The sequence below is a fragment of the Dromiciops gliroides genome, chromosome 4, assembly GCF_019393635.1.
Source record: "Dromiciops gliroides isolate mDroGli1 chromosome 4, mDroGli1.pri, whole genome shotgun sequence".
NCBI classification, from domain to species: Eukaryota; Metazoa; Chordata; class Mammalia; order Microbiotheria; family Microbiotheriidae; genus Dromiciops; species Dromiciops gliroides.
Window position 1 is genome coordinate 485,050,920 of NC_057864.1, and position 251,972 is coordinate 485,302,891.

At 47.3% G+C, this 251,972-nt stretch overlaps 4 protein-coding genes across 7 annotated transcripts in view; 1 reads left to right on the forward strand and 3 right to left on the reverse strand.

Annotated features, from left to right (window-relative positions):
* ARMC9 (armadillo repeat containing 9) overlaps positions 1 to 60,313 on the reverse strand; it is a 128,159-nt gene extending 67,846 nt beyond the window's left edge. For 2 of the 4 annotated variants that reach the window (XM_043964288.1, XM_043964290.1), the window contains exons 1-13: positions 60,195 to 60,313; positions 59,560 to 59,625; positions 55,011 to 55,097; positions 52,651 to 52,776; positions 51,054 to 51,224; positions 48,146 to 48,301; positions 41,723 to 41,815; positions 40,274 to 40,298; positions 23,758 to 23,915; positions 22,006 to 22,104; positions 12,977 to 13,011; positions 7,004 to 7,115; positions 5,530 to 5,622 (exon numbers count right to left, since the gene is read on the reverse strand). In XM_043964288.1, coding sequence (XP_043820223.1) covers positions 5,530 to 5,622; positions 7,004 to 7,115; positions 12,977 to 13,011; positions 22,006 to 22,104; positions 23,758 to 23,915; positions 40,274 to 40,298; positions 41,723 to 41,815; positions 48,146 to 48,301; positions 51,054 to 51,224; positions 52,651 to 52,776; positions 55,011 to 55,061 — 1,119 coding nt within the window. In that variant the 5' untranslated portion in view covers positions 55,062 to 55,097; positions 59,560 to 59,625; positions 60,195 to 60,313. Of the gene's footprint in view, positions 1 to 5,529; positions 5,623 to 7,003; positions 7,116 to 12,976; positions 13,012 to 22,005; positions 22,105 to 23,757; positions 23,916 to 40,273; positions 40,299 to 41,722; positions 41,816 to 48,145; positions 48,302 to 51,053; positions 51,225 to 52,179; positions 52,446 to 52,650; positions 52,779 to 55,010; positions 55,098 to 59,559; positions 59,626 to 60,194 lie in introns of those variants that run through there. The other 2 variants (XM_043964289.1, XM_043964291.1) reach the window with 2 other exon arrangements.
* Positions 60,314 to 101,358: 41,045 nt separating this feature from the next.
* On the reverse strand, positions 101,359 to 212,891 carry PSMD1 (proteasome 26S subunit, non-ATPase 1). Its single transcript, XM_044002743.1, has 25 exons — positions 212,712 to 212,891; positions 198,402 to 198,445; positions 197,017 to 197,090; positions 196,721 to 196,890; positions 193,950 to 194,155; positions 191,307 to 191,450; positions 189,770 to 189,996; positions 188,701 to 188,761; positions 184,968 to 185,096; positions 182,604 to 182,692; positions 182,124 to 182,202; positions 179,328 to 179,501; positions 178,312 to 178,423; positions 177,331 to 177,527; positions 175,263 to 175,358; positions 174,667 to 174,731; positions 132,470 to 132,584; positions 127,546 to 127,662; positions 126,195 to 126,297; positions 121,647 to 121,816; positions 119,558 to 119,650; positions 117,645 to 117,731; positions 108,767 to 108,913; positions 104,829 to 104,984; positions 101,359 to 101,614 (listed from the first exon to the last, which is right to left on the reverse strand). The coding sequence occupies exons 1-24, from the start codon at positions 212,725 to 212,727 to the stop codon at positions 104,838 to 104,840; spliced, it is 2,862 nt and encodes a 953-aa protein (XP_043858678.1). The 5' UTR covers positions 212,728 to 212,891; the 3' UTR covers positions 101,359 to 101,614; positions 104,829 to 104,837.
* Positions 145,778 to 158,764, forward strand: HTR2B (5-hydroxytryptamine receptor 2B). Its single transcript, XM_044002744.1, has 3 exons — positions 145,778 to 146,174; positions 154,916 to 155,116; positions 157,681 to 158,764. Exons 1-3 carry the CDS (start codon positions 145,778 to 145,780, stop codon positions 158,571 to 158,573), a joined length of 1,491 nt encoding a protein of 496 aa, XP_043858679.1. The 3' UTR covers positions 158,574 to 158,764.
* Positions 212,892 to 224,826: 11,935 nt separating the features above from the next.
* Positions 224,827 to 245,789, reverse strand: C4H2orf72 (chromosome 4 C2orf72 homolog). Its single transcript, XM_044001269.1, has 3 exons — positions 244,922 to 245,789; positions 232,354 to 232,464; positions 224,827 to 230,294 (listed from the first exon to the last, which is right to left on the reverse strand). Exons 1-3 carry the CDS (start codon positions 245,769 to 245,771, stop codon positions 230,203 to 230,205), a joined length of 1,053 nt encoding a protein of 350 aa, XP_043857204.1. The 5' UTR covers positions 245,772 to 245,789; the 3' UTR covers positions 224,827 to 230,202.
* Between the last annotated feature and the right edge of the window lie 6,183 nt (positions 245,790 to 251,972).

The following is a 251,972-nucleotide window of genomic DNA, read 5'->3' on the forward strand; positions in this document are numbered from 1 at the left end:
AAGTGTCACTGTATGTCAGACAGAGCTATGGGCGAGGGGCATAGAGAGAACAAATAAGACATCCCCTCCTTCAGAAAGCTTCTGTTTTCCTGGGGAAGGCCACACACACACACACACACACACACACACACACACACACACACACACACACACACACAATTATGTGCAGGATAAAGACAGGCCAGACCTGAGCTCATTATATAGAAGGTGAGGAGACCCAAAAAGGTATCCCATCTGCTGGGACGGTGCACCTGGCAGGGGAGAGGGCTGGGGCAAAGGCGGGGACAAGAGACATGGGGGAGGATCAGAGGGGGGCCAGTCGGTGTGGGGAGGGGTCGGAGGGGTCGGGGCATCTGTGAAGGACTTTCAAGCGGCATTTACCTTTCACCCAGAGGTAACAGAGCCACAGGAAGCAATGGAGCTGGGGGATGTTGGGTCATACCTGCACCTTAGGAAGATCTCCTTGGGGCTTGTGGGGAGGCTGTGGGGAGGGGGAGAGACCTGAGGCTGGAGCCCAACGAGGGGTTGTATGATGCAGACCAGAGGCCTCAGAGGCTTGGACAAAGGAGGTGACTGACTCTAAGGTTAGAGGGGAAAGACATGATGGAGAGAGAAGCAACAGAACCAAGATGCAAGGGGTGGGGAGGGGAGGGGGGGTACAGGCCAAGGCAGCATCCTGGTTATGAAAAAGACTGACGGGGAGAGAGGGCGAGTGTCCTCAACAGATAAAGGGACGTTTGAAAGGGGGAAGAGAATGAGCCTACTCTGGGCACGTCGAGTTTGAGACGTTCCTGGAAAGTCCAGGTGGGGATGTGTAGCCAGGAGATCATAGGAGACCCTGGAGAGTGTGGGGGAGGCTGGGAAGAGACTGGGGGGTCTGGAAGCAAAGAGAGCGGTAGAGAAGGGGGAAGAGATGCGGCACAACGGCCCAAAGGGGGGCTGGAAGGAGGGGGAGCCCCAGGCGTCTCTGCAGACCAGAAGGAGCCAGCGGAGGAGAGACCAAAGATGACAGAAAGGAGAGAACAGTCAGTGGGGCGGCTTCCAAAGAAACAGGAAGGGACGGGATCGACAGCACAACTGGCCGGGACCGGCCTTGACCACGCTACCTCCTCCCTGGACAAGGAGGCAGACGCCTCTGCTTCTCACGCAGGCAGGATGGGGAGCTGGGGCCTGTTTAAAGGCTTCAGGAGAGGTAGAGAGCAGGGGAGCCAAGGGCCGTCTGCCCCAGGACATGGGGAAGGGGAGCCGCCAGGGCACATGCAAACCCAGAGGAGGCCCCTGGGACGTGCTGGGGAATCCAACCTGACCTAGTCTTTATCCTCACCACCACCTCCAGGCACCTGATCCTTATCTGCCCTCCCAATTATCCCAATTATCGGCTCCTCTGTACCAGCTGAGGCACCGACAAGTCACTGAACCTGTTTGCCTCAGCTCCTTCTCTGTAGAAATGGGGAGAATCACAGTGGCTTCCTCCCAAGGGGTTGTGACAGAGTATCTGTCACATGATTCCTGACCCTACATAAAAACTTTGTTGCTCCCTGTGGGTCACGTGCAGTTTATCAAGGTCCTTCCTAAAATGTGGCGCCCAGAATTGAACCCAGTACCCCACTTGTGGTCTGGAAGCACAGAAGGAAGAATCTTTGCGCCCCAGCTCTGGGCACTAAACCTCTCCATGCAGTGTGAGGCTGCGATAGCTCTTGGAGAAGGACGTCACCTCTCTCCCACCTTCTCAAGCTGCTTGAAGGGAGGGGGGAGTCTGATTTATGGGGCTGAGACCAGAGTGGGGGGTACAGAAGGGGAGGGGGCGAGAATCCTTGGCCGGGACCAATGATGTCACAAGAGGGATGCCCTGGCAGTGAGTGAGGCAGAGCCGCACACACAAAGTCCTCGAGCCTCACTCTCTCCTCCAGAGTCGTCATTGTCCAGTGGCACGACAAAAGTCAGGATGACGGCATGACCTCGGTCTCAGTGTGTCTGAGGCAACACCCATTAGTGACCAAACGATGGGTCTGGGAGGAGCTCTGCAGAGGAGGCCTGGGAGGGGAGATGACACGATGACGGAGGTGGCTGGGGATCACTGGAGGATGATTTCAGTCTGGAGAGAAGGGGTGGGGGCAGAGCCAACATCGAGGGTGCCAGTCTCAGAGACTTTAATGTCTTAGTAGCCCTTAGGCCCAGGCTGGGCTGGATAACTTTGGAGGATTCTAATATAAATGGTATCTAAGCTCTAAGGACTGGCTGGACTATTGACTCCCTCCAGAGCTGTCATTTTTACCCTGGGGGCACCCCCCATTACCAGGGTCTGTGGACCCTGCATCCAGTCAGCCCAGCCAAGGGGGTGTTTGTAGAGTCTCTGTGTTTAGTAAAAGGATTTTTTAATTGTTTAAATGATGTGCCCAGTCATGAACTTGCACCTGGGGCCAGAGTGTGCCTTGCCTAAGACAAGCAGCAGGCAGAGAGTTGGGGTCAGTGGAAGAAAGTTAGCTCTGGGAAGTGGAAGGGATGCGCAGGTGCCCTGGAGGTCTTCCAAGAGTCTGTTGTCAGGTGCAGTGTGGAGGGGGTCAGGGAGAGGGCAGACTTCATGGGGTCCTTTCCAGCTCTGAGATGCCCTGGCATCGTGGCCTGCTCCTCATCCTGCTTGGCCTCGCTAAAGCTTCGGACGCTGCTGGCCGTTCCTCCTGGACAGTGTGGCCTCTCGCTGGGTGACCTTCTCAGGGCCCTCAATCCCATGCCGATCTTGCCTAAGCCTTAGGGTGCCATCCTAGGCCTTCTCTTTTTGTAAGCGTGGCTCTCATTGATGCCCTTATCTGTCGCCATCCCCAGGCGCTTTCCCTGCTGAATGCTTTCCACACAGTGAGCAGCCGCAGGGACATTTCTGTCTGGACATCCCATCAGCAGCTATCTCTGCCCCAGGCAGATCTCCTTCCATTCCTGCTAACTCTCCTCCTGCAAACCCCACAGTGGGCCCAGTCCAGGGCTACTCTCGCCTCCTCTGTCTCCCTCACCAGCCCACGGTGGCCGAGTCTTCAGGACTCCCTGGGTCCTGCATGGGGCCTTGCCTCTCTTCTCTAATAGCCACAGGCCAAGCTCAGGCCCTCACACCCTCTCTAGACCCTTACACTCCCCTCCTAACAGGCCTCTCCGCTGCCAGTCGCTCCTTCCACTGGGTTCCAACCTCCCTTGCCTGGAAGACTGCGCTGGCCCCACCCATGTCTGAACACTAGTCCCAGCACCCCCTGCTGGGCGGTCCTCTTCCTCCAAGCCTCCCCCATACCCCCTAGACAAGCCTTTCCTGATGTTCTAGGCTGCTCCCTCTGCTCCCTCCTCAGGTCGCCTGCTTCCTTCTGTGCCCCTGTGACGTCCTTCAGCAGAACCTGGGGCGGGGTAGGGAGGGGAGGCTGCCTGTCTTTGTATGTCTAGGCCTTGTACTTTCTTCCTTCAGGTCCATTCCTCAGGGTGGGGCAGTCTTGGTGTGGAAAGGCCCTCTACCAATACAGATCAACAGAGAGTCTGTAACAGAGAGCCTGAGTCTCTCATAGGTTAAGCGATTTGTCGAGGGTCACAGGGATTAAATTTCTAAATAAACACCCCATAATGAGGAGAAGCTGCATTGATTCATCAGCTCAGTTTAAAAGCCTGATTTTTTTGACCCAGGCTGCTGACTCAGTCGCTCTGACGTCCTCTGTGATCAGAGACAAGTCGTGCATGTGTCAGGGAGAGCTCCCGACCTCCCAGGTCACACTGGTGCCCACACGGAACTGAACGCTTTCCTCCACAGGGAGCCAGACAACCAGAAAAGGGCAAGGCTTTCACTGGGAAATGGACCAATGGTCTGGCCTCTTGAGCAACCAAGTGATCAAAGCCACAACACAAATAGTAAACAAAGAGCCAGGGCCACCTTGGCCTTCCCACCAACAGCGATCACACAGCTCCAGACTGTTCCCGATACCACCACCCTTGGGCCCTGGGCCAATCCAGCACCCGTCTGGGCCTCTTTCTTCTCTCTATGGACACAGAAGCGTGATCCCAGCTCAGGACAATGGGCATCATTAGCAAAGGGACACAGTCGGGCAACTGTCCCCTCAGCCATCAGCTGGAAGGCAGAGGACAAAGCTGGGCAATGTGACCTTCAGCAAAGAGCCTGGGCTCCCAGCCTTGCCTGTGAGGTATGGGCGCAAGCACGCGCATGCGCACGCGTGCACACACACAGAGTCAGACACACACACAAAGACAGAGAGACAGACACATAGAGACAGAGACACACACACAGACAGATACACACACAGAAAGGCAGACGCACACATAGACACAGAGAGAGAAAGACACACAGAAACACAGACGGACACACAGACACACACAGAAACAGACACATAGAGACACAGACACACACACACACAGAGACAAAGAGACACACACACAGAAACACAGACCAACACATAGACACCCATAGACACAGACACAGACACGGAGACACAGACACACATAGACACAGGCACACACAGAGAAAGACACACAAACAGACACAGAGACACAGACACATACAGAGTCAGACACACACACAGAAACACAGAGACATACACAGAGACAGACACACACACAAAGACATGGACATACACATGGAGAAGGGGGCAGCTAGGTGGCACAGTGGATAGAGTACCGGCCCTGGATTCAGGAGGACCTGAGTTCAAATCTGGCCTCAGACACTTTACACTTACTAGCTGTGTGACCCTAGGCAAGTCACTTAACCCCAATTGCATCACAAAACACCGCCCCCCAAACAAAACAAAATAAAAACAAAAACACATGGAGACACAGACACACACACACAGACAGACAGACGCATAGAGACAGAGAGACAGAGAGACAGACACAGACACACAGACAAACACAGATAGACACAGACACACATGGAGACACAGACACACACAGAGTCAGACACACACATGGAGACACAGACACACACAGAGACGCACACACATACACATACAGAGACACAGACACACACACACAGAGGCTGGGTGACCCTGGGCAGATCACTGCCTCTGAACAGAGCAGGGGCTGACCTGCATCGCCAGTGGGGCCTTTCTTGCCCAGAAAGCCCTCTCCTAATGGAGTCACGGGGCCGCCCAATTACAAAAAGACCCCAGACACTAATCACGGCCTTGGCAGCTGTTCCCCAAAGCAGACATTCACTGTCTGCTGTCTCCCGCAGGCGCCCCTCTTCTCTGCAGGTAGCTAAGGCCTGATTCAGGCCTAACACCTCACAGCATCTGATCGGCCAGGGTCCAACCCAGGCCGTCTGTGAAGCGCAGACCTGCCACTCACAGCCTCGTGGCCGGGAGAGCGCAGGTCACAGGGTGAATGGGGGCCAAAGCTGTGGGTTGGCCTCTGGCATGTTGTCTCTGCTCCTTCCACACAGATTCTGTTTAAAGCTGGTCCAAGCGCCCCCTCTAAAGCCACCACCGGCCCCAAGAGTGCTTCCCACAAAGGAGGGCCAGGCTGGGGTGCCAGCATGGAGGTGACACACACCTGGTTGTTGCTCTGACAATCCAACAGGTCGTTGCTGATGTAGGCCTGCAATACGGTCTCCCTTTGTTCTCCAGGATGAGACGTGGTCAGACGCTAGGAAGGAAGAGAAGAAGGGACAAATCCAAAGTCATTCTTTCATATGGTGGAAAGGGCCTAGGCCAGAGAAAGAATCAATCACTGCGCACTTATTAGGCACCTACTGTGTGCTGAGCAGGTTCCAGGGACTCAAGAGCTTGCATTCTGATAGGGGCATGTGTTCCTAAGAATGACCAAGAGAGCCAGGGCCAGAGGGCCAAGGCAGAGGGGTGGGGGAGGGTATGGAACCCGAGTCGAGTCCTGATGGGAGAGAGGCTGTGGACAGACAGAACAGGCCTATGGGAAGACAGCTGCAAACCAAGGGAAGCAGGGGAGCGGCCACCATGTGTATTCAGAGGATGGTGCGGAGCTAGGCTGGCTGAAAACAAGTGTGCATGGAGCGCCAGGATGTCAGGGCCAGACCTGCACCCCACCCCCTGGTATCTCCACACTGCACGGCTTCCTCTTGGCCTCCACCCTTCCTCTCCCCCTAGTCAGAAGCTTGGACCATACCCCTGGACCCCGAGGTTCTGACGGATGGGCTTTCCACTCATCTTATGGGCAGCTGGTGACACAGTTGATAGGGATGAGTTCAAATCTGACCTCAGGTACATACTAGCTGAGTGACCTTGGGCAAGTCACTTCACCACTATCTACCTCAGCTCCTCATCTGTAAAATGGGGGTGATGATAGCACCTCCCTCCCAGGGTTGTGAGGATGAAAGGGGATATTTGTAAAGCACTTTGCAAACCATAAAGCAGTATGTAAATTTTAATTATTATTCTTGTGCTAATTACAGTAATATTAGGATCATGCTAGAATTCAGGCCTCTACATATCTCTAGGCCATGCCCATCCCCCACCCCCACCTCCACCTTTGTGTGTTCTCTTTCCTCCTTCCTCTTTCCCTCCCTCGTCTGTCTGTCTGTCTGTCTCTCTCTCTCCCCCACTTCCTTTCTCTGTCTCTCAGACTGTCCCACTGTACCCCCCCCCCCCACTCTCTCACTCCATATCTAGCCAGCCGGCTGGCTTTCTAACATTTATCTACCAGGAGCTGGAGCCGGGTCTAGACTGTGGAAGCCTTTAGCTCTCTCAGGAAGGAGGCTTCCTCTCCATGGTGCCCTAAAAGCAGAAACATCAGCCTTTGATGCAGAGAGGATCAGCCCCCACGGGCCCCAGGTGGCACTGATGGTAAACGTCCCTATTGCCACGTGCTCTTAGCAGAAGGCACTTAATGACTGAAGGCTTCTCGAGTCTCATTTCTACAAGGACATTCGCTGCTTCCTAGTTTCTACCCCATGTCAGCTCCTGTCAAATTGGCCAGAGAAAACCCCACTGCCACTTCAAAGGAATGGGCCCAGAGGGACCCAGGAGGCGGCCCAGCAGACACACACACATACCCATCGCAGAGCCTGCAGCAAAAAGGCCTTCAATCGGTCGTTCCCAAAGGTCAGATCTTTCTTCAATTTCTCATAATCCAGGGAGGGCAGCAATGGGATCTCCTTCAGCTTCCTGCTCAGCACAAGGTAAGAGGAAAAGGAAAAAGGGTCCTTGGTAGAGCACCTTGCTTAACGACTCCCCAAATTTGGGGGGGGGGAAGCCAGCAGCGGGCACTTGGCCCAAGCTATGGTCCAAGAAACCCTCTGATGTGCCTAGGGAGGGGTGTCCTGCCTCTGCTCCAAGCCTCCTATGGAAAGGGAGCCCAGCTAGCCCAAAGCCTCCCCCTCACCTGGGCCAGCTACCCACACCAAGCCTCAATTCCATCGGCCAATGCTCCCCCATCCTGACCCCACCCCACATCCTCTCTTCTCCCAGCTATGCCTCCCAGGCTTCCATCAGTTGATTCTCCCATGATACCCTGGCTGACCTCCCCTGCATCCTCTCCAGCTCATCACAGTCCCCAGGCTGTCACCAGCCCCTACACAACAAACACCTTGGCTCAAAAGGGCCACAGAACGTGCAGATTTCACACTTTACAAATGTTATCTCACTGGCCAGCACGACAATCCTGTGAAAAACAGCCTCTTTTTACCCCCCATTTGACAGGCAAGGAGACTGAGGCAGGCAGAGTTTGAGGGGGTCTGTTCAGGGTCACCCAGTTGCTATAGGAGGCGTATTTGAGCTCAGGTCTTCCTGACCCATGATCACTTGAAAATATGAAGTGACTGCTGATGCTGATGGAGGGAGATGATGGTCCAGGAGTGGACCTTTCTGATATCTTCCCATCTCCTACAATGCCTGTCCATGACCTCCAGTGATCACACAGTGATGGGTACAGGCCTATCTATCCCTTCAGAAGCAGCAAGGGCTATCCTTCAATTTGGGGAGGGAGCAAAGACTTTCAGAAACCTTTAATGTTAATGTCTTAGAATATGTTACTGGAAAGGTAGATTGCCCTCCATGGGGATTTTCAATTTTGGGGGGGGGTTTCTCTCATGTTATTTATTTTTAAATTCAATTTTCCAAATTCTCTTTTTCCCCCTCCCCCATCTATTTAGAAAGTAAAAAAAAGCAGCCCATCATAAATATGCACAGTCATGCCAAACAACTTTCCACATTAGCAAAGAAGGGAGGAAGGAAGGAAAAGAGAGAGAAAAGAAAACAGGCTTCAGTTTGTGCCCTAAGTTGATCCACTCTCTGTCAGAAGGTGGACAGCATGTTTCATCATGAATCCTTTGGAATTGTGGGGGATCATTGTGTTGCTCAGGATTACTGAGTCTTGCACAGTTGGTGGCATCACAATTATTGTTCCTGTTCCAATATTAGTGGACTCCTGCTTCTGCTCCCTCAGCTTTGCACCACTTCTCAGGTTTTTCCCAGGGTACCACCCCCCTCATCATTTCTTGTAGCACACTAATTTTCTATCACAGCTTGTTCAGCCATTTCCCAATTGATGGACATCCCTTCAGTTTCCAATTCTTTGCCACCACAAAAAGAGATGCTATAAATATTTGTATATATCTAGTCATTTCCCTTTTTCTTTGATCTCTTTGGGATACAGACCTAGTAGTGGTACCGCTGGGCCGGAGGGTATCCACAGCCAAATTTGTACATTTTAGAAACGAGAACTTTATCAGAGAAACTTGCTACAAAAGTTTCCCCCCATTTCCTGCCTTTCTTATAAAATTAGATGCATTGGTTTTGTTTGTGCAAAACCTTTTTAGTTTTGTGTAATCAAAGTTATCCATTTTACTTCCTGTGACTGTCAATATCTTGTTTGGTCAAGAATTCTTCCCCTTCCCACAGATCTAACAGGTAACTTCTTCTAAGCTTCCTTTGTTTGCTTATGATATTGCCCTTTTTATATAATTCGTGCACCCATCTTGAGCTGCTCTTGGAATAAGGTGTACAATATTGGTCTGTACCTAGTTTCTGCCTGACTACTTTCCAATTTTCCCAAGTTTTTGTCAGAAAGTGAGTTTTTGCCCCAATAGCTGAGATCTTTGGGTTTGTCAAAGTTAGTGCTTCTATATTGTATGTGTCTAATCTACTCTGCTGATCAGTCTTTTTATTTCTTACCCAGCACCAAAGTGTTTCGGCAATTACAACTATGTAATACAGTCTAAGATCTGGTACTGCTAGGCCCTATTCTTTCCCCTTTATTTACCATTGATTCTCTCAATATTTTTGACCTTTTGTTCTTCCAAATGAATTCTGTTATTTTTTTCTAGCTCTATAAAGTAATTCTTTGGTAGTTTGATTGGTATGGCACTGAATAAGTAAATTAATTTAGGTGGCACTGTCATTTTTACTGTATTGGCTCAGCCCACCCACAAGCACTTAATATTATTTAGATCTGTCTTTGCGTAAAGTATCTTATAGTATTGATAGAGATCCTATGTGTGTCTTAGCAGGTAGACTCCCCAGCATTTTATACTGTCTGTAGTTATTTTAAGTGGAATTTTTTCTATCTCTTCTTCCTAGATTTTGTTGGTAACCTACAGAAATGCTGCTCATTTGTGTAGGTTTATTTTATATCCTGAAACTCTGCTGAATTTAATTGTTTCCATTCATTTTTTAGTTGATTCTCTAAGGGAATGACCACAGTATTTGACAATCCTAAAGAGCCAAGCCTCTGATGGGAAAAATAGAAAACAGCATGGCAGAAACTAGGCATAGACCAACATCATACACCATATCCCAAGATAAGGTCAAAATGGGTACATGGTTTGGACATAAAGGGTGATACCACAGGCAAATTAGGAGAATAAGGAATAGTTTATCTGTCACATCTATGGAGAAGGGAAGTAGTTCTGACCAAACAAGAGATAGGGAGCATTACAAAATATAAAATGGATAATTTTGATTATATTAAATCAAAAAATTTCACACAAACAAAACCAAATGCAACCGAGATTAGAAGGAAAGCAGAAAGTTGAGAACTAATTTTTACAGTCAATGTTTCTGATAAAAACCTCATTTCTCAAATATATAGAGAACTCAGTCAAATTTATAAGAATATAAGTCATTCCAGGGCGGCTAGGTGGTGCAGTAGATAGAGCACCGGCCCTGGAGTCAGGAGTACCTGAGTTCAAATCTGGCCTCAGACACTTGACACTTACTAGCTGTGTGACCCTGGGCAAGTCACTTAACCCCCATTGCCCCGCCAAAAAAAAAAAAAATATATATATATATATATATATATATAAATATATATATATATATATATAAGTCACTCCCCAATTGATAAATGGTCAAAATACACGAAGAGGCAGTTTTCAGATGAAGATAGCAAAACTATCTATAGTCATATGGAAATGTTCTCAGTCACTGATGATTAGAGAAATGAAAATGAAAACAACTCTGAAGTAACGCCTCACATCTGTCAGACTGGCTAATATGACAAAAACAGAAAAAGAGAAATGCTCACGAGGATATGGGAAAAAGGGTATACTAATGCACTGCTGGGAGACTTGTGAACTGATCCAACCAATCTGGAGAGTTATTTGGAATGATGCCCAAAGGGCAATTAAACTGTGAATAGCCTTTGATAGGTCTGTATCCCAAAGAGATGATAAAAAAGGGAAAAGAATTCACATGCACAAAAATATAGCAGCTCTTTTTGTGGTGGCAAAGAATTAGAAATTGAGGGGAGGGGCGGCTAGGTGGCGCAGTGGATAAAGCACCGGCCCTGGATTCAGGAGTTCCTGAGTTCAAATCCGGCCTCAGACACTTGACACTTACTAGCCGTGTGACCTTGGGCAAGTCACTTAAGCCCCATTGCCCCGCAAAAAAAAAAAAAAAAAAAAAAAAATTGAGGGGAAGCCCATCAATTGGGGAATGGCTAAACAAGTTGTGGTATATAAATGTAATAGAATACTATTGTGTTATAAGAATTGAACAGAAGGTGCATTTCAGAAAAACTTGGAAAGACTTACATGGAACGGATGCAAAGTTAAATGAACAGAACCAGAATACTGTACAATGATCAACTATGAATGATTTAGCTCTTCTCAGCAATACAATGATCCGAGATAATTCCAAGGATCTCATGATGGAAAATGCTTTCCACATCCAAAGAAAGAACTGATGGAGTCTGAATGCAGATAGAAGCAGACTATTTTCACTTTTGTGGGTTTTTTTCCCCTTTTGGTCTCTTTATTCTTTTACAACATGACTAATATGGAAATATGTTTTATATGATTGCACATTACATAACCATGTAATTAGAAAAAATAAAATACTATTTGAAAAAATTCACAGGCAGTTTAGTAGGGTTGTGCTTATGGACTAGAGAGGGTAGGACTTAAGAGTCAGGAAAGGCCCAAGTTCAAATTTGGACTCAGACCCTTATTAGCTACGTGTCCTTAAGCGAGTCGCCTAATCTCTCCCAACTTCAGTTTTTCATCTGTAAGATGTGGAAGACAATAATAGTGCCTCTCCCAAGGTTATCATGTATAGATGTGTGTATAAACACACGCATGTATATCCTCAGACACAACAGGTGCTCAAGTCTGCTTGGTTTTTCCTGTGGGCCACATTAGGCTGAATTCTTGTGCGTGGCTGTGGGTCTCATTTGAGAGCCTAGGCAATGGTCAGGGCAAGTGAGGGTAACCAGGCAGAGGGAGAGGGCTTCCCTCATCAAACCAAAGGGGCGGAAAAGGTCTCAGACTTTTTTATTGCCCCAGAAAGGTGATAAAGAGAGAATATCAATACCCCCACACACACAGCCGGCATTCCCACCTAGATGTCTATCTGATTTATAAGCACAATCTCCACATTGAGGAAGGGCATCCTCGATCAGGACATGTCAAGGGCCCTGGCAGAGGATCTCCCGAGCCAAAGGCCCTGTCTTCACCATCACCCGGCAGATAGAACGTTACAGAGGACACAAGTTTCTTTATGCTTACTGGACACTGACTATTGTCTCAGCGGTGCCCAAGGCCGGCTGAAGGCTCTCTTCCAACAAAGTCTTGCATGCATACATCAGAATTATACATGATTCCTTGAAAGATATCAGAAAAGATAGCTCTAATTTCTAATATCAAACAAGTTACTACACAGGGACACACACCTGTGTCTGCCAAGGTGCTCACCACTGCCAGGCTGCAGTCAGTCACCTTCTCCCAAGACTCTGAACAGGTGGCCAGTAACCCAGTGTCTGCTTTTAGGTCTCAGTAACAGGAATCGGTGTCCCCACATTCTGTGGGGGGACACCTCTACCCATTAGGAAGTCTTTCCTTTTCCCTAAATTGGCCCAACCAGAACCTGTCTTTGGGGGTACAAATTGTGCTCTCTGGAGCTACAGACTGAGTAGAATCCCCCCTTCTCCAGATCAGTGGTTTAGAAAAAACTTCCCAAACTCTGTTTTCTGCACTGGGTGTGTGGTCCTTTCATACCTTCAAACACTAACAATGTCCAAGCAGCAATCTCTCCATCAGTAAGTGTTTTTTAAGTGCCTGGTGTGTGCCAAGAATTGTGCTAGGGGCTGGGCTAGGTGCAATCGACTTTACTGCTACTTGAAGGGACCACTGACAGAGGGGCACCAGGGCCTCCCTGGTCCCACACCTGTCCTTGCTTTCTCAGGCCTTGGGGTTGGGTCATTGCCTTTCTTTGCCTGCTGACAGCATGAGGCTCCCAGGGAAGACTACCTAAGCTCTCCTCCCCATTGGAGCTTTCTCATCCCGCCCTTAAGCTATGACTAGGCACAAAGAGCCCCCAAACCAGACCTCTGCCCCTATGCTGGTTTGTCCAGCGGCACCCACAGGTGTTCCTGTGAGTTCTGAAAGCACAGACTAGAGCACTCAAGCTAAGAAATATGCGGTGAGGGGTGGGCTTATAGTCTGAGCTCTTCAGGAGCCTCATGGGCTGTTTTGACATAGAATCTCCTCTAATAAAACCACTCAGGAAAGATTTTGGAAAGAACTACTTACACCGGTGCCAAGGAGGCTCTTAACATGGTGGAAGCCTGGGAAAAGACAACAAAAGAGAGCAAGTTAGCATGAACAGAAATGAAACAAATACAAAGGACTAAGGACCCAAAGGGCTAAGGGGCTTGAAGCTTTAATAATTTAAAAAACTCCCCCCCAAGACTCTGGGCATTCTGCACAGTCAGCCAACCAGTGATTCTCTCATTCATCAGCCCACCAGAGATTTCACCCAAAGATTCCCCTAATTCCAGGACTCACCATCCCCAGAGGGGAGCAACAAGACAAGCAACATGATGAGTTATGTTCATCATGATTCAGTGAAAGAAAGTGAGCGAAGTCCCCCTAGTGAAACACCATCTTTTGCAAACTCTGATTTAATATGAGAGAAGCTACGAATCTGGGGGTGGAAAACACAATTGTATTTCAATCTATTCTTTCTTCAATCTTCCTGAGCTTTAAGAGAGAGGTAAGAGCTTTACTCTATCAAATTAAGTCTGTTATCTTATTTCTGTGAATTGCTACTACTAGCCACCTTTACAACATCTCCTGGTTGGAGGATAAAACTACAAGTATTTTAAATCAATACCATAAATACCTCTTAGGCCTCTATTGGATGCAGGCAGGGCAATGCTTTTGGTGCTGAGGGAGATATGGAGTTTAGATGAGGCCTGGCCCTGACTCTGGTGTGTGGGGGATGTTTTACTATGGAGTAGGGCTATATTACACGTACACAAATAATTATACAAAAATAAAACCTCATCAATGCCTAAGAAAGGCATAAGCAAAGTGCTACAGAAGACCTGAGATAGGAAAAGTTTGTATTGATAGGAGATTTGGGAAGACTTTGAGGGAAAGGTCATACTGGAGTTGAAAAGTGGAATTCGGTAGGTGGGCCGGAGGAAAGTACTTCAGACATCAGAACAATGGGCTCAAGGGCACATGGGCAGGAGGTGGGCTCTTGGGAAGGACATGGCCAAGTGGGAGAGTAGGGGAGGGAGAGGCCAAGGCAAGGGAGGAGGGAAGGGCCAGGAGAATGTGACATCCGGGCTCCCCAAAAGTGAGCTACAGCACAGAATGCTACAGACAGTTAAGGAGAGGCCGGGAGAGAAGCCAGAGGATTTGGTGACTTTGGGGAAGTGAATTTTCATAGCATGAGCAAGTGAGGGGCCAGCTGAAAAGGAGTTATGAGCGAGTAGGAGGGAAGGCAGTGGAACACCCCTGGGCCTGGGTTCAAACCAAGCCTCAGGAATTTACTAGCTGGGTCTCTTGACCTTTGACTGTCTTAGTCTCCCCCAAATGAAAAATGGAGATTAAAAACAGCACCTAAAAAAACCCAAAAAAATCCCAGCACCTGCCTCCCAGAGCTGTGGTGAGGACCAAATGAGCTGCGTGGCCCATGTCTGGCACACAGCAGGCACTTAATAAATGCTCATTCCCTTCCCCTTTAGATAGAGATGACTTTTTAAAAGAAGTTTGGTCCTGAAGGGGAGGGGAGAGATGGGACAAGTTTGATGGGATAGTGACTGTCTTTCTCAGCATGTTTGTAGGTTGGTGAGAAAAGGCAATGGGAAGGGACGCGAGGAACGAGATTTTTTAAGACCTGCTGACATTTAGGCGGCATTTTCCAGTCTCTTGCACAGCATCCACGCAGATGTTCATTCGACAGAACTCTGGAGTTTGAAAAGGACCTCAAAGGTCCGACTGGAATCCGGACGAGAATCTCCTCTATGTCGCCCCAAACAAACCATCAGCGAGGCTGTGTCTGAAACCCCCCAGTGAGTGTGGCCGAGGAAGCCCCTGCCCGCCCAGGCTGCCCACGCCAGGTCCGGCCACTTCTCCAGCCATCCGAGCCTCCTTCCCCAGCCTCCTAGCCCCACCTCTGTTACCCATGGGGCACCTGGCTGTTCCGAGGTTCCTACCTGCCTGGGGGCCAGTGGGTCTCCCTCGAGCAGGGTTTGGGGCCATGCTTGGAAAGTTACAAAGACCAGATGGTCAAGGGCGCCCCCTGGTGGCCACCAATGCCCAGTCCCCTTCCCAGCTCCTCTACCTGAGCCTTAGTGAGGTTACAAATGAGCTCCTTTCCACTGCCCAGGGAGATGCACGCTCTGGGCATCATCCCATTTTATAGAGAGGAGGCAGGGCACAATCCTGACCCCACTTAGTGGAGGTTTGAGGTTGAGCTGGAGAGAGGCTGGTTGTTAAGTGAGAGCAGTGAGATTGGGGGAAAGCCCAGCTGAAGGCAACTGAGGCCAGGTGCTTGGAGCGGACCCTGGTTCTGAGGTGTGGTTGAGCCTAGAACAGGGAGGTGGCTCCTGCCTGGGTGACCAAGGAGAGAGACTGGCCAGCTCTGGGTCCTGGCACTGACTGGGGGCTGTCTAGTTAGCATTTGGAGAGCTGCTTAGCACCGTCCTTTGCTCACGGGAGTCTCCGCATGGGGTTAAAAAAGAGGGGGACTAGCTGGGGAGAAGCCAAGAGCTCCCCAGGCCACCCCTCCCCTCTACGAGTGATCTCCCCCATTGCAAGTAAAGAATGTAAAGTCCTTGTTTTCTATTCGCACTCTCAACACTTAGAATAGTGGTGTTTTTTCCCTCATTTATTCACATGGGCATCAGCTGGGACCCAGAGGAGGGCTCCTGGGGCCTGGCGGACTTTCCACTGGGCAACGAGTTTTCTGTGTTGTTCTCTTCTTTCTCTGAAATCAGATGCTAGCTCTGTGTGCCCTTGGACTTCCTCTGATGGGCCTCAGTTTCCTCCTCTGTAAAATGCCCAGTTTGGCTGCTCTGGACCTGGGAGCCCAGGAGCCACTCAAAAGTGATTCCTGGGGGCAGCTAGGTGGAGCAGTGGATAGAGCACTGGCCCTGGATTCAGGAGGACCCGAGTTCAAATCTGGCCTCAGACACTTGACACTTACTAGCTGTGTGACCCTGGGCAAGTCACTTAACCTCAATTGCCTCACCAAAAAAAAAAAAGTGACTCCTGAGGGAAGTAAATCTGTGAAATACAATTCTAGATTCTTCTTTTCAAAATGAGGACTATCTCTGTCCATTACTTCCTTAAATAGTCAGGGGGTTAGCAAACAAGTCTGACACACCAGCTGGAATGTCCACCTACTTCCTCTAACACACGATGGAGACTCAAGTTTCCCAAGTGGCATGAAGCCACGGCTGCCCTGCCTAGGGGCCATGAGAGAGGCACGCTGCCCTGGGGCAGACCTGGGGAGGACATTGGTGAGAAGATAGTTTAAGAAGGGGGAGTAAAGCCCTTGGGTAAGTGAGGGAAGTGCCTGGTGAGGAACTGGAAAGGGAGGAGGGGGAAGGGGTCCTTGCTTCTGGTTTTTTGTTCTTTTTGGACACTGGCACCAAGAACTGCAGGTGAGGAAATCCCCTCCCTCTGCCAATGCAGTTCTGCAACTCACAGTCTCAGAGAAAGACGGACACCTGGACCACTGAAAGAGGGACTGACTTGCCCACGGTGATGCCCATCAGCAGGTGGTGGAGGCAGACCTTGAACCCAGGGCCTCCCGACCCGAGGAAGGCAGGCTCTCTGTAGCCCTCACTCCCTGTGGCCTTAGGGTAAAGTGAGGAAGCATGTGTGTGAAAAAGAGGGACAAGAGAAATGGGTGTGTCAAGGCCTAACACATCCCCTGGATAGAAAGAAGAGGTGAGGCCTTCAGTAAAGCAGCCAAGCCTAGCATGAAGCCCAGGGGAGTAACGGGGGCCTCAATCATGCAGACGTTGGCCAGACTCGCTCTCTACCATAACTTCCTGGCTTACTTCAACAAAAACTTCATCCTTCCAAAAAGCTGAGGGACCAACCTGGGGAATTTGGGTCCGGAGCTGATGCTCAACAGCACACAGAAACAGAGGGAGCCTTTCAAGAGACATAACTGCCCCCTCCTTGAGAGGAAAGTCAGGTCTGTGTGACTTGTCCCCGGATCTAGAATCTCAAAGGGCTCTGGGGAATCCGCTAGCACCACACACACAAATGCTCTGGGGAAGTCAGCCCCAGAGGGGTGAGAGATGCTCAAGAATAAAAGTCTGAGAACTCAAAAGCAAAAATGGCAGTTGTCCAAGGAGACTGATGTGGCTAACACAGAGAACTCAGCGAGCAGCTGATGAAGACGGGCATGGAGGACGGGAACAGGGCCTGGTCAGTGCTAAGAGGGTGCTTCAGAGGGTGCCAGGCAAGGAGGCTGGGACAACAAAAAGAGGCCATTTAAATACCGGGGCAAGAAGGGACGATACCCCAGGAGGACTGGAGGGGACGGTGAGGATGACGCCAAGCAGAGAGAAGGTGGAGCCACCACTCAATTCCTCTTCTTCTGTTTCCTCTGCCGAGGAGAATGACCCTTGGTTTGGGAAGGAGGGAGCAGAGATGCCAAGAAGGAGCTGACACTCAGCGGACAAGAGAGAGCAAGCCGTCGTCTACTTGGCTACAACTCAGATGAGCCACCTTCTCAGCTACTGGGAGAACTGACCAACGTGACTCTGGAGACATTCAGTGACATCGCAAAGATCCTAGATCACGGCCCAGGAACCAAAGGACTGGAGAAGGGCTAATGTCCAGAAGAGAAAGGCCAATAATCTGACTTTGACTGCTGGGAAAAATCCAACATGCAGCATGAAAGAAGTGGCTGACGAAGGCCTCGGACCTTTCTGGCTGGGATGGCTTCAGTACGAACATGTCATGACAGACTAAACGTAAATGAGGGGATGCTGGAGACAGCGTTCACCAACATTTAGCAACAATTTATTCAGTATCTCTAAGAATGGTGTGCCATTTCTTTGGAAAAGGTGAAGAGGAAGGCTGCAGCCAAGATAGCAGAGAAGAGGCAGTTTTGCCTGAGCTCCCCCAAACCTCTCCAGAACTTTAAATAATGCCTCAGAACAAATTCTGGAGCAGGATGGGGTGAAACAATTTTCCAGCCCAAAACAACTTAGAAGGTTGGTAGGAAAGTTCTGTGGCACTGGAGTGAAAGCGGAGTATATAGTCCAGCCCAGCCTTACGTCCCGGTCAACCAGCAGCGGGCCTTGGGGGGCAACTGAATTAGTGGCAGCAAAAGCTGCTTCTGGATCTCTCAGTCCACAGAAATAAAGGGCTTGAACAACTGGTCAGATGACAGGGGTCCCTTTGCTGACACAAGGGGCAGGACTCTGTTACATCGTCCATCCTTGGATCTGGGTCACAGTCCTGGGTCTCAGTCCCAAGGCAAGGAGGGGCTTGTAGTCACAGGGAGCAAGGACCTTTATCACAGTTCCAGGGGGAAAAAAGAGTGCTTGTGGTCACTCACAGATCAGAGCCCAGGCCAGGAGAGTAGTGACCACATCTCTTCCTAGATCTTACCATACTGGAAGAACTGAAAACTTACAGGTCCCCAGAATCATTTCTGAAAACAGCTGCATAAAACATCTGAAACTTGGGACCATGACCTTCCACTCTGGAGGCAGAACCCCATTTTAGCATGGAATTAAAAGTCAAGATACAGGCTGGGAAAATGAACAAATAGAAGAAAAGGATCCTGAAGGCATCGAGGAGCCCCTGAAGCTGACAACCACAATTCTGACCCAGCCACGGGTCCTGCACATCTGGGATTTTCCACAGAATCGGAGCGGGAATTGACCTTAAAGGCTCGTGAGTTCACAGTGAGCCACTAAAACCCCCCAAATCTTTCCCCAGAATGACTGTCTAGACCGTCTGCCCCCGTTCTGTCTGGGGGCAGCTGATTTCTTAAAACAAAGGGCAGAACTTTGTGTTTGGCCCTATTCAATCCCCTCTGAGCAGATGTAGACCGTGGCCGTAGTTGGCAGATGCTGACTCCATTGTCTGTGGACCATCCCCCTAGGCTTTGGTTACCTGCCCACTTTGGAAACAAGCCACCTCTGCTTTCATCCAAATTGAGGATAAAAACGTAAAACTGAACGGGCTTAGTTCCCTAGCTGGCTTAGCAGGTTCCTTTAGGAACTGTTTTCAGTGTCACTGGCATCGGAACATAACATTCTGAACACAATTGAAAAGTCTTTGAACCAAGATTGAAACTGTTTTCATGTCAACCTGTGTGGAAGCAGAAAACAAAATGCTTCTCTTGACCCTCCTGGCTTGAGGGATGGACCTTTGCTCCTTACTTAAAGGGTGAGCGCATTAGACCTACTGGGTGTTTGTGATCATTTGGACCGAAAATTCAATTCAGCAAGTGTGGTTAAGTTCCCACTGTGTGCTCAGGGCTAGAGCTACAAAAGCAAAACCAAACTGTCTCCATCATCTAGAATTTCCAGCCTACACAGTCACAAAGAGTAAATAGAAGATGATCTAAAGGAGGAATCTCTCCATCAGGGATAGTAAGAGCCCTCCCAACCAGGGAATCAGGGAAGGCTTCCTGGAGGCAGCATCGGAGGTGAGCCTTAAGGGAAGACAAAGATTCTAAGTAGCAGAGGGGAGGAAGGAGCCCTGGGGAACAGCCATGAGAAAGGCCAAGGTTAGGGAAGAGCCAGGAAACCAGATGGGCTGAGGTCCCATTCTGAAGGGGCGCTGACAGGGGAGGGGAGGGAGAGGCTGCTGCTAGAGACACCAAGGAGGGGACCATGGCAATCATCCACACAGGGCTGACACTAATGGTGGCCGCTGGTGGGGTGCAAGGAGGACCACGGATTCCAGAGATGCGGGAAAGCTAGAACTGAAGACCTGCTACTGACCAGGTGGCTCCAGGCCTGGTGCAGTCAGGATTCAGATAACCAGGCCCTTTAATAAAAAGCTTTTGGGATGAAATTATCAAAGCTATCTATAGCCGTATGGAAAAAATGTTCTAACTCACTATTAATTAGAAAGATGCAAGTCCCAATAAGTCCCTACAGGAATGACATCATACCTACTGGATTGGATAATAGGACAGCAGAGGAAAATGAAAAACGTAGGGGATATGGGGAAAATGAGACATCAGTGCACTGTTGGTGGAGTTGTGAACTGATTCAACCACCCTGAAGAGAAATTTGGCACTATGGCCAAAGGGCTAGAATACCCTGCATGCTCTTTGATCCAGCCACACCACTGCTAGGTTGGTACCCCAAAAGAGATAAAAACCAAAAAGTTAAAGGGCCTATATGGACAAAAATATTTATGGTGGCTCTTTTCTGGTGACAAAGAATGAGAAATCAAGGGGATGCCCATCAATTGGGTTATGGCTGAACAAACCGTGTGTGGTATGTGATTATGATGGAACACCATTGTGCTCTAAGAAAGAATGAGCAGGATGCTCTCAGAAAAATCTGGAAAGACGTGAGCTGATGCAAGGTGAAATGTACTGTGTACAAAGTAACAGCAAGACTGTAAGATGATCAGCTGTGAATGACTTGGCTATTCTCGGCAATACAATGATCCAAGACAACTCTGAAGAACTTATGATGAAAAATGCAATCCATCCCCAGAGAAAGAACTGATGGTGTCTGAATACAGATTGAAGTGTGATTTTTTTACTTTATTTTTCTGGAGGTTTTTGGGTGCATTTTCTTTCACCACCTGACCAATATGAACATGTTTTGCATGATTACACACATGTAACTTTTATTGAACTGCTTGCCTTCTGGGAGAGGGGAGGGAGAGAATTTGGAACACAAAGTTTTAAAAATGGATGTTAAAATTTGTTTTTACATGTAATCGGGGGAAAAAATAAAATTCTAAATAAAAAGCTTCCATCATCCCCCAGGTAAAAGGCCACCCACAAGGCAGTCCAAAGCAGTCCAAGAAAGTGAAAGCAGGAAGAGGCCCTGGAGAAGAGTTAAGAGGAGTGGAAGGCATCCTGATGCATGTACAGGAGAATCCTATCGAACTTTTATAGCACCCATACTTCATGAATTATTCTCAAAAACTGGAAAAGAAAGCACACTACTAGAATTTTTATGAGACAAATACAGTCCTAAAACCTAAACCAGGAAAGATAGAACAGAAGGAAAATTATTAGCCAATATCGTTCATGAAAACATCACACAGACTATAGCAATTTATCCAAGAAATGTTCATTAGGATCAGGTGGAAGTTAGACCAAGGATGCAAGGATGGTTCACCTTTAGGAAAATCATCAGCATACTTAATCATGCCAAAACCCAAAACACCCCAAACCACGTGATCTCCACAGAGGCAGAACAAGCCTTTGCAAAGTACGACACTTATGCTAAAAGCCCTACAAAGTCCGGGCACAGAGGAACCTTTTTCAGACAGAATGTTCTTGGCAAAGACAACGAGCGGTTTTTCCATTTCCTTCTCTAGCATGTCCCCATTTTAGAGATGAGGAAACTGAGTCTAGCAGGCTGAAGTGACTTGCCCAGAGTCACACAGCTAGTAAGCTTCACTTAGAAGTGGAAGTGGCTGGGTCAGAAGGGGGAGAGATGAAGTAGGAGACAAGGCTGACTGTACATGGAGTGGAACTGAAGGCCCCAAATCAAGTTTTCTGGGGAGCCCCCAGGAGAGGGTCAGATCCCGGCGGGTGATCACAGAGTTTACAGGTAGAGGGTGCAGGGACGGTGACGTCCTCACCCCCACCTCCAGGCAAGCTCCACTTCTTCTGTCTTAGAACTGAAACTGACCAGTCACTGACGTCCCTACGGGGTCACTGAATACAAAAAGATAGGAGGGGCTCCAGCCTCTAAAGCATGACCAGAGGACTGTCCCCCCCAACTCAAAGGCAGGGCAGCTTCCCTCGGCAGACTCTATGCCAGGCGTTCTCAGAGAACATCCTGCTACGGCTAAGCAAAGCTCCCCTGGGAAATGATGAATGGCCTACAAGCATCTCATGTCGTTCCCATGTGGAGCTTGGATGAGTCAGGCCCAGCCCGGAACCCCTCACTTTACAGAGGAGGAAGGTGACCAAGGACATCCACGTGGAAAGCTTGACAAAGCAGGGCCAGTCGGATGAGGGCCTGTGTCTCCAGAGGCATCTGGAAGGGTCCTGCCGGGCTCTCTGGGACCAGACTGCTCTGTGGTCTTTTATTTCTGAGCTATACTTTTCTATTATGAGCCACAATCTGCACCTTGAGCAAACTCACCGTTCCTGGCCTTGTGAAGTCAATGCTGTGCGCTAAGCTCTGCCTCATCTGGTTGCTGAAGAGACGAACACAGACGCTCTGCAGATACTCTGGAGTGATCTACGGGATGGACAAAAGTGCTCCGAGTTAGGGGAAGGAGGGCCCTCCATGAGCCCAGTCAGCTCTCCATGAAGGAGGGCAATCAGCCCATCCTGCTCCAGACACGACGCACAGGACAAAGCATGATGCCTCACAAGAAAGGGGCATTTTCAAAGGCACGGGTCAAACTCTTGTTAACCTGGCTCTTGGGCCTACAGCTGACGTTTCTGTAACGTTATTCCAAATCTACCGAGAAGCTGAGTTACTCGTGCTGCAATTTCTCGTCGCTGGCTCTGTTGGAACTTGTCTATGCCGGAGGCTCTGGGCTACAGAGGCTCAACATCTCCTACTCGGTACATCTCACAACCAGCTCTGAAGCCACGTGGGCTTGGGGTCCGGTTCAAATCACTGTATAAGAACAGATGAAACTTCAGAATGATAATCAGAGGCTGAGATCACAGTTAAACTCTCTGAGGGAACAGGAGCTGGATCTTTCTGAGCCTCAGTTTCTATATCTGCAAAATGGGGAGGAAGGAACCCCTCCTATAAGAGCCCAGGCCAAGTGTGTGGCAAACTTCCACGTGCCACACATTTTGGTCATCTCTGGGTCTTTTAGAAGCAGCAATACATTTCTGAAGGCTGCTACAGGCAGGGGAAATCTGCAAAGTGGAAATGGCTACAAGTTTTCTTAGAAGGAAATCCGTCCTCCAGCCTAAGTACCACCGGGCCACAAGGCCCCAAGCTGGGCGGCAGTCGGCCTCAGACAGCAGGCTCGAGGAGAATGCCCTAGGTAGTCTCAATTGTCTTTCCTGACCCACACGGTTTGGTCTCCATCATCCGTCCCTCTTCCTTGAATTTGATTCAGATGAAGTTTCTGAAGCCATGTCTACATGTGTCCCACATCCCCTCTTGAGGGGATGAGGCCTGTTGAGCGGGCTGCTTTTTGTGGCCATATGGATGGAGAACCAAGGCAGCGCCCTGAAATGGTGCCTATCTGCATTGGAGGAAGGTGCTTTCTCTGCTGGAGTTCCCCACACCGATAAAATCATAGGCTCAGAACGACAACAATGACCAAGACACAAAGTGTAAGTCTGTGAGGCAGAGATTGGGAAGATACCCCAATGACAGGGAAGAGATCCCAGTGAAAGGGAGCCGGCCTAAGCCAACTGACCAACACCCCAACAATGGTGGGAGGACCCTCTCTTAGAAGTCACACAACTGGATATGCAGGAACAGGGTACGGGAAGGCAGCCCCAGTGCAGAAAACAACCCAATGGGCAGGTAGATGCGCTTGCCACAGGAGACTAAGCGGTAGAAAGGATCCTGGCTCTCTGCTGCTGGGCGTGCTCACCCAGTCAATGGGGTGAGGAGCTGTCTACACAGCCTGTCTGCAGGGGCTCTGAAGGACCATCTCACTCAGGGCACTACAGAGTATGCACAAGGATATTCCCATTTCACAGATGAGGGTATCAAAGCTTTCCAGAGGCCTGACCGGGCCTCTGACCCTTTCTTTCTGCCTTTCTCACACCTCGTCTCATCCATCTCACACTAGGGCTGGGGGTGAGGCCCCAGGCTGGGTTACTTCACTTCTCCCTCTCTTGGCCTCCCGCTGCCCCCGAGGGCTGCCCTCAGCACTGCAGGGACCACAAGGCCTTCCTCGAGACTCTTACTCACCATCTTGCCATTCACGGTGGCCTCCAGAGAATCCACTAACTCAGCTGTGACCCCAATGAGGTTGTGGTAGTCAGCCTGGATCTTGTTGTAGCGCTTCAGGTAGGTCATGGTCCTGCGTTCTGCTTCCACCAGCTGCTGATGCAGCTGCTGCAGCATTTCTGAAAGGGGAGTTTAAATATCATCCATAAGACAGGCCCAGGTCACAGAGCAGAGCTCTGATAAAAGGGGCCGCCTCACCTATCACCACTGGGCATTCTGGGAGCGTGCCTCCCTGTGGTGGGGAGAGGACTGACCCGGGGTTCTCAGAGGAATAGCAGTGGGCTCTAAGCTCTGGCAGCTTCCACTGGGGTGGAAGATCAGCTTGCTGAGGCCCACCCTAGTCTAGAGCAGCGAGGCACATCCCCAGGAAGCAAAAAGTAGCAGCTGTCATTCAGCTCCGTGAAGCCTCCTTTTATCAGCAGGGACAGAAGAGGAAAAGAGACCCACAGGGTATATTCTTATGTTTTGGGATCAATCATCATTAAGGTAAGATCACTGCCCAACCACCAGTAAGGAGAAGGACTGAATGAAATCAGCAGATGCCAGGCGACTGTGGCTCAATGGAAGGAGTGGCAAGGCCTCCTTGGAGACCCAAATGGAGGAGTTGGTGGATTTCGTTTTATTTGGGGGCCAAAGGCAAGGATAAAGGTAATCTCGTGGGACAGTGGATCGTCATGCCTTGTTAGTGGGACAGAGACAAAAAGACCACAGCTGCTGCAGAGGAGGAGCTCGTGAGACCCTGCATGCTCTCACCCACCCCTCCTAACCAAGTCCACATACGTGCCGGGACCATTAAATTTTGATTGGCATCAGCTGGAAGAACTTTGATGTGGGGGGGGCAGGGAAATTCCCTGCAGAAGATCATAGGTTCATGCAACAACAGCCTGCATGTGGATGTTACAGAGGACTCACAAGTCTCCCACCCACGTGGCATGAATACGGTCTGGGAGGAGCACTGAGTTATTGGCTCCATGAGGGCAGGAAGTATTCTGGTTTTCTTTTGGTGGCCCCAGTACCAAGTAGGCTCACTAAAGGTCAGAAATAACCATCCATTGGCAGATCATTGACTGTTTGGGTCAAAATTACGGCCAAACGAGGAGAAAGGATTAAAGAAGTTTGGAAAACACTGGGTATGATTACAACTGCTTCAACCTGACCTGCTTAAATAAATGCGATAATACCCGTAAAGCACTGTGAAACTCTTAATTATTATTGTTGGACAGCACTCTGATCACTGTATCCTACAAAAGTCCAATGGTTAAGGAAACTCCTTCCAACAGTACAAGGTGTTCACATGGCCAGCGTGTCAGAGGGAGGATCTGAACCCAGATCTTCCTGACTCCCCATCTCTGTTTTCTATCCACAAGGACAGAGGTTCTTAGGTTTTGTGTGTCATGGCCCCTTGGGCAATCTGGTGAAATCTATGGGTCCCGACTTAGAATCACGTTTTTTAAAAAGTGAAGGAAATGCTCATTTCCAGTTAGAGTGAAAATAAAGGTATAATTATTTTTTCTCATCCAAGTTCAAGGCCCCCCTGAAATCCACCTACAGAACCCTGCAGGAGGAGATCCTCAACAGGAAAGATGAAAACAGGCCGACTTTCCATGACAGTCATATAGCTGACCCATAGGTTCAGAGAATATGAGAACCTACTGCTTAATTTCAAAAAATAAACTGACTCAGTACAGCAAAACACAGGCTTAAAGACTCGTTTCCATCAAACTCAAGTCTATGGTCTTTGAAAAAGAATGGTGTGGGGCAGCTAGGTGGTGCTGTAGATAGAGGACGGGCCCTGGAGTCAGGAGGACCTGAGTTCAAATCCGGTCTCAGACACTTAACACTTACTGGCTGCATGACCCTGGGCAAGTCACTTCACCCCCATTGCCTCACAGGGAAAAAAAAAAAAAGAAAGAAAAGAAAAAGAACGGTGCACATCCTTCCAGACAATGGCAAACGACTCCAGAGAGTGTTCATCTGTTTTATATCCTGTTTAACGTTGATCATCGATCTTAACATGTACATGAGCTCCCTAAGAGTAAGACACAGCAATCGTATTAGCTAGTTCTTTCTTCCTTCCCTTTTCCTTTCCTTTTTCTTCCTTCTCGCCCTCCTTTCTTCTTCCCTTCCTCCCTCACTCCTAATAGTCAGTGCTCCTTCTTCCCCCTCCCTCTCTGTTAAATTGTCCCACCCTTCTAGTAGGTTAGGATTCTCCTCTATCTGGTATTTTCTTTCTTTCTTTCCTTTTTTTTTTTTTTTTTTGGTGTAGCAATCCTCGAGGGTTACATGACTTGCCCAGGGTCACACAGCCAGTAAATGTCAAGTGTCTGAGGCCAAATTTGAACTCAGGTCCTCCTGAATCCAGGGCTGGTGCTTTATCCACTGGGCCACCTAGCTGCCCCCTTTTATTTTATTGTGTGTGTGTGTGTGGGGGGGTATTTTCTTGAGCCACTTCTAATATATTAATGAAGACTTCATTCTCCCTGATCAGCTGGAGAGGAGAAAAGGTGGCCTCAGAACTAGCTTCCGGGAGGGCGGGGTCAAGACAACAGAATGAAGGGTCACAACTGCCAAATCTTCCCTACAACTTCTACAAGATGACCACAGAAAATGCCCAGTTGAATTCTGGGTGAAAAGCCAACAAAATGTCAAAGTGCGTCACTGTTACAGGCCAGGGAAGCTTAGACAAAGGGAGGCTTGCAGATGTTGGGGGAGGGGCTGACCAGGAGCACCCCAAGAGGGACAGGGTGGAAGGTGCCCCAGCCGTAGACCTTGGAAATGGCAGCTGCACCAGCAGTCAGAGCACCCGGAGACAGAGACAACCGAGCACCATTTGGCAGGAAGCTCTGTAGGCCATTATCCAGTTCTAGGTCTCAGGATTATTACCAAGAATAACCTACCCAGCAAAACTGAGTGTAATTCTACAGGGGAAAAATGGGTATTTCATGAAACTGAGGCCTTTCAAGCATTCCTGATGGATGACAAGACGGCGGCCAAATAGAAAATGTAACATTTAAACACAAGACTCAAGAGATGCATAAAAAGGTAAACATGAATGAGAAATCACAAGGGACTTAGGACTGATCTGTTTACATTCCTATATGGGAACATGTAACTCCTAAGAATCTTATCATTACTAGGGAAGGTAGAGGGACAGAGGGCATGAGTGTAAATCTATTATGTTGGGATGATCTTAAAAAAGGGGAGAGATACTGGAAGAGTGAAAAATAGGGATTCACTGGGAGAAGCGAGAGAAAGAATGGGAAAAATGATCTCATAAAAGAGGCATGCAAGGAAGAGTATTACAATGGGGAGGGAAATGATGGGGGGAAGCAGGAAACTCGAACCTCATTCTCACATGAACTGGTTCAAAGAGGGAAGAAAAATTTTCTATAGGTTATAGGTATAGGTATAGGTAGATGGGAATCCTAGAGAATCAACTAAAAAACTAGATTAAATGGTTGACAACTTTAACAAAGTTGAAAAATTTAATATAAATCCATATAAATTATCAGCATATTTCTATATGTTACCAACAAAACCCAAGAGGAAGAGATAAAAAGAGAAATGTATTTAAAATAATTACAAATAGCATAAGATGTTTGGGAGTCTACTTGCCAAGACACAGAAAGGATCTATATAGACACAATAACAAAACACTTCACACAAATAAAGATAGATCTAAAAAAGTGAAGAAATATTAATTGCTTGTGCGTAGGCTGAGCCAATATAATAAAAACAACAATACTACCTAAATTACTTATTCAGTGCTATACCAAACTCCTGAAGAATAATTTTATTTGGGGTTTGTTTTTTGCTGGGCAATGAGAGTTAAGTGACTTGCCCAGGGTCATGCAGCTAGTAAGTGTCAAGTGTCTGAGGCTCTATTTGAACTCAGGTCCTCCTGAATCCAGGGCCGGTGCTTTATCCACTATGCCACCTAGCTGCCCCAAGAATAATTTTATAGAGCTAGAAAAAAAAATAACGAAATTCATCTAAAGGAACAAAAAGGCTAAAAATATCAAGGGAATTGTGACATTTAAAATCTAAATTGTGTGGTCACCTTAAATTAGAAGGTTTAGCACCAGTCTTTGGGCATTAAGTATTTATTAAAGCATACCAGGTATTCATGTAGAGTTCAGAAAGTTAAGAAAAGGCCTATCTAGCCTAGAGTTCCGGCCTGGTTAGGTTCTTCCTCAAGTCCTCTGCCACCAGCCTGCTTCAATCATGAACTCTCAGCAAACTGAGTGTGGAAGCTTTTTATACCTGACCCTGAACCACCAGCTGAATGTAATCATTCATCGGTGGAATAGCCCCCCATGGCAAATCTGTGGTACCGACAAACCAATGCTAAAGAACGCTACATTTCCTATCATAAAGAACATTATGACAGCATTAGAAAAATCAAGGCTAATTCGGGAACCCCTGCATGCAGAGAATTGGGGAACCAGTTAAAACAACGCTGTATACCCCAAACGCCGGCAGCGCAATAATTTACCTTTAACAAACTTTTCCTTCTACAGGTAAACCACTAAAATCTGTTCTCAATCTTTCTCTCTCTTTACCACCTTATATCTTTTCATAAACCCTTAAAAGCCTGAACTTTTGGTGAATTTATCAGTGATTTTAGCCGGTTTCCCCTAAAAACTGGGGGGGGGGTGCAGATTAGAACCCACATTTAGATTTTTAAACGACACAGAATCAGTGAAAAAAAAAATCAAAGAAGGGGGCCTAGCTGCAATAGTCAGGCAAAAGGTGATGTATCTGAATGAGGCGGTGACTGTATGAACAGGGAGAAGGGGATAGAGTCAGGATGTTGTAGAAGCACCACTTGGGAACTGACTGACTCTAAGGGTTCTGAGCCTCTGAACTTGGGTTCACAGAAGAATGGCGAGGTCCTCAACAGAAATGGGCATGTTTGGAAGAGGAGCCTCATCCATTCATTCTGGGTTTTGACTTCTTCAGAAAAGGAATTTGTTCTTTCTTTTTCAGTCTAAAGCTATTTCTCCTTAAAAGAAAAGAGAAAAGGAAACCAGCCCTTCATCTTCCTGACATCCTCATTTCTGGTGGGAAGCCCGCCATTCCTCCCATCGCCCAGGTCCACAGTCTCTGGGATCACAGGGAGGCCTTTCCTTCTGTGGAAGGCTCATACTGCTCCCCCCGCCAACCTGGTGGGTTGATCCTTTCCTTGTCCTCCTTAGCATTTGTTTGAAATTTGCTGGTGCTAGGCCTCAGCCTTCTTGGTGCCCCTGTGTCCGGGCCTGGGCTCCCTGCCCACACTTCCTTTGAGAAGTGTCCCTTTAGATTTAACTTCATTTTTCTGTGAAGCCACAGGAGTGTCCCCCTTTTCTTCCTCATCAAGATATTTCAGGTCATCAGAAGTTTTATTTTCTTGAGAGCCTCCCACTGCTTTGGAGCCTTCTTGCTTTTTGCCCCCTCAGGCTCGGGATCTTCTTTTGTCTTTTTCACATGGCTCCCAACTCAAATGGGAGCCAACAAAGAGGATCTAGTGGGGAGACCTCAGAGCCATCTGGTCCAACCTCCTCATTGTTACTGATGAGTAAAGTGAGGCCCAAAGAGGAAGTGACTCCCCAAGGTCACAAGGCTACTAAGTGGTGCCCTGGCTCTTCAGCCTCCAAATTCAGGGCTCATCCCACCACAGCACATGTGGATGTGAGTATAACCCATAATTGGGGTAAAAAGGTAGATTCTTGGTACCATTTCATTAATATGACTAAGAACTCCATTAAAATACCACAGAATTTCTACTGTGAAGCCATTTTCACTGTAAGCTTCACTCTTCCCGAGGTTGTCAGTGCCCTACAAAGTTTTATCGATGCGTATCAGTCACGAGGCTTCTTGGGCAAATCCCCGCCAAGTACACTGTCCAGCAGCACACGGTCCTAACTGGGGCTGGATGAAAAGGCTCCCAAAGCCTGGGGGCTGGAAAGTGTGGATGAGAACCCAGAACCTAAACATATGATCTCCTCTCAAGGCCATGACACATTTGCACAACTGCCTGGAGTCTGTAGAGATCTGGAAGGCTGGCAAGCAGGAGCCGAGTGGACCATTTTAGTAAAGGTGTGCTGGCTTTGCACAAACACTACACCCACATCCCCTTAGTGAGAAACAGGCTCCGAAGTTTCCCATAAACTCCTTGGCGAGCACACAAGGAGATCAACTTTGCCCCCGAGAACTAAACATCGAGTGACAGTTTCTCTGCTGTCCAGATTTACGGGGTCCTAACAACACAACCAAGATGCCCTTGCTATAAGAATGAAATTTAAATAGAAACACAGTCATACTAAAAGCTCTCTGTCATTTTACAAATCAAATTCTTGGCTGTATTGTTGAAATGTTTCTAAGCATTTTCACATTCCGGCCGCAGCTACATAAATATATTAGTGCTGAAGCCAAAAGAACAATGTGCCCGGCTTTAAAGAAGAATTGTGTACAGAGCACAACGAAGTCAGTGTTTATGAGGACTTAACCCATTCAGTCCCAGAACTCCTTCCTTGGAGCCCCGTGGAGCTGACTTGACTGGGGACCCACTATCTTGGACTGACCCCAACCTTGCTTCACTTTACTCCCTGATCAAGTGCTTGCCAAACACCTTGCTCCTCCTCCACCCCATCCTTGACAAGAATCAAATCCCAGCAGTCCTGCCTCTGCTCCTACAAAGGGGCGTGTGGTGGCCTTGACCAGCCCTGTAACTTTCCTGAGCAAATCTCCCACCCTGGTCAGCGATCCCATACGTATTGGCTCCCCCACCTCTTCCAAGGGAGGGACTGTCTTTGCTTTAGTACTTGCATCCCAAGAGCTTAGCCCAGTGCGGGCACATAGTAAGTGCTTCCTGAATGCTTTTTCATTCACTCATAGGAGCTCTTTCTCAGATTACAGCAACAGAGCCACACAAGGATCATAAAACAATCCTTAAAGTGTCCTCTTTTCTTCTTCCACGACTGGACCAAGCTTGTAGCTGATTACTTAGCTCCTCTGTGGACATAGGATCCTCAGTATAAATAAAATCAAAGCAGGCCTGGTTCCTGCTGGTAACCTGTGGGCAGCTACTAAGCGAGCGTGGCATGAGCACGCCAATCTCTAGATGCAGCTAGGCTTCAGCACCTCGAAGGAAATGGACCTCCAAAGAGGAATCGCCCCACTCAACTCACAGGGAAATTTCCCCATCTTACAAAACCACAGTGATGCGTTTAAGCCGCGCTTTATGAGACCTGTAATCTCACAACACAGGAGTCATTATTTCCAGGTAAGCCAATATCAATCATGTAATGAAAACATGGTATTTTTCAAAGGTTGTGCTAGCATTCGGTAAATGTTAGCCAACAATAGCTCTGCTGTCACAGGGACAGAACAAAGCTTTGGAAAGGGAGGCTTCTAAAAGGTCAGGAGCTTTGAACAGCCACAGAAAGCCAAGGTGGCCACCCACAGAGCCATGCTTTCTTCACGGGCCTCCCAGAGCCCCAGGCCTTGGCTTCTGGGCTTTTGGCTGCCCCTCCTTGGGGTGCTAGGACTCCCCAGCTTGGACTAGAAGAATCTAAGCCTCCTGAGGGCAACAACTGCTCTTCATTCCAGCCCCTGGCCATTAAGCTGCTGCTTAATAAATGACTGCTGGGGCAGCTAGGTGGCGCAGTGGATAGAGCACCAGGCCCTGGATTCAGGAGGACTGAGTTCAAATCCAGTCTCAGACACCTGACACTTACTAGCTGTGTGACCCTGGGCAAGTCACTTAACCCCAAGTGCCTCACCAAGAAAAAAAAAAAAAAGACTGCTGACTGGCTATGGGAGATCCAGGTTCTCCCTTTGCCCTGCTCCCTGAAAACAAAATATAAACTTCCTTTTAATGATTCTAAGAGACAGCATGACATGGTCAATTGTTAACCTCTCACCGCCTCCAAGACATTCGCTGGGACAGCAGTAGATCACTGATCTACCTCAGGAGAGGGCATTTCCATGCTGGAAGGTCCTTCCACTGATGAGATCACCAGTGAAGACCAAAATGAAAGCTTGGAGCAAAGTTCACAGAACTCTTCTCTGCTGCTTTTCCTTGAAAACTACAGGAGCCGTGCCCTGGCTTAGGACCCCATCTCCTGCCTGACAAAAGTCCCTGTTCACAAATCACAGCATTTCAGGGCTGCCACGTGGCCCAAGTCGTGCCTGAAGAGGAATCCCCAATACATGGCAGCCAGCCGGCCTCTGCCTGGAACAACAGCAGTTGGGGGGGGGGAGGCCAGGAGAAGGGAGGGACAGAAGCTGACTCTTGTCCCCGAAGCCCGGAGGCCCCCCAGCTGGAAGGGGCTCGAGAAGTCACTCTTCCTGACCCACACAATCCCCCACGCCTGATCGCCATGTAAAATGTCTCCTTATTACTACTTTGACTGTCCCACAAATTTAGATATGTTGTCTCATTGTTTTCATAGTCTTTAATGAAGTTTTTGATTGATAAAGAGCACCGGCCCTCCAGACATCGCTCTGTCTGGTGACGGCCTGGGCTGCTCTGCCTCTCTGCCACTCTAACCCCGCTCTGGGGCTCTCTCTCCCATGCAGAGCCCTCCAGACAGGGAGGCAGCCCCACGACCCTCGGCGCCGGTCCTTTCCACTGAACCTCCCGTGAGAGGAGCACAAGGCCGTCCCTTCAGCATCCCAGCAGCCACCCCTCGGACACACGCTCTCCACCTCAGGGTGGGGCATGGATGTTCTCACTTTAAATCTGAACCCAGAGGTTTCCCATGTTCTGTTTACTGTGGCAGCTCTGCTAGGAGAGGGCCAATAACGAGCCTGGCCCTTCCCCAGTGCTGAGCATATGCCTCTCTGCATCCTGGCCAGGAGAGATGCCTCATCCTCTGTTCCCAGGAGGGCACGAGTCCCTGGACAGAAACGGCATGGGGTCAAAAGCAGGATGACAAGTGGCCTCCAGTCCGTCTGTGTCCCGGTGGTGTCACGCGGCCCAGCCAGTGATGCACACTGGACACATCAACCAGACAAAGAGCAGCACACACAGATGAAGCTCGAGAGACTCGGGGCGCAGTCTGGTGACCAGGCCAGGAGCACAGCAGACAGGTCCCGGACTGAGTCTTTCACAACCTACTGTGATCAGGAGCAGGTCCTTTATCCCTGTGACAAACAACAGGAATCACAGCTCCTGCCTCAGCCTGAGATGCTTGTTCTGGTGGGACCTGCTCGGACTCCATCAATAAAAGTGACTCTAAGATTCAGATCTGAAATCAGAGCGGGACTCAGTCTCCTCCACACCATGGGCAAGTCCAACCTGTCTGGGCCTCCACTCTGCCTTGCTGCCCAAGGCCCTTCCGGGAAGGCCCCACAAGAACCACTGCTCAGGTTCTCTGTCGGGGGGGGGGGGGGGGGGGGGAGGGAAGAGGCGGGGATAAGCTTCCATCATGGGAGCCTTCACCACAGAGCCTACAATTAGGACAAAAAGAAGGCAGGCTTGGGTTTTGTGAGCACCGTGAGCTCACCCTGAGCCTACCACGAAGGCTCCTGGGTCAGCAGGGCCGAGGTAATGGGGGCCGACCCCTGTGGCCAAAGGGGAGATTCTGCTCCAGTGGGTGGCGTGAGCCCCAAAGTGGAAGGGCAGGGAGAGAGCAGGGAACGCTTCCTCTTGAGAGACAAAAGGCAAGACACAGGGTCTGAACCAGGATGAGGCTGGGCAGGCACCAGGGGCAGGAATGGCGTCAGGCTAAGAGGGATTCTGGCAATGTGCTCTAGGCTCAGAGCAGCCTTGAAACACACTGGCCGAGTGGCTGCAGGCAGTGGCTGGCGATCCATGTCTGACAACTGAGGAAACTGTGGGGAAGCCCCAGAAAACCAGAGGAGGCAGATTGACGCCCCCTCCCCCTTGCCAAAGGGCAAGGTCTCAGCACCGCCATGTTCTTTCAGAGCAGGCCTGAGAGTCATCCATCAGAAACTGTTTGGGAGCTGTTTATGGCCAGGATGCCATGCCATGCATGCCTGGCATTCCTAGAGAGCCATCAGCCACACAGAGATGGGGCATTTGCGAAGAGCAGGGCCCGTGGGAGCCAGAGAGTTGCCCTGAGAAGCAGTTCACTTTGCATAAAGATAAGTGGCCTTTCTGCCCTCTGAGGAAGGACATGTTCTACAGCACAGGGAGGTCTGGAAAGAGGTCTGGATCTCCACTGTTTTCACACTTGCCCCCATCTGATTTCCAGTGCTAGATTCGGGCTAATGATAAAGAGAAGATAAGAGATTGGGGGGGGACCATGTTTATTCAGCCTCCTCCCCCACCAGTGAGTTCCTCTGGGAACTTCCCCATTAAGGATGGGCCCAGGGGGCAGACAGGTGGTGCAGCGGATAAAGTACCAGCCCTCAGGAGGACATGAGTTCAAATGTGGCCTCAGACACTTGACACTTACTAGCTGTGTGACCCTGGGCAAGTCACTTAACCCTCATTGTCCCGCCAAAAAAAAGAAAAGAAAAAGAAATAACTTATAAAAAAAAAAAGGTTGGGCCTAGACCTGCCATCTTTCTCTAGACTTTCCCACCAGCCCCACCCACCAGACCTCTCTCCCCACCTTTCGAGTAAGCTTCTCAGGGCTTCTAGCTCTATCCTGAGCTCTGGACACACAGCAAACATTCAATGCTTGCTTCCTGATTCCACAAAGCTGAAAACTATGCCTTGCCCTAAAAGGACCCGTACAAAGTATTTGTTTGAAAGCTCTAAGAATGGGAGGCTTTTGATCCATTCTTGTTTCCCGGAGGTCCCAGAACTGACAACAGCACCAGCCCTGTCCATAGCTGGAGATTCAGGCCTGTAAGCAACTAGACTGTGGGGGACTTTTGCATCACTGGTGATTTTGAAAAGAAATAACAACCTGGTGTCACACTGAGAGGCAGCCTAGCCTCACAAAGAAGGGGCTTGGTCGGGAAACCCTGGGTCCCCACTCTGCCTCTGACCCATCCTGGCCAAATCTCTAAGCCTAGAAATTGGGGGCTGTTACAGATAGGTCTTTCAGAAGGAATTTCCATACCGGGAAGGCCAATGAAAACACAGCTTCAGACCAAATAATAATCGTACTTAAAAAAACCCTTAAAAATAGAAAACCGACTCTTATTATAACCATGCTATTACTTTCTTTATATAAAATGCCTTTTCATTTCTCTTGAAAATTCCAAGGAGTGTCTCAGAGCTGAGGGCAGGGGAGGGCACATTGTGGGCTCTGCTTTTCTGTGATTTCAGTCTAGCCGGGCAGCCTGCCCTAAGCAGCCCCCCACCCCCTCTCCCCAGGCTCTGGGGGTATCAGAGGCAGCCAGGCCAGGGCTGAGCTGATGGGAGGCAGTGTCGGCTCTGCACTTTGGTTCCTCCCATTCCTGCAGAATCCCTGGAGGTGCTGAGCTCCCTTGCCCTAGGCAAAGCTCAGTGGTCACCCTCACCTTCTGATACACTCCTCCCCCCCCCCGCCCCCACACCCCACCCAGAGCAGGCACCTCCCTAACCACCAGGCCTCTGGTTGGTCCTGTCTCCAGCAATGCTGCCATCCACCAGCAGAGGGCTCTCCCGGCCTGGTCAAACCCATCACACTAACATGGGAGTCCTCACAGCTCCCCAGACGGCCTCCAGGATGAGAGCCTCCTAATGGATAATGGGGGTCCTGCTACTCAAACCCTGGCTTACCCAGGAGAGAGCCTGGGAAAGCAGCATGCTGACCAGCAGGACCGACCCAGCCAATGGCTTCGGTGCCCTGCTGCATCACTGGGTCAGGTGTGGAGGGCGTGGCTCATCCATCTGGGAGGCAGAGGGGGCTACTGGCCTGCCCACACTCCCCTCCAGCAATGGAAGAGCCTCCAACCCCAGCTCCAGGGCCCGCAGGGGCCCCTCCAGCACTTCCCCAGCCAGCCCTTCCATCCTGAATGTTTACTAGGAAGGAAACAGAGCCCTCTCGTCACCATCATGGGATTCCGCCCAGGCTAGGCACACCTGGATATATGGCAGCTAGGGTCCTGTTCATGCTCCACTCTCAGAGCTAGAAGGCTGAGCCTTCCTACCTCACCATCCACCCCCTCTGACCCTCCTGAGGCCCAGAGAGCCAGCGGCAGCTCAATGGGAAGCCAAACAAAGCCACAGGCACCTCTCAAGTGCAGACAGAGCTACCACGGTTCCGTGGGCCCGACTGGGAGAACAGTGTAACATGCTCAGGCCCAAGGCCACCTGCTCTCCCCACCTCGGCTCCGCCCGGCACACAGCATCTGGCTTCCATGCAGGACTTACAGAAGGCCACCTGCCCCCTGGGCCCTGCCTCAGCTGAGCTCCTTCCCTATCAGAAGGCTGGCAGGGCGTGTCTGGTGGCATGAAGGTGCAGGTGCCCCCATGCAGGCTGTCTGACTATGGAACCTCAAGCCTGGCAGGCCATACCCACTCAACTGATTAACTGGGAAGAATTCTTTTTTTTTGCACGGGGCAGTGAAGGTTAAGTGACTTGCCCAAGGTCACACAACTAGTAAGTGTCAAATGTCTGAAGCTGGATTTGAACTTAGTCCTCCTAAACCCAAAGCCAGTGCTTTATCCCCTGAGCCACCTAGCTTCCCCCAACTGGGAAAAATTCTAGGAAAATAACTGGAAAAAGGTGCCCCCCTGGCCCTCCCCATCTACTGCCTAACCCTCAGGGCCATTTTCTGGAAAGAAAACTGGGCACCGAAGGCTTAGGACCAACCAAATTCTAGACATGATTGGCCCCTGGCCCTGGTAAACCCCAGGACACTCCGTGGGCTGGGTACACAGTTGGCACTTAATAAGACTGACCCGACCTTCAATCATGCACTAGGATGCAGCAGGCCTGCAGTGGGGACAAAACCCCAAGTGAAACAGTCCCTGTTGTTAAGGAGCTCACAGTGTGGCTGGGGTGGGAGACATGGGGGAGGTGGCTGGGGGAAGCGGGAAAGATTCCATGGAGAAGGTGCTGAGCTGCAGGGAGAGGGAGTGATGTGGTGCGCTGTGTCTGAGGAACAAGCAGGTGGCCAGCTTGGGCTAGGGGTGTGTGTGTGTGTGTGTGTGTGTGTGTGTGTGTGTGTGTGTGTGTGTGTGTGTGTGTGTGTGTGTGTGTGCACAGAGGAGAGTCCTGTGAGCAGCCTGGCAACGCAGGCTGGGGACAGAGGGGTTTCTACTAGACTGTACCAGGGAGCTGGGAGTGAGGCAGTCAGGCTGATGCTTACTGAATCCCGCTTCGTCAGCTGAGTGGCTGATGGGGCTCTGGCAGGAAACCAATTAAGAGGCTGCTGTCATGGTCTAGGTGAGCGGTGATGAAGATATAGGCCTGCTAGTGATGGGGAGCCCAGAGAAGGGGCAGGATGCAGAGACCACAGGGTCTAGGGTGACTGGAGGAGGGGGACAGGGGTGCCCTCAACAGGAGGAGGAAGGTCCTGGAGAGAGCTGGTTATATCTGGATATGGTGCTGTCCGTTGGCAGGCGTGGGGATCACCACCAAATGTGCCTCTGGCCTCGGCCTGGGTGGTCTGCACCAATCCTGGGATTAGCTTTTCACCTGTGCGAAGTCCCTTTGTCTTTTCAGAAGTTCGTGGAAGGGTATTTCAAGATGGACGCCAGGGGCAGCTAGGTGGTGCAGTGGATAGAGAACCGGCCCTGGAGTCAGGAATACCTGAGTTCAAATCCCACCTCAGACAGTTAACACTTACTATCTGTGTGACCCTGGGCAAGTCACTTAACCCCAATTGCCTCACTTAAAAAAAAAAAAAAAAGATGGATGCCACAGTCAGTGGTCTGTCCCTCATTTTTTTTTTCCCCTCCCTTAGGGGCAATGAGGGTTAAGTGACTTGTCTAGGGTCACACTGCTAGAAGTGTCAAGTGTCTGAGGCTGGATTTGAATTCAGGTCCTCCTGAATCCAGGGCCGGTGCTCTATCCACTGCACCACCTAGCTGCCCCGGGTCTGTCCCTCATCTACTCTCAGGATCCTCACTGACCTGATCTGAGCCTATGGCCCATGTCACTCACTCACCAAAATGGGGAAAAGCCCACATAAGGAGGGAATGGGGCTCCCGCGGTGCCTCAATGAGCCTCAGTTCCCTGGCCTTGCTGGGCCCTCTTCCTGCTTCCTGGCCTGTGGCCTTATGCCTTAGAAAGGGCAAATCTGCCTCAGGTCCAGGCTTGGCCACCCTGCTCCAGCCATGGGCTGTGGGAAAAGGGCCCGACAGGCAACCTGAGCACAAGCCACATCAATGGACCAACACAGCCGCTGGAAACCTCTCCATGCCGCAAAGATGACAAGAGGAGAAGAGATGCAGGACTAACATTCGGCACCCATCCATTCATTCTCTCACACTAAGCCATCCTCTGGCTCTCTTGACCAAGCACTCCTTGCTTAGATCTAAGACACACAACAGCCTTCCCCTTCAAGGCCAGGCAGAACAGGCCTCTCACGGGCTCCCTAAAGGTGGGGCAATTGTTCCTGGGCATCTCCTTGTCTACCCACCTGGGCTCTTGGCCCTTACCAGTCCTAGGTGTTCCCCACTTGTGCCCATGGTTGTAGAAAAAGACACTTTATTTACCAAATCCTGTAGAGGCAAAAAGTGAATTCTTACTCCTGACTCTCTTTGAAAAACACCAACTCTCGCCCTGCCTTAGAAATCCAAGTCTACAACCTCCAAAATATTTTCAAAATATTTGGGATCTTGCCCCAAACAGAGCACTGGGGGCAGAGCAAGCGGGATCTTTGTCCCTCTCACTTTTCAGAGGACAAAACCCCCTCTAAGCTGGGAACAGAGGAGAGCATTTGTTAATGTAGGAATTCTCCCGGCCACCAGAAAGGTCGGCTGCAATTTCCCAACAGGAATAAGTGAAACAACTTCCCAATGGGGAGGATTGCTCAATTTGGCACAAAATGCCAGCAAGCCGCTAATTCCCTTGCAGATCCTCCCGAAAACCATGGCGTGATTTTGTCTGGCCCAGACTAAGAGGGAGGAGACGTGGGAAAAGCTCGCAGATGTGGCGTGTGCCCTCCCCCCCCCCCCCGTATGGGCCACGTGCCCCCCCGCAAAGTTGCTGAAACAGGATCTCACAGCCCGTGTCGCGGCCCAGGTCATGCCCTAAATCCATGTTCTCCTGGGGGGACAGAAGCACCTCCTTCCTGCCGTGGGGGAAGAGACAGAGCGCGTCTGTTTACTCTGGCATGGGGAGATCCCGGGCAGGCTCGGGGCACATTTGTCTTAGTTACTTGACTGGCCCTGGGGCCCCACAAACAAAGGCGGTGGCAAAGCCTCCCTAAAGTCCTCCTTTGCCAGGCCCAAGCTCCTCCGCTTACTGACCGCCCATGTAACAATTGGAATGACACCACCTGCTGGAGAGCTACTGTAGGAAAGCTCCGCCATGAGGAGAAGGCGTCTGAGGGCAGGCCACGTGGTCAGGTCCTTGGCGTCAGGAAGAGACAATCGCTCGTGGGTACGGTCTATCAAGGCTACCAGCCAATCAACTTGAGGAGCCTCCCATTCCTGGGAGGGGGACACAAAGCAGGAAGCAGACGCTGGCAGAGGGCTTTTTCCTCTTTTGGTTCCTGACCTCGCCATGTTGGATCGGATGATGGGGTCTCTTAGAAATAGTTAGATTTTTACCTTTCTCTCTGATCCTAATGCTCTTTAATAAATACTTAAACACTTAAATACTCTTGCTAAAGCTTCTAATTTATTGGCAACCACTCATTGGATTTTAGATAGTTTAGCTAGAATTTTAGCCCCTTACACCCACCTCCTTCACCTGGCAAAGGGGCAGCCACCACCTGGATCTCACCCGCCCTCTGAACTCCATCTTGTGACAGCTGAGTGAACATGAAATGGTGAAGGGGTCCTGCCCCGGTCCCCCACGTTATTAGCTTTACGAGTGCGGGCACCATGCATTGTATGTTGTTGGAGCCTCCACAGTGCCTTGCACAGTAAGATGTTGCTAGCAGAGACTCAATAAACATTTGAGGAAGGGATTGATGGATGAGTGGACGGATAGATGGAGCCGACAAGGCTGACCCTCTCGCATGACTCTGAGCATTGGCTGAGTGAGGTGAGCCTCTAACTCATACAAGAGCTCTGCATTTGGAGGTGGGGGCCCGGGCCCTGGCGCCCCTGCAGCTGCTCACTGCTGTCATGGCCTGGGCCTCTATGGGCACCAGTATCCACCCCTGGGGAGGGCTCCGTTCCAGCTGTAAATCTATGAACGTCAAACCAAATCGAATCTATCTCCATGACCTGATGTTCACATCTATAGGAAGACTGGCTGTGGTGGCCGGACTGGAAGTGAGAGCTTGCCTTTTCTTATGCAGGTCTCTGGGGACAGAGCGCGGATTCTCTAACGAAAGAGTCCCATGAAATCCCATGTGCATGCAGTTTAAGCCTGCCGCACGCCACCCGTGAGGAGCCAGGAGCCGGCCAGGCCGGCCTTCCTCTTGGAGGCCGCTTCACTTACACACACAGCCCAGGGCGACAGCTTACCTTTGTTGCTCTGCCCGTTGTCCTTCTGTGAGATGAAGCAAGTTGAGGAAAAGCATCTCGAGGCTCAGGGGAATCTAGATCTAGGGCAACAAGAGCCTTCCAAGGCTAGCAAGGCCAACTCCCTCCTCGTGCCAAGGAGGACACAAAGGCACACAGAGGTTGTGTGACTTGTCCAAGGACACACATCTGATTAAGTGGAAGAGCCAGATCAGAACCCAAGTCCTCTGACTCCTCCAAACACTCCCTCTTTCCACAGGGCACACTGGGCGTCACTGGGCATCGCCTCATAAGAGATCAGCTCAGCAGGGTCATATGTTACTGAAAGCCAACCCCCAGATGCTTAGCCTGACAGTTTCCAACTCCTCAGTCACTGCCTACAGGGGTCAAAACCTATTGACTTGTCAAACAAAAAGAGAGTATTTTTTATCGTCAACGAGTTCACTTGGGGAACCGGGGTTCTGGTATTTACTTTACACATCACTGTTGTCAGCAGCATCTCTAGACTTCCTTTGCTGCCGGCCCACTCTGAAGCCCACTGGAGGAGAAGCACCAGGGGGACATGCTTTCCTTTCCGTTGGCCAGCGGGGTCCAGCATCTGTGCTCCAAAATATCAGAGCAGGCTAGTGGAGAGTTGACAGCTATTTCCTAACCAATAATATTGCTCATGTGGAATAATTATTAAAGGAAAATATTCCTGTCACACTTAGAGGCCCGTAGGCTCCTACTCTGAGGAACCCTGGGAAAGGGGCAGAGAGTTTAAATAGCATGTTAAGGCTTACAAAAACACGCTCCCTAGCCCAACCCTGTGGGGTCAGCAGGGGAGGGATTATGACATTTGGGGACACTGAGCTTCTGAGCAGTGGTACCACACAGACCCAGTGAGTGTCCAAGTCAGGATTGGTTCCCAGCTTTCTGGACCCCAAATCTGGTATTCTGCTAGACCACATGGCCTCTGTAAGAGATGCATAAAGACTGCTACAGACCCCTAAAGAAGACATTCTCGTTCTCATATCAGGTAAAGAAAGGCAGCTCCCAGACAGCAAATACCAACATCCGGGACATGGAGATGGCCACAAATGGTTTCAGGGCCATAATCCTAAGAAGGAGGCCCCAGTTAATTCATTCAACCCTTAGTTTTACAGAAGGATTTTTCTATTAAGACCAAGACTGTCTCTGCTCTACATGGATTAAAAGTGTAAGAATTTAGTGTTTGGATAAAAAAAAAAAAAGAGTCTGGATCCAACCTCTGGCCTAATTTTGGACACCAGAGTTTAAAGGTCTGCCTTGAGAAGACAGGCTTATTCCTACAGTGAGCAAACGTTTCATTCAGTCTTCAAAAATGAGCTGGACGATATCATAGCTCAGTTTAGGGGCTCTGAGCCATCAGTTTAAACACAGTTGGAGAAAACCCATCTCCTTTAGGTCTCTGCGTTTGTGTCGGAAGGATACATAGAGAGTGAAAAGCCTTGGCGTGTTACTGGCTTTGAGAGTCGACGACAGGAACGTTTCCAACCTCATCTTTAACTCTGGAGTCCAGGAATCCTAGAAGGCAAACAAAGAAATAGCCGTGTGAGTATTTATTCACCAAATATGTACAGTGGTATCTCGCTGACACTCCATCTGGTTTAAAGGGGCCCCCAGACAACCTGGAGTGAGCAAACGCAAGCTCTTTTGTCACTGACAGTTTTCAGAGAGTCTGGCTCATTCATTTATACGAACCTATAAATACTCATAAGGGAAATAAATTATCTGAGCAGTTTCATAAACAGACACGGAAAGAAGAATTCTGGTCCATTATTGGAATATCTCGTGTCAATTCAAAGCCACCTTGTTGGGCGGAAATGCCAAATGCGTTTTAGGAACACTTGGGGCCCTGGTTGCCATCACTGCCATCATCAAAGCAGCACTAAGAAGGAAAAGGAAATATGTGGGCGGCTTTGTAATGTTCAGGAGACTTCCTGAAGAAGGATTCCTTCCCCCAGCCCCCAGGTTGTCCAGGACAGGAGTGAGAGCTGCTGCCTCAGTGAGGAGGCCACTGGCATTAGTCAGAGATGTTGAGGTGCTGCCGAGGGGCCTCAAAGCCCCTCAGAGCAGGATGAGAAGGAAACTAGCACCCTCCCAAGCTGGTCTCCCTAGTTCTCACTTTCCCACCCAATCATCTCTCCAGTGAGTAGTGATCCTGCCACCAAGGACTGCCGTTGTCTGGGGAGCTGACACGGCCCTGTGGGAGGGGGAAGGGGGATTTCAGCCCTGAGCTAGCGGGTCACATGACAACACTTGAACCTGCATCTTCTTGACTCCAAGGCCAGTTCTCCATCCACAGCACCAGCCGCCTTGTCATGGGCCCAGGCTGGACGATGCTCCCCATGAAGGCAAGGATTATTTAATCCTCCTCCCTTGGCCCTTCCCTCAACTGGCCATTCAACAACTGTGCCCAGAGCACTCAGCTGGCCACTGGGGGACCACCTATGTTTGGATGAGGCCGAGGCTCTGCCCTTGAGCAATTCTGGGCTACAGAATAATGGAATATGGAGCCAAAGGGACATTAGAAATCACTAGGTCCAAAAGTACTGGCCCTTTTCTGAGTCCGGGCTGACCCAGGCAGGGCCCGGGAAGGGCCACAGAGCCCTTCTCAGGGTCCGGGCTTTAAATGCATAACATGAGAAGCCAAAGATATAAAGGAAATCAATTATATTGAAATAGTTATTAAAGTGTTTTAAGTTCACTAATCCCTGGTTCAGAAACCTGATGTTATCAGACCATTTAACAGAAGAGTAAACCAAGGATCTGGGAGGTTGAGTGCAAGGAGGATTGGATCTTAGATCGCCTGGCCCCAGGGCTCATTACACACCACTCCCAAGCACACACACACACCCCTCATATACTGTTCTATATTTAATCAATGTTTGTTACATTGAATATAAGGGACTTCTTTAAAAAACAACCAGGTTTCTCTCTCTAGAATCATTCCAGCTGCCACTTCCCTGGCCAAGCATCTCAGCTCTCCAACTCAGCTGGTTCAAGTCCCATTCTTCTTCTTTTTTTTGTTTTGTGAGGCAATTGGGTTAAGTGACTTGCCCTGGGTCACACAGCTAGTAAGTGTCAAGTGTCTGAGGCCAGATTTGAACTCAGGTCCTCCTGAATCCAGGGCCAGTGCTTTATCCACTGCGCCACCTAGCTGCCCCTCAAGTCCCATTCAATATGGCAGCTCTGACTTTTTAAAAGATACAAATGGGTGACTAGGAGTCACTCTACTCTTTTGCTCAACAATTATTAGCAACTCTGTGTCAATGGGGAATAGAATTTGTGAAGCCTGTGCTCCCAGCTCCATTTCCTCAGGGTTGTGTCATTTTATTCCATAGGAAAGTTTCCAGAATTAGACTGCTGTGAGAGCATAAATCAAGATGCTTTAAAAGAATGGTGGGGGCTGTGAGGTGCCCAGTAAATGGCTCTGTTGTTAGTTACCATTTGGGACAACTAACTAGCACGGTCCCTTGTTTCATTATGTCCATTATAATGCTCTGCCGATAGCATGGATTCAGCCAGCAAATACCTCGTCTCCTTGCCAAAGAGTCATGTGGCAGTCAAGGGCAATGTCAACAGAAATCTCTGTGGAGGAAGACGGTGAAAGATCACAAGCACAACAGCTCATAAAACAGCAAGAAAGCCAGCAAAGGCAAAACCAAGTGTGTGGAGAGCTTGGAAGAGCCCAACCAAGTGAGTCAACCCAGGGACTTTTCAGGATGAAACTGGAACAAGGATGAGCGACAAAAAATGGAAAAGATCTGCAAAGGGCGGCCAGCCGGGGCTGTCGTTTCTTTCGTTAGTGGTGGCCGAGCAGCCACATTTGGCCCAAGATGCTGCGTGAGGAAAATGGGAGAAAGCGGAAAGAAAAGAAGGGGACCCCAAGCACAGAGGAAGTCCATTTGGAGAGTACTGATCCTCAAGGTATGAAAATAACGGAGAACACCAAAGGCTTGGAAGAATCTTGGACCGCACTGCCAAAAAAAGTAGCCAAGAGAATGTCAATGACCCTTATTTCCCACAACTTCCTTATGAGAAGCTCTGTAAGGAGGGGACAAGGAAAAAGGTGGGCTTGTTGCATGGGAGACCAACCACACCTTTACAGTTGTACAGAGGACAAAGCAAGGTAGAGATATAAGAGCCCATCATACAAAAAACACTGGCTTGGGCAGAACCAGGTGTCATGGAGAAGGTCAAGTGTGAAGCCCAAAGCGAGGAGGCATTCCCTCTCTGTGCGTGCTGATGTTCCTCTCCAAATATGACAGTTTGCTGACTACAGGATCCCAGAGACACAGCAGCCCCTTTTACATGGGGCCCACAATCCCTCAGGAGGAAACAAGTGGGCAAAGACAGCATGCAAATGCATGGACATCCCATCAACATGGTCCATCAGAACCCAGTTCTTAGAGAGACGTGGAAATGAACAATGAAATCAGCACCGGCTTGAACAGGACAATGAGAATGAGCCAGACTGTTTTTAGGGGCATGCAGACAGTGTTTTATTATGATCCCAAGCTCTATCCTGGAACAACCAACTGTGAATGACTTAGCTCTTCTCAGCAATACGATGATGCAAGACAATCCCAAAGGACTCATGATGGAAAATGCCATCCACCTCCAGAGAAAGAACTGATGGCGTCTGAATGCAGAGCGAAGCCAACCATTTTCACTTTCCATATTTTTTTCTTTTGGTCTGTTTCTTCTTTCATGTCATGACTACTATGGAAATATGTCTCACATGATTGCACATATATAACCTCTATCAAACTGCTTACCTTCTTGGGGAGGAAGAAGGTGACAGAGGAAGGAAGAAAATTTGGAACTTGAACTTTAAAAAAGAAATGTTAAAAATTGTCTTTACATGTAATTAGGAAAAAAATGCTATTTTTTAAAAAAAGAAGCAGATGTCATGAAAGCTATAATAGATCAAGCAAAATCAGTGTCTCTATGAGATAGTAAGAAACATTATATATTAGAACAAAATCAAAAGATTGGAAAAATAGGAGAAAACATTAAGATATCTGGCATCAAAAAACAGTACACAGAAAACAGAGCAAAGAGATTATTAAAGAATCACTGAAAGCACCGGCCCTGGATTCAGGAGTACCTGAGTTCAAATCCGGCCTCAGACACTTGACACTTACTAGCTGTGTGACCCTGGGCAAGTCACTTAACCCCCATTGCCCTGCAAAAAACAAAAACAAAAAGAATCACTGAACTCTCTGAAAATTGTGATAAAAAAAAAAAAGCTGGGATACTACATTTCAAGAAATCATAAGTGAAAACTGTCCAAATCTATCAGGACCAGAGGGTAAAGTGAAGACAAAATACACTGATCACCTCCTGAAAGGAGAAAGGGAACAGTCAGGCATGTCATAGCAAAATTCAGAGCTCCCACATTAAAGAAAAAACACTGCAAACCTCCAGAGAGGAGGAGTTCAAGTACCAAGGAAATACAGAGAGGATCACATAAGTCCTGGCAGCTTCTACTGTCAATGAGAAGAGATCTTAGAATATATTACTCCAAAAGACAAAAGATACAGGATTACAACCAAGAGTAATATATATGACAAACCTGAGCATAACTCTAAAGGGGAAAACAGATCTTTAATGGAATAAAGAACTTTCAAGCATTTTTTATGAAAAGAATAGGACTAAATAAGAACTGGAGAATAGAATCTAAGCAGGATACCTTACATTGCTTCACGGACAACTGGGGAATGGCTGAACAAATTGTGGCATATAAATGAAATGGAATATTACTGTGTTATAAGAAAAGGGGGGCAGCTAGGTAGCACAGTGGATAGAGCACTGGCCCTGGATTCAGGAGGACCTGAGTTCAAATCCGACCTCAGACACTTGATACTTACTAGCTGTGTGACTTTGGGCAAGTCACTTAATCCTCATTGCCCCACCAAAAATAAAATTAAATAAATGAAAAAAAGGTGATTTCAGAGAATTCTGGGTAGTATTAAGTGGCACAGAATGAAGTAAGCAGAACCAGGAGAATAATTTATACAAGAGCAATACCACTGAAAGAAAAATAACTTTGAAAGCCTTAAGAACTCTGATCAATGTGATGACCCACCATGTCTCCAAAGGACCTGGGATGAAGGATGTTCCCTCCTGACAAAGAGGGAATGAACAAGAGGTGCAGAGATGTACATTTTGGTAATGGCCCCTCTGTGGATTCGTTTTGCTTGACTATGTTTCCTTGTTTCTTTCTCTGGGTTAATGGGGGTTAACTGGAGAAGAGGAAAACTTATTAAGAGGGTCACTGAAGCATTTTTTGGGTTTTTTTCATATACACAGTATGAAAAAATAATGGGATTTGGAAGACACCCAGGGGCCCCACCTGAAGACTGATTTGGAATTGATTGAATTGGGTGAGACTGAGAGACTGAGAAGCTACTTAAGGTTGATTAAATTGAGACCACACCTGGTCAGCCCTAAGTGGGGTGTTGTTCTCAGAGGCTGTGGACTCTGACATCAACACGACATCACCCTCAACCAATCAGCTTGAAGGACCTCGCCTTTTGGGGAGGGAGACAGGAAGTAGGAAGGGAGGCTGGCTCCCTAGCTCTGGCTCTTTCCTTCCAGAACCTCAGGCTGGTGGCTTGAGAGAAGGAGGAGGAATCCATTCTGAACCCTAGGGTAGATAGGCTTTGGCTATCTTTCTGAACTCTACGTGTTCTATCTTTACTAACTTCTAATATACTTTAATAAATGCTTAAGGCCCAAACACTGTTGCTGAGGTTTCTAATTTATAAGTAAATCCTAGCGAGTTTCCCCTACAGTGGGGGTAGATAAGGACACACACACACACACATTAGATTTGACTCATTACAACAGAAAATAATGAAAGGAAGTACAGAAAAGGAGAGTTTTAAAAATAACTATTATTTTAAAAGTAACTTTTTATTATATATATATATTTTTTAAAACTGGTACGAAATGGAGGTCCATGGCTTGCTATAAAATTCTTTTTGTTTTCTTTTGTGCTTATGGAAATGCTTTCTCTTTTTGGTATTTAAGTTCAAAATAAAACAATAATGGGGAGGCTGCTTCAAAAGGGTCCTGGGATAGGGATAGGTGGTGCAATGGATAAAGCACTGGTCCTGGATTCAGGGGGACCTGAGTTCAAATCCAACGTTTGACACTTACTAGCTGTGTGACCTTGGGCAAGTCACTTAATTCTAACTGCCTCACCCCCCCAAAAAAAAAAGAATCTTTGGGGACAGCTAGGTGGCACAGTGGATAAAGCACCAGCCCTGGATTCAGGAAGATCTGAGTTCAAATCCGGCCTCAGACACTTGACCTTTACTAGCTGTATGACCTTGGGCAAATCACTTAATCCTCACTGCCCCGCCAAAAAAAAAAAAAAGAGTCCTGGGATGAGAAACTGTTCGTAGTGGGGCCTTCTAATGGAGTCGATCAGAGAGAATCACAATACATACAGTAAAGCTATAATGAAAACCCCACTCCAAGGAAATGTTAACATTAACAGCCACAGACAAACTGCCTGAAATATAGCAGGCAATGAAGAAATCTGCCACAAGGCAATAGAGAACTTTAATAGAAAATAAAAATGTGTGTGGCCCACAGCCCACAATTATGCATCATTATTGGTCTGCTACAGTCCCGCAATCCCCGCACTGTCACCCACTCAATCTACCTTATTCCTGATGAACACAATGAAGTTTCTCACACTGACCAGCCACTTTAACGAATCATCTGGCTCCTCCTTCTTTAACCTAATGTAATGACATTTTATGTTCTCCAACCTTCACCTCAAACCCACCAACTTTCAGAATAAAACCACAATGGCAGGCGACAGGTGGCTCTTACCTGGAAGAGTTCCTTAAAGGACGGATGCACCATGGGGTTGGGCACAAAGGGAAGAGCATAAAAAGGAAGGAACTCTGTGGTCTGGCTCAGGGCTGCTCCTCGGGTCTCCAGGTAGGCTTTGAAGGAAGAAATCCTCTCATCAAATTCCGCTTTGTCCTATGGAACAAGTGGAGAAATTCATCTCTGGATCACTGCAAGAAGACTCACTGGGTGGGTGGTCAGTTCTTGGCTCTCAGGCCTTCTAAACGTCACTTGGCAATGGTGCCTTCCTTTCAGGAGCGCAAGTGTGAGTGTGAAACGTGAGTGTATGTGTGAGAGGGGGTGTGTGTGAATGTATATATGAGGGGGTGTGTCTGAAACCCTTTGATACAAGTTGATCCTCTTCAATCAAATTATTCCCCAAATTCTACACCTTGCCCCCCATACAATGCTGGGGTGGTTGTACTTTGGTGTAAACACTTTGGAGCTTAATATGCAGATTAAAAAACATTCCTTTAGATCCTGAAGCCCTATCACTAAGATTCTATCCCCAAAAAAATCATAAAGAGGGGGAAAAAGACCCAGAAGTACAAAAATTATTCATAACAGCTTTTTTCTAATAGTAAAAATTTGGAAACAACCGTTTGTCCACCAGATAGAGGATGTCTTAGTAATTTACAGGACATGAATGTCATCTAGCATATTTCTTTTTGTCCAGACTAGGGGTGCCAACCGCATAGAGAGAACCCCCTTTTCAAGTGTAGACCAGCACCTCCTCCATTCCTCGAGGACTCCTTGGCTCATGGTCCCACAGCTGGTGTGTTTCCACATCTGGACTTGAACCCAGGTCTTTTGGCTCAAAGCCAGCCCTCTCTCCAGGACCCCACCCTAAAATATCACGACAGCAGATGGGTAGAACAAGGCCTGTCTACACACTGACCACGACGATTCTGAAGAGCCCGAGATGGTGGAACATTGGGCCGCCCTGGAGAGGACACAGCGTACAGGCACTGAGCTCACTTTAGAGCAGGGGCTCAGGTGGCTTTTTGTCCCTTGCCTATTTATCTGAGCAACACTCACCTGATTCCACCAGTGCATCATTTTCACAACACTGTTTTAACTTGTGGGAAATACCAGACCAGAACGCCTCCTCTCCTGCTTTTAAGGGACTCCTACAACCGGTCTCCAGCTCTCATCCCTGACCACATGCTTCCCTTCCTCCCATGGACCCCATGGAGTCTCGAAGTGCCCTGTTTCATGAAGGTCCGGGTTCAACACCTTTATTCTGTTCTATTTCGTAAGGCAGCCTGGGAGGAGTGGGTAGAAGGCAGCCTTAGAGGCGAGATGGACTGGGCATTTGAGTCTTGCCCTGGACACATACTGATTGTGTAGCCTTGGGCAAGCTGCATCACCTCTCAACACTCCCAGAAACTCTCTAAGACTACGGGGTCACCATGCCCTGGTAGAGGGCACGTCCTCGTCTGGGAGTCCCCTGACCAATGGCGCTGCAAGGCTTCTTGAGGGAAGGTATTCCCAGTGGGCAGTTTGGGGCATATCTCATCTAGCCTCTGCTTCATTCACAATCGGGCATTTAACAAAGGCTTCAGACCACTATGATTTTGATTCAAGAAAGGCCTGGCAGCTTAGAAGCTGTACTGATCATTGTTACCCTTCTTTCTAGGTCCTTGTCCGCCCCGCCCTCCCCTTCTGTCACCAGTGTGGCCGACACAGCTGAGGTCCGAGGGGACTTCCCGGCCATGAAGCTCAGGGACGTCAGGGCACGCTGGCATGGGACCCAAGGGGAAGGGACCCAGGCTCTGGGGAAGCCCCCGCCACACGCCGGCTCCAGAGGGCCCCATGCTGGGCATTTTCTCCCTCCTCCTTGTCACCCCAATGAGGATCCCTCCCTCGTCCGGATCCTCTCCCGGTGCCCCTCCATGCCAGGGCCTGCCCTCTGCTGATGAACTCTACCAGAGCTGCCTCCACCTTGTTTGTACAGACATGTTTTCATGCTGTGCCCCCACCTAGACTGGGAGCTCCCTGAGGGCAGGACTGTGCCCTCAGCACAGTTCCTGGCTCACCATCAGTGCTTCCTGACTGACTCATTCACCCACCCTTTCTGCCCATCTTGGCCCTCTGGATTTCAGAAGGTCATTTTTGGTGGGCTGAGCCATGCCCATCCATGATGAGTTAACTCTTTGGGATGAACCAAGCAACTGGCCGGCCAGCGCTTAGACCCGCTCCATGTGTGGTGCCCTCTGCCATTGCAAGCTGGCACCTTCTGGCCTTCTACAGTGGCCTAGAGTGTTGAAAGATGTGAATCATCCAAGGTCACACAGTCCATATTTGTCTGAGGTGAGACTCAAACTCAAGGCTGCCCAGTTAAATGCTAAGCTCAGTCATGGCCAAAGCGGTAATGGGCCCTGAAGCACCTTCTCGGCTCTCCACCAGAGGAGAACAGGGTGGGGGACTTCGTGTGTCCAGGGCACTCCGGCTGCCTAGACAGAAAAGTCTACCCGGTTGGGGGCTCCTTGTGGGGCAGACCTCTCAAAGCAGCTGCAAACCACTGCCCCCTCCCCACCTCCAATACCCAGAGCCATTATTCCTCACCTCCGGCCCTGGAGACAGAAGAGCCACAACCATGGCTGCATTTAAGGGATCTGTTAAATGAATGATCAAACCAATTTTTTAAAAAGTGAGATCACTCAAGAGAACACTGTACCCTTAATTCTCGAAATCGCTGCTGCTACTTAGTACCCAATCAAATCCGAGAATGAATTACTCTCAAGGGGATGGAAGGCCCAGTACAGCCTTCTTACACCCTGGATGCTCCAGTCCCAGGCGACAGCAGCCCATTGGCCCATCCCATCCCTCCCCGCTCCAAGACAAAGGGTTGAGCCCTGGCCCCGAGTGCGACACCCAAACCTACAGGTTTGCCGGCCGTGTGCTTCAGGGGGAAGATGGCAAAGTGGATGTGCAGGTAGAACTCCAGCTTCTGGGCCAGGGTGTCTCCTTCTCGGACGGAGGCTGGGACATGCTCTTCCCACAGGCCAAAGAAGACTTTCTGGGCCCCATTATCAAATGCAGTGATTAGATCTTTCTAGGGGGAGAAGACAATCGATTTTAAGAACCTGCTCATGGCCAGACCGGTGTCCTAAGATGCCTCCTCTTGCCAGGCCTGCTGAGCGAGGAGAATCCTCCTAAGTCTGGGATGCCGCGAGTGCGAGTCCTCCCTCCCCCAACCATGAAGAGCAGACCCCTCCCTGACCAGCACAGGGTCTTCATGCTGAATGGGGCATCGGCCCGGGGCCTGGCACAGAGTGGAGGCACGGTCTCTGTGGCCTGGCCTTTGAGGGTCATGACCTCTGTGCCATGATGAGGCACCACAGGGTGGAGGAACAGGAGGAATAGGAAAGAACCAACAGTCGCTACCTTGGTAACATATTGGAGAAATAAAAAGCCTGACCCTAAGGCGAGCTGGTGGGAAGGGACCCTCGAATGAGCTGCCCAAGCTGACACTCCCACTCTCCTCACCTCCTTCGAAGAGAAGGAAGGGCTCACCTTTCTTCTCATCAGTCACCTCCTGGGACTAACAGCATGTCCTGGGGGAGGGGTGGGCTCTGGCCAGACTGACCCTCCCTGGACCAAAAGCGGGGGTCCCCAGGGGGCTGGCTTGTTACACAAGGTAAGGAGCGAGGAAGGGAGGTTGGCGCTGGTTAGAATGGGCTGACTGGGTGCTGGGGAGGCCCGGGGGCTGTGAGAGGCCTGGCAGCAGCCTCTCTGCTCCCCCCATGCCAGCTGCAGTGACAAGACACATCTCTCCTCAAGTACCCCCTCGCTTTCAGGGCACCAAATGCGCAACCAAAGGGTCCACTGCTCTCAACAATTCACCCAAACAACCACATTCCACAAAAGGAGGAATAAATCAAACCTGGAGCCAGATGAAGCAGAGGGACCCCCAGCCCCAGGGCCCTCGCCCCACTCCGTCAGGACTCCCGGAGTCCCTGACTCTTTCCTTGTCCAATTCCAATTGAATAATAAAACAACACGGGCACCTCACACGTGTCTAACACTGCAGCGGACAAAGGGTCTTCTGGGGGCTAAATACTGCAGGTGTCGTCCCCACTCCACAGACTGGGAAACAGGCCCCAGGGGGTGGGGCGACTCGCACGGGGCCACACAGCAGAGGGTGTTTTGGCTGTGGAAGGTCTGCTGTCCCTGCAAGTCCCTTTGTTCAGATGGAAGACTGTGGTGGACTGGACGAGCCAGTCTCCCCGCAGGGGTCTCCCCGCAGGGTCGACTCTGTCTTTTTGCTTTCTTCCTATAAATACACAAGAAGCCACATGCCCTGGTCACCTCACAGTAAACAAAGGGATGGAGATGAAATTACATGGAGCCAGTTTCTTAAACACTTTCAGAAAAGAGACTCCAGTCCCCCCACCCAGACCTCTCCCAGGAGCCTGACGTTTTCAAGATGTCGGGGCATTCTGCACATCTGCTCAATCCACAGGCAGGAGAGGCATTACCTGGAGAATCAGCGTTTTTGAGTCTCTCAAAGAGCTGGATGGGGTTTTGGACAACGGCTTTCCTTTACTTCTGCACTCCTTTATAAACGTCTTCACGGTGTCTTCAAACTCAGCAAAGTCTAAATACTGTCAAAAAGAAAGAGCCACGTCGGGGGTGCCGCCGGGACATTGCCCGAGGGAAGGCCCCCAAGCCTGAGGGAAGGTCCCCTGGAGCCCTCGAAAAGGCAGGGTAGGCCCAGTGTGGGCGGCCAGAAGCCCAGGGGGCTCCTCAGAGTGTGTGGCTATCAGGACACCTTCTTCTCCTTGCCACGTTTGTGGAGCCTGGCCCCACTAGGCTCCCCGAGTGGACTGGAATCCTTGTAAAGGCAGAGTCTGAGGAGGCCCCCACACTGCCAGGCCCATTGAAGTGAAAAGCCTACAGGCAGTGGAATACAGCAAGCCCTTGAATACTCAGGTGGATTTGGGGCCTCCTGGAGCTGGTTCCTCCCGCTACGCTGCAGCTCATCCCCACCTTCCCACCCAGTCTGAGGCACCCTTTTTCTGTAAATGCCCCCAGAGTATCTGCCTAATGCAGTGGGAGCCTTCTTTGCCTCCATGGTGGATCTCCATGCCACCCTCCCCTGGGTCCTTGATGCTCATGCCCACAAGTCACAGATCTGCCCTGAGTCTTCCCATCATTCTCTGGGTCATTACAAGGGACTAAAGTCCAATGTAGAGCTGATACAAAGCCCCCCAGACTTCTGTGTAGCAGACAGCAGAGAGCAGCCTGCCCCAGGAAGGCCCTTTACCATCCGGGACAATCGGGGCTGGCCCAGGGCAGCCATGGACATAGAGCAGCCTCACCCAACCTCATCGCTATCACTTAACCTTTGGTCCGCAGGCTCCTTAACTGTGAAGTGGAAGGGCTGGACTAGACTAGACGACCTCAGGGGCCCTTCCAGCCCAGGATCTGGGAGCCTAGGACCTCCTTGTTCCTCTGTTTCCCCGGCTGAGGCCTTTCCAGCTTTCTGTCTCTAAAGCTATAAGGGAAACATGAGCAGGACCACACAAAAGGGACCTAACTTCAGGCCTGATTTGGAGGTTGTCTCATCTCTACTTTGCTCACTTGGGAAGGCAGCTCACTCACATTTCCCCCCCCCCCCCAGGGCAATGGAGGTCAAGTGACTTGCCCAGGGTCACACAGCTAGTAAGTGTCAAGTGTCTGAGGCTGGATTTGAACTCAGGTCCTCCTGAATCCAGGGCCGGTGCTTTAGCCACTGCTCCACCTGGCCGCCCCCTCGCTCACATTCTTAACTTCACTCTAAGGGCACCACAAGCCCAATCCTGAGATACTTTGCCCAGTGGGATGTTTTTTGGGAAGCCACTAACTCCATGATGAGAGGTTTGCCTCTGATTTTGAGGATAAACCTGCGACTTCATTGGCAGAGAGCATTCCCAGCAAGGAAAGGTCCTCCACTGATGCAGAAGGACAAGCCTGTGGTGACTTTAGAGGCTGAAACAGGGCCAGGGAACACGGAGAGGATGAGCAACTCGCCCAGGGCCACAGTCGGCCAGTTTGTGTGAGATGGAAATTGAACCCAGCCATTCCTGACTCCAGGCCCAGCCTTCTGCCCATCACACCTCTAGGGTGAAGGGAGTTCTGAAAATTCTGTAATAAAGTCAGTAAAAAGGAATGACTTCTTGGTTCCTATCCCAAAGGATTCAACCAAAGAATCGATTAATTTGTAAATGCCCTCCAAGGCTTTTCTATCATCTGTGATTTGGGGACCAGATCCCCAGTCTCCTTCTGGCCCCAGCCTGTGTTCCCCCTTCTCAGCGAGGCCTGTCCTGCTGCTCCCCTGCTTCCCTCCTACCCCTCAGAAACGACCTCACTTCCTCAGTGTCCCAAGTATTCCCGGGCTTTTGAGCTATTAAAGCTGAATGAGAGGGCAGCCAGGTGGCGCAGTGGATAGATAAAGCACCAGCCCTGGATTCAGGAGGAGCTGAGTTCAAATCCGGCCTCAGACACTTGACACTTACTAGCTGTGTGACCTTGAGCAAGTCACTTAACTCTCACTGCCCTGCAAAAAACAAAACAACAACAACCAAAGCTGAATGAGTTGCTGAAACTTAGAGCGGCACAAAGGCTTCTGGGACACTCAGTGTTTGTTCAGCACATGTTCCGGATTCCCTCTGCTCTTTCTATGTTCTTCTCCCTCTCCCAAACCGGATGGAATGGAAGCTCTTTGAGGGCAGGGCCTTTTGTTTTTGTCTCCGCATCCCCAGTATCCCATAGAGAGCCCGGCACACATCACCAATTCAGGAAATGCTTGTGGACTGAATGAATCTAGAGATGAATGACCCAATAAGTGAACGTATACCTCTTTCACCAATCCAAGCAATTCCGCTTCAGAGGCTAGTATATCTCCCATTTTGAAGACCCACTGATGTTCTCATAACAGAAACACCTAAAGGACAAAAAATACATTGTAAATCATTTCATTTCAGCCACCTATGAAACTGCAAAGGCGGATTAAAATGAGTCTCTCCCTCCCGTGGGTTTATTGGCTAATTACCTCCCAGCCACCATTTCCAGTTAATCTCCAAATTCCCTGCTCACTGATGTTAAGCATAACCTGTGAAGAGTCAGAAGTCTTGGGTTCTGGTCCTGCTTCTTTGTGACTTTCAGAAAGTCATTGTTGTAAATGACTATAGGAATCAACTGTTTGATAAACCCAACGACTCCAGCTTCTGGGATAAGAACTCACTATTTGACAAAAACTGCTGGGAAAACTGGAAGAGAGTATGGCAGAAACTAGGCACAGACCAAGATCTTATACTGTATACCAAAATAAGGTCAAAATGGGTACACGATTTAGACATAAAGGGTGAGACCATGGGCAAATTAGGAGAGGAAGGAATAGTTTACCTCTCAGATCTATGGAGAGAATTTATGACCAAACAAGAAATAAAGAATACTATGAAATGTGAAATGGATCATTTTGATTCTATTAAATTAAAAAGGTTTTGTACAAACAGAAGCAATGCAGCCAAAATTAGAAGGAAAGCAGAAAGCTGGGAAACAATTTTTACAGTCAGTATTTCTGATAAAGGCCTTGTTTCTAAAATATATGGAGAACTAAATCAAATTTATAAGAATACAAATCACTCCTCAATTGAGAAAGGATATGAACAGGCAGTTTTCAGATGAAGAAATCAAAGCTATCTATTGCCATATGAAAAAATGCTCTAAATCACTATTGATTAGAGAGATGCAAATTAAAACAACTCTGAGGTACCATCTAACACCTATCAGATTGGCTAATATTACAAAAAAGGAAAATAATAAATGTTGGAGAAGCTGTGGAAAAATTGAACACTAATGCATTGCTGGTGGAGTTGTGAACTGATCCAACCATTCTGGAGAGCAATTTGGAACTATGCCCAAAGGACTATGGGGCTGTGCATACCCTTTGACCTAGTGATACCACTACCAGGTCTACATTCCAAAGAAATCATAAAAAAGAAAGAGGACCCACATGTACAAAAATATTTATAGCAGCTCTCTTTGTGGTGGCAAAGAATTGGAAATTGAGGGGCTGCCCATCAATTGGGGAATGGCTGAACAAGTTGTGGTATATGAATGTAATGGAATACTATTGTGCTGTAAGAAATGATGAGCAGGCAGATTTCAGAAAAACCTGGAAAGACTTAAGTGGACTGATGCTGAGGGAAGTGAGCAGAACCAGGAGAACATTGTACACAGTGACAGCAACATTGTGTGACTGTCAACTGTGATAGACTTGGTTCTCAGCAATACAATGATCCAAGACAATGCCAAAGGACTCATGATGGAAAATGCTTTCTACATCCAGAAAAAAGAATTGTGGAATCTGAATGCAGATTAAACCATACTATTTCTACTTTTTTCTTTTTTTTTTCTTTTTTGAGGTTTTTCCTTTTTGTTCTGATTCTTCTTTCACAACATGACTAATGTAGAAATATGTTTAATGTAATTAACCTATATCAGTGATAACCTATATCAGATTGCTTTCTGTCTTGGGGAGGGGGGAGGGAAAGGAGGGAGGGAGAAAAATTTGGAACTCTAAATGTTATAAAAACAAATGCTGGGGGGGCAGCTAGGTGGCGCAGTGGATAAAGCACTGGCCTTGGATTCAGGAGTACACGAGTTCAAATCCAGCCTCAGACACTTGACACTTAACTAGCTGTGTGACCCTGGGCAAGTCACTTAACCCTCATTGCCCTGCCAAAAAAAAAAAAAACAAAAACAAAAAAACAAATGCTGGGCAGCTAGGTGGCACAGTGGATCGAGCACCAGCCCTGGATTCAGGAGGACCTGAGTTCAAATCTGACCTCAGACACTTAACACTTACTAGCTGTGTGACCCTGGGGCAAGTCACTTAACCCCAATTGCCTCAATTTAAAAAAAACAAAACAAAACCAAACAAATGCTGAAAACCATCTTTACATGTAACTGTAAAAAAAAAATACTATTAAGATTGAACTTTTTAAAAATGTCATTTGTTGAGGTAAAAAAAAAGTCATTGTTCCTGTCTGGGCCTCAGTTTCCCCACTGGAAAAATGAGGTGGTTGAACTGCATGCTTTCTGAGGTGTTTTCCCCTCCAAATCTAAGACTTTAATGAGTCTATGAGTCTGCAGGTACACATCTCGCTTCCTTTCGGGTTGATTCAGAGAAAAATGAAATTGAATCCATTTTCCCCCTATAAAAACACATTAATATTACTTGAGAGAGGGGGGACTTCATTTTTTTAGGTACACATAACTTATTTTTTCCAGAGCATAGATTTTATTTATTTAGAATTTTTCTCCATCTTACATGTAAAACCAAATTGTAACATCGATTTTTAAAACTGTTCCAGATTCTCATCCTTCCTCCCTATGGGGAACTCAAGCAATTCAACAGAAGTTATACACGTGCAGTCGCATGGCATAGATTTTAAAGCCACATGTTACTCGTTTTTTTCAGATCAATTCTGAAGATGATTCAAGAAATTCAATTCAACCAACTTTGATGGAGCAGTATCCACTTTAGAATGCTCACACACCAGAGATTGAGAGCTGGAAGTGATCTTGGAAGCCACAAAATTCAGCCATCCCTCCCTCCACTTCGACCCATCAGAAGGGGGATTTGAACCCACTTCTTCTACCACTTCACTACTGAAGCAGCTAGGTGGCACCAGAGTGCACAGAGTGCTGGGCCTGGAATCAGGAAGACTCATCTTCCTGAGTTCAAATATGACTTCTAATACTTACTAGCTGCAGGACCCTGGCCAAGTCACTTAACTCCAATTGCCTCAGTTTCCTCATCTGTAAAATGAGCTGGAGAAGGAAATGGCAAACCACTCCAAGGAAACCAAGGAAACCCCAAACAGGGTCATGAAGAGTCAGTCCCGACTGAACAACAACCTCTCACTACAGGTCCCGGGTCTCTTCCACAACATGATGAATTGAGAGTCCCAATGGGACATCCAAGTAGAGACGGCCAGGGGGCCCCTGGAGAGATGGGACTGAAGCTCAGGGAGGAGGCTGAGACTGGACACACAGACTTGGAAGCCTCCTGGAAAGGGACGAAGCTGAACTTAGGAAGGCAAAGAGAAAAGGAAAGTGTCTGGGACACTTAGAAGTCACTCACGTAGGGAGGGAAATGAAGGAGCGAATGGTTAGACAAGTGGAGACGATCCCAGAGAGGAGAGAACAATCACAGATCAATGTCGGGGGCCAAATGCAGCAGAAACAGGGAGAAAGATGAGGAGGAAGAAAAACAAGTCCGATTCCTGACTCCGGGTCACAGGCTTACAACAGAGTGTGGAAGGGGAAACAGACCCCTCTGACCCATCTGCATCTGTGCAGATGCCCCAATATTTCTCTCTAATCCGAGGTCCCTTCTGAGTGCTCAGCTCATGTTTTCCACTGCTTCCTTATAGCATTGCCTACACCCCACACCTAGATTATTAATCCCCTTCCCCTCCTCTCTGTGTCAGTCAATGGTCTTCCCCAGGGATCCCAGGAGCTCTATACTTCAGGGTCCTTGGTAGTGGAAGGCCCCTGATAACCGAGGCTGTGCCCAGCCGGGGCAGACACAGATGGAGAATGAACTGCATGGCTGCCCCCTGACATGGGCACCCTTGAGGACCATCTGAAGACAATTGCAATGGTTTCTGAACCTGCCATCTGATCTCTCTCTCTCTCTCTCTCTCTCTCTCTCTCTCTCTCCCTCTCCCTCTCCCTCTCCCTCTCCCTCTCCCTCTCCCCACCCCCCCTCCAAAGATCCCTGCCCTCTCATGAGAAAGACAACCAGCCAACATCTACATCCAGCCCCTCTGAGGGGCACTGATCTAACTGCATCCCCACGTTCCTACTCCCACTGTCCCCAGGGTGGTTCAGGCCGTCATCACCTTTCCCTCAGACTGTCACAATAATCATAAGCCACATGGACAGGACACTTTGTAGTCTGCACAGCTCTGACCCAATCACTCCGGGCTCAGAATCCAAACCCTTCAGCACCAGATAGCCCACCATTCTTACTGTCTGGAGCATCCCTGGTCCCTGCATTTGCTCCCTGCTCCAAGGAGCCAAAGTCTCAGCCCTTCTTCAAGGCACCCGCCCCGCCCCCGTCTCTGACCCCCCTCTCCCGCTCCCAAACAGCAGTGAGCTCTTTGTCCTGTGAACTCCCAGAGGTACCAGTTATTGATTCCCACGGTACCCCCACAACCAGCCCCTGCCCACCCTGAGGGTGGGACCGGGGTCTGGTCATTCCAGCATCTTCTCAGTGCTGGATGGTGGCGTGAAGAGGAGTGAGTGAGTGAGTGAGAATGAATGACAGAAGGAAGGCAAAAGGTCAGATTCCACCCTCACCCCGCCCCCCCAAGCTTAAAGGAAGTACCTACCGGGCCCTGGGCCACCTGAAGACACAAAGACAAAAATGAAGCAGTCCTCCACCCGAGGACGTCCTTCTACAGAGAGAGGAGGGGGCACCCGTAAGTGGAGGCAGTGCCAGGGGGCTGTGATTTTTTTTTCCCCTCCAAGGCCAAGACCCCCAGGTCTAAGAGGCCTTGGGGTACCCCCTCCTCGGGTGGGGGAGAGAGCTAGCTCCCCAGGAGTGGGGGGGGTGGAGGTCAGAGGGAAGAGCTGGGGAGGGGCGACCCAGAGAAGGGGGCTTAGAAGAGGGGGGAGGAGCAGTGGTATAGTTGAGGAGGGGGGCCAGTGACAGGGGGTAAGGGGGAGGTGTCACAGGAGAGGGGGAGGGGCCTCGGGAAGGGGCAGGGGCCCAGGAGGGGAGGGGTCCCAGAAGACAGGGAGGGGCCCTGGGTGGGGACAGAGAGGAGGATTCCGGGGGGAGGGGGAGGGGGGCGGGGCCAAGGAGGGAGAAATCCAGGGAGGGGGCGTGGCCTCCCCGGGCCCACCCAGAGAGGGCCGGCTCGGAGCCCACGAGGAGGAGGCCACGCGGCGGCCCAAGGCTGTGGCCAGAGGACGGCCCGGAAGGCGGAGCGGGGGCCTCGGGGGCTGTGGGGAGGCCGCTTACCTGGCCCGTAGTGGTCGGGACAGCGCTCGGGACGTCGGGCCGCCGGGCCACCGGGCCGCGGATCACGGGGCGCTCTGAGCCCCGGCCAGGCCGCTCTGCCGTCACCCGGGCAACTGTCGCTACGACCAATCCTGAGCGGCGGCGTCGTCACGTGGGGGGCGGAGCCTCTGGCGAGGGGCGGGAGCGGGGAGGGGGTCAAACTGGGAGCGGATTGCCCCGCCCTAATGAAATGTTGAAGAAGCAGGCCCCGCCCATCCCCATAGGCCCCGCCCCTCGAACGACGCTAGCCCCGCCTCCATGGGAGTAATTGATTCATACCTAGAGAGTGATGGGCCGAGAAGCCTGTGGCGTGTGTGTAGGCGGGCATCCGGGTCTGGAGTCTGCGTGTTTGTCTCCATGGAGTGTGTCCCATTTTAAAAGACACATTTTATTGGTATCTTTTGTTTTTAGTCGCCCACATCTCCCTCCTTCTCTCCCTCCTGGGAAGCCACCCTTTAGGATAAAGTTTGGTTTTTTTTTTTTAATAAAAGGTTATTTGAATCTCTCTCTTGTGCCCCTGTGTGTATATATGTGTGTGTGTGCCTGTTGTCTCTGTATATATGTGTAGCTGTTGCCAATTTAGACAAGTCTGTGTTTACGTGTGTGTCTGTTGGTGTTCATGGCATATTAGGGTGGTGTGTCTATGCATGTATATGGGCTCTGCTGTCTGTATGTGTATAGGGAAGGGTCTCCATCTCCCTGTGCCCCCTGCCCAGGCATGCCAGCCCACCCTCCACCTTACTAAACTGGTCATCAACTACACTCCTTGCCCTTTGGGGGGGGGACGAGGAACAAGAGCACCAATGTTCCCCCTCCATCCACCTCCACCCCCCAAACCAGTAAAGGATGCTTGTTTTTGTTTTGCAGGACAATTGGGGTTAAGTGACTTGCCCAGGGTCACACAGCTAGTAAGTGTCAAGTGTCTGAGGCCGAATTTGAACCCAGGTCCTCCCGAATCCTGAGCCGATGCTTTATCCACTGCGCCACCTAGCTGCCCCAAGGATGTTTTTTAAAACAACCCCAGAAAGCATTCTCACTGGGTGCTGCTTCATACCTCATCCCAAATGCCAGCAGTGTGAATGTCTGGCTCACAGTGCCAAGCAGTATTTATTAAATGCTCCTTGATTGATTAATTGATCTCTACCGGCCCAGACTCCTAGGAACCAGTTTCCCCCCAAACCAGCTCCTTCATCTGCCTCCTCTCAAGACCCAGCTCAGATGTCTTTTCTTGCCAGCCTGGAGACCTGGTGCCCCAGTCTAGGCTGTCCCTAGCTCATGATGATTTGACATGACTTTCGCGCCCTTGAGTACATCCAAGACTCAGTTTCCTCATCTGTAAAGTGGGATGGTTTAAACTGGATAGACTCTACAATCCCTTCCAGCTCTGGGAATCTGTGAACAAATAGATTGAGTTTAGGGACAGCTAGTGTTTGCCCCTCACAGACTATATGCGGGATTCACATGCCTTGTAAAGGTATCATATAAGGAGATTGCACTGTGTTATTGTATAACCCTTTCTCAGAGTAGGAAGTGAGCCTGGATTCATGCCGGAACCTCTGACACTTAAGGGCTGTGTGACTCTGGACAAACCGGCCAAAGCAATTGTCCAAGGCAGGGGCTCTTAAGCTGCTATCAGGAACCCCTTTAGCCGTCTGGAGGAAAGCTCCGGACCCATTCTCAGAATTACTTCTAAAAGCATAAAATAAAATGCATACATTTACAAAGAAGCCAATTCAATTAAAACACAGTTGACAATATTTTTTTTAATTTCCCAGGACTGAGATGCTAAGGCGGTAAATTATAGGTAGGTGCTAATAGCCATGGGAAGAAGGGGGAAGGGAATAAGCATTTAGAACACATCTACTGTGTGCCTGGCAGTAGAACGCTAAGCAATTGATCCTCACAACACCCTGTTATTATCACCATTGGATAGAGAGGGTCTCTAGTCAGGGAGAAGATCCAGAGCCACCCCTCTGCCTACATGTGGGCTCTCGGGCCAGCCAGATCCCAGAGGCTAGAGTGGGGCCTGAGCAAACCTCAGCCCTGGAAGAGGCTGCTTCTTCCACTCATTCCTTAATAGCTTAATGGGGCAGCTAGGTAGCGCAGTGGATAGAACACTAGCCCTGGAGTCTGAAGGAACTGAGTTCGAATCTCACCTCAGACACTTACTAGCTGTGTGACCCTGAACAAGTCACTTAATCCCCACTGCTTCAAAGTTCCAGACAAGTATATCTTGCCACTGGACCCAGATGACTCTGGAGGAGAGAGTGAGGTGGGTGACCCTGCAGAGCCCTCCCTCACTTCAATCCAATTCACTGCAAGTCATGACATCCCCCCAATGTCATGGTCCTCTTGGAGTATGAAGGACAAACAAAAGCAACAACAAATAGCCTATTACAGCTGAGACCTCAACCATCCTCCCAGGCACCTCGGCTCTAACTAGTAGCTAAACTCTGGCTGAGCCCTGGAGAGATGAGCTGGGGGGAAGGGTTGGGGGAGGGGGAGCGGCAGAGACTTCTTCGGGTCAGCCCATGGGAATTGATGAGAGTGAGGAAGACCCGGCTCGCCATACCACCTCAGATGAGCTGTGTGGCCCTGGCCTGGTCTGTTCTTGTGTTTTCTCATTTGTATAACCGCAGTAACAACAAGACACCTCACTGGGGGTCAAGAGGATGGAAGGAGGGAAGAGAAAGGCTCATAAGCCCCCGGAATGTCAGCTCTTATTCTTGGATTGGGGCCGTAGCTGAGAGGGACCTTGGAGACTGAGGAGGGAGCCAGGACAGCATCTGCCCAGTCTCTTCATTTTCCACAAGGAAACTGAGGCCGATGGAGGTGGGGCTGACTAGCCCAAGGTCACCCAGGTGGTAAATGGCAAAGTCCGGATTTGGATCCAGGCCCTCCGCTCCACATCCCCCTCCTTTTCCATTTATGTCTTCAAAGGGCTTTCCTGGACATTCTGTCACTTGGCTTTTACAAGCACTCTGGGAGGGATAGAGGAAGTGCTACAGTAAGGTTAGGAAAGGCTTCAGAGGGGGCAGCTAATCGGGCAGTGGAAAGCTCACTGCTGGGAAATGACTCCTCTGCTGGGGGCGGGGGCAAGATAAGGCAGATCCCTCTTCCTCCTCCTCCTCCTCTCTCCCCTTCTTCTTCGTCCAGGGACAAGGCCAACCAGCCTGAGAGGGAGGGAAGGGCACCGGTCTCCCAAACCCTCAGCATCAACTACACTCACACTTTTAAGTGGCAGATGTCTTAACTACCCCTTCCACAGGCGCCCAGTGCTAAAGGTCCTCCCAGGATCCTGAAGGTGTCCTTTCATCCAGCACCCTCCTTTGATGAAGAAGCCAAGACTCAGGGGAAGGGAAGGAACTGGCCCCTGGTTACAAAGGGAGCAAGGGATGGAGGGGAGATTGGAGGCCAGACCTTTGACTCCAGGATCAGGCCTCCATCTACTCCATGGGCTGCCTTCCTCCCAGGGGAGGAATGGGGAGCCCTGGGCTCTTTGTGGATTGAAGGTTTACCTCCTCCCCCACACTGAAGGGAGGAGGAGGCACTGCCCCATCTCCCCGGGGCCTGGCTCTTCTCATAGTCTTCCAGTCAAACATCCCAGCATCAGCAATAAATCAGGGCCGGAGTTGGGGAGGGGGGCAGGGTGGGAGTGGGTAGAAGCTTTAAAGGGACAGAGATAGACCAGGGAAGCCAGGGGGACCCAAGAGAGGAAAGGGCTTGGGGCTGCCATGAAAGCGGCTCTCTTGGGAGTGGGGGAGAGTCCCACCGTCATTGCTTTTATTTTATTTTTAATTTATGGAATAAAACAAGCATTTCCATAACATAGTATAATAAAGCAAGATGATTGCACATGAAATTGCAAATCTATGATGTTCAACTGGTTCTTCCTTTTAAATATATGATAAAGTGATCATGTACATTTCTTTTTTCCTTTTCTTTTTTTCCCTTTTTTCTTCCCTCCCCCCTCACCACCCAAGAGATGGCTACCATTCGTCACAAATAGCTGTGTATGTATGTAAAATCACCCAATCCTTCCTGCCAGCTATCGGTTTTTTCTCTAGGTGCAGAGAGCATCTTCCTATGTCTTTTAGAGTCAGTGTGAGTATTTGTAACAATACGCTCATCATGTCACCACTGTCCTTAGTCCCGCTTTGTGAGAGGTTTTCCTCTTCCACCCTGGGCTGATTGCCCTCCCTGGCTTTGGTTGTTTCCACCATCACTTGGTCCTCGGGCTGGACTCCCTCTGAGCTCCCACTTAACCTGCACTTCTGCTCATCTTCCCAGAAAAGTAGGAGTGCAGCTCACTTTCCCTAGGAGGGGCTTCTCTGCCTTAGGATCTGCCAAATGCTCTTCATCCACGGGCGCGCTCGAAGGGAGGGAGATGGGACCCATCCCACAGTGTAAATCCGAACTCGCCCATGACGCAATGACTCCCCACCCTGGGCTGGTGGGGTAGGGAGACCACTAGGCCCAGCCGAACCAGATCCAACTGTCTTGGGCAATAGTTTGGGGTTAAACAAGAACAATGACAAAACCCCTCATCCCCTTGGACCCCCTTGGAGCCCCCCACCCCCAGGCAGCCGGTTCACCCCATTTTGGGACAGCCTTCTCTGCTAGGAAGCTTGTCCAGCCTCAACTGACCGGCCAGTGACTTCCCTCTCACTCTGACCTCTGGGGCAGCACCCGTCTAAAAAGGCTCACCCGGCCCACCACAGCCCCCAGCTTTGCCTTGTCCCAGGGTAAACGTGGCCAGTTCCTCCTACAGATGTCCAGAAGGCCTCAGCTGGAGGCCCTTCATGCCCCTGGAATCCCTCCTTTGACACTTTCCAGGTCTCCCCATTGACTCTCCCTAAACCCTAGTGACCAGAGTAGAGTGGGACAATCCAGAGGGGAGCCGGCCAGAGAGGAAGCCTGGGGAGATTGTCTCCCTGTTCCTGAGAGCAGGAGTATGCTAGGCAATGTCTAACAACCACAGTGGGGGGTGAGGAGTGGAGAGGGAGAATGATACCCACACTTTTAAGTTTAATCTCTATCACTTTCTTAAATAGACAATGACACCCCACCCCTATTCAACTCCTTTTGGGGGGTAAGTTTTTAAATTCATTTTAAAAATAAATACAGGGGGCAGCTAGGTGGCTCAGTGGATAAAGCACTTGCCTTAGATTCAGGAGGACCTGAGTTCAAATCCAACCTCAGACACTTGACACTTAACTAGCTGTGTGACCCTGGGCAAGTCACTTAACCCTCATTGCCCTGATAAATAAATAAATAGATAGATAGATAGATAGATAGATAAATAGATACAAAATGAGAGGGGCAGCTAGGTGGCTCAGTGGATAGAGCATTGGCCCTGGAGTCAGGAGTACCTGAGTTCAAATTCGGCCTCAGACACTTAACACTTACTAGCTGTGTGACCCTGAGCAAGTCACTTAACCCCAATTGCCTCACTAAAACAACAACAACAATACAAAATGAGAAAAGCAAAACAAACAAAAAACCATTGCCATGTACACAGCAGAACATGAGAGGATTCAGTATTAACAAGACATCTCCATCTAAATAAAGAAAACCTATATAATAAATACTATGCGTTCTTTTCAAAGCTATCCGGCCTTTCTTTGCTTCCTTTTACGCTTTCACTCAATTTCTAAGGTGTAAATGATCCCCTTGAAAACTGAACCATTGGCTCTTGCCAGGCATGATGAGCTGACAAGAGCAAACAAATGCTGTCCAGGTCCCTCTGCTCCCAGCCCAGTGAGATAAAACTGACGCAGGGAAGAAAACCAAGACACCAAGGAAGAGACTTGGTGTCCAAGTAGAAAGTGGAAGAGGGAGGCACCTCTGTACCTGGTGCAGCCTTGGGTAAGTTGCTTCCTCTCTCTGGGCCTATTTCTTCTATAAAATGAGGGGGCAGACCTAGTTGAGGCATTCTTTTTGTTGTTGTTGTTTATTTGTTTGTTTTGGGTTTTTTGCAGGGCAATGAAGGTTAAGTGACTTGCCCAGGGTCACACAGCTAGTAAGTGTCAAGTATCTGAGGCTGCATTTGAACTCAGGTCCTCCTGAATCCAGGGCCAATGCTTTATCCACTTCGCCACCTAGCTGCCCCCTAGTTGAGGCATTCTTAACTGGGGTCCATGGACCCTTCATGAACAGACTGCAGGCAAGTCTACAAACATCAGTGGGGGAAAAATTACTTCTTTATTTTCATTTATTGCTAAATGAAATTAGCATTTCCTTCAATTCTGAATGTTTTTAAAAAGACACAATTCTGAGAAGGGGGCCATAGGCTTCCCCAGGCTGATGGGGGGGACTCCGAGAAGGTGGAGGCCCCCTGCTCTAGGTGGGGCTGCCTAGTCTCCAGGGCAGCATTGATCCTGAGAAACTCCCAGACTCCCAGAAGGTCAGAGGAAGAAACAACCCAGAGGTCCCCTTGTCCAAACAGGGTATCCTTCTACAACAGACCCACAAAGCAGCTGACCCAACTGTGGTTTAAAGACCTCCCGAGGTGGTGACCCGCTCCCTCCTGACAGGCTGCGGCCTGGTCAATTTTTAGACTACTGCCAATAGAAACCTCCTGAGGGGATGACCCCAGGGGCACAATCCCTGGCCAAGGGTAGGAGCCATTTCTGAATTCATCTTCTTAGCCATGAATTCTAAGAACAGAGCAACTCACTGAGCCTGCTGCCTTGCCTGCTGGTTTCTTGGAGCCCAACGAAAGCTTCCCTTGAGCTTTTATTTATCATGTGTGCCTCAACTTGTGAGAAAACTTAGGCATGGGTTGGCTGAGCTATTGAAGGAGTCTGTGAGAATGCAAGGCCTCCAGGAGAGGCCAAATTTGGCCCCTGAGAAAGTGGAGCCAGGGGGAGGGAAGGAGGCCTGACCCCAAATGAGGTCCTGGACACACCTGGAATGTCCTGGGCCAGCCAAAGGTGCCACGAACCTCAACCCTGGGCCCTTTTTAGCCGTGAGGGGAGACTGGGTTTCTAGAGCAAACAGTTCCCCTATAATCTCAGGCGCTAGGGGAGCCTCCTGGGCTCGGGAGCTGGACTCAGTGGAAGCATCCTGACTGGCTCGTAATGAGGACAAATATTTGCTGGGATAGCCCAGACCACAGCCTGCCTGACTCTTGTCAGACATGAATACAGGCATTTTTCTATTTAAGGGTCATGGGCATAACATGGCTGGATCATAGGACCATTGATTTAGTGCTGGAGGGCATCTCACAGGGCCCACTGGTCATTTCACAGAAGAGGAAACTGAGGCCCAGAGAAGTGCAATGACTTCAGATCCAAGGCTGCAAGGGAGCCCAGAGACCATGGAATTCAACCCCCTTCTTTTGTGGATAAAGAATCTGGAAAACCCCCCCCACCACCAAGGTTAAGGAATTCACCTAAGATCACACAGGTATCAAATGGCAGAGTCAAAATTCAAACTCAGATCATAGCTTTACAGTTTTGTAAAAAAAAAAATTAATTACATTAAGAAAATTTTAATTTAAAAATTATACTTTTTTTTGAATCAGCAAAAATCTACCTTTTCTCCCTCCCACCCCAACAGCCCCCATTTCAATTGAGAAGAAAAGAAAAAGAAAAACCCTGTTACAAATATGTATAATCAAGTAAAACAAATGGCTCCATTGGCCATAGGCTCAAAAATCATGCCTCATTCTGGGGTCCAAGACTCAAGACTTTCTTTTACTGCAGGTGGATGCTGTGTTTCATCATGAGTTCTCTGTAACTGTAGCTGGTCATGATGTTGATAGAGTTCCTAATGCTTTCACAGTTGTTTGTCCTTATTATATTCTCATCACAGCACTGACTTTTTTTTTTTTTTTTTTTTTTGCGGAGCAATGGGGGTTAAGTGATTTGCCCAGGGTTACACAGCTAGTAAATGTCAAGTGTCTGAGGCCGGATTTGAACTCAGGTCCTCCTGAATCCAGGGCCAATGCTGTATCCACTGCGCCACCTAGCTGCCCCAATGTCCTTATTATATTCTTGTCAATGTAGAAACTGTCCTCTTGGTTCTGCTCCCTTCCCTCTGCATCAGTTCATATATGTCTTCTCAAGGTTTCTCTGAAATCATCTCTTTTGCCCGTTCTTTCTTTCTTTCTTTCTTTCTTTCTTTCTTTCTTTCTTTCTTTCTTTCTTTCTTTCTTTCTTTCTTTCTTTCTTTCTTTTTTTCTTTCTTGGGGTGGGGCAATGAGGGTTAAGTGACTTGCCCAGTGTCACACAGCTAGTAAGTGTCAAGTGTCTGAGGCCAGATTTGAACTCAGGTCCTCCTGAATCCAGGGCTGGTGCTTTATCCACTGCACCACCTTGCTTCCCACCCCCCCACCCCCCCTGCCATTTCTTACAGCACAATAGGATTCCATCACATTCATGTGCTGTGACTTGTCCAGCCATTCCCCAATGGATGGGCACTGCCTCCCTCAACTTCCCATTCTTTTTTCTAGTTGTTAGAAAGAACTAGAAATGTTTTTGTGCTTCCTGAGAGTTTGTTCTGCTTAGGACCCCGAATCTACCTTCCCTCTAATTGCCCCTTCTCCTTTCTCCCCTTCCCTTTCTATTTCCCTGTTGAGTGAAATGTATCTCTGTATGTATATGTGTGTGTGTGAGTGTGTGTAAGTGTGTATGTGCATTCTTTCCTCCTTTAACCAGTTTATATGAGAACGAGGTTCAAATGTCAGCAGCCTCCACACCCTCCTCCTTCTCTGTAGAGTTGCCTGTTTGCACACTGATTACAGGAAAGAATTACCTCTACCTTCCTCTTCCTTCCTTCCCCTTTCCAGTGTATTCCTTTTCCACTCTCTTCCATTCTTCTCAAGATCATCATGACATAATGGAACCACTCCCAGGTCTTATCTAACGACAGAGAGGCTGATGGGCCCTTTTGGATCACTCACTTCCTTCTCCACCAAGGGACCTCTCTGCTCTGGACTTAGGCATGCAAGTTAGACCAGGTTCAGGCCTAGGGAAGCTCCCTTTTAACACTCTTCGGATGCCAAATCACCACCCCAGAACCTTAGAGAGAAATGTACTTATTGCTTAGGCTATGACATGTCCAGGGTTTTCTCAAGCAGGGGGAGTGAAAAGGCATCCCCTGTACTACAGGAATCAGGTATGAGACAGGCCATTTATTCCCTGCCACAAGCCAGCACGTGTTTACCAAAGCAGGCATTTACAGAATGACTTAAAACCGGAACCAGTAACTTAACTCACAAGTACTGTTACAATCTGCCAGCAGGCTGATACTGTAACCTCTACAAAATGTAAAACATCCGTATCTATATCCCAGCACCTAGAACACCATACACACTCACACACACAATAAGGGTTTGTTAAATTGAATCGAATTGAAGAGGCATGGGGGAGAGACTTGACTCTGGAGTCAAAGAGGGATTCAAATTGGGTTCAAATCCTGCTTCCAGGGCCATGTGACCTTGGGCAAATTACAGCTTCTCATCTGAAATACCAAGTTTGTACTAGAGGGCCCTTGGGATCCCTCCCCACTCTAGATCTATGAGACTCAAGGTTTGATCAGAATCACGAGGCAGGACAAGGGGATAAGGAGGAGAGCTTCGTTTGTTGCTACTGTCGATCCAACTCTTCATGACCCCATTTGGGGTTTTCTTGGCAGAGATCCTGGAGGGCTTTGCCATTTCCTTCTTCAGCTCATTTGACGGATGAGGAAACTGAGGCAAACAGAGTGAAGTGACTTATACAGGGTCACACAGCTAGTAAGGGGCTAAGGCCAAATCTGAAATGAGGAAAAGGAGTCTTCCTGAATTCAGGTTCAGTACTCTATCTACTATGCCACTAGCCGGCAGACCTGGGTTCAAATCCTGATTTTGTTGTTACTTAGGTCCTAGAACATAGCATAATGCCTGACACACAGTGAGTACTTTTTTTTTTTCAGGGCAATGAGGGTTAAGTGACTTGCCCAGGGTCAAACAGCTAGTAAGTGTCAAGTGTCTGAGGCCAGATTTGAACTCAGGTACTCCTGAGTCCAGAACCTGCGCCTTATCCACTTCGCCACCTAGCTGCCCCCACAGCAAGTACTTTTTTAAAATTTTCTTTTCTTTCTTTCTTTTTTTTTTTGTAGGGCAATGAGGGTTAAGTGACTTGCCCAGGGTCACACAGCTAGTAAGTGTCAAGTGTCTGAGGCCAGATTTGAACTCAGGTCCTCCTGAATCCAGGGCCTGTGCTTTATCCACTGTGCCACCTGGCTGCCTCCAGCGAGTACTTTTTTTTTTTTTTTAGTGAGGCAATTGGGGTTAAGTGACTTGCCCAGGGTCACACAGCGAGTACTTTTAATAAATGTTTGTTGACTAGGTAACCTCAGACTTAATCTCTTTGGGCCTCAGTTTCCTCATCTGTAGCAGGAGCGCATGTCATGTAGGTGCTCCCTAAGCCCCATCCAGCTCTAAGACCTCTGATCCTGTATCTCACACCCTGTTCCTGTGGGAGCGGCCACAGCAGTTAGCACAGCAGCAAAGGCAGGGAAGCCAAAGGCTCAGGACTCTAGGAGGCTGTGGACTTGGAGGAGACGGGCTTTCGCTGCTGGTGAATGAATTCAGACAGACCCCTAAGCAAGAAGAACTGTATCCGCAATCCTGACTCTGTTACTGGTTGCCTGCATGGCCTTGGGCCAGTGACTCACCCTGCTGTGTTTCAGTTTCCTCCACTGTAAAATGCCGAGGTTGGACCAGACCCAGATGACCTTGGAGGTCCTTTCCAGCCCCAGTCTAAGATTCATTATTGAAGAGAGGCTGAGGGTAAGAAGTTGGGGGCAGGGCCACAGGACCCTTCTGGTGGCTTGGGGTTGTCGGGTATTCCTCCTTATTGTCTCTGTATGTGTGTATACAGTAGGCTGCTCATCCTCAGGGAGGAGCATGACAAAGGTTCCTTTTGGCGTTCATGTCCTTGATGTTGACCTGGGACCAGAATCCAACACATTCTACCTTGGGGGTCCGTGTCCTAGGATCAGCTCAGATCTGCATTATCTCACTGGGCCTATGGAGTCTACTCTCTTATATACCACCACCACTACCACTACCACTATCACCAACACTACTACTACTACAAATAATAATAATAACATTTATATCATAATTACTGTGTGGCTGGGTGGCCCAGTGGATAGAGCATGGGGCCCCAAGTCAGGAAAATCTGAGTATAAATCCAGCCTCAGACACTTACTAGCTGTGTGACCCTGGGCAAATCACTTAACCCCCATTTGCCTCCGTTCTTCTATAAAATGGGGACATACTAGAGAAGGAAACGGCAAATTACTTTAGTATCTTTGCCAAGAGAACCCCATGGACTCTGTAGAGTCAGACATAACTGAACAACAATAACAACCGCGTGCCCTGCACCGTGCTAAGTGCTCTCCCGGCATCTCATTTGATTATTTCCGTTTCTGCTTTCCAAGTTTCCTTGCTTTAAAATGCTCCTTGGATTCCTTTCATCATTAATTCCCTCTCCACCCACTGGGGTCACCATGTGAGCCTTCCCAACCTCAGCCCTGCCCTCACAGCAGCTCACAGAAGCTACTGTCCATGTTTCCTGGCGTCACTGTCTCCCCATCACCAAAATTAGATAGAACAATGGCGTATCTTGCCCATCTCTGGATGGGTGGTGTATTCTCAATGCAAATCTAATTTGGGAATGGGATTTTGGCCACACGCACACTAGCCTCTCCTTGGCTAACACCCATCTCTCCAGTTCTAATGGAGAAACAACAAAAATGAAGCAGGGAACTGTTGCTTTGGAAGAGGGGATGTGGAAGGGGTCTGCCCAATGCCCTGCCCCATGGATGAACCATCCCCTTGGCTGGCATCCCCAGTTGAGAGCTGCTCCCCTGCCCCTCTGCTCTGGTATTTGCAGTGGCTTTGTGGCCCCAATTGTGAGGAAGTCTGTCCTTATGGATGAACAAGCATTTACAAACAACACTGAAGAGAAAGATGGCTTAGAAAGACTTTAGAGCCTCAATGATAAACCAGGGTCCCAAAGAACGGAGATGAAACTTGCCTCACCTCTGGACAGAGAGATGTGGAAAGAGGCATTCATTTCTGGACATGGTTAATAAGGGGACTGTTTTCTCAGACTATGTAGATAGATACATATTGGGGGATTTGTTGCTTGTTTTTAAAAAAAACTTTGCTCAGGGGGCAGCTAGATGGCACAATGGATAGAGCACTGGCCCTGGAGTCAGGAGGACCTGAGTTCAAATCCAGCCTTAGACACTTGACACTTACTAGCTGTGTGACCTTGGGCAAGTCACTTAACCCTCATTGCCCAACCAAAACCAAAACCAAACAAAACCAAAAAAACCCCAAAAAACCAAACCTTTGCTCAGTTAGGGGAAGGGTGGATAGAAGAACAAAAAAGACCTTTTGACTTGAAAAATAAAAATAATGTGTTATTTTTGAAGATAGTATTTTCATCAATATAGAAATAACATATTTATGATAGTATATTTATGAATAGTATATTTGTTTTTTTTTTAATAATGTATTTTTTCTTTTTTTTTCCTGGGCAATGAGGGTTAAGTGACTTGCCCGGGGTCATACAGCTAGTGTCAAATGTCTAAGGCCAGATTTGAACTCAGGTCTTCCTGGATCCAGGGCTGGTGCTTTATCCACTGTACCACCTAGCTGCCCCCTAAAACAGTATATTTATTTTTTAAAATAAAGTGCATTTAACAATTTAAAAACATTTCCACTAACTGTTATGTTCACTGAACTGACACAAAATGAGCCCAATCTGTCATCCCCATGAAAAGCTTGCCGACAGGTGAGGACGATGCCAAGGCCTTCCCCAGTCTCCTTGACCCCTCTAGCTCAGGCTCCTTCTACCCTGATTACTGCAATGGGCTTGGGCGGGGGTGTTTGCTGGCCTCTAGGCTCTCTCCACTCCACTCCATCCCCCACTGAGCTACCAAAGTGATTCCCCTAAAGCACAGATCTGACCATGTCCTCCCCTCCCCCCCACACTGCAGTGACTCCCTATGGCTTCCAGGAGCAAATAAAAACTTCCGTGTTTGGCGTTCAAAGCCCCTCATGACACCTACTCCCCAGTTCATTCTTTTGGATCCAGTGTCAGGGGCCTGCCTTCTGGCTGTTCCAGGAACAAGACACTCCATCTGTCAGGTACCTGCAGGCATTTTCTGAAGCTGTGCCCCATGCCTGGGGCACTGTCCCTTCTCTGCTCCACCGACTCCCCTCCCCGGCCTCCCTCACAACCATTGCCGAGAGTGTTCCCCAACCCCTCTTTATCTGCCCCCTTCCTTGTCCGGGATTTATTATTGATCCTACTTGTAATTTGCTTCATATCTATTCGGTTACATGTTTTGTCCCCATTATATTTTGAGCTCCTTGAGGGCAGGGACTGTCTTTTGCCTCTTTTTGCATCCCTAGCATTAAGCACAGTGTCTGGCACATAGTAGGTGCTCAATAAATGTCTATCGATTGGTTGATTAATTATTGATTCATCAGGCTAAACAACTTCAATTCCAAAGGGCACCAATTTTTCATTCTTTTTCATGGCTATGATATAGCTCTGGGCAGCCCCAGTCAGGCACTGGATGACCCCTTCACTGTGGTGTAGAGGGAGGCCCTGGATTCCATGGGTTCTTGTTCTGTCCCTGCCTCTTATTAGCTAGGTAACCCTGGAACAGTACCACTGGTAAAATGGAAAGTAATAACGCTTGAATTATCTCCTCCCTAGGGTGCCTGAGGAAAGCGTTTTGTGATTGACCAGGAAGCCTAAGGCTGAGAGAAGAGCCCCCCCAGGGCCAGAGAGGGGGCAGAACAGAGGATGTAAAAGCTGAGCTTCCAGAATGACCACAAGACTTGGACCAGGGGAGCAGACGGTGCCTTGGCTCTGAAGTCAGAGGGCCTGGGTTCCAACCTGACCCAGCCACTCACTCCCTGTGTGACTTTGGACAAGTTTCTTTATCCCCGAACCTCAGTTTCCTTCTCTGTAAGATGAGGGGGTCAGACTGGAGGCCCGTTACAGCTCACAGTCTTAGATCCTATGACCTCTCCGGACCTCAGTTTCCTCTCCTGTAAAGCCAAGGGTTTAGCCCATATGGACTTTGAGCTGCCTTCTGGCTCTGTATCCAGTGGCCCTGGTGCTCTTGCCAGCGGTGTGGCAGCCCATCCTCATCTTCTCATCTAGGATTCATGCCTCCTCCCACCCCCTCAAAACAAACTAACTAATTAACAAATTAACTAAACAAACAAACAAACAGACTCTCCCAGGAGATGGAGCCACCAGCGTGTGGGTAAGGGTGCAGACCCCAGGCTCTCCCCTGCTTGCGATTTGATCGTCACGCCTCTTTTCCAATTCTGCCTTGCCTTGACCCGTCTGATGCCGCCTCTGACCTCCCTCTCATGACTGGTAACAGGCCAGGCCCCGTTAAAAGAATGTTTTCGTTCCTAAGCCCTTTACAGGCAGGATCTCATTTGATCCTCCCAACAGCCCTGGGAGGAAGATAATGTGAGCATGATTAGCCCCCTTTTCCATCTCTGGCTCTAGGAATGGGGATCTCAGAGCAGCTTAATCATTCCTGGAAAGAACAAGCGGATCCACTCATTGCCTTCTGACTCCCCTCCCCATTCTGGGACTCTCCAGACCCCAATACCACCCCCTCCAGCCTCAGTTCCTCTATTTGTGTTGCTTCCTGAGGGGAGGGACTGACTTCCCTTTTTTTACCTTTGAATCCTCAACGTCATTCCAGGCATACCCTAAGCACTTAATAAATGCTTTTTAACTCATTCATCTTCCAAACGAAGAAACAGAGTCAGAGAAATCCAATGGCTTGGCTGAGCCTACACTGGAAGTGGCAGAGGAAAATGACTTGAACCCAGGACTTTGGCATTCCCCTCCAGCCTTTGTTCCATCGGGCCATCCCAACTCTAGCCCTACATCACCTCTCTGCATTGGAAAGGGGTGGGAATGGCCGGATTTCAGAATCTCCAAATGAGGGAAGACGTTCCGACCTAGCGCCAATGAGTCTGGGCACCAAGGACCTTCCAGCGGCTTAGAACCACAGAAGCATTGGCTCATGGAGCCAGAAGGGCCTCTGAGGCCTTCTTGTGCAGCCTGTGCCTGTGAGAGAATTCCGTCTGCAGTGCGTCTGCTTCATAGCTGTCCGGGTTCACTTGTGCACGATGATCGACGCTATCCTTACCCACCCAGGCTCTGATAAGGCATGGAAAAAACCACCCATCAGGAGCCCTTGGAGGCGGTGCTCCCAGGGCCTCCCCCTACCTTCTCCACTACCCAAACTTCAGGAAACCATGGCCTATGGGGAATCAAACCTCTGGGCACCTGCCTGCCCTCCAGTGAGAAAGAAAACATTTCCATTTGCCCAAGGAGAGGATAAATCTCTCACCAAGGGACTCAGGGAGACAGCTCGGGCCACAGCCCCTGGCCCTGAGAGCCGAAGGAAGGCAGCCAGCCCCCCGGCTTCCCGGAGGCCTCCTCCAGACCTTGGAAGCCTGGTCTGGCTGCCTTGTGTGGACGCAGACACGTCTCCAGTTCAGAGAAACGGGCAGCCCTTGGCTACCCCGTGCTTGAGGGGAAGAGTTGAGCCCATGTGGATGGATGGGCCTTCTGGAGAGCATTTGGATTTCTCAAATAAAGAGATGTGAGAAAATAATGGGGTTCTATGAGACCCAGAGAGCCTGGTCAGACCTTTCTTTTTTCTTTCTTTCTTTTTTTTTTTTTAGTGAGGCAATTGGGGTTAAGTGACTTGCCCAGGGTCACACAGCTAGTAAGTATGTGTTAAGTGTCTGAGGCCAGATTTGAACTCAGGTACTCCTGACTCCAGGGCCGGTGCTCTATGCACTGCACCACCTAGCTGCCCCAGACCTTTCTTAAGGCCAGCCCAGAGTCAGGAGAATTTCAAAGGAAATGTGGCTGGACCTTGGACTGTGAACAGGGATGAAAACCACACCTACCTGAAGGTTTTTCCGCCTCAGAGGGCTCTATACTCTGATATCAGCTCGTGTTGCACCGAACCACCCTCAAATCCAGTAAGTCAATAGATTTGAAGGGTGCGAGCCAATTAGCTTTGAGCAATGTGTAATGGCAGGCTCTCTTCCTGCCCACAGGAAGCTTACAGTCACCTGCTCTCTTAGCCCAGGAACTTGGAGGGAGCAGACACTGCCCACTATGGGTCCCCACTATCTCTCCTTCTTAACTTTCTGAGCCATGTGCTCTCTTTACTAATATTTCATATGCTTTAATAAATCCTTAATGCCCCCAAACTGGTACAGTAGCCTCTCATTTCTAAGTAGCAATATATTAGAAATCCCAGCTAATTTTCCCTAAAACTTGGGACAAGTATAAGCAACCCCTTATAATTTTAATTGTCACAGAGACTCATTCACTCTTTTTTTTTTTTTTTTTTGGTGAGGCAGTTGGGGAATTAGGACGTGGGAGGAAGGGGCAATGCTCCACAACACTATGGAGGCCCTGGAATCCTTATCCCACCTCCCACTTGCACTGATCGTTTGGGTCCCTCAGAACAAGGCAAGTTCCATCTTCTCCCTTAGGAATCTAGAGGTATCCCTGAAGGGTGGAGGGCATCCTTCCAATTCTAGTCTTGAGCCTCCATCTGGTGTGCTCCACGTAATATCAGTCACCAGGGCTATTTCATCTCTCTGATGTCTTTGGCCACCCTAACAATCAGCACCACAATATTCCCTCTGTAAAATGCAGAGCCTCCATAGCCCCTGAGGACCCTTCCAGCTCTAAGCCTGTGATCCATGAAGCTCATTGAAAAAGTTAACTTGGGGCAACTCGGTGGCCCAGTGTCCTGGGTTCAGGAGGCCCTGAGTTCAAATCCAGCCTCAGACACTTGACACTTACTAGCTGTGTGACCCTGGGAACAGTTGCAGCAGATCTGTTCGTGCTGCTTCTCCTGTTGGAGGCTCTACCCTCAGCCCTGAGCCCTCCCTGGCCAGTTTGTCTTCCCCCAGGGGATCTCTGTGACTGGGAGGATGAGCTTCACGGATCACGGGCTTTGAGGTGAAAGGGACCTCAGAGGCCCCCATCCTACAGGGAGAGGGGAAACTGAGGCACAGAAAGAGCGTAGGTCATAAATATAGAGCTGGAAGGGACCACAAGGGCACGTCCAACTTCCTCTTTCACAACAAGGAAACTGAGGCCCAGAGAGTGATGTGGCTTGCCAAGGTCTCACAGGTAGTAAGTGGCCAAGCTGGCCTTTGACCCCAGGTGCTCTCGCCCCAAATCCAGCGATCTTCCCACTGGACCTCACTGCCTCTTCCAAGGGATCATCCAGTCATGACTACAGGGCCTTACAGGTCATTTAGTGCAAATGAGGAAACTGAGGCACACAGTGAGGAGAGTGATTAAGTGGCAGAACTTGGTTCAAGTCCAGGCTCTTTCTCCTATGCTCCTGTTTCAGCTCAGAATGGCCTGGGGCTCCTCCGAGATCAGGGTTCTTGGGGGGGGGGTCTGATGGAGCCTGTGACCCTCTTCTCAGTCATGTTCTTAAGTAGCTTAAACAAATACATAGGATTATGAAGAAAACCGATTACACTGAAATTCGGGTATCTCCCCCCCCAACCCCCAAGCCCCCAAAGCCAAGTTCATGGATCTGGCTTGGGAATCCTTAATCTAATGTGGGACCTGGGTAATTCCAAAGCTACTTTCCATTCACACTGGGGAAGGTGAACCATTGGGCAGAAGGAAGTCGGGCGTTTCTCTGCTAATTCCCCAGTGACGCCCCCTTCCCACTGGCTCAGGCCAGATGCCGGCTGTTAGGACACCCTGGCCTGCCCTCCCCTACTTCCAGTAAGCGAGGCTCCTTTCCTAGCCAGCCCAGCATGCCAGCCTCCCAGAAATAACAAGCCCCACCCTGGAGCAGACAGAAGAGCCCTGTCCCCCCTCCCCAGCCCGAGAAAAATGGTCACAAAGACAACACAGCCCTGACCCAGGCGCTGCCTGAGAGCCAGGAGCAGCCAGGACCTAAGCCCTAATGCCCTCCTTCCTCCTGGTTTCCCTAAAGCTGTGACCCTTCCAAGTCACCGGGTCTTTCTGGCCTAGTGTCCTGGTCCTGTGCTTGGACACTTGGAAGAAATTGGATTCAAATCCCACCTTGGACACTCAGATGCTGTGTGACCCTGAGCAAGTCACTTAACATGTGTCAGCCTCAGTTTCTGCAGTTGTAAAATGAGGGGGGGTGGGCTTTACGGCTTCTGAAGCTTTTTTTTTTCCTTTTGCAGGGCAATGAGGGTTAGGTGACTTGCCCAGGGTCACACAGCTAGTGTCAAGTGTCTGAGGCCAGATTTGAACTCAGGTCCTCCTGACTCCAGGGCTGGTGTTTTATCTACTGCGCCACCTAGCTGCCCCCTGAAGCTTTTGACATCATGGACCTCCCCCCTTGACATCCTCTCGTCTCACCTGGTTTTTCTCTAGGCTCTCTGGCACTTGCTCCGTTTTCATTGGTGATGCCTGCTCCTCCTTGCCCAGACCTCCGTGGTGGGCATCGCCCAAGGCTCTGGCTGTGAAGCTCTTCTCTTCTCCCTTTCTCTTTCATTGGCCCCTCTGGGTTCAACTCCTTTCATTGGGCAGATGGCCCCTGCACTATACAGGGTGTCCCAAAAATCTTAGTGTGGTTTGAGGCCACGAAAGCTGAAAAAGGACACTAAGACTTTTGGGACGCCCCAGAAATGCAGCCCTAACCTCTCTCCTGAGCGTCGTCCTTGTAGACGTCCCCACCTAGATCGGTCACCAGCACCTCCAGCCCCACATATCCCAGACCTAAGCCTCCACTCAAGGGCATCCTTCTCTCATACCTCCCTGTTTCAGGGGAAGAATCGAGGCCCAGAGGGGCCACAGGGTCATAGACACAGGGACCTCAGAAGCCATCGAGGCCAAATCTTTCATTTTACAGATGGGGAAACTGAGCCCCAGGGGGAGGAAGTGAATGACCTAAGGTCACCCAGAGACAGGATGGAAAGGATGGCTTGTGGCTGGGGGAGATGAGCCAATCAGTGTTGAGTAAATGTCTATTCATGCCGGGCCCTGGCTGCACTGTGCTTAGGTGCTGGGGGCACAGAGACAAAATCAGCTGATCGGTCAACCAGTATATATGAAGTGGTTCCCATGGGCCAGGCCTCATGCTAAGTGTTAGGAATTCCAAGAGAAAAGCAAAACTAGTCTCTGCTCTTGAGGGGCCAAGGAGAAGGCAGGCCTGAAAATGACCTTGTAGCCAGAAGTCTTCAAGAGGGAACTGGAGAAGACGGGTGGAGGGATTCATCCCAGGGGCATGGAACAAGTTGGGCAAAGGCACAGTGGTCGGAGATAGCAAGTGGCCAGGTTGGGCCATAGTGAGGCAGTTTGAGAGAAGTATAGATTTTGTGCCTGGCCATGGGCGACACCCATCTCAAAACATTAGTTGGAGCTTTCTTATGGGGGCTCTGAATGCCAGGCTAAAGAGTCAGTCTGTCCTCTCTCAGTCTCCTCTCTGGGGTCTAGCTGGGCCTCTGTTTCTGTTTGGCCACCACCCCTGAGCCAGAGGCCACGGCAGCTCACCGGGAGCATGACCCATGTTCCTTTAATTTGTTAAAGACTCCAGCAGAGAGCCATGCTGGATGCCCCGCAAAAGGGCGCTGAAGTCAGCGGGTGCTGTAATCCAATCAGCCTGAGCACTAAGTTAATGAGATCCAGGCTTTATGACGCACGGACCTGGGCCGGGGCTGCCCACTAGGGAGGCTGCCATGGCAGGCCCTTCCTGTCCATGATCATGGGAATTACTTGTACCCAGCCAACCTCAGCCTCTTGAGTCAGTCAGCTGGGGATAGTGTGGGAGGGAGGGACTGAAGCCCCTGGTCTGCCTGGGGGCAGCCCAAGAGTGCTCTTAGCTGGCCAGACCCCAGCCCCAGCCTCAGGAGCCAGGATGGAGTGAATGCTGCAGGCCTGTCTCATGGAGGGGGGCCTTACCCCCTTTCACTGTGGCTGGAAAATCTCCCCTGAACTGCTGAGGCCTGAGACCTAGACAGGAAGGTGATGGGAGAGCAGGGACGAGATGATGATGGTGGTGGTGGTGGTGGTGGTGCCTACCTCCTCACCCCCTGCCAGAGGTAGTAGACTGGAAGGTATGACTTCAGGGCAGCCTCCTCAGCCATGCCTGTGAAGCCCCCAGTTTAAAATGTCTAATAAGTTGCTGTTGAGATTGGGTGTCTCTCAAGAGAGAGGCAAGGGCTGGATACATAGACTGGGAATCATCTCTATAAAGATGGTGGTTAAACCCATGGAAGCTGATAAGGAGAGACAGAGACAGAGACAGACTTAGACAGAGACAGAAACAGAGAACGTGGGAGAGAGACCAAGACAGAGAGAGACAGAGAAGGGAGGGAGGGAGGGAGACAGACACAGAGACATGGAGAGAGAGACAAAGACAGAGACCCAGGCCCAAGCTTTGGGGTACATGCATAGTTAGGGAGCAGAATATGAAGACTGAGGAGGGGTCATTGTTGGTGGGCAGCATAGGAGAGTCAGGAGTGGTCAGGTAGGAGGCAGAAGGATTAGAAAGCCCAGAGAGGAGTGTGTGTATGTGTGTGTGTGTGTGTGTGTGTGTGTGTGTGTGTGTGACAAGCATCACCAAATGTTTCAGAGAAGTCAAGGATGAAGAAGGAAGAAAGGCCATCAGATTTGGCCATTAAGAGATATTGGAGGGGGCATCTAGGTGGTGCAGTGGATAGAGCACTGGCCCTGGATTCAGGAGGACCTGAGTTCAAATCTGACCTCAGACACTTGACACTTACTAGCTGTGTGACCCTGGGCAAGTTACTTAACCCCCATTACTCTGCAAAAAAAAAAAAAAAAAAGAGAGAGAGATATTGGACTTGGAACTGGGAAAGACCTGGGTTCAAATCCTGCCTCTGACAGTAGCCATGTGACCTTGGGCTGACCTCAGAGGGTCAGTTCCCTTGCCTGTGAAAGGAGCACATTAACCCTTGCCCTCTGTTTCCTCTGTGGAGGGCCGGGGTGACGATCTGCAGTATTACTGAGACTGTCCCCAGCAGGGACGTCCATGCCAGCAGGTTGGCACCTAGACAAGCTGACTTGGAGAATGCCGCCCTGTGAGGGGTTGGCGCCATGCCTGGCTCTCTGCTGGGCTCACGGCACCATAGGATGGCAGTCTGGGAGGGGAGCTCCAGCAGGGGCTGGTCCAGCCCCCACAATTCACAGGTAAGGAAGCTGAGGCCCAGAGTGCCCTCAAGAGCAGTAACCAGGGAGACATTTGGGGTGGTTCCTGGCACCTAAGCAGACTCAGCTTGGTGGTGTGGCAGCCCCAGCACACACACACACACACACACACACACACACACACACACACACATATATGTACACACGTGCACGCACGCACCCCCTCCAGACACACACTTGCAAGTACATATACACATGTGTACACACACATGCATCAAGACTTAGGAAAGAGACAGGCAGGGACGGAGCCCTTTGGAAACTGAATCCTTTGTGACCCAGAGGATAAGGCCTTTGTGGCCACGGAGTGGCCTCCTGCCACTAGCACATAGCAACAAGTGGTCCTCCAACTTCTTGGGGGACACCTCCAGGGAGGGGCAGCCTGGCCCGCTCTGGGACAGCCTTCACAACCTCTGCCTTCACCCCAAACCTACATTTTCCCTGCACATTTTCCACTGGTTTCCCCTTGGGGCCAATGAGAACAAGGCACCTCCCTGTCCCTGTGTCCCAAGGCAGCGCCCCTGCTCCCTCTCCCCAAGTCTCCCCTTTTCCAGGCTAACGATCCCCGTTTCCTTCAATCGGTTCTCACCCGGGGTGACCTCAAGGGCCCTTCGTGCTCCCAGATGCTTCCAGATGCTCTCCAGCTTAGCCGGATCTTTCCTAACTGATGGGGGGGGGGGTCCAGAAGGACTCCCAATGCTCCCTCCAGATATACTGAAACCCAGGCAGAGCTGGGCAGGACGATCCCCGGACCTTGGGACTCTCTTGACATGGGCCTCAAGTCACACTAGCATCACCTTTTCAACTACAATGGAATGGGCTGAATCACAGCCCTAGCCTGTGACTCAGTTTCTCTTGTCTGTCTTTTGTCTATAAGACTCCTCAGGGGTCCTTTGGTCCTAAAAATACCATCCCGGATGGGCATATAGGACCATTCCTGTGGGAATGGACACCTTCAGTTCCCAAATCTGAGGGGCTAAGGAAGGGGGAGGGCAGAGCTTCCTCCCCATTTTCAGACCAGGGAATGAATCTGATTCTTGAGCTCGCAGTCAACTTCTCTAAGTCTGGGGGTGAAAGGGGTCACATTAGGGCCCCAAAACAACCCCTTGGTGGGAAAGAGTTCATCTGCTGGCTCCTTTTATTCAGCATCCGCTCTGGGCCCCACAGACCAGAGTTCAGACGAGTGAGCCTTGGAAAAGAACTCAGCTGCGGGCCACCATCAATCAGGCCTGTTGACTGGGTCTTGGGCTTGGGCCTGGGCCTGCCCAGGCCAGTGGAGCAGCTCACATCTGGCTGGAAGCCCTCCAGGCTCCAGGGTCTTTCATCGCTTCTCCAAGTGGAGCAAGACGAGTAGGGACGTTGGCTGAGAAAGCGCGGATGTGTCTGTACATCTTGCCTCAGTGAGGGAGCCAGACCGCCCAGGTCAGAATTCTTTCCTTTAGCTTCTCCATCTTAATGCCAAGCATCTTTTTGGTGCTTCCTGGGGGTGACTCACATTTTTCTAGAACATTCTCAAATAGCAGAATACATGGGCTTATGCGTCCATGCGTGTGTGTGCACGGGCATGCATGTTTATGTGTGCACGCACAGTTGGACTGTGCAAGAGGACACTGTGTTTGTGAATAAATGTGTACGGCATGTGTGTCTATGTATGTGTGCGCCTGTGTATTCACAAACTGACATACACATGTGCACTATGTGTATGTATACTCGTGTGCTTATGCAATGCATTTAGGCACCTGTGTATGTGTTTGTGGGCACGTGTGTATGCAGATGTGTGTGCCCTCACCTCTTCCCCTCCTTTTCCTCCATTTGTTTCTCTTCTCTCCCCCTTTCTTCTCTCCCTTTCTCTGTTGCTTTTCCTCCTTCCCTTTTTTCTCTTCTTCCCTTTTCTCTCTCCCTTTCTTTTTTCCTTCTCTTCCTTCTTCCCTCTTTTCTCTCTCTCCCTTCTTCATCTCTGTCTCCTCTCCACCCCCGAATAATGAGTGAGGTCCAGGAAAAGACTGCTTCTTTTACTACAAATGGCAAAAGAAAAAAGCAAAGCCACTCCTGCAAGGAGCAAGGAGCAAAGACTGGAGATGAAGGCGCCGGGCCCTCATGGGAGAGCCCTGGAGGCTGAAACAAGCTTGTTTCCCCACCACAGGGACAGGAGGAGCCACTCCGCATCTGGTCCACCGGGCTTCAGGCTTCAGGCTTCCTCTTCACTTGGGTTCTCTTCCTGAGACTTAGAGTGCCAGACGTGGTCCCCAGAAGCCTTCTCCAGGGGCACAGCCTGGCTTGCTCACACTTTCCGATGCCATCTCCTCTTTAGTGATGCAGGAGCACAAACATCTGTGCTCCTGCAAAGGGACACACCATCTTGTTCTCCTTCCCCTCCCTTAGGAGTGGGAAGGGCTAAAAGTGTGTGTGTGTGTGTGTGTGTGAGAGAGAGCTCTGTGGGCATGACAATGACTGGCAGAACAGGAGGTGGATGGATGACAGAGAAGATGGGGGCAGTGGCCACTGGACCCCAGTGAGGAGAAAGTGGCCTCTCACCCTTTCTGTCAGTTTCTGGAAAGTGACAAAGGCTGTGAAGGATGTAGAAGGCCAGCCAGACCCCGTTTCCTCTGCTCAGGAGCTTTGCCCATCCTCAGGGAGGGTGGACGGTGGAGCAGCCTGGGCACCTTGATGGCAGATGTAGCACCAGAGATATCATTCCAGGGTTTGACCATAAGATTGGGGGCGATGTGCAACACAAGAGTGAATTGTTATCTGAATCCATCAACAAGCATTTATTATGCACCTTCTGTGTGCCAGGTACTTTGCTAATCAAGGAAGATACAAAGGTAAAGGTACAATAATCTTTGCTCTCAGGGAGCTTCCATTTGCATAAATGCACCCATCCTGCAATGTGGAATAAAGTGGGGATGCCCACTGAAGTTGGAGTTGATGGAGTTTTGTTTGAATCCCTGATTCTGTTTCCAATTTATGCTTTAACACAAAGAATCACAGAAATCTCACACTTGGATGGGATTTCAGAAGCCTATGTGAAGCTTAAAAATCTAACTGATGTCTAAACATCTAATGAGTGGTCACCTTAAATTAGAAACTCATAGCACCAGTCTTTGGGGCATTAAGCATTTATTAAAGTATAGTAAAGAGAACACGTACAGAAAGAAAGATCTGTCTACTCTGTCTCCTCTGCCTGCCCCTGCCACCACCAGGGGCAGGTAAGTCAGACAGAAAGGCCGCTGGTGCTTGGGTTCAACAGCAAAGCAGGGGAGAATGAATCTCTTGGTGTTAGCTCCACTGATAAAAACCCGCCTCTGTTTCTGATGCTGAACTACTTGGCAGAGCCGAAGCCCTTCCCTTCCTGGGTCGTCAGTGGCTGGGACTGCTGGGGTGGCAGGGCTACAGCCCAGGCAGAAGCTGAAGCAGTGGCCAACAAGGGCTGATGGGTCAGAGCTGCCATGGCAGGGATGGAAGCAAGCCGTCCAGTGCTTTGGCACCAGGGGCCTGGGCACGCTGCTATTTGCTGGGCTCCTCAGCTTACCATGTACCTACCAGATGGCCAGATGACTGCCTTAAACTAAAAGGGCCCCCACCAGCCCAGGAGGCACCCATTCCATATTTGGACAGCGCTGATCAGTTGGGAGTTTTGCTTAATGTAGAGACAAAATCTAGGCTTTTCCTTCAGGTGACTTTGGGGATGTTGGCAGGTCTGGATCACAGATAGAAAAGCTCAGTCTTGGCACATGACAGCTTAAAGATGGCTCAGTCCCTCTGGCAGGACGGCTTCTGACCTGGAAGCTAAAGTTTCCCCTCCCAGGGTGGGGAAGGCATTTGCTGGGGGGACAGTGTGGGCCTGCTGGGGCCTTAACTTGAATAAACCAGTGAATGCCTGACCCCAGACCCCAAGTGTCATGGTGACCAGATGCATGTAAAGTCTGGAACAGGCCCCTGCCACCTCTGTCCAGACTGCTGTGACTGACCCAGGGCACTGTCCACCGAGCCTCACTCAGTGAGATGTCCTGGCCAAGCTGGTGCACGGACGATCTGAGAGCCGGCTTCTCGCCAGGGCAAGCATCCAGTGCATTCTGAGAGTGGACCACTGGGTCGTCTCCAGTATCCGGTGAGTTCTGCCTCCAATCTGAAGGTGCCCTGGGTGCTTATGGCCAGTTCTGGAGTGCTTGATGGTGGCATAAAGAAGGGACATTGGAGGTCATCAAATCCATAGTTCTCTACAGGCCTTTCAAGGAAATGGGAGTTCCCCACTGATGTATGGCATCCACATACTGTGCTAGACTTAAAATTGGGAAGTCCTGGGTTCAAATCCCACCTCAAGTACTTACTAGCTAGGTGACCTTGGGTAATTCATCTGATGTTTCCATGCCTTGGTTTCCTCATTTGTAAAGTGAAGGGGTTGGACTCAATGTCATCTCAGATTCTTTCAGTCTATTAACAGAATCTCTGGCCTCTTATCATGAGTCCCAGCAAGCCTCTACTTCCTCATTCACAACTTGGTGCTTCTCCCATTCATCCACTAGCTGAGGCTGATCTGGGTGCTGGGAGCTGGCTGGACCTGGGTCAGATCATGGGGGAAATAGGAATATCATCGAGAGGAGTCACCAGCCGCCCCCTGAAGAAGTGAGGGGGCATCTCTGCAGGACCCGGGGAGTCACGGGATCTACTTTTCTCAGCCTGAACAGCACTCACTCCCATGTACATCTCTGTGGTTTTTTTGTTCCTCCCTCAGGTTTTCCATGAGCCAGCTACCAAAAGCTCATCTCTGGAGCTCTGCGGAGACTCCAGATGCGGAAACAGAGACTCTATTAACACCTTGTATAAACCACTGACCCAGGCTGGCAGGAGCCCAGTGGGAGCCCCCAGGGACACAAACGAGGTGGGGGAGGTCAGCTCTGGAAACCTTGCTGGGCAGAGCCCACGCCCTTCCACATGTGGTCACAGAACTGGGGGGAGCCACAGCAAAGTGAAGCCAATATTCCGACAGAAATAATCAATCAATTAACAGGTATGTGATTAAGCACCTACCATGTGCCTGCCAGGTGGTTTTGCTGCAAATGGAGATGTGAGTACCAAGAGGGAAACAGTCCCAAGTGGAAAGGAGCTAACATTAAAATGGGGAGGCAACAAGGATATAAATTCACACGTAGCACAAGCATATCCTGAAGAAATACAAACACCAAGTAGACGTAAGGAAGGTGAGCACCAGCCAAGCTGGGGGCCAAGAAAGGTTTCCTGTCCAAGATGGCGCTTGTGCTGCATGACTCCATAAAGTGGGGGTATGGAGGGAGTGGTCAGCAGCAAAGGCATGCAGATGGGAGATGGAGTTTTATGATGGGGAGAGAGGACACTTTGGCTCTATCACAGAGAGTAACATCCTAGAGAAAATAGGGAGACATAGTGGAGAGGACAGACTGGATTGAGCTGAGCCCAGTTAAAAGGCTTTTGCAATCGTCATGTTGAGAGGCAATGAATGCCTGAAATAAGGTGACGGTTTAATGAGAAGAGAGGAGGAATGCAATGGAAGAGACATGGAGGTAGTATGACTTGGTGGTTGGACATGTTGGGATTGAGGACCATGCTGAGATAACAAACATAAGACATTGGAAGGATGATGGTGCCTTTGGCAGGAATAGGGAAATTTGGAAAAGAAGAGGATCGGGAGGGGCTGGTTCATTTTTAGACATGTTGAGTTTAAAATGTCTTTGGGACTTCCTGTTTGAAATGCCCAGTAGGTCTTGGCGGGTCCAGGACTGAAGCTCACGGGGGAGACTGGGGCTAAAATATAAAGATCTGAGAATTATTCTTAGAGAAGTGATAGTTAAAAACATGGGGATTGAGGAGGTTACAGAGAAAGACAGACAGGACAGAGGGAAAGAATGATCCTCAGAGGCAGGATTAGAATCTAGTCCAGTGAAGTGAAAAGAACTGGGAGATCATTGTGTGCAGTAACAGCAACGTTGGGATGATGATCAGCTCGGAAAGGCTTGGCTACTCTCCTCTAGACAATGACCCGAAACAATTCCAAAGGACTCATGAGGAAAAAATGCTCTCTACCACCAGGGAGAGAACAGATGAACTCTGAGTGAAAAGTGAAGTAGGAGTGTGTCACTTTCTTTATTTTCCTTGCTTTTTTGGGAAATACGGCTAACCTGGAAGTATGTTTTGCATGATTTCACATGTATGATTGATTGATATCATATTGCTTGCCTTCTCAGTGGGTGTGGGAGGGGCGTAGGAAGGAGGGAGAGAATTCGGAACTCAAAATTTAAAAGGAAAAGAATGGTTAAATAAATAAATAACAAATTAAAATGTCTTTTAAAAAAAGAAAGGAGAAACACATACATATATACATATGTGTACACGTGAATATATACATGCATATAAACACACATACCCATGTATATATGTATAAACATATATGTGTGTGTATATATCTATATATCTACATATACACATACACACACACAGAAGATTCCTATATTTAAGCCTTTGGTATGAAGACTCAGTTCTGACACAACACATAATTTGGTCACCTTTTGGTCATCACACTGGAGGGGCTGGGGGGCGGCTGAAGTGCTTTCCGTGACCTATTTCTGGAAGTTGGCTCACCAAGCCTCCTTGTGGGTTGGCATGAGGCAAAGCAGAGTGTCCTTGCTCTAGTGAGGTTGTCTGGGTAATAGATGGTTGCCATCCTTGGCTCATGGGCTATATACAAGGACAGGCAGTAGGGGCTGGATTTGGCCCGTGGACTGTAGTTTGCCAACTCTTGCCAACTCTTGTCTTTTTACCCAATCATAAGCTTCCTGCCGGGAAGAGATGGTTCAGTTTTTCAGTTTGTATCGCCAGCACCCTTTTGTAAATGTTTATTGAATTGTATTGAGCTATTAGTTTCATACCATTATAGCCTGTTTCATGGTCTACAAGAGTCATTGAGATGGGAAAAGGTGATGGGCTGGTCATGCAGTATCTGTGGACTATGAAAGGATGAGGGAGGAGGCATCTGGTGCATTGGGAAGATTTATCAAAGGACACACATGAGAATGAGAAAGATGCTTTGAGTGTGCACAAGTAGGAGTGGCGGGAGGGTGGCTGCCTCAAAGAGGCCACAAAACCACATTGACATCGTATAGCTTCGTGGGGATCACATTCACTTGGCTGGACTGACTTACAAGCTTTATAAGAACAAGGATCACAGGTTTGTGATAAAATAATGGGACTTGGCAGACGCCCAGGGGTCCCACCTGATTGATTTAGTATTGTTTGAATTGCTGAGAATGAGAAACTGACTAAGTACCTACTTAAGGATGATTGGATGGGGACCACACCTGTCTGGCCCTGAGTGACCTGACATGGCAAAAGACCATTCTCAACCAATTTGCTTGAAGGACCTCCCCTTTCAGGGAGGGAGAGAGGAACAAGGAAGTGAGTTCAGACACTGGCTTGGTGGTGAGAGATTTCACATGGGCTGCTTGGAAAGGAAATTGATTTCTTTCTCTCTAGCTATACCAAATTAGATCTAAGCTCTAGGATTTCCATGCTATAAGGAATCTGTTCTCTCTCTCTCTCTCTCTCTCTCTCTCTCTCTCTCTCTCTCTCTCTCTCTCTCTCTCTCTTTCACTAACTTATACATTTTAATAAATCTGTGTGTGTGTGTGTGTGAACCTTTTTTTTTGGTGAGGCAATTGGGGTTCAGTAACTTGCCCAGGGTCACACAGCTAGTAAGTGTCAAGTGTCTCAAGCCAGATTTGAACTCAGGTCTTCTTGAATCCAGGGCCAGTGCTTTATCCACTGTGCCACTTAGCTGCCCCTTGATAAACAGTTTTTAAGGAAATTGGGTAAGGGAAGTGAATTTGTCTCTGACTCCAAGTGTGGAGATGTTCCTCAATTAACCTGATAGAATTACAGGGCATTTATCACTGGACAGACACGTGAGGGATCCAAGGATCCAGGGATGGGTTGACTGAAGGATCCTGCCCTGAGCAGCCTTTCAAAAAATGACAATGACCTGCTCCAAACAAAAATTCTAATAGAGCTGGAGAGAGAGAGAGAGAGAGAGAGAGAGAGGGAGGGAGAGAGGGAGAGAGAAGGAGAGAGAGAGAGAGAGAGGGAGAGAGAGAGAGAGAGAGAGAGAGAGAGAGAGGGAGAGAGAGAGAGAGAGAGAGGGAGAGAGAGAGAGAGAGAGAGAGAGAGAGAGAGAGAGAGAGAGAGAGAGAGAGAGAGAGAGAGAGAGAGAGAGAGAGGGAGGGAGAGAGGGAGAGAGAGACGGGGCATCTGGATGAGGCGCACTTATGGCAGAGGCCAGCAACACAGGACAAGGGGTAACTCTCTCTACTGGCAATGGATCTGCCTGTGGAGAAAGCAGCTGAGATGCAGAGATGACTCTAGCTGTCCCTGAGAAGAGAGAACCTGGTGCTTGGGCAAGAAGGAAACAGGCCCTGGAGCTCAGGGCGCCTTAGAGTCCCGGGTCCAAGACCTCCTGTTTCCTGGGGAGCAGGATCCCAGGTCCAGGTGCTGGGTGCTCACAGCACTGCACAGAGAGGCTCTGCCCCTCCGGACCCTCCAAACGTTCCCATGTGTTTCTGCCGTGAGCCGGCACGAGGGGCTAGTTATTCAAGACTATTTATTGTACGTTTGTTCCTTGCTTACGGGAGGCCAGAGAAATCCTGTCTCTCTCTGCTCCACACCGTGCTGGAAGCACCCCCCAGAGCTGCCTCCATTCTCCCTCCAGGCCCACCCAACTCTTCATCTTTGGAGGTGTCTGTCTCCTTTTAAAGGCCAGCAGGGGTGTGGCCGAGTCTTCAGCCAACCCAAGGCTCCCTGGGTGTTTTTCTTGGAGGGGTGCTATCATTTCAGCAGCTTGCCTGTGGTTCTCCCCAATTTGCAGGCAGGTTGTAGGAGGATGCCTTCACTGGACCAAAGCCTGCTTACATACAGATGAGGAAACAGACCCAGAGAGGAGAAGTGGGTTATCTATAGTCACATAGGCAGGGAGGCATCTCTGCAGCCAGGGCCTCATCCACTGTGGCAAGGACATGGAAGCAGCAAGTGACAATGAGCCATCCTACCCTCAGACCCCACATTCAACTTTATGCCGTGTTAATGGCAGAGCTGAGATTCAAACTCAGGTCTCCCGACAACACTTTGCAGACTCTAGAACCTGTATTATCGCCAAGGCACAATTCTTTCCTTTTTCAATCATTTCTAGGGATGGAATACAGGATGCCCACCCACTGCTCCCCCCGCTCTGTCTCTGTCCCGAGGTCCCTCCCTTGGCTCTGTCTTCTCTTTCACTCGCTGCTAAACTGATGGGCTGGTCATTGAGGTGTGCCAACAGTTCACGGGGCTCCCCAACAGCCCCAACAGGATCTATATCAGGAGCTTTCAAGGCCTCTTGGGAGAGGGTCAGAGGGAGGCCAAGAGCCAGGGAGCAATCCTCGCGTGCAGGAGCCGGACTGGGCAGCATGAGTTTATCAGTGAGCTGCCACCATTAATCATAACCCATGGGTGTCTTTGATAGAAGATTCTGAGTGTGAGTTATGGAAAATCACGCTCCTGTTCATGAGGTTTCTGGGTCTTGGTGGGACTAATCAGGTTCCCTGGGGTCTAAAGCAGACATCTCCAGAGGGCGCAGGTGTCCAACAAGGGACAACAGTCACCTCAGGTGCGGGCATTGGAGGGGGACAGGGGTACAACTGTCATGACCTTAAAATATACTTAGTTTACATCATCCCAGATTCAGTTACCTTTCCAATGAGCCAGACCCTTTGGTCATTGCCCTCTTGGTCTTTGTGGGTTAAGGAAACATCCCAAGACAATGAGGCATCTTATCTTGGGCGTTAGGAATCTTGGGGCTGGGCTCTCTCTTAATAACGTCCTTATCTGCTGGGACAGCTGGACTGGTTGGGGCAGAGCTGAATTCAGGCCTGTGATTGTCTCATGAAATAGTCTACTTGAGGACTCAGCTCTGTGGTTCAAAGGGAGGTGCGCATAAATCTTTTGGGCGTTGCCCCACTCCCAAATATGGGGGGAGAAATATACAATAACTTACTCGTAAACCCAGTGCATTTGGAGCTGGAGAGACACTAGTTCCCCTACCCTCGTTCTACAGATGATGAAACTCAACATGGTGCCTGGAGCCACTGGAAATTGGAGTCAGAGGACCTGGGTTCAAAACCTGACTCAGATATTCCATGTGACCTTTGTCAAGTCTCCCTCTGGGCCTCTTTCCTCAGTTCCAAATAGAAGAGAGTGGAGAAGATGACCCTGAAAGTCTCTTCTAGTGGTCACTTGATGTTCCTTTGGGCCTCTGATTCCTTTGTCAGGTTTGGGGCCACCCAGCTAGCTGCTGAGACCCCTTCCCCCTCTAGGATTCTGTGAACCCCGCTTCCTTTCTCCAATCCAGCCTCTTGGGGCTGCCCTGGGGATGCTCTTTTTTTTTGGTGGGGCAATGGGGTTAAGTGACTTGCCCAGGGTCACACAGCTGGTAAGTGTTAAGTGTCTGAGGCCAGATTTGAACTCAGGTACTCCTGAATTCAGGGCTGGTGCTTTATCCACCGCGCCACCTAGCCGCCCCGGGGATGCTCTTAAGGCACATGCCGAGGCTCCCCACTTCCCAAGGTCAAATATGAACCCTGTGGCCTGTCACTCCGGGAAGGCCCTCTGCAGGCTGACTGCACCCTCCCTTTCCTAGGCTGCACCACTTCCTGCGTTTTATGTTCAGATGGGACCACTCACAGCTCCCTGACCTTAGCATTCCCTCTCACAGAGCTCGTAGGTAACTCGTGGGCCAGGACACGTGGCTCTGGATTTGCAAGGACCAGGTTCAGTCTTCCCATAATTATCCCCTAGGATTTCCCCTGGGAACCTCAGAATAGACTCATTTTGTTCCCACCCAAATTCTCATCTGGGAATATCAGAATCTAGCTTCTGTCTAGGTGTCCAGAGATGTGGGTAGAAGAGCGGGCCGTCGGCACTTCTACAAGTTCTCAGGCTGATTCTCATTCCCTCTCTCTGTATACACACAGATGTGCACACATATGTATACACATGTGTACGTATGTGTGTTCTGGCTACACATCTCTGTATGTTTAAAATGTCACGAAGACTTTGGAGACACGCATGCACACAGATAATGAGACATAGAGACAAAAAGAGGGACAGGTACAGATGAAGGAAAGCCTTTATTTCACCCTGGAGAAAGGATGCACCAGAGTGAGTGGCTCTAATGAAAGTTGTGGTGATGTCAGTGATGACCTTCCTAATTGGAAAACCCAGCGGCGCACCTCAGTGACAAGGACATTCAGATCATTGGGGAGCACATGGGGTTATGGAAAGAATACTGGGTTCGGAGCCAGAAAACCTGGCTTGGAATCTCCCCAGAGACACTTACTGGCTTTGTGACTTTGTTGAAGTCACTTGTCCTTTCGGAGTCTCATCTTCCTCATCTATAAAATGGGGATGAGAACATTGATATTGTCTTCCATCGTACAGCGCTTTGTGACCCTCCTATAGAGATGTGAGCTCTTTACCCTAAGACTCACCCAGCCGGTGAGGACACCAGTTGGGTGCCCGCCTACACTCCCTCCAATCAAACTCAGTTGGCCAGTACCTACCAGAGGCAGAATCTGTACTGAATTCTGTGCTGGGCTCTCGGGGTTACCTGAGCATAAGGCACGACCTCTGCTTCCCAGAAGCCTGCATTCTAAGCAGGGAATGTCCAGATGGGGCCCCTGCAGTGGAGGCAGAGGGGGAAAGCTTCCAACAGGATTCCTACCACCAGGTGCTCCCAGGTCATGGGCACGGCATAGGGGGAGCTCATCCTCTAGATCGCTTCTTTGTATAGAGGTACCTGTGGCTGCTGACTCTTCTGTGATGCTGTCTCTCACCGCATCCTGGGGCTCCTCTTCCCGGCCTCCTTCCTGGGCCCTGAACCTCCTGTTTTCTCCAGGCTGGAGCTGTTTTCTCTCCCGCTCCCTTATCAGTGTGGAGCCCTGCAGACTCCAGATCAGTAGGTTTTCACCAGCCTTTGTTGGGTTCTCATTCTAGTGTCCTTGTTAATGATAACTTCCTAAGTACTCTGTCCAACTCGCTTTGTATCTCTCTGCCTGCTGCTTGGGTCTCCCATTCATTCATTCATTCATTCATTCATTCATTCATTCATTCATTCGTTCATTCATTCATTCATTCATTAATATGTAAGCTCCGTGCAGGCTGGGATTGTCTTTTGCCTCCTTTAGTATCTCCTAAGCTGAGCACAGGGCCTGGCACAGGACAGGTGCCTAATAAAGGCTTGATGTTCAGTGTCTTGGGAGCAGTGCACCTCTAGTGCACCAGACTTGGTGTCAGGAAGCCGGGGTGTGAATCTGGCCTCAGGTACTGACCACATCGCTTACCTTGTTAGGGTCTCAGTTTTTTCATCTGCACCAGGAGGGGGTTGGACTCGCCCTTCCCTCTCCAAATTCAGGAGCACAAGAGCTCCTCATGCCCTCCCCTCTCTGACTGCCTTCCTGTCTCTTCTCAGATTGATATATCTCGGATGTGCCTTGTCATTTACTTGCTGTTCCTTGTTGTATGCTGTATGTTGTGTTGCTGGCGGGGGCGGCGTTGTTTTTCCTTCTCTGACTCCCTGGGGCTTAGCACCAGGACTGGCACACAGTAAGTGATTAATAAATGCTGACAAGAGGAAACAAACGGGACCAATACCGAAGTTTCATTTTCCCTGAGAAGCAGAGATGCCGTTTCATGACCAGCATTGGCTGACAAAGAGCCCCAGACACAGGCCAGTTTCCCAAGGGGCCTTTTTGGTGGCTGTCAGGTACTATCTGAGACCCTGCTTTTGGGCATGGGGGGGCTTGTATTCTCTTACTAAACCACATGCCCCACGAAGGCAGGGGCCTGTATGTCCTCCAAGCCTCTCGGCCTCCACCCTTGCCCTCATTCCCTTTTCCCAGGCCGCCCTCCGGCCAACTTGGCTGAACTGAAGTGGCTAAAGGAGCCGGTGGACCCTTCACCACGTCCCACACTAAGATCAGGGTGGTGAGCAGGCTGTGGTTGGAGGGAGAAGAGAGGAGACCGGGCTGACCAGGTGTTGGTCCAGCCCTTGGCTCTGCTTATATCCAGTCTGAGAAGCTCAGAGTACCCAAGACTGGTGGGGAGAGGCAGAGAAATGGCAGCCTGAGCACCTGGAATGGGTGTCACCCAGGTTAGCCTCCAAATCCCAGAACCTCGGTGCTAGGCTGGACCCCAGAGGCCGGCCCCCCACCCCACCCCTACTGCCCTCCACCTAGTTGCCCCTGGACAGAAGAACCAACAGGTGTGCCATCCGGTGACTCCAGGGGGCTGGCTTGGTTTTTGGGTTGTGCTTCCTAGCTCTGTTTTGGTGGGATCCTTCCCAGATGGAGAGAAGCACAGCCAGTGGGGATGCAGCCCAACCATGAGGGCTGGACTGGAGAGAGTGGATGGATGGATTGGCGGTGTGTGGCTGATGGAGGAGGATGGGATGGTGGGCATCAAGAGTAAGTCAGCTCTCTCTCGTACCTGAGGGCCCCAGAGCAGTCGTGTGGACGTTCATGGCCCGAGTTGGAGGGATTGATGCCAGCGTCTGGTGCCCTGTTGTTCCTAGGGTCAACTGGACATTCTTCGTTTGGTTTTAAAGCTCTTCACGGCCTGGCTCCTTCCTACCCCCAGAGGCTTCTGACATGGCCCCGTACACTCTTCCATCCAGTGGCCTCCTTGCTATTGTTCTTCCCATAGACCTCCAGACCTCGGCCACTTTCCTGGGCTCTCCCCTGCCTGGACCTTTCTCCCTCCTCATTTCTGCCCCCTGGCTTCCCTGGCTGTTTTCAAGGCTCGGCTGACCCCCCCCCCTGCCCCGCCCCTGCAGGAAGCCCTTCCTGGTGCCCCTTCTTCTAGTGTCTTCCTTGGGATTTTCTCGAAATGATCTTGCAGATCCAGTGGTTTGCATGTTGCCTCCCCTGTTAGACCATGGGCTTCCTGAGGGCAGAATCTGCCCTTTGCCCTTCCTTCATCCCCAGTGCCTAGCCCTGTGCCTGGAGCTTAACAAATGCCAGTTGATTGGTTGGTTGAAGGAGTCCATTGATTCAGACAATCTATCCTTTGTGAGGGTGGCAGTGTGACTCCCTCTTTTTTGTGTGTGAGGCAATTGGGGTTAAGTGACTTGCCCAGGGTCACACAGCTAGTAAGTATTAAGTGTCTGAGGCCGGATTTGAACTCAGGTCCTCCTGAATCCAGGGCCAGTGCTCTATCCACTGCACCACCTAGCTGCCCCATGACTCCCTCTTTTTTACAAAGAGGGTCAGAGGGGCAGATGGGAATGTTTTCTTTCTCACTGCAGGGGCAGGGGTGGGCTATGCCACAAATGCATATTTCATGTCAAGACCTCAACAGGCTCCTTACCCAAAGTGCTCAGAGCCGGGGCAGGGGCAGTTTATGAGTGAGAGTGGCAGAGCCCCCCCCCCCCCCCTCCCCCCCCCCCCCCCCTCCGCCCAGGAGTGGCTCTGTAGTGAAATCTTAGGGGAATGCTTTCTCCTTTTGAGCCCATACACAGGCTGCAGCTGTGATTGAGTCTCCCATGGAGGATCCACTCTGTGGTTTCCTGGGACAAAAATCGTTTTGGGAGGGCACATAACGGTTGGATTAAACAGCCCCTCCATAGGGAATGAGGCCTTTTACCCCCCGCCCCCCCCCCCCCCCCCCCCCCCCCCCCCCCCCCCCGCGCCCTGACAGGGAGCAGCATTCCTACTGTAAAAAAAAAAGACAAGGCCAGGTCTCTGCTGGGAAACTAACTTCCACTCACTGATAACCACCCACAAGAGCCAATTTTTAGATTCCTGGGAAGAGTCATTCATGATGGGGTAGAGAGATAATAGAGGGACCACTCCCTGACACCAAGTGGGGGTGGGGGGGTGGGGTGGGGGGGTTCAGAAACAGAAAAGTAAGTCTTGCTGAGAACAGCTGGGAATGGATCCGGAGGACGCCAAGCTTCTAGCCTTGACATTCACAAGCTAATGGGTGGAGGTGGAGGTGGAGGTGGAGAAAGTCCCTCTGGGGTCTTCTCTGTAGGACTGGCCCCTGGGGGCGAGGAAGAAAGGCTCCTCCCCTGCTTTTGCCCCACCAAGTTTATTGCATTTCAGGGCAGCCAAGAGCATTACTCTCAAGAATAAGAGATTCTAATGGAGAGGTCCAGCTTGGCTCTCCCCTATCACAGCTGGACAGAGGTGCCCAGCGATGGCCAAACCTCCAGAAGACTCAGTCCTGCCACTTGGGCCCTTGAGAACCTTCGATGTCAGTTTCCTCATTTGCATAAGGAGGGGGCTGCATTAGATGACCCCCCCTCCCCCACCCTGGTGCCTTCTAGCCCTAACCTTTGAAAACCAATGGAGAAACTTCTCACTCTGGAATCTTGGAGTCATTGAAAGTAGAACCCAAGTTGAAGGTGTCGACTGCCCTTTACCTGGTGGTTCCTCACACCTGTGTGACGTCAACAGCCCGGGTCACTGGCTATGACCAAGGTGTGTGTGACCACACACTTTGAAGACTTTCCTAATTGCTCCCTCCCTCGGTTCAGGGCTGTTCTCAAGCCTGAAGTGTTTACCATTGCCCCATAGAACCCCCAGCTCCTGAGATTCTAGTGGATCAGAAAACAGTCCGGGTGACTCGGGAGATCTTCCTGTGGACATGGGGGTCAGTCTCCTGGCCCTGGTAACAACTACTCAGGTGCACCCACTTTAAGGCTTGCTGAGACTCGACATACCCAATCTTATCAGAGCCTCATGGTACCCTTGTGAGGTGGTTGCTATCACCATCCCTGTGCGACCTGTCCGGGGTCACAAAGCTGGTATCTGAGGTAGGATTAGAACCCAGTTCTTAGAGGAGACAGTTCTGTTCTCTAAGCACTCACCACATACAGCACACCGTCTCTTCTGGGCTTCCCTCCTCAGCTTTGCCTTGAACTTGGCCTCGGGACATTATCTCAACTCTCTGGGACTCAGTTTCCTTCTCTGTAAAATAATAGCTTGCCTTTCCCGAAGGCTATAAAGCACACTCTGAAGTGCCTTACACACACCTGCCTTGTCAGACGTGCTATACTGGGGTTCTTCCGAGTCACCGAAGGCCCTTTCAACTCTGCATTTTGATCTTCACTCCCTAAGGCAGGTGCTGCAAGTATTGTGTCCAGTTTACATAGGGGGAAACTGAGGCTTAGAAAAGGCTTGTTGACGACTCTGGGTCTCCTGACCTTATGCCTGGTCACTATCTGCTATCCAGCACTACCCATCTCCCCGGGCCTCGATTTCTAAGCTCTCGGCCTAAGTCTCTGCGCTTCTGCCTCTTAAGTTTCTGATTCCACACCTAGAAATCTTCCCCAGCTCTGGGGTTCAAATCCTCTGCTTGGGAACGTGATGTGCTTCTGTTTGCACCTTGATGACGACAAGGACAGAAGCGTGAGCGGGTTCAAAAGTGAACGATTGGGAACAAAACGAGACAATTATTTCATCATCTGAAATGTCAACCTGACCACTGTCATGTCACGGCAGGGTCACTGCTGGGGCTTCTGGTACAATGAGCAAAACCCAATGAGGGAAAGGGGAGGAGGGGGAGGGATGTGAAATTGATTTCCTTTTGACGAACTGTCACGATGGGCTGGGGTTGCTATGGCTACTGCTCTTATTCATTAGCATTCTCTGGCCTTGTAGCATCAGCTTGTCTGTAATAAATGCTTGTTTAATTGAATCCTTCATGTAATGAGATAAACCATTCATTTGCATTTAATGTTGCAGTTCTACCTAGGATGCATTAAGCACCGGAGGTGCCTAATGTTCGTGGATGGAATGAACAAGAGGGCTCTTCTTCCTGCCTCAAAGGCATTTGTAGCCATTTTTCTATCACATCTGGATTTTTACTTTTGTTCAGATATTTAAAAAATAAACACCTGTTGCTCGATTGCTTCCTATGTCCGAGGCAGGACATGATGCTCGATTCAAACGGCTGGCAGTTATTGGTTCTGGGGATCCCGACAAAGACAAAAAAGAAAACCCGGTTCTGTCTCTGGAGCTTACATTCTCCTGAGGGAGAAGATGCAAATGCAAGGTACCAGATAAGTGATCATCCAGGAGGGAAGGTGTGGGTGGAGGGGATACCCGGCCCGAGTCCAGAAGAAAGCAAGGGTGAGAAGACATGGGAGAAGGGGGTTGACTCCAACGCTCCCCAATGTGCTTAGTCCTCACATATCTACTCTGCTCCATTCCCAACTCTGGTTCAGTGGTTAACGCTCTCCTCCCAAGCTCATTTCAGATTTCTTTGTTCCTTGTGATCTTTTCCTCACGAGATCTGGGCAGGATAACAGAGGCAAACCTCACCCAACCCTGGGCTTCCCAGCTGGACAGAGGTTGTGAGCTCAGATGTTCTGAAGTTGCCGAGCTTTCTCAGCATGAGATGAAAGGATGACTTTGTTCACCATCATTTGACCAAGGGATTGCTTCAAGAGGCTGTTCTAGGTGACTTGTGTGGGAGGAACACTAATGGTTCTTGCTGAAGGGACAGGGCCAATGGAAGCATCTACTCCGAGGGATCAATGACAAAAAAGGATCCCATAGACACCAAAGTATTTGCAGCAGCATTTTTCATGGAAGCAAAGTAGATGCCCTTCTGTAAGTGAAAGGCTACAATTGTGATATACCAATATAATGCGATATTATTGTGTCCTAAGAAATGATGAATAGGAAGGATCCAGAACAAGATGGGAAGGAAGGCTTATACGAAAAAGCAGAACCAGGAAGATGATACACATAGTGATGACAACGTAGGGCTGGGTTTGGAGTCAGGAAACCTCACCTTCCTGAGTTCAGATCTGGCCTCGGACACTTACTAGCTGAGCGACCCTGGGCAAGTCACTAAACCCTGTTTGCCTCAGTTTTCTCATCTGTAAAATGAGCTGGAGAAGGGAACGGCAGACCCCTCCAGTATCTCTGCCAAGAAAACCCCCAAAGGGTCAGACACAATGGAAACAACTGAACAACAATGTACATCAAGAGAAAAAAAACGGTCAAAACTGAAAGCTGTGAAATTAAATGACTGAGCTTGCTCCAAAGAGATGAGAAGGCACTTGCCCATACTTCTTTGAAGAGTGGCTAAGAGTGGTTACAACTATGGGTGTAAAATCCTGCACATTAATTTTCTAGTTTCTTGTTCAGCTGGACTGTTTCCTCTTCCCCCCTTTAAAAAATTCTTTGTTATAAGGGAGTGATCTTTGGGAGGGGGATACATAAGGAAATGAAAAAATATCATTAAGTCACATTCATAAAGTCTTTAAGACTTGCAAAGAACCTGACACAAATGATCTTTTGAACCTCACGGCAATCCTGAGAGTTACTATTAACCCCATTTTACAGTTGAAGAAGTGAGCTGTTTGATGTGGTATTTTAATTCCTCTTCCTGATTCCAAGTCCAGTGCTTCATCCACAAGCCCACCTAGGATATCCTGTCTCCAGTCTTGAAAAGTGAAATTAAGGCCCACATTTTCTCCCCGCCCCATCTCTTTTTTTTTTTTGGCAGGGCTATGAGGGCTAAGTGACTTGCCCAGAGTCACACAGCTAGTGTCAAGTGTTTAAGGCTGGATTTGAACTCAGGTCCTCCTGAATCCAGGGCCTTTATCCATTGTGACACTTAGCTGCCCCCCTCCCATTTTCAAAGAGAATATTGAGGGTTAGGGTAGCTGCTATTTACAATGCTATGCTAGGTCAGAGGTAGAATTCTGGCCCTGGAAAGCAAGATTGTATCTCTGTAGCCACTCAAGGGGTCAATACAAAAAGTCACAACACAAATCTGCTTTGTATCGATATGAAAGGTAGCGATAACAAACAGATTTAAAAAAACATGAACATTCTCCTTCCTTAGGCCCATCCATTCCAAATGGTGACTTTGTGAATGGCTTTTGGTTTATGGTCATGTTCTATCCGATAACAATGTCTGAAGGGCAAGTGGGCTAAGGGTCTGAACAGGAAGGACACGGCTAATGAGCGCCTTAGGAAATGAGATCAACTCTTACAAAAATCATGATCCTGAGGAAATGAGGCTTTTAGAAAGAAGAGGTCACGATGAAATTAGCTAACCAGCGGAGCCAAGTTTACGATCTCCTTTGAGGCCAACAGGAACCTCTGCAAGCAGGTCTAACACCGTCCCCTGATGTCGGACAAATGAGTGATACACTAGCCAGTCTTGCCAGGAACTCCCTTAGAGAAGAAAGCCTGCAGGCCCGAAGAGCCAGGTGCTGGTACAGCATCTTTTCCAAGACACAGGTGGAATGCCTGTACACTTTTTTTTTTTTGGGGGGGGGGCAGAAAGCAATGAGGGTTAAGTGACTAGCCCAGGGTCACACAGCTAGTAAGTGTCAAGTGTCTGGGGCCAGATTTGAACTCAGCTCCTCACAACTCCAGGGCCCGTGATTTATCCACTGAGCTACCTAGCTTCCCCCCCCCCCCTCTTTCTTTTTCTTTTCTTTTCTTTCTTTTTTTTTTGGCAGAACAATGTTACTCTGAAGCCCAGTTTCTGGCCTGACCAACAAGAACTCACAATGTACAAAGCAGATATGGAGGCTAAGGGTGGAAAAGGCCAAACTTTTGTATCAATTCTTACCCAGAACTGAGGCTGGCACCCCTAAGCAGTGGTCACTGGAGGAGGCTGGAGCTGGGCTGCTGAGACCCCTCCCTCTTCTCATAAAACAGACTAAGGTACACCCCCCAAACTTCTCTTTGAACCTGGCAGGGGGGAAGCAGCCTAAGGTAACCATCATTTTGAAAAGCCAGGTTGTAAAACCCTAAAACAAAGTGAGACAAACCGCCCCCCAAACCAGCTGGAGATTTTAATACATTTATTTGAAAACCACGTTTTGTGTGTGTGTGTGTGTGTGTGTGTGTGTGTGTGTGTGTGTAAGAGTACACTGAACAGTCATCCATGTTTTCTTCGACCGAAGACTCGGAGACGGCTTCCCGAGGTCAGCGCAGAGGCGACCGTGCATGCATTGAGGGGCAGGTCTCGGCAGGAACTTCCTCATGGATGTTATTTCCAATATCAGACTCGGCAATCTTCTGGAAATGGGTGAATGAGATTCTGGAGAGGGAAGCAAAAAAAGAGAGACTTGTTCTTCTTTTCAAAAGAGCTCCTGGTTGTTTGCCCAGCTGTGCAGGGCTGAAGCTGCTACCCTGAGCTGCCATCTGGCTCTTGAGGGCCCCAGTGCTGGGGACCCACTAGATTTCAGGGTGGAGTTTTGCAGTAGGATTGAAAAAACACCCCCCCCCCAGAAAAAAAGAAAAAACAAGAATAAACAACCCCCACGAAACCATGGATTTCTTCTGGTTTGGGGTGAAGGGGGCCCCCTTCCCCGAAGTAAGTCATCCTGAGCTAATGGGCAGTCACTGCCCCATGGGTGACTTGATCAAGGGCTTAGAGTTGGATCACTGAAAAGAGAGGAATCGGCCTACTTTGGCCTGGTCAGTTCTGCACAAACAGGGCTCATGGGCTGAGCCGAATTCATCACAGCCTGGGTAAAGAAAACGCAGGAAAACAGTAGGAGAGTTTGTGAACAGAAACATCAGGACTGGGTAGTGCCTGTCTCTTCTCACTTCCAGCTGCAGTCTCCTGGCATGCATTTTTCTACTAAACAACCGTATCATGTCTTATGTGGGATTTATCACCACTGACATCTGCAAAAAGCCTCAAGAATTAATGTGTGTGCAACAATCCCTTCACTAACTCTACAACTGGCTTGGAAAATCGCTACATGATTTTTCTGTCTTAAAAAAGGAACTGAGGGGGCAGCTAGCTAGCGCAGTGGATGGAGCACCGCACTGGCCCTGGATTCAGGAGGACCTGAGTTCAAATCCGGCCTCAGACACTTAACACTTACTAGCTGTGTGACCCTGGGCAAGTCACTTAACCCCAATTGCCTCACCAAAAAAAAAAAAAAAAAAAAAAAAGAGGAACTGACTGGTGACTTTAATTGACACTAAAAGACAGAAAACCCCCACCTTCCAAGGAAGTTTATTGACTGGACATAGTCAAAAGACGCTAGAGTTTCTGCAGTAGAAACAACCAAACCTGTATTTAATAGGAGCAAACTTCCAAATGAAAATGCCAAATTTCTACGAACATTATTAGGCCTGGCCTCAAATATACACCTTCAAGAACACAACAGACTCCCTTCAGGCTGAAGCTGCAGGTGGCCCATGCTGGCTGGGAGGCAGGGCTTCTGACAGCCTTTAGGCTCTTTCCAATCCAAGGATTCTATGGATCCTAAGAGCCTTCAACTCTAGAGCCACCCAAGAGAAGAGTCAGGATTGTAAATGCTCTAATAGTTGCTCACTTAATTACCCTCGGGAGATGAACCCAATTTCCCAACCAGTGGTTGTGATGTGGTGTGGGGGCGGACTGTGATTCTACATGGTCTTGCCCCTCCATGGGCTCAATGCTTGCTAAATCAATGGCAAGCATTCTTAGAATCAAGAGGGTGTGGGTGAGGAGGAAAGAGGATGGAGTAGAGACTGACAGGAAGATGATGCAAGGCAAAAGAAATGGCTGGTCACTATTTGTAGTGGAGAGAGGGAGGTAGGAGAGAAACATGGAAAAGTTACTGATAAACACATAAAGGGTGAGACTATAAGCAAATCAGGAGAGCGTAGAATAGTTTAACTGTCAGATCTATGGATAAGGGAAGAATTTAGGACCAAACAAAATATAGAGAGAATTACAAAATGTAAAATAGGTAATTTTGATTTTATAAAATTAGAAGGCTTTTGTACAAACAAAACCAATGCAACCAAAATGAGAAGGAAAGCAGAAAACTGGGAAAAAGTTTTTGTAGCAAAAAATTTTTTCTCTGATAATTCTAAAATATTTAGAGAATTGAGTTAAATTTATAAGAATTCATGTGATTCCCCAACTGATAAATGGTCAAAGGAAATGAATAGGCAGTTTTCAGACAAAAAAAATTAAAGATATCGACAGTCAAATGAAAAAATGTTCTAAATCACTCTTGATTAGAGAAATACAAATTAAAACAACTCTGAAGTGCTACCTCACACCTTTCAGATTGGCAAATATGACAAAAAAAGGAAAATGATAAATGTCAGAAAGATGTGGGAAAACTGGGACTGATCCAACAATTTTAGAGGGTGATTTAGAACTATGCCCAAAGGACTATAAAACTGCATACTCTTTGATTAAACAATACCACTGCTAGGTTTATATCCCAAAGAAATTAAAAAAGAAAAAAAGATGAAAAGTACCTACTTGGGTTTCTTTGGGTTTTTTTGGGGGGGCAGGGCAATGAAGGTTAAGTGACTTGCCCAGGGTTACACAGCTAGTAAGTGTCAAGTGTCTGAGGCTGAATTTGAACTCAGGTCCTCCTGCATCCAGGGCCAGTGCTTTATCCACTGCACCACCTAGATGCCCCCCAAAAGTACCTATTTGTACAAAAATATTTATATCACTGCTTTTTGTGGTGGCAAAGAATTGGAAATCAAGGGGATGCCCATCAACTTGGGAATGGCTGAAAAAGTTGTGGTATATGAATGTGATGGAATATTACTGTGCTATAAGAAATGACAATCCGAATAATTTCAGGAAAACCTGGAAAGACTTATATGAACTGATACAAAGTGAAGTGAGGGGGCGGCTAAGTGGTGCAGTGGATAAAGCACCGGCCCTGGATTCAGGAGTACCTGAGTTCAAATCCAGCCTCAGATACTTGACACTTAACTAGCTGTGTGACCCTGGGCAAGTCACTTAACCCCTATTGCCCCGCAAAAAAAAAAAACAAACCAAAAAAACCAAAAAAAAAAAACCAAACCACCAACCCAAAGTGAAGTGAGCAGAACTAGGAGAATGTTGTGCACAGAGACAGCAATATTGTATGATGAAGAACTGTGAAGAATCTCAGGTATTCTCAGCAATACAATGATCCAAGACAATCCCAAAGAACTCATGATATAACATACTGTCTCCAGAAAAAGAACTGATATTGTCTGAATACAGACTGATGCATATTATTTTTCACTTTCTTTTTTTCTTATTTTTTTTGTTTATCTTGTACAAAATGACTAATACGGAAATGCTTTACATAATTTCACATGCATAAACTATATCAGATTGCTTATTTTTCTCAGGGAGAGAGAGAATTTGGAACTAAAAACTTAAAAGTTAAAAACTGTTTAACATGTAATTGGGGAATAAAATATTCTAAGAAGTTACTGATGACACGGAAGGGAAAATCAGATGTGAAGCTGGCCCACCCCACCCCCTGCCGTGCACCCGCACCCTTGCCCACCTCTAGTCCTCAGTCGTCAATGTACTCAAAGGGCTCTGGAGGTTCTGGCTCCTGTTCCTCTTCCTCGATTTTGGGGCCATGAGCAGCCACGGGTTCCACCAATTCTTCTAAATCCTCACTTGTGTCCTTCATGATAATGATGCCTCCGATGGAGAGCTACAAGGCAAGCAGAGGGCAAGGGGCAATGAGGCAGATGTCCAGCTCCAGCGGGTCTCAGGCTCAGGCTCTTCCTTCCCACTATACTAGGAGTCTGGCCCCTCACGGCTGCTAAAGGGCTGTGCCACCACCTTTCAAAACCTTGGCTTCCTCACCTATAAAACTGGAATAAGGAGAGCTCCTCATAGGGCGGTGCCCGAGATGCAGCCACTCCGGCAAAGGCTGCCCCCTGCCCTGCCTCATCTACAGCCCACCACTGTCAGTCTGTTTTCTCATTTGGTGCTAACAGTCACTCTTCAAGCAGAACTCACTTAGCTTTTCCTTTGAGGTGGGGGCAACTTCTCAGGCCCCCCCCCCCCGAGATGTGACCCAAGGGACAGAAGCCCAGTCTGTAAGAGCACAGAGAAGAAACTCTGTGCCTGAGCAGTTTAACACTTACTGTGTAGAAACCACATGTGTGTGTGAAACACAGGAAGGCCACCTGATTTCTACCATGGGTAGAGATCCATGGAGATTCCGTGCAGTTATTTGCTCACTGCTAAGGGTCTCTGTTCAGCACACAAACTTTGGAAGGTACAGCAGGGAGGGGAGGCAAGACCAGGGATTACAAAGGGTCAAAGTAAGAGAAAAATCAAACCCGGTTCTCCATTAGCCTACCATTGACAGAAGTCACCAATTAAAATAACAAACCATTCACTCCTGGCCAGAGTCATTTTCCTAATTCTGTCTGCTCGTCTATACCAGGGAACACTGCCCTAGTAGTGGTAGTAGTAGTAGTAATAATAATAATAATAATAAAATAATAATTCATTCAGGAGCTGCAGGCCCACGTCTGAAAGGAGCACGTTTCTACAACTAGATAAGGGAGAAAAAAAAGATGGGCTGACGTGTTCCTGCTCCCACCCAAACCGAAGGGGGTGCATTAACAGAAGTCCATACTGTGCCCTCGTTTGAGTGGATCCCAGCTCTGCTGCTAGTATCCTCTGGGAGTGGATCTTACGTGCCCTCAATCTGAGCCCCCAACCAGCCTGGCCTTGGCGCTCACAAGGCGCCCTTCTTTGTCTTCTGGGCACAGAGGAGGGGATTTCACTTGAGTTTCCCTCCCTGGCCACCACGTGGAAGGGGCTTCTCATGGCTCCGGAGAGAAGCTTCATTAACCAGCTCTCAGTGGGAGGCCAACTGCACTGAACAGCTTCCTCTGTTCTTTGGGAACGCTGATATGACTCCAGGTCTGGGGGAGGGAGGGAGCCTCCAGGTTCTGCACGATTTCTTTCTCTGCTACATTTAGGACTGGGGAGGGGGTGTGGGGCAGGGGAGAGCACAGTGGTGTCTGCTCCCATCCTGGGGCTCAGTGCTCTCTGTGGCTGTGTGTGCTGCTAGAAAAGGCTCCTGTGGGACCTGCCAGCAGGCCCTTTGGTCCAGGGCTTGGCCTCCCATGCTGCCCAAAGGGCCCCAGGAGGAGTGGCGCACCTCACTAGTAAGAGAACCAAAGGCCTCTTTCCACCGGATAGATAGGTAAATAAACGGAGGGTCCAGCCAGTTAAATGACTCGATGAAGGGGAATCGATGGTAGAGCCAGGGCTGGGCCCCAGGTCTCCTGGGCTCTTCCCATTCACTGAGCACAGTGTGTGTGAAGCATTGAGGTCACCAGCGTTCTCCCAGGCACTCCCAGGGCTCCCCTTCTTTGCCGATTCTGTGTCGTGATGCCCTCACTTCAGTGCATGCTGCCCTGAACTCATCTTTGCCCAGCCAGATCTCCCCCTCCTACACAGCCTCACTGGGAGACCTCATCAGCTCCCAGGGCTTTAGTGACTGTCTCTAGGCTGATGATTTGCAACCTCTGCTGACCTCCAATCTGTCATCTCCAGCCGCCTTTCTGACATCTTAAACTCAATGACTGAAAACAGATTTATCTTTTCTCCAACCCTGACTTCTCAATTACTGTCTAGGGCAACACCCTCCTCCCGTCCCTCAGACTCACAACCCAGGGGTCCTGACTCCTTACCATCCGCATGGATGTCCTGCTCTACGTTTCAGTGGAGGACGTATTCAATGCCATGCAAGTACTGATCCCTGGAAGGACTGAAAGAAGCCTTGGGGAAGCTATTTGGCAGATTCACCCTTTTTGCTTAATACTACGAGCGAGCGCATGTGTGCACACACAACTTCAGATTTAGGGCAAAGACGAGCTTGAGGATTCTTCTGACATCTGAGGTTTATCTTGATTATTCTCCCCTTGAAACAAGGCTCTTGGTGTATTGGACCCAGACCCCAATTTTATCATCTCCATTAGAGGAGTGTCCTTTTCCTTCAAGTATGTGGCCTTTGACCCTCAATTTCTTATGCTGACCTCTACTTGCTCACTACCTACAAGTAGCACTCTTCTCTGAAATAACAGATAACACTTGACCAGCAGTGGCAAGCTTGCCAGGGGCTATCCTGGGCCTCACCAAGCATCTGGACAAGTCACCTGTGGGGAGTGAACAACCACTGAATTTCTTCTTCCTGGAGCCAGTGACGATCACAAGATACCTTCATCTGCTAGAACCTGTGCACCCTCAATAGTGTTCAGTAAAGACGGGCACTCTTGGCCTAAAATTCTGCCCCTTGTGCCTCTGTTGCTTCCCAATTTCTCTTTCTGGCTTCGTTTCTCATGATTCTGTGGCTCTTACGCTCTGAATCCTGCAGGTATTATCAGAAGCCAGAGTATGGGGGAGGTCTGCACACAGAAGCATCTTGGCCAGGAAGGCACATGCCCACTTCTGGGGCAGTCCCTGTCCATGCTTCCTGGGTGAACAGTGAGTGAGTCCTTTCACTTGCTCTTGCTCTCCCTGCTAACATCTAGCTCACACGCCCAACACCCAACAACCTTCCCAGCCTCTTCTAAACATTTACTCCTGACCCTAAGAGACAAAAAAGGCCTGATGACAGACAAGCATATGGCAGAGAGCTCCTGAGAGCAGTATGGAATGGAGGAAAGAGAGGCAGAGCTAAACAAATGCTGGATCTGACTTCCCACCTGCTGTGTCCTCGCTGTGAGACCCAGGCCAAGCCACCTCTCAGAGAACCTTGAGTCGTTACTCAGGAAAGGGAGGCAATTGCACTCATGCTTTCTTACAGGGTTGTAAGAAATGTGGTGGCAACACTAAACGAGGACAAAAAGGTGAGTTCTAACTACAATGCCAAGCATGACGGCCTCAGAACATGGTTTTCTTTAGGACCGCTTAATGAATGAGCACTGGCAGATAAGAGGCCTTTCTGCTATTCTGTGTACCACAACTTCACCGTGGCGATGCTGCGGGGGCGGGCTCTGTTCTGGCTCAGCATCGGCCTCTGGTAATGCTGGCCTGAGACCACCTCACCCAACCCAACTTCCTGCTTACTGATGACCACATTCTCATGCCACGTGGTTAAGTCCCTGGTAGGAGTAAGCGCGGTGATGAATGAGGAGAGGCTCAGAAGCCTGGCTACTTTCCTTGGGAGCTGGAGCAGGAAAGGCCAGAAAGGATTTAAAAAGTTGTTTAACTGCTTAAACTTCTCGGTTCTCTGTTGGGAACACAAGAAGTCCCCATCTCCATTCTTACCCGATGGCCACAGACATCCCTTTAGCCACCTGGCTATTGAGTCTGAGGCAATTTCTTAGAAATCCCATTGATCCAGAGAGGGGACTGTGGGGGTGCAAGTATCCCCACCCAACGGTTCAGATCTGGAACCCTGCCCATCTCTCAGTCTTCTCGGGGCCAATCTCATCTAGTAAGCTTTGTGGGCTTTAAATAACTCACAGGTTTAAAAGGCTGGTATCGGCAGGTCTCGGTCATGGAGAGGACCTTAAGCTGGGCAGGCATAACTCGAGCTGGATTATCCAATAGCTGGAAGCTTGGCTCAGGTTCCTTTTTCTTTTCTTTTTCATCCTTCTTCTCTGTTTCATCCTAGAAAACATGAAAACCAACAGAAATCACTTCTCTCCCTAACCATGAATCCTATCAGGATCAGCCTTTCCACAAACATTTGTCAAACCTTCCTGTGTTCTGGCAGCTGGGGGAGATAAATCGGGGTTAGACATGATTCCCATCTCATCAAGTGGCTCAAGACCTAGGCAGTCTGACCCTAGGAAGAGACTAACTGTGGAAATGAAGCAAGAGCACACACAAGATTCGATAAGCCCGCCGGAGTTGTGCTAAGCTAATGCCTGACAATTTGTCAAAGTTAGGGACTAAGCTGTCAATATCAGGAGCCCATGGTAGGTCATATCACTGAGCTAGGCTGAGCTGAGAAGGGTATACGCTGAAGGGGCAAAATAGGATGTGAGCCTTGGGTGAGTTACAGGACTGGAACAAGGAGAAGAAGCAGGTCTTGGAAGGGGCAATGAGGGGATGCTCATCATTCCCTGGGAGCCGGGGTCAGACTGCTGAGGGCTCGTGCAAGGAAGTTCTTCTGCTTTTTAATTTAAAGCTCAGAGATTTCAAAAATTCTTTTGTTTTAAATTCCACATTCTCTCCCTTTCTCTACTTCCTACCCCAACCAATGAGAAGTCAAGAAAGACAAAATGTATTACAAACATGAATAATCATGTAAAACAAATTTTCACAATGATTCATTCTCTAGGTCAAAGCTTCTTAAAGTGTGGGCTGCAACCCCATTATCCCATATGGAGTTACATAACTGAATGTGTGCGTGTGTGCGTGTGTGTGTGTGTGTGTGGGGGGGGGTTGTGAAAAATTTGGCAACAGTAAAAGGTTACATATACTTATTTTATATGCCCATATACCCTGGGTTGCATAAAAATTTCTCTGCCAAAAAGGAGTTGCCAGTGGAAAAAGTTTAAGAAGCCCTGCTCTAGGTAAACCATCGTATCAGCTGCAAAAAGTGAGTTTGGTTTCCTCATGGCCCATTCAAATTCCTTCCTTTTGTTTCTAGTCTTACAGCTAGCATTTCAAGTACAATATTGTATAATAATGGTGATGATGGACATCTTACTTTACCTTTCCAAAGGCTTCTAGCTCCTCTCTATTACAGATAATACTTCATCTTTGTTTTTTAGATAGTACTTATCATTTGAAGGAAAGTTCCCCTTATTTCTGGGTTTTTTAGCAGGTTTTTTGTTTTTTTAAAACAGGAATGGATGCTGCAGTTTGTCAAACAGCCTTTTCTGCATTTATCGACATCATAGATTTTTGTTGTTTTGTTATTGGCATGGTCAATTACAATTAGTTTTCCTAATGTTGAATTGGCCCGGAAATCTCAGCAGAAATCCAGCCTGGTCACAGTGTATGATGTCTGTGATATCCTGTTACAGTCTCACTAGTATTCATCCTAGTTAACATTGTTGCATCACTAGTATTCATTCTAGTTAACATTGTTGCAGCAATATTTTTATTTCTCTGTTTTGGCTCTTCTGATTTTGGCCAAGCTCAGATTTGTGTCAGGTTATTTAGTAGGACTCATCTATTTTTTCCAACGGTTTATGTAGTACTTAAATTGCTCTTTAAATGTTTGGCAGAATTGTTCATCCTTCGTTTCTGAAGGACCAATGACATCATGGGGTGATATCTTGACTCACAAGTGAAACAGATTTCAGTGAGACAGAGTTGCTCGAAGTCATTAGCCACACTCTCTCTTCCAGCCTCACTGAAGTCCAGTGGCAAGACAAAAGACTAGCGATGGCCTGGGGGTAAAGTAGATGACTGACTTCTGACCAAGCTCAAAGGGCTCCAAAGTGCCTGTTTTAGATGCCTTCATGGCCACTGGTACAAATCGTTCTCATCTGCCCATTTCGGCAGCTGGAGGAAGTCTTCACATGCTTGTCTACCCCAAGCACTGCAGAAAGAATAAGCTTGTAAATCCATCTGGTCCTGGTTTGTTTGTTTTCTCCCTCAGGGAGCTCATTTATGGCTTATTCAATTTCCTGACAGTTTTACTGTCTGCTTTCTCCTGTAACTCATGTTAACTTTTCCTTTAAAAATCTGGATGCTATTCTGTTTGGTACATGTTACTGATATTAATCCATTAACTATGGTACCTTTTAGCAAAACGTAGTTTCCCTGTTTATCTCTTTTAATTGTCTTTAATTTTGTCAGATGTCGCAATGGCTACCTCTGCATTTTTAAAACTTCAGCTGAAGCATAGTATTCCAGTTCCTTATTTTAACTGTTTACCTTTTTGTTTCAAGTGTGTTTCTTATACACAACCTATAATTGGATTCTGGTTTCTAATCTATTCTGTTATCCACTTCTGTCTTATGGCTGAGTTTGTCATATTTACATTCACAGTCATGACTACTGTGTATTTCCCTCCATTCTATTTTCTTCTGTTTATCCTTCATTCTCTTTTTACGAGGTGACTCCTTAAAAGTCTGTTTTACTTCTAATCACTGCTTCCCTTAATATACTCTCCCTCTTAATTCCTACTACTTCCTCTTAACCTTTTTCCCTCCTAAGTCCCTGTTGGGTAAGATGGATTCTGTAACCAACTGTGTGTATATGCATGTGTATGTATGTGTGTATGTATACATATTCTTCCTTCTTTGAACCACCTCAGATGAATGAGGTTCAAATGTTGCTTTACTTGTCAATTTCTGTTCCATTGTATAAAGGTTGTGTGCCTCATTTAATGTGAGGTAATTTCCTCCATTCCCCCCCCCCCCACTCCCCAACCAAGTGTATTCTTCCCCATGCTTCCCAGATCATTCCAATATAATGGAATTACACCCAGGCTCTCTAAGTATACTCCCTTTAAGAGCCCTGGTGATGATTAAGTTCTGAGGGGTTACATGTATCTTCTCCCCATATAGGAACGTACACTTGAAATTTGTTTAGTCTCTTATGATTTCTCTCATGTTTACTTTTTAATGTTTCTGCGGTGTTTTTAATGTTAAAATTTTTACTCAGCTCTAGTCTTTCCATCAGGAATGCTAGAAAGTTTTCTATTTCATTAAAATCCTTTTCCCCCCTTATAGAATTTCTTCTTTATCAGAGTTCTGGATTTTGTTCAGGAGGCGAATTGTAGATTTCTTAGATGTCTAATTTGCCCTCTGATTCTAAGATACCCCAGTAGTTTTTCCTTTACAAAGATTTTCTTGAAATATGATGCCTAAGCCTTTTTGTTCATAGCTTCTGGGTAAACCCAATGATAATTAATATCCCACTTTGATCGATTTTCCAGATCAGCTGTTTTTCCTATAAGATATTTAACATTTTCTTTTATTTTTCCTAGTCTTTTGACTTTGTTTTAGTATTTCTTGATATCTCATGGAGTCATCAAATTTCCATTTGAAGTTATTTTCTTCAGAAAGGTTTTGTCAGTCTCTTTTACAAAGCTGCTATTTCTCTTTTCATAATTTTCTTGCACAGCTCTCTTTTTCTAATTTTCCTTTTGCTATTCTTACTTGGTTTTGGAAATTTTTTTTTCTCTTAAAAAAAAAAGGCTTTTCTTCTAGGAATTAAAAAAAAATTTTTTTTCTCAACAAACATTTATTTTATTTTCCATTTACACATAAGGGTAGTTTTCAACATTCATTTTCATAAGATTTAGAGTTCCAAATTTTTCTCCCTCTCTCCCTTTCCTCTCCCCTCCACAAAATTGCAATCAGGTTATATATGTACAATCCACAAGTGTTCTTTTTATCAGTTCTTTCTATGGGGGTGGGTAGTAAGTTTTCTCATTAGTTCCTTGGGATTGTCCTGGATCGTTGCACTGCTGAGAGTAGCTAAGTCATTCACAATTACTCACTGAACAATACTGCTGTCACTACGCACAATGTCCTCTCAGCTCTGCTCACTTCACCATACGTCGATGTTCATTAGTCTTTCAAGGTTTTTTGGGGATCATACTGTTTGTCATTTCCTGTAGCACAAGTCCATTCCACTACAATCATATAACACAGCTTTTTCCATCATTCCTCAATTGATGGACATCTTCTAGGAATTCTTGTTGGCCTTGTGTCCAATCTGCCTTTTTCTTTGAGGCTTTGCATGAAGAAGTTTTCAAGTCACTGTCTTCCTGTTTTTGTGTTTGGAGTTTCCCTATCACCACAGTAACTATGGTCAGAACCAGTTTTTTGTTTGCTCATTTTTCCAGCCTCCTTCTTGACTCTGGATCTTATGTTAACGTTGGGCTCTGCTCATTTCTGGAGTTGGGAATGTCTGGCCTGAGCATATGCCCTTTGATATCCTTCTGCTGCTTTCACAGCTTAGTCTGGAACCTGTAAGTTTTAGGTCGTTAAGGTGGTATGACCCAGGGAGAGGTCTGCTACACTCCTGGCCTGAGCTCCATAAGTTTCTGACCCAGGTTGGGTATTGGCTTGTGGGTGGCTGGGTCTTCATTCATGGCTGTCAGTCCTCTGGGAGGTGCTGCAGGTTGGTTTCCTACTCTGGTTATTCCACTGCTGGGCTTATGTACAGGTTTAAGGTTCACAACTGAGTGCCTCCTCTGCCCTCGGACTCAGAGGCACACAACTAAGTTTTCAGAACTTTCCCTTGCTCTGTACACAGGTAGGGCCTCTCTTGCTCATGACTGCTCCTCCCTGTCCTGGAAATGTGACCCAGAACAGGGGAATAAGTGATAGAGCTGTCAGATGGCATCTATTCCTCCTCCCAGCACTGGTTCGGGGTGCCCTGGGATCTTTCTGCGCCAGTGCTTCCAGGCCTTGTGTTGCTGTAGTCCCATTATTGTGACTGGACACTAGAATGTTCCCTGGCTACTGCTGCGCTCCTGTCCAATGCTCACCCTAGTGTCCACAGATTTCTCTGACTCTTTTTCCCAAGCTGCCCTGGGCTGGGAAAATGAATTGTTATGACATTTTCTTGGCTTTCCTGAGCAGAATTTGGCTGCTGCATTTTCAAGGTTGTTGTGGAGGAGCTGTGTTGGCCAAGAAGGTTGACTCTCACCCTGCTATCTTGACTCTACCTCCCAGAAGGACATTCTTAACTTAAACAGTTTGGGAGGGAGTTGAGCCTCTGAACTGTAATGGAGTTCTTGTCCATAATTGTAGCCCTATGACCTGACTCAAAAAAACATAAAGCCTTAAGGAAATATTTTATTGCCTGTGATAGGAAACAACCCAGGGATAAGGTTGCTAGGTAGCTATGCAAAACATCATATCAGGCGACACAACATTACAGGAGACAGTTAATTCCATAGGAAAAAGGAGATAATGTGCATTGTGTGCAATTGGCCAAACAGAGATCAGAGTTCAGTGAGGAGACAGCCATTTGATTATAAGATTTGAGCAATATCATTGTGAGCTAACATCCACGGAGTCCGTTTTGGATAAGGCATATGTATAAATAATTCAGGAAGTGGTGCTCCATGGGCTCAAGTCAACATCTCATCTAAGCAGGAGTATATACTGTAGGAACCAGAGTGCTAAATTAGGTAGCACCCCAAATCATTAGCAGCACCACTAAGTGGGACTAAGTGGCCACGGGGTACAGGGCACACCACTAACGAGACAGAGAACAGATCTGACGCCCGCCCTAGTGGAGTCTATAATTGAATGAAAAAGTGAAGAGAGCTAAGCAAGTAATCAGCTTAGGGAGCCGTGAGAGGAGGCTGAACTGGAAAATGAATAAGAGTTTGGCGTCTGGTTTGTATTAAGCACTAAGTCTAAGCAGAAGCAAGTCTTCTTGGAGGTCACTGAGCAACGTGGCTGAAAATAACCCAATTAAACAGGAAAAGGTTTACAGTGAAAAAAGCAAGCAGACATGGGCGCTGAAGATGGAGATCACCCTTCACTTCAAACATTCAGGCCTTTTTGCAAAATGTGCCTTTTAGGCAATTCTGATGAACTCAGAACACACGGATGCCGCCATTGTCCTAGAGGGAGAGCTGCCATTTAAATGTCCTGAAAGCAGCCACCACGCCTTTGTGGGCATCCAGCACAGGGCTCTGCTCTGCTTCCTGACCACACTGGTCACCACCCACTCCTGCACATTCTCATCTCTCTGGCTTTGCTTGGCACCCTCTGCCCACCTGTCTGAAGGCTTCGCAGGCTCCTCTGGTGGATTTTCATCTGGGCCATGCCCATTCATTACCCAAGGTTCTGGCTCAAGTCCTCTTCTCTCTCACTTGGTGACTGACCTCATTAATGCCTTGGGGTTCATGCAAGTGACTCCTGACCTAAATAATCAGCTGTAGTTTTTCCCTTGAGCCCATCACCCACCAACGACTGCCTATTAGTGACCTTTCCAATGGACGTCCCGTAGGCATCGTAAGGGCACAGAACTTCTCATCTAGCTTTCTCCCCAAGGGCGCCTTCCTCTAGACTGTCCCATTTCTGCCCAGGCTTCAGGCACCATTCTGGTCACCTGTGTCTGCAACCTCAGTGTCACTGGCGCTATCCTCATTTCTTCGCTAACTCACTCACATATCGCATCAGTTGCTGAATCTTTCTGTTTCTATCTCCACAACACCTGTGGCACCTGTTCCTCTCCACTCACCCAACTACCACCCTGGCTCAGGCCTCTGGAGTTCTTGCTTGGTTCAATCCATTTTCCCCTTGGCTGCCAAGGTCTGACCAACTCCCCCCCTCTACTCAATGGCTCCCTTCCTAGGGTCAAATATAAGCTCCTGGTGGACACTTACAACTTTTCACCACCCTGGCCCATCCCATGTTCTTCTTGTGTGTGTCCTCTCCGGTGTGAGCACAAACACCACATTTCATCACCCGCCCCTGTGTCCATCCAAGTCTTGAATACTCTCCCTCCCCATCGCTGTCTCTTGGGATCACTGGCTTCCTTGAAGATTTCACTCAAGTGCTTCCTTTGGCAGAAGATGGTGCCTAGCTTGTCCCAGAGGATGAGGGGATCCCGTATCTGCTTTGTATTCATTTTGTATATATCAGTACGCAAGAGAATGTGGTATAGGAGACTGAGAGCCGGCCCTGAAGCCAGTCCCACTACTGACAGATGCCAGCCATGTGACACACAGCCAGAGTTTCTAGGTCATGCTGATGGACAATAACCGGTTGGGAGGGGTGGGCCTGTATTGATAGGGGGAGTTCCTATAAAAGTGAAATCACAAGTCTGGTCCCTCCCCTTATTCACATATTTCTTTTTGTTTTTGTTTTTTTGCAGGCAATGGGGGTTAAGTGACTTGCCCAGGGTCACACAGCTAGTAAGTGTCAAGTGTCTGAGGCCGGATTTGAACTCAGGTACTCCTGAATTCAGGGCTGGTGCTTTAACCACTGCGCCATCTAGCTGCCCCTATTCACGTATTTCAAAATGTGTTATATCTACACCTGTATTTTATATGTTGTCTCCCCCTTTAGAATATAAGCTGCCTGAGGACAGAGTCTCATTTTTGTGTTCTTAGCACCTACCCTAGTACTTGGTAAAGGCGTGACTGCTTGTATAAGATGAAGTGAGTGAAAGGGAACGTTAGCTCCATACGGGAAAAGAACTTTCTAGATCTGTGAAGCTAGTCTTATATGGAGCGCACTCCCAAAAGATGGGTGGGAGCTCCTTGTCAATGGAAATGTTCAGGGAGATGATGGATGATCATATGTCAGGTGATTAGACTGGATAACCTCTAGGGGCCTTCGCAAATAAAGCATTCTTTGATCTTATGAGTTAAAAAATCAAGTTCTCATTAATTCCTTAAAGGGGGGCAGCTAGATGGTGCAGTGGATAGAGCACCAGCCCTGGAGTCAGGAGTACCTGAGTTCAAATCCGGCCTCAGACACTTAACACTTACTGGCTGTGTGACCCTGGGCAAGTCAAGTCACTTAACCCCAATTGCCTCACAAAAAACCCCCCCAAAAAATCAAAGCAAAAAAAAATTCCTTAAAGGGAAAGAAATAGATATTTGTAAGATGAACCACCAGTATAGCACAGTGGAAAAAGCTCTGGTTCTGTAGTTAGAGAATGTCCCTTTTTAGGCAAACCCCTTAACCTCGATGAACCTTAGTTTCCCTTTCCACAAAATGAGGCCTCTGGATAGAGGATTCTAGGACTATGTTAGGTAGTGAGCTTCCCATTATAAGGAAGAAATCTCTTGTTTTTGTGAACACATCCCTAGCTCCTCTCAAGTTTCTTAATTAAAGACTAAGAAACTGTGAAAAATGTAAGGGAAGAAAGAAGAGAAGGGAAAAAAACAAGTGGAGGATTGGAGAAAGCGGGGGTCAGTGGCAAACCTGACACCTGTCTCAGGGACCTCGAGTAGGCCTTGTGTCATAAGTCCCTCCACATCTCCTGCAGGGAAGCCCCCTTCAGCTCTGCGGCTGACTTAATGCAGGACTTGTTCAAGCCCCCTGAGCCAGCCTTTCTCATCATCTATGAAATAAGGGGGACTGAGGGGCAGCTAGGCGGCATAGTGGATAGAGCACCAGCCCTGGATTCAGGAGGACCTGAGTTCAAATCCAGCCTCAGACACTTAACACTTACTAGTTGTGTGACCCTGGGCAAGCCACTTAACCCCAATTGCGTCACAAAAAAAGAAAGAAAGAAAGAAAGAAATAAGGGGGACCGACTAGATGATATAGAAGACTGTCCGTATGTGGATCAGCAGGATACACAGAGGAGTAGTTGTGACAACTTCCCAAGAATATGACCAGCTGATATGGGTGGGTGTGTGGAGGCGGTAGGATAGTGTAAGCCCAGAACAGCCACTTCCTAAGGGTTTCTTAACTCTACTCAATTCACGAGGTGACTTAGTTATACTGACCACTTCCATTTTCTCTTCCTCTTTCTTTTCTTTCTCTTTCTCCTTCTTTTTGGCCTTGGCGGTGATGGAGAGCACAGCAGTAGAAACCTGGAGAGATGGACAGAGAGGATGAGTGGGTGAGTGGGCCCCCTGCTATATGCACACTTGCTCCCAGACCCAAGCCGGATTCCACTCTGTGATGCTTTAAGGACATTGAGAAAGACGTGATGTTCAGGACCACCCTCTCACCCCCAAGCTGGGCCAGAGCAGCAGGAGGACACCCAGTTACTGAAGTGACCTCTCCCACAGGAACCTGGCTCCTCAGATGCAGAGCTTCCTTACTCACTTCAATCCAATTAGTCTACAAACAGTGGGGGCAAACTAACCCCCCCGCCCCGTAAGGAGGACAGAATAATATTTGAGTCTAAAGCTCTTGGGCCTCATGTGAATGAGAATCTTCTTGGCCTTCCTGTAACTTCCACTTTTGAAACAATGTCCAGCACTGAAGTCCCTTTAGATTATTCTTACCCAAGGCCTGAAATAGCTCAGGAAGTACTCTTATCAGAGAAGTCTTTGATTAATTCAAAGCAGAGAAGTGTCTCTTGAGGTTACCTTTGACTGGGAAAAATCCACAGAGAAAGGGGTTCCAAGTGACTGAATGGTTTTAGGGAAATGATTCTCCAGGGTGTGCCAAAGGTGATGTTAACATCGGTCTATTTGCTAAATCAAACGGCAGCCTAGACTTTAGCCCTTTGACTGGGGTATTATTTTTGTTTTAAAATGTCTATAAATTACAATTCAGAAACAGCCTGGCTACAGAGGTTTTCAAAGACAGGATGAATTTCTGTCCCTGTGAATTTCCTCTGTGTCTAAGGAGATACTTAGAATAATCTAATTAATAATCTGTCTCTGGAATATTTGTGTCTAAATGCAGAGGATGGTATTTTTCTACTACAAAACAGTAACTCTAATAATAGATTACATCTCTACTCCATTTTCTTCACAAAAACCCTGGAGAACCACTGTTTTTATTCCTGTTGCCCCAGATTATCCAGCTAGCAACTGAGGGCTCAAACCCGGACCTCTGGTTGCACAGGAAGGTTCTGCTGGAGGTGGAAAACATGAAACATTTCATTTATTCCAGGTAACAGGGCTTGTTCCCAGTGAATTAGATAGACAAAGGAAGGTGATACGTAGTTTGTAGGTGGCTCCTGAGGAAATGCCTACCGGGTTCTCCCCAAATCACAACCCCTAGGGTCTTGTCAAGGTGATAATGGCATGAGGAGCACCTCTGAAGACCAGGATAAGATTCCCATAAGGTGGTCCATCCCACCTCATGGGCTAGCACAAGGTCAATCCCAACCCCCTGGTGAGCTACAGCAGAAGAGGCAGCCTAAAATGGTAGGTGAGGCACTGGACTTGGCACCAAGAGGAGCTAGTTTCAAATCTTGCACCATTTATAAGTCATGTGACTCTGGGCACGTTATAACCTCTCTCCACCTGCTCTTCTCATCAGCAAAGTGAAAAGGAGGGGGAGTGTAGCTGAACCGAGTGGTCTCCCAGGCTGCTTCCAGCTTGACATTTATGGTCCTACATAATCAACCAACCAATAAGCATTTATTAAGCACCTCTTGGGGCGGCTCGGTGGTGCAGTGGATAGAGCCCCGGCCCTGGAGTCAGGAGGACCTGAGTTCAAATCCGGCCTCAGACACTTAACACTTACTAGCTGTGTGACCCTGGGCAAGTCACTTAACCCTGATTGCCTCACCAAAACCAAGGGCCTCTTACATGCCAGGCACCGTGCTATATAGGATGATAGATTAGCGTGAGTGCATGCAGAAGATGCCACCAGCTCCATTTTTACTACACCATTTGCTGGCCCGATGAAGCGTGAAGCGCCCACCCTGAAAAAAGGAAACACTGAGGCCCCTCACCTTCTCCTTCTCTTTCTCTTTCGGCACCTCGAGTGGCGCAGGATATGCAAACGTGGACGGCTTGCAGTTGGACTTGTACTGGACTTTTGGCATCTGAAGAAATGTGAGAAACAAAAGAGATGCAGAAGAATATGAATGAGGAAAACAGGATTTAAATGGTTCACTTTCTATAGACATGTGTATGTAGATGAAGTATTCACTTAAGTCTGATGCTGCCCTGTGATTCGATCCATTAAATCATGGCCCAGCCCCCACCTTCTCCATCTGCTGAGTCAGCCTTGATGGACTCCGTGGGGTTGTGCCCATTCCCTCACTTTATCCCTTGGTGTCTCAACACCGGACCATGGCTCTGGACATCATGACCAGCCTGACCACACAGATGGTAGGTCCAAACATTTTTTCAGTATGTTGATCTAAACACCCCCTGCCTCTACCCTGCGTTGCCTGGGCTTCAGGAGAAACAACCTCTTTTTGTTCTGTGTGGTTAAACTGTCCAACAATTATAAACACAGACACTGCCTGTGCAGATTTCAAAAATCACTATGATGTCACATAGACTCCATGGACCATATGACCCACAGACTGAAGCTACCCTAAATAAAGAGCTGACCCTTTAGTTTGATATCCTCAGAGCAATCCTCACCCCCGCGAGCATTTATAGAGTGCTTCAAGATTTGCAAACTGCTTGCAAATATCTATTTTTTCCTCTCAACAACCCTGGGAGGCAGGTGCTGTCATTGTCTCCATTTTATAGTTGAGACAGACAGAGGTTCAGTGACTTGCCCAGGGTCATACAGCTAAGAAGTGTCTGAGGTTGGATTTGAACTCAGGGTCTTCCTCATTCTAAGCCCAGGGCTCTCTGTACTGGGCCTCCTAACTGCCTGCTAGCAATAGGGCCACATAGAACAAGCAAATGAGCTCCAAGGGGTAGAAGCAGACTTTAATATAGAAGAGCCGCCAAGTTCTAATGACCAGCCCCGCCTCCCTTCATCATTTGTGTCCCCTTCCAAAGTTACCAAAGGGAGAGTGGTCTGGGAGGGGGCCCCGGCCTCCATGTCTCTTTCCTTGGGGTCAATCTTTTCTCATTCACGCTGCATGGTGACTGAGGCCTGTCTTCTAACATCTTCAAGTACAAGCAAAAGTGCACAACTAAGCTTTCTTCTTGTCCAATGGGAGCAGTATCAGATTTGAGGCCAATCTTGAACACTTAGGACTGAGTCCAAGTATTGACCAGTTAGTCCCTGTGACCACCACCCCTCTGACAAGGCTCAGTGTCTCTTGGGCCCTTTACTTTGGAGGATCACAGAGTGTTAGGCCGGGCACCTATGAGTCTCCGGCCCCAGGGATGTCGTTGTTGGCATCGTATACAACAGCTCGTACATCAGCTCTCTACTCTTCATTCTACCTGGGATCTCAAGTGATAGCCTTCCCAAGTGGTCTTTTTGTTAGCCAGTCTGACACCTTGTTTTCTGCTCAAGAATCTTCAGATGTCCCACTATTTGCTAACTAAAATATGAACGCTTTAGACAAGCATTGGTGGTGCACCACCATTGGGCTCCCATATCATGCACTACCCCCCCCCCCCAGCCCTCAGACTGACCCTGTACACCCCTCCCTCTTTCTTCTCATCTTGTTCTCTCCTCTCTTGGCCCTAGCACACACTGTCCTGCAGACCTACAAAGAGCCTTTCCTGAAGGGCCAACTTAGGTGAAAATGGCTTCCTGGGCCTTCTGTGCCTTGCCTGGACCCTGCTCTGAAGGCTGCACTGACCTGAATCCCTTCTGTCCCTGCCCTGAAGGCCACAAGTAGGAGTCACTAAGGGGGCAGCTAGGTGGCGCAGTGGATCAAGCACTGGCCTTGGATTCAGGAGGGCCTGAGTTCAAATCCAGCCTCAGACACTTGACACTTACTAGCTGTGTGACCCTGAGTAAGTCACTTAACCCTCATTACCCTGCAAAAATAATTAAAAAAATAAAAAGATCAAGCTCAGGAATCACTGGCAGAGACAGCTGCCCTCTCCTCCTGCACACCAACTCCAGGTTGTCCAGGCATGGTCTCCAAGGGACATAGGCAGGACTGAGGAACCTACCTTGAGGTCCTTGTTAAGGCCGATGACACAGGTAGGAGTATAAGCCAGGGACAGGAAGTGGGACAAAGGGAACCAAAACCAGAACTGGGTGAAGACCAGGACGCCCACCACGGAAGGCATGTGGGTGTGCCCAGTGCGAGATTGCAAGGAGATGGTGACATTATGGCCTCCTAAAGGAGAGAAAAGAAGTGGTGAGCTCACACTTTGACAAGGCAGCAGCACCAGGTCACATGGCAAAGCTCTTCCATGCAGATGGCCACAGCCTGACCAAGAAGGGCAGTGCCTGGGGTGCACCTGGGGAGTGGTCTACCAGCCTTGGCCTGAAGACCTCTCAGAGGTGGATGGGGCTGGGGGGCGTGATCCAAGACCGCGGCCTCCCAGAGCAGCCCCTCTCAGACCTCCAGGAAGCCTTTCCTCACACCAATGGGCAATCCCCAACATTGTGCTGTCTCCAAGCTCCCTTTCATCGGCTCCAATCGCCCTCTTACCCCTTCATGGTCTCCCTTCTGTGACCATGGGGGGCACTTGCCATCGCCTGGGACACCACCCCCCCCCCCCCGCTCAAGTCCTCCCTATCCCGTAAGCTGCCCTGAAGTGTCCTGGACTGAACGTGCCCTCTGCAGGCTTTCTGTGAACAAGACGGCAAACTCCCTGAGAGCAAGGAGCACATGGGCTTGCCGGGGCTCATGCTCAGAGGAGGCAGAAACATTCTCGTTACAAATGAAAGCAAGCAGAGCTGTTGGCTGTTAGATGTGCTCTTGGAGGACCAACACGAGCTCACTACGTCGAGGTCCATGCACTGTGGCTGAGCAGAGCAGGAGAGCTTGGAAGGCTCTGCCACAGGCCGGGCACAGATGGCCCACACAAGCACTTGGAGTGGAGATGCCTTGTGTGAGTCTCTGTCAAATTGTCTCTTAGGCACATGCACATTTGGCACTAGGGGTTGGCGGCTGGCCCACAGACACTGCGCTCTCTGCCGTCGAGGGGGAACGCTTGGCAGTTCAGCTCAACAAATGACCCTCCAGGTGGTTCACTGTGCAGGGAGGCGTGTGTGCCTCGCTTCCATTCAGACAGGTATTTTCTACATGTATTATATAAAATGGGGGAGATCAGGGAAGGCTTCACATAAGAGGTGGTACCTGAATTGCGTTTTGATGGCAACTAGGGATTATAAGAGACGGGGGAAGGAGGGAGGCACAGCCTCTGCAAAGGTCTAGAGGTGGGTGATGAATGACTGGATGTCAAGTATGTGATGGAGATGAACAGGTGATCAATGTGGAAAGGCAGGCTGAAGACAGGTTGTGAAAGGATTTAAATGTCAAACCAAAGAATCTGTACTTGATCCGAGGTAGCAGGGAGCTACTGGGAACTTCCTGAGGAGGAGAGAGCCAGGGTCAGACAGATGCATTAGGCAGCTGTGCAGAGGAAAGACTGGAGGCAGGGAGTCACAGGGATAAGAATCCACCCAGCTTCTTCCAGAAATCCACCCCAGCAAGCAGCAGCCTCCTGAGCTGCTCCAAGATGGTGGCCAACAGGACTGCAGCAGGGCTGTGTGGCAGCCCTTGGGGCATTCACGGGCCACACCCATCCCCCATCATGCATGTCTCTGGTGACATGATTCTTCTGAGATAATCACATTCCGTGACTCATAGCCACACGGCACCCCTGGGATTCTAGGAGTCTTATGAACCTGTACTTTGGGGGCAGCTGCAGCAAGCGGCCTGAGATCACTTCCAAAGTTTGAATGTTGATTTTCTTTTTCTGAGACTGTGACTGACTGCAGGAGGTGGGCAGTCTCCAAAACACTGGCATGGCTTTCAAAAAGAATTGGTAGCAAATGGGGAGAAGAGAAGGGGAAGCAAGGGACTAATGCTCCCCCCTCTGATCTCGGCTCTGCCTTCTGGAGCAAATATATTTTTAAAATTCTTCTTGATGTCTGTTGTCTGTTCATCTCCAATGTTTCCTAGTGTATTCCTCCCTTCTCCTTGATATTTCAACGTGGGAGACTGCCCAGCCTTCTGCCTTGTCTCCAGCACAGTCACCAACCTCATGCTCATGCAAGTGGCCATCCTGTTCTTTACGGTGGTCCTTAGCCTTCCTCACAGACTTCAGGCTCTAGCAATGATGACTCTTGGACGATGTACTCCCACAGTTAGCTGACCTTCCTTCACTCTTCTGGGGGGGGTGTCAATGAACGCCATAGCTATCCTTACTGGTCTTTTAGACAACAGCCCATTTGGGGGGGTGATTTGGCTGGGTATTATCTAGAATTTCATTTTTTAGAGCTTCTGGGGGCTTGTTGGATATATGTTCTCTGGAGAATTTGGGGTCATGGGAGCTTACCCTTCTAGAAACAATCTGAAATCTTCTCTCCCCAAATCTGTACTCAGTTTTCCTTCCCTTCATTATCACGAATTTCTAAGATGGAGCAGCTTCTTTCCCCCAAATTCCTACCGTCCCTACTTCAGCAATCAGCTCCCCCCTTGTTGGGGGTGGGGGAAGGGGAAGGTCTGTTGGTCAGTCCCCTATTAGTCCCAAATAAAGGTTCAGCTAATCCTGCCCCCCATTTCACCTTCTGTAAAACGAGAAATGGGAACTGCTAAAAGTCTCCTCTCCCCCTTCCGTCATTGAATCCCCCCTCCTTTAGACCTTCGCCAGACACACAATGTCTTGTCTTCAGAGGGATGACCAGAATGACACACGTTTTCCAGCTATGGATGAACCCTGGTTCCTTTGATCGTTCAATAATTGTGTTAATGCTTATTCAACAACACGTGGTGAGGCAGTGTCAGACGAGCGTAGAATCAGGTCTCAGGGTAAAATTTTTGTTTGAAAAATACCTTAAGATGAATTTGTCAAAAGAAAAACTAGACAAGCAACTATGACCCTAAAAAGAGGCTCTCCCTGCGCGCGGCAGAACAGAGGCTCACGTGGTGTGACAGCCGGCCTATCCGAGAGCATTGCTCATTTCATCTTGTGGGTTATTCAGACCTTTGATTTCCTCCTCCTCAAGCTGACCCTATGGGTGTGCCCTTGTTCTTCTAAAGACAAGATGGCAAGAAAAAGGAGGGAGTTTTTCTAATGGCTCTGCTCCCACATGGACACAACTGAGTCACTTACGGATTAATGCAGCTGTGTTAGTTAAGCCATACCATGACACAGGGAAGCTAATACATCTGATGCTCCACATTTTGTTTTTCTCCTATGCCTGGTTAGCCCAATCTTGCTAGGATTGCTGTGAGTTTATTTATATTTGAATGTAGTTAATTTTTATTTTGAATGAACACAGACCAAATAAAATCCACACTTCCAGAGAGAAGGCAGAACAAAAAAGGATTGTACATGAGACTTATGATCCTCTTAGGCATGAGTCCAACACGTTCCTTTCAAAGCTGTCCTGCTCGGTGGCGCTCATTCTCTTTTCTCTTGTGCCTTTAACTGCCCCCCCCCCTTTCTATCTGCACCCTCCAGTATTGGGGGGAAAAGACAACCAGAGTGCCTAGCCGAACAGACCCCGTTTGGTCCAGCACACTCACTAGACTTCTTAAACCTTTCAAAGACACTTGTCTTGGCAGTGTTGTTACTATAGACATTTGGCTCATTTTATTCCATCAGTTTACAACATTCTCCTGGGTCTCTCTGAATCCTTCCCTTGGGTTATTTCTTATGGTGCCGGAATATTTGATTACGTACACGTAGGCATTGTGGAACGATCCCCGAATTGATGGGCACCTTCTTAATTCCCACTTTTTGGGCTACAACTTAAAGAACTCTTGCTGTGGGTTTCGATGGGGAGGCTTTGCTTGTCCTAGGGAGCTTGGTGTCAACAGTACTGTCCTCTCCAAATAAGAGCACATGGGAGATCTGGCCATCACAGGGCATCTCTTTTTTGTGGGACTCTGCTCATTCTCATCAGGCAAAGGCACCAAATGGGGTGACCCATACTTGCCAAAGATGGAGGAAACCCTGGCAGCCCCCAGCTATTAACTGTCTGAGGATGGATTCGAACTCAGGCCTTCTTACTCCAGGCCTGGAGCTCTGTACCCCCTGTGGTGCCACTCTCTAGTGTCCCCAGCAGCCTCAGTGTTCTCATGTTGGGAGAGAGCAAGGAAGGCCTCTACCATATTGGGTAGACACCCCCCCCCCACCCCGGGGCATGCTTGTGGGAACCCTGGACAAGTTGCTCAGACCACGTGGGCCTTGAGGGGCTGTGATCTGCACTGCTGGAGGGACTCCCAAGGAGATGCGATGTCAGGACCATCTGAGTCTTTTGAGAGTAGATTCTGAGCAGGACATTTCTTGTGACACTGGCCAACGCCAGAGCCATAATGCAAGAGCTTTCTGCTGTTTAGGCCGATGCTGGCAACGACCAAAGGAGCCTTGGACCGTGCTGCCTATTTCGCTGCAGCTGCCACAATGCTGCCGGATATTAACATGGCTATAGTGGATACCCTTGCTTCGAGAAGGCATATTTTGCTGAATCAAGTCAGATGTTTTCGAAAGATAAAGCACTGGGTTAGTCTGTGATGATTCCAACAAGGCGTTTACCTGCATCCAAGATGCCCTGGGCCAGAATAGCACCAAACTTCGCCATGACATCATCATGCTTGTCATTGATGACTTTGGAATAGAGCTGTCTGAACTGGCTGACCTGTGAGAAGGAATGGGAGGAGTTAGGACATCACTAGTTTTACCTGTGGGTGAGCCAGCAGCTGCTCCCCCCGAATCTGAATCTCACCAAGTCCTCAAAGACACGACCGCCCAGCCCAGATGCTGAGGCGACTCCCCCTCTCCCCCCTCCCCCCAAACCCATGGTATTCAGTGGCTGGAATTCTCACGATGATACGGGAGGTGACAGGTTTTGCCAAGTTCTGGGCTCCAGCTTATGCTCACCTCTGCACCTGCTAGAAGTAACCTGCCAAAGCAGCCTCTGTAACCCTGTGCTGCCGCTTTCTGGGCTTGTCTAAGGCCTGTCCCTGGATTAAACATATCTAATAAGATTCCCACTTTACACACACACAAGCACCTTCTAGTGACACGGCAGCTGAAATAATACTGGGATCAGAGAAGCTGAACTGACGTGTCCTGAGATTTCCCTGGAGAACCATCTGGGGACGACCTGGTCCACACTTTAGGGGCTCACAAATATCGACAATGGACTGCTAACTGTTCCCTGGTGCTGAAGCTCTTTAATTGGAATAAATGCTCCTCTAACATCTCTCTCTTCTCCATCGCCTCCCTGTCTTCTCCCCCGATGCCCAAGACTGGCCTAGCCCACCTCATGCCCATGTTATGACACAGTCCTGCCAGCTGGGCCCTGGGCCTGCAGGTTATGCAGAGGGCACGAGGCTCAGAAAAGATTCCTTGTATCACTAAAAAATAAAAGTTGATTTCTTCTCATTCCCAGATTTTTGCCCACAAATTAAAAGAAAATTCCTTATAATCTAGCAGCTTGTGGCTCCAATTCAACTAATCTTTATAATTACAAGCAAATTTTTAAATATGAAAAAGTTCAACTTAAAACTAGAGACTGAATATTATTTTTTCAGACAAAATTTATGTAAATAATTATTTTTTTTAATTAATAAAGTATTTTTTCCTGTTACATGTAAAGATATGTAAATCATTCTTAACACATTTTTATGATCCTGAACAAAGTAACTTTTATTTTTAAAGACTGCTTGAAAAATACTACATGTTTTAGCTTGCCCCCCCCGCCCCCCCTCATCTAGGCATCTCTTCTTCCAGCCCTCAAAGGCCGTGTTTTCCCTCCTACACAGTTCAGCATATTCAGAAATTTAACCTCTGATACTGACACGATACCAATGATGAAGCCCAAGGAAGACAAGCTCCAGGTAAAACCCAAGACCTGCTGTGCCCTTCCTCTTGCCTGGCTCACCTTTGGACAAGTGATTTCCGTCTGCTGAATCATGATGAGAGCTGACGCGATGAGCGCGCCTTGCCGCACGTAGTTCACAGGGTCATTGGTCATGGGTTCCAGCAAATTGATGGCTTCCTAAGGACATTTTCAAAGGGAACTTTCAGATGAAGTGAACCTTGGCACATATTATTCAAACACCAAATTGTTTCTGATCCAGCCTCAGATGAAGAGATTTGGTTAGGTCAGTGCTTGCATATACTTCATGGTTAAACGACTGATCAAGAAGCACTACCATACAACGGTACAAACATTATCCACCATACCAATTTTTTCATACTATTTACAGAGAACGCATAACAGATCAGAACAAGAAGCATAACTTAATTTCCAATTTGTAAATGAAGATATATGAATAGTCTCTGAGGCACATACCCCCAGATGTTATAAACAGATGTTTCAGATCTCCAAGCCAGGCAGGTTCTATTATCTAGATCAAACGAATGACTAAGAATTAAAGCAGACTGGTCTAGCATGACTAACAGAAAATTTCCATTGAATTAATCTGTCAGAGCAGAATCTCAAAGAACATTAATTTTAGAGTATCCCATTAAATGTGGAATAATTTGAAAGGAAAACACCCCGCCTTATTTGCTTTCAATGTGTGAAAATTTAAATACGTCAGCTACCATTCAAAAAACATTCTCATCCTGGATAAAGAGATCAACAGCTGAGCCAACAATCATATCTTAGGATGATGTGAAACTGAGAAGCAGAAATAATGACAGAGCCAGGGTGCAGCAAGACCTTAGGCTAGAACCCTGGCCTGAATTCTTTACAAAGATGTTTCATGGGGCGCAGTGATGGTGGCTGTTGTTGCCTTTAGCAGACCACTAGCTCGATATGTGGCAAAAGTGTGGCATGATAGATCTTGGGCTTCTTTGAGAGACTGAGCTGGGAATAAGGTGATGAGAGGCCCACTTAACTCCGATCCTGATTGGACCTCATCTGGAGTACTGTGCCAGAGCTGAAGACCCTCTAGAGGAGAGCAACTAGAATGGGCAAAGGTCTCAAATTCATACCATCTGATGATTGGTTGAAAGAACTGGAGGTGTTTCACCCGGAGAAGATTTTGGTGCAGGAAATGGACTGAGGACTCTCTTCAACAATGGTAACGATGGCCATGTGGCAGAGGGATGTAGGCCTGTTCTGTGTGGCCCAGAAGGCAGAGAGGTAGAACTTGTGGGAAGTCCAGGTCAGATGTGGGGGAAGGTTTTCAAGTAAAGGCCGGAGGATCACTTCTCCGGTACGATACCATGGGGCATCTTTGCAGCTGGGTTGGATTGGAGAGCTGAAGTCTCTTCCAAGTCTGTGAGCTGGTTCTTTCCTCAGATCACCCACAGCTGGGGAAGCCCCTAATTTCGCACTTGGAAGTTCTGGAATTTGCAAGACCAAGTCCTTACTCTGACACTTAGAGGAGCTATGTAATCTTGGCAAAGCATCTGAGTTTGCTCATCTCCAGAAGGGGCCAGTGTCTGGGGTAAGCAGCTTTGTCATGTCCCACCGACAGGTGCCAATGGTTTGACAGGATGTACCTGGACAAGATACCCAGAAAGCCCATGGACTCTGGTGGGAGACTCCAGGGGATGCCACACCTGACCTTTACATGAAGCAGGCCCTACTGCTTCTGCCTTGAGAGCCTCAAACAAGAGGGAGTTCAGAGCCCCCAAACTGGGCAATCCCAACTTTGCAGACAAGTCACTGTTAGCACGGAGCCTGCTGCTCCCCACCTGGGCTCCTCATACGCACAAAAGCCCTTCAGACACCAGTTACAAGCCAACGATCACACTTCCTGTCTTTTCCTCACTGGGCTGCTCCATCCCCAGGGCCCTTGGCCCCCAGCTCCTGCTTCAGGTCTAAGTTTATCAAACACACAAACTTCAAATTTGGCTCAACAGGTTTTCCTAAAGTGGTGAGAACATGTTGCAGAAAATACAGGATTAAGGAAAGTTCAAGCTGTTAAGTGATGGCTCCTTGCCTCTCCATAAGCTGTCAGTCAGGCTGGTGGGTGGCTCCAGGGGACCTGGCTTTGGGTGAGAATGTGGTTTGTCCAGGAGGAAACAAGTGTGTGTGTGTGTGTGTGTGTGTGTGTGGGCCGCACAAGTGAATAAACCAGACAACCAGGACTTTCCCTAAACTCTGTGTAATTTAAATTCTAAATGTGGATTCTAATCCTGCTCCCCCAGTTTTGGGGGAAACTGACTAAAATCACTGATAAAAGAGTTTAGATTTTTAAGGGTTTATTGAAATATAGAAAGAGAAAGATTGAGAACAGAATTCCTACAACCTCGCAATGCTATCTTTCCTCAGCTCCTCTCCGTCGTTCTCTGCTGTCACCACCAAGTCAGAAACTAAAAAGACAGCGCTCTTTGCGCAGGCTCCCCTTTCCTCCTTCCTGTCCCCTCCCATTCTGGGGAGGTTCTTCAAGCTGGTTGGTTGATTGGGCTGGAAGTTCAAAGTTTTTTTTAGATTCTGAGAACCATGCTTTAAGTACTCTCAAGTACCAGCCAGATGTGCTTAGAATCTAGTCAACTAGTAATCCAGTCAAATCAGCCAGTGATCCACTCGGGTGGGCTCCTGAGTACCCGCCAAATCTCATCTATCACATTCCATTATCCTGACAGCTCTCTCTGGGGGGGAAGGGGAGGGAGAGAGAATCTTTCTTGTGTGTCCATGTGTGCCTGCATGAGTGTGCATGTGTACACACGTGTGTGCTTGCCTGTGTCCATCCCTCTCTCTGTGTCCCTGCCAGCGCAGGCCCAACAAGGTGCCAGGGCCCTGCTAGGCCATCCTGCAGGGTAGCAGTCCTTTGGCACAGTAACTCACTGGGCAGCTGTTACTTAAGGTCAAATTCCAGGGTGAACCTAGAAGAATTTCCATTAGGGAGAAGCTGGGAAGAGTTTTAATTGTGCTGAACAGTGTTGAGTCAAAGAAACAGTAACTGTCCCAGACACTCCCTGCTTGATGCGTGTAAGCAGACATGACCAATTTCGACATGGGTGCAGGAGGAAGGAGGCTGGATCTTGGGCAAGAGGACCTGAATGAAGACCCCATTTTTGACACCTTTACCAGGGTGACCTCAGGAAGTCAGCTCATCTGTGGGTTTCAGTTTTGTCGCTCTAGCTGTGTGACCCTGGGTAAGTCACTAACCTTTGTATGCCTCAGTTTCTTCCTGAAGTGCAAAGTGGGGATAAGAATAACACCAGCCTCCCAGGAAGATCAAATGGGATGACATTATTTTAGCTTCCATTCTAATGCTGAATAATCAGGATAAAGGCTGGAAGGGGTTTGTCCATAGTCTGTGGTGTAGGCCTGGACGACTGATATTTTTAGGTGAGGCTATTTCCATTTCCATAAATATCTAAACATGAAGCCGTTCATCTCCTGACCTAGGCTCTGGGGCCCTGAGCAGTCCCCGGGGTACTCTGGGTCCCCCTTTGGCCCTTCCCTGCTGATGGGGGCAGAGAGATTGTGACCCCAGCCCCCCACTCCCCAGGCTTGGCCAGACTGGCCATGGCTCCCCACACAGGGAGGGCTCTTGTGTGCCTGCAGGGGTGGGGGTGGGGGGTGGTTTGTGAGAGCAGCCTGCTTCAGTCCGGACAGTCACCAGCACTTCCAAAGCACTTTAAGGCTGGCAAGGGGCTCACAGGGAAAAGCCATCATTATGCCCATTTTCCAGAGAAGGCAAAATGAGGTGGAGAGGCTCAGCGCCTGCCCAGGATCACACAGCTAGCGAGTGCTTGACTCGGGTCTTGTGCACTATCCACTGGGTCTCCAAAGCACCAGAGAAGTACATGAAACTGTGCTAAGCTGTGAAGGGGCTGTGATCTGCACAAGTGGAGGGAGCTTGGACCACTTGAAGTACTGCAGGAATAACAGCAATTCACACATTGGAGTTATCATACAGCTAACAATCAGCTGTTTTCTGTGCAGCTGCCCTGGTAGACGGGGCCATCGGTCAAAACAGAAGCGAGTCTCCATGCACAGCTAACACTTCTTTACCGACACAGAACATTTCCCACAAATGGATAGAGTAGATATTTTTTCCATTGTTTTACCAACTGAGGAAACTGAGGCTGAGAGACTGTGTGACCTGCTGCTGGTCAAGGTGAAGCCTGGAGGACAAGGCCAGTGCCTCTCCCAGCATCCCTTGCTCACGACACTCAGGTTTCCCTGACTTATCTCCTGGGTTGTGTCTGTGTTTACTGACTTTACATACTGATGGTGCCTAATCGTTTCTATGGGTACTTGTTTCCCCAGTGCAATACCGCCCGCCCCAGCCTGTTCCATCCTCAGAGCCAAGCATGGGCTTGGTGCACACAGGGCCTGGCGTATTCAGGAACATAACGGACCCTTCTGGATGCCTCTTGAATGACTTCTGTGTTGTCAGTTGCTGGGGGGCAGGGACAGGGCCTGGCACACAGGGCAGGCACACAAGTGGCTGCCTGACGCAGAGCAGGCCTGGGCTCAGAAGCACCTGTGTGCTTGGCCCAGCTCTGCCTCTTCCTCATGGCTGACTGTCCTATGATGGAGGGAGGGGTGGCTGTGCCCGGGGCTTAGCAGATATAATGGGTGATGAGATGGTGGCCATGTACCCACTGGGCACTGCTTCCCTTGTCCCAATCCATAGACCTTCTTTCCTTGGTGTCCCCAAGCCTAAGAACATTTAGAAACATGTGACATCAGCATGTTTTAGGGAAATTTGACAGAGTGGAAGCAAAGCCAAGGAGAGGTCACAGAGCACTCAGATTTCTAGCATCTAGTTCAGTGAACAAAACATCTGTGGCTGAACCTAAACACCAAAGGGAACCTTCCCAGTGCAAATCCACATGGCCCATCCCCAGGCAGCCTGATCTGTGGGGCCTCTGTGGCCGCAGGGATTTACCTTGTTTCCTGTGCCGGCACAGCAGATACCCAGTGCCATTGCTGCCCCATAACGAACATGAGGGTTATAACTCTCCGACAACAAGGAAACCACACTTGGGCACTGTTCAGGCGTCCTGGTCAAGAAACAGAAGAGGAGAAACCGAGTTTAAAGACATCAGCTAAAAAGTCTCCATATTTCACTATTCACGATAAAAAAACCCCAAATAAATACTGTTGTAGACTGAAATGGAATGCAATAAGTATTTTTCACGTGCCTGCTTTGTTTAAATCACTGAACACAACAAGCCAGGCAGTTGAATGCCTATGACACAAAGCACTGGTTGCACAAAGATAAACACTCAAGGGAAAGGAGAAGTTACTCCCTGCTCAACATACCCCACTGGCTCCCTATTACCTCTGGAATCTGAGAGAAACTCCCGTTTGGTGATATAGACTCTGCAATCTGACTTCAACCTTCCTTTACTTCACGCATTTCTCCTCCTTCAATTATGCGGCCGACAATCCAGTCAGAGTGGGCTCTCATGGCTCTGAACACAGGCCTCATCAGCATCCCTCTGTGTGTCCCCTGTGCCTGGAATGTCTGCCCCCCAACCCCCTGCCCTGCTATAAATTCCCTGAGGACAGGGATGACAGGGATTCTTTCAATTCTCTTTCTTTATTCCTGGGGTCCAGCACAATGTCTGGTACACAACAGGTCAGTGGTTCTCAAATTCTTTGTTCTTTATACCCCTTTATACTCTTAAAAATTGAGGCCTCTCAAAGAACTTTTGTTTACACGGGTTCTATCTATTGGTGTTTATTATATTAGAAATGAAAAGATCCTGGTATTATCAAGAAAATATTTTTGCCCTTATGGACTTCCTGAAAGGGCCTCAGAGGCCTGCAGGGATCCCCAGACCTGACTCTGACAACTGCTAAAGTAAGTGTTCTCTTCCCCAAGATCAGTTCAAGAAACATTTAATAAATTAAACTTCATTCGGGCAGACAGATTTTCAAATGGCAGCTCTCTAAGGCCCTCAGAGGGCCTTAACCCCCATTGCCCCGCCAAAAAACCCCCCACAAACAAACAACCCCCCCCCATATTGGAAAGATTCATTGATTGGACTAAGCTATACTTAGGGGGGATAGGCATGAAGAGCTGTTGCCTAATCAAGTGATTAGAGACAAGCCATCTGATTGGCAGGCCTGCCCAATGACATCAAGTGATTTTGTGAAAACATGACGTTAGTGCCCATCACTGTGGGCAACCATGTCTGACCTCTGGAGATGGGCCAAATACCGAGAGCAGGATGACTGACACTGTGGGTGGAGGTTAAGATTAAAGGCATTTGGCTGGGGTCAGTGCCACAGTGTAAGGTATGCTGTGCACACAAAAAGGGGTGTCTCTGTAGGGCAGTAAAGGATAGTGGCTAGGTAAGTGTGGGCAGCTGGGTGGCACAAATCTAGAGTCAGGAAGACAATTTCCTCATCTAGAAAATGAGCTGAAGAAGAAAACAGCAAACCATTCCACTAATCCCCCCAGAGAGGGGTCACAAGGAGGCAGACATGACTGAAAAAAAAAAAAAACAAAACAAAACTGAACTTAACAAGTCATGATGATCTTGGTATTTACACAGTATTTTAAGGTTTGAAAAGCACTTTGCGTGCGCATGTGTGTACACACACATGTATATTATCTCATTAGATCTTCACAAAATCCTGATAAGCATGTGCTATTATTACAAGAAACTGAGGCACACAGGGTTAAGTGACTTGCCCTGGGGTCACACAGCTAGTTAGCCAGATCTGAACCCAAGAAGAAGAGTCTTCCTGACTCCAGATCCTGTGCTTTACCCACTGTGCCACCCAGCTGCCCAACATAAGTGCCACACTATTTTAGAAGGCAGAGGACACATACCAAGGACTATAGTGCTCAGGGGAGGATCTGAAGAGGTGAAAGCTGAGATGATTCAGGTAGAAGGAGGAAAGGCAGATGATGATCCAGGTGAGAAGAACACAAGTATAAAGACTACTTAGGGATAGTAAATCTACTAGTCTGGCTGAAAAGAATGTATGTGGGAGAAGGGCTGGGGTGACATTTTGAAGGCCAGATTGGGCCAGATAACACAGGGCCTTGAATGTAAGACTAGGTGCCGGCCAATGGGGAATACAGGTTTTGCGTAGGGGGCTGCCTTGCTAAGTCATCAGCCGGCTCGGATCTGTGTCCCAGGCTTCTGGGTGGGCCTGAGGGCTGCCCATAGAGGACATCAGCCTGTTAGAGTCCACTTGTCCCTTCTTTGCTTACTTTGGGTTTCCTTGTCGGCATCAACTAAATGACTAAAGGTGCTCCATTCTCATACATTTGAAAAGAAAATAAACAAAGACCAAGATGGCAGTGGCCTAGAACTTAATGAAAAAAGGAACAACTGGCACTTTTTAATGAGAGGAAATCGCTACATTTTTGCTAAAGACAAAGTGAAGGAAATCTGCTGCCGCCTAGATGGTGAACCCTAATTTACTGTCCCAAAGGGGTCTCTTGGCCCACTTCAAATGGCCGTGATGCCAAAGTCTCTGTCAGCACAAACTCCCACCAACAGGAACTGGGCAAGGCTGGCAAGCACAGGATGCAGGCTTCAGGTTGATCACCCAACTGGAAACTGCACAGATGAATTCCTCCCTTTCAACCCACCACCTTCTCCCAAAGTTCCCTTCTCTATTGGGCAGCAGAAAAGCACACACATCAATCAATCAAGGTGGCTGCCCAGACCATGGCCTCTGAGCTCCAGCCTTTCACTGCCTTTTCCACATGAGTGAAAGCCCTGGAAAATAAACGCAGCTAAACAGACCGAGTGGGCCCTGTGAGAGGGGCTCAGATCAGCCTGACAGGGACTGAGGAACGACTTCAGCAGGGCAAGCATTAAGCAGGCTGTCCCTGGTCTACTGCTTCAAACTCAGGCAAAATCACAAAAGAAGCTCCCTTGAATTTCTGGACTCATAAGATTCAGAGCTAGAAGGGGCCTTAGCTCAACCAACTAATTTTATGAAGGAGAAACGGAGGCTCCACACCAAAAATTGTCAAAGAGATACCAGATAATTTGCCCAAGGTCATACGACTGAAATTAACTGGTATCCAAATGTCCACTTGGAACACTGGGAATAACACCAAGAGAGCAGAAAACGGTGAGCAGAACTTCCAGCGGCCCACGTAGCATGAACTTGGAAGAGCAGCAGGGGTCCAACCTCCTCCTTTACAGAGGAGACAGGCGAGACCAGAGGTGATGTGGCTGTCATGTCCAAGGTCACACAACAAGTGCCTGCGTAACCAAAGTCCTTTTGCCCCATGGTATAAAACTTGGTACTTGTAAACTCGCACATGAGGGAATGTCGCCCTGTCCTGCACCCCCCAAGGGCACAGCTTTGTTGAGTCATAGAAACTAAACCAAATCTGGTAAGGAGCCTGCACTGACCCAAATCATCCTTCAGCTCTCCTCAGATGGTACTATGGGACCCCCCAAGTAAGCAACGCTTAACATACCATGGGCAACCAGCCATAGCATGAGATCCCCAGGCCCAAAGCTGCCATATGCATTCCTCCACACCCGTTCTGTATTCAGTGAAACCAGAGCTCACATTACCCTGCCACGTCTTAGTTCCACAACAACGATCACTGAATGAGATGCTGGAAGCGTCTGTCTGTCGGGTTCCTTCAATCCTCACCTGTCCCAAGTCCTCTCATTCTACAGCAGGAGTAAATAAACACTCAGCTCCTTTTAAGGATTTCTATTCTGCTCCTGGGAGATCTACTGGATATGCTGAAAACACACTGATGGAAAACAGGCCCATACAATATTCTTCCTGCAACCAACAGAGTCAAGCTTCGAATTTAGTGAAAAGGACTACTAAAAGAGGAAGGGCCTTTTTTTGAAAGGTTACTAATGGTTCCTCAAAGTTTAGGAAAAAACCTCTTTGGGAATGTAAATACTGGAAAAGCAGAGTTCAGAACAGTCAGCGGCCCCGCAGCCTATAAACCCCCAAGTGCACATAAAACTTCTTGTCAGCTTCTTAGTCAAGTAACAGGTCTAACACATTCTTTAGGAAGAAACACGGAGTCCTTAGGGAGATTAGGGCTAGCAAGTGTTAGAGAATGAAGCTTCTTTCATTAGTGCCGGATCTTTATGTGCTTCCTCCAATATTCCAGGGACAACACTAAAAATATAAGAGAATCATCTGGAGAAATGAGCAATTTCAAGAATCCCCAAACCTCCAAACCCTTATGAATTAGCCCAAAAGTGCCCAGCAAAATCAGGGTGTGCCGCATTTCTAGAGTAAAAGGGAGAAATCTTAACAGCGAGAAGCCAATGGTATAATGTTCTCTGGATGTGGATGTGCACGTCTGTGAAAGGGGTCTGACAGAAGAAAGCTGCGGCTGTTTGTGACCTGTCCAGGGTGGCCTAATTACCGAATGCAAGAACCAAGAAAGCCCTGACTCTCAGTGCTCAGCATCTTCTTTCTCGTTCGGCTATCATCAATGCTCGACACTATTTTATTGCTGCTAAAAAAAAAAAAAAAGTCCCTGTAACAAATCAGGATACCTGGGGGGTGGCCATTTCTGAAAATGCGTGTAGCTTTATGCAGCTTAGGTCTGTCCGGTCCTCTGGAGACATGGCTGATCACTGCTTGAGTCTTTAAAAGTTTTTTTTTTTCCTCCCAAACCATGCTATTTTTATATGAATTGTTCTCTTAGTTCCGTTCACCCCACTGCATCTGTTCATAATTCTTCCCAAGATTCTCTGAAATCTCTCTCATCACTTCTTACAATGCAATAATATTCTATTATATTCACATACTATAATTTTGCTCAATCATTGTCCATGTGAGATACACTCCCAAGTCAGTTCTCTTTGCTACAACAAAAAGTACCGTTCTATTTTCACAAGCATGAATCATTTTCCTTTTATCTCTCTGGGTGTAAGCCTGGGAATAGCATTTCTGGGTTAAAGGATTCACGGAGTTTAGTGACTCTGGGGGGACAGTTCCAAATTCCTCTCCAGAGTAGATGGACTAATTCCCAGCTATTTTCCCACATGCCCCCTGACAACTGCCATTAAAAAAATTACCCCCTCCCAATTTAATAGGTGTAAGATGGATCCTTGGAGTAGTTTTAATTTGCATTTTTATAACTGTCTGGAACATTTTTCATTATAGCTCTGGAGAACTTAGATTTCACCCCTTGAACACAGCCTATTCATTTCTTTTAACCGTATTTCTGCTGGGGTCCAGTGCTCCTTCAATACGATGCAGCCTCTCCAGCCAACTGCTGAAACCCTCAAACCTATCCTGAGCCGGGGGGAGGGGGGGGGTGGCATTGCGGCATCCCTACTGTGGAAAAGAGCTGGGACCAAGAAACAAAACATTAAACCAGAAGACATTTCTTGGACAAAATTTTGAAATTGCCAAATTATTGCACTAAACAACAATTCACAAATCATGCACTGTCCAACGTCTACAGCTCAGGCCTACACTGCCTGGGCATTTACACAGCCATTTGAAATCTAAGTGCCTACAAACAAAATAGCTTTGAGCCCTTTGTCTTTAAATCACAATCTAATGAAACACAGAGGGGGAAAAGCCATTGTGCATAGTCATAAATGCTGCCTTGAAATGAATTATCCTAAGCAAGTGGAGCACTGACATTTTTTCTAGCATATCCATCACTATCGCTGTCTTGGTTCAGTTTCTTGCTGGCCTCTTCAACTTCTGGAATTTTCTGATGCTAAGATTGTAGGACCACAAGGAACTTTAGAGATTGTTTAACACCACAGAGTCTTTTTACAGATGAGGAAACTGAGGCCTTTCCTCTTGGAAGAGTCAAGCCTAAAGCACCCAGGTGCCTTGGATCCTGGTCTAATGGTCTTTCCAAAGTCTACTATCTTTCAGCAGATGCCTGGAGTAAACAAACAAAACCCAACCCAAACCACAACCAGGCCTGTTGATGTCAACAGTGCTAACAGTAATATTATTTTACAAGATTCTTTCTCACAGAGAAATACTAAAACCCATCTATGTGCCAGTGTATACGGCTAGCCTCCCTTTGGTGATGGTAACCCTTCTTTGAACACTACCCCTAATTATAGTTAGGGTGACCAAGAGGTATCTAGAGGGAGTTTCCTCTGAGAATACTTCTATTTTGCAGCTGATGGGAATAATGGCAGATAACTGTGGGCATTTCTGCCTTTAATAAGGCAGGAACTGGAGTTCTTTTTGTAATGGGGGGTGGGTAGGAAGGGTGGGGAGCACAGGAAAGAGAGCTGACCCTGTAGCTCTGGGCCTAGAACCCCCCCCCCCCCCCCCCCCGGCTGCTCACACTGCGTCTGCTATGCTTCCACAAAGTACGCATCACAGCATCTCACAATTTCACATCCAAATCCTCTTTGCTGTTTCCATCGATGGAAATGTTCGTGGGGGGTAATAGATGGAGAACTCATTTCAGGTCAGGAAGCCCTTGCTTGGACTCCTGCCTCTGAGCCATCCTGGCTAAGCCCCGGCCAAGTCCCTTGACAGGAAGGCAGAGGGTCTTTAGCAAACTTTCTGTACTGATGCAATCACAGGGCCAGTGTTTTGTTTTGTTTTGTTTTGAAAAGGAAAGAAAAGAAAGAAAAAAGACCAAACTGTTTAAAGTGTAAAGGCACTGCTGCTAAGCCTCATCTCCACAGAAGAGAATTCTCCACTGAAATGTAGCCCAAACCACTCACTAGCCTGGAAGATTAGGAGTGCAGGGAATGGCTGCTGAGAGGCTGAGCTTCCTGCCCTGGAAAACGGAAGGGCCTACTTCCCCAGAGCCAGACTCCAAAGCTCAATCCTAGAGGTAGATTTCAACTCAGCTGCAGAATGGTCCCAGAGTGGCCTGCTTCAAGAGGTAGCAAGCTTGCCCAGCCTGCAGCTGACTTCAAGACAGTCCACTCCTCAGGTAAGCATCGACCCCCCAAACCTCTGAAGTCATTTCCAAATCCAAGATTCTTCAATCTCCCGAATTCTAGAGAGTTCCTCTGGCAGCGAATATTTGAACCAGTCATAAAGGTAGCTGAGTTCATCTCTCTGTGGCTGACATAAGAAGCAGGGACTGTCATCTCCATCAGCATCAAGCACTGTTAGCACCTCACTGTGCTATTTTTTTTTTTTGTTTTTTTTTTTTTTGCAGGCAATGGGGGTTAAGTGACTTGCCCAGGGTCACACAGCTAGTAAGTGTCAAGTGTCTGAGGCCGGATTTGAACTCAGGTACTCCTGAATTCAGGGCCGGTGCTTTAACCACTGCGCCATCTAGCTGCCCCACACTGTGCTATTTTTAAGCCAGGCTTTTCAATGTCGTGGCGCTTTTAACATATGCCTTAATTAACCTAGAGACCTAAAAGAGGGAAATGGAAAGTGGGAAAGAGGGCTGTCTGCCTGTGTATTCTGGCACTCCGCAAAATTCTTTCAGGGCTTACTATCCTTGGACTGAACTTTGATGTGAAATGGATTTCCAATGAGGAAGACACACCGAGGCTTTGACTCTTCATCTCTTTTTGACATTCAATCTAACACTTAAGTGCTTGCTGTATACATGCCAGATAAAATGAAATAGGTCCTGCCTTCAAGGGAGTTTACATTCTGTTGGGGGGATATAGACTATATGCCCAGAGACAAAACCACTTCAACTGTGAGAGAAGTGCTCTCTTGGGAAAGGAGGCAGCACTGCGGGGGTGGGAGTTATCATCTAAGCTAAGCCTGAAAGGAAATAAGGTTGAGGTAAAGAGGGATCACTTTTCAGGCATGGGGCCCAGACTGTAAAAAGACTTGGGGTGGTGGTACAGCTAGGTGGCGTAGTGGATAAAGCACTGGCCCTGGATTCAGGAGGACCTGAGTTCAAATCCGGCCTCAGACACTTGACACTTACTGGCTGTGTGACCCTGGGCAAGTCATTTAACCCTTATTGTCCCGCACCCCCCCCCCCAAAAGTAGGTCAGTTTGGTTCAAACATGAAGTGTGAGAAAAGGAATAAAATAAAATAAATCTTGAAAGTTCTATGGGTCACATCCTACCCACCAAACTGACAAAAAGAAAAGATGGAACTAAAGCTGGACTGACCAGAGGATGTAGGTGGAGGCACAATAACAAATTCTGAATAAAGCTGTAAAAGCATCCAGCAATTTGGAACTTCATTAGAAAATGACTGAACTGTTCATATCTTTCAACCTACCCATGCTGGGCATTTGCCCCAAGGAGTTTAAAGAGAAGGAAAGGTCTTAAATATGTCAAAGTATTTATAGCAGTATCTCTTTTGGTAACAAGAAATTGAAAATAAGGTGCAAAAAGTGAGGAACTGCTGAACAGTAGTATAGAGATACTTAGAATTTTTTATTTTTCCTTCAATTAAAATGTTATTTTTCTCCTTTTCACCCACCCCTACTGGGGCCTGAAAACCCCCAAACCCATGTGGCAAATAGGCATAGTCAAACAAAACAAATTTCTTCACTGGTCATGTATAAAAATTGTGTGTGTGTAAAATGAAAGTGTTGTTCAGCAGGTTTTGGGCAGTGTCTTGACTCTCTGTGGCACCATTTGGGATTTTCTTGGCAAAGATACTATAGTGTTTGCCATTTCCTTCTCCAGCTCATTTGACAGATGAGGAAACTGAGGCAAACAGGGTTAAATGACTTGCCCAGGGTCACACAGCTAGGAAGTGTCTGAGGCCAGATTTGAACTCGGGAAGATGAGTCTTCCTGACTCTAGGTCCAGCCCTCCTTGCACAATGGTGTTACCCAACTGCCATAAATTAAATTATATTAATACAATATAAATTACACATAACACACACATATATTTCTGCCTTTCCTCCACCATCTTGGCTCTGCCCCCTGACATATATTTCTTATATTATAAATTTCTATAATTAGATGTTATTTAATTTGATTACACACATGCCATATTTAATCGTACAATGTAATTCATATATAGCTATAACACTTCATCATAGATGTATATATTTACAATTTTGGACATGGCCAATGCAGAAATGTCCGTTGTTTGTCAAGACCCAGTTCTCATGAGGGAGCCACAAGAACCCCTCCTCCTGGGGGGGGGGGGGGCGCGCAGGTGCCCTCCAACAATTGTTCTCTGCACAATCCTTCCTCTTTAGGGTTGACACATCTCTCCGACTCTACATTTAGGGATATTTCACCTGATCTTCCAGGGGAAGATCCCCAGATTGAAGTTCTGGGTACTTTGCTGTATTTCTCTCACCCGTTGATTTCCTGACATTAAAAGCCCCAAGGAAAGGCAACTTCCTTGATTCCTAAGATGAAAAGTCAGTCAACATGAAAACCAACTTCCAAGGCAGATAAAGGAAAGTGAGGCCAGATCTGGGAGCAGGAGCAGGAGCAGGAGGGACGGACGACGCCAGGTGAACAGAGGCCTTGAGAACAGAAGCCAGGGAGAATCCCCTCAGAGTCTGTAGCAGGCAAACGCTAAGCTCAAAGAGGCATTTTTTCCCTGAGACCCTGGGGAAGAGAGGTGTTCTGAGAGATGTGATGGTGGCTCTTTAGCCAGGGACAGAGCTAGACTTAAGAAGCATCTGTGGAGAAGGGATAAACAGAATAGAGTTTTGGAATGAACATGAAGGTGCAGATGAGAGAGAATAAAAGATGAGAGTGAGAAGAGAGCCCCTTGGGAATGTCCCCATTTGGGGTCACATGGAAGAAGGGGTGCTACTGAAAGTAAAAAGAAGCAGGGGCAGCCTTTGGTTTCTGGTGGAAGATCCCAGAAGTCACATCCTCAAGGTGGCCTTGGGCCCCTCGAGGTGGCAGGCAGCAAAGTCCAGACCACATCACCAAGAGCCAGTCTGTCTGTCAGACGCTGACGAGGAAGCCTTTCCTTTCCTTGTCATGTGCAAGAGTTAAAATGAGGACAGAGAAGGATCAGAAGTTCATCCTGTAACACCAAGCCACTAAGACTTCAAGGATTTTAGGGATCACATTATAAGATACTGGAAAAAAAGGAGAAACAGGAAAAAAAAATCCAGTGTGGCCTTCAGCTAAAAGGACTGGAAAAAAAATCCAACAGGGCAGGAGGAAGTTAGAAAATACCATTTTACAGAAGAAACAAGTTCAGGAGTACAGTGCACAGAGTGGGGAGTCACTCAGTTTCCTCATCTGTAAAATGGAGGTGATAATAAAACGTCCTTTCCGGGGCGGTTGTAAAGTGCTCTCCATAAATGCCAGTGAACTCTCACTCCCCAGGCCGGGCAGTTTCCTCATCATTGCCAGTATCCTGAATAACAGAGGAAAAACCAACCTTTCTAAGACACCTCACCCAATGCGTGTGTGTCCCCCAAGGTGCCTGGCCTGGCCGGGGCTCCTGGCGTTTTTCTGCTAAATGTTGTGCTCATGGGCTGAATGGTGCTGGTCTTAAAAATGACCAGACATTGGGGGCATTTAGGTGGTACAGTGGATAAAGCACCAGTCCTGGATTCAGGAGGACCTGAGTTCAAGTCTGGCCTCAGATACTTAACACTAGCTGTGTGACCCTGGACAAGTCACTTAACCCTCAGTGCTCTGCAAAAAACAAACAGACATTCTTTGTTTTGCGACCAGAACAAAGGGCACATCTGAACATTTCCCTATGCCCTTAAATGACATGCTGGAATATTTCAATCCAAGAGACTGTCTCTGACACTCACGCTTCAATGCTTTATCTGTTTTGTAAAAATTAAGCCCTGGATTTAAAATAATAAACAAAATTAGATTCTGAACTCTAAGCAGAGAAATCCTTGCAAATGTCAGGTAACAACCTAAATGGGAAATGAGCACAGTCCCACCACTCGGGTCTCAGGTTCTAACTGACTCTTCTATTCGAGACAAGGGGAACAACTCAACGTGCCCAGCCATGTGTCGGAGGCCAGAAGTGGAAAAGGAAGAAGCACGCAGACAGAAAAGCTGCTCAGCTCAGCCGGCCTTGGTCAGTGGAGGGCAACGCTTACTATTCGATTCTGGTTCTAAATTCAGTTCTAATAATAAGCTAGTTTTGCAGACAGCACACACGGCTACATTCTAACACCAAAGCTCTGGAATTCAGGCCAAAGTCTATTTCCTCTCCTTAGATTATGCTCTTCCTCCCTGCAAATCCTTTGAACCAGCTGATAAAACCAACAACAAAGAGACAAAAAAGCTCCCACAAAAGCCCATATGCATGTGTCTAAGTTAGCCTTGGTGGTGACCACTCCATATAAGGCCGTAACTCCGAAGGGCATGAACCAGGAGGCTCTGTGGAGAGGCATATACATCATGTGGACGGGCTGCCGGCAACAATGTGGGCCCTCCAGGCCCCCAAGGACACGGGGGAGAACGCTCAACAAGGTCCCCCTCAATTCAGAAACTGAGTCTTGTCATGAACCCCTCTGGAAACATTCCTCCAAGACTGGCATCTCTGAAGAGCCGAGCTTTGAGGACCGTGAAGATGCCGGGAACCTCAGAAACTCCGGGTCTGAACATGTGTGGAGCCAACCCCCGACATGACCGAATACCCTTAACCAAGAGTTATGAACAATTATTAAGGATGCCCGGACTCTCCCACAATGACCAAATTCAAAAGGAAATGCCCTTCCTGGCACTGTTCCAAGCACACACAACATTCATTTGTCTTCTAGCTTTCAAGCACTGCAACGAACACCCCAGAACGGCTCCATCAGGGAAGGAATTCAACTGCCGCGGTGAGCGCGACCGCCGAGCCCCAACAACTCCGTGATGACATGAGCTAGAAGGCAACAAGCGTGCAGAGGAGAAAAGTAAGTTAGCTAAAGGAGAACAAAAACTGGAACTATCATTGAAATTCTAATTTGTTAACGACACTGTTGCCCCTTTTCTCTTTTTCCATAGTGGTTTTAAAAAATACAAAAATTCCATATTGAATGACATTTAAAAGTTGTAGAATTCTGTGCTTTAAAAAAATAGATTAAGAAAAAGTCAACCTTGGGCTTTTTTGAAGGGGGGTGGGGGAAGTTCAGACAGCTACTTTTTTTGAGGGGGATAAAACTTCAAGGTTCAGACAATTGAACGTTTTATATATGGTGCTCAAACATAATTTAAAATGTTCCACTGCTATAAAAAAACCCACCTAATTTATAGTTCTGGTTATTTGCCTTTCCTTTTGTCCTCTCAAATGAAAGCCAATCTACAAAATTCAAAGAGAAAATGAAGGTGTTTCCTTCCATGTCAGTACTCCAAAGAAAATGCACAAATCTAAGACACGTCCCCAAATCTGCACGTGTGCATGTGTGCCTTTCTCAGACCTATCTTTTAGAGCCATGTATTTATTAATAATATTTGTTGGTGGGCGTGTTTCTCTTTGGGTAGCCAGTGTGCAAATGCTCAGCTCCAAGTCAACAAATAAATTCTTTGGCACACTTCTGACTCCCCTACCTCCCCAGCCTCATTTTCAATCTTTACCTTGAATTTATATATAGTTCAACAGAGGTATGGAGACATTCTGATAGCATGAAATATCTAGCGTTTACTTGGGCTAGTGGTTGATCCGAAACATCAGAAATCCGTGGCTTAATAAATCTACCGGATTAATTTAAACGAGGGTTTCTTAACCTTTTTTTTTTTTAATCATGGACCTCCTTCTTGGAATTTTCTTAAGTGTATAAGATAAAATACATAGGATTACAAAGGAAATTGGAATGGATATAAAGATACCATTTTCCCCATCTAAGTTCACGAACTCCCTGAAGTCTATCCAAAGACCCCTGACCTAAATCGACTAGGCAAATGGCCAGATGATGAATCTGAATAATCCAGGCCCTGCTATATGACTAACTAGCTGTGTGATGTCAGGTAAGTCATGTCCCCCCTTGGGCCTCATCAGTAAAATGAGGGGGCTGGACTACAAGAACTCTTCTAGCTCAAAACTTGTCTGCTTGGAAAGTCTTCAATGCAGACCAGAGCTCTGGAGAAAGGAGGGGCTGGGGCCGTGCAGCACAAGTATCTGTTCTGTTCTTTGTCAATTAAAATGATGTAATCTACATATTTTGTATCGAGGGGGAACCCTTTGGCATTCCAGTTCCTCGACCACTCTGCTGCTTGGGGAAGACATGAGAAGCTAGGTCCAGACTGCGGTTTCCTCTCCTAAAACCTTGTGAAATCTGAGGCTCTTCAGAGCAGTGATCAGACAAAAGGACCTCCCTCACCAAGCAGAGATGGCCAAGAGTTGGTGAAAACAGATTTTTTTTTTTAAGAAGGGGGTCTACCTTGGCTTTGAGTGTTGTCATGGCTACAATGTCTTAAAAAAGCCGATGACTAGCTCAGCTACTGACCATGTTGACCATTCTCCAGAAGCAGACTGGATCACAGAAAAACAGCGAATGGCTATTTCTTACAGACTTTTGGAACAAGACACAATTCCAGATTACCTTCTGCAGGGTTCTAAAATGTCCGATCGCTTACTCTCATCTAATGAGTCTGGACTGCCGACTGACTCAACACCAGGAGAGAAGAAACTGCGCTGGGCGGCTCTCCTGATCTTCATGGTGATAATACCTACAATCGGGGGTAACATCCTCGTCATCCTCGCAGTGTCCCTGGAAAAAAAGCTGCAGTACGCCACCAACTACTTCCTGATGTCACTGGCAGTAGCCGATCTGCTGGTCGGGCTGTTTGTGATGCCCATTGCCCTCCTGACGATCATGTTTGGTAAGTACTGAACTTTGATCACAATACCCTAGGGGTGGGCACCTTAGTTGTTGTCATAGATTTTCTATTTGGCCTAAAAGAAAAGTGACTAAAAGTAGTTACAATTTCCCTTCACTGCTCTAGTGTCTCGACTTGTGCACGTCAGCTAGAAGGAATAAAAATGATCTCCCAGATAATCATCACTCTGCTAATAATGGTAAAGACATTCTCCAAGTAAATAACCTTTAAAGATGCTGCTGCACAGCTATAGGATTGACTGGGTTAAAACCCTTCTTGCCTACTGTGCAGAATAGAGCCGATGCTTTTTTTGCTGGCCAAACAGTCGCTCTGTCACATATGCTATGCCTCTTGACTTGACTCCATTCCTAGCTTAAATGAACTGTTCTATCCAAATTCTTGTAATTTCCATGCATTTTAGAAAATCTCCTCAGTCAATTAATTCAATTGTGTTTGTAGCATGAAAAATCTTCAGTTACAGAAGGAAATGATCCATCTGCTGCTGTTTAGCCCTCTTGATTTCTGATCACTGGTACCTCATGTGGGAAAATTCAGGACCCCCAACTGACTAAATTAAATGGAATAAAACCTGGGTTGTTGAGATTAATAATTAGTTTTCTGTTGATTTAAATCAGTCTCTTAAAAAGATTTCTTACTAACTTAATAATCTTAAAATATCTCTCATAAATATTTTAGTTATAAGGAGGAATTTTTTTGACCCATGGATTCCACTCCTCCCCCCCTTTTCAGTTTCTTAATCTCTTGAGTAATCCAGCTGTAACTGAGGTTAAAATATTTAAGGAATCTTAAATTAGACCAGAACATAACAATAGTACCTTTAACTGTGTACAAAGTTTAAGGGACTCAGTGGGTCAGATTTATGTAAGAGTCGATCTGTGGGGAGGATCCAGGAACATTTCACTGACACTAGGCACAACTCAGCTCAAATGCACAGAGACAGAAAATTTTTTAAAAGTCCCCCTTCAAACCAGAGTGAAATGTCATCATCATAACAAAATCACTACACATTTGTTGAGAAGCTGAATGTATGGACAGCTGAATGAATGACCCTGCTCGGTAACGTGGCTTAAATATTTACCCGACAAGAATTCCTCCTCCTGGGCCCCTTCACAAACTCATGCATCGCTACTAATCAGCCTGTCAGAGGAATTGCCACAAAGGAGCACTTAAACATCACACACCCATAAGGCTTCGGTGTCAGAGTAAGTCTAACTCACACTGTTTTTCAATGACAGACAGGATGAATTTCTGATTACAAGGGAGCAGGAAGAGAGAGAATGCACAGGAAAGACCAGCCAAGGCACTGTGTGACAGAAGGGCAAGCCCTTGAATTCTCCCAGGTGAGGGGTGCCCTTCTTCCAGAGCAGACTGTGCACAAAAGAGAAATTCCTAGGTTTGGTCCTGCCACTGAAAGGGGCTGTTCTTCATGGCCATGCATTGAAGTAGAGAGATCAGCTCTTGATGCCACTTCTCTTATTGATATTGAACAAATTCAATTGCTTGACATTGGTAAGTCAGTTTTAACTTCAAACTAAAATGTCAGGACTGCTTGGTATAGGGGCCAGCTACTGAAATGATGTCTATCAGAATAAAATAGCCAAGGATTAAAAAAAAAAAAAAGCCATTTCCATGGGTTTAAACCCAGATGCCAACCACAATGGGCTCTGGATCCGTGTACTTCCAAAAAATCCAATGGGGCTGTCTGGTAGAGAGATGGCCAAAGGGCAGTGGAAGACTTTACTCGCGGCTCAGAGGAGGAAGCTAGCATGCGCTTATTAGCATCAAACACTTAACGACCGGGCCTTATTTATGTTCAACTAAATGACTAAGGACGTTTGGCTGCCAGAACAGTGATGTATCTAGGCTGGGCCAATCCAGCCATGCCCACCCTGCTTATGTAAATAACCCCCACAACAAGCTGTCTGAAAAGGTAACAGAAAATGCTTCCCATAACTAAGAAAACCAAAGTGGTGGCTGGTTAAGAGGTGAGTTTGAAAATGTAACCAAAAGATAAGAGATTTATAGAAGGTTTACTTAACACTACAGAAAAATCAGCTGGCTAAGACCATTAAATTCAGGACAACAAATTTCCCACAACAAATTTCTTAGCACGACACCCTATACTGTGCAATGTATTGTGAGAAATGCCCTGAACTTTTTTCTCCATCCCTTTTTTGCTTAAAACCTATGTCTGACTACAATGGGTAGTGTTTGGTCCTCCATACAGCCCCCAATCTATTTTGTACTTTAAATGAACATTTTAAATGAAAACACTTGCAGAAAAGTATTTTTTTTTAAATTGAAGAAAGAAAAATAAATGGCTTTTAAGAAATGGACAGGGCTACAAACAGCAACTTTTAAATTAGAATGCAGCCGTATGAGAAAAAAAAAGACAAGGTGATGTAGATCTATTTCTTAAGCATTTATTACTAAGTGCCTACTATGTGCCAAGCACTGTGCAAAGCCAGGAAATACAAAGAATGAAACAATTCCTACTCATAAGGAGCTTACGGCCAAAAAGAACAAGACAACTAGGATCGCCAAATGATGGGCCAAACAGCAGTCCCGTTGCGATCTGGCTCAAACAATGGAGAGAGTTCTGGAGGGACGAACATTCTACTCACACGTGGCCATGGTAGATAGGTGGCAGCCCCAGGCAACTTCTAACAGTGTTCTGACAGCAAAACGCATGTGGAGTTCCAAAGACTGATTTACAAGGCAGCTTCTGGAATCCCACCCTGATGCCCAAGCTGCCTAGAGAGCTCAATCTCAAGTCTTATGTAGAGCGTTTGGTTAAAATCTCAGAGAATCATGTTCTTAGCTCAGGAACATCAAGGCATTCTAGAGTGAGGCCATTCAAAGGAACCTCAGGGAGCTGTAAAGACTGGAACCCATTTGTTTTCTCTAATTATAGGTGGTGGGTTCCCAATTGGGAAAGTTCCCATAAAGAGAACTCCCTCGCTGCATCTAGTTTTAAACCCCTAACAGGAATTCTATAAAAACCACACGGGAACATAACACCTAAAGAATATTTCACTAGTGAAGGCAAATGAAAACAAGAAGAGCAAAGGGGGGCCAAGAGTTATTGCTATCACCAGCTATTGCTCAAGATGGCTTATTCTGCCTGGAAGAGTAAGGCTGGCTGTCCCAACCCTGCTGACACAACTCCTTCAAAAGGTGCACAGAGCACTTCCAACAAAGGGACGGGAAGCGGCACACATGATCTTTATTCCCAATGTACAGATGTACACTATGGGGCCCACTGGGTTTCTAGGACTTGCCCTCTGCACCTCAGGTTCCAAGCCAATGATTAAAAACGGGTCCTTGGGCAGCTAGATGGCGCAGTGGATAGAACACCAGCCCTGGAGTCAGGAGGACCTGAGTAAATCTGACCTCAGACACTTAACACTTACTAGCTGTGTGACCCTGAGCAAGTCACTTAACCCCAACTGCCTCACTTAAAAAAAATCAAACAAAAAAACAAACAAAAAAAAGGGTCCTTTATCAAGGACATATTTTGGGTACAACTACTCCACCTTTAGTCACCGTTAGGCCTGTTGCTAACAAGCAGTCAGTTCTTCCCAGTATGCCCCATCATCACTTTCTGCCTGACTGAACAAGACACGACCCTGGGCCAGCCTGAAGAAAGGCCACAGAGAGGTTTCTTCAGGCTCTGTAGCAGAGTCTTGCCATGAAGACAAGCGAAGGGAGGAAACATCACAGTAGATTTGATCTGTTTCACAGCATGAAACAGGCCTGTATTCTCATGCCCTTGATCCATCTAAATGCTGTGGCACTTAGGTTTTGGGGAAATTTGATCTGTGGCCTTGTACTCCACAGTAAATAGGAAGACACAATCACATCGAAGACAATGGGGCCTAAATGGCTTTAACAAACAGTTGGGTCTATGACTAGAGGCTCCGTAAAAAACAACACACCAATGGGCCCAAACCAAGCCATATTTGGTAGGTATTCCAGAACAAATTACAAAATGTATTTAGATGCTCAATGTTGAAATTCTATGGAGAGAAATTAGTCAGAAATGAACTGGTAATGAGCTCTTTTGCTACTTTCTCTGAAATCTCCCTGGAATTGTTAAAATAACAGAAAACAAAATACTCACACCATACTATTTCAGAAGCCCAGCAAAATGTCACATCCCCCTCTTTTACTGGAGGAGATAATTTGTCTCTGCCAACAAATCTTGGGCTCTAACAACAAATCCAGGGCTCTTAGCTGGCCTGGGAATGATTTATGGGGGGAAACAGGCAGTGAAGTATCCTGGGACTATAAACTGCCGATCAACTTACAGAACTTAATATAAGGAACCTAAAATAGCTAAACTGACCCAACATTTGTATGCATCTTCAGTTATTTCCACCCATGCAGTCATTTAGGTCAATTTTTATTTAAAGCAATACCCTATCCATCACTGATCCAAATCATGTCAATGCATCGATTTGGAGTATTCTTGAGGCTAGAGCCATAGTGGCACACACAGCTACAAGTCATTCTATTAGGCAATTTCATGAAATTCTGAATCACATCTACTAGAAAGCTGTATCTCTCAATTTGGGCCTCAATCATTTTTAATCTCCTACTCTTCTTTAAAAAGTACAAACTCTCGGGGCAGCTAGATGGCGCAGTGGATAGAGCACTGGCCCTGGATTCAGGAGTACCTGAGTTCAAATCTGGCCTCAGACACTTAACACTTACCAGCTGTGTGACCCTGGGCAAGTCACTTAACCCCAATTGCCTCACCAAAAAAAAAAAAAATAAAAGTAGAAACTCTCTATCATTTCCTCTTACTAGTAATAAGCAAACAGTAAAGCTACTAGACATTAAATAGACAAATCATGGCACCTCTGTATTAATGATAATTTTCTATTTCTCTTCAGTTATAAAAATAAGCATTCAGGAATGGAGGTTGTTAAAATCAATTCACTTCTGCCACTGCTTAATTTAAGTGCTCAAGAAGCTGAGCTTATAGTAGAACTCGGGTTCTGGGATCACATGATCTGAACTCAGTGATGCTAGAATTTCTATTGTGTTTCTCTGCTCAGCCCAGCAGATTTAGGCTGTGCTTGAGAATTTGAAAGAGTTATAATTTCATCAAAATAAGTCTGAAACCAGAAAACGACAGTGGAGAGAAACAGAAAGCTCTGAGCCTCTGATTTGCCCCCTGCCCAGCTGGTGACTGAAGCGTTCTGAGCCCTCATTTCCTTGCCTTATAAAAACCATGAAGCTGACCTTGAAGATGCATTTCAGTTCTGACACAGGCCTCTCTGGCTCTTGACATTTCCCCACATATACCCATAGAAGATCTGTCCAACACACTGAAAACTTGCCTTGTTCTAATAAAACATCAGGTACACCAATAATCTACTGCTCCCACTGGCCTTCTTCGGGATGTCAATCAGTCCCTCTCTTTTTCCAGAGCTTCTTTGCCAAAAAGGTAAAGCCTCACAGAGTAGCCAAAGCTCTGAAGGAAAGTCAGGTGAAACATAAAAGCCGGTCAGTATCTGCTCTCCTGGCCCCTCGCTAGTGTTGCCCTCAAGCCTGACTAAAGCCTGCTCTCTTCCCCAGACTTGGATTATAAATAGCAAAGGGCTATCTGGATGGATGTGAGTTGCTGCTATAGTTAATAATAATGATGTTGACGTTACTTAATTTTGAATCGTACAGTCAAATCCTTCTGTGCTGGGACTTAGGTCAGTTTGGCATCCAGCACTCATCCCTACCTCAGACCTCTTTACTCAGATACAACTAATCCTCAGGGCTACCAGTCTAATTAACGCCTCGAACGTAGACTGTTAGATGTAATGAAAGGCTGGGCTTCCAGATGAACTAGAAAGCCCATGTCAGCTCTTATTGTCTGCAGTACCTTTCCTACACACACCATGGACTGTAATAAATTCCAGATGGAGCAATAGCTTAAAGAGAAAAGAATATAGACTAAAAAGAAATTAGAAGTTGATTCAATAATGGATCCATCTGCAATATTGCAATGATATATTGCAATAGACTGATATCTTGTTGGAAAGGATCAAATATTGCTGTATTTATTGGAGAGTATCAAAACCGATTTATTGAATAAAGAAAAGCAAATCATGGGAGACAAAATATATGCCTGACCCACGAATAATAATGACTCACATTCATATTGTACTTCAGGGTTTGTAAAGTGCTTTCCTTACAACAATCAAAAATAATTATTCCTATTTTACAGATGAGGAAACTGGAGTTCTGAGAGGTAGTGTGAGCATACAGAATTCCAAGCAAGGTCCTGCACCCTTGCTCTTCCTCCACTTAGCCTCCAATGTGTCTCTGTCTAGCATCTGGTTTTTTTGGGTTTCTGTTTTTGTTGCTGTTGTTGGTTTTTGCGGACACCATGTGAGAAAATTCCTTTACTTTGGCCTACAGCGTGGTACATGTTTCATTGTGCATCGATTTATATAGCTACACAGGGTTTGGACCACCCAAGATGAAAAGGTTAGCGACAAGGAAAAGATCTTTGCAGAGTCCACAAATAATCTGAGAAAAAACTGATATGCACAATCTCTAATTGACACAACTAGAACTCCTCTTCAACGTATACATGGTGCAGGACTAAATAAGCAGGGCTTGAAGGAAAAAAAGAAACAAAGTGACCATCTGAAAAACTGTCCAAACCCATCAATGATCAGAGGAAGGTGAATGAAAACAATTTTATACACATTTGGCAGCTGGTTAAAAAAGTTACACAACATCCAGGTGTGTGTGTGTTGGGGGGGGGGGCGCGCGGGGCGCGGGGCGCGGGAGACGGACAGGACAGGAACAGATGACTGGCTGTGGAGAAAAAAGGACAAAAAACCTATGACACAAACTGTCTCAGAGCCAAATGATAGCCCTGGGGCACTGGGATAAGGGTGGGCACAGCCACCGAGTAATAACTGGATGTGTTTTAGGGGCCTGGGGAGAGAGACCTTCTGCTCCAGCAGCTAACTGAGAGACAGAGAGTGAGAAAGACAGAGAGAGGGAGAGAGAGAGAGAGAAAGAGACAGAAAAGATATACATGCAAACAATAGCTTTGCTTTCAAACTATGAGTACCTAGGCCCCCAAAGCAGTATGACCCCATCCCTTTCAGATATTTTTATAAGAATCAAAACATTTTAAAGCAAAATTTTCTAATCCAGTTTCTAATTTCAAGAGGCACAAATAATACACTGCTATTTTGAAGAACACTATCCAGTAACCAAATGCCCTGAACTCAAGCAGGAAAAACCTCTACTGAGAGCCTTAGCATGGGGCTAGCGAACAACCTATTAAATTTTAATTTTCCGAGTGCCTTTTGTCTTGAGATCCCATTCATTTTTGGCTCCCACCCTTCCCCTTCCCAGTGAGCCACCCCTCACCATTATAGCAAAGACTGAAAAAGAGAAAAGTTCGGTAAAACCGACTAACAAATGGACTGTTTCTAACAAGACACAGACTACCACACACTCATAGGCCCCAACCTTTCCAACGAAAGAGGGAGGTAATCTCTTTTAAAATAGAAATATGGTTTGTACTCTGGATAGACATTGAAATTACTTTTATGACAAACATTTCACAAACTAAATACTACCACCTACCTCCTGTAAAGAGGTCATTATGTAGTAAATCATCATTTTTGTGTACAACATCACATTCAAAGCCAAGTACCAGGGGATACATTATACATCGCACGTCAACTTTAACTGGTTCCTTTTGCCACAATGCCTACAGCCAATAGAATGGCCAGGAGTCTATCCTGGCATCCTTTAATTATGAGACACAGGCGAGCACCTTCTCTGCCTGTGCACAGAGTGAGATCTTCCCCACCAGTGCCAACCCCCATGGGGCACCCAAAGGAGAGGAGTAGAGAGCATCTCAGGCATGGCAGGCCATCTCTCCACTCTGCTTTTCTTTGACCACTGCCCCACCCCTTCAGGACACTAGACAACTAATCATGGTCGAGTATTTGTGAAGAGTCTTCAAAAGAATTTCACTGAAATTCACTCTGCTCTAGGACTCCCCTAAATTGTGGTGAGTTGAGTGAAAGTTCTCCCCTAAAACAGGGGTAGACAAAGAGAAGCTGAGTTCTTCCCATTCAGGTTCCTTTGCCTTAAAGGAGACTTGTAAGAAGAAACTTCTGTCGTTTGAGAATATAAAGGTCGTCCACGAGGGACAAAATTCACGTCCCCTTTTCAGAAAAAGATCCAGAAATATCACAACCCGATGACTAAATACCTCTGCAAAATGCAAGTACTTCCTATTGTGGGTTACTGCAAATATTAACAATTATTAATACCTATAATTGGCTTTATGCAACATGTTCCTTAAAAGTTAATCATTTTATCTTGGTAAACTGAATTCTATTTTAAATGTCCTGGGAGTGTGAGCCATTTCATAAAAAGTTTAAGTTAATACATTTATAGTACACATGCTTCTCCATCATAGTCACAGGGACATAGGACAAAGTCAGAGCCAGGCCTAGGCCCCCAGATATCAGGCCTCCTCCCAAGCCAATGGTCCTGCTGCACGCACAGCATCTTCCTTCTGAGATGGAGTTTGTCAGGAATACAATGAAGGTTTTAATGGAAGACAAATAATCACCACACGGTACCCAAGTGATGACACGGTTAACAAATGTATTAAAGAAAGCCAATGGTCAGGTGTGGCCAGAAGAGAAATAACCGCTTTGTGTTTCCTCCCCCGACAGAGCCGGTGTGGCCCCTCCCGCTCGCCCTCTGCCCTGCCTGGTTGTTCCTGGACGTCCTTTTCTCCACGGCATCCATCATGCACCTCTGTGCCATCTCTGTAGACCGTTACATAGCCATCAAAAAGCCCATCCAGGCCAGTCAATACAACTCCCGAGCCACGGCCCTCATCAAGATAACAGTGGTGTGGCTCATTTCAATAGGTAGGTGAGAAAGGAGGGGTCTGGGGATAGGAGGGTCCTTTCAAGGAGCAGCCTGGGAAACAGGAAGTTCATCACCAGGTCAAGGTGCCACCACCACCATGGTGTCCATGTTGTATATATGTATGTGCATACACACGTGCACACACGTATATATATCGTCATCCTCGAGCCACTCGTCACAGAGGACTCTAGCCTTTCCAGTAAAGACCTACCTCAGTGCCTCACTGTGGGGTGGAGGAGACCTCGGGCATTCAAAGACAACACCAACAAAGGTTACGCTTGGGCAGGTTCCACCCAGCTAAAAAGGCCCGGGTCAGAGTTAGCAGCCTCTTGCATCACTCATTTAGGAGACACTCATGACCAGGGTGGCTGGAGGAGCAGGGGTGAAATTTTCAGCTCCAGAAGTTAGTTCTCAAATAGCACCTCTCGGGCCTTGCATCAGTGGAGGGAGGGTCCACACTGATGAAAATATGGATCTCTGATATGCTAATGTATGACACTAATCTACACTTTTGCCAAATATATGAAAACAAACAACCAAAAAGGCCCATAACCACAGGGGGAAGAACCCCCCTCCCACTGCATTTTCATGATCTTTACTGTGATTCAACATGTAGGCTAAACCTAGAAGCACTAGCCCTCTGAAAAATAGAAGGCTTTCATCTGAAAACACACTCAAATTCTCCTTCTAACTCAACAAAACCCTAAGAGTTAATATATAAAAACCTATGGTTACTGAGAAACAGCACCTGTATAAGCACCTCTAAGGAGCTGAATGGTAAACTGAGGGAATTTAGAGTATTTTAAAAACCAACTAACCAAACCTCCCTCACAAACGCTGGGCAGAAACTAGGCAAGATTACCAGACTAGCTTAGAAACCTAGATTCCAAGGCAGGCCAGTTAATTCAAGTGTCCATAGCATATGACTTTAGTTGCCTGATCCTCTTCAGTGATGGAGTGAGAGTGAAAGAAGGCAATGTTTATAAAGGATGGGCAGGGGCAGCTAGGTGGCGCAGTGGATAGAGCACCGGCCCTGGAGTCAGGAGTACCTGAGTTCAAATCTGGCTTCAGACACTTGACACTTACTAGCTGTGTGACCCTGGGCAAGTCACTTAACCCCAATTGCCTCACTAAAAAAAATAAATAAAAAATAAAAAATAAAGGATGGGCAGATAAGTGGGGTTTAAGAAAGCAGCTGCCTTTCTTCTAAACCGTTTGGATGGCCCAGTTCCCATCTTTGGTGTTCAACAAGCTGATGAACAAAGCCAGGAGACTTCCTAGCAGAATATCTTTGAGGAGAGTTTAAGTACAGCCAAAATGGTATGTTGGAAATTGGCAGGTGAGGACTGGACAAATAAGTCAAGTGGAACAGGGCACTTGTTGGAGGTGAATGCAATCACCAACCAAATTTTGCGACCATTCATTAGAATTCCAGGAAGAGAGTCGACATTCCATTATAACAAAGTGGCAAATTGAAAGAGAGAAGTATTAGATGAAAGGGGACTGGGATGCCTAAGAAAATAAAAGCAGGGAAAAGATGCACCTCAGATCGAATTGGAGAGGGAAAAGCCAGCAGGGCCCGATCGTCTGCAGCTGATCTTTTGGCTCCCAATGAAAGCTCAGCTTCCCTCCTTTGTTTACCACCAAAAGCATCTGCAGATGATGGGGGGCTTTAGGGTTCACAGAGCTCAAAGCTAGAGATAAGCTTTCAGGTCAGATCGAAGCAAATGGGACAGATTCCTTTTTCAATGTTGGCTGATTCTAAGGGAAAGGGCTGGGAACGGGCCCCTTGTTCGGGGTCTCCCCCCTGCCCTCTCACTTCTCCCACAAGCAAAAGCCAGCAGGATGGGAGGAACACTATCACCACGTGTTCCTCTCTGAGGAATTCTAAGTCATTCAGGTAAAACCTGGAATTCGTTAAAATGTGAAAATAGCCTACATCTCTTCGCTCATGATTTCAAAAGAAGAGTGGAAAAACCCCATTTACACGGGTGTAAATACAAAGTGATCCTGGCGTACCAGCTGAACCTTAGAGAAGAGAATGGGGGGCTGTGTACTCTTATGTCACTTGTAAATTTCTGTAGGTCAGAGGCATTATTTCTACAGAATTCCTTCTGTCCATACAAAGAGGTGTAAAGCCACTACAAGACAGGGGCAATAATTAGGGTCTCTCCCTAACATCTAACATCCTGGGTGGACCTGGAGTCAGGAAGACCTGAGTTCAAATCCTATCTCAGACACTTTCTAGCTACATAACTGAGCAAGTTACTTAATGTAACCTCTACCTTTCTCAGTTACCTCAACGGTAAAATGAGAATATTGTAAGGGTTTTTTGCAAACCTCTAAAATTTAGCGATGACGATGACGACCCAAGTGCCTAATGAATCTCTTGTAAATGACAGACCTGATTATTTAATACGTTCCTGTCAAATCCCCCACAGCTGGTGCTCTCACAATCAGCAGGCGCTGTCAGCAGGCAGGTTGAGGAGCACTGTGCTCCCTGGAGTGATTCACACAGACGATGGAACTGAGCTCAGTTTGTCTGGGGTTTCTTCTTTTCTAGGCATTGCCATCCCGATCCCAATCAAAGGCATAGAGGCTGGCGTGGGCGACCCCAACAACATCACATGCGTGCTAACAAAGGAGCGTTTTAGTAACTTCATGCTCTTCGGCTCCCTGGCTGCCTTCTTCACGCCCCTCGCCATCATGGTGGTCACTTACTTTCTCACTATCCAAGCCCTTCGGAAGAAGGCATACTTGATCAAAAACAAGCCACCACAGCGTTTCACGTGGTCTACCGTGTCCACGGTTTTCCAGAGGGATGAAACACCTTGCTCATCCCCTGAAAAGGTGGCCATGCTGGATTTTTCTCCCAAGAATAAAACGGTGCCTAATGCGAATGATGAAATGCTTATTCGACGGATGTCCAGTGTTGGGAAAAAGTCCGTTCAAACTATTACCAACGAGCAGAGGGCTTCCAAGGTGCTGGGGATTGTGTTTTTCCTCTTTTTGTTTATGTGGTGTCCTTTCTTTATTACAAATGTCACTCTGGCTTCATGTGATTCCTGCAGTCAGAGCACGCTCCAAAAGCTTCTGGAGATATTTGTCTGGATAGGTTATGTTTCTTCAGGGGTGAATCCTCTGGTCTACACACTCTTTAACAAGACCTTTCGGGATGCATTTGGTCGCTACATCACGTGCAATTATCAGGCGACCAAGGCAAGGAAGCCCCTTCGGAAATGCTCAAGCAAGATGTCCTTCAGGAATTCTATGGCAGAGAATACCAAGCTCTTTGCGAGACAAGGAGTGAAAAATGGGCTTAACCCAGTCATGTACCAGAGCCCAAGGAGACTCTGTAGTTCTCCCATACAGTCCCCATCCACTGTTCTCCTGGACACACTACTTCTCACTGAAAACGAAGTGGACAAAACTGAAGAGCAAGTCAGCTATGTATAGCAGAATTTGTGTTCCCTTCACTCCAATAATGCAATGAGAGGAACTAAGAGTGGGGCCATTAAAAAGCACTACAGATAAAAAGAAAACCGCAGAACACGTTCCTTCATCTTCTTAAAGACTGAGATAAATATCCGTACCATCTAGTTGTCCCCAATTTGGTCCAACTAGCCCATGAAATAGCTATTTTGCACACAAGTAACGAACATCTAGCACTGTACAATAATTAAGAAGCCAAGAGTCAAATAAAGTTCAGTCCATTATTTTATCACCAAGTCTGGCCTCACCTTCTTTCACAAAGCCGTTAAACTCAGAACCATTTGTCAAAGATGAGATGGTGTAGAGCTGTCTATCCCAGAGGGCAGGTTCTGGTATGAAAGACACTCATGGAGTCCCACAGGGAGGGCTCTGTCCTCACTTGGAGGTGATCAACATTTTCATTAGTTACTTGGGTGATGCAAGATAAAAGACACACTTATCACACTGGCAGACAATACGACACTAGAAAAGAAAACCACTACAGCCGATCAAAAAATCAGGCCTCCTCCAATCGATGAGAAGACATTTACATGACCTCCCAGGACAGAGAGCTGGAAGAGTTTTGAGCGGGCTCCTGGTTCACCCCCATCTCCTTGGCAGATGAGGAGCCTGAGGTGCAGCTAGAGAGGGGCTAAGTGACTGACACGGTCAGGGTCACGAAGGCAGGCCGAGGGGTGGAGCCAGGAATCTACCTCTTATATGTATCTATAAAGTCTTTAGTTGACCACAAGCTCAAAGACCCAACAGTGAGGTGGAGCCACCAAAAAAGCTTACTAAGGTGGTCACTTACTAAGGGTCACTCCAGGCAGGGGATTCAGGACAAAGGAAGAGGCCCCACTGCACTACGGTCAGGTTTGACATCTGGAGGAGTGGGTTTGGTTCCACACCTTGCATTTCAGGAAGGACACTGAAATTCATTCAGAACAGGGCAATCAAGACAGCGAGAGGATTCAAGACCAGGCCACAGTAACATTCAGTGAAGGAACTAGGGGCTTTAAACCTAGATAAGATTTAGTGTCATGACAGCAGGCTTCAAATCTGTCAAAGTCTGTCAAGTGGAAAAGGAGGGAGGACGGTATTAGGGACAATGGGTGGGATTTATGGGGAGCCAGTCTTGGACTCAATTCACAGATAAACTTTCTGACCAATGACACCGGTCCCAAACTGAGCACAGTCCCTTGTGAGATAATGGGTCAGTGGCAATGGAGGTATTCAAGCAAAGACCTGACCTCCAGCTGATGAGGATATTATAGGAGACTGTCAAGATGCCCCTCAGCAACATTCCCAATGCTGTGCATCTGTGGTCTTTTTGACAGAAAGCAAGGAAACCCAACATTCTCTGTGCCTGTCAGCAATGATGCCCACACACAGGTGACAAAAATAAATACACAAAACAGTAAGATTGTTGTTACCAGTGTGAAGGGGGCAAGACTGGAGAAAGCCACTGCCCGACAAATTCCAGAAACTGTCCTGTCCAATCACCTGCAGCTTTCTTGCATTTCAGCCCTCCTCATGGTATGTTCCATCCTCAGGATCTTGAACTGTACAATCTGAGGGCAGGGGCCACAGCTCATCTGTGTATTCTGCCAAGCACAGTGCAGTGTTAACACTCAGCACTGAAGAAGTCTTTGCTGAATGAATGGTGACTGCTTCCTGTTCACCTTTCCTTTACTCCTTTATCCCCTTTTCCATAATCATTGGGACTTTTGCTTCCCCAATCCTTCTTGTCACCCCCTAACCTATCACAACCATTCTGGCTTCTCTTGCCTGGCTATTAAGCTCCCATAATTCATTACGTCGATGATGTGTTGCGAAGAGAAGTGTTTCTCAGCCTCCCTAGCCTGCTAGTCCCTAAAGACTAAGTTCCACTACCCAATTTTTCCACTGGACACTGGAATTGGACTGATTTTGTCCACTCTAAGTTTCTGTAGCTTAACGTTGGTTGGGTCCTTACTTCTACTCCAAATCCTTTTACTTATCCCTTACTAAAGGAAAGTGCGATGATATCTGTTTCAAGCCTTTCTCTTCTTTCTTCTTCCCTTACAATTAAAAAAGATGGCCCCCTACTCTGAGATCTAAGCCGTCTGACCTGTTGTTGGGTTTGCTTTCAGTTGTGTCTGACTCCATGATTCTGTGTGGGGTTTTCTTGGCAAAGATACTGGAGTAGTTTGCCCTGTCCTTCTCCAGCTCGTTTTACAGATGAGGAAACTGAGGCAAACATGACTTGTCCAGGATCATAAAACTAGGGAGTGTGGGAGAATGTATTTGAACGCAGGGAGAGGAGTCTTCCTGACTCCAGGCTCCACACTAGCCACTGCAGCGCTACCTAACTGCCCTAAGGTGCCCCCATTCTCCATTCCTCGGAACTTCATCTGCTCACCTCCCACCTCAGGGAAAGGGCTGACCCTTCCCCTGGTCAATGATAATCCCCCCATCTATCTCATTCCATGCATCAATCACGTCTCCCCTTTGCATCTTCAGCCTCTTCCTTCTCCTGAGTCCTCCTGTTTGGGGCTCACATAGGCCTTTCCTCCCAGAAGAACAGGTTCCCTTGACCCGGCTCCCGTCCCCTTGCCTTGAGTTTCTCTTCCATCTGGCTTCTAAAAAGAGCTGTCCACACTCACTACCTCAACTTCATTTTCTACTCCACTTCCAAACCCTTTGCAAAGAGGAAACTAAGGCCAACAGGGTTAAGTGATTTGCCCAGGATCACAAAGCTAGTAAATTCTGAGGCTGGATTTGAACTCGGTTCTGACTCCAAGCCCAGTGGTCTAGCTGCTTGCTGCACCATCTACCTGCCCAACTTCAAGTCGGTTAAGTCAACCAAAACAATAACCAATGTGGCGTTAATTCTTGACACAAAGACTGAAAACAGACGAGCAATTGCCTGGTTTTACTTTCTCTGTACTCCTTTCCTGGTATGGTCAGAAGAATCCTCCCTTTGGCCCAGTCTGACCCAGGCCACAGTCCCTAGAGGGCGACAAAGTGAGCACGTCAGCCAGGATGCTGCCTGTCTCTCTGTCAGATTTCTTGAATTGCTTCCTCTGGTCTTCCCTCGAAGAATCTCTTTACATTGCTGAGTATCAATCCTCGTGAGCTGGAATCCTGAAAGCACGCTCTGTCAGGTTCTTCCAAAATAGGAAGTCTCTGAACAAAGGTCCAGGGTCACATGTGGCCTCTGCTGTTCTAGCTAAGAAGGTGGCCCCTGGGTGAGAAAAATCATTCCTCCCAAGCAGAGTTACTCTATCCTTCCGGGCTCTTAAACCGTTCCACTTTCTCTCAGTCTAAGCCATGTTTCAGACCAAGACCAAGATCTCCTCGACCATATTTCAAAATCGCAGGGCCTTTCTCCCCAGGTTTCCATCACTAGCCTTAATCCAAACACACACAGCCCAGGCCCTGTGACTTAGAATTCACAAGAAGAGTAGGTATTCCCCTCACCGCTTCCTCTTACTTCGGAGAGAAAACTTTAAACAAACTGAAAATGGATTCCCTCCTCTGCTTTTAGTGAAATGAGACTGAGCAGAAATGTGGCTCCCTGGAACCCTCCATCATTCAAACCGCTTGTGGGCTGTGATGCTAGTAGCCAAGCTCCTTCCGGATCCTCTGTCTGCAGGAGGAGCCCCTGCCCTGTGGACTTTCTTCTTCTCTTTCTTTCGCTCGGTGATGTTCTCCTGAGAACGATTAGTTCCTCCTCCCATTTATCTTTGTTCCAGGTGTAGAGAAGCTGCTTTTACACCTCTACCAGCTTGAAAGCCCTGCTGATGAGGTCAGTCCATTTCCTGCTGCCCCACTTCCTTTCCAATCCTCCCAGAAGACAGACGTCTGTTTCCCAGAATCTCCTTATTCGTGTCCCAAAGACAAACCCGTATTACTTGACACCATCTTATTGCCCAGCTTCTTCCCCAGTTGCCCAGATTGATTACGTTTTCTGCCAAAATCCAAAACAAAATGAAAGCATGTGCTTGTTTCCCCAAGATCCTGTGCAGGATCCAAGTCACCAGAGATGCACATAATACAGGTTTCTTCCCATGTGACTCAATTAGTATTCTCCGTACTAACCGACCACAATGAAATTTTATTGTGATATTCTGCTATGATTCTACTCAGGATGAAAGGGAATCCTTCAAACAAGCCAGAATTTCAGGATTTTGTCATGGGCTTACTAAGAAACAGCCAGATGAGGGCACAGTTCAGCTTCTCAACTCTTTGGGAGCTGAAGGATCGAAGTGCTCTTTATTCTAAAGCTTCTAAAAGTCACTCAAAGTCAAGAGAATTCCAAGTTTGCAAAAACTATTTGTGCTCAGATCAATAAAAAGAGGGGTCCTTGTACCGAGGTTCTCACAAGCTGTATCCGTAGGTTTGTCCTTTTCTCTTCTAGCTAAGAAGGTGGTCCCCAAGTGAAAGGAAAGGGGAAAAAAAGCTTTTTTTGGTTTTTGTTTTTTAAACCTCTATGGTAACCCATCCAAAAGACAAAATGACCCTCAGTCGAGACTCTTTGCAAAGCAAGAGTAGCAGAATGGTGGAGAAAGAACAGAAGGTGCTGAGAACCATGTGGCTCTTAAACCAGGAACAAATATTAAGGTTGCTGCTGAATCTCCATGTGAATTTTTTACCCAATGCCCAAAGAGCCAACACGTGGATCGAGGGAACAAAGCACCTGACTGCTCTATCAATTAACCCGGAACACATAAAGGTGCTGCAGCTCCCTGACAGGTCTGCTTCCAGGCTCTCCCCAGGGAGGGAAATACAGGAAACTGGTTTCTTCACATATTCAAAGCTAAAAGAAACACCATTTCATGGGCTACTTGGTCGCATTCCTGGTGAGTGGAAAAGAGCACTCCATGTATTAAAGCCACTGAAAAGGGAGAAGAGGGGCAGCTAGGTGGCGCAGTGGATAGAGCACCGGCCCTGGATTCAGGAGGACCTGAGTTCAAATCCGGCCTTAGACACTGAACACCTACTGGCCGTGTGATCTTGGGCAAGTCACTTAACCCCAATTGCCTCACCTCCCCCCCCCCCAAAAAAAAAGAAAAAGAGGAAGATGAGAGATGCTAAGACTTCATTTCAAAGGCAGGACTTCCTCTCCATGGGAAGGCTCCCCCATTGCTCCTAACTGCAGACAACCCTGTAATAATTACAAAGAGCAAAACAATCCAAAACCTGCTCACTGAAATCTGTCACAGTGACAGAGGATGAGCCAACCAACCGCGCAACAAAAACAAAGTGGGTGGCCAGCGCATGCTGCCTGGGATAAGCCGTGTGACTGGCCCCTCAACAGGAGAGGAAGAAGTCAGTGCAACAACATCTGGGGAATGGTCTGTCTGTGCCTTCAAATGACCCACTTACTGAAGAGCATCATTTCCCTAGACATGCTATGTGCCTGGGAACCCCAAAACGCTTCCACCTTGGAAAAAATCCAAACTGCAGCTAACCTGAAGATCAATGGAAAAAAAACCCACCTGGAAGGTGTGCAAGAAGCCACAGAGTGACTGCTTGCGGTACGGGACACAGCACAGGACCCAAAATTGGGAGACTTGGCTCCAAGTTTGAATTCTGCCACTGGTGTGCTCAGACCCAGCATTCAGACCTACTAAGTCTCGGTTTTGAAATCTGTAAAATGAAGGGGACTAGATGATTTCCACGGTCCTTCCAAGCGCTGAGTCAGTGGGCTATTGAAAGATGCAGAGGAGATCTGAGGAGTGATCTGCCTGTAATTATGAAGCTCGTCCAGTGCCAAATGGGGGTGTTGAACCCAGGTCTCAGCAACCCCATGTCCTGTCCCTTTGTCCCCTATGACACGTCACAGGTGTTGACCAGGGAGGGCCAACATTACTGAGGCGGCGGGGATCCCTTGAGAGCTCTGCCCCCTTCTGCAGACTAAGGTCATATGGAATAGTACAAAGAGAAACAACCAGAAAGCTTTTTCCAGAAAGAATTCAACAGGGTGAGCTCATTACACCAATAAGACACAAGGAAATTAGGTTTCACGAAGAGAAAAGAGCAGGTTACAGGGACAATTTCTTCAGTCCAAACCTAACGGGAAACTTCAGTGACAGTCAGGTAGTGGCTGTACAAAATCCCTTCAGATCTGTGAGGGCCCAACAAATGCTAACCGGGAGCAAAAAAATTCTACTCAAGTATGAAAAATGACTTGACTAATGAGGAATTCTTTTAAACAGGTTTGTTATCTTTCCAGCACCTCTTTAATCAAAACTACCCAGAATGTTAATGCTGCAGCTCAACTCCTCTACTAAGCCACTGAGAGAAGTGAAGAGCACAAAGATTATAACAACAGAAAGAGGAAAAGCTGGTGCTGAGGGGGGACAAAGGGAGGAGAAGAGAGTCAAAGCCTCTGGCTGGTCCCACAGTCTGAGGTCCCCAATGCCTCCAGGCCTGGTATCAGGTCCTACAAAACCAATACGATCCCAAAGACTTATTCAGATGTGGAACGTGACCACTTGGATTCCTAAGAGAGCAAGCAAAATCCCAATTTTGAAAGTATCAGGTCTTTAGTATCAGCAACTGCCACTTCCACTTGAGGTTTCTCATGCTCTTCACAACACCCCTGAGAACATGGCACAAGAACTGTCCCCATTTACAGGTGAGGAAACTGAGCAGGGAGAATTTCGATGCCTGGGATACGTACTGCTCACTGATTCCCAGAAAAACCAGATGTTCAATCCAATGATATTCCAAAGCTGGTTTCTGTAGAAACAATGTGAAAGATCAGCTAGAAGAAGCTGCCACAGGCCATCGTGGCCTCAGGGTGGAAATGTTTCTAACATCCTCTGCAAGGACCTCGAGGGTACAGACTTTGCTCTTGCTTTGTATCCCCAGAGGTTGGCACATACATAGTAAGAGCTTGTAATGTGAAATAAAATGCTTGTTAGTTGAGTGGACAAAGCTGTTGGGAAGAAATGGTGATTAAAGAAACTCCAGGCAGGAGATGCCTTTGTACAGTTCCCTCAGTGTTTAGAGAATGAGACAAAACTAGGCCACCATCACTTCTGGCAATATACAAAGGACGAACACTTACTACTCTCTAAAAACTCTATTTCTCCTTGCAGTCCCTTAATGACTGAGCCTGCCCCCAAAGACCAGGCTATTCTCCTCCTTTGCAGAGGTGGGGGGCTATGGGGGGCATGTTCTGCATAGATTGTTAAGACTCGATAATATGCGAATCAGTGTGCTGAAAAAGTCCCCCCAACCCCCCAGCTATAAAGGGCTGGCTCCCTGGCAGGGGAGAGGAAAGGAATCTATTTGGAAAGAAAGGTAACACAAACATAAAAGACAGGGAACTCCTGCTGACAAAACACTTTCTGAGGGCACTCCCCCAAGAACAGTGGGATCGTAGGACACATATGGAGCAGGCCTTGCTTACTATGAACACAGCTGTCACAACAAGCTTCTCAAAGGGTGAGACAGAAAAGTGAGCCCTCCCTGTCTCTTCCCTTGAGCATCTGGCACACATGACATACATAGAGATACTTATCCCTCCCCCCTTTTGGCCCAATGTCAGGGGGACTACATCTGGAACACTAGAGGTCAAGCATTTCTACGAGGGGGAAATATTTCACGGTCCTTAAAACACCTGCATTTTGCAAACTCTAAAAGCAAAAATTTAAACACAAAGAGCAGCCGGTCATTGCATTTTCTGATGCTCACATAGCCCCCAGTGTATCATAGCCTACCTTGTATCCCATGGCCATTCTCACTAAAAGAAATTTAGCTCAGGATCTGTTAAACACAGAAGGAACTCATACCCAGCCTCACCCCACTCTATGGCAGGTGGGTGGTCTCACAGCTGTCTCACCTAGGGAAGCTTTCCTCTGGTGACCCCCTTCAGCTCCTCCAAGCCGGATCGGATCAAATGCCTCTCTTCCCAATTCCTCAAAGTAACTTCCTTTTTCTGCCCCTTCCTGCCCTTGAGGTTGGACACTTTGACTCCCCACAGTCATATCTGCTGGGATTCTGCACTCTTAACTGACTGCTCAATCAATTAGTGGGTGTAAGGAATTTAGCGTGACACATGTCTAACTTTACATTTACTCATTGGTTCACACAGAAACAAAGATGGGAGAAGAAAACAAGATGCAGGGGAAGGAGGCTGTTTCTTCTCAGGCCTAGCTAAGTTGTCACCTTGCTTGGCTCAGGGTCACACACCTCGTAATTCCAAGCCAAGTCACTCATGCCCATTCCCTCTGCTTCAGGTGTGGAAATAAGTGGCAAGCTAGAGACACTTCACATCTTTCTTCGTTTGATCTTTCAAGATTTAGCTATACCGGTATCACCCAAATCCAAGCCTGCTGTGAGTTAGATGGAAGCACCATATGCCAAAGCCCATGTAGCCTGCCCACAGCTGCCCTCTGATTATTTCCCACCTGAGTCTTGTCAAAGACTGATTTCCAATCTGTGAGCAGAGACTCCAGTTGATCATTAAATAATGGCATTGATTTTTTTTTTTGCAGTCCAATGAGGGTTAAGTGACTTGCCCAGGGTCACACAGGTAGTAAGTATCAAGTGTCTGAGGTCACATTTGAACTCAGGTCCTCCTGAATCCAAGGCTGGTGTTTTATCTACTGTGCCACCTAGCTGCCCCCACACTGATTCTTATAAAACTGTTCTTCAAACTCTTACTATTGGGGGGGGAGGGAGGGGGAAGGCAGTTATGAAGAGCACTGGAGGGCAGAGCTGGGGACGAGATGTGTAGGTGCAGGTGCCTAGATGGGGCCCTTCGAGCTTCAAGAAAAACCTGCTCAGACACATTATCCCAAGGGCTGAAACCTGCCACTAACTCATCACAGGTGAGTCTTCCATCCCCGCCCAGCCCCTCTCTCCACCTTGTTGGCCAAAGGCCACAGGCTGGCGATGGGGGCTGTAACCAACCACACCTTCCCCATCCTCCTCTGTGCTTGGACAGCTCATCTCTTACTGGTCCATAAAAACGAGTCCATCTTTTGTCTGGAGAGTTTCATCTTTTATTACAGAGCTAGCAGGAGTGTGCCAGTGAGAACATGTTAAAATATTACAAGGAAAAGCCGGGAGAATTATGCCGATGGACTGGCAATCAGAATGAGGTTTCTGCCTCAGCTCTTTGCCAGTGGAGCCTGGGGGCAAATGGCCACAAGCCACCTCCTCCTAGAAGGCTTCCCTCATGCTGCCTCCCACCATGGCACTATACCTGCCACCTCCCCCACGGGGGGCCATCTCTTTCAGCCTTGGCACACCAGGACCCAGCAGATCTTTAATAACTTTGTTGAACTGCTTAGTGACGTGAGTAAATATGGTGTTTGCTCAATCAATCACTTTTCTTTTTTTTCCGGTGAGGCAATTGGGGTTAAGTGACTTGCCCAGGGTCACACAGCTAGTAAGTGTTAAGTGTCTGAGGCTGGATTTGAACTCAGGTCCTCCTGAATCCAGGGCTGGTGCTCTATTCACTACGCCACCTAGCTGCCCCTCAATCAATATTTCTTAAGCCTCCACTAGATGCCAAGCACCAAGGTCACAGAAAACAATCTCGTCACTAGACTGTAACTTCCTTGAAAAATTCCCCTTGGATGGCCCCAATCTTCCCAGTCCATTGAAAAGTTCTGTCCTCATTTCAAAGCATGGGGCTGGGTAGTGTGGTGGACGAGGAAGACTGTAGGCAGGAGGGAGGAGAAGGGCCAATTAGCAGCAGCAATCGACAGCCCAGCGGGTAAAGGGCACTGCTTCTCCCACAATGCTCAACAGCCCTGCATCTGTAGGAGAGGAAGTTCATCCATCTCCTCCTCTGTTGCGGGGCAGAAGGCGGCTGAGGATTCCAGTGCAAGCTGGAACTCACAGCTGTGAGCGTTCACTGTCTTACGCCCTCTTCTCTTCCCCCTCTACACTCTCCCAGGTAATAGCATTGGCTCCCCAGGATTTACTGATCATCCCTATGCAAAGGAAGCAAAGACAGTGGTGCGTTCCATAGGGATCCAAGTGCACATCTGGATACACACACGTCCAGCTCCTGAATTATCTACTGGACATTTAAACCTGGATTTCCTGGAGAAATCTCAAACTCATCATGTCTCCTCTGAAGTGCCCACCATCCCCCTTTCTTAAGGTCACTATTTCTGTCCAAGGCAGAACACTGTCCTTCTAGTCGCTCCCTCGCCTCTCAGCCAATTTTGCTGTTTTGTAGCACAGTGTGTCTCACAGCCGCCCCCTTGTCTGCGCTCCCCCAGCCCCCAAGATTATCACACCCCCATCTTCTGCACCCGGAACTCTTCACTGCAGCCCATGAACTAGCTGCGTTTCAATATGCCCGGAGTCCTTTGTAATCTTATGGACTTTCTTTTTATGCATTTAAAAGTGGGACCCGGGGGGCAGCTAGGTGGTGCAGTGGATAGAGCACCGGCCCTGGAGTCAGGAGTACCTGAGTTCAAATCCGGCCTCAGACACTTAACACTTACTAGCTGTGTGACCCTGGGCAAGTCACTTAACCTCAACTGCCTCACTTAAAAAAAAAAAAGTGGGACCTGGAGAAGGTTTCCATAGTCAAAGCAAGGGAAGGTATCTGTTCCACATGAAGCCTTTACTGATCCCCACCCCAGACAGGAGTGTTCTCCCTAACAAACTCCTCTGGATTGAACTATTCTGTATATTTTGGTCTTGATTCACTTGACAATCATGCTATGTGAGTATGTAAGTATGCAAACATACATACACAGAGATATATGCAGGAGTGTGCTGGTAAATGTTTAACGACCAGCTTTCTGGAGGGAGGAAAATGTGGACAAGACACCTTTAAATTCAATCTGGATTATTGTTCATGTTTTCTCCATCACTTTCTTAAGGTGAGACAATTAACAAAACAATAAATCAAGTCCTGATTTTTAGTGTTTGCCGATTTCTGAGATGTAAACACTCAGTAAAAATTTAACAACTGGCTTATTTCCCCATGCTTAGCACACAGCAGGTATCTAATAAAAAGCTTGCTGTCTGAATGCATAAATATGAAAGAGGCCTGGGAGAACGGTCATAGGCCTACTGTCTTAAAAAGTATTTTAGAAGACTCGCACAAGCAAAAGAGGAATGGGAAAGATGATGCAAGCTCAAAGGTCTCTATTGGCACATTCACTCTCCCTGGGTTGACAGGATGGAAACTTCCCCATGTTGAGAGGGTGAACAATGAAAACCGAAAGGAAAAACATCCTGTAGAAGCCCCTGGGGAAGACAGTCCACAAACTATGGGAAATCACACTCAGATAGTTCCCTTTGACAGCAAACAAAGCCACAGGCAACTCGCCAGCACTGTCTGGTACTGGGAGCCCTGTAAGCAGAGAAGAGGTGGCAAAGCAGCTCTAGGGAGACATCTGCTGATTGTAAGGGAGAAGGAGAGAGAGGGAGAGGGAGAGAGAGACACAGAGAGACACAGAGAGAGAAGGAATAAAGAGAGTGGTAAACTCCACAAGAATCAAAGGCAGCAAATGAGCTATGGTAACTCTTACTCCACCAGTGTCAAAATCAGAGGCAGGGAGCAAAATGAGAGAGTGCAGGCTAAAATGCTAAATTACTGAGGGGCCTGGTACCAACTCAGACTACTGACTTGGAATTTGTAAAAAGAAGAAAAAATAAAAAAAGATTGAATTGCTGGGAATTCCTTTCTTTTCAAGAAATGAACGAGAATACTTAGATGAAAGCTGAGAACAGACCTCTAATAGCACCACGGCCTGTGGCAAACAGTCTGATGGCCCACAAGAATCCTGAGGCAGGACCTGGTGGAGGGGGGGTACATGGCATCACTACCCCGAATGATCACTGATGTTCATTTAGGATTCCTAACATCATTAACGTACGGTTAAACGAAGCTCAGTGTATTGCTACTTTAACAAGACAGCAAACTTGAGAAGACATTTTAGAAAGCCTGCTATCAAAACTGGCTCCAAGACAAAGCTGGCCTTGAATAGGGCAGGAACACGCCCCTCCATTCCCATTCTTCACATGCTTTAAGGCTGTCTTCCTCTCACTTCTGAATGCCCACCCCACCTGGTGTTCACCAAACTCTGCCAATGAAACCAGGGCCCAGTTACCAGTTATCTGTTCAGTCAGTGAACAGATTATGGCTGGGCCTCTTTACGGGTCATCTTGGGATATAGTGGGGCCAAGGAAGACAAGAGATCTCCCTCCAGCACACAAGGAAGGGGAACATATGTGTAAGCCATATGAGGTCCCATGTACTGCTCCAGTCACATACTTTACTCATTAAACTTCAGATATATTTGTGTCTGCTGATCTCATTTTGCAGTAAACTACATTCGTGTAGTACTTTAAAGGGAGATTTTCTTACCAAACCCCCATGAGGTTGATCGTTGCCACAAGAACTTACATTTACATAGACCTTATTTGTACCTGACAAAGCATTTTCTTCCCAAGAGCCCAGCAAAGTAAGCACCCCCACCCCCATCCTCATTTGCACGGCTCTTGCCTCTGCTTCAAATTTCCCCCAGTCATGATGGCTAACTGTGTTTCCCTCCATCCTCTTCACTCCCCATGTGCTGATTTAATTTTGTAAACATAAAGCCTTCCCTTAAATCTCTCCTTCCATTACCCAATTTTTCCCAAGCGATCGGAAATCAGAACTAGCAACATGCACCAAGAGGCAGTGGACCATCAGGGTCCCTGACCCCAGTCACATTATCCTTGGCCCTCAGAGAATGAGATCATTCCGCCAGGACAGACAGCGGGGAGAGCTGCAAAGAGCCCTCACTCTAACCAGCGAAGGGACCACGGGCAAGGCCCCCAGCCTCCCTCCCAAGCAGGGTGTGGTGAGAGCTGTAAAACCCATCAAGTGTGAACTGCGATTCTTGGCCATCGGGGTCCAGACAAAACACACAGAATCCTTCTGCCTCAGCCTTGATACTACATGCAGATCACTGGGCTGGGTCCCAGTTTCCTCAGCCTCCCTGAATTGATAAACCAGGAGAGGTTCCAACACACCCTCAGACAAAGGAGACCCGGAAGGTTCCTTCACCTTGAAAGAACCTTGAACAGGGAAAAGGCCTGAGGCCCTGAGACATCCAGTGACTCAGTTCTGACTGTGAGGATGATGTGGTGACCATCTCAAGAGGTGCGGTGCCCAGGAGGATGGTCACAGTCCCATTCAGAACCTGTCTGTCATGCTGAGTCTAGCACAGAAAGGCTAGAGAGTTCCAGAGGAGACCCCCCCCCAATCATCCCCCAGAAGTTTGTGAAAGGAATGGGGCCTCTTAGCCCAGAGAAGCCTTGTGAACCGATGCTGCGTAAAAGCAGCAGAACCCAAAGAACATCACACACAGTAACAGTAACATCGTGGGATGACTGACTATGACGGACTTGGCTCCTTTTAGTAATACAATTCCAAAAGACTGATGGAAAACGTTCTCCACATCCAGAGAAAGAACTGTGGAGATCGAATGTAGATCAAGGCATACAATTTTGATACATTTTTGGGGGTGGCTTTTCCCTTTTGTCCTGTTTCTCCTTTTACAACACGACTAATGTAGAAATGCGTTTACATGCTTGCACATGTATAACCTATATCACATTGCTTGCAATCTTGCAGAGGAGGGGAAGGGAATAAAAACTTAGAACTCAAAAACTTATTTTAAAAATGAATGCTGGGGGGGCAGCTAGGTGGTGCCGTGGATAAAGCACAGGCCCTGGATTCAGGAGGACCTGAGTTCAAGTCTGGCCTCAGACACTTGACACATACTAGCTGTGTGACCCTGGGCAAGTCACTTAACCCTCATTGCCCTCCCCCCTCCCCCAAATGCTGAAAACTATCATTACATGTAATTGGAAAAAATAAAATGCTATTTACAAAAATATAAACATCACTCACTCACTCACATAGCAGGACTTTATGAAATGTTTACTGAGTTGAATATAACAAAGGAAGGGGATTTTGTTTTCTGTTACCTCCACAAAGGAAACTAGTACCCACAGACAGAAGTTACAGGGAGGCAGATTTCGACCTAGAACTAGCAAGAAGTTCTCTAACATCAAAAAATACCCCCCAATATTGCAAGATAGTGAGTGCCCTGTTACTCAAAATTTTCAAGCAGAGACAATGATCACATTAATAAGGGAATTCTTGCCGAGAGTGGGAGGTTTGAGAGAGAGAGAGAGATGACCAATCGGGTACCTTCTGACTCTTAAGAATCTGCTTTCCTGGGGCAGCTAGGGGCGCAGTGGATAGAGCACCGGCCCTGGAGTCAGGAGGACCTGAGTTCAAATCCGGCCTCAGACACTTAACACTTACTGTGTGACCCTGGGCAAGTCACTTAATCCCAATTGTCTCACCAAAAAAAAATAATAAAAAAAAAAGAATCTGCTTCCTTTTCTTACTTCCTTCTGCCTGTCTACATCCCATCAGTGCTTAAGCTCTGTCCATTCTTCCTTTGAAACATCTCTCCCATCTGCCCCTCCCTGCATTCTGGAATGTCCTACCACCTGCTCTGACTTTGCCAGTATCCTCCTAATGCCACCCTCACCTAACCCTAACCCTAATTTCTCGCTTCCTTTTTTGACCTACCCTACAAAACGCAAATCACCACTTCCTATGGGTGCATCAATGGGCTGTTCCCAAACCTGCAATGGCTCCCTAGTGCTCCATGAATCAAGACCAAGCTCTAGGCCCTCGGGATCCTTTCTCCTTTTGCCCTAAACTACAGGACAGTCAGACATCTGCTGCTTCTTCAGAGACCCAACACTCCAAAAGAAAGCGGCTCCTTCCTCTTTTCCGTATCTGACTTACTCCTCATTTCCCTCTGCCTGGAAATGGCCCAGGCGACAAAGTATAGGACTCCCAGTCAGGAAGACCTGCTGGCTAAGCTTGCCTAAGACACTTACTGTCTGTGGGACCCTGGGCAAATCATTTCATCGCCACGTTTGAGTTCCCCTTCTGTCAAACGAGGGAGGTGGGCTCCAGGATCCCAACGCCTCAAGATACAATTTAGTATCCAGCTGACGCTGGATTTCTGCCCCTGGTAACCTCTGCCTGTCCAACGCTCCTGGAGGAAGCCTGTCCTGATGCTTCAGCTAAGGAGGCCATCTCCAGGACTCTCGCCTCCCCCTGTGGCCTGGTATCACGGCGCTCGTGCTAGTGACTTGTCTCCTGGACTTTATTAGGTCCCTTTAGGACCCCTCAGGACAGAGACCCTTCTTCTTCACCATCGTGTCCAAGCCTTTCCCTTGGTTTGCTAGGTTCGGATATGCTCCCTACTGGCACATCACTGGGCCACCAGGTGAGCTGTCGGGGAAGCTGAGGCCCAAGCAAAGGACGCGCCTCGTCTGGGCTCACATAGGCATTGGTGAGAATTTAGACCCACCTCATCTCCCTGTCCCCAACTCCTCAGGTGAGAGCACGCAGGTCATCCCACCTGCAGTCTCCATCCTCTTCAAACGATACCAGATAAGGCCCAACAAACAGACCTTCAAGGCCTGGACAGCCTGTGTAGGAGGGGCCAGGTGGCCTGAGCACAAATACTGGTTTTCTGGGTGCCTGGAGAGGTCCACAGGGAGCTCAGAGAGCCAGCAAAGACATCAATGAAATGGAAACTGAATCTCTATTTGCTTCCACCTGAAAACCAACAACTGTTGGACTCTCGCTCTCAAGGAGAAATCCTCCATTTCACACGTGCTTTTCAGAACAAGAGGCTACACCAAGCACCGTATAGGCTTTAAGGAGGGTCTGTAGGGACATTCCCCCGAGATGCTGTGGATTTTTCTTTTTCAGGTCTGGTGCTCTTGTTTGAAGCTGCTGTTGGCATGATGGATAGAGGGCTTGGCCCCTAGACAGGAAGAGCTGAGTTGTATGACACTGAGGAAGTCACTTTACCACTGCCTGCCTCAGTTTCCTCATTTCTAAAATGTGAGTATCCAATGAGATAATAACTGTAAAGCACTTGGCACGATTCCTGGCACATAGTAGATGTTATGTAAATGTTTATCCCCTTTCCCTGTTTACTTAAGAGTGACTTAGGAAGATAAAAAAGACAAATCATGCTGAAATAAACAAAGTCTTGAGAATTAGGCAGCCTCATACCTGAATAGAATGAACCCAAGGGACTCTACCGCAGCCCTTCTGACATCATCATTGACATCACTGACCTGGGGGGAAAAGGGAAAAAGGATCTGACTAAAATGTATGACATTTGCATCTTATTATCAAGATCCAGGTGAGGAAAAGGACCATGTCACCAAAAGCAAAATGAATCATTAGCAGGACGTCTTGAAATGGATCTTTAACAAATTAGGCAGGATAAGGGTTTTTTCCCTTTCATATGGTAATTCCCAACATAGACTAGACTGTAGGCCTCTACTGGCTATCAAAGTGTCTGCACAGGCACAGGTACGCACACAAGCATGCACACACACCCTGGCATCGGAGAGCCTCAAGAGCATTAGTGCCATTTCAGTTCTATTATGGAAAGCTCTTTGATGAACAGACCAAACCCGAACTTGCCAAAGAACCAAGAACTGAACTTTGAGAACATAATCCGCATGTAAAGTGGGGACCAACTATAACCGCCTCCTTCTAGCAAAAACAAATATTCCACCTCTCAGGGGTTCAAGACAACCAGGGAACCAGCACCTTGGCCTGTGCCCAGCACCCCTGACCTCTCAGCCCATGGGACTTACCGCCACGTGTAGCAGGCGCCGAATGGCCTTGTTGTTCCCTGAGCCACAGTAAGCCATGGCTACGGTGTACATTCCAGATCGACGGAGGATTGGGTCCTGAGTGGGGAGAAACCAGCAGTTATCCAGTGCCTACACGGGCCTCGCGCCTGACAGCCAGTCTGGTACACAGGCAAAGAGAATGGGTGCTCAGACCCCCAAGCCAAAAGGTGGTCAACAGTACAGGAGTCGCCCGACAGTGGGACTGGATGGGGCCAGATCGATGCTACCGAGAACCTCCCTCTGACTGGGAGAAGGACTCATCACATAAGTGATGACAACCACAATTTACTAAGGACTGACTGGTCCTCACCTATTCTCCATTCCCAAGCCAATGAATTACTGGGGCTGATCAGACCCTGTCAAGTGTAGCTTCTGACTATCTGTAGATCTCCCAAACTCTCCCCTCCCAACTTAGCTGGTGAAACTGTGAGAAACGTGCTCAAGGGCAGTCTCACAGCTCTGTTTTGTTACCCCATATAAACCCTGTCTCCAGTCCCCACCTTTGGCTATTCCCAGGATCTGCTTTGGGGTCCTCCAAGTTCTAACTCCTCTGCCCTGATAAAAGACCTTAATTCTGTTATGCTGTTTCATGAATTTTCAGGCTGACAGTGAGGAGCTAAAGGAGAATCTGACAGAGGAAAATGGGCAAGGTGGATAGAGCACTGGCTGGAGTCAAGAAGACCCAGGTTCAAATCTTCCCTTAGCCACTTACTGGCTATGCCTCTGTCTGCCTCAGTTTCAACTATGAAATGGGGATCATAACTGCTCCCAGAATTGTTGGGAGGGCCTAATGAGATAGCTGTAATGGACTAGTACCTCTGCTACTCATCCAGGAAGCGATGGGGAAGAGGCCTTCGCTGCGGGTGAGGAAGGAGTGGCTCTGCCACAGGGTTGAGGAGCTTGTGACAAGAGCACATCTGCATGAGTGTGTGTGTCGAAGGAGACTGAGAAGTGAGACCGAGGTAAGAGGACAAAGAGCACCAACAAAGCAGTAAAATCTTTTTACTTAAAAACGAAAGAGAAAGGCTCTGTTTTTGCTGAAAGACACCCGTTTTTTCAGTCACACCTAAAAGTTGAGCTTATCCTGTTCTCAACACGAATGTCACAAAAGGCCACGTGATGAGAACATCCACCCACCAGCCCAGAGAAGGAGGTCAAGAAGGGGGGTGCAGTCAGACTCCCCAGTCAGATTTGACTGATGCAGTGGTTAGTTTTGTTGAATCGCTTTTGTCTCTTATTTTCTGATATAAGGGATGGATTTCTGGGAAGGGGAAAAGGTGAAAAACAAGAATTATAGGGGGTGTAAAAAATATCAATAAAATTAAAATTTTACTTTTCAAAAGGTACACCCCACCTCCTTCCCAAGACCACTTTGTGGACTCCCTAGAAAACCTTCATGAGCTAATGAAATTGTAAACCACCAATTCTCTCCCCTCTATCCAAATCAATTCATTGACTTTTTTTTTTTTTAGTGAGCCAATTGGGGTTAAGTGACTTGCCCAGGGTCACACAGCTAGCAAGTGTTAAGTGTCTGAGGCTGGATTTGAATTCAGGTCCTCCTGACTCCAGGGCCAGTGCTCTATCCACTGTGCCACCTAGCTGCCCCAATTCATTGACTTTTACAGAGTCATTCAAGCATTATTATAAAAGACAAATTTGGGCAGTTAGGTGGCACAGTGCATAAAGCACGGGCCCAGGATTCAGGAGGATCTGAGTTCAAATTCGAGTCCAGACACTTGACACTTACTAGCTGTGTGATCCTGGGCAAGTCACTTAACCCTTATTGCCTCACAAAAACACGAAAAAAAAAAAAAAAAGATAAAAGACAAATTTCTGGAGAGGAGGGAAAGAGGATGAGCATTTATTTAGCCCTGACTGTGTGTCTTGCTGTGTGCTAAGACTTACAAATATGATCTCATTTGATTTGGAGGGAGGGGAAGAGGAGTCAGTGGAGTAGAAAAAGCCTGTGAACAGCGACTATGTTGACAGTTAATGGAGCCCACCACTACACCAAGAGATGTTCTCTCACCTTGTCCCGGCACAGAGACTCAATGAGGGCGTCAGCTTCCTCCATCCTCCCGTACATTACCAAAGCAATGCCAACAGCAAGGCCCCGTAAAATCTTCTCATGCTGGGTCTCCTGGGCATAACCAACCATGTCCTCGATAGCCTGGGCATTTTTAGAACCTAACATAACCAGGCCCAGGGCAAGGCCAGCTGCTTCTCCTGGACAACAAGAAACAATCTGTCAACGGAGCATCATAAACTACTAGGACAAAAGGTGCCCCTGGAAAGCAGGATGAAATACCAAAGTCGCCTCAAAGAAAAGGACCGCACCATTCACCTCCAATAAGGCACTCTCTGGAGTTCATCTTTTAAACTGGACCCCAAGTTTTGGTGGATTCCAAATCCTACAGTTTTCTGAGTGGGGAGACAAAACTATTTTTCAGAATTCCCTCCTTTTGGCTAAGCCACAGAGAAAGTATGCCAAGAGACAACTTGACAGTAAACCCCCATCCTGTCCTGTCCTGATCTGTCCAAGTAGGCACACAGGCCTGTGCTGTATTCCTTAATCAGGAAGTTTGTGGTACAGAGGCTAGAGAACTGGTCCGAGTCAAGGTGCAGGCTCTAGTCCTGCTTCTGCTGTATCCTTTCCGGGTGGTTCTGGGAACGTCACTCATCACCCCTCAGTACACCAGGCAGCTTGAAGCTGCTGAGAAGATGCTAACCATGCCCTGGTGAGGACCAAGCAGCTGCCAGAGTCCTCAGCACCAATGAAATGACAGGTCTGACTGCAATTTAAAAAGATTGCTGGCTTCAGGACAGCGTATGTGTGTGTGTGTGTGTGCGCCAGAGAACCCACAGGTGGCAGCTGCAGGACCCCTTCTCTGAACCATATTTTTATATGCATAAACACAGAATTACACAGGAAACCAGTTGTGCTGAAGCACAGCGATCCCAACTAGGAGCCCAACCCCCATCACTGCAGATTTGGAGAGAAGCACGTCACCTGTCACAGCATCATCCTGGTACAGGTTTGTTTTCAGCAGATCATAGACATCCTGGCGAGCAGTGCCCATGGCAGCCAATCCAAGGCCCAAGCTGCCGCCGTGTCGGACAATCTAGGAAAAGAAGAAGCTCTGTTCACACTGGCCCCTCCTCATCCAACCTTGGGAAGACTACTGCCATTCAACCCAACACAAATAGCCCGAGCTGCAAGGCGGAAGGAGTTAAACTCCAGGAGCCCAATGAACACAGGCTGCTTCCCTTTTGGGCACTGATTGAAGAAAGAGCTCTCTGACCAAAGGGCAAAAAGAGAAACACGGACACATCGCTAAAAGCTGCTTCATAAGAACATAGTATATGGGCAACTTGGGGGCACCATGGATGGAGTGCTTACTCTGGAGTTGGAAAACCCTGAGATCAAATCCAGCTTTGGACACGTCTGAGCTGTGTGACCCTGGGCAAGTCACTCCACTGATGTCTGCCTCAGTGTTCTCATGTGTAAAATGGAGAGAATAATAGCATCTATCTTCTGGGATGAGATCCAGTGATTTGTCTGGGGTCACACAGAGCCAGTGTGTGGCAAAGGTGGGACTTGAACCCAGGTACTCTTGGCTTTGAGATCAGCACTTTAGTCAACACCCTACACTACCCATCACTGAGCATGTGGGTAGGTGCATATTTATTTATATATAGATGTATGTATGTACATACACACACACACACATATATACATGTATACACTACCCCACCCTACTTATTTACATATGTATGTGTATGTATGCACACACACATAAACTACCTGGGGCCTTGTTTTGATGGTTAAAGGAATGAGAAATGAGCTTTAGAGCTTTCCATGAAGGACAAAGACAATAATCCAGACCATTTTCTACAATCACACGAGTAAGGAATGCATCCTTTTCTGTGTACTTAAGAATTCCCAAGGACTAAGACCAGTTCACAAAACAGTCGCTTTCCCAGGATTTTTTAAAGAAGTCATTCTCTGGCCATTCAGGTGCTCACATCATTGCTGGCGTTCTTGAGTTGGTTAAGCAGATAATCAATTATGTCGCCACCATGATTGGCATGAATGAGACCCAATGCGTAGAGACCTCCGCCCTCTTGATAGGCTGACCCTGGAGAAGTGTCCTTGGGGAGGTAGGTGGCCATTAGTTGTAACGCTTCCTTCTCGTGACCCTGAAAATGAAACACAAAAGTGTTAAGGAAAAAACTGTCTTATTTTAGTATGTTCCAGTCACTATTGCTGTCTGGCAGAATGATCTACTTGTGGGAGAGGGTGGCCCTTAATTCTTTAATTTAACAAGCTCAGCTCCATGTCCTAAGTATTACATTCTAAAGGAAATATAAAGATTAAAAGGACACACTTCAATCCCTCCAAGATGTTTAAATCTGAAGGGGGGGGGGGAGGGGATGGAGAAAGGAGGACTTGTGAGTTCACTGGTGCAGGGAACTCCTGGGTAAGCAAACTCCCTTGACCAAACTCCTTTGCAAAGTCTCAGGGGAGTTGCGTGGGGCACTGAGAAGCTACATCACTGGGCCAGGGTCACACACCAAGATGCTTCAGAAGCAGATGCGGTATGTTCCCAACGCTACGGCTGGCTAGCCATTCTCTTCCTTGTGCCTCTCACTCAGACAAACAGAATACAAATCATGACTACCTGAAGTGCGTAAGAGCAGCACAGAACATTCAGGGGTCCAATAAGGGACCTTCTCACCTACATGGATGGCCAACACTGAATTTCTATCTTTATAACTTTTCTCTACAAATAAAGATGGGAGTGTTTCCCAGGGAGACTCCTGAGGTTGCAGTGCTGCCCGCAGCACCCCACTAAATAGGATATTTTTTCTGTCTCACTACTTCCAAGTCTTCTTCCCAATATGCCAGTTTTCTCATCTTGACACAGTTTTGGGGGAAGGAAAGAGGCCTCCATTTCCTTGGGGAAGGGAAGTCTGCAGAGAACTATCTCTTCTTATTCTTGTTTATCTGTTACTGTAGCCCTACAACAGAGCCCAAAGAGTTCTAAAGCCGGCTAGACAACAAAACCCAAGGAATTAGAGGTGGAATGACACCCAAATTCAACACAGTGAAGGCAAGAGAAAACAAAAAGCTGAAAATCCCCTTGAAAGACAAGGGAGGGCAGATACAAAGGAGGAGCTCCTGGGGCAAACAGGGAAACACTTTATGGTCATCGCTTGTATAGGTCTCAGTTCTTGACAAAAGGAAACACAGAAGGCAAGCTGTTAAGACAAACATTTTCCTGAGTTTCCAGCTGCTGACACTGGATAACATTTTCCAAATGGCCACTTCCTCTCCAGACCCTCCAAAGGAGGGGAGGCAGAATAATCGCTCACACTTAGAAGCAGTTAAGATTCTCTAATTCAGGGGCCCTGCTTCCTGCTGCTCTAAGGCTCAAAAGGGAGAGAAGTGATGAGATTTGAAAGGACAGGCCCTAAGCTGGCCAGCAAACCAGCTATCTTGGGCAGTCAGCCTCCCAGCCTTTATTAAGCCCCGATTCTGAGCCTCGGTGTCATGCCGGAGCCAGCACGAGCAGAAGCAGCAGCTGCTGCCACCCCAATTCTTCCAGATCAGGCTTCCTAATGCATAGCTCAGAATACTCCACTCCCATGCCTTGTTCCCTGCTTATTGCCTGACATTGGCCTGGGTCTGACATTCAAGGCTCTCTGTGTTCTGCTGTTTTACAAGCCTCCCTTTTCCCTACTCCACCCCACCCCCGGCCCCCCACCCCTTACATCCAAATGAGTGAACATATGTAAAGGATTTTACCAACCTTAGAACTCTAGATAGAAAATAGCCAATTATCACTACACTCACTCTCAGGCCACTGCCCAGTAAAATCCTCTATCTCCTTCCAGGATGTCGCCCTCACAATGAAACCTTCCTGGATGCCCACAGCTAGAAATAATCCCTCTCTGCCTCCCAAGGGATGGACTCCTAACATACACCTCACTCCCAGTAACTGGGTGAGCTTTGGCAGTGCCCCAAAGGGGTACTCACAATGCTTCCTCATGGTGTGCACGCAGCCCCCTCAAGCAGGAGAGGACGCCTGCTCTTTTGCTGTGTGTGGCTGGAAGACATGCACTCACGGCACTGAGTAATCAAAGAGAACTCTGAAGCAATCTTGCGAACCCAGAGTCTGGCAGGGAGAGAAATTCTCTTGGCCTAGGATCTGTCCTATGGCAAGAGCCAAGCTCCCAGACATGGAGGCTGCCAGGCAGAGATGGATGAAACTCAGGCTGCTCCTAACACTGTCTTTGTAAGATGAAATAGTGGCTAGGCTCTCCCTGCTCTTCAGTGTGACAACGCCTGTGCAATCCTTGAACGTCTCGTGCACAGGAGGAGATGGAGAGATCAAAAGAGGCAGAGTATTTACTAGCTAAGACAAAAGATGGCAGTTTGGAAAAGGTCGTTGTCTTGGGCTGAGGACTTCTAAATCTTGCCTGTTTCCTGAGCCCCTGTTTTAGGGCATCGCATACAGTAGACACTTAATGCATGTTTGTTTGGGGAACTTAACATAAAACAGATGAAAGTATCTATACCTTGGCAGACTATACTTTCTGACAGATGGATTGGTGGAGAGAATTAAGGAAAGCTATTTTACAAGGATAGGAGCTCTCCGCAAACAAATCTGGCACCAAGAGGTCTTCTCCTGGGGCCTTTTTCAGCCAGCAGTGGGTTATAAACTGTGTGGAGAATTAACTCAGTCATGCTTCATGTTTGTTCTCTAACGCTAAACCTGAAGAACAGTCATTGGAGAGTATTCCCCAACCCACAGTTACCTTATGAATCACACCCAGACTGGCAGTTGCAGTAAACTTTGCCCAGTTCGTGGCTCTGGCCAGCCATTCCAAATTATCTCTGCAAAAAGAGAAAAGTCAATAATGTTGGCTGAAAGAGGTCAATTAGAGAGACTTCTTCATGCTACGCTCATGGCCATTAGACGTTTAAACTGCCTGGACAAAGTGGCTCCCAGGGTAACCCAAGTCTGCCCTGGATCAGGAGCTCCAAGGGTAATGATTTAGCTCATGCTTCACTGAAGGGCAGGTTTTTACCCTGAGCAAACATGCATGGCATGATTCCTCTACAGACAAAACCCAAGCCCCCTCAGGACACAAGCGCCTTCTCATTTAAAAGCCTATCGTTCACATGGGTTTTCAAACATCATACAATTAAGTAGCTTTTATTCACTTCCTTGTTTTGTTCCTCAGCTCCCACCTAGAAAAATACAGTGAGCACAGCAGCCCTCCACACATATTTACCTAAGGAACTGGTCACTGGTCGTCCCACAGTGCATAAACGAATTGGCTATGACCGTGGCTGTGTGACATACGGAGTTCCGCACCGCGTCCTAGAAAAGCAAAGTCAGGCCTTTATCCAGGACAAAAACCAAACACAACATAACAAGGGGGAAAGATATTTCTTTGGACAAATGAGCCAGCTAGTTTAGAAAACACAAGGATTTTTTGAATGTCAGGGTTGAGTCTATTCATTATAATTTTAAATAACAATCTTCTAATTATAAATGCATTGAAGGTTTGCAAAGAACTTTCCTCACAACCCTATGAGGGAAGGAGGCAGGATATTTTTCATGCTGACTTTACAGAAGGGGAAATTGAGGCTCAAAAAATGAGTCACTTGTCCATAGTCACCAAGATGAGGCTGGGTCTCAGATGCCCCAACTATCCAGACAGCAGAGCCCCTCTGACTCAGAGAGGAAGCACCGACATTAACTGTTAGCTGTAATCTTCCATTTCCAAACAGCTGCTTCATCATCAAAAATATGCACAAAGCACCAAAACAGGAAACAAAATTTCAGTCCCACATTAATCTAGTGAGCCATTACAAAGTCCCTCAAGTTTAGTGAAAGCCAGGGATTGTACTTCTTGCAACTGTTACAATCACGCTCCTCAAGCAGAGTTTCTTAACCTGTGGCCCATGAGCTTTAAAAAGGAACCACAAAAACACTCAGCTCATTGCATTTCAACATTACTGGTTTTCTCAGTAATCCTTTGTATTTTATGTGTTTAAAAACATTATTTGGAGAAAGGGTCCGAAGGCTTCAGTAGCCTACACAAGGGATCTGTGACACAAAAAAGGCAAAGAACCCCTAAGCCTGGAAGATGACCCAGAAAGAGAAGCCACATTCACAAGGTACAAAACCAACCAGCCAAGCCGATGAGCTGCACATCCTACCATCCAGGATGGCTGATTGCCACCTGTCCAGGTTCACACAGAAATAAGTGATTATCTACGTACAAGGGGCGAAAGAGGCACGTGAGGGCTACACAGCATAGACCACAGATCAATGCCAGATGAAGGAAGGGAAACAAGCCATTCCACCAGTACCCAAATCTTTAAACACTCAGACTGTGACTGAGGCACCAGGACAAATATATCCATGAGTCACCAGAAGCCAAAAAAAAAAAAAAATCAACTCTCCACAGGAGACCTTTGTATTTCTGTTCAAATTCTAAATGAAGAGAAAATAGTCTCCAGCAAATGTGAACAACAAATTTTTACAACGAAGGAACCCACAGTAATGTCACTCCCAGAGCATGTGGTTGAGAAGCTGGTTTAGGTATGAGCGGCCTGCTTTGAGAAAGTATGGTAAATGAAAGAAAAAAAAAAAGGAATTAAAATAAGAGACTCTGTAAATGCAAACAGAGTTTTTCCCAATTATAGATGGGCTGTTTAAACAGTGAGCTCCCCTGCTGATTATTTTTGGGATCACAGTAAAACAGTGCAGACAGCAAAAATGAAAGCTAACAAACATTGCCAATGGATAATCAGATGAAATTATAAGAGAAATAGGAAAACAACATTACACTTAAACATCTGATTTTTCATTTTTTGGGGCAGGACAATGAGGGTTAAGTGACTTGCCCAGGGTCACACAGCTAGTAAGTGTCAAGAGTCTGAGGCCGGATTTGAACTCAGGTACTCCTGACTTCAGGGCCGGTGCTCTATCCACTGCGCCACCTAGCTGCCCCAAGAACAAAAATTCTTAACAAACTTCAGTGTAAAGAACAGGACAATTCTGACATTTAACAACAATAAGATTTTGTTTCTTTGAATTTTCGTGAATTCAGATTGGCCTCCTACTGCCATTTGTTCAAATTAGTGAAGTTTTACTATGTTTCTTATTAGGAATGATGATAAAGGAAAAAATGCCATATGTAACAGAAGGTCACATATTCATATCAACCTCTGTATATGGAACTGCATGTGTTTTTATGCTACTGATGACCACTAAGTTCAAAAGAAAAAGGAAAACACTTTTAAAAAGAAGCAAGGTGGGGCAGCTAGGTGGCGCAGTGGATAGAGCACCCGCCTTGGAGTCAGGAGTACCTGAGTTCAAATCTGGCCTCAGACACTTAACACTTACTAGCTGTGTGACCCTGGGCAAGTCACTTAACCCCAATTGCCTTACTAAAAAAAACCCAAAACCCCCAATAACAAAAAAAGAAGCAAGGTGACCCCAACATCTCCTTCTCCACTAGTCTAACATCCATTTTTCTGACACATACTAATCTCTGGGCTCAGGAGTGACACAACATTTAACACAGAAAGGCATGTACAAAAGAACACATGGATTTTCAGGAGAATAAGATGATTGTTCCTACCTTTGTATTTTTTAGAATCATGAGGTCTGTATTATTATTTCGTATTAAAAACTGCAGATGTAACTCAATCGCCATTTCACCACTTAAAATTTTAATCATTTTTGAGATCTGGTCCTTGGGCTCTGGGTTCTGCAGAAAGAAAACATGGGTAATCATCAAGACCATGCCTTCTTCTACACCTCACCTACAAGACAATGTTCATGGGAAGTGCCACCAGCCCAGTTAGGAACTAATTCATACCCAAAAAAGGCAGACCCCACCACAGGTAAGGAACCATCAAGTTAAATCTCAGAGGACACATGACTCAACCCACATCTCAGTAGCAACAATGCCCTCTAAAGATAGCTGATCTCTGCTTCCAGTAACATACCTACCAAGGCATATAATCCTAAAAAGATCAAAAGCAGAGGGGAAAGACCCATATGAACAGAAATAATCACAGCAGATGTCTGGCCAATAGTATTTCCTACCCAGCTCTTACACCCATAACTCCAAAAAATACTTGAATTCATACCACAATGAATATTGATCAAGAAATCCAAAGAGAAATTGTGTTAAGTGACTCCTTCCATTCCCAGAAATGCATTATGTCAATCACAAGCAAGAGGAACTCGCCAAAGACTGCCAGTATGACCAGAGACTCATGAGCCTGTGTGTCTGGAAGCAACAACAAAAAGGCAGCTTTCCCCTCTCAGAAAGGCTTAGGATGGCTAGAAAGTGACTGCACTTTGGAAGTCCCAAAGTGGTACTGCAGTGCTCAGATCAGAACAGCCTGTGCCCAGGGGCTCTGAGACCCCAGAAGCGACCCTAAAGGTCCAGAGTATTGAACCTCAAACAAAGTGATGTCATTCTGATCATCTTTGAGAATGAAGAATAACAATCAAACAATTTTGCCCCCAGTATCCAAGAGAGCAGGGCAATTATTTCTGGAAATATGATGGCTTTCTGGGAGTCCAATAATTAAATAAATCTCTCCTTGATCAATTTCCCAAGTCAGTTGTTCTTCCAATGATATATATTTCACAATTTTTTCATTCTTTTGACTTTGTTTTATTGTTTCTTGATGTCATATGGATTCATTAGCTTCTATTTCCCCAATTCTAATTTTTAAGGAAATACTTTCTTCAGTGAGCTTTTGCACTTCTTTTTCTAGGCCAAATAGATTTAGAAAAAAATCCAACAGTCACCTCATGAAAGAAACCCTAAAAGGAAAAGTCTCTGGAATGTAAAAGCCAAAATCCAGCATTCTCACGTAAAACCAAAACCAAAAACAAAAAACCACTGCAAGTATGCAGAAAGAAGTAGTTTAAAAAAAGGAGCTACAGGGGCAGCTAGATGGCGCAGTGGATAGAGCACCGGCCCTGGAGTCAGGAGTACCTGAGTTCAAATCCGACCTCAGACACTTAACACTTACTAGCTGTGTGACCCTGGGCAAGTCACTTAACCCCAATTGCCTCACTAAAAAAAAAAAAAAAAAAAAAAAAAAAAAAAAAAAGGAGCTACAGCCAGGATCATGCAAGACCAGGCAGCTTCTACCCTAAATGTGAGGAGGGTTTGAAATACAATATTCCAAGATAGGAGATAGGCTTACAATCAAGAATAACATCTTAAAAAGTGGTGTGGGGATGGAGGTGGAATGAATCTCCAATGAAATAAAAGTCTTTCAAGAATTTAGGATGTCTAGAGCTGAGTGCGAATTTTTAATTGCAGACAAGAATCCAGAAAAATCTAGAAAGGTAAACTGATTTGAGCCATTAGAAGAGTCTAATATTCTAATAGGTGAAGAAGATTCAAGTGTTCTTTCAGAACCTAATCTCTTCAAAGGGCACTGAGTTTTAAAAGAACAACAGAGGTGGGTGGGGTGGAGGGAAGGATGGGGGACGAACTGGTTCTGCTCTGAGGGTCTCAAGAGGAGGGATAGAAGGGAGGGTAAAAAAAAGTTAGACACTACTGTAGAAATGAGGAAGGGGTGGGAAACTTTGCTGTTTCTCAAAACTGGGGTATGTAAGAAGAGTATATAAACAAGGAGGAAGGAGGGGAAGAGCTCCTGAGTATCAGATGGACCTCATTATATGAAATTAAACAAAGGAGGCTGAACATACACATTATTGTTCAGTCATTTGTGTCTCACTCTCTGTGACGCCATTTGGGGTTTTCTTGGTAGAGCTACTGGAGTGGTTTGCCACTGCCTTCTCTGGTTCATTTTATAGATGAGGAAACTGAGGCAAACGCGGGGAGAACAATTTAGTATGGCATTAAAAGAAATAACAAAAGGGAAGAATTCCTGAGAAATCTAGGAAAAACTTATAGGAACGAATGTAGAGTGAACTGACAAAATGACCACAATGGCTCCAGGTGACCAAGGATGAGACTAACTTCCTACCATTAGGCAGAGATGTTAAGGACTAGGGGCGTGGAAGGAGGCACATTTTCAGACACAACCAAGAGTGACTTTATTTTATTTAATAAGACTTATTCGTTAAGAGGGAGGGCATTTTTTTTCTTGTTTGTTCACTTCCAGAATCAATGGGAATGCCATCTGTCCCACATGTCCTCTCTTGCTCATCCCTCAGCCATGAGTAATCCCTCACTCCCAAGCCTTCCACATCCTTTGGGTCATCGTATGATACTGAGTACCATATCATGGACACAACAAGCACATCATTAATATTTGCTGCACGTCATCTTATACAGCAATGGAGCAAAAGTCTCAAGACCGTGTCTTTATTAGGATTTTTCAAGGCTTTCCCACAAGCTGACCATGACAAAGATCAACTGTTGATCTAATCTCTTCCCCCTGACCAACATGTATCATTGCAACATTCATACATTCTGTCCTTTACGGAAGATATTCCATCTCACAACTCTCTATTGTTCTGAGGTGAAGCAATTACAAAGAGTTAAGTACAAAAGGGTCCCGTTTCTGTGAATCCCATATGTCCATGATCTGCCTCCAAGCTGTTCTAACAGCCCACCTATGATAGAAAAGGCTGGCAGCACCTGTGCTTGGGAGCCTCTGGGGCCTTTTTACTGGGTGGCTCTTGAATGATTTGATGGCCTCCGGAGGCTGGTCCACCCCAGCAGTTCGATCCTTGTGTTCTCACATAACCCATCACTCTTTTCTGGCAGATTCTCAGACTTCCAATGGCAAAGCTGTGATGAGTCACCCTTAATAACTGTCTTCATTTCTGCTGTTGTGATTTATCCAAATGCAGTGGAAGCACTCGCCTCAGCTCTGTGCTGCTGCAGGTATCCTTGTTACCTGCCATCCCCACCTCCTTTAGAGGCGGAGCCCTTCCAGTGGCTCCCGAGAGTGGGCCCTGAATGGCGCCAATCAGGACAGGGCCTCCCCATCCTCCCAGAGACCCGTCATTTTCTCAATGTGATTATGTGGATCATGAATAAACTTCTTCTTGCGGGTCCAGGATCATACTGTTGATAATTTAAAAAACCAAAACCATAACCTCCATAAAGGCAAGTTACCTAAGTCTTTTTTTTTGGGGGGGGGGGGGGGGAGGCAGGGCAATGAGGGTTAAGTGACTTGCCCAGGGTCACACAGCTAGTGAGGCCAGATTTGAAGTCAGGTCCTCCTGAATCCAGGACCGGTGCTCTATCCACTGCAACACCTAGCTCTTAAAAGATTTACCCAAGGCACAAGGCACAGGTCATGGTGGATATTTTCACAAGCAATGATCTTTCAGTACAACCTATCTTCTCAGAAAAGAATACTCACCACTTCGGGGGACTTTCCGGGAAATGTGTGGCCTGCCCTGTCTTCTGTTTCCATACTCTCACTGAAATAAAGGAGAGAAGACCAGTTATTCATCTGAGAATGAGATAAGCAAAGAGCAAAGGAATAAAGAGAAAAGGTGAACACTGCTGTAAATTATACTGCCACGTGTCCATGGCACAATCCTAAAGAAACAGACTCTACTGCCCGAGCCACCGAGGAAGATGAGAAGCAAGACTGTTCCAGGAGGAGAGCAGATGAGAGCTCCAGGAGCCGATAGAGTAAGACTGGAGAGTTTGGGAATCTTAGGATAAAAAAGTGGGCTTGAAGGCTGCAGGGGAAAGAAGAGGACCATGTCCCACTAAGAGCAGCTCAACTTCACTTTACAAGAGGTCCTAAGACACTTAACTCCCAACCCTCCTACAAGGCAGAATACTTATTGTTATACCCATTTCCCAGATAAGGACACTAAAGGTCAGCTAGAGTCAGAGGGCCAGTGAGTGACAATGTCAGGACTAGAAAACAAGCCTTTTGAGCTAATAACCAGAAACAGGCCTCATATATTTAAGCAATGGCAGAAAGGAGAAAAGGAGTGCAGAGATTTAAGGGAAATTTAACAGGTGGTAAAAGCAGCTGTTTTCCAAATGGGCTTTTTCCTTCCATGACCCCTATCTACAGAAGCATTTCTTCAGAGCTGACCTTCACCGGGCCTGCCTTCCACTCTCCATCTTCCTCCCCTTGGGAGAGGCAGCACATTGAGGATGTAGTTTCAGTTCTGACTGTGTGACCCTGGATAAGTCCCTCCACCTCGCTGATCCTTAGCGGACTCATCTGTCAAGCAGTGCCTTGATCTGGATAACCCTCCGTTCCCTGCCGCTTCACAGAGCCGGGCCTCGGGAAGCACAGCTCAAGCCTTCTATTGCCCCAGTCCCACCCACAACCCCAGGGTTGCCTTCTCCCTCTGCATTCCAAAGGACCATGTGGACCATGGCTGGGACACATAAGTAAGACAGAGCAGTAGGTGGGGAGCAGCCCCTAATAGGCCAGAGCCGGCCTGGGACCCCAGTCGCACCTCTCCTTGTCGGCCCCGGGCACGGTCCCCGTGTTGGTTGAGCCGGGCACAGAAGCGATGGGGGTGCCGACAGTGCGGAGGCTCTGAATCACGGAGGACAGGAACTGCTGGCTGGCGCTCTCGTACAGGTCAAAGCAGATCTGGTAGGTCATAAGCAGGTTATCCTCTTTGACCAGTTTCTCCAAGATGTCACTCACGGCCTGAGGATCATCTAAGAAAATCAAGCACTACGACGGGACAAAGAAAAGAAATGAGAAACGTGAGATGATAAAAGCAAGATTGAGCCAAGAAGCAACAAGAGCCGTACCCCAAACCTAGCCTTGTGGGGAGCCCAAAGTCCCCCGAGCTAGAGGCTCTGAAGAGCTGAAGTCCTTTTTCTATCTTAACAGAGGGCTGGCATGCTGGAGCAGTCACAGAGCCAGCCTGGGGCTCACCCTCTGAGGCATCCCAGCTCGGCAGCCCTATGACCAACACTCAGTCTCTCAATGACACAAGGCTCTATGACCGGACGTTTCAGAGGAGCCAACCTGCATCGCTGTAGAGTTTCCTCACCCAACTCTAGACCAATGAAATCCCAGGTCCAGGCCCTTTCTTCCCCTTATGCCATTTTTTTAGTTTGTTTTTTGCAGGGCAATGAGGGTTAAGAGACTTGCCCAGGGTCACACAGCTAGTAAGTGTCAAGTGTCTGAGACTGGATTTGAACTCAGGTCCTCCTGAATCCAGGGCTGGTGCTTTATCTACTGTGCCAGCTAGCTGCCCACCCCCTTATGCCATTAATGAGGTAACCCAAGATCTGACAATGTCAAAGGGCCCTTGAAAACAGTGCCTTTGAAGAGCCCATTAAAAGCAAGCAGCTCTGTCAAAGAGATAGGAAGTGTACAAAACCCCTTCTTTTTCAAGGAGTAAAATCAGCCTCCATCTACAGGGCAGCCACTTGTCTGTGGTTATCCCTCACCACCCGCTCTGGCACCAATACCACCTAAATAGCTAATTCGTCATTTTGCCTCAAAAGAGCCCAGTTACTGCACCACGCCTCCTCCCTTTTCATCGAACGTAGACGTTATTCTCCTCATATACAAACATGGGCCAATGGGCTTTATGGTCCTAGACAAAGCACCTGCAAACATCCGAACCGTCTCTACTAAGAGAAGAGACACTATCATTAAAAAAGCCCGAATCACTTGCTTCACACTGGCTATGGAGACAACAGTGACCACCAACTGCTTTATCTGAGATCACATGCAGTGGTCTCTCTAGTGGCAGACAACCAAGTGTGTCTGGCAGTTATCAAGATTACCCAAAAAAAAGGCAATTCCTTTAGACAAAGAGAGCAGACAACATTAGGACAGAACTCATTAGGATGCTTCAGTTTTCTGATGCCCAAACTGTCCAAAAACAATCACTAGAAAATTAGCGATGTCTAATCACAGACATTGGGAGGCCTTCCAAGTCACTAAAGGCCAAAGGCCACTAAGCCATCTGTTGGCTTTCATTACAGCAGATACGAGCAGACTGGTGAAGAAGGAAGATCTGTTACCTGGCAAACATTGATGAAGTCTGGCTTCTCCAAATTCATGTAAATTTTAACCAGAACTCTCAGCACTCTGTTACGGAACTGTTTGTTCTGCATCAGAGACATGCAAAGCTTCAGGCTGTAAGCCAGCATCCCAGGGACATCATTCTGAAAGAGAGCATTGAAACACTGCATCGTTCTGGGGTAGCCAGTGAATGAAGTTTCCCTAGAATTAGATCAGACAATCTGATACGACTTCATTGCGATCCCACATGTAGTCATACTCTGGCAATGCAAAGCAGGTGTGTTCTCTGGTCTGCTTTCTGAGACAGCTGAGGACTACTGCTTTAAACATCCAAATTCTCATTTAATCACTATAAATGAAAAGCTGCTCAAAACCTATTCTACAACTCCTTGCATCATGAATACAATTTTCTTTGTGATTCAGAGATTTCATCACGCACCCCTACGGGTGACGTCCAAAACGCTGCTGCTTCTCAGGGTGGCCGGGAAGGAGGAAGGGAGGGAAGCCTTTGGGCTTTTCCTTTCTTTTTGCTGTTCTCTCCGGGCTACCAAGAACCATCTTTCTCACCCCTTTGAAGCCTCCTAGTTGTTCTGGGGCAAAGGGTTGGGGCTTTTGGAAGCCCGTGAGTTCCAGGAGCTCGCAGTGAACCACAGCAGCCTGACCTAACCTTGGGCTGCCTTCAAAGAAGCTTCCGGAATATGGAGCCAAGCGTCTCACTACTCTCCTTCCATCAGACCTTACGTGGAGGCTGACTGTGTGCAGTTCAGGGCCAGATGTAAGTTTAAGGAGGACATTTACTGCAGACAAAATTGCTGGAGCCCCCACCCAGCAGCCTAGGCCATCTGGTGGCTGCAGCAGCAGCCAGAGAGATGAAGAGAACCTCTCCTTTGGGCTCCCCCCAGATACAAAGTAAGCCGTGCAGGAACAGGTGCATATGCATTAGATTTGCACTGCCGACCTCATTAGCTTTCCTCCAAACCCATCCTGCTTCCACAGTGTCCTATTTTCATGGGAGGAATCCCCACCCTTCCAGTCTCCCAGGTTCTCATTCTTGACTCCCCACTAAACAGGGCCTGCCCTCTTCCAAGTGGCCAATGATCTCTTTAGCTGCCAGCTCAGGTGGCCTCTTGGGGTGCCAGGCCAGGAAACACTCTTAGTGGTTTGATATGCACAGGCAAAAGCCAGTCCTCATGGGAGCGCCCAACAGCAATGATATCACACTGAAGCTGTGGGAGTCGCAAGATCCGGCTGGTCCTGACACTTCTGGGCTGTAGGACCCTGGATCTGAGCCCTTTCAATCTCAGGTTCCTCTTGTACCCAATGGTAGCACAAAGAACTGCATGGTCTCCCTCCCAGGGAGAAGCCGTGCTGGGTGGTGCCAGGTGTCTCACTAGGTGAGACTCTCAATTCTGCAGAGGCCTGGGGTGGGACAACAAATCCATTTATACCCCGGGGAGATGGGCAGAAGTGGGGAGGGAGCCTGTCTGAGAAGGCCAGGGAAAGAAAACTCAGGATTCTGAGAGGCAGAGAAGAGAACAGAAAACACACTGCACTTGGCAAATGCCCACGGGGGAAACAAGACATCGGGGTTGGGTCACAGCTAAAAGTCCAGCTTGGCAGAACGCCACGTGTGTGAGGGCTGATGAGAAACCAGAAAGTGGAGGGCCTGCAGGGCCAGGCCACAGAACCTGCCTGCCCTTTATTCTACAAGTGAGGAGGAGCCGTCCCCAGCAGGCTTTAGAAGCAGAGCATGACATGCTCAGACCCTTGGGTAAGGAAAAGCTGTTGGGAGCAGAGGCTGGAGGCCATGGCAAGGGTGCTGACCTACGGTGCTCACAGTGTGAGTGGTCTGGGATGGCTCAGGCTCCTTAGAACAGGGCTGCTGAGGCTGGGAGGTCACCGGGGGTTGGGGCCTGCTCGTCCTCTGCTCTGCACCTCAGCTCCAAACTAATGACTTGCCCATATTTGGCCAACCCCCAACACATATCTGCTTTTGGTATCATCCCAAGGCCACAAACAGCAAATGCTGACAAAACTATGACTCCTTGGATAGTAAAACACCAGCCATATTAAGGGTTTGAAGGTTCAAATTCACCATTCTTTCTTGAGGGTGTCTTGTCATCACCCAAGACATGGCACTTCTCAGATATATTCCAAAGGACACATTCAATTGCACATTTATTCACCTCTAAGCTGGGGACTAGGATCAGGTGCAAGAAAGCACTGGCTTAGCCAGGGGTTTCCCACCAAATTGCAAGAAATGTAATAAAACCCTCTTTGGGGGAAATTCCAACACTTCAGCTCCATACCGGGGACCAATGCTTTCGTGAACCGAGGCTGAACTGCCTTGCTGAGTAGGCAGACCACTGTCCCCACAACAGAAATTTGAACAGGGTCCTTGGCCCTGTCCTACAGATACAAACAACAGCCCCTGGGAGCCTTCTGCATAAATGTGCCAGCCGCACACCCAAGCTGGCAGAGCAGTTTAACAAGCGCTCCACACCCAAACCAGGAGCGGAGCAGAGCCAGCCTTGCCTACCAATGAGAGAGCACAAGCATTTCAATCCAAAAAGGACCGTAATTGAGAATAAAAACCTCTCCCCCTCAGACTCTCCTCAAGCCCCGCAAGGATGTGTTCCTACCGACTCCAAGATGGTCTTCTCAAAGATGTCCAGCCTGCGGGTCTCCAGAGCGATTCCGACGGCCTGCTTGTACTTGTGGTCATCCAGACACCTCTGAAACATCTTGTTCACGATCCCTTCCAGTCTCTGGTCAACAGGCTTCCTTTCCCCCTCGGGCAACTCGGCATTCTCCACACACTGCTTGGTGTAGTGGTCAATGCATTTGGCTGGGGAGGGAGACAACAATGTTATCAAGTGCCAACAGTGCTGCTGTGCCTTTGCCCAGCGATGAGGCCTGGCTCTAAGGAAGGAGGCTGTTTGGGGGCTACAGAAGTTGTGTTGTTCGTCTGGAGAACCACCGCACCAGCCCTTCAGCAAGGAGTGCGGTTCCCTTCAGAGCAGTCTCCATGGCAGGTCATCGGCCTCTCCTGAGAACACTTACGGGCCGGCCTGCTGTGCCCTGGGGTAGCCTCTGGGGGCATAAAGCAAGAACCAGAACCGGCACAACCCTTGAGGAGCGGGTGCTCTCCTGGAGGGAAAGGACAGCAGGAGTGCAAGCCAGGAGGCAGCGGGGAGCCAGAGGGGAGCCTGCACTCGCCACTGGGAGAGGCCAATGGGACTGCATGAAGTGACATAAACCGAGACTGGACAGAGAGAGGGCCTGAAAGGCCCGGCTGAGGAGTGGCCCTGGGGGTAAAGGAGAGAGATGGATGAATCGGGTTTGGGGACTATTAATTTGGCAGCTGTGACTGGGAGTGGGGACGCCATTTAGCAGGCTACTGCCAGTCCAGGTGAGAACTGCTGGAAGACAGGAATGAGGGTGGAGGTGATAAAAGAGAAGTGGTGCAGGTAGAATCCAAGGTACAGTTTGAGGGGAAGAGAAGCGTGAGAAAGAGAAAAGTCAAGGATGACTTGGAGATTGTTAACTTAGATAACTGCAAGAATGGTGGTGCTAGGGGCAGCTAGGTGGTGCAGTGGATAGAGCACGGGCCCTGGAGTCAGGAGGACCTGAGTTCAAATCCGGCCTCAGACACTTGAAACACTTACTAGCTGTGTGACCCTGGGCAAGTCACTTAACCCCAATTGCCTCACAAAAAAAACCAAAACCAAAACAACAACAACAACAAAAACACAAAAAAATGCTATTGCTTTAGGGGCAGCTAGGTGGCGCAATGGATAGAGCACTGGCCCTGGAGTCAGGAGGACCTGAGTTCAAATCTGACCTCAGACACTTATCACTTACTGGCTGGGTGACCCTGAACAAGTCACTTAACCCCAATTGCCTCACAAAAAACAAAGAATGGTGGTGCTGTCAATGACCTGAGGTGCAGGTTTGGGGGAAAATATTATGAGTTCCCATTTTGGACATTTTGAGTGAAGCATCTTTGGGACAACTTGGTGGAAAAGTCTAACAAGTGGTGAGCCATTATGGAAAACAGTTTAGAACTAGGCCCCAAAGCCACTAAACTGTGCCCACCCTCTGCCCATGATACCACCACTAGGTCTATACTCCCAAAGAGATCAAAGAAAGAGAAAAAGGGCCCATGTGCATAAACATATTCATGGCAGCAGAGAACTGGAAACTAAGGGCATGCCCACCAATGGGAGAATGGCTGAATAAATGTAATTACTCCAAGAGAAATGATGAGACAGTTTCAGAGAAACCTGGAAAAACGACTGTGAACTGATGCACAGTAAGTGAGCAGAACCACAGCAACGTTATAAAGACGACTACTCGAAAGACTCCAGAACTTGGAGGACAATGACCAACTCCAAAGGACCCGTGATAAAGGGCACTACCCTCACCACGATGTATTCAAGGCCGTAAGTGTCAGCACGAGGACAATATGGGCATTTGTTTTGCCTGATTATGCACAGTTATTATTTAGGTTTTCTTTGTTTGGGGTTTTTTGAGAGAGAGAGGAAGGAGTAAGAGGGAGAGAAAATAAATGCTTGTTAATTGAAAATAATTTTTAATAAAAAAAAAATCTGACAGGCAATGCCTGAAGTTCAAGAGAGAAATAAGGCCTAGACGTGTGACTTCACGAGTCATCTGTGCAGAAATGACAAGGGAACCAATAAAATCACCAAGGGAGAGGAGCAAGAGAGAAGAAAGCCGTGGACCAGGTATAGGGTCCAGTCCAACTTGGTGGATGGGAGGAGAGAGATGATCTAGCAAAGGAGATGGAGACGTGGCTAGACAGGCAGGAGAACCAGAGGACAGGCTGTCTACAACAAGGTGGCAGAAGACAGGGCAGAGAAATCATACAGCCTGAGGTCTGGGAAAGGCTGCCAGACTTGGCAGCTAACTGTGGGGAGAGCAGTTTCAGTGGAGGGGCCAGGGCTGGAAGCCAGATCACAGGGGCTGAGAGGGGGAGGGGAGGAAATTGAAGTGGTGACTGTAGATGATCTTTCCTTTGCCCAAAACATCTTAGGAAACCCCTATACACGAGGCTGCCCAGGGAAATCGGTCTTATTACTTTAACCCCCCCCCACGTCTGACAAAACGCAGAGTATGGATGGTGACGCAGCTTATGATAAAGAAAAAAAACAAGGTGTTGAAAGGAAGCTCTAAACTCTCCCTGATGGAAATTAAGTATAGAAAGGACTTGAATTTCCAATTTGATGACATTTACTTACATCATGAAATGATGCTCCTCCCACCAAAACCCCCAAACGGCAACAACAACAAAACCAACCCAGAGAAGGTAGGTGTCCCTGCACCCAAGAATGAACATTTTGGAGAAAACAGAGCTGGAGAGAGAAGCACCATCAGATAACAGGGCAGTCACCTATAATGGTCTCCACGTATTCGGAATTGTCATTGACATTGAAGAGGTCGCCTGCTCCCAGGGCATAGTTCAGAGATTCCTCGAAAGCCCCCAGGTGATAGAACACTTTGGACGCCACAAGGGCAGCAAACTGACGACTGCGAAAGCCTTCATCTTCATAGAGGACTTCTCTGAAAGAAACACAAAAGCAGGGAGGTCCTCATTAGGAAAAGCAACTGACCGATCAAGGAGCAAGCACATAACCCTAGCATGGAGGCACGAGGTATCCACCTAACGAAAATGAATCGACCGCTTACATTTTGTCCACAGACTCCGAAATCTCTGCCCAGAAGTCATTGACCACCGCGTTCAATTTCTGTAGTGCAAACTCCTAGAGAAAAGAATTAGAACAACATTCAGTTACTGGGAGAATCACTTGCCCTTTTGTTTTCTTTCCTTTTTTTTTTTTTGGCGGGACAATGGGGGTTAAGTGACTTGCCCAAGGTCACTCAGCTAGTAAGTGTCAAGTGTCTGAGGCCAGATTTGAACTCAGGTCCCCCTGAATCCAGGGCTGGTGCTCTATCCACTGGGCCACCTAGCTGCCCCCTGGGTAGTATTTTTAAAAGAAAACAAAAGGGGGGCAGCTAGGTGGCCCACTGGATAGAGCACCAGCCCTGGATTCAGGGGGACCTGAGTTCAAATCTGGCCTCAGACACTTGACACTTACTAGCTGAGTGACCTTGGGCAAGTCACTTAACCATCATTCCCCTCCTCCCTCCCCCAATAAAAAAGCTACCCAACAGTAATACATCGAAATATTCAGTAAGCTTAATGTCCTAATGCCAGGACAGGCTTGATAATTAACAAGCCCCTATTTATTTTCTCTCCTGTCTCTCAATTTCTCCCCCACCCCCACCCCCTTTCTTTCTTCACTGCTAGAAAGGGTCTACCTAGTGGAAGGCAAGCCAGCAGGACTGCTCAATGACAATTCTTACTAAGGGGGAAGTGGAATTTGCTTGGGCAAACAATGGTGGGCATCACCAATGGCACCCGTGGCTCTCTGTGGAGCCAACTGTACAAAGGGTGTTTTAACACTTGCCAAATTTTGATCTAATTCAAGGATCATTTATGGAGCAGCTTTTAGTGCAAAAGGTCCTGGGGCTCCAAAGGTGAAAGAAGCTGATGATCTAATGGCAAGGGGAGGGAAGGCCCGCCTGTAAGTGTAGTACAAAGTATGACTGAACACGCCATCTAAGCAACAAGTAGGCTTTTTATTAATGTTCACAAAGAAACAAGCTGGGGACAGTTAGGCAGCGTAGTGGATAGAGCACCAGCCCTGGATTCAGGAGGACCTGAGTTCAAATCCGGCCTCAGACACTTAACACTTATTAGCTGTGTGACCCTGGGCAAGTCATTTAACACTCATTGCCCTGCAAAAAAAAAGAAAAGAAAAGAAAAGAAAAACCCAAACCAGCTGCTCTCCAGATGCTGGCTGAAGGCAGCTTTGTCTTTGGCTGACTGCATGGAGGACTCTCCCATTTCTCTGATGTTCAGTCTTCTGCTATGGCTCCCAGGACAGGGGGAGAAGGGGGTCTGTCCTGGACCCACAAGGAGAGAAACCTCTGGCTGGACCTGAATGCTCAAGTCAAAGGCCTCCCACCTTTTAAATAACAAGTGTTAGCAAAAACAAGGACAACCCCACCTTAAGCTGTGGTTCTTCTTCATCCAGAAGAGAAATAATTCCAGCTGCAAAACAAAAGATAGTTGTGATTAGAAGCCATAAGCTCATTAAAAGGAAAGACTGCTTGATCAGAAATGTGGGCTCTTGAAGAATGATTCAGGGCTCACATGTAATGGAGTTGGGACACCACCAGCACAGGTGGTCTCTGCTCCAGAGCAGATCTCTGCTCTGCAGCCTTTGTGGGCTGTCACTGATCAATCACGTGGCTTTTCTCCATGTCTCTCCACAAATCCTCCAGAGAATTTGCCCCCCACACTAGAGGCCTTCCTCTATCTAGATATTTTGGGTGACCCACTTAAGTTACTTGTTAGTAAGAATGATCAAACCTAGGTCATTCTCCACTCCATCTCATCCTTCTGCTACTTACTTCACTCACTGCTATAAGACCAAAAGGATCTTTCATCCGATCTTCTGACAGTTATTCACACAAACATTTGGAGAATCATATGGCAATATACAATTGAGTCAACAAACTGATTAACCCAGTGATGGTTAATCAGGACTCTTGCCCCCAAACATAAAAAGGTGTGTAGATGGGTATTTATTAAAAAATTGGTTGTTCGGTTGTTTTTCAGTCATGTCTGACTCTCTATAACCCCATTTGGGGTTTTCTTGGCAAAGATTCTGGAGCTGTTTGCCATTTCTTTCTCCAGGGTTAAGTAACTTGCCCAGGGTCACACAGCTAGTAAATATCTGAGGATGGATTTAAATTCAGGAAGATGAGTCTTCCAGACTCCAGACTGGGCACTCTATCCACTGCGGTGCCACCTGGCTTCTCTATTCAAAAATAGCTGTTGTATTTGGAAAAGCAGAAAGTGGAAAATGACTGGAGAATGGCTGACTGTATTTTTGGGTAGAAACAATACTAGATTTTAAGTCACAGAATCACAGAATATAAAAGCTGGAAAGGACTACAGTGGCTCTCTATCCCAGAGCTTCCTAAACTTTTTTCACTTGCCCAAGAATTTTTTATGCAACCCTGGATATAGGTATACAAAATAGGGATTGCCAAATTTTTCATGACCCCCACGGTTTAAGAAGCTTTTTTCTGGCCCGTTATGAAATCCTCCTGAGAGGCAGAGATATCATAGTAGAAAGAGAGCTGACCTACAAGTTAGGAAGTCCTGGATTCAAGTCTCATCCTGACTGGAAGACCCTAGGAATGTCACTTAACTCCTCAGTGCTCTAAGTAATTCTCAAAGATTATAAATTGCAGAAAAGGGCCAATCTGTGTCAGTGAAGGGCATTTCCTTGCCTGGAAGCTCCCTCTACCAGTGAAATCTCCAGTTCAGTCCTTCCTAATTTTCAGAAATCAAACTTTACTTTGCCTCTGCAGCTTCTTCCCACTGCTTCTCCTTAAACCCCTCTTCCACAAAACAGCTCTTCAAAAGCATGGACACACCTGATAAACTATTTCCCTTAATCTTCTCTTCTTCAAGTTAAACATGAACAAGCCTTTCAACTCCTCAGAGATCCAACGTCCAGGCTCTTCACCATTCTAGGCACTCTCCAGCTTACCCATGCCCTCCATAAAGGGCAGTAGTCAGAACTGAACAGAATGGTCCAAATGAAGTTTGACCAGTTCAGAGGACACCTCCCTCTGGGCACCTCCGCCCCAAGATTGCAATAGCTGCCACCATACCACAATGATTCATCTTATTGGGCTTGCAGGCCACTAAAACCCCCAGATCTTTTTCAAACTACTATCTGACCTTAAGTATTCCATCTTGTACTTTTGATGTTATTTTTTTTAATCCAAGTGTAATATTTTACATTTGTCGCTAATCAATTTCATCTTATTAGATTTTGCCCAATGTTCTAGCCTATGACGAACTTACCCCTCTGTTAGCCAGGCCCTCACATCAAACACCTACAAGATTGTCTGAAGAAGAGCCCTGATATGGGTCCTGTCTAAGAGATTTCCCCCACCAGGAAAAAACTGCCCCACAGTGGAAAGGAAAACAAAGTGTGCCTCAGACATACAAAGCCTGGCCCAGGCTCACGAATCTTTGGGGCAGGACTTTGGTGTGTCAGTCCTGAAGCATGCTCAGTTGGAAGCAGCAGGCATTTCTCACTGAGAGTGGCCCGCAGGCTTTTGGAACCTGCACAGATAAGGAAGCAAGGCAGCAAGGCAGGGTGGGAACTCATTCCTGCATCAGCATCAGCAACAAGATACTAACCAAAGACCAGGCAAAAGGAAACCCACCAAGGCCATCCAGAACTTCTGGGCTGGTAGGATTGGATCCTTCTACTGTTGAAGGACATGACTAGAGGAAGAAAGCTGAGGGGTCAGAAGAGTTCATACAGAATTCTGGTCAAGATGGCTACTGCTCAGGTGGATGAGTGGCCAGCTCTCACAGAACTATTCCAGCCAAACCCTTAAGTCTGCAGCAGACGAGACACTGAGAAACTCTAAGGAACTTCACCCAACACAGAGCCAAGTAAGAAGTCAGCTAGAAGCCCAAGCAGCCCACAGGCTGGCACACAACCAGAGGTCATAAGGGACCTGAGAGGCTGGGCCTGAGGGCAGCCAGAGCCAAAGGTCAAGTGCTCAGCACCTTAAAGAGGTAGAAGAACCTAATCCCAGGAGGGGGAGTTCACCACAGGAACCAAGGGGAGAAGAAGCAGGGCCACCCAGCCCCACTCTAAAAATTCATTTAAGGGGTGGAGCCTCATCCTGGCACAAAGCCTCAAATGAGAAAATAAAATTGAAGATATAAATAAATCAAAGAAAATATCAATCAGCATCAAAAACTATTATTGATCTAGAGATCCCCACAAAGAAGTAACTCCACAACAACTTTAAGCAGACACTCAAGGAAAAAAATGGATTTTCCACAAGGATTATGGCACATAGTAGGCACTTAACAAATGTTTAGTGATTACTGACTAAATGGAAACTTAGAAGAAATGAAGCAAGAGATAGGAGATAAAATAAAAACTCTGGAAGAAAGGCCTGGAAGGAAAATAAGTAGCACAGAATAGAAAGTGCTAAAACCTACTCAAAAAATGAACTCTCTGAAAATGTAAATGGACCAAGCAGAAATCAATGATTTCATGAGAATAAGAAATATTAAAACAAAATTTAAAGGGTGGGGGGAAGGAAGAACATCAGATCTGATATCAAAAACAAGAGATAATTCAAGTGCAGATAATTCAAGAAATGGATGCCCTGAAAATCATAATTTTTGTAAAAGCCTGGGTACAACATTCAAGAAGTCACAAATAAAAACTGCCTACATCTATCAGAACCAGAAGGCAAAGTAAAGATAGAAATTACTACCAATTACCTCCTGAAAGAAACCCACAAAGGAGAAGTTCCAAGAATGTTGTAGACAAAATTCCAAGCTCCAGTGCCAAAGAAAAATCTGGCAAGGATCCAGAAAGATGTTCAAGTATAAAGGAATATGCTGTGTAGTCAGAATCATAGAACACTTGACAGCTTCTACTCTAAATGAGAGATCTGGGAATGCAATATCCTGAAAGACAAATGAGACAGTCTTATGACCAAGAATTACTTAGCCCGCATAAAATATAATCCCTTAAGAGCAAAATAGAGTACTTTCCAGCATTCTGTGTGGAAAAAACAAACAGAAAACAGAGCTAAGTAGGAATTCGGAAATACAAGAGTCCAGAGAAAGCTAAAAAGATTTGTAAATTTATGTGAGCTATCTGATGATGCAGTGCTAACATTCAAATAGAGAAGACCAAGTCTCTCTCCAGAACCATAAGGTTTTCAAAAGATAAAGAAAAAGTTACCTAAAATAAACTGGGTAGGGGGTAGGAGGAGAGATTGTTTCTTTCCTCAGGGTCTGAAGAGGACAAAGGTTAAACTACGCTAGTGCAGAAAGGAGGTAAAAGGGGCAGAACTTGCATAACTGGAGTGCATGAGAAGAAGAGCATACAAACATGGAAGAAAGAGTAGGCAGAACAACCATCAGAAGAACTTCTGCTCTTATCTGAAAAGAACAAAGGGAGACTGAACATACACCTTTTGGTACAGAACTACATCAAACTCGACTCAATATGGCAGAATGAGAGAAGTAGCATTTTCCCCTTCTCTCCTCCACAGAAAGAATGCCAGACGGAATTTGGAATGAGAAAGTCCAGAAAAAGTCACAGGGAAGTGACTCCCCCACCCCTAGTTCTGGGCAGTTTAGAAAGTGGATACTGGGACAGGAGGCCGGCTAGCCTACAGCATTCCAGCACCCTGAACATCAGGAGAAGGAGAGATCCCAGGGGAGCCGGAACAGGTGCTATCTGTCACCTATTGCCCAGGCCCAGGGCAGAGAACGAACAAGTTTCAAAAACAGCCATGTAGCTCTGAACCCAGGAGCAGAGTGACACCTCAGTTCTACCCTCTAGTACAGCACATACGCTGACAGTGAAATAATGAAGGCAAGATTCCTAGACCAAGGGAGAGCTAGCAGCCCAGTCTCTGTGAACCTGCAGAACCCCCTAATGGGCTAGCAGTGACTGAGTTTATCATCAATCTACAGGAACTCAACCACATATGTGATTCAAAGGACATATGTTCAGACCAGATATCCTCCCCAACCCTGCCCCCAAATGAACAGTCTAACACAAACTAAAGTCCAAAGTCAAGAAAGAGCCTGACCAAAAAGATTGTTATGACAGCAGGGAAACTCAAGACACAAAGAATACAGTAACTTGAAAACATCTATAAGCAAAGCCTCAAAGAAAAAGGCAGACTAACTACAAACCTACCGAGAATTACTGGAAGCATCACAGATTTATTAAAGAAAAGAAAGAAAGTATAGACATCACATTTCAAGAAATTGTAAAGGAAAACCTCTCACATATCTTAGAATTAGAAGACAAAGTAGAAACTACGTGAATCTGCCCACGAGGGGTCGTGTCTTAGAAGAAATCTCAAGCTGAAAACTACCATGAATCCTGTAGACAAATCCCAGAGCTCTCAGGTCAAGGCCAAGAACACTACTATCATCTAGAGCAAACAAATTCAAATACCGCGGAGGTGCAGCTAAGCTCACATACAAGATTCAGCAGCCACCACCATAAAAGAACAGAAGGCATAGAATATGATGTTTCAGACGCCAAAGGGACTAGGATTATAGCCAAGAACAAAACAGTATAATCCTACAGGGGGAAAAATTTGTATTTAATGAAACAGAGAACTTTCCAGCATTCCCAAAGAAAGGACCAGAATTGAACAGAAAATCTGATATTCAAACACGTGATTCAAGAGAAGCAAAAAAATCACAAACATGAGTGAGAAATCAATCATAAGGGATTAAAAAAGGTTAAACTACATTCTTACACGGGAACATGATACATATAATGTAGGACTTTATCATCAAGTGGGGTCTCAGAGGAAGCCTATGTAAGGCCTGGGTGTGATTCTATTATATTGGGATGACCTTAAAAGAAGAATAAAACTTGCTGAGGGAGAAAGGGAGAGGAAGAATGGGAAAAAAACTATCTCATGTAAAGGGGACATACAAAGAAGAATTTATATAATGGAGGGGACAATATGGGCAAGGATGGGGGAGTGGGCAATACTTGAGTTACACTTTCAGCAGAACTAGTTTGTGACATTAAAAATAGCATAAGTCCATCAATTGAGGAATGGCTGGACAAGCTGTGGTATATGAATACAATGGAATACTATTGTGCTGTAAGAAACGATAAGCAGGAGGAGTTCAGAGAAACCTGGAGGGTCTTGCGAGAGCTGATGATGAGTGAGATGAGCAGAACCAGAAGAACATTGTACACAGTATCATCAACATTGAGTGTTGACCTACTGTGATGGACTATATTCTCACCAATGCAATGGTACAGAAGAGTTCCAGGGAACTCATGATAGAAGAGGATCACCAAATCCAAGAAAAAAAAAAAAAAAGAACTGTGGAGTATAGATGCTGATTGAACCATACTATTTCTTTTGTTTTTGGTGCTGTTGTTTTTTTTTTCTATTTTGAGGTTTTGCATCACTGCTCTGATTTTTTCTCTTATAACAGTATTAATGCAGAAATAGGATTAATGTTATTATGGGTATATATGTGTGTATATATATATATATATATATATATATATATATATGTATACACACACACACATCTATATGTATATGTATATAGATATATAGATATAACCTATATCAGATTACCTGCTGTCTAGGGGAGGAGGGAGGGAGGGGAGGGAGGGAGAAAAATCTGAAATTGTAAAGCTTGTATAAACAAAAGTTGAGAACTATCTTTACATGTAATGGAAAAAATAAAATACCTTATATGTAAAAAAAAATAGCATAAGTAACTCCATTTTGATTTTTAACCACCATTTGGTAAAGTTAGGTTTCAACTCCATGTAAATCACCTTATTTTGGAGAGTGTACAAGTTTACTCTCCCTCCCCGTGTCACCTAACCACAAAAATACCCCATTACCCCTCACCTAACTATCTCCCAATCCTCTCTACCAGTAAGAAATCAGGGGATTTAATTCTCATATCCTGTTCATCACTCCCTTCAAATTGTATACTAACTATATAAGGGTTCAGGGCCTCTTGTGCTACCCAAGGCCTGGGGTCCAATTTGCTTTGCTGAATAAATTGGGTGGGTTTTTTTGGGATAAAACTCAGTAAATTTTATTGCTAACAGGTTCAAGAAGAGAAAAGCACACATATACACACAATTAGATATAAAAATTCATCTTACCCAAAAGGGAAGCATGGGGGAAAGAGGTTAAGAGAAGCGGGTGGGAGAGAGCAAAAAGAACAGGTAGATTAAGGAAAGTGGCCAGAAGCAAAACAGACTCTTGAGGAAGTATGGGGCTTTTTTTTTTTTTAAAGAGGTAAATAATAAAATGGAGAAAATACAAAGCAATCATAACTGTCAATATGAATGGGATGAACTCATAAAATGGAAGCAGGGAGCAGAATAGATTAGTAATCAGAATTTAATAATAGGTTGCTTACAAGATACACATATGAAGAAAACTCAGTTTTTAAAAATGGGTTGGAGTAGGTGGTGGAGTGGATAAGAACACCAGCCCTGGAATCAGGAGGACCTGAGTTCAAATCCAGCCTTAGACGGTTAACACTTACTAGCTGTGTGACCCTGGGAAAGTCACTTAACCCCAATTCACACACACACACACACACACACACAAATGGGTTGGAATAGAATCTATTATATTTCAGCTGAATTTTAAAAGGCAGCAATAGTAATCATGATCTCAGACAAAGCAAAAGCAGACATAATTAAAAGAAATAAACAGGGAAACCACATTTTGCTAAAAAGTACCTACTGACAATGAATTAATATCAATACTGAACATATATGCACTAAATGTCATAGCAAATTCTTTAAGGAAAATAAAAAAAAATTATGGGAAAAGACAGAAAAACTGTAATAGTGGAGAAACTCCAATTTACCCCCTCTCAGCCAGAGATAAACCCAACTTTAAAATAAACAAGAAGATAAGGAGATGAACAGAATGTAATTAAAGTTAGATATAACAGAGCTCTGGAGAACAATGAATGGGAATAGAAAGGAGAAAGAATATCTATTCTCAGGATGCATGGCACTTTTGCAAAAACTGACCATGTATTAGGTCATAAAAAACCCTGACAAACAAATGCAAAAAAAGCAGAAATATTAAATGTATCTTTTTCTGACCATAATGCAAGGAAAATTACATTCAACAAAAGGTCGCTGAAACACATGTTAAAAATTTACTGAAGGGGCAGCTAGGTGGTGCAGTGGATAGAGCACCGGCCCTGGAGTCAGGAGTACCTGAGTTCAAATCTGGCCTCAGACACTTGACACTTACTAGCTGTGTGACCCTAGGCAAGTCACTTAACCCCAATTGCCTCACTTAAAAAAAAATTAACTGAAAACTAAATAACCTAATCCTAAAGAATGAGTGGGTCAAAAAACAAATCATAGAAACAATAATTTCATTAAAGATAATTCTAATAAGACAATATACCAGGCAGCTAGGCAGCACAGTGGATAAATCACCAGCCTTGGATTCAGGAGGATCTGAGTTCAAATCCGACTTCAAACACTTGACACTTACTAGCTATGTGACCCTGGGCAAGTCACTTAACCCTCATTGCCCCACCCAAAAAAAAAAAAAAAAAGACAACATACCAAATTTATATCTCTAAATGCTTACATTTATAATAGGAAAAAAGGGCAGCTCAACAAATTGGGCATGGAACTAAAAAAAAAAAACTAGAAAAGTAACAAAGTAAATGCTCCCAATTAAAGATTCAAAATAGAAATTCTGAAATTCAAGGGAGAGATTAATAATACTGCCAATAAAACTGACAGTCTAAATGAAGTGGATAAATGTTTACAAAAACATAAATTGTACAAATTAACATATTAGGAAATAAAATGCTTAAATAACCCTTAGAAAAAGAAATTGAACAAGTCCTAAAGGAAAAAAAGCAAACCAGGACCAGATGGATTTGCAAGTTATTTCTACCAAACATTTAAAGAATAATTAATTCCAATACAACATAAACTGTTTGGGGGGAAAAAAAGGTAAACAAGAAATTTCATTAATTTTTTCCTTTGATATCAGTATGGTCTTGCTACCTACAATGGGGAGAGCCAAAAAAAAAAAAAGAAAGAAAAGAAAAAACTGAATACCAATTTCCCTAAGGAATAATGATGTAAAATATTTGAATAATATACTAGCAACAAAGTTAGGACATCACAAAGATCATATACTATGACCAGGCTGGATTTATACCATGAATGAAGGGTTGGTTCAGTGTTAGTAAAACTATAAGCATAACTGACCACATCAGTAACAAAAACAACAAAAAATCATATGATTATTTCAATAGATGCAGAAAAAACTTTTGATAAAATACAGCTATTCCTGTTAAAAGCACCAGAAACACAGCAATAAACAGAACTTTCCTTAAAATATGTAGTAACTATCTAAAACCAAAAATAAGCATTACCTATAATGGGATAAGCTAGAAGCTTTTCCAATAACATCACTGTTGAAGCAAGGATGTCTATTTATCACCATTATTATCCAATATTGTACAAGAAATGCTAGCTCATATGCCCAAAGGGCTATGGGACTGTGCATACCTTTTGACCCAGTAATACCACTACTAGGACTGTATCCCAAAGAGATCACAGAAAAGGGAAAAGGACCCATGTGTACAAAAAACATTTATAGCAGTTCTCTTTGTGGTGGCAAAGAACTGGAAATTGAGGGAATGCCCATCAACTGGGAAATGGATGAACAAGTTGTGGTATATGAATGTAATGGAATACTCTTGTGCTGTAAGAAATGATGAGCAGGCAGATTTCAGAAAAACCTGGAAAGACCTAAGTGGACTGATGCTGAGTGAAGTGGGCAGAACCAGGAAAACATTGTACACAGTAACAACAACAGCAACATTGTGATCAACTGTGATAGACTTGGCTCTTCTCAGCAATACAATGATCCAAGACAATTCCAAAGAATTCATGAAGAAAAATGTTCTCCACATCCAGACAAAAGAACTGTGGATTCTGAATGCAGGTTGAACCATACTGTTTCTACTTTTTGGTTGCTTTTTTTTTCTTTTTTGAGGTTTTCTCCTTGTGTTCTGATTCTTCTTTCACAACAAGACTAATGCAGAAAAAAAAATCTAGTTCAAACAATAAGATGAGAAAAAGAAATGGAAGAAATCAGCATAGGCAATGAGGAAACAATCAGTTTTTGAAGATAATATAGTAGCTTAAAGAACCCTCTAGAGTCAACTAAAAAATGAATCAAAACAATAACTTCAGCAAAATTGTAGGATACAAAATAAAAATAAGCCCATGCAAATCAGCAGTATTTCTGAAGATGCCAACAAAATCCAGCAAGAAGAGATAAGAGAAATTGCATTTTTAAAACTGCAGGGGCAGCTAGGTGGTGCAGTGGATAGAGCACCGGCCCTGGAGTCAGGAGTACCTGAATTCAAATCCGACCTCAGACACTTCACACTTACCAGCTGTGTGACTCTGGGCAAGTCACTTAACCCTGATTGCCTCACTAAAAAAACCAAACCAAACCAAAACAAACAAACAAACAAAAAACCCCAGCAGACAGTATAAAATACTTGGGAGTCTACCTACACACAGGAATTCTAAAAACATGATTACAAAATACTCTTTACACAAAGACAGATCTAAATAATTGCAGAAGTACTAATTGTTTATGGGTAGGTTGAGCCAATACAATAAGAAATGACAGTACTACCTAAATTAATTTACTTATTCAGTGCCATACCAATCAAACTGCCAAAGAATTACTTTACAGAGTTAGAAAGAAATAACAACAAAAATCAACTAGGGAACAAAAGGTCAAGAAGATTAAAGGAATCAAAAAGAAAAAAAATGAAGGAGGTGGCCTAGCAGTACCAGATCTCAAACTATACTATAAACTGTTAACATCAAACTAATTTGGAACTGGATAATAGACCAGTTAATGAAATGGATTAGGTACACAATATACAGAAGCAAATGAGCACAGTAATCTAGTGTTTTGTGAACCCAAAGATTCCAGTTATTGGGACAAGAACTCACTCTGATTAAAAAACAAACTGTTGGGACAGCTAGGTGGCACTGTGGATAGAGCACTGGCCCTGGATTCAGAAGGACCTGAGTTCAAATCTGACCTCAGACACTTGACACTTACTAGCTGTGTGACCCTGGGCAAGTCATTTAACCCTTATTGCCTCACCATCCCCCCCCCCCAAAGAATGATATCATAAGCAAATTACTGGAGCATGGAAGAAATTTCCTGTCAAAACCATGCATCAAGGAAGAGATGACCAAACGAGATAGGGAAGTTCACAGAAAGCAAAATGGATAATCTGATTACATAAAAAGTTTTTGCACAAACAAAACAAAACCTGCTAAGATTAGAAGAAAAGCAGAAAACTGAGGAAGAAAAATATCTTTGTAGCAAATTTCTATGATAAAGGTCTCATTTCTAAAAATATATTAAGAACTGAGCCAAAGGTATAAAGATAAGAGCCATTCCCCAATTGATAAATGGTCAAAAAGTATGAACAGGCAGTTTTCAGAAGAAAAAATCAAACCCATCAATAGCCAGTGAAAATAGTAATTACAAAAATGCAAATTAAAGAAACTCTAAAGTACCAGCTCACATCCATCAGATTGGGTAACAGGACAGAAAAGGAAAATGATAAATGCTGAAGGGGTTGTGGGAAAATAGGGACACTAACACAGTAATGATGGAGCTATGAACTGGTCCAATTATTCTGGAAAGCAATTTGAAACTATGCCCAAAAGGCTATTCATAACAGCTCATACCTTTTAACCCAGCAATTCTATTAGTAGGTCTATATCACAAAGAGATCACAGAAAAAAGGAAAAGGGGAGGGCAGCTAGGTGGCGCAGTGGATAGAGTACCGGCCCTGGATTCAGGAGGACCTGAGTTCAAATCCAGCCTCAGACACTTGACACTTACTAGCTGTGTGACCCTGGGCAAGTCACTTAACCCTCACTGCCCCGCAAAAAAAGAGAAGAAAACAAAAAGAGGAAAAGGACCTATATGTACACAAATATTGATAACAGCTCTTTAGTGATGACAAAGAATGTTAAACTGAGAGGATGCCCATCAGTTGGGAAGTGGCTGAACAAGCTATGGTACATAAAGGTGATGGAATACTATTGTGCTCTAAGAAAAGATGAAAGGGATGATTTCAGAGAAACCTGTGAAGACATGAACTGATGCAAGGTGAGGTGAGCAAACCCAAGAAAACAGCAACAGCAATATGGTAAAGATAATCAACTTTGAAAAACTAGTAAGGGTAAGAAACACAATGATGCGCCACAATTCCAAAGGACTCATGATAAACAACATCATGCATCTCCAGAGAAAGCCAATAGACTCGGAGTGCAGATAGAAGCTTATTTTTTCTTTCTTTTTCTTGCTTTTTTTGGGGAGCAGGCAGAGGTAGAACATGAGTAATGCCAGAATTTGTTTTGTGCGACTTCCTATTTGTAATGAGTTTTCTATTTTTTGCCTTCTCAATGGATGGGAGCGGGAGATAATTTGAAACTGAAAACAAAATAAAAATGATTTTAGAAAATCTATGTAAAGAAATAATTTTAAAAAACTCAACAGGGAGAGGTGGGAATAAAGAGGGTGTGTAATTGAGGAGGAAATAGTCAAAGGAAAAGAAAACTTCCAAGTACTGAATGAGGGATTAAAGGAGGAAAGAAAAAAGAAAGACAAAGAACTAGCATCTAAGGAAGGAGGGGTTGCCTTATACAACTGGGGAATGGATGAATAAATTGCACTGTGTGAATACAATGGTATAGTACTGCAATGTAAGAGATAAAAAAGGAGACAACTTCAAAGAATCCTCAGCTTTACACCTAATAAAGTGAGCAAAACCGGAAAAATGTACCCAAGCACAAGACTGTAAAGAAAAACAATTTGGTAGGATTTAAGAATTAGAATCAATGCAATATCCAACCTTGTCTCCAGGACACCTATGATAAAGCACATGGGCCCCCACCTCCCCACAAAGAGGGGACAGACACAGGGTATACGCTGAGACAGCCGGTCACCACATGCATTTATTTTGCTTGACTATGCTTATTGACTGGTTACAAAGGTTTTCTCTTTCCATTTTTTAATTGAGAGGGAAGGGATGTGAACATCAGTGATGTCCCCCAAAAGAGGGCCACTGAAACATTTTGAAACACAGGAGAAGGATATTTGGAATGAAGCACAAACAGGACCATTTTTGAAAGTATCTTGTAAAATACAGCGTATGCAGGGGCAGCTAGGTGGTGCAGTGGATAAAGGACCAGCCCTGGATTCAGGAGTACCTGAGTTCAAATCTGGCCTGAGACACTTGACACTTACTAGCTGTGTGACCCTGGGCAAGTCACTTAACCCTCATTGCCCCACCAAAAAACAAATATATAGAGAGTGTATGCTTTTATTATTTTTTTTAAAGCAAGTGATCAAAATAGATTCATGAGTCATAAAACCCTCCTTTTCTGGTCTGCTGTGTATGTGGATATGCTCTTTCCCCGTGTTTAAATCCAAAATTTTACAAAAGGAAGGATATAGATATGTAAGTCACAAAAGGGTCCTCTGCCCATAATTGTGCTGGTTCCCCACTTAGTAATCCATCTGCAATCTCTCCAGGCCATGGGCAGTGGCCATCCCCCTACGGGCCAGGTCAATGGCCACCCAAGTACAGGCCAGGACACAAAGGGTCCAGAGGAGAGGAGTGAAACTGACGAGAAACCCAGTGGGGGGGGGGCGGCTTCAGAATCAAGGAGGACTCCAGAGCATCCTAGAGAGGCCCCTCTGGGGACCAGGCCTCTGGGGAGCATCGCTATCCTCCTTCGGGTCTCCCCTGTGACAACCCCGCTGGAGACAAAGATGCTCTAACAGGTCCCGGCCTCTCCCCACCTGGGGGCAGTCAATGGGGACCCCTCCTCAGGTGAGCTCTGTCATTATCATTACTACTGTGATCATGTGCCCTGGCCAGAGGAAGAGCAGGGTCCCTGGGGGACCCCGGGGAAAGAACAGGGAGGGAGAGGGGTTCGGAGGACCCAGGGGCAGCTGGCTCAGGCTCAAAGACCTGGGGCTCAGTTTTGTTCTCTATAAAATGGGCCCTCAGAGTTGTTAGAAGGGAGAAGACCCCCGAGGCCCGTGGAAATAGGGGTAGGGGTGGCACTCTGGCGGCCTCAGTTTCCCGCGAGGTCCTTTTCCCCTTCGGTCTGGGGGGCTTCTATCCCCATTTTCAGAAATGAAGCCGAGCAGCGTCAGGGCCCCGGGGGTCCTGGGTTCCAATCCCACCTCTGCTTTCCTGCCTCTTTGATAGGGGGCGACACCTAGCCTGCCAGAGGCCTCAATTTCCCCACTTGTAAAAGAAGGAGCTGCCTGTGACCCCGAGACCCTACCCAGCAGGCTATGCTGCAGGAGCCCCGGGTTCGAATCCTCCCTTCTGCTCTAACCCCCCCCCAAAGCTCCGGGGGCATCCAAGGCCTGGGCAAAGGCGAGGAGGCCGCCCCGCAGGGCAGGGTCGGCACGAGCGGGGCTCGGGTCCTGCCTCGGCAGAGGGCCGGCCCCCGGGTGACAGAGAAGGAAACGGAGTCCCCGGGCCCCGCGAGATCCGGGAGAAGCTCCCCGCGCTGAGCCCGGCGGGCCGGGGCTCCGGGGCCCGGGCAAAGGCGCCGGGCCGGGCCGGGCCTGACTCAGCGCGATGGGCGCCGGCCCCGGGCCGCACTCACCGGCCGAGGTGATCATGGCGGCGCTGCTCCGTCCGCCGCACGTCGCCGGGGGTTGGGGTCAGGGTCTCCGGGATCGCTGGGGTCAGAGGGCTCAGAGGGCTCAGGGTCGCCGGTGTCTCCGGTGTCGCCGCCGCTGCCGCTCCCGCCTCAGCCGCCCCGCTGCCCCCGGCCTGTCTGACGGAGCGAGGCCGCCGGCAGCGAGGACCCCACGCCCCTCGGGCTGCCCGCCGCGATGCCTGACGCCGCCCGCTGCTCCGCCCCGGCCCCCGCCCCGCCCCGCCGCCGCAGTCCCCTCAGACCCGCCTCGGAGGGACTCGAGCCCCTCCGCGCGGCCGCGCCGCCCAAATTTGGGCTTACCTTCGGGGTCGACCTGGAGTCCCACGATCAGGCGGCAGTGAGGACAGCCTGAAGGGAAGGCCACCCTCCCACCCCCCCACACACACACCGGCCCTGGCAGATGCCTTGTCATGGCTGGGAGCTTGATTAACCGGCGTGGTGGGCGCCCCCTACAGGCCCGGAGGACCCCCTGCACCTTCAACGTGGGTCACTTAATTGGCTCAGGACCCTGGAAGAGACCCATCCTTGCCGGGACTTCCTAGGACGTAGGTCCGGAGCCTCAGGGACCTCAGAGGCCATCCGGGTCAACTCCGCCCCCCTCCCGCCCAGCCTCGCATAGAACTAGGGCTGCAAGAGAACTCAGAAACCGTCAGTTCTCTTTTTACAGAAGGAGAAACTGAGGCGGCAGGACCCAGGAATTTTAAAATTAGGGCTGGAGTTCCAGACCCACTTACATGGGGTCTTCCCCAACACCAGTTGGCCATCTCCAACTGGAAATCCTGTAGACACGAGGACTCGGTATCTTCAGGGATCCCCCAAGCACTCAGAGCCAGAAAGGGCATCCAGCCGCAGCATCATTGGTTTACGGCTGGATGACTAGCAAGTGTCAGAGGCGGGATTGGGATCGCAAGATTTGGAGCCCCGAAGGGCCTCAACAAACCTCTCCCAGCCTCAGTTTCTCTATCTGTAAAATGAGGGGCTGGCCCCTCCCAGCTCTAGCTCTAGGCTCCTAAGATCCCGACTCTAACACTTACTAGCTAGGTGACTTTGGGCAAGTCAATGAACTTCTCAGCCTCAGTTTCCTCATCAGCAAAATTGGGGTGATACTAGCTACTAATGAGCAACGGAGGAGCCCGTGTGGGGTGTGAGCAGTTACAGCACATTCCCAATTTAGTATGGTGAAAAGGCATCCTCAGAGGTGGTGGTGGGCGATAGGAAAGGGAAGTGGGCCAGGTAGAGAGCGAGGAGGATTCACCGGGAACGCTGATAGTATATATGCAATCACAATAACAGTTCCTAGAGCATTTTAAAGTTTTCAAATCACTTAACAGCTGTTATCTCCTTTGATCCTCACAAGAACCCAGGGATTATTATCCCCATTTCACAGATGAAAAAACAGGCTGAAAAAGGTTGAGTAACTTACCCAGGGTGACAAAGCTGAATTCTGACTCAGCTCTTCTTTTTTTTTTTTTTTAAATTTTTATTATGGGTACTGGAGAGTGAGGGCTTGTTCTTAGAGCACGTGCAGAGATTTGGCATGGTTTTTGGCTGAGCTTGTTTCTGGAAGTTCATGATGACCTGAAATGGGGAGGCATTTCTCCATTGCAGACCATACGCAGGTATTCCGTGAATGGGTCCTCATGGGCCAATATATTTGTTGTTGTTGTTTTTTTTTTAAACTTTGTTTTTTTTTTTTTTTTTTGCAGGGCAATGGGGGTTAAGTGACTTGCCCAGGGTCACATAGCTAGTAAGTGTCTGAGGCCGAATTTGAACTCAGGTACTCCTGAATCCAGGACCGGTGCTTTATCCACTGCGCCACCTAGCCGCCCCCTGACTCAGCTCTTCTTGACCTCAAGTCTAGCTCTCTGTGGGCTACAGCATCAAGCTGCAATGTCCAGAGTTCAAGAAGGCCCCCAGCACTAAGGAGGGGGGTGTTTGGGGGTGGATTATAAGGAGATATGAGCAGGAGTCACTCAGGATGGGCATGAATGGGTTGCAGCTCCCAAGGGTGAAATCCATGGAAGTCAGGACCTATGTCTCAGTGTTATTGGGAAGCTCAAGTGAGGTCAGCATGGTGGAGTCATGAAGGACCTGGGTTCAAATGATACCCCACGACAAATTTACCTATTGGCTGTTCCTTAATTTCTCAGAGCCCACAGGCTGCTCTCAACTTTGTACCTGGCTGAGCAGGTGCTGATCTTCAGAGTGAAAGGAGTTTCCTCCCCAGGAATTCCATTCACCAGTGAAATCACAAGCCCTAGTTGCCTCTGACCTAAAAGGACACCCCAATGAGTCAGTTGTTCTCATTTGTCACAAGATGGCAGCATAAGAACACGGAAATTCCTTAGTGAGCGAGTGGGGCTTCCTCCTAATTCTGTTATCACAATTCAACATAAGCCTTTGGTTCAGTTGTATAATCTGTGTGACTTTGACAATTGACATGGGTGACTTTAGCCCTGTCTGGGCCTCAGTTTTCTCATCTGTAAAATGGGGGGGGGGGAGAAGGAACTAAATGCCTCTGAGGTCCCTTCCAGCACTAGAGCTGTGTGCCTTTGATCAGCCTACACATATATGATACCTTGGAAATCTTGAGATGCTATAAAAATGTTAGTCACTGGCTATCGTATAGCAGTGTTGTCAAGATAAACAATTGTGAAAGACTTAGTGACTCTGATCAACACAATGACCTGCCATGATTCTAAAGGACTTATGATGAAAAATATTCTCCACCTCTGTCTGGGATAGAAAAGTGATAGACTCAGAGGGTGCATTGAAAAAGATTTCCTTCCTTCCTTCCTTCCTTCCTTCCTTCCTTCCTTCCTTCCTTCCTTCCTTCCTTCCTTCCTTCCTTCCTTCCTTCCTTCCTTCCTTCCTTCCTTCCTTCCTTCCTTCCTTCCTTCCCTCCCTCCCTTCTCTCTCTGTCTCTGTCTGTCTGTCTGTATCTCTCTCTCTCTCTCTCTTCATAGGTAACACAGAAATTTGTTTTGCATAAACATACATACTTTTAATGGGTTTGGATTTCTTCACCTGATCATTGGGTAGGGGAGGGTGGAAGGAAAGATCTTGGAACTTAAAATAAAATACATAGGACGTTGGACTAATTAAGGCTCAGGAGTGTTTTCAATACCTTTTGAGAAAGACTGGCGTAATTTACATAGGGGTTGGATGAGTCGGGATCCCCCAAGCACTCAGAGCCAGAGGAGGGGCAGTAGTAAACACTTGGCTCCTGCCACACTCCGCTCCTTAGTGGTAAAGTCCATCGCTTCAATGACTTTAGGACTGTTACTGGTCAATTTTCACCTTAAGGATTCCAGAACCTGACAGGCAGCACTGAAAAAGGTTCCATTCCCATGGGAGAGGGAATCAAGCAGCCAGGTGGCACAGTGGATAAAGCACTGGCCCTGGAGTCAGGAGGACCTGAGTTCAAATCCAGCCTCAGACACTTGACACTTACTGGCTGTGTGACCCTGGGCAAGTCACTTAACTCTGATTGCACCGAGGAAATAATAATGAGAGAGAGAGAGAGTCACCAAATCTTTGCCCCATCAGAGGTCTCTAGGAGACGGCTTGCTTCCAGAAAGCACCTTACCCCCTTCCAAGTCACTCTTGAGTCCTCCAAGGTCTGAGGGGAGCAGAGTATCAATGATGCCCCCAGGTTCTTGTATTGGCAGCACTGGGGTGGTAGCCAATTAGTTCTAGATCGCGGTGGGCAAATGGTTATGATTGGGCCTGTCTGCCTTTGCCAATGCCAATGGGCTTTCTCCCGGAGCCCCTGAATCTACCCATTCTGGTGCTGTTCAAGCCCGTTTGATCAGACAGGGTCAGACTTGTACTTTAGGAAAATCACTTTGATAGCCAAATAGAGGATGGATGGGAGTGGGGAGAGACTTGAGGCAGCAGACCCCTCAGTAGCTATTGTAATAGTCTAAGAGTGAAGAGATGAGACATGTATCAGGGGTGTCAGTGTCAGAGGAGAGCAGGTGCCATTTTGGATAGATATTATGAAGGTAGAGCTTACACTATGTTTGTAAGCCCTTTGAGGGCAAATTCTGTTTTATTTTATTTTATTGTCCCTGTTCTTTAGGGCCTGATATAGTACCTGGAACTCAATAGGTGCATAGTAAATGCTTGATGATTGAATTTTATGATTTCTTTACATTTTTCCTGCTTTAGTTACATCTCTGATTCCGAATGCAGGGCTTTATCCACTGTACCACCCTGAAGGTCCTCAGTTCTTTTTTTTAAAATACATTTAGTATTTTATTTTCCCCCAATTACATGTAAAAACAATTTTTAACATTCATTTGTAAAACTTTGAGTTCCAAATTCTCTCCCTTCCTCCCTTCCCCCCACCCCCCATTGAGAAGGCAAGCAATTTGATACAGGTTATACATGTGTGGTGATGCAAAACATTTCCATATTAGTCATGTGGTAAAAGGAAACATAGACAAAAAACCTTCAAGAAAAATAATGTTTACAAAATAGGCTTCAATCTGTATTGACTCCATCTGTTCTTTCTCTGGGAATGGATAACATCCATCATAAGTCCTTTAGAGTTCTCTTGGATCATTGTATTGCTGAGAATAGCTAATTCACAGGTGATTATCTTACAATATTGATGTTACTTTGTACACAGAACATTTCACTTTGCATCAGCTCATGTAAGTCTTTCCAGGTTTTTCTGAGAGCATCTTCCTCATCATTTCTTATTTTTTTAATTTTTAGAATTTTATTTTCTAAATTACATGTAAAAGCAAATTTTGACATCAATTTTTAAAAAAAAACTTTGTGTTCCAACTTCTCTTCCTCCCTCCCTTCCCACCCCCACCCCAAGAATTCAAACAATTCAATATAAATTATACATGAGTAGTCATGGAAAATAACTCTACATTAGCTAGGTTGTGAGAGAAAACAGATAAAAAACAAAACTTCAGATTAAGAAATTGTCAAAAAAAAATGTGTTTCGGGACAGCTAGGTGGCGCAGTGGATAGAACACTGGCCCTGGAGTCAGGAGTACCTGAGTTCAAATCCAGCCTCAGACACTTGACGCTTACTAGCTGTGTGACCCTGGACAAGTCACTTAACCCCAATTGCCTCACCAAAAAAAAAAGAATGTGTTTCACTCTGTTTTCAGATACCATCAGTTCTTTCTCTGTAGATGGACTATAATTTGCATAAGTTCTTCAGAGTTATATTGGATCATTGTATTGCTGAAAATAACCACGTGCTTCCCAGCAGATCATCTTACACTAATGTTGTTATTTTATACAGTATATTTATACAGTACATTATATGTTATACAGTACATTTCTCTCTGCTTCAGTTCATGTGGGTCTTTCCAGGTTTTTCTGATAGCATCCTGTTCATCATAATTTCTATATAGGACCTTGAACTTGACAGAGAATTGTCATCACAATAGCCCAGCAGAGTAGGTACCATATGTTTTGACATTTTAGTCAACCATCATCACTATTTCTCTCCATCCCATTCCCTTCCAATGATGTTTACTCTATTGTCTATCTTATTTTGCCCTATTCCTCCTCAGAAGTGTTTTGCTACTGACTGCCCCCTCCCCCACTCTTCCCTCCCTTCATTCACCCTTCCATCCTTATCCACTTCCCCTCCTACTTTCCTGTAGAGTTAAATAGATTATTTTTCCCAATTGGGTGTGTGTGTTATTCCCTCCTTGAGCCCACTCTGATGAGGTTAAGGCCTTTGAACTAATTCTGTTTTCTAAATTTTTCTTCCTCTCTCCCTCCTCAACTCTCCCTATGAAATCAAGCAATTCAATATATGTCATACATTTGCTCATTATTTCTTATAGCACAATAGTATTCTATCATAATCAAATACTACAATTTGTTCAGCCGTTCCCCAATTGATGGGCATTCCCTCAATTTCCAATTCTTTGCCACCAGAAATGAACTGCTATATTTTTACATAAAGGTCCGTTTCTTTTTTGTTTTATATCTCTTTTTTGGACATAGACCTAGTAGTAGTCAAAAGGTAGGCATGGTTTTTTTGTTTTTGTTTTTGTTTTTTGGCATGCAATGGGGGTTAAGTGACTTGCCCAGGGTCATACAGCTAGTGTCAAGTGTCTGAGGCCGGATTTGAACTCAGGTACTCATGAATCCAAGGCCGGTGCTTTAACCACTGCACCATCTAGCTGCCCCTAGGCATGGTTTTATAGCCCTTTGGGCATAGTTCCAAATTGTTCTCAAGAATGGTTGAATCAGTTCCCAACTCCACCATCAATGCATCCCCTCTAGCATTTGTCATTTTCCTTTTCTGTCCTATCAGCCAATCTAATAGTTATGATGTAGTACTTCAGAGTTGTTTTAATTTGCATTTCTCCAATCAATAGTGATACAGAGCATTTTTTTTTCATATAGCTATAGATAACTTTGATTACTTCATCTGAAAACTGAATCTTTTGATCATTTATCAATTGGGGAGTGGCTCTTATTTTCATAAATTTTACTCAGTTCTCTATATATTTGAGAAATGGGGCTCATAGTTACAATCACTAACTGTATTTCCCTCCATTTTATTCCCTCCCCATGCCATTTATTCTATTTTCTCTCTCCTTTCACCCTGTCCCTCTTCAAAAATTCTTTGCTTCTGACTATCACCTCCTTCAATCTTCCCTCCCTTCTATCTGCACACCCCCACCTTCTCTTATCCCCTTCCCCTCCTACTTTCCTGTAGGGTAAGATAGGTTTCTATACCCAATTGAGTGTGTACATTATTCCCTTTTTGAGCCAATTCTGACAAAAGTAAGGTTCACTTACTTCCCCTCATTTCCTCTGTTTTCCCCTCCATTGTAAAATTTTTTTCTTGCCTCTTTTATGTGAAATATTCTACCCCTCCCTTTCTCCCTCTCCCAGGATATTTCTCACCCCTTAATTTTATTTTTTATATCATCCCTTCATATTCAACTCATACTTGTTCCTCCTCTCTATATATACTCCTTACAACTGCCCTAATAATGAGAAAGTTTTTATGAGTTACAAGTATCATTTTCCCATGTAGGAATGTGTGAGAAAATAGATAACTGTCTCCTCTCAATGAGGATATAATAGTCAATCATACTCTTCTTGACCTGTTTTTAAGACAAAGGTCTCAGATCCCCACCTCCACCTCTGGCTAGCAAAATCACATTGTTTGGGGCTAGCTAGGTGGTGCAGTGGATAGAGCACTGGCCCTGGATTCAGGAGGACCTGAATTCAAATCTGACCTCAGACACTTAACACTTACGAGCTGTGTGACCCTGGGCAAGTCACTTAATCCCAATTGCCACACACACACACACACACACACACACACACACACACACACACACACATCACATGGTTCAAGGAGCCCTGGTCTCAATAAGGACCACTGCTGAGTTGTGTCCATATAAGGAAGAATAAGGTCCACTCCTGAGTTATGCCCATATAAGGAAGATCTGATTAGGGATGGGAATACTGCATTCCAATTAGCTAGTTTTTTCCAGTAGATTATAACCCTTGAGTAATTGGACCAATGATGAAAATGGGGAGAGCCATTCACGTTAGGGACTAGGGTTTAAAACAGGGCCTGAGAGCCCCCTTTCTTTGCACCCACTACCTGCACACTAGGGTGCCTCCTTCTCACAAGAAGGAAATAAACCAACCTTTGTCACATCCCTGCTGGGTTCCCGAGAATTATTGAGAAAAGGATTGCTTCCCTCACAGAATGTAAAGAGTTTAACCTTAAGTCCCATATGATTTTCCTTTCCTGTTTACCTTTTATGCTTCTCTTGAATCTTGTATTTGAAAGTCACATTTTTTATTCAGCTCTGGTCTTTAAGAATGCAGGGGGCAGCTAAGTGGTGCAGTGGATAGAGCACTGGCCCTGGATTCAGGAGGACCTGAGTTCAAATACAGCCTCAGACACTTGACACTTCCTAGCTGTGTGACCCTGGGCAAGTCACTTAACCCTCATTGCCCCCCCACACACAAAAAAAGAATGCTTCAAAATCCTTTATTTCATTGAATTCCCCTCCCCCTCCCCCAAGGATTATATTCAGTTTTTCTGGGTAAGTGATTCTTGGTTGTAACCCTTGCTCCTTTGCCCTCTGGAATATCATATTCTAAGCCCTCTGATCCTTTAATATAGAAGTTGCTAAATCTTATGTTATCCTGACTGTGACTCCATGATACTTGATTTCTTTCTCTCTTTTAAAAAAAATTTTAGGTAGATGGTATTATTTTTTTAAATCATAAAAGTATTCAATTATTGTCTAGTTACATGTAGAGAGAGTTTTCAACATTTGTTTTTATAAGATTTCTGGTTCCAAATAAATAAATAAGATGTCTAGTTCCAAATTTTTCTCCCTCCCTCTCTTCCCTCCCCCTTCCCCAAGACAGCAAGCAATCTAATTTAGTTATATATGTACAATCACATTAAACATATTTCTGCATTAGTCATGTTATGAAAGAAGAATCAGAATAAAAGGGAAAAACCTCAAAAAACAAAAACAAAAAAAAGAAGAAACAGTATGGTTCAATCTGCATCTAGATTCCACAGTTCCTTTTTCTGGATGTGGAGAACATTTTCCATCATGAGTCCTTTGGAATTGTCTTGGATCCTTGCACTACTGAGAAGAATTAAGTCTATCACAGCTGATCATCACAAAATGTTGTTGATACTGTGTACAATGTTCTCCTGGTTCTGCTCATCTCAGTCAGTGTCAGTTCATGTAAGTTTTTCCAGGTTTCTCTAAAATCTGCCTGCTCATCCATTACATTCATATACCACAACTTGTTTAGCCATTCCCTAATTGATGGGCATCCCCTCAATTTCCAATTCTTTGCCATCACAAAAAGAGCAGCTATAAATATTTTTGTACATGTGGGTCCATTTTTCTTTTTGTGATCTCTTTGGGATATAGACCCAATAGTGGTATCACTGGGTCAAAGGGTATGCACAGTCCCATAGCCCTTTGGGCATAGTTCCAAATTGCTCTCCAGAATGGTTGGATCAGTTCACAGCTCCACCAACAATGCATTAGTGTTCCAATTTTTCCACAGCTTCTCCAACATTTGTCATTTTCCTTTTTTTTTTTTGTCATATTAGCCAATCAGATAGGTGTGAGGTGGTACCTCAGGGTTGTTTTCATGTGCATTCCTATAATCAATCGTGCCAATTCTACTTTTTAAGGAGTTTTTTTCTTCAGTGAATTTTTGTGCCCCCTTTTCCATTTGGCCAGTTCTGCTTTTCAGTTCATTATTCTCCTCCTTGGATTTTTGCACATCTTTGACCATTTGGTCTTGTCTGTTTTTAAGATGTTATTGTCTTCAGTATTTTTTGTGTGTCTCCTTTACCAAGCTGTTGACTTTTTTCATGATTTTCATGCATTACTCTCATTGCTCTTCCCAATTTTTCTTCTACCTCTCTTACTTGATTTTCAAAATTCTTTTTGAGCTCTCTGATGACCTGAGACCAATTCATATTTTTCTTGGAGGCTTTAGATGTAGGAGTTGTGATGTTGTTATCTTCTTCTGGGTGTGTTTTGATCTCCTTGTCACCGTAGTAACTTTCTATAGTCTGAATTTTTTCTGTTGTTTTTTTGTTTTCCAGCCTATTTTTTTACTTTTTACTCTTTGTTAAAGTAGGACTCTGCTTCCAGGGTGGAGGGTGCCCTGTCCCATGTTTCAGGGGGGTTTTTTTGCAGCTGTTTTCAAGGATACTTCTAGGGACCTATAAGCTTTCAGTTCCTCCAAGGTGGTATGAACTAAGGAGAGGTTTGTTTACTACTCTCCTGTCCTGTGCTCTTGTCTGTGAGTGATCACAAGCATGCTTATCTTCCCTGAAACTTTGAGGAGGGTCCCTGCTCCACTGAGGTCACAAGCTCTGCTGTGTTAATGCTCCTCTCTGCTCTGGGACTGCCACCCAGGACTGTGACCTGAATTGGAATATGGACAAAACAACAAAGTCCTGCTTCAGTGCCAGCAAAGAAACCCCTGTAATCTCCTTCTATTCAGTTGTCTGTGGGCTGAGAGTTCCAGAAGCAACTGCTGCAGATTCAGTAACTCCCAAGGCCTGCTCCTGGTTTTCCGGGGCCAGGTCTGAGCAGGCATGGCTTGCACTAGACTGTGCTCCACTCTCCCCCCAGTACAACAGACCTTTCCTGCCCACATTCTAAGTTGCCTTTGGCTATAAAATTATTTCACCCAGTCCTTTTGTGGGTTTTGCCACTCCAGGAATTGTTTTATGGCATTATGTAAAGGTGTTTGAAGGGGTTTTGGGGAGAGTTCAGGCAAGTCACTGCCTCTTCTCTACCATCTTGCCTTCCCCCCCCCCTTATTTCTTTCTTTCTTTTTGGGTGGGGCAGTGAGGGTTAAGTGACTTGCCCAGGGTCACATAGCTAGTAAGTGTCAAGTGTCAGAGGCCGGATTTGAACTCAGGTCCTCCTGAATCCAGGGCCAGTGCTCTATCTACTGTGCCACCTAGTTGCCCACCCCCTTATTTCTTAAAACCTATAAATTTGCCCCATGTCTCCTATCTCAGCTGCCTCTTTCTCTAAGATTCCTGATCTGCTCCCCAACCCCATTCCCTAGCCCTTGATGACAGCTGTACTGACCCAGGACACTTTGAATTGGGAAACAGTGTCCAAGCCCACTGGGGCTCCAAACAGCCACACTTTTTATCAAACAAGCACAGTCAGTTCCCAGGCTCCTTCCCCTCAGTGAGCACCCTGGGAGGTGGGGAAGGAGTGGCTGCCATATTCTTCTTTGACATCTGCCTGTTTATCTCATCCCTTTCCCTTGTCCTGAGAGTGTAAGGCAGGGAGCTCACTCAGCTTCAACTAATTCCCTCCATATCCTCAGCACCTCTCCACCATCCAGCTCTGGCTAGGCTGGTGGACATTTCCTCTCTTGCCTTTGCCCTGGCTGTGCCCCCTGCCTGGGATTTCTTTCTTCCTCGCTTCTTCCTCTTATGATCCCTCACTTCTTCACTGAATAGGCCAGTGACTCCCCACACCCACCCCTCCTTGTTGGAGCTGCTCCATCCCCATAAAGATATCTTCTCTGTATCCAAAGTGCATTTATTCAGCCTTTTATGGGTTGTTTCTCCTTGAGGAGAATATAAGCTCTTTGAGGGTAGGGACTGTCTCGTTCGTGTTTTTTCTATACCTGTGCCTTAGCAGGAAGTTTCTGGACACATAGTAGGGGCTTCGTATATGCTAATTGAATGGGAATGAGCTACACAGTCAATAAACATTCCGTGCCTACTGTGTTCCAGGCACTGCCCTAACCAAAGAGGATGCAAAGGGAGGCACAAGACCTACCCAACTGCAAATACCAAACAAAACCCCAAACCTCTCCTCAGTGTTTCTGTTCCTCTGTGATATCAATGGTCCAGGGAATGCTCAGTGAGGAAACCCCCTCCATCTCTGTACCTTTCCTCAGTTTATTACTTTGGAAGGTTGTCTAGGTCACTGAGAGGTAGGAGTGACCTTGGGTAAGTCATTCAACCTCAACGGGCTTTCCTCATCTGTAAAAGGGAGTGCCTGACTAGAGGGCATCTCGGGTCACCTCCAGCTCTACCCTCCACTTCTCAGCTCTGGGCATTTTCTCTAGCTCTCCCCCAGGCTTAGAATTCCCCCCTCCCCCCTCCATCTCCTGGCTTCTTTCAGGTCCCAGCTAAAATCTCACCTCTCGGAAGAAGCCCTTCCCAATTCCCTATAATGCAGGTGATTTCCCTGTGCTAATAAATTCCAGCTGATCTTGCCTGTCACTTGTTTGTACACAGGTGTTTGCATATTGTCTCCTCCATTAGACTGGGAGTTCCTTGAGCATAGGAATGTGTGCGTTGTTCCCAGCACTTAGCACAGTGCCTGGTACATAGTAGGCACCTAATAAATGCTTATTGACTTGACTGTGGTCCTAGATTAAGTGACTTGCCCAGGGTCACACAACCAGTATGTATCAGAGATAGACTTGAACCCAGGTTTTCCTGGCTTTAAGGTTGGTTCCCTAATCACTATAGTGCACTGCTGCTTTTGCTCAAATGAATGATAAGACAAAATAAGGTCATATCTGGTTTTTATTAAATAAGTAGATTGTTACTTCATGTTGGAAAAAAGTTTAACATTGATATATCAAAAACATGAACTAAACAAGAGAATAATGATACCAGGGCTTCCTAGAAGACCCTCCCACATCCCAGCTTGAGGACCACTTGGATGAATTGGGGAATTTCTCCCATTTTTAAAGATCTCAGACATGGTCAGTCCCACAAAGGAAGCTCCTTCCAGGTCTAACAACCATCTCTTCAGAAAAAAAATGGACACACCAACATTGATGAGTTTATTGTTTGTAGAAAAGGCTCAAGGGCAGGAAGGTTGGTGTGAGACTGTTGGCCTTCATGAGTTGGGGTTGTCTCTCTGACATTAAGTTATAATTAGTTCCCAAAGTTGCATCATCACCAATAGCCCTAGGAGGTAGGTGTTGATGAAAGGGTTACCACTTCCCTCCACCAGCACTTGACAGATGAGAAAATAGAGGCTCCAGAAAGTTCAAAGACTAGCCCAAGCTCAGGAAGGACAGAACCCAGATCCCAGCCTCATGTTCCTTGCTGAGCCTGAATCAGCAGGGGTCTGGGAGATTTAGATCTTCATTCCAGTCCAGCTTTCTGCCCATAGCAGGCACCCAATGGGCAGTCACTGAAGGCATAAACTAAGAATGTCTTCTTTTCACAGAAAATACTGTAGGAAAGTATTGGAGAGGGGGAGAAGTGGGGGACTTTGGGTGTGGAATATTGTATATATTGATCAATATGATGGTTTTGTTTAACTTGCTCCTCCCACCTTTGTTACAAGGGGAAGATTCATTGGGAGAGGAGGGGAGAAGTCTCTCTAGAAAGACTGATTTTTAAAAAGACTATTTTAAATGAGAGAGAGAGAAAGAGGGAGGGAGAGAGACCCTGGAGCCGTCTTGCAGACAAATCTCCCTACTCAAGTGATAGATCAAGAGAAAAGGAAAGCGTTCCCTAGAAACATCTACTCAGCGCCACCTCCTAGGTGATCTCAGACACATCATTGTTCCCATTTAAAAATAAGATCCTGGGGGGGGGGGGGGAGCTAGGTGGCGCAGTGGATAGAGCACTGGCCCTGGAGTCAGGAGGACCTGAGTTCAAATCCAGCCTCAGACACTTAACAATTACTAGCTGTGTGACCTTGGGCAAGTCACTTAACCCCAGTTGCCTCACACAAAAAAATAATAATAACATCCTGAAAACTTGGCCCCAAAGACAATCCTTGAGGATGCCTGCTCTCCATTATTTGTACATGTGGAAGACTATGGGCATGTTACATACCTTGGGAAATGTCTAATGTGGTCTATGTCTTGGTGAGTTTGGCTGAATGGGTTTTTTTTTTCCTTCTCTATAATAAAGAATGGCTCTCTAGGAAGGAAGAAGAATATATTTGGAAATGATAGGATAGGGTCCAGATCCATGATTTCATTGGTATTGAGAAGTCTCAGGTTAGGAAACTGCCCCCATTCAACTTGGTAGGTGGGAAGATCAGCTCCCACTCAACATCTAATATTAAAATGTTCCCTGAGGCATCAAGTGACTTGCCCCAGGTCCCAGAGCCTATCAAAGGCAGATCTTGAACCCAGGTCTCCCTGCTTCTGAAGCCAGCTCTCCATCCACTAGGGTACCTTGCTTCTCATGGGAGATGAAGGTAATGTAAAAACAGGATATCAGCTACAGAAATTTAACACAAACAACAACAAAAAAAGCCAGGGTTAGTTTCGCTCAAGCCATTTTTGTTTATAGAGAAATAGCCTGGTCTCTAAGCCAGTCCTGGCACACACTCTTCCCTTTGAGACAGCTTTAAGAGGTGGAGGTTGGCACCATTTCATTTGCTGAATGGAAAACAGAGTATTGAGATGTCTTGGCAGAAGCTGCTCGTCCTTCCATCACACTGAAGGACTCAAGAGCTGAATTTGGATTCCAGCCCATCTCCCTTCCCTATAGCCTGCGGGGGGGGGGGGAGTAGAGAGAAGCTCCCGATTTTCCTGGAGAAATGAATAAATGGCTCATTTAACTCGGATTCCTGGCCACTAGGGGGAGGATTTTGTTACTCAGAATGGTGACTGAATGGCCCCAAGTGGTAGCTGTGACCTCCCCCTGGAAGCTAAGATCTGGAATGGTTCCTATTCCCACTTATCCCCAGCTACTGATCTCTTCATTCATCCTGCTTGATGTGGAGTTTGGCTCCCCATTTCCAGATGATGGGGCACAGGAAGGAATGCTCCCTTCTCACAAGGCTGCAGAGTTAATCCCTTCCTGGGATCTCAGCACAAGCCCCATCTTGATTCCCAATCCCAGGCTGCTCCCAGCTGACTTCCTTTCTTCATTCAGAACTGCTCCAAGAAAAGAATCTAGGAGCTGGGGCACTGAGAAGTCTAGCCTTCAGCTTCTTTTCTTTTCTTTTTAGCTTATTTCTATGAAGCATTCTAGGTATAACTGATCTCTTAAGAAGTCAGCATAGTCATTATCATGACCAAGATTGGCTAAGGAGAAGAGATGAGAAAATGTACCTCCCTCCCTTCTTTGCAAGGTGGGGGACTATGGGTGCAAAACATTGCATACGTTGTCAGACTTGATTTGATGGGCAAGTTTTGAGGAACCTACTTTTTATCTCTCTTTTCTGTTCTGTTGTAATGGGGGTCTGGCATATGTACAGACCCCATCAGCTTTTTTGGCTGGTATAACCTCTCCACATGGAAGGGCATCAAGGAACTTGCTTCCTGAAGAACTGTCATGATACGAATGGGAAGTTTCTTGGAATGTACAGACATTTTGCAACTGGTTCTGTGATGAAACAGATTCTGAGAGGGAGGTTCTCAACCTGTCACCATCAGTCACCTCGCCTTCATCAGTCTTTGCTTTATTCACAGGCTCCTTTGCTCGCAGAGACCACACCATAAAAAGAAAGACTTTGGAGCCTCTCCAAAACCAAACCTCTATCCTTGGCCTTTTCATGTGCATTTTTCTTTCTTTTCTTTCTTTCTTTTTTTTTTTTTTAGTGAGGCAATTGGGGTTAAGTGACTTGTCCAGGGTCACACAGCTAGCAAGTGTTAAGTGTCTGAGGCTGAATTTGAACCCAGGACCTCCTGACTCCAGGGCCGGTGCTCTATCCACTGGGTCACCTAGCTGCCCCTCATGTGCATTTTTCAAATCTGGATGTAGACTTCAATCATGGGAGTTTCAGAAGGTTGAAAGAGTGAGTCACAGCAATCTGGGAGCTGGAATCCGGGTTGAATTTTACAGCCAATATAGTATTGATGCTTGAGGAATGCAGAGGAATTGGTCCTTTTCTGAAATGACTTTGGGGCTCTGAGCCCAGCAGCAGCCAGACTGAGGATCAGTCAGCAGAGAAGATGCCATTGGATGTAACTTGATGGGATCAGTGTTACATAGAAACTGAGCTAATAAAGGAGAGGATGCTCCAGGGCTTTTAGGGGAAAGTTTATACATTTGTTCTTGCCCTGTGTTTGAAGTAAATAGCCCTTTGAAAAAGCCAAGAGATTTTAAGTGGTGTAATGGAACTAGGGCACTAGTTTTAGGTCCCTAACAATAGAGGGAAACACAGCTAGTGGAGGCTTGAGCCATGGAGGTGGAAAAGAAATAACCCAATCTCTCAGGAACTCTGGAACTCTGAGGGGGAGAGGTCACCTGCCTGGCTATGGGAAGAGAGCCAGAGCTTCTGGGTAAGGGACGGAGGTGGGACAGAATATGGAATGAATGGGATGAAAAAAAAAACCCAACAAATCCCACTGGATTTTAGAGCTGGCTAGGGCCTCAGAGATCAACTCCAAACTCTCATTTTACAAGAAAGAAGCTGAAGTTCAGAAAAATGAGGTGACAAATACTTGTGGCAAAGGAGAGCCTAGAACTCAGCTATGATGTGCAGTGCAGGATTCTTTTTTTTTTTTTTGCAGGCAGTGGGGGTTAAGTGACTTGCCCAGGGTCACACAACTAGTAAGTGTCAAGTGTCTGAAACCGGATTTGAACTCAGGTACTCCTGAATCCAGGGCTGGTGCTTTAACCACTGCGCCATCTAGCTGCCCCACAGTGCAGGATTCTTACCACGATTCTCTAAAGAACACTTTAAGAAATGTGTGCTGTGGGTCAGCTAGGTGGCGCAGTGGATGGAGCACCGGCCCTGGAGTCAGGAGTACCTGAGTTCAAATCCGGCCTCAGACACTTCACACTAACTAGCTGTGTGACCCTGGGCAAATCACTTAACCCCCATTGCCTCACTAAAACAAAAACAAAAACAAAAACAAAACAAGAAATGTGTGCTGTAGTCTTTTAGGAATCTATCCAGTAAAAAATGAATAGTATTATAGTAAGCGCAATAATGTAAATGCTTGTTGACCTTAAAAGGCCATCAGAGCCTGAAGAATTCAAATAAGACATCTTAGTCCCAGGCCAAGACAATAAAATGCGCCTCCCTCCTCTCAGTAGAGAGGTGGAAGTGACTATCTCACTTCACCAGGACAGCTCCTGGTGCTGATCAATTCTACTTCAGTATTTTTTCTTGGTTATGAGTGAGCTAGGTGGCTAAAAAAAATGAGTGTGGTATGAAAGCAGAGGGCATCAATGAAACATTAAAAACAAAATTATATAGAGAGTTGGCTTGAACTTCCAGCGCTTTTAAGGAACTTTTTTTTTTTACAGTGTATTTATTTATGCTGTATTTATTTATCCTCAAGGATGAATCTAGGAATGTCAGAGCTGGAAAACACCTTAAAAGTCATCATTCTACAGGTCAGGCAACCGAGGCCCATAGTTTTCCCATTAGTGAGTTAGTATCAGAGCCTCGTTAACCTAAATTCTAGGCTAATGTTCTTTCCACTACATGAGAGTGGAAATAAAGGATGTGTATGACTGTGCACACACACAAAGGCCTTCATGCACATTAACCAACATAGACGATTGCTATGACACTGTAGATCTACAAAGTCCTATGTCACCCTTCCCAAGGCAGGGATTTCACATGACACTGCTACAAGGTGGGTGTATCTTTTCCTCAATTTACATATGGGTAAACTGAGGCATAGAGAAATGAAATAATAGCCTTGATCACAGAGTAAGATAGCTCTGGGCTAGGAGCAGATCCCAGAGAGCCCAATTGTATCATCTGCTGCTCAGGTCAGTGAGATACACTTCCTCTCTGATCATCAAGCCAGTCTCACCATACCAGTGGAATGTACAGAGGAACCATCACCTTCCATTTGGGACGGGCACAGACTGGAGCATAGAACAGGGAAGGGCCCAGCTCCAGTCTTCATGATGAGGCAGGGGCAGGAACAGAACCCAAAGGTCCTAAGTCCCATTGGTGCTCCCAGCCTGTCACTTCAGGATCTGTGTGGTGGCCCGGGGTGTCTAGGCCCCTGTCCTTCCCTCGATGTCCTCACAGTGTCCATTGGGAGACAGAACTGTCAGTGCCAGCTCCTCTGAGGGGTCCTGGAAAGCATCTAGGGCAGAGAGAAGGAAGGGGGTGGCCAGGAGGAAGGAAAGGGAAAGAGAATCACACAGAAGACAATGACCCAGTGAGCAAGCCAGGACGGATGTGATACCCCGACTGTGCCAGGGAGTGACCAATCTGAGCCCTAGGCATTTCTGCTAATGAACTGAAAAGCAGAGCTCTGTGTAACCTTCAGTGTTATTTCAACATATGGGCAACCCTGAGTGTTGGCAGGTCTGAATGTGTTTGTTAGGCTGGGAGCCCAAGAGCTCTGACCAGGCCTGATACTCCAATCTTATAGACACAGGAATCCTTCAAGATTCACCTGCACTTTCTTCTTGGGCCCCTGAGAGAAAAGGGAGCAACGGCATCAAAGTCAGATGAGACACTCAAGCATGGAGGGAGTCCCTTGTGCTTTGGCATGCATCCCCTGGACACTCTGCCAGTGAGAGGGAAGCAGTGTGGCAATTCCCGCAGCTTTGGGCTCTTCAAAATAGGCTCTTCACTTTGTAACTTATCCCAGCAGGTGATAGCAGCTGTGACGATAGCCTCTAAGGGCTATAACCAATCAACAAGCATATCAATGTCAGGGATGAGTGTGGTAAGTGACAGAATCAGGATTTGAATCCAGGTCCTCTGACTCCAAATCCAGCATTCTTTTCACTCTATGACAAGAACCAGAAGGGTACTCAAAGGTCACCTAGTCCAGTTACTTCATTTCATAGAAGGGGAAATTGAGGAAACTGATTTGTCCAAATCATTGAGTAAGTATAATTCAAACCATTTCTCAGACTCCAAAAGCAATGATTTTTCCTACCCCACATCTTATTCATCTTTGTATTCCTGCCCTACTCCTCACCCATGGTACCTGGCACTGGACCTGGTAAGTTCTAGTGGCAACTGATGGATGGATGGATTGACGAGTGAGTGAGTGAATGAATCAATCATAGGAGCACAGAGTTAGCAGGGACATCAAAGGCATCTAGTCTATACCCCTCATTTAACAGATGAGGAAACTGAAATGATAGATTGAGAGCTGGAAGGGACCTTCCAGTCCACCTTAGATCAATAACAATCTCTCTCTAGGATATCCTCAACCTTTGCCATTTAGCCTCTGCTGGAAGACTCAGTGTGGCAGCGAGCTCACCACCTGTCCAGGCAACCTGTGTCACTTTTGGATAGCTCTGATTATCAGAATGCTTTTTCCTGACATCAAGCCCAACTTGGCCCCTTGGCTTCTTGTACTGGTTCTTGGTTCTGACTTTCCGGGGCTGGTTTTAAAGGAGACACCAAGAAACAGAGGAGATATGAGGCATAGAGAAGAACACACTGGGGAGCTGTTAAAACCAGCATGTAAGTTATATGCCTGATGTTCTTGGGACCCAGTTTCCAGAGAAAGATGCCAAAAGGAAAGTTCTAGAAGAATGAGTGAATGAATGAATGAGTGAATGAATAAACTTAACCTGAGACTAACAATAAAAGCGATATCACACTTCTGGAAAGGGCATGGCAATTCACTGCCCTAATGAGATAATATTTGTCAAGAACTTAGCATGATGCCTGGCACACAGTAGGTACCTAATAAATGCTCCTTTCCTTTTTTAAGGTTCCTTTCAGCCCCCTGGTCTCCCCAGACCAGGTCTTCCTCCCACTGCCACCATTCCCCTTGTAGGTGTGCTCTCCCCCTATTAAACATGTGTCTGGATTTTGTGTTTGCATCCCCCCCCTACCCTACCTCACCCCCCAGTGCTTTGCACAGTGCCTGGAACATAGAAGGACCTTAATGAATGTTTCTTCTTCACTCATCCATTCACATTCTCAAAGATACAGGGAAATGTCTGTAAAGGGGCACTGGAGCCTCTGAAGAAGTTAGAGTAAAGGGGCCATTGATGGGAGAGGGCAGGGAGTCTAGAGACAGAAAGGAGTAAGGCAGAACCCTCAAGTCCAGGGGGCCTGGGGCCAGGTGGGTGTCTTCTCTGGGAAAGAGGGGTAAAGAGTAGGCCCAGGAGTGAAGATACTCTCCCACCAGGCCCAGAGATTCACCCCATCATGGAATGGGACACACTTACCCATGGCTGGGCTGCTGATGGTGCCGTCGGCCCGGCCCTTTCTCCTGCTCCATGATGACCAAGGAAAGCATCTTAGCAGCCTTTGGAATCCCAGCCTCTCTCTCATCCTCTCTGCCAGAAAACAGAACACGCCAAGAGACATGGGATCAGAGATACAGGGAGGCACAGGATTCAGCCATGGACCCCACCTGGAGAGACTTGGATTTCCCAAAGAAAGGCCTTCCATGGTGCTAAGAGCCTCCCATATCTTACTTCAGAGAGAGAGAGAGAAACACAGAGAGAGAAACAGAGTGAGAGAGAGAAGAAAAGAAAGACAGAAAGACAGAAAGAAAGAAGGAAGGAAGGAAGGAAGGAAGGAAGGAAAGAAGGAAGGAAGGAAGGAAGGAAGGAAGGAAGGAAGGAAGGAAGGAAGGAAGGAAGGAAGGAAGGAAGGAAGGAAGGAAGGAAGGAAGGAAGGAAGGAAGGAAAGAAGGAAGGAAGGAAAGAAGGAAGGAAGGAAGGAAGGAAGGAAGGAAAGAAGGAAAGAGGGAAGGGAGGAAGGCAGGCAGGCTCAATGAGTGAAAGACCTGGGAAGATAAACTTATGAAAGTGATACTTCAGCACATTATTCAGGAGGACCTGAGTTCAAATCCGACCTCAGACACTTGACACTTACTAGCTGTGTGACCCTGGGCAAGTCACTTAACCCCAATTGCCTCACAAAAAAAAAAAGTAAAAAAAAATAAATAAATGTCTAAAACTAAAGAACAGAACAAGACCATAGAATACTAGATTCAGAGCTGGAAAAGACCTTAGAAGCCACTAAGTCCAATTTCCTCATTTTACAGATGGAGAAACTGAGGCAAAGAGAGTTTTTTTTTGTTGTTGTTGTTGTTTTTGTTTGTTTGCTTGTTTTGTTTTGTTTTGTAAGTTACTTGTCCATGGTCACACTGCTAGTGTCTATGGCAAGGTTGGAACCCAACTCTTCCTGACACAAAGGTCAGTGCCTTTACAATATGCCATGCTGACTCTCAAAATTAGGCACTTTCCCCTGATATTCAGTCCCCAAACAAGGAGAAAATGATGCTCCTAAGTCAGAGTGTTGACTTTTATTATGCCATGAACCCCATCTCAGAACAGATTACATAAAATACATAGAATCCCAAAAGAAACCAATCACACTGAAATGTAGTTACCCAAATATTTAAAACAACATAAAAAAGTTCCCATGCTCCAGGTTAAGTACCCCCAGGCCTAGAGAATGACAGCATTTTTGAGATGATCATAATTTTTTTTTAAATTTAGAAACTAATCTCTATCTCTTTCTTAATTTCCTTGAGCCACCTCACTTTTCTGGAGGTCACTTTTCTAACACCTTCAGCTAATCAGAATCTGGCCAGAAAGTATGGAATAAATGAAATGCCTCGATGGTCAGACTGAAAGCTGGAAGGAACTTGTCCAAGGTCTCACATGTAGGAAGCAGCACCTTCAGAATTTGAACACAAACTCCAAATCTAGGGCGAGTCAATTCAATTCAACACTAGGCCCTTAGGGCACAGGACTCTGCTTTGGACTCCCCACTATACCACCTAGCCTCCTTCAAATGCCCAGCCCTCAAAGCTCAAGCCTTTGGCTCTTCGGGGAGCCCCTCTGGTCCAAATGAGACAATGTGTAAAGCGCTTGGCACATAACAAGCAAATATTAACCTGTGCGTTCCTCCCTACCTTCCCATCTCACTAGGAGGGAGCCTTTTCACTTAAAAAAAGTTTTAGAATGCCTTTACATTCTATACTTGGGGCAGCTAGGTAGTGCAGTGGATAAAACGCTGGTCCTGGAGTCAGGAGGACCTGAGTTCAAAGCTCACCTCAGACACTTACTAGCTGTGTGACTCTGGGCAAGTTACTTAACCTCAATTGCCTTAAAACATCCAGGGCCATCTCCAATCTTCCTGATGTACATCTTGCCACTAGACCCAGATGGCTCCGGAGGAGAGAGTGAGGCTGATGACCTTGCACAGCCCTCCCTCACTTAAATCCAGTTCAGTTCAAGTCATGACATCACCTCGATGTCACGGTCCTCTTCAAGAACGAAGGACAAACAACAATACTCTGTATTTATATTACAGTCATCTCCAACTTCCTTCCCCATCTGTAGATAGAATCAAAGGAAAACATGCCTGCAAGATGGTATATGATGATATACCCAGTATTCTGCCCTAGTCATTCCACCATTCTGCCAAGGGTGGGAAAGAATATTTCATTCTTTACTTTCCAAGGCTTCCAATGATTTTTCTAAGTTCAAGGTTTTATTTCCTTTAGGACTATTTTTATTACACTGTATTGTATTACACTGTTGTAGTTATTGGGTGAACTGTTTTCTTGGTTCTCTTTTTTCCCACAGCATCACTTCATAGGTATCTTCCTATTTTCTCTGAATTCTTCAAATTTTTCTATTTTTGCTTTTGTTTTGGGCAGGGCAAAGGGGGTTAAGTGACTTGCCCAGGGTCACACAGCTAATGTTAAGTGTCTGAGGCCAGACTTGAACTCATGTCCTCCTGAATCCAGGACTGGTGCTTTATCCATTGCGCCACCTGGCTCCCCCCCAATTTTTCTCTTTTTAAAAACTGAGCCTGTGAGTTCAGTGGACCAGGAACTCACCATGAGAAAACTCCTTCTCCAAATGTACATTAGCTCATGGTCTATCTATAGTTCACCCAGCAGGCATTTATTAAGCACCTATTAAGTGCCGGTCACTCTACTAAACTAGGGGTACAAAAGAAGACAACACAGACCCTGCCCTCAAGGGGCTCACATTCTAGTGGGGAAGATCACTTGTAAATAACTTCGGGGAAAACATACAGAACAGATCGAAAGCAACCTCAGAGGAAAGGCATTGGGAAAGGGAAGGGAAGGGAAGGCAGTGGAGCATTTACATGAGGGTGTGGACACAGGAGATGGGGTGTTGAGTGGGGTGAGCAGCAATTAGGCCAGAGCCACTGAATCACAGAACATGTGAAGAGAAATAAAGTATAAGAATACTAGAATGGTGGGGGCAGCTAGGTGGCACAGTGAATAAAGCACTGGCCCTGGATTCAGGAGGACCTGAGTTCAAATCCGGCCTCAGACACTTGACACTAGCTGTGTGACCCTGGGCAAGTCACTTAACCCCCATTGCCCTGCAAAAACAAAAAACAGAAAACAAAACAAAACAAAACAGAATACTAGAATGGTAGGAAGGGGCCAAGTTGGGAAGAACTTTAACTTCCAAAGGCTTTTATATTGGATCCTGGAGGTAATAGGGAGTGCCACTGGAGTTTATTGAGTAGGGGAGTGAAATGGTTAGATTTGTACTTTAGGAAGATCAGTTATGTTGCAGGAGGATGGACTGAAGCAGGGAGAGACTAGAGGCAGGAAGACCAACCAGAAGAGGCTGAGGTTGCTGTCATTGATGAGTACAAGTAAGCACAGTTTCATGATTGTTCTTGCAATAATCCAGGGGAGAAGTGAGGAGGTCTGTGTTGTGGGAATGGAGAGAAGGGAATGTGTACGAGTTATCATGAAGGTAGAAACAAGATCTGGCAATAGGTTGACTCTGTGGGGTGAACGAGGGGTTAAGGATGAGCAAAAGGTACCGAGGAGAAGGCAATCCACAGCGTCAAATGCAGTCACATTCCAGAACTGCCTGGAGCCCTGAGAGTTTATATCACACAGTTTGACTGTGAGCTTGGATCTTCCCGACTCTGTCCTCTGTCCCCTATCTCAGACTCCTACTCCCTCACTCCTTATCACACAATGTCATTCCACTGTTCATGCACAACATGCCCTTTCCTTTTTAGCCATCACCCAATCTGTGGGCACCCACCTCATTCCCAGCTCTTTCAGTATATACCAGGCCTATTGTTCTGTCTGTTGACTTCCTTGGGGTATGTACCTCAGTATTAATACTGCTGACTCAAAAAATGCACGGGCAGCTTGAAGTCTATTTTCTCTGCATTGAAATGTAATTAAAAAAAATTTTTTTTTTTTAGTGAGGCAATTGGGGTTAAGTGACTTGCCCAGGGTCACACAACTAGTAAGTGTTAAGTATCTGAGGCTGGATTTGAACTCAGGTACTCCTGACTCCAGGGCTGGTGCTCTATCCACTGCACCACCTAGCTGCCCCAAAATGTAATTTGAACAAGGTTGGTTATTTCATTCCCCAGCTCACAACAGATGAAAAGCAGATGAGGTGACAGTGCACCTCAGGACTGTAGGAAAGAGACAGTTGATAACTCATAGGCTAATGGCACAGTAAGCAAAAGAACTATAAAACCTGGACACAAAACTGCAAGTTGATACTTTCAGATATCTAGTCTCAGGTCAATTTAGTCAACTGATCCGCATTTATTAAACCCTGACTATATGCTAGCCGCTGTTGGAGGCACTGGTGATACAAAGATGCATGTCCAAGACACTGTTGATAAAAAGATGCACATTGTAGGCACTGGTTATAGAAAGATACACTGATACAAAAACAGTTCCTGCCCCCCCCAGGGGTCCTTAAAGTTGATCAGAGGAGACTGAAAGCTTTATAGAGCACTTGAAATATATCTCATTCTATCTCACAACAAGCCTGGGAGATTAGCTGTTATTATTATCCTCATTTTACAGATGAGGAAACTAAGGCAGACAGCAGTTAAATGACTCAATCAGGGTTGTACTGTTAAGTGTCTGAGGCCAGATTTGAACTCAGGTCTCCCTGATTCCAGGCTCAGCACTCTGTACTGTGCCATCTGGCTGCCTACAATTCATACACCTATTAAATATATACTAAATTATTTACAAAATAAGGTGGTGGGGGCGAACAGCCACTAGTAGTTAGAGGGATCAAGAAAGACTTTGTGTAGGTGATAACGTTCAAGCTGAGCTTTGAAAGATATTATGGGAGGACTTCCAGGTCAGAGCCAAGATGGTGGAGGAAGGGCAGTGAGCTTTCGAACTCATGACAGTGAGCTTTCGAACTCATGACATAATCGCACCAAAAAACATCCAAATAATGCCATAGGACAATTCCTGGAGCAGCAAAATTCACAGAAGATTGTGCTGAAATCATCTTCCAACCAAGAACAGCTTGGAAGGTCAGAAGGAGGGAGCTGCTGTGCTGATACAGGAGCAGAGCCCCACCCCACAGTCACCCTGACACAGATCCAGTCCCAGGAAGGCCTCAGCAGAGAAGGAGACCCCCCAGAGCCTCTGAATCAGCTTCAGTGCCAGTGTCATCTGGAACTAAGCTCACAGTCTGGTGAGAGGGCTGAGCCCTTAGCCGGAGGGAGACTACAGGGGTCTATGCTGGTGCTGAGGCAGAACTTTGGTTTTTCAACCCTACTGGGAACCAGGAGGTAGGCTCAAGTAGCAGTGGCCCAGGTGGGGGAGAGGCACAGGCTTGTCTGAACTGACAACCACAACACACAAAGCTGGTTGATTAGCAAGTTGGTCTGAGGTCATCTATGGACCAGGGAACAGGCCAGGTGAGTGAAGAACCTGCTCATCCTTAAATCATACCACCTGGCACTTCTGAAGCTTGGGATACTGCAGCCTGGAAACAGTGCCTGACTTCAAGGAGCTAAAAGTCAAGTAAAAGAAAGGCAAGATGAGTAGACAGAGAAAGGTGAGGACCACAGAAAGTTTCTTCAGTGACAAGGAAGATCGAGGTGCACCCTCAGAGGAAGATGTCAACATCAGGGCCCCTAAATCTAAAGCTTCCAAGAAAAATATGAATTGGTCTCAGGCCATAGAGGTGCTCAAAAAGGACTTTGAAGACAAAATTAGAGAGGTAGAGGAAAAAATGGAGAGAAAGATATTATGGACCCAGAGGCAGAGGAAAGGGAGCATTTCAGGTATGGGAGACGGGCAGAGGTGGGAGACGGGCAGCAAACGGACCAATCTGGCTGCATTGCAGAGTGCATAAAGGGGAACGACATGAAACAAATCTGGAAAAGCAGGTGGGAGCCAGCCTGTAAGAGGCTGTTCTAGAGGCAATAGGGAGCTACTCATGATTGTGGAGCATGAGAGTCACATGAAAAAACTTGTACATTATTATTGTTAGTAGTAGTAATTGTAAATTGTAATTGTTGTTGTAAATTATGGTTCTACAATCTCAAGGGGAAACAAAATTTTCCCCTGCTATATCAGCCCTCTCTCCTGGTAGAGTTTACACAGCTCAGAGACTCAATTGGCCCCTATACTCCCTGAGAAAATGAGACTAAGGTTGCTATCACGGATGAATACAAATAGGCATAATCTCATAATCCATCTATTTTATAAAGTTACATGATGAGATACCTGAAAACTGACTTTAAACATTTTAAATTTAAATTTAAAATTAAATTAGAGTTATTGTAGATATGGAGTAGGAGCATTATTTTGGTACCTGTTCGGAGGAGGGGTTAGGGAGCAAAGAGACCAATTAGGAGTCTATTGAGGGCAAGATGTGAACAGGACCTCGAGTAAGGCAGAGAACAAATGCGTGGAGAGAAGGGACCTCGGTCAAAGAATGCTGTGGAGGTAGAGATGACAAGACTTGCAAGTGATTTAATGAGGGGTGAAGGAAAGAGAAAAGTTGAGGTTGCAAGGACAGCTAGGCGGTACCATGGTGGATAAAAAGCCAGACTGGGAGTCAGGAAGATTCATCTTTCTGAGTTCAAATCCAGCCTCAGACACTTACTAGCTGGGCGACCCTGGGCAAGTCACTTCATCCTGTCTGCCTCAGTTTCCTCATCTGTCAAATGAACTGGAGAAGGAAATGGCAAAGCACTTCAGTCTCTCTGCCTGGAAAACCCCAAATGAGGTTACAATGCATCTGCAGTGACCCAACAACAACCACAATACAAAGGTGAATGACTAGAAGAATAGCGGTACCTTGAACAGAAATAGGGAAATTAGGAAGAAGTGTAAGTTCTAGAGGGAAGAACATAGAAATATATATAGAGAGAGCATAGGTTCTATTTCACACATGGGCAGTTAGTTAGAAAAGCTTATGGGAAAGGCAAGGGGAGCTGGCCAGCAGGAATCTGGCCAATGATGTGGACTGATGCTCACCAAAGAGCTTTGGGCTGGGGCAGGAGCAGCTAGCCCTCTGTACCTCAAAAGGGTCCCCAGGGCTGAATTTCAGCACATTCTTTTTTTGTTTTGTTTTGGTTTTTGTGTGTGAGGCAATTGGGGTTAAGTGACTTGCCCAGGGTCACACAGCTAGTATTAAGTGTCTGAGGCCAAATTTGAACTCAGGTCCTCCTGACTCTATCCACTGCACCACCTAGCTGCCCCTTCAGCATATTCTACAAGAGAAGGTTACAATAAAAAAAAGAGGTGAAATAATCTTCTCCTGGATATGTATAATATGAATAATGGCTTTTGATTTTATTTTTTTGCAGGGCAATGAGGGTTAAGTGACTTGCCCAGGGTCACACAGCTAGTAAGTGTCAGGTGTCTGACGCCAGATTTGAACTCAGGTCCTCCTGAATCCAAGGCCAGTGCTCTATCCACTGTGCCACCTAGCTGCCCCATGGCTTTTGATTTTTTAAAAAGTTTGGGCAATTCAAAGAAGTAAAGCTTCACTTAGCTAACCTCTAACTCCTTGAGGTCTGAGACTGGTTTCCTTCATGTCTCTGTCTTCCCAGAGCCTAGCCCAGTGCCTGGTATATGGTAAGTGTTCAATAAGTGTTTGATGATTGAGTGCTAGAATGTAAGCTCCCTTAAGGTGAAGTACTATTTCCTTTAGATCTTTGTCTCCATAGCTTCATGCACATTATCTGGTATATAGCAGGTGCTCAATAAATGCTTATTGGTTGTCTCCCATCTCTCTCTCTCTCTGCTCCCTCTCCATATATATGTATATGCATATAAAATACATAAGTATATTATAATGTTAATACAATGTACTATATAAATAGATGCTGTGTCAGAATAATGAGGCCTTCCTCCTCTTTTAAAGCGAAGCTAATGGAAGGGAGGGCTATAACAGTAACTAGAGTGGCTTCCTGCTTCTTTCAGAGAGAGAGTAAGTCTGACCTTTATTTACATAATTAGCCTAAGAGAGGGAGAGAAAACAAGTCTTTTCGACTTTTTTTTTATATGGGGAACAGGGAATTAGAGTGGGTGTCATAGAGCATAAAAGGGGAAGAAGTCCAGTGTGGTAGAGAGCAGGGTTCAGAGTTAGGAGGAGCTGGGTTCAGGTCCTGCCACTGTTCTACTGGCTATATTACCCTGTGTAAGTCACTTCACCTTCTAGCACCCCTTTAGTTAACAAGCACTTATTTTGTGCCTACTGTGTGCTAGACACTGGGGATGCAGAGACAAAAGGGAAATAGTTCCACCCTCAAGGAATTTACTTTCCATCTGGGGATTAGGTTAGAGAGGAATGTACATGCAGCTGTGGGGGGGGGGGAGGGGAAGGGCTCCCAAGGTCAGGAAACTTATCGAAAGTAGTGCTTCAGTTGAGTCTTTTTTTTTTTTTGAGAGCGGCAATTGGGGTTAAGTGACTTGCCCAGGGTCACACAGCTAGTTAAGTGTCTGAGGCCAGATTTGAACCTAGGTACTCCTGACTCCAGGGCCAGTGCTCTATCCACTGCACCACCTAGCTGCCCCTTCAGTTGAGTCTTGAAGAAAGAGATGAATTCTGTGATTTTAGGTGAGGGGGAGCGATGTTCAGAGGCTTATCTGTATTGGCAGATGGCAATTCCATGCAATTATAATCATAACAGCTAACATTTGTATTGTCTTTACTATGTACTTTAAGGTTTCCAAAGCACTTTACAACTATAATCTCATTTGATCTTCATAACAACCCTGGGAAGTAGGTGCTATTATGATTCCCCATTTTACAGATGAAGAAACTAAGTCAAGTGACTTGCCCGGGGTCACATAGCTAGGATGAGTCTGAGGCCAGATTTGAGTGTCCCTGACTCCATGCTTGGTGCTTTACCCACTTCGGCACCTCACTGTGGTAAGGGTGCCCTCTGGGCCTCCATTCAAGTCACTGATACCATGTTAAACATGACTGGGCCAAGCTTAGGTTGCTAGGGAAGGTCCCTAGCAACCTAGCACAGTGACTAGGAACCATTAATGACTGACTATTCTTTGGGTTCAGCCATTCAACTACTGTAGTTCTGCCTAATTGGACTCTCATCCAGCCTGAATCAACCCATCTTTTCTCTAAGAAGAGAATGAGACATTTTATCAAATGCTTTGCTTAAATCAAGGTAAATCCCTGGGTTCCCCAGTGTAACAGCCCTGGTGAAAATAGAGGAAAGCAGGTTGGTGTAGCCTGACCTCTTCTCTCTGCAGCCCAAGAAGCTGATTCTCAGTAATCATGGCTTCCCTTTCTAGAGGCTTACTAGCCACCTTTTGAATGATCTGCTCTACAATTCTGCCAGAAATTGAAGTCAGACTTACTGGCCTATGATTCACAGACTCTTCTCTTCCATTTTTGGAAAATCGGGACATTTGGCTTTCTCCATTTCAATGGCACCTCTCCTCTTCACCATGAGTGTTCAAATATCACTGAGAGTGGCTCAGCAATCCCATTGGCCAGTTCTTTCCACCTCTGGAAAACTCCCTGCCCCCTGCTCCTTCTGGAGCCTTACTGCTGCCACTCCTACCTTCTGGGGCCAGGCAGAAGAAATCTACCTCTTCTTCCACCTTTAGAGAGGTCATGAAGCCTGGCCCATGCCACTGGACCACCTTCTCACTCTCTGAGAAAGCATTGCCCCCTCCTCCTCCCCAGAAAACGGAGAAGCTATTGGCCCTGTGAAGTCTGGTCTTTCTCTAGGACATTCCTGAATGAGAGTAAGGCACCCCCTCCCTCAATGATGGGGAGACAGGATGGAGAAAATCACTCTCCTGCTCTGAAAGGAAGGGAAGATTTTGGTGGGTGACAGTGTCAGATGGCTGTGGATGCCCTCACAGGTAGACTAAAGAGCTCACCTCCCCATCCCAACAAACTGCCCTTGAAGCTGACCTCTCCAAGCCCCTGCTGCTGCTCAGTTCACAGGCCTCTGGTCTTAAACAATCACAGGCTCTCCATGTTGGAAGAGACCTCAGCAGCTAGCTGTCCAAGCTTGTGCGGCAGCAAGAAGCCCCTGTGCAACACAGGACAAGCCACCAGGCAACCAAGCAACTTGGCTTGGCTAGCACCAATGTGGGCCAGGCTCCATTCTCCCTGGAGGTCCACTCCTCTCTGCAAAAACTCAAAACGGTGGGGAGTTTTCCCTGACACTGAGCCTCCAATTCCCACCCCCTCCCCATCACTGGGACTAGGGGCCAAAATGAACAAAACGAATCCTCCCTCCCAATTATAGTCCTTCAAATGTCCAAAGACAGGAGTAAAAAGACATTGATTTTGAGCTGCACAGGCCCCAAGACTCTACCTAACCCGCCCCTCTCATTGTACAGATGAGGAAACTGAGGCTCAGATCTCAGGGGTGGCTGGTCCAAGGTCATGCCCATCATGAGGAAGGTTCCAAGGCCAGCACCCTCACCATCAAGGTGCTCCAGGCCATGCTCAGCATTCTTTTCCAGGCTGATCTCATACTGCATGGATTGCACCTCATTTTCCTTCTGTCTGAGACACCTCTACAGGATACATGCCCCCTGGATCTCCCAGATCCCAGATGTGAAAATCCATGAGCCTGTGGCCACTTTAGCATGGCAAGAGGGCAGACCTTAATATTTCCTCCACCCCTGAGCTGCCTCAGTGCCTTCTAGGACCTCATCTCTCGATGCCTGTGCTCTCCAGCTGAGTTTCAGAAACTTAGAGCCAGAAGGTACCTCACATATGCCTCATCCAGGCCCCACTCTTCAATTTACAGAGAAGACATCTGAGGCCTAGAAAGTGTAAGGGACTTGGACTCACAGATTAAGAGCTAGGATGGAGCTCAGAGGCCATATAGCCCAATCCTCTCATTTTACAAAGGAGACAATTGAGGCTGGGAGAGGGGAAGGGAAAGGGATCTGTCCAAGGTCACACAGGTAGTAAATGGCAAGGCTGGATTTGAACTCAGGTCATCTGACTGGAGAACTAGGGCTCTTTCTGATATATCATGCAGAGAGATACTTATTTGCTGAGAATCTCTCAATTGCTCCCATTTCAGCTCTCTCCCCCAAGGAAATCAGGGCCATTTGGGTTACTTAAGCCCTGGAGGTGGGGGTGGGGGGAAGGGCCCGAGGTACTCTGGAGGTTGTGGCTAATGTCAAAGACCTCCCTGCCTCCCCTTCAATCCACTAGTCCAGCATGCAGGTATTAATTGCTTGCTCTACTGTGACAGGCCCTGTTTGAGGGGCTGCAAGACCAGTATTTAATATGTTAAAGGAGTGTGGCTATTCAGTCCCAATCCCCGGATGCCAGGGTTTACCCAAAACAAGATTTGCCTTCACCCACTGAGACTTCCCCAAGTTCTTCCTCTCTGGCCCTTGTCCTCCCATGTCCTATAGACCCCAGCCCTCTCCTGGTCTTCTGAATCTGGGAGCTGGGCAGGACCTTGGATAGAGATCGTCAATTCCAGCCCCTTAACTGATAAGAAAAACAGAGATGGAATTTGCCCAGGACACGCAAGGATGAAGTGACAGCTGGGATTTGGATCCAGGTCCTCATAGGTTCTTTAGCTGGAGCGGACCTCACAAATCATCTGACCCCCCCCCTTTTTTTTTTTTTACAGAGAGGAAATCTGAGGCCCAGAGATGGGAAAGCACTCAGCCAAGGTCACACAGTAAGTGGCAGAGCAAAGTCTGGAACACCAGGGCTCCTGCTTGTGAGTCTAGCTCTCTTTCGCCTAGCCTATGTTTCATTCCCCCCATTTCCTGGCTATCCCCTCCTCCCCCCACAAATAGCTCATCTTCAAACTCAAGCTGTCTCTTGCCGAATTTGCAGTTAAGAGGCAGAACCTTGACAAGGCACAGCTGCGCACCCCACATGCACAGTCGCCCCGGGAAGGAGAAGTCTGCCCCAACGAAATCCGACCTGGGCTCCAACCCAGGACAGGGAATGGAAGGGAAGAGGGAGGGAGGGAGAGGGGACGGACAGCTTCAGAGAGTGACGTCTTGGCTACTGGGGCATGGGGAGGGGCGGTTACTGGGGCGTGGGGAGTGGGGCTACTGAGGCAACAGTGAAGCCTGGGGGCCCGGCGCTGCCCACCCACTGCCAGAGGCTTGGGCCGGCAGTCTCTAGTGGGAAACAGCACGTCGCGATGTAAGTTCTGGAGCCATGGGACGACCCCCACCACCACCACCTTAGCCCTTAGCTCCCCAGGGTTTGAATCTCTCCGAGCCTTGGTTTCCCTTTCTGTGAAACGCAGGGAAGGGCGGGGGTGGAGAGTGGATTCTACGAGCTCTAAAGGTTCCTTCTCACTTTATCTAAGGGCTGGATTAAAATAGTGTCCCTGCCACTTTCTAGTTGTGTGACCTTGGGTAAGTCCACTCCCCCCTCTAGGCCTCAGTTTCCTCCTCTGTAGAAGGAGGGCTGCAGGACAAGCTGGCCTCCTTCTTTCCTCCCCTGTAGAAGGGGGGCTCCTTCCCTGCCCCTCCCCAAGCCGCCTTCCTGGGCCCCGGGCCCCGCTGACCTGGCGGCCGCTGGCCCGCGGCTGCTCGCAGGGCCCTGCAGGCTGCTCTCTGCACGTCTGCGGCACTGCCCGGACGCGCGGGGCAGTAGGAGGTCGCCTGCACTGGGCCGCCAGCGTCACGGCCGAACACGGAACGCAGCAGCGCCTCCAGCAGGTGCATAGCCTCGGCCTCGCTTCCCTCCTCCGCGCCTTGGCTTTCGCCGCGGCCGCCGCCAGGCTCCTCTACCAGCACCCCGACTAGCGCTGCGCCGCCGCCTCCGCCGCAGTCCCCCGTGTGTCCCCACGGCGGGGACCGCCACGGAGGCCGCCACCGAGGCCGCTGCCGCCGCCGGGAGCGCACGTCCCGCAGGATCTCCCGCAGGCGCAGTCGCGGCTCAGGGGCCCTCAGGGAAGCTTCTCGGCACAGCACGAACACGAGTGGGGAGCGGATGGCCCGTTCCGGGGGCCCGCGGCCAGGAGCCCGCGCCGCCGCCACCTCCTGCGGTCCTCCGGGCTTGCCGCCGGACTCCCCAGCCTTCTCCGCCTCCTGCGGGCCTCCGGGCTTGCTGCCAGCTGCTTGCGCCTCCTCCTTCTCCTTCTCCTCCTCCCCCCTTTCCTCCTCCTTCTCCTTCTTCTCCTCCTTTTCCTCCTCTTCTGCTTCCTCCTCCTCCTCCTCCTCTTCTTCCTCCTCCTCCCCCCGCGGCTCGGGGAAGACGTGGCGGGCGAAGTCCCTCATCAGACTGCGGCTCTGCTCCCGCTCCCAGAGCTCGGCGACCAGCAGTACCCGGCCCCGGCCCCCGGCGCCCTCCAGCAGGGCCTGCAGCAGGTCCCCGGGCCCAGCCGCCGCCGCCGCCGCCGCCCCCGGCTCCATGGCCCCGCTCGGCCCGCGCCCGCCGCCCTGCACCGAGTCTCTGGCCGCCGCCGGCCCCTCCGCGGCCACCAGGCTGGCCCCTCCTCAGCCGGGGCCTGGGGATGCCCGCCCCGGGACACGCCCCCGCACGCGGGGCTGAGGCGCTGGCACCAACCCCCTCGTCCCCCTCCCGGCCAGGGGCTCACGTGCCATCCCACTTAGCTGTCATTCCCGGGCCCCGACCTTGAGGGTTGGAAGGTGGAGGGAGGTAGGGACCCCTTGCGGACCCAGCCCAGCAGCAGAAAAACGTCCATTCCCAGGTCACTGTGGGGTCCGCCAAGGATCAACAGAGCCCAGCCATTCTGTGCCTTTCTTCCCCAAAGGCTTATTCATTCATTCTTTCCCTTCACCCCAGAGAACCCATGGAGAAACCGAGGCACGAGGGCTTGCCCCAGATTCCCTAGAACCGAACTGCAACTACCATTTCTGCATTAGGAGACAGGGAGTTTCAGGAGGCAGAAGAGGGGTGTGTGTAGAAACTCAGTTCTACCTTAAGTAACTTGACCTACCTGAGTGACCTTGGACGGTCCATTTCCCCTCCCCGGATCAGTTTCCTCATCTGTAAAATGAAAGAGTTGGGGAGCTAGCTGGGACATGGGGGTGGGGGCAGACTGCCAGACTCCTGGGACCCCATAGCCCTTCTGGGGGAGGGGGTCACCCCAGGCCTGACCCCTGCAGCACAACTCTGCATCAGACCCCTGGTTCCTTCTGCTCCTCAGCAATGGTCCTCATAGGAGGTGGTGCATCAGCCCCATCTCTGTAGTTTAATTTCTGTGTGACCTCAGACCAATCACTTCACCCTCCCAGACCTATGACTGGATGCTTTCCAAAGTCCCTTCCAACTCCAAACCCTGTAATCCGAGGAAAGTAAATACCTCACCCCCTGCTCCAAATGTAGGGAAAGGGTTAGGAAGGAGCACCCTTTGGTGCTCAAGCCCAGCCAATGGGATCTGACAAGGGGATCTTCAACTGTAGTCCCCTCACAGGGGCTGTGGAAACACTTCAGCGGGGGAAAAGAACAACTTAATTTTGACTATCTTTGGTTTCCTTTGTAATACATAATGCATTTCAAAACATGATTCTGAGACGGGGTCCAGACCTACAGCCCAACAGGCCTAACCCTCTCCAGAAGAGACCCGGGACCAACTAGAAAATTAGCTGGTCTGGTCCGGGCTCAAGCATGAACGCTCTAGGTCAGATCTCCCCGGGAGCATCCAGTCTCCTCATTCTATTTAGGATTATAGATTTACAGCCCAAGTAGACTTTAGGGGAAATGTGGAGTGGTGTAATCAACCTATCAATCAGTGACAAACATTTATTAAATGCCTACGACAGGCTAGGCACTGGGCTAAGCAGTAAGTAGAGACTGAAGTGAATTGTCTGGGAGCTTGCATTCTCCTGCTTTGGGGAAGAAAACCGACGGCACTTGGGTTAATGAGGCAGTCACAGGCCACTTAACTTATTAAGTGCGGATTGTGTTCTAGGGGCTGAAGAAACACAGAATTCAGCACTTGCTGTCATCAAGGAATTTGCCTCTATCTGAGGACACCAGATCTTTATGCAAAGGATCTATTTATGCAACAACAACAACAAAACCCCACGAGATAATTTTGGATGGGAAGGCACTAGCAGCCTGAGTTTAGTCAGAAGACACGGTTACAAATCCGGTCTCTGCTGTTTACTTTCCCCGGTGGTCAAACCGGGAGTTTGGACCTTGTAGTTTTTGAGAATTCCCCCATCAATAGTAGATGCCTGGGGCAGCTAGGTGGTGCAGTGGATAGAGCACCGGCCCTGGAGTCAGGAGGACCTGAGTTCAAATCCGACCTCAGACACTTAACACTTACTAGCTGTGTGACCCTGGGCAAGTCACTTAACCCCAATTGCCTCACTAAAAACAAACAAACAAAAAAATAGTAGATGCCTAAAACCATCCAGTGCAATCCTCCCTGCACTTTGTGGCCTCCCATGCTGAGCCCCAGTGCTCAAAGACCAAGTCTGTTTCCGCTGCAGTGGGTGGGAGTGAGGATGATAACCAGAAACCAGCTCCCCAGTCCAGCGGATCTGAGGGAGGCTCCTGGTGGTCCTTGGACATGAAGGGGTGGCCCAGCCTAGGCCTGGAAGGTTTTGTCCCTGCTGCCAGAGGGTCCCTGGGGTGTCAAGGCAGAGCGAGCCTTTGGGTCCCAAGCAACCTCCCCCTTTCTGTGGGCACCAGTACCTCCAAGAGGCCAGGAGGAAGAGAAGGAAGGAGTCCTCAACACTCCTTATCCAGAACCCAGCCTGGGGCTGGCCCCTGCCGCCACTGGCACCACAGTCTTCCTCCCTGCCTGTGGGCAGAGGAGGTACCCTCAGGCAAACCAGAAACCTGAAGCACAACTTTACTCAAAACCTTGAGCTCATCCACTCCTCAGCAAAGTCCTATGAGGCTGATACCATAGGCACCATCACCATCTCCATTTCACAGAAGAGGAGACTGAAGCAGCAGACGGGTGGAAAGACCTGCCCAGGGTCATATCACCACCTAATGTCAGGGGGACCATTTCAACCCAGGTCTCCTGATGGCAACTTTGAGTTGTGCTGCTTCTGTGTGTGTGAGTGTGTGGGTACACAGACACACACAAACATGTACACACACGTGCACAAGCATCTACACAGATAAACACATACATGAAATCAATACACGAACACACATACAGACATATACACATGTACACACATAGACACATGGCCTATACGCAAACACATATACATGGTACCCACACAAACACACATACATATGTACACACAAGCACACACAGGCATATATACACCCACAGAGAGTCACAGATAGAGAGCTGGGGCCTTAAGGGCCACCAAGTGCACCCCTTTCCTTTTATAGACGAGGAAACTGAGTCCCTGAGAGCTGAGGTTTCTGGTCTAAGAACATTCAGGTAGTGTGACTATGAGAGACAAGAGCTGAACTCACATCCCAGCTCTCTCCTCTCTCCTAATAAAGGGCAGTTACTAGTGGGCTAGGTGGGTAGTCAGAAGGCCTAGATTCAAATCCCCTTATGTCATTTACTGGCTTTGTGAGCTTGAGCCTGGAGCCTCAGATTTCTCTGCTGTGGAATGAAGGGGTCAGACCAGATGACCCCCAACACTGTCTCTAGCTATAGATCTGTGATAATCAATCAATTAATCAATCAATCAATAGGTCTTTATTAAGTGCTGGGCACTGGGCACTGGGCACTGGGCACTGGGCACTGGGCACTGGGCACTGGGCACTGGGCACTGGGGAGGCAAAGACAAAAAACCCAAACAGTCCCTGCCCTCAAGGAGTTTACCCTCTACTTTTCCCTTTAAAACAGCAGCAAGGGAAGATAGGAAGCTGCTCTGATTGGACTCTTCCATCCCCCATGCTCAGAATCAGGTAAATGAGTCTCGGTAGCCTGGCCACCAACACGGTACCTGGCACACAGTGACTGACCTTTTACATCCAGCGTCCAGTCCCCAGCAGGGCGTCTGGGGAAGGGCCTGAGATTGGAAGGCTTGCCACCCTAAGTAGGCTTCTTTCACCCCTCACCCAAACTCCCCGACTCCCAACCTCCTTCCAGATTGTGATTGTTGAGTCATTTCAGGCATGTCTGATGCTTTGTGACCCCATTTAGTGTCCTTTTGGCAAAGATATTGGAGTGATTTGTCGTTTCCTTCTCCAGTTTATTTTACAGATGAGGAAAGTGAGGCAGATAGGGTTAGGTGACTTGCCCAGGGTCACACAGCTAGTGAGTGTCTGAGGCTAGATTTGAACTCATGAAGATGAGTCTTCCTGATTCCAAGCCCAGTGTTCTATGCGCTATGGCCCCCCCTTTCTACCTGCCTCTTTTAGATTACTCAGGTACTAGAAGGTGAGGATGAAAACCAGGGGGAGGAGGAAGCGAGCCAGCAGAAGACAGGTTGGATCTTCTTTCCTCAAAGAAAAGATAGTTGGTGTCCATCTCTACATTCACCTGGACACAGTTTGCTTCTGGCAACGCTCCAAGGATCTGGGTGATTTCTTTGGCAGGGGCACAGATAAAACTGAGTGACATTTATACAGTACATTGTTTTATGCAATAAATAACAGACATTTATTAATGGCCTTCTATGTGCCAGGCAATCTTTGGGTGCTGGGGACACAAAATAGAACAGTCCCTGCCCTCATAGAGCTCACATTTAGTTGAGAAAGATGACATGCACATAAACATTCAACATTTATTAAGCACCTACTATGTGCTGGGCTCTACACACAGTCCCTGCCCTGAAGAGAGCAGAATATCGGCCTTGGAGGGGATCTCCAAGTCCCAGGTCCTGACTCCTCTCTGGAAACTTTGGCTTTGAGTCATACTTGTTAATAATAAATCAAAATCAAAATCATATCCAGTGTCACAGGAGTCTTTATCAACCTGGGAGAGAAAACTTGGCCCAGAGATCTCACCAAACTAAGTACTGAGGATTTGGTAGCCTTGGGCACACCCTTTTGCTCTTTAACCCAACCCTCAGGGGTATTTGAGACCCAGTGAGTTCAGCAAACATTTACTAAGGCCCCTCCTGGGTCCAAGGCACTAGCATGGGTGTGGAGGGAAGGGGGGGCGGGGGGAGGGAGTCTTGGCCTAGAAGGAAAAGCCCAGAAAGATGCAATCTTTGGCTGGTTGGCAGGAAAGCACAGTTCTTGGCAGGGCCAGCTAGTCCAATCTGTAATAATAAATAATAATAGCATTTATATAGTGCTTTACAAATATCTCATTTTATCCTCACAAGGACCCCAGGACACAGGTGCTATTATTATCCCAGTTTTTACAGATGTGTAAACTGAGGCAGACAGCGCTTAAGTGATTTGGCATTACTAAGTGTGTGAGGGTGAATTTGAACCTGGGTCTTCTGGGATCCAGGCCCAGCACCCTATCCATCACACCACCAGTATCAGGGCCCAAATCCTCCTCTACAAAATCCCCAGCAGGGGAGACAGTCCTCCAGTCTCTACTTGGAGAGCCCGAGGGACGGAGAGCTCACTAGCTCCTGAGGCAGCCCATCCCACTGTGCACAGTCTGAAGGTAAAGGGGTGTGCGTGGTGGGGGAAGGGGTGGGGGGGGGCGGGGGGAGAGCTTGGAAGAAGCCTCCCCACTGTTGGAAGCCTTATCATCTCAGGCTGGTTCCCTGACACCACTTTCCTAAGGTGCTTGCTCCTGTTTCTGTTCTCTGGGATCAAGCAGAAGAAAGACAAACCCATCTTTCTAATAAGCTAGTCCCCTGAGTCTACCCTTTGCCATCTCAACAACTCTACTTCCCATCCTACATTTCTATTAAACATCCCCACTTCCTTCCTTCACCTCCTCCTCGTATGAAGTAATTGCCAGGTTCTTCACTAGCCTGGTCATTTTCCTACGGACGGTCTCCAGCTTTTAGTCTCCCTCCTAAACTGTGGTGCCCGGGACTGAACACAAGGCTGGAGAGGAGAGCGCTGGGCCTATCCCATCCCTAGACCTGGGCACCGTGCCCCTCTTCATCCAGCCCAAGGCCACGATGGTTCTCTTGGGTGCCTCGTCACATTATTGCCTCACATGGCATTTGTTAGCCACTCAACCCTGCCAGGTATTTTTCATAACCTGTTGCTCAGGTCCAGCTTATCCTCTGGTAGCTAGATGGTGTAGTAGATAGAGCACTGAACCTCAAATCAGGAAGACCTAAGTTCAAATCCCACCTCACTTACGAGCTGCATGACCTTGGGCAAGTCATTTAATCCTGTTTGACTGCTTCCTTATCTGTCAAATGAGCTGGAGAAGGCCATGGCAGAGCACTCCAGGAGCTTTGCCAAGAAAACCCCCAATGGGGTCAGGAAGAGTTGGACATGACTGAAGAACAACCCCACATTTAATCTTGTTCTGGAAAAGTTTATGGGACAGGAATGGATTAGAACAGGTTGCTCTACAGCTCCATCACCCATCGTCTTGACATTTCAGTAACATTCACAACTAAGAAGATGAGATGAATGGGAAAGAAGCCTGCTTTCATTCATTTCACTACTATTTGTCTGCTCACTGAAGGGGGGCATGTTGGGAGGCAGTGTCTGGAGCCGGCAGACCTAGCAAGCTCTCCGAGGACTCGGTGTTGTCATTTATAAAACAAGGACCTCGAAGGCCCTTTCCGGCT

Excerpts from the sequence above, each read along its gene's own strand:
- C4H2orf72 (XM_044001269.1), bottom strand. The coding sequence starts at position 245,771 with ATGGAGCCGGGGGCGGCGGCGGCGGCGGCGGCTGGGCCCGGGGACCTG. Across the intron at positions 232,465-244,921 it reads CGCGGGCCAGCGGCCGCCAG|AGAGGATGAGAGAGAGGCTG; the intron begins GTCAGCGGGGCC and ends GTTTTCTGGCAG. Across the intron at positions 230,295-232,353 it reads CATCAGCAGCCCAGCCATGG|ATGCTTTCCAGGACCCCTCA; the intron begins GTAAGTGTGTCC and ends TCTCTGCCCTAG.
- HTR2B (XM_044002744.1), top strand. The coding sequence starts at position 145,778 with ATGACTAGCTCAGCTACTGACCATGTTGACCATTCTCCAGAAGCAGAC. Across the intron at positions 146,175-154,915 it reads CCTCCTGACGATCATGTTTG|AGCCGGTGTGGCCCCTCCCG; the intron begins GTAAGTACTGAA and ends CTCCCCCGACAG. Across the intron at positions 155,117-157,680 it reads GGTGTGGCTCATTTCAATAG|GCATTGCCATCCCGATCCCA; the intron begins GTAGGTGAGAAA and ends CTTCTTTTCTAG.
- PSMD1 (XM_044002743.1), bottom strand. Across the intron at positions 188,762-189,769 it reads CCCGGGGCCGACAAGGAGAG|TGAGAGTATGGAAACAGAAG; the intron begins GTGCGACTGGGG and ends CCTTTATTTCAG. Across the intron at positions 177,528-178,311 it reads CCAGGATGATGCTGTGACAG|GAGAAGCAGCTGGCCTTGCC; the intron begins GTGACGTGCTTC and ends CTTGTTGTCCAG.